General features: G+C 47.3%; 4 protein-coding genes across 7 annotated transcripts in view; 1 reads left to right on the forward strand and 3 right to left on the reverse strand.

Moving 5' to 3' along the window:
• efhc1 (EF-hand domain (C-terminal) containing 1) overlaps positions 1-35331 on the reverse strand; it is a 97704-nt gene extending 62373 nt beyond the window's left edge. Inside the window, exons 1-5 of one of the 2 annotated variants that reach the window (XM_063055372.1) lie at positions 35219-35325; positions 29626-29847; positions 22271-22558; positions 21367-21516; positions 12393-12585 (exon numbers count right to left, since the gene is read on the reverse strand). In XM_063055372.1, the coding sequence (XP_062911442.1) occupies positions 12393-12585; positions 21367-21516; positions 22271-22558; positions 29626-29847; positions 35219-35281 (916 nt within the window). In that variant the 5' untranslated portion in view covers positions 35282-35325. Of the gene's footprint in view, positions 1-12392; positions 12586-21366; positions 21517-22270; positions 22559-29625; positions 29848-35218 lie in introns of both variants that reach the window. The other variant, XM_063055373.1, reaches the window with a different exon arrangement.
• Positions 35332-46022: 10691 nt separating this feature from the next.
• ptrhd1 (peptidyl-tRNA hydrolase domain containing 1) lies at positions 46023-61561 on the reverse strand. The gene is made up of 2 exons (XM_063054924.1): positions 61313-61561; positions 46023-51167 (listed from the first exon to the last, which is right to left on the reverse strand). Exons 1-2 carry the CDS (start codon positions 61544-61546, stop codon positions 50997-50999), a joined length of 405 nt encoding a protein of 134 aa, XP_062910994.1. The 5' UTR covers positions 61547-61561; the 3' UTR covers positions 46023-50996.
• A 296-nt stretch (positions 61562-61857) lies between these two features.
• Positions 61858-85841, forward strand: cenpo (centromere protein O). The gene is made up of 6 exons (XM_063055378.1): positions 61858-62162; positions 62816-62985; positions 64093-64225; positions 65838-66100; positions 77529-77700; positions 82821-85841. Exons 1-6 carry the CDS (start codon positions 62147-62149, stop codon positions 82991-82993), a joined length of 927 nt encoding a protein of 308 aa, XP_062911448.1. The 5' UTR covers positions 61858-62146; the 3' UTR covers positions 82994-85841.
• adcy3a (adenylate cyclase 3a) lies at positions 73632-217067 on the reverse strand. 3 transcript variants are annotated; one of them, XM_063055376.1, is made up of 21 exons: positions 215547-217067; positions 196935-197084; positions 182722-182852; positions 179399-179510; positions 178517-178644; positions 175055-175213; positions 172332-172497; positions 171723-171830; positions 166537-166679; positions 165910-166071; positions 165106-165193; positions 164375-164491; positions 162086-162342; positions 141173-141254; positions 128521-128679; positions 114950-115096; positions 112395-112511; positions 110407-110536; positions 106898-107022; positions 98636-98717; positions 73632-73675 (listed from the first exon to the last, which is right to left on the reverse strand). In XM_063055376.1, exons 1-21 carry the CDS (start codon positions 216186-216188, stop codon positions 73671-73673), a joined length of 3210 nt encoding a protein of 1069 aa, XP_062911446.1. In that variant the 5' UTR covers positions 216189-217067; the 3' UTR covers positions 73632-73670. The 3 variants fall into 3 exon arrangements, with proteins under 3 accessions (XP_062911446.1, XP_062911445.1, XP_062911447.1); XM_063055375.1 differs by lacking the exon at positions 73632-73675 and having other exon boundaries at positions 85869-98717; XM_063055377.1 differs by lacking the exons at positions 73632-73675; positions 128521-128679 and having other exon boundaries at positions 85869-98717.
• Between the last annotated feature and the right edge of the window lie 66027 nt (positions 217068-283094).

Below are 283094 nucleotides of genomic sequence, written 5' to 3' on the forward strand. Positions count from 1 at the left end.
AGACCGTCCCCCAGTGAGTGTCAGTGTGTGTGTGGGAGACCGTTCCTCAGTGAAGGTCAGTGTGTGTGTGTGTGGGACTGTCCCCCAGTGAGGGTCAGTGTGTGTGGGAGACCAACCCTCAGTGAGGGTCAGTGTGTGTGTGAGACCGTCCCTCAGTGAGGGTCAGTGTGTGTGTGTGGGACCGTTCCCCTGTGAGGGTCAGTGTGTCTGTGTGTGGGAGATCGTCCCACAGTAACGGTCAGTATGTGTGTGTGTGTGACCGTTCCCTGTGGGGGTCAGTGTGTGTGTGTGACTGTTCCCTAAGTGAGGGTCAGTGTGTGTGTGTGGGAATGTCCCTCATTGAGGGTCAGTGTGTGTGTGTGTGTGTGTGTGTGTGTGTGTGTGTGTGTGTGTGTGTGTGTTTGACTGTCCCCCAGTGAGGGTCAGTGTGTGTGGGAGACCGTCCTCCAGTGAGGGTCAGTGTGTGTGTGTGTGTGTGTGTGTGTGTGTGTGTGTGTGTGTGTGTGTCCGTCCCCTAGTGAGGGTCAGTGTGCGTGGGAGACCGTCCCCCAGTGAGGGTCAGTGTATGTGTGTGGGAGACCGTCCCACAGTGAGGGTCAGTGTGTGTGTGTGTGTGGGAGATCGTCCCTCATTGAGGGTCAGTGTGTGTGTGGGGCCTGTCCCTCATTGAGGGTCAATGTGTGTGTGTGTGTGTGGGACTGTCCCCCAGTGAGGGTCAGTGTGTGTGTGGGAGACGGTTCCCCAGTGAGGGTCAGTGTGTGTGTGTGGGACTGTTCCCCAGTGAGGGTCAGTGTGTGTGTGTGTGAGACCGTCCCCCAGTGAGGGTCAGTGTGCGTGTGAGACCATCCCTCAGTGAGGGTCAGTGTGTATGTGTGGGACCGTTCCCCAGTGAGGGTCAGTGTGTGTGTGTGTGTGTGTGTGTGTGTGTGTGTGTGTGTGTGTGGGACTGTCACCCAGTGATGGTCAGTGTGTGCGTGGGACTGTCCCTCATTGAGGGTCAGTGTGTGTGTGTGTGTGTGTGTGTGTGAGATTGTCCCTAGTGAGGGTCAGTGTGTGTGAGACCATCCCCCAGTGAGTGTCAGTGTGTGTGTGGGAGACCATTTCCCAGTGAAGGTCAGTGTGTGTGTGTGTGGGACTGTCCCCCAGTGAGGGTCAGTGTGTGTGGGAGACCATCCCTCAGTGAGGGTCAGTATGTGTGTGAGACCGTCCCTCAGTGAGGGTCAGTGTGTGTGTGTGGGACCGTTCCCCTGTGAGGGTCAGTGTGTCTGTGTGTGGGAGATCGTCCCACAGTAAGGGTCAGTATGTGTATGTGTGTGACCGTTCCCTCAATGAGGGTCAGTGTGTGTGTGTGACTGTTCCCTAAGGGAGGGTCAGTGTGTGTGTGTGGGACTGTCCTTCATTGAGGGTCAGTGTGTGTGTGTGTGTGTGTGTGTGTGTGTGTGTGTGTGTGTGTGTGTGTGTCCGTCCCCCAGTGAGGGTCAGTGTATGTGTGTGGGAGACCGTCCCACAATGAGGGTCAGTGTGTGTGTGTGTGGGAGATCGTCCCTCATTGAGGGTCAATGTGTGTGTGTGTGTGTGTGTGTGGGACTGTCCCCCAGTGAGGGTCAGTGTGTGTGTGGGATCGTTCCCCAGTGAGGGTCAGTGTGTGTGTGTGGGAGACCGTTCCCCAGTGAGGGTCAGTGTGTGTGTGTGAGACCATCCCCCAGTGAGGGTCAGTGTGCGTGTGAGACCATCCCTCAGTGAGGGTCAGTGTGTATGTGTGGGACCGTTCCCCAGTGAGAGTCAGTGTGTGCGTGTGTGTGCGTGGACTGTCCCTCAGTGAGGGTCAGTGTGTGTGTGTCTGTGTGTGTGGGACTGTCACCCAGTGAGGGTCAGTGTGTGTGTGGGACACTCCCTCATTGAGGGTCAGTGTGTGTGTGTGTGTGAGATTGTCCCCAGTGAGGGTCAGTGTGTGTGTGGGACTGTCCCCCAGTGAGGGTTAGTGTGTGTGGGAGACCGTCCCCCAGTGAGGGTCAGTGTGTGTGAGACCGTCCCCCAGTGAGTGTCAGTGTGTGTGTGGGAGACCGTTCCCCAGTGAGGGTCAGTGTGTGTGTTTGGGACCATTCCCCTGTGAGGGTCAGTGTGTCTGTGTGTGGGAGATCCTCCCACAGTAAGGGTGTGTATGTGTGTGTGTGTGTGTGTGACCGTCCCCTCAGTGAGGGTCAGAGGGTGTGTGGGACTGTCCCTGATTGAGGGTCAGTGTGTGTGTGTGTGTGTGTGTGTGTGTGTGTGTGTGTGTGTGTTTGACTGTCCCCCAGTGAGGGTCAGTGTGTGTGTGTGACTGTTCCCTCAGTGAGGGTCAGTGTGTGTGTGGGACCGTTCCCCCCAGTGAGGGTCAGTGTGTGTGTGGGACTGTCCCTCAGTGAGGGTCAGTGTGTGTGTGTGTGTGTGTGTGTGTGTGTGTGTGTGGGACCGTTCCCCCCAGTGAGGGTCAGTGTGTGTGTGGGACCGTCCCACAGTGAGGGTCAGTGTGTGTGTGTGTGTGGGAGATCGTCCCTCATTGAGGGTCAGTGTGTGTGTGGGGCCTGTCCCTCATTGAGGGTCAATGTGTGTGTGTGTGTGTGGGACTGTCCCCCAGTGAGGATCAGTGTGTGTGTGGGAGACGGTTCCCCAGTGAGGGTCAGTGTGTGTGTGTGGGACTGTTCCCCAGTGAGGGTCAGTGTGTGTGTGTGAGACCGTCCCCCAGTGAGGGTCAGTGTGCGTGTGAGACCATCCCTCAGTGAGGGTCAGTGTGTATGTGTGGGACCGTTCCCCAGTGAGGGTCTGTGTGTGTGTGTGTGTGTGTGTGTTTGTGTGTGCGTGGGACTGTCCCTCAGTGAGGGTCAGTGTGTGTGTGTGTGTGTGTGTGTGTGTGTGTGTGTGTGTGTGTGTGTGGGACTGTCACCCAGTGTGGGTTAGTGTGTGTGGGAGACCGTCCCCCAGTGAGGGTCAGTGTGTGGGAGACCGTCCCTCAGTGAGGGTCAGTGTGGGTGTGAGACCGTCCCTCAGTGAGGGTCAGTGTGGGTGTGTGGGACCGTTCCCCTGTGAGGGTCAGTGTGTCTGTGTGTGGGAGATCGTCCCACAGGAAGGGTCAGTATGTGTGTGTGTGTGTGACCGTTCCCTCAGTGAGGGTCAGTGTGTGTGTGTGACTGTTCCCTAAGTGAGGGTCAGTGTTTGTGTGTGGGACTGTCCCTCATTGAGGGTCAGTGTGTGTGTGTGTGTGTGTGTGTGTGTGTGTGTGTGTGTGTGTGTGTTTGACTGTCCCCCAGTGAGGGTCAGTGTGTGTAGGAGACTGTCCTCCAGTGAGGGTCAGTGTGTGTGTGTGTGTGTGTGTGTCTCTGTGTGTGTGTGTGTGTGTGTGTGTGTGTGTGTGTGTGTGTCCGTCCCCTAGTGAGTGTCAGTGTGTGTGGGAGACCGTCCCCCAGTGAGGGTCAGTGTATGTGTGTGGGAGACTGTCCCACAGTGAGGGTCAGTGTGTGTGTGTGTGGGAGATCGTCCCTCATTGAGGGTCAATGTGTGCGTGTGTGTGTGGGACTGTCCCCCAGTGAGGGTCAGTGTGTGTGTGGGACTGTCCCCCAGTGAGGGTCAGTGTGTGTGTGGGAGACCGTTCCCCAGTGAGGGTCAGTGTGCGTGTGAGACCATCCCTCAGTGAGGGTCATTGTGTGTGTGTGTGTGTGTGTGTGTGTGTGTGTGTGTGTGTGACTGTCACCCAGTGAGGGTCAGTGTGTGTGTGGGACTGTCCCTCATTGAGGGTCAGTGTGTGTGTGTGTGTGTGTGTGTGTGTGTGTGTGAGATTGTACCTAGTGAGGGTCAGTGTGTGTGGGAGACCGTCCCCCAGTGAGTGTCAGTGTGTGTGTGTGTGTGGGACTGTCCCCCACTGAGGGTCAGTGTGTGTGTGTGTGTGTGTGTGTGTGTGTGTGTGTGTGAGATTGTACCTAGTGAGGGTCAGTGTGTGTGTGGGACTGTCCCCCAGTGAGGGTCAGTGTGTGTGAGACCGTCCCCCAGTGAGTGTCAGTGTGTGTGTGGGAGACCGTTCCCCAGTGAAGGTCAGTGTGTGTGTGTGTGTGTGTGTGGGACTGTCCCCCAGTGAGGGTCAGTGTGTGTGTGTGTGTGTGTGTGGGACTGTCCCCCAGTGAGGGTCAGTGTGTGTGTGGGGCCTGTCCCTCATTGAGGGTCAATGTGTGTGTGTGTGTGTGGGACTGTCCCCCACTGAGGGTCAGTGTGTGTGGGAGACCGTCCTCCAGTGATGGTCAGTGTGTGTGGGACTGTCCCTCATTGAGGGTCAGTGTGTGTGTGTTTGACTGTCCCCCAGTGAGGGTCAGTGTGTGTGGGTGGGTGTGTGTGTGTGTGTGTGTGTGTGTGTGTGTGTGTCCGTCCCCTAGTGAGGGTCTGTGTGTGTGGGAGACCGTCCCCCAGTGAGGGTCAGTGTATGTGTGTGGGAGACTGTCCCACAGTGAGGGTCAGTGTGTGTGTGTGTGGGAGATCGTCCCTCATTGAGGGTCAATGTGTGCGTGTGTGTGTGGGACTGTCCCCCAGTGAGGGTCAGTGTGTGTGTGGGACTGTCCCCCAGTGAGGGTCAGTGTGTGTGTGGGAGACCGTTCCCCAGTGAGGGTCAGTGTGTGTGTGTGAGACCGTCCCCCAGTGAGGGTCAGTGTGTGTGTGTGAGACCATCCCTCAGTGAGGGTCAGTGTGTATGTGTGGGACCGTCCCCAGTGAGGGTCAGTGTGTGTGTGTGTGTGTGCGTGGGACTGTCCCTCAGTGAGGGTCTGTGTGTGTGTGTGTGTGTGTGTGTGTGTGAGATTGTACCTAGTGAGGGTCAGTGTGTGTGGGAGACCGTCCCCCAGTGAGGGTCAGTGTGTGTGAGACCGTCCCCCAGTGAGTGTCAGTGTGTGTGTGGGAGACCGTTCCCCAGTGAAGGTCAGTGTGTGTGTGTGTGTGGGACTGTCCCCCAGTGAGGGTCAGTGTGTGTGTGGGGCCTGTCCCTCATTGAGGGTCAATGTGTGTGTGTGTGTGTGGGACTGTCCCCCACTGAGGGTCAGTGTGTGTGTGGGACTGTCTCCCACTGAGGGTCAGTGTGTGTGTGTCAGACCGTCCCCCAGTGAGGGTCAGTGTGCGTGTGAGACCATCCCTCAGTGAGGGTCAGTGTGTATGTGTGGGACCGTTCCCCAGTGAGGGTCAGTGTGTGTGTGTGTGTGTGTGTGTGTGCGTGGGACTGTCCCTCAGTGAGGGTCTGTGTGTGTGTGTGTGTGTGGGACTGTCACCCAGAGAGGGTCAGTGTGTGTGTGGGACTGTCCCTCATTGAGGGTCAGTGTGTGTGTATGTGTGTGTGTGTGTGTGTGTGTGTGTGTGTGTGTGTGTGTGTGTGTGAGATTGTCCCTAGTGAGGGTCAGTGTGTGTGTGGGACTGTCCCCCTAGTGAGGGTCAGTGTGTGTGTGGGACTGTCCCCCAGTGAGGGTCAGTGTGTGTGGGAGACCGTCCCCCAGTGAGGGTCAGTGTGTGTGTGCGGCCTGTCCCTCATTGAGGGTCAATGTGTGTGTGTGTGTGTGTGTGGGACTGTCCCCCCAGTGAAGGTCAGTGTGTGTGTGTGGGAGACTGTTCCCCAGTGAGGGTCAGTGTGTGTGTGTGAGACCGTCCCCCAGTGAGGGTCAGTGTGTGTGTGTGTGTGTGTGTGTGTGTTTGACTGTCCCTCAGTGAGGGTCAGTGTGTATGTGTGGGACCGTTCCCCAGTGAGGGTCAGTGTGTGTGTGTGTGTGTGCGTGGGACTGTCCCTCAGTGAGGGTCAGTGTGTGTGTGTGTGTGTGTGTGTGTGTGTGTGGGACTTTCACCCAGTGAGGGTCAGTGTGTGTGTGGGACTGTCCCTCATTGAGGGTCAGTGTGTGTGTGTGTGTGTGTGTGTGTGAGATTGTCCCTAGTGAGGGTCAGTGTGTGTGTGGGACTGTCCACCATTGAGGGTCAGTGTGTGTGGGAGACCGTCCCCCAGTGAGTGTCAGTGTGTGTGTGGGAGACCGTTCCCCAGTGAAGGTCAGTGTGTGTGTGTGTGGGACTGTCCCCCAGTGAGGGTCAGTGTGTGTGGGAGACCAACCCTCAGTGAGGGTCAGTGTGTGTGTGAGACCGTCCCTCAGTGAGGGTCAGTGTGTGTGTGTGGGACCGTTCCCCTGTGAGGGTCAGTGTGTCTGTGTGTGGGAGATCGTCCCACAGTAACGGTCAGTATGTGTGTGTGTGTGACCGTTCCCTGTGGGGGTCAGTGTGTGTGTGTGACTGTTCCCTAAGTGAGGGTCAGTGTGTGTGTGTGGGAATGTCCCTCATTGAGGGTCAGTGTGTGTGTGTGTGTGTGTGTGTGTGTGTGTGTGTTTGACTGTCCCCCAGTGAGGGTCAGTGTGTGTGGGAGACCGTCCTCCAGTGAGGGTCAGTGTGTGTGTGTGGGAGACCGTCCCACAGTGAGGGTCAGTGTGTGTGTGTGTGTGGGAGATCGTCCCTCATTGAGGGTCAGTGTGTGTGTGGGACTGTCCCCCAGTGAGGGTCAGTGTGTGTGTGGGAGACGGTTCCCCAGTGAGGGTCAGTGTGTGTGTGTGGGACTGTTCCCCAGTGAGGGTCAGTGTGTGTGTGTGTGAGACCGTCCCCCAGTGAGGGTCAGTGTGCGTGTGAGACCATCCCTCAGTGAGGGTCAGTGTGTATGTGTGGGACCGTTCCCCAGTGAGGGTCAGTGTGTGTGTGTGTGTGTGTGTGTGTGTGTTTGTGTGTGCGTGGGACTGTCCCTAAGTGAGGGTCAGTGTGTGTGTGTGTGTGTGTGTGTGTGTGTGTGTGTGGGACTGTCACCCAGTGATGGTCAGTGTGTGTGTGGGACTGTCCCTCATTGAGGGTCAGTGTGTGTGTGTGTGTGTGTGTGTGTGTGTGTGTGTGAGATTGTCCCTAGTGAGGGTCAGTGTGTGTGTGGGACTGTCCCCCAGTGAGGGTCAGTGTGTGTGGGAGACCGTCCCCCAGTGAGGGTCGGTGTGTGTGAGACCATCCCCCAGTGAGTGTCAGTGTGTGTGTGGGAGACCATTCCCCAGTGAAGGTCAGTGTGTGTGTGTGTGGGACTGTCCCCCAGTGAGGGTCAGTGTGTGTGGGAGACCATCCCTCAGTGAGGGTCAGTATGTGTGTGAGACCGTCCCTCAGTGAGGGTCAGTGTGTGTGTGTGGGACTGTTCCCCTGTGAGGGTCAGTGTGTCTGTGTGTGGGAGATCGTCCCACAGTAAGGGTCAGTATGTGTATGTGTGTGACCGTTCCCTCAATGAGGGTCAGTGTGTGTGTGTGACTGTTCCCTAAGGGAGGGTCAGTGTGTGTGTGTGGGACTGTCCTTCATTGAGGGTCAGTGTGTGTGTGTGTGTGTGTGTCCGTCCCCCAGTGAGGGTCAGTGTGTGTGTGTGTGGGAGATCGTCCCTCATTGAGGGTCAATGTGTGTGTGTGTGTGTGTGTGTGGGACTGTCCCCCAGTGAGGGTCAGTGTGTGTGTGGGATCGTTCCCCAGTGAGGGTCAGTGTGTGTGTGTGGGAGACCGTTCCCCAGTGAGGGTCAGTGTGTGTGTGTGAGACCATCCCCCAGTGAGGGTCAGTGTGCGTGTGAGACCATCCCTCAGTGAGGGTCAGTGTGTATGTGTGGGACCGTTCCCCAGTGAGAGTCAGTGTGTGCGTGTGTGTGCGTGGACTGTCCCTCAGTGAGGGTCAGTGTGTGTGTGTGTGTGTGTGTGTGTGTGTCTGTGTGTGTGGGACTGTCACCCAGTGAGGGTCAGTGTGTGTGTGGGACACTCCCTCATTGAGGGTCAGTGTGTGTGTGTGTGTGAGATTGTCCCCAGTGAGGGTCAGTGTGTGTGTGGGACTGTCCCCCAGTGAGGGTTAGTGTGTGTGGGAGACCGTCCCCCAGTGAGGGTCAGTGTGTGTGTGGGAGACCGTTCCCCAGTGAGGATCAGTGTGTGTGTTTGGGACCATTCCCCTGTGAGGGTCAGTGTGTCTGTGTGTGGGAGATCCTCCCACAGTAAGGGTGTGTATGTGTGTGTGTGTGTGTGTGACCGTTCCCTCAGTGAGGGTCAGAGGGTGTGTGGGACTGTCCCTGATTGAGGGTCAGTGTGTGTGTGTGTGTGTGTGTGTGTGTGTGTGTGTGTTTGACTGTCCCCCAGTGAGGGTCAGTGTGTGTGTGTGACTGTTCCCTCAGTGAGGGTCAGTGTGTGTGTGGGACCGTTCCCCCCAGTGAGGGTCAGTGTGTGTGTGGGACTGTCCCTCAGTGAGGGTCAGTGTGTGTGTGAGATTGTCCCTAGTGAGGGTCAGTGTGTGTGTGGGACTGTCCCCCTAGTGAGGGTCAGTGTGTGTGTGGGACTGTCCCCCAGTGAGGGTCAGTGTGTGTGGGAGACCGTCCCCCAGTGAGGGTCAGTGTGTGTGTGCGGCCTGTCCCTCATTGAGGGTCAATGTGTGTGTGTGTGTGTGTGTGGGACTGTCCCCCCAGTGAAGGTCAGTGTGTGTGTGTGGGAGACTGTTCCCCAGTGAGGGTCAGTGTGTGTGTGTGAGACCGTCCCCCAGTGAGGGTCAGTGTGTGTGTGTGTGTGTGTGTGTGTGTGTGTTTGACTGTCCCTCAGTGAGGGTCAGTGTGTATGTGTGGGACCGTTCCCCAGTGAGGGTCAGTGTGTGTGTGTGTGTGTGCGTGGGACTGTCCCTCAGTGAGGGTCAGTGTGTGTGTGTGTGTGTGTGTGTGTGTGTGTGGGACTTTCACCCAGTGAGGGTCAGTGTGTGTGTGGGACTGTCCCTCATTGAGGGTCAGTGTGTGTGTGTGTGTGTGTGTGTGTGAGATTGTCCCTAGTGAGGGTCAGTGTGTGTGTGGGACTGTCCACCATTGAGGGTCAGTGTGTGTGGGAGACCGTCCCCCAGTGAGTGTCAGTGTGTGTGTGGGAGACCGTTCCCCAGTGAAGGTCAGTGTGTGTGTGTGTGGGACTGTCCCCCAGTGAGGGTCAGTGTGTGTGGGAGACCAACCCTCAGTGAGGGTCAGTGTGTGTGTGAGACCGTCCCTCAGTGAGGGTCAGTGTGTGTGTGTGGGACCGTTCCCCTGTGAGGGTCAGTGTGTCTGTGTGTGGGAGATCGTCCCACAGTAACGGTCAGTATGTGTGTGTGTGTGACCGTTCCCTGTGGGGGTCAGTGTGTGTGTGTGACTGTTCCCTAAGTGAGGGTCAGTGTGTGTGTGTGGGAATGTCCCTCATTGAGGGTCAGTGTGTGTGTGTGTGTGTGTGTGTGTGTGTGTGTGTTTGACTGTCCCCCAGTGAGGGTCAGTGTGTGTGGGAGACCGTCCTCCAGTGAGGGTCAGTGTGTGTGTGTGGGAGACCGTCCCACAGTGAGGGTCAGTGTGTGTGTGTGTGTGGGAGATCGTCCCTCATTGAGGGTCAGTGTGTGTGTGGGACTGTCCCCCAGTGAGGGTCAGTGTGTGTGTGGGAGACGGTTCCCCAGTGAGGGTCAGTGTGTGTGTGTGGGACTGTTCCCCAGTGAGGGTCAGTGTGTGTGTGTGTGAGACCGTCCCCCAGTGAGGGTCAGTGTGCGTGTGAGACCATCCCTCAGTGAGGGTCAGTGTGTATGTGTGGGACCGTTCCCCAGTGAGGGTCAGTGTGTGTGTGTGTGTGTGTGTGTGTGTGTTTGTGTGTGCGTGGGACTGTCCCTAAGTGAGGGTCAGTGTGTGTGTGTGTGTGTGTGTGTGTGTGTGTGGGACTGTCACCCAGTGATGGTCAGTGTGTGTGTGGGACTGTCCCTCATTGAGGGTCAGTGTGTGTGTGTGTGTGTGTGTGTGTGTGTGTGAGATTGTCCCTAGTGAGGGTCAGTGTGTGTGTGGGACTGTCCCCCAGTGAGGGTCAGTGTGTGTGGGAGACCGTCCCCCAGTGAGGGTCGGTGTGTGTGAGACCATCCCCCAGTGAGTGTCAGTGTGTGTGTGGGAGACCATTCCCCAGTGAAGGTCAGTGTGTGTGTGTGTGGGACTGTCCCCCAGTGAGGGTCAGTGTGTGTGGGAGACCATCCCTCAGTGAGGGTCAGTATGTGTGTGAGACCGTCCCTCAGTGAGGGTCAGTGTGTGTGTGTGGGACTGTTCCCCTGTGAGGGTCAGTGTGTCTGTGTGTGGGAGATCGTCCCACAGTAAGGGTCAGTATGTGTATGTGTGTGACCGTTCCCTCAATGAGGGTCAGTGTGTGTGTGTGACTGTTCCCTAAGGGAGGGTCAGTGTGTGTGTGTGGGACTGTCCTTCATTGAGGGTCAGTGTGTGTGTGTGTGTGTGTGTGTGTCCGTCCCCCAGTGAGGGTCAGTGTGTGTGTGTGTGGGAGATCGTCCCTCATTGAGGGTCAATGTGTGTGTGTGTGTGTGTGTGTGGGACTGTCCCCCAGTGAGGGTCAGTGTGTGTGTGGGATCGTTCCCCAGTGAGGGTCAGTGTGTGTGTGTGGGAGACCGTTCCCCAGTGAGGGTCAGTGTGTGTGTGTGAGACCATCCCCCAGTGAGGGTCAGTGTGCGTGTGAGACCATCCCTCAGTGAGGGTCAGTGTGTATGTGTGGGACCGTTCCCCAGTGAGAGTCAGTGTGTGCGTGTGTGTGCGTGGACTGTCCCTCAGTGAGGGTCAGTGTGTGTGTGTGTGTGTGTGTGTGTGTGTCTGTGTGTGTGGGACTGTCACCCAGTGAGGGTCAGTGTGTGTGTGGGACACTCCCTCATTGAGGGTCAGTGTGTGTGTGTGTGTGAGATTGTCCCCAGTGAGGGTCAGTGTGTGTGTGGGACTGTCCCCCAGTGAGGGTTAGTGTGTGTGGGAGACCGTCCCCCAGTGAGGGTCAGTGTGTGTGTGGGAGACCGTTCCCCAGTGAGGATCAGTGTGTGTGTTTGGGACCATTCCCCTGTGAGGGTCAGTGTGTCTGTGTGTGGGAGATCCTCCCACAGTAAGGGTGTGTATGTGTGTGTGTGTGTGTGTGACCGTTCCCTCAGTGAGGGTCAGAGGGTGTGTGGGACTGTCCCTGATTGAGGGTCAGTGTGTGTGTGTGTGTGTGTGTGTGTGTGTGTGTGTTTGACTGTCCCCCAGTGAGGGTCAGTGTGTGTGTGTGACTGTTCCCTCAGTGAGGGTCAGTGTGTGTGTGGGACCGTTCCCCCCAGTGAGGGTCAGTGTGTGTGTGGGACTGTCCCTCAGTGAGGGTCAGTGTGTGTGTGTGTGTGTGTGTGTGTGTGTGTGGGACTGTCCCCGGTGAGGGTCAGTGTGTGTGGGACTGTCCCCCAGTGAGGGTCAGTGTGTGTGTGTGTGTGTGTGTGTGTGTGTGTGTGTGTGGGTCCGTTCTCCAGTGAGGGTCAGTGTGAGTGGGAGACTGTCCCCCAGTGAGGGTCAGCGTGTGTGTGTGTGTGTGTGTGACCGTTCCCTCAGTGAGAGTCAGTGTGTGTGTGTGACTGTTCCCTCAGTGAGGGTCAGTGTTCCTGTGGGACTGTCCCCAGTGAGGGTCAGTGTGTGTGTGGGACTGTCTCTCATTGAGGGTCAGTGTGTGTGTGTGTGTGTGTGTGGGACTGTCCCCGGTGAGGGTCAGTGTGTGTGGGACTGTCCCCCAGTGAGGGTCAGTGTGTGTGTGTGTGTGTGTGGGTCCGTTCCCCCAGTGAGGGTCAGTGTGTGTGGGAGACTATCCCCCAGTGAGGGTCAGTGTGTGTGTGAGACCGTTCCCCAGTGAGGGTCAGTGTGTGTGGGAGACCATCCCCCAGTGAGGGTCAGTGTGTGTGAGACCGTCCCCCAGTGAGGGTCAGTGTGTGTGGGTGACCGTCCGCCAGTGAGGGTCAGTGTGTGTGGGAGACTGTCCTGCAGTGAGGGTCAGTGTGTGTGGGAGACTCTCTGCCAGTGAAGGTCAGTGTGTGTGTGTGTGTGGGACCGTCCCCCAGTGAGGGTCAGTGTGCGTGTGGGACCGACCCCCAGTGAGGGTCAGTGTGTGTGGGAGACCATCCGCCAGTGAGGGTCAGTGTATGTGTGGGCGACCGTCCCCCAGTGAGGGTCAGTGTGTGTGTGGGACCGACCCCCAGTGAGGGTCAGTGTGTGTGTGGGACCGTCCGCCAGTGAGGGTCAGTGTGTGTGTGGGTTCGTCCCCCAGTGAGGGTCAGTGTGTGTTTGGGACCGACCCCCAGTGAGGGTCAGTGTGTGTGGGAGACCGTCCGCCAGTGAGGGTCAGTGTGTGTGTGTGGGTTCGTCACCCAGTGAGGGTCTGTGTGTGTGTGGGTCCGTTCCGTCAGTGAGAGTCAGTGTGTGTTTCCTATCCCTTGATGTTGTCAGTGAGTGTAGGGACCGTTCCCCAGTGATAGTCAGTTTGGGAGTAGTTACATTCTGTGGGCCGGTCGACGTTGGGTGTATGTGTGCCTGGAAAGCTCCTCACCGTGAGACTGTCGCAGTGTCTTGGGTAATCGTTTCCTGCCCAGCAGCATGGGAAAGGGTTCTCGGCCGTCATTGTTCTCATAAACCTCCCGAATCTCCACTGTACCATCGGCAAGGAAGTAATGGATGACGTAATGGTGGCATTCCCCAGACGTGTTCTCTCCGTCATCCCAGTACGCAAAATAACGCAGCACCTGTCATGGGAGGTTCACAGAAGGGAATGTTCACTCAAGTACATAAACGTTACCATACACAACCCTGAGATGCATTTTCTTGCGGGCATTCACTGTAAGAACAAATCAACAATAGAATCAATGAAAGAGTGCATCCAAAATGCAAACACCAATTTGCAGAAGACAATAAAGTGTGCAAATATAAAAAGAGAAAAATAACGATAATGAATATGGAGAATATGAGATGAAGAACCCTTGAAAATGGGTCCATAGGTTGTGGGAACAGTTCAGTGACGGAATGGGGTGAGTGAGGGTAATCAGCAGCCTGATGATTGAGGGGTAATAGCTGTTCCTGAACATGGTGGTGTGGGACCTGAGGCTCCTGTATCTTTTTCCTGTTGGCAGAGGTAAGAAGAGAGCATGTCCTGGGTGGTGGGGTTTCCTGATGATAGATCTTGCTTTCCTAAGACTGCCTTTCATAGACATGTGCTCAATGGTTAGGAGGGCTTGACCATGAAAGTCTGGGCTATATTCACTACTTTTCTGTTCAAGGACATTGGTGTTTTTATACCAGGCCATATTACAACCAGTCTATGTACTCACCACACATCCAATAGAAGTTTGTCAAAGTTTTAGATGACACGTTTATCTTCACAAACTTCTAAGTAGAGGTGCTGTCATGTTTTCTTTGTAATTGCTTATGTGTCGTCCCTGGAAAGATCCTCTGAAATGATTACACTGAGGAATTTAAAGTAACTGACCCTCTCCACCTCTGATCCAACAATGGGCAATAAAGAATCAGCTCTTTAAGTCTTGCTGACACTAAATGTTGTTGTGGTCTTGCCCTTTCCTGATCTATCTCCGGCTTAATATCCCGGTCTACCTCCCAGTCCGCCTTTGGGTTCCCATCCCGATATACATCATGATCTGAAACAAGAGAAAATCTGCAGATGCTGGAAATCCAAGCAGCACACACAAAATGCTGGAGGAACTCAGCAGGCCAGGCAGCATCTATGGAGTAATGTACAGTTGACGTTTCAGCCCAAAATGTTGACTGTACATTTTTCCATAGATGCTGCGTGGCCTGCTGAGTTCCTCCAGCATTTTGTGCGTGTTACATCTTAATCTGCCTTTCTGTCCACGGTCTACCAACCATCCTGCCTCTGGGTCCACCACCCAGTCTGTCACTCAATCCACCATCCGGTCCATCTCCTGTTGAGTGTCCTGGTCTACGTTCTGGTCTTCTTCCCAATCTATCTCCTGGTGTGTCTTCTGGTCCCACCTGGTGAATCTCCCGATCTGTCCCCCATGGTATCTCCCAATCCGTCTCCTGGCGAATCTCCCTGTCCATCTGCCAGTGAATCTCCCACTCTGCCTCCCTATGTGTCTCCCAGTTCATCTTCCGTGGTATCTCCAGTCCGTCTCCCGGTCCTCCTCCCAGTGTATCATCCAGCCTGTCACCCACTGTGCCTACAGGTCCGATTCTTTGTGGATTTCCCGGTCTGTCTCCTGGTATATCACTGGGCCTGATACCCGGTGTGTCTTCCCATCTATCTCCCAGTCTGCTTCCCGATCGGTCTCCCAGTGTATCACCCGGCCTGTCACCCGGTGTGCCTACTGGTCTGACTCTTGGTGGATTTCCCGGTCTGTCTCCTGGTGTATGTCCCATTCTGTCTCCCGGTCAGCCTCCCAGTTCGTCACCTGGAGCGTCTCCTGATCTGGTACCAGTCTATCTTTTGCTGTGTCTCCCGGTCGATCTCCCAGTCTGCCTGTCATTCCATCTCCTGGTCTGTCCCTCCTGGTCCATTTCCCAGTGTATCTCCCGGTCCATCTCCCAGTGTATCTCCTGGTCTGTCCCTCAGTCCATCTCCCTCTCCTGGTCCATCTCCCAGTGTATCTTCTGGTCTGTCCCTTGGTCCATCTCCCAGTATGCCTCCTAGTCTCCTGATTCCCTGCACTGGCCCCATATCCCTGCAGCTGACTGATGCACACAGCATGGAATATTCCCATTCCCAAACTATTCCCATTGGAGTGAAGGGCGAAGTTCTCAGGATATGTAAATTCTGGCTGCCGATGGATACTGAGGCCCTGAGGCAGGGTTTAGGAATCCCTTGAGTACAAGGAAGTGTAAGGGGGTTTCGTCTTTTATCTTACTGCGTAGGCTAATTAAAATGGCTTCTTTGTTATGTTAAACTTGGGAATGCTTCTTTGTTATGTTAAACGCTGAGAAAGTTCTTGTGCTAGCAGCTTGTTTTGGGTTAGAGTGTGATAAGAATATGTTACGAACCAATTGGGATTGTTGTTATGTTTTTGGTGTATTTGAAGATATTGTATGCGCGGGGTTTTTGGGGGAGAAGGCGGGATAGAGAGACAGAGGATGGACCAGGTGCTGTGATGTCTGCTAACGGGGTCGGACCCCGAACAGGGCATTTGGCGAGGAGAGGAGACGGAGACGGACTCGTGTGGAGCATCTGGTCGACCACCGTTGTTGGTCTCAGGCGGCCGGTTGAGGTGGTCCGAGGACCCGCAGGGTGAAGAAGGGTCCTGAGCTCCAACTGTTTGTGCACGAAGAGATTGAACTTCGATAAGTGTGGCTCCTTTCATTTTCCTTTTATATTTTATTCTCTATTAATTATATAGTTCCGGTAATATCTATAAACTGTAAATCATTTAATCGTATCTGGTGTATTGTCTGTTATTTGGGCGGGGTGGGGTACATCACACAGCATCCACACAAACTAATTACCCAGGTTGGCGGGGCCGAGGGCTGTTTCCCTAGACAACAGCGAGCCGAGCAACCCTGAGGCTGGCCAGGGGGGCTACAGAAGATTAGCTTTATTTGTCACGTGTAAATCAAAAAGTACAGTGAAATGTGTTGTTTATGTTAAACACCAACACAGTCCAACAATGTGTTGTGGGCAGCCTGGAAGACTGGAAAATTGTAAATGACATAGGCGTCACGGAATTGTGGCTGAAAAGAAGATTATAGCTGGGGGCTTAATAGCTAAAGATACACATTGTATCGAAAGGACAGGCAGGATGGCAGAGGGGGCGGTATTGCTCTGTTCGTAAAAAATTGAAATCAAATCATTAGAAAGAGGTGACATAGGGTTGGAAGGTGTTGAATCATTGTGGATAGAGCTAAGGAACTGCAAGGGTAAAAAGATCCTGATGGAAGTTGTCTACAGACCCTCGAACAGTAGTAACGATGTGGCCTACAAATTACAATCGGAGATAGAAAATGCCTGCCTTACTAAAAATTTTAAGCATCTCTATAAATATAATTTTTTTGCATTAATTGACTACACCAAACAAATGCTTTCTAAATGGTCACCTATGACATTATCATTAATCAGTCGGATTAATGCTAGTAAGATGATAGTTTTACCGAAATTCTTATATTTCTGGCAGTTCCTTCCTTTGTACCTAAAAAGTTCTTTGACAGAATAGATTCTATAATCTTATCTTATATGTGGAACAATAAAAATCCTAGATTGCGTAAACCCTTATTGCAGAAATTTAAAAAGGATGGTGGTATGGCTTTGCCAAATTTTAGAATGTACTATTGGGCAATTAATATTCGATATATTACTTTTTGGATTCACTATTCAGATATACATGAATGTCCTTCATGGTTGGATTTGGAGGAAAACTCGGTGAAAAGATTCTCTTTGGCTTCTTTACTGGGAGTTCCTCTTCCCTTTTTGTTTTCTAGGATTAGTAGACAAGATTTTAATCCCATTATTAAACATATATTAAGAATTTGGTTTCAGTTTTGTAGATTTTTTGAGTTAAATGATTTTATTCTTTCTAGTAATATCCATCTCAATTATTTTTTTAAACCATCAATTTTGGATAAGGCTTTTTTAATTTGGAAAACTAAGGGAATAACAACTTTTTCAGATTTGTTTTTAGGGGACTGTTTAATGTCTTTTTCTCAGTTAGTGGATAAATATGATTTATCTAATGTACATTTTTTTTAGATATTTACAAATCAGGAATTTTTTACGTGGTTTGTTGCCAAATTACCCTTCTGCTTATCCACCTAATATGACAGATGCTCCCTTTCAGTTTAAACCATTTCAAAAAGGGTTGATAGCTATAATCTATAAACAGTTGTTGAACTCACTAATGATATCTAATGATAAAATTAAACGTGCTTGGGAATTGGAATTTCAAGAGTCATTTTCAGATAATCAATGGAGTAAAATTTTTCATTTGGTTAACAACTCATCTATTTGTGCCCGTCATTCCTTGATACAGTTCAAGGTAGTGCATCGGGCCCATATGTCAAAGGATAAACTAGCACGTATTTTCTCCAATATCAATCCTATTTGTGACAGATGTAATACTGAGCTGGCCACTTTAACTCATATGTATTGGTCTGTATAAAGCTAGATAACTTTTGGAGAGATGTTTTTACAACGCTATCAAACTTCTTGGATCTGGATCTACAACCTAATTTGATTACAGCAATTTTTGGGATTATCCCATCAGAAGCAGGAAACATTCCTGTTTCCGCTCAACATATGATAGCCTTTTCGACTTTATTGGCTAGGAGAGCCATTTTATTGAAGTGGAAGGATTCTAATCCACCTATGGTCTTTTATTGGCTCTCCTCCATTATGTCCTGTTTAAGTTTAGAGAAAATAAGAAGTCGAACATTTGATACATCCTTTAAATTTGAGCAAATCTGGTGACCCTTTATTCAATATTTTCATTTAACTTGATTTATTACTCTTTCAATTTTTTTTTGAAGTTTTAGATTTGATTAGAAAGTCTTTTTTTTTCGTTGCATCCTCAAAATGGACTGCCCAGTCCCCTTTTTTTTGTTTCTTTTTTTTGTGTAGTGTAGTGGTTTTTTTTTCTTCATTTAAAATTCAAAGTTTTTTCTTTCTTCTTCATGAACTGGTAAGAGCAGAATTGCTGTTTTCTTTTTTTATATTATATATTATATACTAGTTTAACACTATGTATGAATTTGATAATATCTATCTTAATCTCGGTTTGTATTGTTATTGATATATATATTAGAGATGGCCAAGTGGTCAAGTGGTTAAGGCATCAGTCTAGTGATCTGAAGGTCACTAGTTCGAGCCTGAGCTGAGGCAGCGTGCTGTGTCCTTGAGCAAGGCACTTAACCACACATTGCTCTGCGACGGCACCGGTGCCAAGCTGTATCAGCCCTAGTGCCCTTCCCTTGGACAACATCGCTGGCGTGGAGAGGGGAGACTTGCAGCATGGGCAACTGCCGGTCTTCCATACAACCTTGCCCAGGCCTGCGCCCTGGAAACCTTCCAAGGCGCAAATCTATGGTCTCACGAGACTAACGGATGCCTAAAAATATATTTGAGATAATTCTCCTCTTGTTTGTATTTATGTTCCTTTTAAATCAATAAAAAGATTAATAAAGAAAGAAGAAAATGCCTACCAAAAGGGCAATATTACCCTAGATATGGAGGATTTCAATCTGAAGGTAGATTCAGAAAATCAGGTTGGTGCTGGATTCCAGGAAGGGGGATTTCTAGGGTGCCTACGAGATGGCATTTTAGAGCAGTTTGTAGTTGAGCTCACTAGAAGATCAACCATTCTGGATTTGGTGTTGTGCAAAGAACCATGTGGGGCACCCTGAAATTTGAGAAGGAGAAGCTAAAGCCAGATGTATCAGTATTGCAGTGGAGTAAAGGGAATTACAGAGGCATGAGAGAGATGACCAGATTGACTGGAAATATCACTAGCAGAGATGACATAAGAACGTCAGAAATAGGAGCAGGAGTAATCCTCCCTGCCCTTTCCCCATAACCCTCAATTCCCCTACTATGCAAAAACCTAGCCAACCTTGTCTTAATATATTTATTGAGGTAGCCTCCTCTGCTGGATTGGGCAGAGAACTCCAAAACACCACTCTTTTGGAAAAGCATTTTCTCCTCATCTGTCTTAAATTTACTCCCCCAAATCTAGTCTTACCTACCAATGGAAACAACATTCCCATCTCTATCTTATCTATCCCTTTCATAATTTTATATTTCTATAAGATCTCCTCTCATTCTTCTGAATTCCAGTGAATACAGTCCCAAGCAACTTAATTTCTCCTCATAGATTAATCCCCTCATCTCTTGGATCAACCTGGTGAACCTCCTCTGCACTGCCTCCAAAGCCAGTATATCCTTCCTCAAGTAACACCAGAACTGCATGCAGTACTCCAGGTGTGGCCTCACCAGTGCTCTGTACAGTAGTAGCATAACCTCCCTGCTCTTAAATTCAAACCCTCGAGCAATGAAGGCCAACATTCCATTGGCCTTCTTGATAGCCTGCTGCATCTGCAAACCAACCTTTTGTGATTCGTGCACAAGCATTCTCAAGTCCCTCTGCACAACAGCATGCTGCAATCTTTTACCATTTAAATAATCATCTGATCTTCCATTTTTCCTTCCAAAGTGGATAACCTCAAATTTACCAACATTGTACTCCATCTACCAAACCCTTGCCCACTCACGTGACCTATCTATATCTCTCTGCAGAATCTTCTGGGACTCACTGGTCAAAAATTACCTGCCTTTTGCCTATATGCAGAGCAACAATGGGTGAAATTTCTGGAACCAATTCGCAAGGCACAGGATACATGAACCCATAGAGGAGGAGTATTCAAAAGAAAAGATATCATGACTGCGGCCAATAAGAGATCAAAGCCACAATGAGAGCCAACGAGAGGGCATATACTAGAGCAAAAATTAGTGGGAAGTTAGAAGATTGGAAAGCTTTTAAAAACCAACAGAAGGCAACTAAAAAGTGGTAAAGGTAAAGATGGAATACAAAAGTAAGCTAGCCAACAATATCAAAGAGGATACCAAAAGTTTCCTCAGATACATAAAGTATAAAGTGAGGTGGGAGTGGATATCAGACCACTGGAAAATGATGCTGGAGAGGTGTTAATGGGGGACAAGCAAATGGTCGATGAAATGAATAAATATTTTGCATCAGTCTTTACTGTAGAAAACACTAGCAGTATAGCAGAAGTTCCAGGTGTCAGAGGTCATGAAGCATATGATGTACCATTACTAGAGAGAAGGTTCTTGGGAAACTGAAAAGACTGGAGGTAGATAAGTCACCTGGACTAGATGATGTACACCCCCGGGTTCTAAAAGAGATCGCTGAGGAGATTGTCCAGGCATTAGTAATGATCTTTCAAGAATCACTAAATTCTAGAATGGTTCTGGAAGACTGGAAAAATGCAAATATAGCTCCACTCTTCAAGAAAGGAAAGGCAGAGGAAAGGAAACTATAGAGCAGTTAGTCTGACCTCAGTGGTTGGGAAGATGCTGGAGTTGATTATTAAGGATGAGGTCTCAGGGTACTTAGAGGCACATGATTAACTAGGTCATAGTCAGCATGGTTTCCTCTTGCCTGACGAATCTGTTGGAAATCTTTGAAGATACAACTCGCAGGATAGATAAAGGAGAATTGGTTGATGTTGTGCACTTGGATTTTCAGAAGGACTTTGACAGTGTGCCACACATGAGGCTGCTTAACAAGGAAGACGACCATGGAGTTACAAGAAAGGTTCCAGCAAGGATAAAGCAGTGGCTGATTGGCAGGAGGCAGCAAGTGGAAATAGAGGGAGCCTTTTCTCGCTGGCTGCCAGTGACAGTGGTGTTCCACAGAGGTCTGTGTTTGGACCGATTCTTTTTATGTTATATGTCAGTTTTTATGTTTTTTATGTTTTATGTTATATGTTGGATGATGGAGTTGATGGCTTTGTTGCAAAGTTTGCAGATAATACCAAGATAGGTGGAAGGGGCAGGTAGTTTTGACGGAGTAGAAAGGCTACAAAAGGACTTAAACAGATTAGGAGAGCAGGTAAAGAAGTGGCAGATGGAATATAGTGTCAGGAAGTTTATGGTCATGCACTTTGGTAGAAGAGATGAAAGGGTTGACTATTTTCTAAATGGACAGAAAATACAAAAACGGAAGCGCAAAGGGACTTCGGAGTCCTTGTGCAGGATTGTGGTCTCAATTACAGAGCACCACTGGTCACAATTTGCAGAGCAGTTATCGTCTGGTTGCATTTATAGATCAGTCACAATCTGGTCTGCATTGACAGAGTGGTCACCGTCTCGCCTACATTTACAGAGCAGTAACTGTCTGGTGCCAGCTACAGAATGGTCAGTGTCTGATCTCAGTTACAGAGTAGTCAGCAAATGGTCACATTACACAGTGGTCAGCTTCTGGTGTCAGTTACAGAATGCTCACTGTTCTGCATTCACAGAACGGTCACTATCTGATTGTAATCACAGAGGGTCACTGACTGGTCTCAATCACAGAGCGGTCACTGTGTGGATCACATTTACAGAGCGGTCACCATCTGGACCGTATTTGTAGTGCAGTCATTGGCCAGACCTCATTTGTAGAGTGGTCATTGTCTGTTCTGCATTCACAGAGCAGTCACACTATCTGGTTTTGATCACAGAGCGGTCACTGTCTGTTCTACATTCACAGAATGGTCACTATCTGATTGTAATCACAGAGGGTCACTGTCTGGTCTCAATCACAGAGTGGTCACTGTCTGTTCTGCATTCACAGAGCGGTCACTATCTGGTTGTAATTACAGAGCGGTCACTGTGGTCTCAATCACAGAGCGGTCACTGTGTGGATCACATTTACAGAGCAGTCACCATCTGGACTGTATTTATAGTGCAGTCATTGGCCGGACCTCATTTGTACAGTGGTCATTGTCTGGTCTGCATTTACACTGTGGATTTCATTTACAGAGTGCCATTGTCTGGTTGGCGCCTCGATACTAACCTTGCGATCGTAGGTCAGGAATTGCTTTAGCTTGTCAAAGTCAGATGGGGTGACGAACTGCCGAGGTGGGGGTTTACGATTCTCTGTGTAGGAGTCCGTCGGGATCATCTCTGAACAATTGGGGACCATGCCATGGCTGACCATGAAATCCTGGAGAGACAGGGACACTCCAAAAGTCAGTGCTGGAACCGTGGAGAAAACGCACTGAATGAAAGACATCCTTCTCCACATCAGGGCTCAGGCCAAAGCCTGTTGCCATCCCAGGCCTTCAATAGCCAAAGGTCACTGTTCAGTGATGGACAGCAAGAACCCTGGCTGATATCTCCCTCTCCCTCCCTCTCCCGCCCACCTAGGGGTTATTGTTCAGTGATGGGGAGCAGGAACCCTGGCTCATACCTCCCCCTCTCTCCCTCTCCCACCTAGAGTTTATTGTTCAGTGATAGAGAGCAAGAACCCAGGCTGATATCTCCCTCTCCCTCCCTCTCACCCTCTCCCTCCCACCTAGAATTCATCGTTCAGTGATGGGGAGCAGGAACCCTGGCTGATATCTCCTTCTCCCTCCCTCTCTCACCTAGGGGTCAAGAAGCTAAAGAAATTCCTGCTCCCCTTTGTTCTAAAGGGATGTCCCTCTATTCTGAGGCTGTGTCCTCTGGTCCTAGACTCCCCCCACAGTAGGAAACATCCTCTCCACATCCTCTTAGTCGAGGCTTTCCAATATTTGGTTGGTTTCAATGAAATTCCCCCTCATTGTTCTAAACTCTAGTGAGTACCAGCCAGGAGACGTCAAATGCACGTCATATGTTAACCCTTTCATTCCTGGGATCATAGTTGAGAACCTCCTCATTAAAGGTGGGGGGGATACACTCAGTGTTTCCCCGTGACCCGAGGACAAGGTGGCACCTACACAGGTGAACTTGTCGCATCCAGTGAGACGATAACGCCGACCATAGGCCACCAAGTCCATGGCCACATTGAGGTCCTTCCAATGCCAAGTGCGGCCCTGGTCATCTTTGGGCAGCCGCTGCCGGCTGATGAGTTTGCCCTGAGGCAGCCCCGAGTTATCCACCCGCGGCTCGTAGATGGCGATGCTGTCATCCTCCAGGTAGTAGTACAAAACGATCCGCCGCACCCGGAAATGCTCGTCTGCTGACTCACGCACCGTCTCCTTGAAATAGCCATCAAAGCTGAGCACCTGCAAGGAAGGCACCATGGTCACTGGCGGAGGAGAGGGGAGGGGGGGCAGTGTGCTGGTGGGGTTGGAGTGAGTGAGAGAGACTGTGCCTGCGCAGGCAGCAGCTGAACAGGATCAGCACTCATGCTCGTGACTGAATATTCCAGCCAATTAGTGGTTGTATTGTTACATACTTCAAGCAGATCTTGTGACTTTCTTGTGAGAATGATGGAATGGTCTTTTGGAGGTCACCTGATGTAATTTTCCTGCTGATGTGAGGTCACGTGATGACATGTTCACCACGGGTATAAAAGGGAAGACCCCTGGTGACGCAGTTTAGTTTTCCAGTTAGAACATCAATGTGATACTCCTCTCCGCTGTTTATTTGCATTATGACGCAGTTTTGATTTTAAATGGAGTTTTACGTTCTAACGTAAGGTACAGAAGTCTGGGCTGGCAGTTTGACCAATCGCTGCCAGGTTTGTTAATGTATCTTTTCAGTAACATTGGAGAGTGAAGATGGGACCCTGAAGGAGACGTTCGACAGGTTTGGAAAGGATCGACCATTATTGAATTCGTTCAAGAAAGTGATCTGCATGAGATAGCCTCTGCTAAAAAGGAAGCAGAAAAGGCTGTGCAGGATCTATTCTACGGAGGAGGAAGGTCAGTGCCTTTTAAAACTGTTCTACTTCCATCACCGTGAATCCTGTGGACAAGGCAGGATCCAACTGGGAGTGGCAGTGACTTTGTGTCTTTGAGGAATTCGTTACTTCATGAAAGTCTCTCCTAATTGACTATATAAATCTCTTGGACTTTAAAATTTACCATTCGAAAAACTGTGTTTGAATTTATCACTTTAAGAACTGGTTTTGCATTTATCGCTTTAAGAACTAGTATGAAGTAGCGGTTTACTGAATGGCTGCATAGCCATTTACTTCCAGTTAGGCTTTTTGTTTTTTTTCATTGTTTATCAGTGGTTAATAACTGTTTGTTTGTTTATAAATCCTGACTCGATATATTCATTGTTGCTGATCACGTGACATTAATAGGGGGCTCGTCCGGGATGTTCCGATTTTGAGTTTAAGTGTTTGTTTAATTATCAAACCTGATTCGGAAAAGGGAATATACCTGATTCTTTTGTTTGATTGGGGTGTGAGTGGTATTCGGCAGCAATGGATGTTGACGAGTTTATGGAAACGCCAAACCTGGAGGTTTTAGTGAATGCGAGAAAACCTGAGGTGTTGGAGATTGCTAAAAGGTTGAATCTTAAAGGTATTATGAAGGGTACAACTAAGCCCATAATTCAGAGAAAAATCGCTGAGCATTATGTAAGTTTGGGGGAGTTTGATGAGGAGGTGTTAGGGAGGTTTCCAATGAGTACACTGGAAATGCAGTTGCATCTTGAACAGATAAAATTTGAGAAATTTAAAGCGGAGATAGCTGAAAGAGAGGCAATTAAAATAGGAGAATTTCAAGAAAGAGAAGCTGAAAACCCGAGGAAATTTGAGCTAGAGATGGAGAAATTAAAGATGGAAAATCGATATTCTGGTTCTAGGAAACAGTTTGTAGCAAGTTGTGAGGTTGTTTTGGCTCCTCCATTTAATGAGACAGAAGTGGATAAATACTTCCAGCATTTTGAAACCGTTGCTCTGAATTAAGAGTGGCCGAAAGAGAAATGGCCAGTGATGTTACAAAGTGTAATTAGAGGAAAGGCACAACAAGGTTTCTAAACATTTTTACTGGCCTAGTTTAAGAAAAGATGCAGCGACATTTTATAGAATGTGTCATACGTGTCAAATTGTGCGTAAACCTAATCAGGTTACTCCAGTGGCCCCACTGCAACCAATTCCAGCATTTGGTGAGCCGTTCTCAAAAATCATTGTAGACTGAGTAGGTCCTTTGCCAAAAACTAAAACTGGACATCAATATTTGTTAACTATTATGTGCACAGCATCTAAGTTTCCAGAGGCAATACCTCTTAGGAATATAACAGTCAAAACTGTGACAAAGGCTCTTACAAAATTCTTTACTTATTTTGGGTTGCCTAAGGAAATACAATCGGATCAAGGTAGTAATTTTATGTCTGGATTGTTTCAGCAGATAGTTTATAAACTGGGAGAAAAACAGATTACCTCATCTGCATATCATCCAGAATCACAAGGAGCCTTGGAGAGATTTCATTCTACCCTTAAAAATGTGCTTAGGATGTATTGTGTGGAAAATGAAAAGGATTGGGATGAAGGTGTACATTTACCACTTTTTGCAGTACAAGAGGCAGTGCAGGAATCATTAGGTTTTAGTCCTTTTGAACTTGTGTTTGGGCATAGAGTTCGAGGACCTTTGGCCTTGTTGAAAGAACAGTGGATTAATAAAGAAGTAAACACTAATTTGCTGGATTATGTTTTAAAATTTAAAGAAAGATCACATAAAGCTTGTAGCTTGGCCAAAGAAAATTTAAAATCAGCTCAAGAAAAGATGAGGACTTGGAATGATAAGGAAGCTAGAATAACGTCATTTAAGCCTGGAGATAAAGTGTTGGTTCTTTTCCCAGTGCAAACAAACCCATTACAAGCTAAATTTCATGGTCCTTATGAGATTAAATCCAAAGTAAATGATGTGGATTACATGATAAAAACTCCAGATTGAAGAAAGCCAACACAGCTGTGTCATATAAATATGATAAGACTGTATTATGAGAAACAAAATGCTACTATGACTGTTGTGGTCAATAATAATGAATTTGATCCCACTGAAAACTTAATGGATGATTCATCTGAAACTCATTTTAAACCCAATGTTATTTCAGCTAGATTACCGAACTCAAAAATTCTGGAAAATATTGATGAAAAATTAGCTCCTTTACAGCCAGAGCAGATGAAACAATTAACTTTTAAATATAGGGATTTATTTCCAGACATTCCTAGAAGAACCACCGTAGCTACGCATGATGTAGATGTGGGAGATACAAAGCCTATAAAACAACATCCATATCGAATGAATAGGGAAAAATGTGAACTTGCTGAACAAGAAATTAAGTATATGTTAGAGAATAATATTATTAGACCTTCAAATTCGAATTGGAGTTCACTATGTGTTATGGTACCTAAGCCAGACAATAGTATTAGGTTTTGTACAGATTACAGAAAGGTGAATGCTGTGACCAAAACTGATGCATATCCAATCCCTAGGGTAGATGACTATGTGGATAAAGTTGGACAAGCCAAGTTCCTTACCAACATTGATTTGATAAAAGGTTATTGGTGTGTTCCATTCACAGATAGAGATAGAGAGATTTCTACATTTGTAACCCCATCCGGGTTATATGAATATAATGTTCTTCCATTTGGGATGAAGAATGTACCAGGTACTTTCCAAAGGATGATTAATAAGGTGATTCATGGGTTAAAAGATACAGATGCCTATATTGATGATTTAGTTACAGGAAATAATACTTGGAAAGCACATATTACTGCGGTGGAGAAACTATTTGAAAGACTTTCAAAAGCTAATTTAACTATTAACTTAGCTAAAAGTGAATTTGGCAATGCCACAGTGACCTACCTTGTTTATATTGTGGGTCAGGGAAAATTAGCACCTGTTCAGGCAAAAGTTCAGGCAATTTTAGAAGTACCCACTCCAACTGGTAGAAAAACTCTCAGAAGATTCTTGGGTATGGTAGGATGATGTAACTAGTAGAGTGGATAGGGGAGAACCAGTGGATGTGGTATATCTGGATTTTCAAAAGGCTTTTGACGAGGTCCCACACAGGAGATTAGTGTGCAAACTTAAAGCACACGGTATTGGGGGTAAGGTATTGATGTGGATAGGGAATTGGTTGGCAGACAGGAAGCAAAGAGTGGGAATAAATGGGACCTTTTCAGAATGGCAGGCAATGACTAGTAGGGTATTGTAAGGCTCAGTGCTGGGACCCCAGTTGTTTACAATATATATTAATGACTTGGATGAGGGAATTAAATGCAGCATCTCCAAGTTTGCAGATGACACGAAGCTGGGCGGCAGTATTAGCTGTGAGGAGGATGCTAAGAGGATGCAGGGTGACTTGGATAGGTTAGGTGAGTGGGCAAATTCATGGCAGATGCAATTTAATGTGGATAAATGTGAGGTCATCCACTTTGGTGGCAAAAACAGGAAAAAAGAGTATTATCTGAAAGGTGGAGGTGCAACGAGACCTGGGTGTCATTATACACCAGTCATTGAAAGTGGGCATGCAGGTACAGCAGGCTGTGAAAAAGGCGAATGGTATGCTGGCATTTATTGCAAGAGGAGTCGAGTACAGGAGCAGGGAGGTACTACTGCAGTTGTACAAGGCCTTGGTGAGACCACACCTGGAGTATTGTGTGCAGTTTTGGTCCCCTAATCTGAGGAAAGACATCCTTGCCATAGAGGGAGTACAAAGAAGGTTCACCAGATTGATTCCTGGGATGGCAGGACTTTCATATGATGAAAGACTGGATGAACTAGGCTTATACTCATTGGAATTTAGAAGATTGGGGGGGATCTTATTGAACCGTATAAAATCCTAAAGGGATTGGACAGGCTAGATGCAGGAAGATTGTTCCCGATGTTGGGGATGTCCAGAATTAGGGGTCACAGTTTGAGGATAAAGGGGAAGCCTTTTAGGACCGAGATGAGGAAAAACTTCTTCACACAGAGAGTGGTGAATCTGTGGAATTCTCTGCCACAGGAAACAGTTGAGGCCAGTTCATTGGCTATATTTAAGAGGGAGTTAGATATGGCCCTTGTGGCTAAAGGGATCAGGAGGTATGGAGGGAAGGCTGGTACAGGGTTCTGAGTTGGATGATCAGTCATGATCATACTGAATGCAGGCTCAAAGGGCCGAATGGCCTACTCCTGCATCTATTTTCTATGAAAAAAAAGAAAGGTTCTATGAAAAATTTTGTAAGGATTTTGCGAACATTGGTCTTCCATTAACTAACCTCTTGAAGAAAAATGAAGAGTTTGTTTGGACAAAGCTTTGTCGAGGCCTTTGATAAATTGAAAACTATTGTATGTAGTCAACCTGTGCTCAAATCTCCTGACTTTGAAAAACCATTTTCATTAGCTGTAGATGCTAGTGATGAAGCTGCAGGAGAAGTGTTACTTCAAAGAGATGAGGGTGATGAAGTTGATCGTCCGTTAGCTTACTTTTCTAAGAAATTTAATGCCCATCAAAGAAATTATTCAACAATAGAAAAGGAATTATTATCTCTTGTTTTGGCTTTACAACATTTTGAAGTGTATGTTGGTACTACTCAGAAACCACTCATAGTTTACACTGATCATAATCCGTCAGTGTTTTGGAGTAAGATGAAAAACAAAAATAGAAGATTACTAAATTGGAGTTTAATGTTGCAGGAGTAGAATATTTTGATCACTCATATTAAAGGTAAAGATAATGTGATTGCTGATTGTCTTTCTAGATGTTAAATGTACAATGAAATTTTTTTTATGAAGTGGTATTTTAACATTTGTAACACTCCTACTGCATATTAGTTTGTAAAGTGCTGAAAGATAATACTGTGTATATTGTGTATGTTGTAAATTTTATACCTGTTTTTGTAAATTGTTAATTGTTAAAATTTTGTTCCTTAAGAGACCAAAATTTTTTTTTGGAGGGAGGTGTTACATACCTCAAGGAGATCTTGTGACTTTCTTGTGAGAATGATGTAATGGTCTTTTGGAGGTCACCTGATGTAATTTTCCTGCCGATGTGAGGTCACGTGATGACATGTTCACCATGGGTATAAAAGGGAAGACCCCTGGTGACGCAGTTTAGTTTTCCAGTTAGAACGTCAATGCGATACTCCTCTCCACTGCTTATTTGCATTATGATGCAGTTTTGATTTTAAGCGGAGTTTTATTTTCTAATGCAAGGTACAGAAGTCTGAGCTGGCAGTTTGACCATTCGCTGCCAGGTTTGTTAATGTATCTTTCAGTAACATTGGAGAGTGAAGACGGGACCCTGAAGGAGACGTTCGACGGGTTTGGAAAGGATCGACCATTATTGAATTCGTTCAAGAAAGTGATCTGCATGAGATAGCCTCTACTAAAAAGGAAGCAGAAAAGGCTGTGCAGGATCTATTCTACGGAGGAGGAAGGTCAGTGCCTTTTAAAACCGTTTTATTTCCGTCGTCGTGAATCCTGTGGGCAAGGCAGGATCTGACTGGGAGTGGCAGTGACATCGTGTCTTCGAGTAATTTGTTACTTCATGAAAGTCTCTCCTAATTGACTATATAAATCTCTTGGACTTGAAAATTTACCATTCGAAGAACTGCGTTTGAATTTATCGCTTTAAGAACTGGTTTCGCATTTATCGCTTTAAGAAGTAGTACGAAGTAGCGGTTTACTGAATGGCTGCATAGCCATTTACTTCCGGTTAGGGTTTTTGTTTTTTTTCATTGTTTATCAGTGGTAAATAAATGTTTGCCTGTTTATAAATCCTGACTCGATATATTCATTGTTGCCGATCACGTGACAGTATTTAACTCCCTTCCTCCAATTTCAGCCTTGTTGACCCTTCACCGAAGCACAGAAGGACTACACTCCCTGCTTACCTCAGTCCGCGTTCCAGGAAAGAAGCTTACAATTCAGTTTGACACCACAAAGGAATGTTATTATTTGGTATTGACTTAGTACTTCTGAGCTGCAGTGACAGCTTTAGACTTTACGTTAAAAGTTTTAGTTAGCGGCCCCTGTTGGCCTGACATTCATTATTTTTGCCTTTTTTTGCATATGTTCTTCGTAAAACTGACTGAACTGTTCATTTTGCTGCTGTGTCTCTCCCTCTACACTTAGCTATGATGTGGCGGGGGAGCTGAGCAGTCTGTGACTAGGCGGGCAGTGGAGGGGGGAGGGGGAGTTTGGGCTTAATGAGGTGGGGGGGGAGAGGGGTACCGTATGGGGCTAGAGGACGGGCTGTAGAGGAGGGAGAGTTTGGGGTCGATGAGGTGGGAAGGGGAGAAGGGGCACCGTATGGGGCTAGAGGATGGGCTGTACAGGAGGGAGAGTTTGGGGAATGAAGGGGGTGTAGGTGGAGTGGAGTTCAGAGGGAGGCAGCTGCGGCTCACCTGCTTGTCGAAGGCCACGTGCACGGGGATGAAGTCGGACAGAGGGGCTGTCCGGCTCTGTCCGTAGGTCAGGGTGGGCTTCTTGTTTGCCAGTTCATCCTCATCCAACTGGGACAGCTTATTCACAGGGATGGGCTTCCCGCCGATTCCCACTTTGGGCACAAGCGGCAGAGCGATCCCGTTGCGGTAGGTGAAAGTCTGTGACCGGTGGAATTTCCATTGCTGTGACAAGAGAGGGGGTGAGACAGTCCCAGGGTGACAGGACCTCAATCCCCTCACCCCACACGTCACAATCCCTCCCCATACCTCCATTCGCCTGCACACTGCTGTCCGCTTCTCCCCATACTCCGTGATGCGTATGCAATTCCACATGACCCGGGCTGTTGTTCTTACGGAGGGGGAGGTGGGAGAGGAGAGATGGCCTGATCTTCATCCCAGTGGCTGAACAGGGTACAACGTGCCTGGAGCTACTTCCTACGGTCTTCCCGGGAAGGGCTGATGGAGGAATCTGACAAGAACACAGCGGTCTTCACCAAGGATCACAAATGGAGAGTGAGGGCGGACGGAATGAGGGAGGGAGGGGGGACAGACTGGGAGAATGAGGGGAGGCAGTGGACTGAGGGTGTGAGGGGGGACGGAACGAGGGAGTGAGGGCAGACGGAGGAGTGAGGGCAGACGGAGGACGGGAGTGTGAGGGGGAAAACGGGAAAGGGGGTGGTGGACTGAGGGTGTGAGGGGGGATGGAGGACTGAGGGTGTGAGGGGGGAGGGAGGACTGAGGGTGTGAGTTTGGACAGACCGAGGGAGTGGGGGGAACAGACCGAGGGAGTGAGGGGGGACGGAGGACCAAGGGGGTGATGTTGGACAGACCGAGGGAGTGAGGGGGGACGGAGGACCGAGGGGGGGATGGGGGAGTGAGGGGGGAATGGAGGACCGAGGGGGGACGGGGGACTGAGGGTGTGAGGGGGGACAGACCGGGAGAGTGAGGGGGGGAATGGGAGAGTGAGGGGGAAAACGGGAGAGTGAGGGGAGGACGGAGGACCAAGGGAGTGAGGGAGGACAGGGGAGTGAGGGGAGACAGACTGAGAGATTGGAGGACAGATTGAGAGTGACCTCGTGTTTGTGGGCTTTATAATTAGGGGCAGAGATTACAGTCAGAATCAGTCCTGTTCTCATTGCACTATGTTGTGAAGTTTGTAGTTTTGTGTCCAAGGCACAGAAAGTGGTGGGCGCCCAGGTGCAATCTGCACAGTTGTGATCACCATCTAACATGGAGGATGTGGACACACACAGAGAGTGTGCAGAGGAGATTTTCCAGGGTGCTGTGTGTGCTGGAGGAATTCAGTTTTGGAGAGAGTTAAACTGGCTAGACGTTTTCCCCAAGATAAAGGTGGCTGTGGGGCGTGACCTGAGGCAAATGAGATTATCAGGGGCACAGATGGCATGGATAGGGGGCATAAATGAGAGGGTATACAATCGTTTCAAGTTGAGAGGAAGGAGATCTGAGGTTTATGTATTCTAGCCAGTTTGACCCTCTGTTGGTCAGGTCTAGGGCTGAATGTCCTGTGCTAAGCAATAAAGGGCATTTCAAAAGATTTGCAGTTCAGCTTGAGAAATCTACAGTCTGGATGTGAGTCATAGAACAAAGAACATCGACCATAGAAATCTACACCATATTACAGGCCCTTCAGCCCGCAATGTTGTGCCAACCAGGTAACCTACTCTCGAAACTGCCTAGAATTTCCCTAGTGCATAGCTCTCTATTTTTCTAAGCTATCAATGTCATGTTGTAAGCTCTGACAGCCCTCCACACTATCCACAACACCTCCAACCTTTGTGTCATCAGCACATTTACTAACCCATCCCTCCACTTCCTCATCCAGGTCATTTATAAAAATCACAAAGAGTAGGGGGTCCCAGAACAGATCCCTGAGGCACACCACTGGTCACCAGCCTCCATGCAGAATATGACCCGTCTACAACCACTCTTTGCCTTCTGTGGGCAAGCCACTTCTGGATCCACAAAGCAATGTCCCCTTGGATCCCATGCCTCCCTACTTTCTCAATAAGCCTTGCATGGGGTAACTTATCAAATGCCTTGCTGAAATCTATATACACTATATCTACTGCTCTTCCTTCATCAATGTGTTTAGTCACATCCTCAAAAAATTCAATCAGGCTTGTAAGGCACTTATCAAAAGCCTTTGACAAAGCCATGCTGACTATTCCTAATCATATTATGCCTCTCGAGATGTTTATAAATCCTGCCTTTCAGGATCTTCTCCATCAACTTACCAACCACCGAAGTAAGACTCATTGGCCTATAATTTCCTGGGCTATCCCTACTCCCTTTTTTGAATAAGGGAACAACATCTACAACCCGCCAATCCTCCGGAACCTCTCCTGTCCTCATTGATGATGCAAAGATCATTGCCAGAGGCTCAGCAATCTCCTCCCTTGCTTCCCACAGTCACCTGGGGTACATCCTGTCCAGTCCCTGTAACTTATCCGATTTGATGCCTTCCGAAAGGTCCAGCACATCTTCTTTCTTAATATCTACATGCTCAAGCTTTTCAGTCTGCTGTAAGTCATCACTACAATCACCAAGATCCTTTTCCGTAGTGAATATTGAAGCAAAGTATTCATTAAATACCTCCGCTGGTTCCTCCAGTTCCATACACACTATTAAACATTTCCCTAACTTGTCTGTTCCTATTTCTCTCCAATGCTATGGTAAAGGAGATAGAGTTGTGATCACTATCTCCAAAATGCTCTCCCACTGAGAGACCTGACACCTGACCAGGTTCATTTCCCAATACCAGATCAAGTACAGTCTCTCCTCTTGTAGGCTTATCTACATATTGTGTCAAGAAACCTTCCTGAACACACCTAACAAACTCCACCCCATCTAAACCCCTCACTCTAGGGAGATGCCAATCAATATTTGGGAAATTAAAATCTCCCACCACAACAACCCTGTTATTATTATACCTTTCCAGAGTCTGTCTCCCTATCTGCTCCTCAATGTGACTGCTACTGTTAGGTGGTCTATAAAAAACACCCAGTCGAGTTATTGACCCCTTCCTGTTTCTAACTTCCACCCACAGAGACTCCGTAGACAACCCATCCATGACTTCCTCCTTTTTGTAGCCGTGACACGCTCTCACCTCTTTTACCTCCCTCCCTATCGTTTTGAAACATCTAAAGCCTGGCACTTGAAGTAGCCATTCCTGCCCCTGCACCATCCAAGTCTCTGTAATGGCCACAACATCATAGCTCCAAGTTCTGATCCACGCTCTAAGCTCATCTTCTTTATTCATGATAGTCCTTGCATTAAAATAGACACATCTCAAATCATCTGTCTGAGTGCATCCCTTCTCTATCACCTGCCTATTCTCCCTTTCGCACTGTCTCCAAGCTTTCTCTATCTGTTATCCAACCGTCCTTTCCTCTGTCACTTCAGTTCGGTTCCCACCCCCCAGCAATTCTAGTTTAAACTCTCCCCAACAGCCTTAGCAAACATTCCCGCCAGGATATTTGGCCCCCTCGGATTCAAGTGCAACCCGTCTTTTTTGTACAGGTCACAGCTGCCCCAAAAGAGGTCCTAATGATCCAGAAATCTGAATCCCTGCCCCCTGCTCCAATCCCTCAGCCACACATTTATCCTCCACCTCACTCTATTCCTATACTGACTGTCAAGTGGCACAGGCAGTAATCCCGAGATGACTACCCTTGTGGTCCTGCTTCATTTCCTTCCTAACTCCCTGTGGACTGTTTTCAGGACCTCCTCCCTTTTCCTACCTATGTTGTTGGTACCAATATGTACCACAACCTCTGGCTGTTCTCCTTCCCACTTCAAGGTATCATTGACGCAATCAGAAACATCCCGGATCCTGGCACGTGGGAGGCAAACTACCATCCGCGTTTTCTTCCCAAGTCCACAGAATCACCTGTCTGACCCCCTAACTATAGAATCCTCTATCACTGCTGCCATCCTCTTCCTTTCCCTACTCTTCTGAGCCACAGGGCCAGACTCTTCCCCCAGGTAGGCAATTCCCCCCCAGCAGTACTCAACCAGGAATACTTACTGTTAATGGGGACAGCCACTGGGGTACTCTCTGGTACCGGACTCTTACTCTTCCCTCTCCTGACTGATCTTCTCCAACAATTGCCCACCACTGAAGTCAGACTCACTGGTCTATAATTTCCTGGGCTATCTCTACTCTCTTTCTTCAACAAGGGAACAACATTTGCAACCCTCCAATCCTCCAGTACTTTTCTTGTCCCCATTGATGATACAAAGATCATTGCCAGAGGCTCAGCAATCCCCTCCCTCGCTTCCTACAGTAGCCTGGGGTATATCTCATCTGGTCCCGGAGACTTATCTAACTAAATGCTTTTAAAAAGCTCCAGCACATCCTCTTTCTAAGTGTCTATATGATGAAGTGTTTCAGTCCGCTGTAAGTCATTCCTGCCTCTCGTGAATCTCTAGAAGGTTACCCCTCACCCTCTTCACTCCAGGGAAAATGCTGCCAGCCTGTCATCCACTCAGGACCCCCATCACCCAGGACATGCCCTCTTCTCATTACTACCATTAAGGAACAAGTAGCCTGAAGACACACACTCACTGTTTCTTCCCCACCTCTATCAGATTTCTGAATGGACACTACCTCCCTGTTTTTCTCTTTCTGCTTTACTTATACATGTTGAAAATATATTCCATTGTAATGTATTTTGTTACTATGTACTGCACCGTACTGCTGCTGTAAAACAACAAATTTCACAACATACTGTATGCCAGAGATATTAAACCTGATTCTGAATCCATTGTAGTAGCGATGGGAGAGCAGGTGTAGGAAGCTGGCCTCATGGTGATCAGGTGTGGGAGGGTTGTGAGGGTGGACCCAATGTCCCAATGAGGGTGGTCTCTCGACCAGTCAATGCTGGGCTTGACTCCAGCCCCAACTCTCAACCTCAGCTCCCCCTCCCCTGCACCCCTCCCAGACCCATCCCAGCTCAACTTTAATCTCTAGCCCCATTCTCCCCCTCAAACATCCTCTAAACCTCCTCCTTCTTCTCTTCCCTACCCCTCTCCCAGACCCAACCTTCCTCAACTTTAATCCTCCTCTTTCCTCCTCAACCCTTTACCCCCTTGTCCCCTTCCCGTCAGCCCGGCCTCCCCCTCAACCCGCAGCCCCACACTCTCCCTCCCCGGCCTCCCCCTCAACCCGCAGCCCCACACTCTCCCTCCCCGGCCTCCACCCTCAACCGGCAGCCCCACACTCTCCCTTCCCGGCCTCCACCCTCAACCCGCAGCCCCACACTCTCCCTCCCCGGCCTCACCCTCAACCCGCAGCCCCACACTCTCCCTCCCCGGCCTCCCCCTCAACCCGCAGCCCCACACTCTCCCTCCCCGGCCTCCCCCTCAACCCGCAGCCCTACACTCTCCCCCCGCGGCCTCGCCCTCAACCCACAGCCCCACAATCTCCCCCCGCGGCCTCGCCCTCAACCCACAGCCCCACACTCTTCCTCCCCGCTCCTCCACCCCTTCTCTCTCTCTACCCTCACCCCCACCGTCTCCAGCCCGCTCTCACCGTGGGGTCGCGGACAGCGTTCCCCGGCAGCAGAGGCAGCCCCCGCACTGGGTAACACGACATGGTCCCGCAGGAGCAACGGGCGTCGCCCCCGATCCCTCCGGTCAGCCGTTGCCATGCGACAGCGACGGGACGGCGTTTCCATGGAGACGGTAAACAATGCGCTGGCAATCAGAGCGCGGGGGCGAGGGCGGGGAGACATGGATACGCACTCACTCTGATAGACTGAGAGACGCGCGCGCACACACACACACAGGGTGATAGATAAGTTCGTGGCCCAAGGTAAAAGGAGTCAATTTTAGAAAATCTAGCACATTTATTCTTCAACATAGTCTCTTCCTACGTGTACGCACTTAGTCCAGCGGTCATGGAGCATACGGATCCCTTCTTTGTAGAAGTGGTCTGCAGCAGGGTTGATTGGTAGAAGGAGATGTGTTATTAACTTCAAACATTCTGCATTATCACTCAAAGAATTGAACTGCCTGAGAATAAATGGGGAAGACATAAAACAAGGACAGAACTTTTGCTACTTAGGAAGCTGGGTGACATCAGATGGCAGGTGCGACATGGACATCAAAAGAAGAATAGGGATGGCAAAAGACACCTTTACGAGAATGAAGAGTATACCGACCAATACTAAACTAGGCATGATAACCCACCTCAGAGTACTGAAATGTTACGTTTATCCAGTTATGTTATATGGCTCAGAATGTTGGACAATATCTAGTAACATGAGGAAAGGAATTGAAGCAGCAGGGATGTGGTTTTTGAGGAGGAAGCAAAGAATATCATGCACAAAATGAATATCTAACGAGATGTCATGAACAGAGCAAGCACAAAAAGAGAAATAATGTATGAGATCATGAAAAGGCAACTTGACTTCATTGGACGTGTGATTAGGAAAGAGGAGTTAGAATGCATGATAATTATGGGAAAGATTGAAGGGAAGAAAGCAAGAGGAAGACAAAGACAAATGATGATGGAGACAGCAGCCAGAGAACTGGAAGTGAATACCAATGAATGGATCCACTTGACCTGAAACAGGAGTGTGTGGGCCATGGCAGTGAAAGCTCAAACTGGGCGCAGCACCTGATGATGATGATGATGATGATGATGTAACGAGAGTGTCTTGGACTTCCAGGTGGGTCACAGCAGGGGTGATTGATTAGTTCATGTCCTGAGGTAGAAGGAGATGGGTTATACAGCTCGTTACATGCACATGCTGCTCAACTCTTTGAGTGAAAATGCAGTAAGTTTGAAGTTAATAACTCATCTCCTTCTACCTTAGGCCACAAACTTATCAATCATCCCGCGCGCGTGTGTGGGTGTGTGTATAGAGAGAGAGACACAGTGAGAGAGAGAGAGAAAGACACACATACACACACACTGATAGAGAGAGAGAGAGAGAGAGAGAGAGAGAGAGAGAGAGAGAGACCATAAGACCATTTGACATGAGAAGAATAAGGCCATTCCATCATGGCTGATCCCAGAACCCACACAACCTCATACACCTGCCTTCTCACCATATCCTTTGAAGCCCTGACTGATCAGGAAACAATCAACTTCCACTTAAATATACTCATGGACCTGGCCTCCACTGCAGCTCAGATTCACCACTCTCTAGCAAAAAAAATCCTCCTTAGCTCTGTTCTAGAGGGTTGCCCCTCAGTTTTTGAGCCTGTGCCCTCTAGTTCTGGATCCCCCCACCATAGGAAACATCCCCTCCCCATCCACCCTATCTAGTCCTTTCAATATTCAGTAGGTTTCAATGAGATGCCCCCTTCCGCATTCTTCTAAATTCCAGTGACTACAGGCTCAAAGCTGCCAAACTCTTCTCATATGTTATTCCCTTCATTCCCAGAATCATCCCCGTGAACCTCCTCTGGACTCTCTCCAATGACAACACAACCTTTCTGAGATATGGGGCCCAAAACTGTTGACAATACTCCAAGTGCAGCCTGACTAGTGTCTTATAAAGGCACAGCATTATCTCCTTTTCCAAAATACATTACCATACATTTCCCAACACTGTATTCCATCTGCCACTTTTTTTGCCTATTCCTCCAATTTGTTTAACTCCTGCTGCAATTGCATTGCTTCCTCAGTACTACGTACCCCTCCACCTATCTTTGTATCATCCACTAACTTTGCCACAGAGCCATCAATTCCATTATCTAAATCACTGACAAACAATGTGAGGAGTAGAAGTCCCGATACTGACCCGAAGAACACCACTAGTCACCGGCAGCCAAACAGAAAAGGCTCCTTTTATTCCCACTTGCTGCCTCCAGCCTGTCAGCCATTCCTCTATCTATGCTAATATCTTTCCTTTCACAGTTTTTAGTTGCTTTTTGTTGGATTTTAAAACTTTCCCGCCATCCAACTTTCCACTCAGTTTTGCTACCTTATATGCTCTTTCCTTGGCTTTAGGATGGCTCGGGTCCCCAGTGATCCTTCGGGCCCATTTTACACGCCTGTCCTTGTAAATGCCCCGAATCATGGGAAGTTCACAACTACAGATCAACTACAAAATCAGTCACTGAAAGTAAGCATGCAGGTACAGCAGGCAGTGAAGAAAGCTAATGGCATGTTGGCCTTCATAACAAGGGGAGTTGAGTATAGGAGCAAAGAGGTCCTTCTGTAGCTGTACAGGGCCCTGGTGAGACCACACCTGGAGTATTGTGCGCAGTTTTGGTCTCCAAATTTGAGGAAGGACATTCTTGCTATCGAGGGAGTGCAGCGTAGGTTCACAAGGTTAATTCCCAGGATGGCGGGACTGTCATATGTTGAAAGATTGGAGTGACTGGGCTTGTATACACTGGAATTTAGAAGGCTGAGAGGGGATCTGATTGAAACATATGATTGTTAAGGGATTGGGCACGCTGGAGGCAGGAAGCATGTTCCCGCTGATGGGTGAGTCCAGAACCAGAGGCCACGGTTTAAGAATAAGGGGTAGGCCATTTAGAACGGAGTGGAAGAAAAACTTTTTCACCCAGAGAGTGGTGGATTTGTGCAATGCTCTGTCCCAGAAGGCAGTGGAGGCCAAGTCTCTGGATGCTTTCAAGAAAGAGTTAGATAGAGCTCTTAAAGATAGTGGAATCAAAGGTTATGGGGATAAGGCAGGAACAGGGTACTAATTTGTGGATGATCAGCCATGATCACAGTGAATGGCGGTGCTGGCTCAAAGGGCCGAATGGCCTACTCCTGCACCTATTGTCTATTGTCTACAGATGCGCCGGGCTGTCCGCACCACTCTCTGCAGAATCCTGCGATTGAGGGAGGTACAGTTCCTGTACCTGGCAGTGATGCAGCCAGTCAGGATGCTCTCAATTGTGCCCCTGTAGAAAGCCCATATCAAATTTCCTCAACTGTCTGAGGTGAAAGAGGCACTGTTGTGCCTTTTTTGCCACACAGCTGGTGTGTACAGACCATGTGAGGTCCTCGGTGATGTGGATGCCGAGGAACTTGAAGCTGTTCACCCTCTCAACGCTAGATCCATTGATGGGTCTGCCCCAGGTGCACAGAGATGCAGATCCTTAGAGACCGTGTTAGGGATCTGGAGCTGCAGCTTGATGATCTACAGCTTATTAGGGAAAGTGAGCAGGAGGTAGATAGCAGATAGGAGCTACCAGGAGTTAGTCACCCCAGGGCTGCAGGAGTTAGATAAGTGGGTGACAGTCAGGGAAGGGAAGGCCACCCCTGTGGCCATCCCCCTCCGTAATCCTTATCTCGTTTTGGATGCTGTTGAGTGGAGTGACCTGACAGAGGACGAACACGGCGATCGGGTCTCTGGCACTGAGCCTGGTTCCGTGGTGCAGAAGGGAAAGAGGAAGATGAGGAATGCGATAGTCATAGGGGATTCCGTCGTGAAGGGAACAGACAGGAGATTCTGTCAGCCTGATAGAGATACCCGCATGGTGTGTTGCCTCCCAGGAGCCAGGGCACAGGATGTCTCGGATCGGGTGTGGAGTATTCTGAAGGGGCAAAAGTCTCGGTACACGTTGGTAAAAACATAGGTCAAAAAAGGGAAGAAGTCCTGAAGAGAGAATTCAGGGAGTTTGGTAGGAAGCTGAAAACCAGGACCTCTAGGGTAGTAATCTCGGGGTTGCTGCCTGTGCCACGTGCTAATGAGCACAAGAATAGCATGATCAGGCATATTAATGTGTGGCTGAGAGACTGGTGTAGGGGGGCAGGGCTTCAGGTTCCTGAATCATCGGGGCATCTTTTTGGGAGGTACGACCTGTACAAAAAGGACGGGTTACATCTGAATCCAAAGGGGTCCAATATCCTACAAACACGAAGAATTTTGCAGATGCTGGAAATTCAAGCAACACACATCAAAGTTGCTGGTGAACGCAGCAGACCAGATAGCATCTCTAGGAAGAGGTACAGTCGACGTTTTGGGCCGAGACCCTTCGTCAGGACCAACTGAAAGAAGAGCTAGTAAGAGCTAGTAAGCTAGTAAGACTTCTCAAACTGCCGCTAATGCCCCACCTCCCCCTCGTACCCCATCTGTTATTTATTTATTTATATATATACACACATTCTTTTTCTCTCTCTCCTTTTTCTCTCTGTCCCTCTCACTATACCCCTTGCCCATCCTCTAGGTTCCCCCCTCCCCACTTTTCTTTCTCCCTGGGCCTCCTGTCCCATGATCCTCTCATATCCCTTTTGCCAATCACCTGTCCAGCTCTTGGCCTGCTGCGTTCACCAGCAACTTTGATGTGTGTTGCTCCAATATCCTAGCAGGCAGGTTTAATAGAGCTGTTCGGGAGGGTTTAAACTAATTTGGCAGGGGGATGGGAACCGGAGTAATAGGACTGAGGAAGGGGAAAACAGAAATAAATCAAAGATAGCGTGCAACAGAGATGATAGAAAGGACAGGCAGATGAGGATGAATCACAGCCAGTGGCATGAGTTACAGGTCAATAGAGGTGTGATGCATTTAAAACAGAGAGCAACAAATACTGGACTGAAAGTGTTATATTTGAATGCATGCAGCATAAGAAATAAAATGGACGATCTTGAAATTCAACTACAGATTGGCAAGTATGACGTTGTGGACATCTCTGAAAGTTGGCTAAAGGATGGCTGCCATCGGGAGCTGAAGGTCCAAGGATATACGGTGTATCGGAAAGATAGGTTTGTAGGCAGAGGGGGTGGTGTGGCCCTGTGTATCAGAAATCATATTAAATCATTAGAGAGGGATGATATAAGATCAGAAGGTGCAGAGTCTCTATGTGTTGAGTTAAGAAATGGCAAGGATAAAAGGACCCTTATGACAGTTGTATATAGGCCTCCAAACAGCAGCCGGGATGTGGATTACAAATTACAGCAGGAGGTAGAAAAGGCACGTCAGAAGGGTAATGTCATGATATTTGTTGGGGATTTTAACTTGAAAGTGGATTGGGAAAACCAGGTCAGTACTGGACCTCAAGAGAGAGAACTTGTAGCAGGTTTACGGGATGGCTTTTTAGAACAGCTTGTTGTTGAGCCCACTTGGGGATTGGCAGTGCTAGATTGCAATGATAAGAGAGCTTAAGGTCAAGGAACCCTTAGGGAACAGTGATCACAATATGATCACTTTGAAATTTGAGAAAATGAACTTTCTGTGGAAGTAAACGGAAAAGCTATTCAGGCACTATTGGACACTGACCCTGGTTAAGAGACTGTTAGTTTCCCCGGCTGAATGTGTGAGCTTCTCCTTGGCTTTGATGATCAGGTCTTTCTTTTGCAGGTGGGAGTGGTTAGCCACCTGCCAAGAGATATGGTCATTGGGTGGGATTTGCCTGTGTTGTCTGACTTGTTACAAAAAGCCGGATCTGATGGCACAGCAAAGTTTTCATGCCCTGTGATTTATGGAGACCAAAAGATGTAGGAGCAGAATTAGGCCATCTGGCCCATCGAGTCTGCTCTGCCATTCAATCATGGCTGATCATTTTTTCTCCTTCTCAGCCCCAGTTCCTGGCCTTCTCCCCGTAACCTTTGATACCATGTCCAATCAAGAACCCATCAATCTCTGCCTTAAACACACTCAACAACTTGGCCTCCACAGCTGCATGTGGCAACAAATTCCACAAATTCACCACCTAAAGAAATTTCTCCACATCTCTGTTTTGAAAGGGCACCCCTCTATCCTGAGGCTGTGCCCTCTTGTCCAAGACTCTCCCACCATAGGAAACATCCTTTCCACATCTATTCTGCCTAGGCCTTTCAACATTTGAAATATTTCAATGAGATCCCTCCTAATCCTCCTGAAATCCAGTGAGTACAGAACGAAAGCCATCAACCATTCCTTGTACGATAACTCTTTCATTCCTGGAATCATCCTTGTGAAACTCCTCTTGACCCTCTCCAATGCCAACACATCATTTCTAAGATAAGGGGCCCAAAACTATTCACAATACTCAAGGTGAGGCCTCACCAGTGCCTTATAAAGCCTCAGCATCACATCCTTGCTTTTGTACTCAATGAATAGTCCCGTCTGGAGAGGGGCAAAAGGTCCCAAGTCTACCATATTAACCTCTGGAAGGACTGGAAAGAGAGAGAGAGAGAGCAGCCGATGCCTCTGACCAAGCAGTGGGGGTAGCATTGCTTGTCAGGGAAAATGTTACAGCAGTGCTCAGGCAGGACAGATTAGAGGGCTTGTCTACTGAGTCCTTATGGGTGGAGCTGAGAAACAGGAAAGGTATGGCCATATTAGTGGGGTTGTATTATAGACCACCCAATAGTCAGCGAGAATTGGAGGAGCAAATCTGCAGAGAGATAGCAGGCAACTGCTGGAAACATAAAGTTGTGGTGATAGGGGATTTTAATTTTCCACATATTGATTGGGACTCCCATACTGTTAGGGGTCTAGATGGGTTAGAGTTTGTAAAATCTGTTCAGGAAAGTTTTCTAAATCAATATATAGAGGTACCAACTAGAGGGGATGTGATATTAGATCTCCTGTTAGGAAACGAGTTAGGACAAGTGACGGAAGTGTGTGTAGGGGAGCACTTTGGTTCCAGTGATCAAAACACCATTAGTTTCAACTTGATCATGGATAAAGATAGACCCTCCCTTGGAGGATCAGACACCCTGAGCCAATAGGCTGGTCCTGAACTTATTTCCTGGCATAATTTACATATTACTATTTAACTATTTATGGTTTTATTACTATTTAATTATTTATGGTGCAACTGTAACGAAAACCAATTTCCCCCAGGATCAATAAAGTATGACTATGACTATCTGGTCCTAGGGTTGAGGTTCTAAACTGGAAGAAGGCCAAATTTGAAGAAATGAGAAAGGATCTAAAAAGCGTGGATTGGGACAGGTTGTTCTCTGGCAAGAATGTGATCGGAAAGTGGGAAGCCTTCAAAGGAGAAATTTTGAGAGTGCAGAGCTTGTATGTTCCTATCAGGATTAAATGCAAAGTGAATAGGAATAAGGAACCTTGGTTCTCAAGGGATATTGCAACTCTGATAAAGAAGAAGAGAGTTGTATGACATGTATAGGAAACAGGGAGTAAATAAGGTGCTTGAGGAGTATAAAAAGTGCAAGAAAATACTTAAAAAGGAAATCAGGAGGGCTAAAAGAAGACATGAGTTTGCCTTGGCAGTCAAAGTGAAGGATAATCCAAAGAGCTTTTACAGGTATATTAAGAGTTAAAGGATTGTAAGGAATAAAATTGGTCCTCTTGAAGATCAGAGTGGTCAGCTATGTGCGGAACCAAAAGAAATGGGGGCGATCTTAAGTGGGTTTTTTGCATCTGTATTTACTAAGGGAACTGGCATGAAGTCTATGGAATTGAGGGAATCAAGTAGTGAGATCATGGAAACTGTACAGATTGAAAAGGAGGAGGTGCTTGCTATCTTGAGGCAAATTAAAGTGGATAAATCCCCAGGACCTGACACGGTATTCCCTTGGACCTTGAAGGAGACTAGTGTTGAAATTGCAGGGGGCCTGGCAGATATATTTAAAATGTTGGTGTCTACGGGTGAGGTGCCGGAGGATTGGAGAATGGCTCATGTTGTTCCCTTGTTTAAAAAAGGATTGAAAAGTAATCCGGGAAATTATAGGCCGGTAAGTTTGATGTCGGTAGTGGATAAGTTATTGGAGGGAGTACTAAGAGACAGAATCTACAAGCATTTGGATAGACAGGGACTTATTAGGGAGAGTCAACATGGCTTTGTGCGTGGTAGGTCATGTTTGACCAATCTATTGGAGTTTTTCGAGGAGGTTACCAGGGAAGTGGATGAAGGGAAGGCAGTGGATATTGTCTACATGGACTTCAGTAAGGCCTTTGACAAGGTCCTGCATGGGAGGTTAGTTAGGAAAATTCAGTTGCGAGGTATACATGGAGAGGTGGTAAATTGGATTAGACATTGGCTCAATGGAAGAAGCCAAAGAGTGGTAGTAGAGAATTGCTTCTCAGAGTGGAGGCCTGTAACTAGTGGTGTGCCACAGAGATCAGTGCTGGGTCCATTGTTATTCGTCATCTATATCAATGATCTGGATGATAATGTGGTAAATTGGATCAGCAAATTTGCTGATGATACAAAGATTGGAGGTGTAGTGGACAGTCAGGAAGGTTTTCAGAGCTTGCAGAGGGATTTGGACCAGCTTGAAAAATGGGCTGAAAAATGGTAGATGGAGTTTAATACAGACAAGTGTGAGTTATTGCACATTGGAAGGACAAACCAAGGTAGAACATACAGGGTTAATGGTAAGGCACTGAGGAGTGCAGTAGAACAGAGGGATCTGGGAATACAGATACAGAATTCCCTAAAAGTGGTGTCACAGGTAGATAGGGTCGTAAAGAGAGCTTTTGGTACGGGTTAAAGAACCAGCAGAAATAGAAAACACATTGGAGTCCAGTATTGCTATAACTAATGGTATTTATTAGTAACTACGCAATACAGTAATAGAAATGCAGATAAATCAAACAGGTTAGCAATGATTATATATATAAGTAAGTGTGGAAATACCTGAAAATCAAGCTTCTTCAAGTCTAGGGGTAAATAGATAGTCTTATGATGATGAGTAAAGTTCAGTTCAGTTCGTGGTATTGAGTTGAGTATTGATGGAGAGAGAGAGGGAGAGATTTGAGTCTTCAGGTGAGCTGACACTGTCGATCTTCCCGTTGTCCTCTGAAATCCTTCAGAAGTCACCGACCGTGACCACAACAAAGGGGACTGTTCTTCTGTGATGGAGTAATCAACCCAGGCGATGGCGGACACACAAACAATTCCCCAGCTGGTCACAGCCTGTTCACACTGCGGAGCCACTGATTGATCAGCCTGATCGATCCTTCAAAACCCACTTTTTCTGTGGGCACAACCAAGCTCATTCAGTGTCCAAACCCATGTGTCTGTAGGTCTATCATCTGACCTCCTATTTATCTCACCATGCTGAATACCAACTGTCACTCAAACAGCTCCTCCCTTCTCTGTCTGTAAGAATTTCCAAGCAGGCGGCGTCCTTGGAGAAAGTATAAACATGCTGTGAGCAGACTTCGCCTCTCTCTCTCTTAAAAACAAGATGTCGGTGTTAAATAACTCTCTTTTCAAAAGCACAGTTCATAGGGGTAATTCAGGGCACCATCACAATAAGGATGAGGCACTCTCAGTGCGGTCACCGAAGTCACAGACACCAGGGTTCATTGGCTCTGGAGATGTTCCAGTGAACACAAGGTGCAATGAGCAGCTGATGCAGATCAAGATCCTCAGACAGCAGGTAAAGGGTTCCCTGAGGGAGCGGAGTGACCAAGCGGTGATGGGTGAGGAGCTGAGGCAAAAACTGGAGAAAGTGCAGGCGGAGGTGTTGAAGCTCAACACTCAGATGTGTGTTAATATTCAGAAGAAGCCAGAGAAGGAAATGAGTCAGCAGCTGCTGAGGAATCAGAAAGGGTCTAGGCAAGACCCTTCATCTGTGCCTTCCTCCATGTCCATACGTTCATCTTGCCCACCCTAGCACCGTTCTTGGACCCTAAGATCTGCAGATCCATTCCCCACCCATGGCCCGGGCTTGAGGGTTACACTCCTTCCCAGCTGAATTTTCCCTGGAACATGGCATACAATCCTGGGGGCCCGGGCCAACCACAGGCAGCAAGAATGCCGTTGCCGATTATCTTCCCGTTAACACAACTTGGGTAAATTAGCAGGTCAGCTACAAGCATCTTCTTTCATCTCCCAGTTTTCAAGACTTACTAGACTCTGGAATGGTTCTGGAGGAATATTAAATTGCGAGTGTCACTTTGCTCTTTAAGAAGGGAGGAAAGGTAGAAGAAAGAAAATTATAGACCATAAGACATAGGAGTAGAATTATGCTATTCAACCCATCGACTCTGCTCTGCCATTCTGTCATGACTGATCCAGGATCCCACTCAACCTCATACACCTGCCTTCTAACTGATCAGAAAATGATCAACTTCCGCCTTAAATATACGCGCGGACTTGGCCTCCACCGCGGTCTGTGGCAGAATATTCCAGATTTACTACCCTCTGGCTAAAATATTCCTCCTTACTTCTGTTCTAAAGGGTTGCCCTGCAATTTTGCGACTGTGCTGTCTAGTTCAGGATACCCCCACAAGAGGAAACATCCTCTCCACATCCACCCTATCTAGTCGTTTCAACATTCAGAAGGTTTCAATGAGATCTCTCCACATTCTTCTAAATTCCAGTGAGTACAGACCCAAAGCTGCCAAATGTTTCTCATATGTCCCAGAATCATCTTCGTGAACCTCCTCTGGACTCTCTCCTGTCACGAATAAAAAACCAGCAGAGATGGAAAACACTTTGGAGTCCGGTATTGCTATTAACTAATAATATTTATTAGTAACTACACAATACAGTAATATAAATGTAGATAAATCAAACAGGTTAGCAATGATTTTATATACATAAGTAAATCAGTAAGTGTGGAAATATATATGATAAACCAAGCTTCAAGTCTAGGGGTAAAAAGATACAGTCTTACGATGATGAGTAAAGTTCAGTTCAGTTTGTGGTATTGAGTTGAGTAGTGATGGAGAGAGAGAGAGAGGGGGGGAGAGATTTGAGTCTTCAGGTGAGCTGACATCATTGACCTTCTCGTTGTCCTCCGAAATCCTTTAAAAGTCACCGACTGTGACCACAACAAAGGGGACCGGTTTTCTGTGGTGGAGCTATCACCCAGGCAAGGGTGGACACATGGACAACTTCCCACCGGTCACGGCCTTTTCTTTTCACTGCAAGAGCCACTGATTGATCTGCCTGATCAATCCTCCAAAAACCCAGTTTTTCTGCGGGCACAACAAAGCTCATTCAGTGTCCAAAACATGCGCCTCCGGTCTATGATCTGACCTTCTATTTTATCTTCCTGTGCTGAGCACCAACTGTCTCTCAAATAACTCTGCCTTTCTCTGTCTGTGTAAGAAATGCACAAGATGGCGATATCCTTGGAGAAAGTATAAACAACCCGTGAGCAGTCTTCATCTCTCTCTCTCCTTCTAAAACAACATGTCGGTGTTAAATAACTCTCTCTCTCTTTTCAAAAGCACAGTTCATAGAGGTAATTCAGCACCCTGTCACACTCCAATGACAATAAAACCTTTCTGAGATATGGGACCCAAAACTGTTGACAGTACTTGGTGCAGCCTGACCAGTGTCTTATAAAGGTTCAGCCTTATCTTCTGGCTTTTATTTTCTATTCACTTGAAATAAATGCCAACATTGCATTTCCCTTCTTTACCACAGACTCAACCTGTGAATTAACCTTCTGGGAGTCCTGAACAAGGACTGCTAAGTCCCTCTGCCCCTCTGATGTTTGAACCTTCTCCCCATTTAGATAATAGTCTGCACTATTGTTCCTTTTGCAAAAATACATTATCACACATTTCCCAACACTGTATTCCATCCTTTTTGCCCACTCTTCCAATGTATCTAAGTCCTGCTGCAATCGCATTGCTTCCACAGCATTACCAATCGTTCCACCCATCTTTGTATCATCCACAAACTTGCCACAAAACCATCAATTCCATTATCCAAATCTCTGACAAACAATGTGAAAATCAGCAGTCCCAATACTGTCCCCTGAGGAACACTAGTCACAGCAGCCACTCACTGCCTCCTGCCTGTCAGCCATTCCGCTATCCATGCCAGTACCTTTCCTGCAACACCACAGGATTTTATCTTGTTAAGCAGCCTCATGTGTGGCACCTTATCAAATGCCTTCCGAAAATCCAAGTAAATGACATCCACTGCCTCTCCCTTGTCCACCCTGCTTGTTACATCCTCGAAGGACTCTAACAGATCTGTCAGGCAAGATTTCCCTTTACAGAAACCATGCTGATTTTGACTTATTTTATCATTAGTCTGATAGAAACACAGAAAACCTACAGCACAATACAGGCCCTTTGGCCCACAATGATGTACTGAACATGTACCTACTTTAGAAATTACCTAGGGTTACCCATAGCTCTCTTACTTTTCTAAGCTCCATGTACCTATCCAGGAATCTCTTAAAAGACCCTATCGTATCCGCCTCCACCACTGTCACTGGCAGCCCATTCCACGCACTCACCACTCCCTGCATAAAAAACTTACCCCTGACATCTCCTCTGTACCTACTTCCAAGCACCTTAAAACTGTGCCCTCTCGTGTTAGCCATTTCAGCCCTGGGACAAAGCCTCTGACTATCCACACGATCAATGCCTCTCATCATCTTATACACCTCTATCAGGTCACCTCTCATCCTCCGTCACTCCAAGGAGAAAAGGCCAAGTTCACTCAATCTATTCTCATAAGGCATACTCCTCAATCCAAACAATATCCTTAAGTCTCCAAGTACCTCAAAACCTCATCCTTAATAATAGACTCCCAACACTTTCCCAACCACTGACATTAGGTTAACTGGCCTATCATTTCCTGTCTTTTGCCTTCTTCCCTTTTTTAAAAAGTGCAGTGACATTTGCAATTTTCCAGTCCTCCGGGACCATGCTAGAATCAAGTGATTTTTGAAAGATCATGACCATTGCATCTGTTATCTCTTCAGCAACCTCTCTCAGCACTCTGGGATGTAGGCCATCTGGCCCAGCTTAAGACCTTTGAGCTCAGCGGTTGGGAAAATGTTGGGAGTCAATTGTGAAGGATGTGGTTTCGAGGTACTTGGAGGTACACGACAAAATAGGCCATCGTCAGCATGGTTTCCTTAAAGGCAATTTCAGAAGGAATTTGACAAGGTGCCATACATGAAGCTGCTAAACAAGTTAAGGACTCATGGTACTACAGGAATGATAAATCATGGATAAATCAGTGGTGAGTTGGCAGGAGGCAAACAGTGGCTATCAGTGACTAGTGGTGTTCCACAGGGGTCTGTGTACTTTATATGGGAATAAAGGGAGCCTTTTCTGGTTGGCTATCAGTGACTAGTGGTGTTCCACAGGGGACGGTGTACATTATATGTCAATGATTTGGATGAAGTAATTGATGGCTTTGTGTCCAAGTTTGTGGAGGATACGACAATAGGTGGAGGGGCAGGTAGTTTTGAGGACGTAGAGAAGCTACAGAAATGGCCTAATTCTGCTCCTATATCTTATGGTCTTATCCCACAAAAGGAGGATTCCACTATCCTGCCTGGCACCCCTACTGTTCTGAGGAAATATAAAGGAGGAAACAATAAGTAAACTGAAAAAATATCTACCTTCAGCTTTTTTGCTGTCACTCTCCTGGCTGAAGCCTTGAAGAGCTAACACTGTCTACTCCAGTAAAGGCTGCTGTTCAAAATGTTGAACTGCTACGAGTTGATGCCTTGTGTACTCAAATCAGCGAACTTAAGTGAGCTATGTCTTCTTACTCTCACGGCCTCTGTTCAAAATTACATACAATTTCCTGTTTTATTATGTAGTGTAATGTTCTGCTGCTGCAAAACAACAAACTTCACAATGAATATTAAACCCGATTCTGATTCTGTGTGACCATGCAAGTCAAGACTACCATTGTCTTTATCAAATATGTTTGAAACCTCTTAAAGAAACCAAAACTGGATTGCCATACAGGTGGCCCCCGTTTTCCAAACATTCGCTTTACGACACCTCACTGTTACGAAAGACCTACATTAGTTACCTGTTTTCGTTAACAGAAGGTGCTTTCACTGTTATGAAAAAAGGCAGCGTGCGCCTGAACAGCCAAGCTCCTCCCCCGGAACTGCATTCTAGCCAGCACTGCCTAAACATGTGCTTTATCTCGATTTATTTTGTGCATCCGTTAGCAAGATGAGTTCTAAGGTATTGGAAAAGCCTGAAAGAGCTCGTAAGGGTGTGACACTTAGCATAAAACTAGACATAATAAAGCGTTTCGATCGTGGTGAATGAAGTAAGGACATTGTCCACGCGTTGAACTTGCTTGTGTCCACCATTCGCACTATTTATATGCGGAGAGAAAGAATTTTGAAAGCTGCCGATGTTACTGTTGGTTCTGTTCGTAGCAAAGTGGTCTCTCTTAGTCGGCATCCAATAATGGATAAAATGGAAAGTCTATTGCTTGAGTGGATTGATGGGTGTACAAAGCATGGTGTTCCGTTAAGTTTTCTTATACTTAAGGAGAAATCAGTCAGTCTTTTTAATAAGCTGAAACAGAAAGCACTGGATGATGGTGATGAAAATGGAACTTAAAGGTAGTCATGGGTGGTTTGATTGGTTTCTGAGGCGAGGGCAGCATCATAGTTTAAGCAGTGGTCCCCAACCTCCAGGCCGCGAAGAATGCAGTGGTGCAGTGGTAGTCGGAACGCACCCAGCACATCTTTAAGAAAAAAGTCGAAATAAACAAGCTAATTAATTAGGTGCCGCCTGGCACGCAAATGTCAGCACAGATCAGAGGCAATTGCCGATTGCGTCAGGTGGTTATTCGTATAAGCAAGTGTTTAACTGTGACGAAACTGCAATTTATTGGAGTCTTCCTGATTCCGGTAAGTGAAACTACACTGTACATACATTATTTCTACTTTATATAGGCTGTGTATTTTTATGTGTTATTTGGTATGATTTGGCAGCTTCATAGCTTAAAGGTTACTGGAGAGAGTGTTTCTGCCAAGAGCGCTTGCACCGTGTTTCTGCCGAGAGCACTTCTACGAGATTTTCACTGTGCTAGACAGTGCTGCAGAAAAGTATTTCTACTTTATTTAGGCTGTGTATTTATCATATCATTCCTGCTTTTACTATATGTTACTGTTATCTTAGGTTTTGTGTGTTATTTGGCATGATTTTGTAGGGTTTTTTTGGGTCTGGGAAGACTCAAAACTTTTTCCCATATAAATAAATGGTAATTGCTTATTCACTTTACGACATTCCGGCTTATGAACCATTTCATAGGAACGCTCTACCTTCGGATGGTGGGGTAAACCTGTACCTAATCTCCTCCGAGGATGATTAGTGAGGAAGGTGGAGTATGGAGGTTCTCTCTCACACTCGGCCACTGACCATCTTGGCGGCAAATATCAGCATCTATGGAGTCAATTTCAAGGACTCGTTCTCCATGTTCAATACTTATTTATTCATCATCATTTGGTTTATTCTTTTTTACATTCTTACATTGGTTGTTTGTCTTTGTGCGCGGTCTTTCATTCATTCTATTGCGCTTTGGAATATTTACTATGAATGCCCACAAGAAAATGAATCTTCCTTGATATACATCTACTTGGAAAACCCAAGTTCCTGAAGTGATGATGCTTATTATCAGAAGTACAGTCAGTTTCACACAGCACCGACTGAGCCGAGGGAGCTGTGATGAGACAGGATCTAATGCCCTCTCCTCCATGGTCATTTCAACAGCTTTAGTTTTTTTAGCAGCTTCTGGACCTGTTCCTTTGGGTAGGGTTTCAAGGCCAGACAAGTGGCAGTGTTCTCTGGCTGTTCAATCCACAGTTTATGAACAACTGTAGCCTCCGTCAGCGTTTGGGAGAGTCTGGTGAGAGTCCCCTCATCAGGGGCCTGCAGGGAAATACAGAACATCACTACACGAGAGAGCACACTTCTCTGCTGTCCTCACTCACACTGGCTTCAGAATAGACCCAGCAGCCCTCATCACCCCTCCACAAGCCATTACCCTCGCCTCAACCCAACCCATAGCCATTACCCTCGTCTCAACCCAACCCATAACCATTACCCTCGTCTCAACCCAATCCATCACCCCAACCCATAACCATTACCCTCGCCTCAACCCAATCCATCATCCCAACTCAAACCATTACCCTCGCCTCAACCCAACTCATAACCATTACCCTCGTCTCAACCCAACCCATAACCATTACCCTCATCTCAACACAATCCATCACCCCAACCCATAACCATTACCCTCGCCTCAACCCAATCCATCACGCCAACTCAAACCATTACCCTCGCCTCAACCCAACTCATAACCATTACCCTCGTCTCAACCCAACTCATAACCATTACCCTCGTCTCAACCCAACCCATAACCATTACCCTCGTCTCAACCCAATCCATCACCCCAACCCATAACCATTACCCTCGTCTCAACCCAACCCATAACCATTACCCTCGTCTCAACCCAATCCATCACCCCAACTCAAACCATTACCCTCGCCTCAACCCAACCTATAACCATTACCCTCGCCTCAACCCAATCCATCACCCCAACTCAAACCATTACCCTCGCCTCAACCCAACCCATAACCATTACCCTCACCTCAACCCAATCCATCACCCCAACCCATAACCATTACCCTCGCCTCAACCCAACCCATCACCCTTCTGCAACCCATTACCCTCGCCTCAACCCAATCCATCACCCCAACCCATAACCATTACCCTCGCCTCAACCCAACCCATAACCATTACCCTCGTCTCAACCCAACTCATAACCATTACCCTCGTTTCAACCCGACTCATAACCATTACCCTCGCCTCAACCCAATCCATCACCCCAACCCATAACCATTACCCTCGCCTCAACCCAATCCATAACCATTACCCTTGCCTCAACCCAATCCACCACCCCAACTCAAACCATTACCCTCGCCTCAACCCAACCTATAACCATTACCCTCGCCTCAACCCAATCCATCACCCCAACTCAAACCATTACCCTCGCCTCAACCCAACCCATAACCATTACCCTCGCCTCAACCCAATCCATCACCCCAACCCATAACCATTACCCTCGCCTCAACCCAATCCATAACCATTACCCTTGCCTCAACCCAATCCACCACCCCAACTCAAACCATTACCCTCGCCTCAACCCAACCTATAACCATTACCCTCGCCTCAACCCAATCCATCACCCCAACTCAAACCATTACCCTCGCCTCAACCCAACCCATAACCATTACCCTCACCTCAACCCAATCCATCACCCCAACCCATAACCATTACCCTCGCCTCAACCCAACCCATCACCCTTCTGCAACCCATTACCCTCGCCTCAACCCAATCCATCACCCCAACCCATAACCATTACCCTCGCCTCAACCCAACCCATAACCATTACCCTCGCCTCAACCCAACCCATAACCATTACCCTCGTCTCAACCCAACTCATAACCATTACCCTCGTTTCAACCCGACTCATAACCATTACCCTCGTTTCAACCCGACTCATAACCATTACCCTCGCCTCAACCCAATCCATAACCATTACCCTTGCCTCAACCCAATCCACCACCCCAACTCAAACCATTACCCTCGCCTCAACCCAACCTATAACCATTACCCTCGCCTCAACCCAATCCATCACCCCAACTCAAACCATTACCCTCGCCTCAACCCAACCCATAACCATTACCCTCACCTCAACCCAATCCATCACCCCAACCCATAACCATTACCCTCGCCTCAACCCATTACCCTCGCCTCAACCCAATCCATCACCCCAACCCATAACCCTCGCCTCAACCCAACCCATAACCATTACCCTCGTCTCAACCCAACTCATAACCATTACCCTCGTTTCAACCTGACTCATAACCATTACCCTCGCCTCAACCCAATCCATCACCCCAACCCATAACCATTACCCTCGCCTCAACCCAATCCATAACCATTACCCTTGCCTCAACCCAATCCACCACCCCAACTCAAACCATTACCCTCACCTCAACCCAATCCATCACCCCAACCCATAACCGTTACCCTCGCCTCAACCCAACCCATAACCATTACCCTCGCCTCAACCCAACCCATAACCATTACCCTCGTCTCAACCCAACCCATAACCATTACCCTCGCCTCAACCCAATCCATCACCCCAACCCATAACCATTACCCTCGCCTCAACCCAACTCATAACCATTACCCTCGCCTCAACCCAATCCATAGCCATTATCCTTGCCTCAACCCAATGCACCACCCCAACTCAAACCATTACCCTCACCTCAAGCCAATCCCCTCACCTCAACCCAATCCATCACCCCAACCCATAACCATTACATTTTGCATCAATCTTCACAGTGGAAGACGTCTGCAGTATACCAAACATTCAAGAGTGTCAGGGAAGTGAAGTATGTGCAGTGAAAATTACAGCTGAGAGGGTGCTCAGGAAGCTTAATAGTCTGAGGATGGATAAATCTCCTGGACCTGATGGAATGCACCCTCGGGTTCTGAAGGAAGTAGCTGGAGGGATTACAGAGGCATTAACAATGATCTTTCAAGAATCGATAGATTCTGACATTGTACTGGATGACTGGAAAATTGCAAATGTTACTCCACTATTTAAGAAGGGTAGGAGGCAGCAGAAAGGTAACTATAGACCTGTTAACCTGACATCAATGGTTGGGAAGTTGATAGAATTGATTGTTAGGGATGAGATTACGGAGCACCTGGAGACACATGACAAGATAGGCCAAAGCCAGCATGGTTTCCTGAAAGGAAAATCCTGCCTGACAAACCTACTGCAATTCTTAGCAGAAATTACAAGCAGGGTAGACAAAGGAGATGCAGTAAACATGGTGTTCTTGTATTTTCAGACGGCCTTTGATGAGGCTGAGTACAGGGGTACGGTAGGAAACTTTGTCACATTGTGTGAGCAGAATTATCTGCAGCTTAATGTGAAAAAGACTAAGGAGCTGGTGGTAGACCTGAGGAGGGCTAAGGTACTGGTGACCCCCGTTTCCATCCAGGGGGTCAACGTAGACATGGTGGAGGATTACAAATACCTGGGGATATGAACTGACAATAAACTGGACTGGTCAAAGAACACTGAGGCTGTCTACAAGAAGGGTAGTGGCCAGTGCGTGAGTGGAGCTTTGAGGCTTTGACGAGAAGAGGCTTTGACGAGAAGAGGCGGAGGACAAGCTAGCTCACAGTTAGTTTTTACAATGTCTCCTGAGACGGTGATGTGCCTCTCATGTGAGATGTGGCAGTCTTGGGGGAACTCCCCTCTCCCGCAGAGTCACATCTGCCAGAAGTGCATGCGGCTCGGTGATCTGGAAGACCGTGTAAGGAATCTGGAGCAGCAGCTGGATGACCTTCGACTCATAAGGGAGAATGAGGCCGTCATAGATGAGAGCTACAGGGAGGTAGTCACACCTAGGCTGTTGGAAGCAGGTCGTTGGGTGACAGTCAGAGGGGGGAAAGCAAAGGTGAGCAGACAGGTAGTGCAGAGCACCCCTGTAGCCATTTCCCTGAATAATAAGTTCACCGTCCTGGATACTGTTGGCAGGGATGACCGACCAGGTGTGAGCCACGGTGGCAGGGCCTCCGGCACTGAGTCTGACCCTGTGGTGCAGAAGGGTGGGACGGAGAAGAGGAGAGCTGTCATCATTGGAGACTCTATAGTCAGGGGAGCAGACAGGAGATTTTGTGGACGTGAGAAGGACACCCGCCTGGTTTGTTGCCTCCCGGGTGCCAGGGTCCGGGATGTCTCTGACTGGGTGCACGACATCCTGGTATGAGAGGGAAAGCAACCAGAAGTCGTGATACATGTTGGGACCAACAACATAGGCAGGAAGAGGGATGAGGTCCTGAAGTGTGAGTTTCGGGAACAAGGCAGAAGGCTGAAGAACAGGACCTCAAGGGTGGCGTTCTCAGGACTGCTGCCAGTGCTACATGACAGTGATGGTAAGAATTGGAGGAGATGGCAGTTGAATGCGTGGCTGAGGAGTTGGTGCAGGGAGCAGGGTTTTAGATTTTTAGATTATTGGGATCGCTTCTGGGGAAGGTGGGACCTGTACAGATTGGATGGGTTGCACCTGAACTCGAGGGGGAGCAATATCCTTGCAGGTAGGTTTGCTAGCATGGTTCCGGAGGGTTTAAACTAATTTGCGAGGGGGATGGGACCCAGAGCGACAGAGCAGTGCAAGAAGTGCATGGAGTAAAGCCAGATCTAACATACAGAGAGGCTTTGAGGAAAGAGAAGCAGAATAAACGGTGCAAAGACAGTAAGGTAGAAGGGCTGAAATGTGTGTACCTCAATGCAAGAAGCATCAGGAACAAAGGTGATGAACTGAGATCTTGGATACATACATGGAATTATGATGTAGTGGCCATTACACAGACTTGGCTGGCACCAGGGCAGGAATGGGTTCTCGATATTCCTGGATTTCAGTGTTTTATAAGAGATAGAGAGGGCGGAAAAAGGGGAGGAGGGGTGGCATTACTGGTCAGGGATACTATTACAGCTACAGAAAGGGTGGGTAATGTAGCAGGATCCTCTTTTGAGTCAATATGGAAGTCAGGAACAGGAAGGGAGCAGTTACTCTAGTGTGGGTATTCTATAGGCCCCCTGGTAGCAGCAGAGATACAGAGGAGCAGATTGGGAGGCAGATTTTGGGAAGGTGCAAAAATAACAGGGTTGTTATCATGGATGACTTTAACTTTCCTAATATTGATTGGCACCTGATTAGTTCCAAGGGTTTAGATGGGGCAGAGTTTGTTAAGTGTGTCCAGGACGGATTCCTGTCACAGTATGTGGACAGGCTGACCAGGGGGAATGCTATACTAGATCTAGAACTAGGTAATGAACCGGGTCAGGTCACAGATCTCTCAGTGGGAGAGCATCTGGGGGATAGTGACCACCGCTCCCTGGCCTTTAGCATCATCATGGAAAAGGATAGAATCATAGAGGACAGGAAAATTTTTAATTGGGGAAAGGCAAATTATGACGCTATAAGGCTAGAACTTGCGGGTGTGAATTGGGATGATGTTTTTGCAGGGAAGTGTACTTTGGACATGTGGTCGATATTTAGAGATATCTTGCGGGATGTTAGGGATAAATTTGTGCTGGTGAGGAAGATAAAGAATGGTAGGGTGAAGGAACCATGGGTGACAAGTGAGGTGGAAAATCTAGTCAGGTGGAAGAAGGCAGCACACATGAGGTTTAGGAAGCAAGGATCAGATGGGTCTATTGAGGAATATAGGGAAGCAAGAATGGAGATTAAGGTGCTGAGAAGAGCAAGAAGGGGGCATGAGAAGGCCTTGGCGAGTAGGGCAAAGGAAAACCCCAAGGCATTCTTCAATTATGTGAAGAAAAAAGGATGACAGGAGTGAAGGTAGGACCGATTAGAGATAAAGCTGGGAAGATGTGTCTGGAGGCTGTGGAAGTGAGCGAGGTCCTCAATGAATACTTCTCTTCGGTATTCACCAATGAGAGGGAACTTGATGATGGTGAGGACAATATGAGTGAGGTTGATGTTCTGGAGCATGTTGATATTAAGGGAGAGGAGGTGTTGGAGTTGTTAAAATACATTAGGACAGATAAGTCCCCGGGGCCTGACGGAATATTCCCCAGGCTGCTCCACGAGGCGAGAAGAGATTGCTGAGCCTCTGGCTAGGATCTTTATGTCCTCGTTGTCCAGGGGAATGGTACCGGAGTATTGGAGGGAGGCGAATGTTGTTCCCTTGTTCAAAAAAGGTAGTAGTCCGGGTAATTATAGACCAGTGAGCCTTACGTCTGTGGTGGAAAAGCTGTTGGAAAAGATTCTTAGAGATAGGACCTATAGGCATTTAGAGAATCATGGTCTGATCAGGGACAGTCAGCATGGCTTTGTGAAGGGCAGATCGTGTCTAACAAGCCTGGTAGGGTTCTTTGAGGAGGTGACCAGACATATAGATGAGGGTAGTGCAGTTAGGCATTTGACAAGGTTCCACACTGTAGGTTTATTCAGAAAGTTAGAAGGCATGGGATCCAGGGAAGTTTGGCCAGGTGGATTTAGGATTGGCTTGCCTGCAGAAGACAGAGGGTGGTGGTGGAGGGAGTACATTCAGATTGGAGGATTGTGACTTGTGGTGTCCCACAAGGATCTGTTCTGGGACCTCTACTTTTCGTGATTTTTATTAACGACCTGGATGTTGGGGTAGAAGGGTGGGTTGGCAAGTTTCCAGACGACGCAAAGGTTGGTGGTGTTGTAGATAGTGTAGAGGATTGTCAAAGATTGCAGAGAGACATTGATAGGATGCAGGAGTGGGCTGAGAAGTGGCAGATGGAGTTCAACCCGGAGAAGTGTGAGGTGGTACACTTTGGAAGGACAAACTCCAAGGCAGAGTACAAAGTAAATGGCAGGATACTTGGTAGTGTGGAGAAGCAGAGGGATCTTGGGGTACATGTCCACAGATCCCTGAAGTTGCCTCACAGGTGGATAGGGTAGTTAAGAAAGCTTATGGGGTGTTAGCTTTCATAAGTCGAGGGATAGAGTTTAAGAGTCGTGATGTAATGATGCAGCTCTACAAAACTCTGGTTAGGCCACACTTGGAGTACTGTGTCCAGTTCTGGTCGCCTCACTATAGGAAGGATGTAGAAGCATAGGAAAGGGTACAGAGGAGATTTACCAGGATGCTGCCTGGCTTTGAGAGTATGCATTATGATCAGAGACTAAGGGAGCTAGGGCTTTACTCTTTGGAAAGGAGGAGGATGAGAGGAGACATAATAGAGGTGTACAAGATAATCAGCGGAATAGATAGAGTGGATAGCCAGCGCCTCTTCCCCAGGGCACCACTGCTCAATACAAGAGGACATGGCTTTAAGGTAAGGGGTGGGAAGTTCAAGGGGGATATTAGAGGAAGGTTTTTTACTCAGAGAGTGGTTGGTGCGTGGAATGCACTGCCTGAGTCAGTGGTGGAGGCAGATACACTAGTGAAGTTTAAGAGACTACTAGACAGCTATATGGAGGAATTTAAGGTGGGGGCTTATATGGGAGGCAGGGTTTGAGGGTCAGCACAACATTGTGGACCGAAGGGCCTGTACTGTGCTGTACTATTCTATGTTCTATGTTAAGGGTCAGAGCCGTCTCTATTTTCTGAGGAGACTGAGGTCCTTTAACATCTGCCAGACGATGCTGAGGATGTTCTACGAGTCTGTGGTGGCCAGTGCTATCATGTTTGCTGTTGTGTGCTGGGGCAGCAGACTGAGGGTAGCAGACACCAACAGAATCAACAAACTCATTTGTAAGGCCAGTGATGTTGTGGGGATGGAACTGGACTTTCTCACGGTGGTGTCTGAAAAGAGGATGCTGTCCAAGTTGCATGCCATCTTGGACAATGTCTCCCATCCACTACATAATGTACTGGGTGGGCACAGGAGTACATTCAGCCAGAGACTCATTCTACCGAGATGCAGCACAGAGCGTCATAGGAAGTCATTCCTGCCTGTGGCCATCAAACTTTACAACTCCTCCCTTGGAGGGTTAAACACCCCGAGCCAATAGGCTGGTCCTGGACTTATTTCATAATTTACTGGCATAATTTACATCCTACTATTTAACTATTTATGGTTCTATTACTATTTATTATTTATGGTGCAACTGTAATGAAAACCAATTTCCCCCGGGATCAGTAAAGTATGACTATGACACATGAGGCTGTTTAGTAAGATAAGAGCCCATGGAATTACAGGGAAGTTACTAGCATGGGTGGAGCACTGGCTGGTCGGCAGAAAACAGAGTGGGAATAAAGGGTTCCTATTCTGGCTGGCTGCCGGTTACCAGTGGAGTTCCACAGGGGTCAGTGTTGGGCTGCTGTTTTTTTACGATGTATGTCAATGATTTGGACTATGCGATTGATGGATTTGTGGCTAAATTTACCAATGATACAAAGATAGGTGGAGGAGCCGGTAGTGTTGAGGAAACAGAGAGCCTGCAGGGAGACTTAAATAGTTTAGGGGAATGGGCAAAGAAGCGGGAAAATGGAATATAATGTTGGAAAGTGTATGGTTATGCACTTTGGTGGAAGAAATAAATGGACAGACAATTATTTAGATGGAAAGTGAATTCAAAATGCAGAGATGCAAAGGGACTTGGGAGTCCTTGTGCAAGATACCCTAACGGTTAACCTCCAGATTGAGTCGGTTGTGAAGAAGGTGAATGCAATGTTGGCATTCATTTCTAGAGGTATAGAATATAAGAGCAGGGATGTGAAGTTGAGGCTCTATAAAGCGCTCATGAGACCACACTTGGAGTATTGTGTGCAGTTTTGGGCTCCTTATTTTAGAAAGGACATACTGACATTGGAGAGTGTTCAGAGAAGATTGACATGAATGATTCCAGGAATGAAAGGGTTACTGTATGAGGAACGTCTGGCAGCTCTTGGGCTGTATTCTCTGGAGTTCAGGAGAATGAGGAGGGATCTCATAGAAATACTCCGAATGTTAAAAGGCCTGAACAGATTAGATATGGCGAAGTTATTTCCCATGGTAGGGGATTCTAGGACAAGAGGACATAACTTCAGGATTGAAGGATGTCCATTTAGAACTGAGATGCAGAGAAATTACTTTAGTCAGAGGGTGGCACATCTGTGGATTAGCTGTGAAGGCCAAGTCATTGGATGTATATAGGCATCTATTAGTCTTGCAAGACCATGGATCTATGCGCCTGAAAAGTCTTCACTCTCCAGGGCGCAGGCCTGGGCAAGGTTGTATGGAAGACCAGCCCATGCTGCAAGTCTCCCCTCTCCCAGACACCAATGTTGTCCAAGGGAAGGGCATTAGGACCCACCAGTGTCATCGCAGAGCAATGTGTGAATAAGTGCCTTGCTCAAGAACACAACACGTTGTCTCGGCTGGGGCTCGAACTCAAGACCTTCAGGTCGCGAGTCCAATGCCTTAATCACTTGGCCATGTGCCAAGTCATTGGATGTATTTAAGGCAGAAATAGATAGGTTCTTGATTAGCCAGGGCATCAAAGGGTATGGGGTGAACGCAGGGAAATGGAGATGACGGGAAGAATTGGATCAGCCCATGATTAAATGGCGGAGCAGACTTGATGTGCCGAATGGCCTACTTTGGCTCCTATATCTTAAGATCCTATGATCTTATGAACCCAATCCATCACCCCAACCCATAACCATTACCCTCGCCTCAACCCAATCCATCACCGCGATAAGGACTGGACAGCACCTCCATCTGTAATTAGTCTTGATCTAGTGGACTCTCTTATCTGTAACCAAGTTTCGCACCAACAGACTTGGTGGGTATACCAGTTCAAATAACATCTGGCAACAGTAACGTATGGGGCTTACTATGTATAAACATACGGCTGTAACCTGAGGGAACAGGCCCACTTGTTGGATGATAGCAGTACCTACGTGCTTTCCCTTTGACAACTGGGTCTGAAACTCCTGCAAGTGGGTGTGCAATAAACCGTGGTGACTATAAGAAGCCGGTCTCCCGAGTTTTATTCAGATTCAACTTCCCCTCACCCCAACACACCCTGCCCCAACCCATTCCTCCCACCAGCAAACCCCACCCAACCCGTTCCCATTGCCCCCAAACACACCTCAATCCAACCCGTTCCCATCACCCAACACACCCCAACCAACCCGTTCCCATCGCCCCCAACACACCCCAACCAACCCGTTCCCATCGCCCCCAACACACCCCAACCCATTCCCCTTGCCCCAGCACATCTTGCATCAACCTATTCCTCTCGCTCCACACCGCCTCAACCCAATCCCCTCACCCCAACTGATCCCGCCTGAAACCATCCCCCTCCCACCTCGCCCCAATCACCTCTCTCCCCAAAGCCCCGGCCCCAACCAATCCCACCCTTCACCTCCAGCCCCCAGTTACCCTCAGCCCAACCAAACTCACCAGCTCTACTCCTACATGCATCCCATCTCCCGATCTTTCTTCCTCAAGCCTCCACTGCTCCTCCCTCACTACCTCTTCACTCCGTTCCCCCGCTCACCTCCAAGACCACGGTAGTCATGCTGTCGAGCTGCTGCAGGTAGGCCTGTGTGTCGGGGTCATCACGGAACAGTTGGATAGCGGCCACGCTGCCATGACAGGCCTGGGCCACCAAGGCCCCAAGCGTCCACCCCAGGGCGCGCAAGTCGCCACGCACTACCACGTACTGTACCAGGCCGCCTGCCTCAGCCATCTCTCCCGCACCGTCCACCAGCCCCGCCCCGGGTGGCAGCATCGCCCAATCCCCGTCCCCTGAACCGCCCTTGTCGTCAACATCGCCTAATCACAGTCCCTGTAACCGCCCACATCGTTCAACATCGCCCAATCACAGTCCCTGCAACCACCCACATCGTCAACATCGCCCAATCACAGTCCCTGTAACCGCCCACGGCTTCAGTATCGCCCAATCCCCGTCCCCTGAACCGCCCACATCGTCAATATTGCCCAATCACAGTCCCTGAAACCGCCCACGGCTTCAGTATCGCCCAATCCCCGTCCCCTGAACCGCCCACATCGTCAACATCGCCCATTCCCCGTCCCTGTAACCGCCCTCGTCGTCCATCTCGCCCAAACCCAGTCCCTGTAACTGCCCATGGCTTCAGCATCGCCCAATCCCCGTCCCCTGAACTGCCCTCATGGTTAACATCACTCAAAGCCTTCCCCCCGCCCCGGGGTCGGCTTCAGCCAGTCCCTGTCCCTGACTCCGTTCCCGCCTTCCGCATCACCCAATCCCTAACCCCGCCCAGGAGCCAGTTTCAGCCAATCGCTGCCCCTCACTTCGCGCCCCCCCCCGAGACGGTTCCAGGAGAGCGGCGCGGGACAGTGTGCTGTGGCGATGGCGGGAAGCTTGGGTAATTGTCACGGTCTCGGTCCGTGTTCGTGTCCCTGCCGGAGTTTGCCCGTGCAGACATATCAGGGATTTTAAATTGGAGGGGGAAGGATGAAAATGACAGGGAAACACCAGACTGGGTTGTCAGTACAACATGTAGTTCTGAGCTGTAGGAAGTGTGGGATACAGGGAGAGATGAGAATTAATCTAAGGGAATTGGGGGGGTGGGGGTGCAGGAATTCACATTAGAAGGGTTGCTGGGCATGGGCGAGAGAGCTCAGGTCAGGGTATTTTTAGCTTTCTGAAGGGGCACGGGGGGGGGGTGGGGTTTATAGGATATGACGGATAAACAGGAATAGGGTACTAGGATGGCCAAAGATGGGAGGATTAAGTGTAGGTTAGGGTATGTGTGGGTGAAGGGATTTGGAATGTAAGCCTATTGCACACTGCGGAGCAGAAGGTGGCGATAATGCACCATTACGCTGGGTGCCAACCACCGTAAAACAAGAAGGAGAGAGGGAGCGAGCAGGAAGGATGAGCTGAGCATGTTGTGGGCCGAATGGCCTGCCGTGAGTGTATTTGGGGAGGTGAGGGCACGTGAGCCTGTTGGGGGGATGGAGGGGACTGTTTCTGCGGCCTTGGCTGGAAGCACTCAGCTGTGCTGCCTTGTTGCAGGGGTCCTGGAGCAGCTGAGGCAGCTGGAGCAGAGAGCCGAGCGGCAGGGAGTGGAGCAGGAGGAGGCCCTGCGGAGCGAAGGGAGTCTGGCACAACTGCAGGCTACCGTGCAGAAACTCCGAGTGCAGAGAGACCTGCTGAGGAGCAGAGTGACGGCGAAGTCGGCAGGGGTGAGGCCTGAATAACACCTCTGCACCGCTCTCCTAATCCCTTCATGGTCAAGCCAATTGGGAATTCAGTCTCCAGGTCACTCTAAATTTTGGATCAGCCAACCACAAGGGAAAATGTTAGAGCATAAAACAGCACATCACAGGAACAGGCTCTACCGCCCACGATGTTGTGTGGCGAGCTAATTAAATTAGTAACCAAATGGCCAACCTTATACCTCCATAATGTCCATATCTTTCCATTTTCCTCAGATTCATGTGCCTATCTAAATGTTCTTAAAAATTCCCGAATGTATCTGCCTTTACTACCACTCCAGACAGTACATTCCAGGCACCCTCCACTCTCTGAAAAACAAACAATTTGCCCCTGACATCTTTTCACCTTAAATGCATTCCTTCTGGTATTAGTCATTTCAATCAAAAAAGATGCTCTCTGTCTATGCCTCTCATAATCTTATAAACCTCTATCAGATCTCCCCTAACAATGCAAGCTTGTCCAACCTCTCATTAAAGTACATGTCCTCTAAACCAGGCAGTATCCTGGTAAACCTCTTCTACACCCTGGCCTAATGGGGTGACTAGAACTGTGTGCAATATTCTAGATGAAGCCTAATTAGAGTTTTATAAGGCTGGAATATAACTTCCTGACTTTTGTACTCAATGGCTCGACTGATAAAGGCAAGCATGCGTGTGCTTTCTTAATCACCCAAAGGGCCTGTTCCTGTGCTGAGCTGTTCGATGTAAAACACTTCTCAAGAACCTCAGGATTATCCTGTCTTACCTGCTGCTGATACACCTGCAGCCCCTCTTTGCCCTCAAACTTCCCTTTCTTCAGGCATCACCCTCCGAATGCTAAACTGTTGAAGGCCTCCCCTTTTCTCAGTACTCTGAACCTGCTAAACAATAAACTGCTGGGTTCCCTGGACTTGCCTTTCAACCTTGACCCTGAACTCTCTCACTTCCACTTGTCAAGAGCTGCCTCATAGAAATCATTCGAAGAGCCGCTGCTGACGTTGACCAGGCGGTATCTCATGGTGTAATCGGTCTCCCACCATCTTCGTAGGCAATGCTGGGGAATGCAGTGTTCTGGAGTTCTCATTTCCTCTGCAGGACATCCAGGAGGTCCTGGCTCAGTCGCAACAGCAGTCGGCACCCCAGTTCTGCAAGGAGGAGCTGGCCAGAATGGCGCTGCAAGAGAAGCTGAAGAGTCTCCAGGCTCTTAATCGCGCCTACCGCCTGACGGGTGAGTTCCCGGCACCAGCCTCCCGAGAGCCCTCTGCACCTCTCCGAACCAGCAGTCTGTCCAAGTAACATACATCAAAGTTGCTGGTGAACGCAGCAGGCCAAGCAGCATCTATAGGAAGAGGCGCAGTCGACGTTTCAGGCCGAGACCCTTCGTCAGGACTGTCCAAGTGTTGAGTTGTGCCTTCCTCAGATGGTGTAATAGCACATAGAACCGTACCACAAGGGAATAGGCCCTTTGGCTCACGGTATCTGTGCTGTTACAGTGTGCAAATATTCTAGCACAGTGTTTGGGCCTGCCTAATTCACCCAGCACACCTGTCAGACATCTTTCCCTCCTCCTCTCTCTCTGCTTTCCGTAGGGATCACTCCCTACACGACTCCCTTGTCCATTCATCCCCTCCATCCCTCCCCACTGATCTCCCTCCTGGCACTTATCCTTGTAAGCGGAACAAGTGCTACACACGCCCTTACACTTCCTCCCTTACCACCATTCAGGGCCCCAGACAGTCCTTCCAGGTGAAGTGACACTTCACCTGTGAGTCAGCTGGGGTGATATACTGCGTCCGGTGCTCCTGATGTGGCCTTCTATATACTGGCGAGACCCAACGCAGACTGGGAGATCGTTTTGCTGAACACCTACGCTCTGTCCCATGATCCTCTCATATCCCTTTTGCCTATCACCTGTCCAGCTCTTGGCTCCATCCCTCCCCCTCCTGTCTTCTCCTATCATTTTGGATCTCCCCCTCCCCCTCCCACTTTCAAATCTCTTACTAGCTCTTCCTTCAGTTAGTCCTGACGAAGGGTCTCGGCCTGAAACGTTGACTGTACCTCTTCCTAGAGATGCTGCCTGGCCTGCTGCGTTCACCAGCAACTTTGATGAGTGACACCTGTCAGACTGGTGCTACTGAGGCAGAGGGCAGGGGGTGAGTGGGAGGGAGGAGAGTGAAGCTGTTTGCTGTGTATGATCAGAAGACCGTAAGACATAGGAGCTTATGGCCCATCGAGTCTGCTCCACCATTCCATCATGGTTGATTTATTAACCCTCTCAGCTCCTTTCGCCCTGTAACCTTTGACATCTGTACAAATCAAGACCACCTCTGCTTTAAGTATACTCAATGACTTGGCCTCCAGGGCCGTCTGTGGCAATGAATTCTAAAGACATTCATCTCTGTTCTAAATGGAGATCCCTCCATTCTGAGGCTGTGTCCTCTGGTCCTTAGCTCCCCCATATCTTCTCCACTTCCACTCTGTCTAAGCTTTTCAATGTTTAATAGCTTTCACTGAGTTACCCCTCATTCTTCTGAATTCCAGTGAGTACAGGCCCAGAGCCATCAAACAGTCCTTGTATGATAACCCTTTCATTCCTGGGATCATGAACCTCCTCCGATGCCAGGACGTCTTTTCTTAGATAAGGGGCCCAAAACTGCTCACAATACTCCAGGTGTGGTCAGACCAATGCATTAATTGATCTGTTGTCCCAGTTTAGGGGTCAGTGCGGAGCTGATGGACTTTAGTACGATGAGTGTGGGGGCTGCAGAGGCAGCCTTGGGACGGGACGTGGAGGAAAGTGGAGCTGTTTACTAACTGGTTAATTTGTTGTCCTGGTGTAGGGGTCAGTGCTGAGCCGACGGGCTCCAGCATGTTCACCTTCGGCATCAGCACGGCCTACGAGAGCACCTACTTGGAATCCTATTACCTGGACATTCAGCTACAGCATCCTCGCAGGGTCATCCGCCACAACGTACCTGCCTTCATCCCTGTGGAGCAAATGGCTCGCACCTTTCTACAGGAAGACCTGGCACGCTTCCTTGATGCACTGCACAAAGCCCTCAATGCCTACGTGGGTAGGAGGTACCAGCTCGAACAGCTACAGGTATGTCTGAGATGTTTGGCCTGATGAGGGAGGAAGGTGGACGCTCCCACCCTTGGGATGTCAACTCCCTGCAGAGAGGAGATTTTCAATATGATGGTTTCTTAAGGTTGTCACAGTCAGTAGGGAACGGGGGGTGGTGTTTGGTGGGGACAAGGTCCCATTACTTATTAAATGTTGTGCGTCTCAAATGGTCTTTGACAACCAAGTCCAATTCCTGGCCTTCATGTGTGGCTTAGCTACTAAAGTCTGGCAGAACCGTTTCTACTGACAGGAGACGGGGCAAAGGTGGGTTACCGGCGCCTTAAAGCTAGCCATTTCATCAGCCGTGGGTGGCAGCTCATCGAGGAGAAGGAAGACTGACCTCAAACCTCTGCAGCCTTGGGGGAGGCTTTGGGAGTAAACCCCAAGGAAAGATCCAGAGCTGGGGTCCCTCAGGCAGTCTTACATTGAGTTCAACACTGACTGGCAACTCCTGCAGTACCGTTGGTTCCAAACTGTATCGGTCTCTGCTGTCCCTACGCACGGCCAACAGCTTGCTCCAAATATCGTACAGTTCAGGTGCAAACCTTCTCTTCGTTACAGGTCCCACCTTCCCTGGAAGAGAGCTCAATGATCCAAAAATCTTATGGCCTCCTTCCTACACCAACTACTGAGCCATGTGTTAAACTGTATAATCTTCCTAGTTCTCACCTCAGTGGCATGTGGCACGGGTAGAAATCCTGAAATCACAACCTTGCAGGTGCTGTCCTTTAACTTGGCACCTAACTCCCTATTCTCCTTACACAGATCCTCGCGCTCATCCTGCCATGTCATTGGTACCTACGTGGACCACGATTTCTGGTTGTTCACCCTCTCACTTAAGAATCCTAAAGACTCAGTCTGAGATATTTCGGATCCTGACACCCAGGAGGCAACATACCATCCAGGAATCGCATTCTCATCCCCAGAACCTCCTTTCTGTTTCCCTAACCAACGAATGCACTGTCAATAGATCTGGGGTTGAGAAGGTAAACAGCTTCAAGTTTCTTAGCATCCACATCACTGAGGACCTCAAGTGGTCTGTACACACCAGCTGTGCGGTGAAAAAGGCACAACAGTGCCTCTTTCACTTCAGACAGTTGAGGAAGTTTGGTATGGGCCCCCAAATCCTAAGAATTTTCTACAGGGGCACAATTGAGAGTATCCTGACTGGCTGCATCACCACCTGGTATGGGAACTGGATGAGATGTACCCCAGGCTACTGTGGGAGGCGACGGAGGAGATTGCTGAGCCTCTGGCAATGATCTTTGCATCATCAATGATGACGGGAGAGGTTCCAGAGGATTAGAGGGTTACGGATGTTGTTCCCTTTTTCAAGAAAGGGAGTAGAGATAGCCCAGTGAGTCTTACCTCAGTTGATGGAGAAGATCCTGAGAGGTAGGATTTATGAACATTTGGAGAGGTATAATATGATTAGGAATATTCAGCATGGCTTTGTCAAGGGCAAGTCATGCCTTACGAGCCTGATTGAATTTTTTGAGGATGTGACTTAACAGATTGATGAAGGTAGAGCAGTAGATGTTGTGTATATGGATTTCAGCATGGCATTTGATAAGGTACCCCATGCAAGGCTTATTAAGAAAGTAAGGAAGCATGGGATCCAAGGGGAAATTGCTTTGTGGATCCAGAACTGGCTTGCCCACAGAAGGCAAAGAGTGGTTGTAGACGGGTCATATTCTGCATGGAGATCGGTGACCAGTGATGTGCCTCAGGGACCTGTTCTGGGACCCCTACTCTTCGTGAATTTTATAAATGACCTGGATGAGGAAGTGAAGGGATGGGTAGTAAGTTTGCTGATGACACAAAGGTTGGGGGTGTTGTGGATAGTGTGGATGGCTGTCATAGGTTACAGCGGGACATTGATAGGATGCAAAACTGGGCTGAGAAGTGGCAGATTTGGTGGATCTTTGGTGGATAATTGTTTGTCAGATTGGAGGCCGGTGACTAGTGTGCCTCAGGGATCTGTACTGGGTCCAATGCTGTTTGTCATATATATTAATGATCTGGATGATGGGGTGGTAAATTGGATGAGTAAGTATGCAGATGATACTAAGATAGGTGGAGTTGTGGATAATGAAGTAGGTTTTCAAAGCTTGCAGAGAGGTTTAGGCCAGTTAGAAGAGTGGGCTGAAAGATGGCAGATGGAGTTTAATGCTGATAAATACGAGGTGCTACATTTTGGCAGGACTAATCAAAATAGGACATACATAGTAAATGGTAGGGCATTGAAGAATGCAGTAGAACAGAGGGATCTAGGAATAATGGTGCATAGTTCCCTGAAGGTGGAATCTCATGTGGATAGGGTGGTGAAGAAAGCTTTTGGTATGCTGGCCTTTATAAATCAGAGCATTGAGTATAGGAGTTCGGATGTAATGTTGAAATTGTACAAGGCATTGGTGAGGCCAAATTTGGAGTATTGTGTGCAGTTTTGGTCACTGAATTATAGGAAAGATGTCAACGAAATAGAGAGAGTACAGAGGAGATTTACTAGAATGTTACCTGGGTTTCATCACCTAAGTTACAGACAAAGGTTGAACAAGTTAGATCTTTATTCTTTGGAACGTAGAAGGTTGAGGGGAGAATTGATAGAGGTATTTAAAATTATGAGGGGGATAGATAGAGGTGACGTGGATAGGCTTTTTCCATTGAGAGTGGGGGAGATTCAAATAAGAGGACAGGAGTTGAGAGTTAAAGGGCAAACTTTTAGGGGTAACATGAGGGGGAACTTCTTTACTCAGAGAGTGGTAGCTGTGTGGAATGAGCGTCCAGCAGAAGTAGTTGAGGCAGGTTTGATGTTGTCATTTAAAGTTAAATTGGATAGATATATGGACAGGAAAGGAATGGAGGGTTATGGGTTGAGTGCAGGTCGGTGGGACTAGGTGAGAGTAAGAGTTCGGCAGGGACTAGAAGGGCCGAGATGGGCTGTTTCTGTGCTGTAATTGTTAATATGGTTATAGATGGAGTTCAACCCAGATAAGTGTGAAGTGGTTCATTTTGATAGGTCAAATATGATGGCAGAATATAGTATTAATGGTAAGACTCTTGGCAGTGTGGAGGATCAGAGGGATCATAGGACGCTCAAAGCAGCTGTGCAGATTGACTCTGTGGTTAAGAAGGCATACGGTGTATTGGCCTTGATCAATCGCGGAACTGAATTTAGGAGCCGAGAGGTAATGTTGCAGCTATATAGGACCCTGGTCAGACCCCACTTGGAGTATTGTGTTCAGTTCTGGTCGCCTCACTACAGGAAGGATGTGGAAACCATAGAAAGGGTGCAGAGGAGATTTACATGGATGTTGCCTGGATTGGGGAACATGCCTTATGAGAATAGGTTGAGTGAACTCGGCCTTTTCTCCTTGGAGCGACAGAGAATGAGAGGTGACCTGACAGAGGTGTAGAAGATGATGAGAGGCATTGATCGTGTGGATAGTCAGAGGCTTTTTCCCAGGGCTGAAATGGCTGCCACAAGAGGACACAGGTTTAGGGTGCTTGGGAGTAGGTACAGAGGAGATGTCAGGGGTAAGTTTTTTATGCAGAGAGTGGTGAGTGCGTGGAATGGACTGCCGGCAATGGTGGTGGAGGCGGATACAATAGGGTCTTTTAAGAGACTTTTGGATAGGTACGTGGAGCTTAGAAATTAGAGGGCTGTGGGTAACCCTAGTAGTTTCTAAGTTAGGGACATGTTCGGCACAACTTTGTGGGCCGAAAGGCCTGTATTGTGCTGTAGGTTTTCTATGTTTCTATGTGAAGGATGTAACCAATAAAGTCAATTGAATTCAATCACAGCTGTCTTCTCCCTTCTTCCTTTATGAGTCACAGACCCAGACTCAGTGCCAGAGACATAAGAAATAGGAGCAGGAGTATGTCATCTGGCCATGGCCTCATCTTTACCTTCCTGCCCCCATAACCCTTATTCCCCTACTGTGCAAAAATCTATTGAGTCTTGTCTTAAATATATTTACTGAGGCAGCCTCCACTGCGTCACTGGGCAGAGAATTCCACAGATTCATCACTCTCTGGGAAAAGCAGTTCCTCCTCATCTCCGTCCTAAATCTACTCTCCCGAATCTTGAGGCTATGTCCCCAGTTCTTGTCTCACCTACCAGTGGAAATAACTTTCCTGCCTCTATCTTTTCTATCCCTTTCTTAATTTTAAATGTTTCTATAAGATCTCCTCTCATTCTTCTGAATTCTAGACAGTACAGTCCCAGGTGACTCAATCTCTCTGCATAGTGCACCCCCCTCATCTCTTGAATCAACCTGGTGAACCTCCTCTGCACTGCCTCCAAAGCCAGTATATCTTTCCTCACGTAAGTAAGACCAGAACTGCACACAGTACTCCAGGTGCGGCCTCACCAGTACCCTGTATAGTAGCAGCATGACCTCCCTGCTCTTAAATTCAATCCCTCGAGCAATAAAGGCCAACATTTCCTCCTTGATAGCCTGCTGCACCTTCAAACCAACCTGTTGTGGTCCATGCACAAGCACTCCCAAGTGGCGGACCAGTCAATTCGAAGAGAGAGAAAAAGCTTTGCATACGTCGGGGAGAATTTAAAAAAGTGTTTTGCGGGGCTCGGCAGTTACCCCTCTTTTTTTATTAAAAAAAGAATAGCGATTTTTAATAAAACCTGTTTGATCTTCTGAAATTATCTTGGGAAGGGGACGTTCTAAACCACATGCAAGCACTTTAGCCAAAATTTTCACACCTACATTCAGAAGTGAGATGGGGCGATATGATCCACATTGAGTCGGGTCCTTGTCCTTTTTAAGTAGTGAAATAGCTGCCTGTGAAAGAGAAGGGGGTAAGGAGTCGTTCTCCAAAGATTTCTGAAACACTTCTAGAAGGACCGGTATGAGCTTATCCTTAAATTTCTTATAAAATTCTATTGGATAACCATCAGGACCTAGGGACTTACCACTCTGCATAGCCATAATGGCATTATTAATTTCTTCCTGCCCAAGAGCCCGATCTAGGTTCTCCATCTCCTCTGGTTCAAGAGTTGGTATTTCCAAATTATCTAAAAAACGTTCCATATTTGTTTTATCTGAGGGGATCTCTGAGGCATACAGAGAGGAATAAAAAGCTGCAAAGATGTTATTAATCTCTTTTGGATTGCTTGTCAAGTTCTGGTGCGTGTCTCTTATCTGGGGAATAAGTCGTGATGCAGCTTGATGTTTCAACTGATGAGCCATAAGCCGGCTCGCCTTGTCACCATATTCGTAATAGAGGCCATGTGTCTTAAGAATTAATTGTTCAGATAGGTTTGTAGATAGAAGATTAAACTTTGCTTGTAAATCAGCCTGGCTTTTATATAATTCCACAGTGGGTGCCTCAGAGTATTTTCTATCCAGATCCCAAATAGATTGCAATAACACTTGCATTTCCTTCCTACACTCTTTATTGGCATGTGAAGTATAAGATATTATTTGACCCCTCAAGTAAGCTTTTAAAGTTTCCCAAAGTAAAGAGTACGATACCGACTCAGTTTTGTTAGTCTCGAAGAATGTGTCAATGTTAGCCGATATATAACTACAAAATTTCTTATTAGAAAGCAAAAGGGGGTTAAGTCTCCACGGAGGCCGTTCTCTAACGTTTAAAGGAAAACATAGCAACACACATCAAAGTTGCTGGTGAATGCAGCAGGCCAGGCAGCAACTGTAGGAAGAGGTGCAGTCGACGTTTCAGGCCGAGACCCTTCATCAGGACTAACTGAAGGAAGAGTGAGTAAGGGATTTGAAAGTTGGAGGGGGAGATCCAAAATGATAGGAGAAGACAGGAGGGGGAGGGATAGAGCCAAGAGCTGGACAGGTGATAGGCAAAAGGGGATACAAGAGGATCATGGGACAGGAGGTCCGGGAAGAAAGACAAGCGGGGGGGGGGACCCAGAGGATGGGCAAGAGGTATATTCAGAGGGAGAAAAAGGAGAGTGAGAGAAAGAATGTGTGCATAAAAATAAGTAACAGATGGGGTACGAGGGGGAGGTGGGGTCTTAGCAGAAGTTAGAGAAGTCGATGTTCATGCCATCAGGTTGGAGGCTACCCAGACGGAATATAAGGTGTTGTTCCTCCAACCTGAGTGTGGCTTCATCTTTACGGTAGAGGAGGCCGTGGATAGACATGTCAGAATGGGAATGGGATGTGGAATTAAAATGTGTGGCCACTGGGAGATCCTGCTTTCTCTGGCGGACAGAGTGTAGATGTTCAGCAAAGCGGTCTCCCAGTCTGCGTCGGGTCTCGCCAATATATAAAAGGCCACATAGGGAGCACCGGACGCAGTATATCACCCCAGTCGACTCACAGGTGAAGTGTTACCGGACGCAGTATACTATAGCAGTGTATTCAATTTGTCTAATCATTGGTATCAAGGAGTTATCTATAAAGAAATAGTCTAGCCTGGAATAGGAGTGGTGAACATGAGAAAAGAAAGAGAATTACCTAACTGATGGATTCAAGAATCTCCAAGGATCCATATAACCATTTTGTTGCATAAACATCGAGAAGACCTTTGCCATACCAGAAAATGTTCCCCTAGGGCAAGACCTATCAAGCAGTGGGTCAATAGCACAGTTCAAATCTCCGGAAAAGATTAGCTTATGTGTATTCAGGTTAGGTATTAATGACAAAACCTTATTTGCAAATTGGACATCGTCCCAATTAGGAGCATAAACATTTACCAAAATAACAGGCATCTGAAAGAGAGAGCCAGAGACTATAATGAAACGACCATTAGGGTCACTGATTACATCAGATGGTGTGAAATGCATTCTTTTGGTGATTAATATTGCCACCTCCCTGGACCTACTATTAAATCTGGAATGAAAAACCTGACTAATCCATGCTTTACGAAGTCTATTATGGTCTTCCACTCTTAAATGTGTCTCTTGTAGAAATAGTATATCTGCTTTTACTTGTTTCAGATGAGAGAAAACTTTAGCTCTTTTAACCGGACCATCGAGCCCCTTTATATTCCAAGAAATAAACCTCACAGGGTGGCCTCCACCAGCAGCACTCAAGTTAACCATATCAAAAGACACACAGGGCCTACAATCCAAAACAGTGCGAGGGCATAAATTGCACACAATAACGCACAATGAAAAGAAAGTCTGATCAATCCGTAACACACAAAAGAATAAACTGCCATGGTAACGCCCCAAAACACGCCCCCCCACCCCTTTACACAAACAACAAAAAAACCCAATTAACCTCTGAAACCTGGATCTACCTCCCCAATTGAGGATGATCGCAGGCAGTACCCAACAAAAAACTTCCAAGGTCTTCCCCATACAGCCCAACTTTCAATCTAATCTACGGTGGCTCCCCTCCTTAACTACCTTTAATACCTTTAATACTACCTTTAATATAACATATAGGCTAAAGATGACACAGGTCAAGCTAAGCATTAAAAACAAAAAAAGCACTGGGCAACTTAAACGCCCGAGATACAAATCTCAAATATTTACATTTTGCTGGTTGAAGGTTTTTGTTAATCAGTTTTGGCAGCATAGCAGTTTGAGCCGATGGCGTTCCACAAATTAAACTGGAAAAAATGAACAAAGAAGTGGATTGTGAAAATTAACAGTTTGGTTACCCATCTTCTTACCTGCCTGTCACCAGCACTCCCAGTGTCCCTTCTCCTTCCCTTTCTCCCATGGTCTACTCTCCTATCATTCCTCCTTCTCCAGCCTTTCTCTTCCCACCTATCATCTTCTGGCTTCTGACTTCACCCCACCCCCTGTCTTCACTTATCACCTGGCCCATCCCAGATCTTCTTTTTCTGGCATCTTTCTTCCTTTTCAGTCCTGTTGAAAGATCTCAGTCCAAAACGTCAACTGGTAATTAATTTCCATAGATGCTGTCTGAGCTGCTGAGTTCCTCCAGCAGTTCGTGTTTGTTGTTCAGGGAGTGCCATTGTGTGAGTGGATCAGTCTTAAGCTACATAAATCAGTACTGGGTCCACTGTTACTTGCCATCCATATCTACAATATTTGGATGGAATGTGATTAGTAAGTTTGTGGATGACAGTGAGGAAGGTTTGCATGTCTTATGAAGATAGAAGATTAGGCCTTTCCTCTCTGGAGTGCAGGATGAGGGGTGATTCAGAGGTGTTTATGATGAGAGGCAAAGATCGAGTGAATAGCCAGCACTATTTTCCCAGGGTGGAATTGGCTAATACAAGGGACATATTTTTAAGTTGATTGGAGGAAAGTATAGAGGGGGATGTCAGAGAAACATTCTTTACACAGGGAGTGGAGGGTCCTGGAAAGCCCTGCCAAGAATGGTGGCAGAGACAAAATCTTTAGAAGCATTTAAGACAGTGGTCCCCAACCACTGGGCCACAAGGCATGCGCTACCGGGCCGTGAGGAAACGATAAGATTTGGCGATATGAAATGATATGAGTCAGCTGCACCTTTCCTCATTCCCTGTTACACGCATTGTTGAACTTGAACACACGCGAGGTCATTACGCACGTGCCATCCATGTCAGCGCGGGAAGAAGATCAACTCCTCGAGCTTGCAAATGACGGCAGGCTGAAAAATATGTTTGACATAACATCTCTGCCGGCATTCCGGATCAAAGTCAAGGCTAAATATCCCGAGATAGCCATGAAAGCACTGAGAACGTTGCTTCCATTTCTAACATATCTTTGCAAAGCGGGTTTTCTGCAATGAATGCAACGAAAACTAAACTGCAGAATAGACTGGACATAAGGAACGCCCTTCGAGTATCGCTGTCTCCCATCACCCCTCGATGGGACCGTCTTGTTGCAGGGAAACAAGCCCAGGGCTCCCACTGATTCAGCGATATTGGTGTGTTGCAATGATTTCATGTGTTCATATGAGGAAAATATGTGCTGTGTGTTTAATATCCAAACGTTACTTAAAATGTTATGATGCTATTGACTTATAAGTGTCTTATCACTATATTCATGCGAGGAAAATATGCGCTGTGTGTTCAATATTAATTTCGTTAGATAAACCCTCTTAGAAACGAAATTGAGTGTATTAGCCACTTACAAGTGACTTATAGTTGACTTACCACCTATATTCTGGTTGTGATTAACACCCCCCTCCCCCCCCGCCCCGGGTTGCCAACTGTCCCACATTAGCCAGGACATTCCGTATATTGGGCTAAATTGGTTTGTCCCGTACGGGACCGCCCTTGTCCCGTATTTCCCCTGCTAAAGTAGAGCGTTCCTATGAAACCTTTCATGCTGAAATGGCGTAAAGCAAAGAAGCAATTACCGTTAATTTATATGGGAAAATTTTTGAGTGTTCCCAGACCCAAAAAATAACCTACCAAATCATACCAAATAATACATAAAACCTAAAATAGCACTAACATATAGTAAAAGCAGGAATGATATGATAAATACACAGCATATATAAAGTAGAAATAATGTATGTACAGTGTAGTTTCACTGAACAGAATTGCCAAAAATGATTTGTAGAAGAAAAATCGGCACGTACATGCATGCGCACTGGTTCCCGCGCAAGGCTTCTTGGTCATTGTAGTCTTTCTCGGGGTAAACACAACATATTTGACTGCTACTCTTGTACATTGGCAACCCTACCACCCCACCACCACCCCCCCGCCCGCCTGGGTTGGCCGGTCCGCAAGAATATTGTCAATAAGAAACCGGTCCACAGTGCAAAAAAGGTTGGGGACCCCTGCTTTAAGAGACTACTAAATAGGCATGGACACGTGGGTGGTAGAAAAATGGAGGTCTGTATGGGAGGGAGGGATTAGATTGATCATGGAGTAGGTTTACATGGTGTGCTGTAATGATCTATGTTCTTAAGGTAACAGGATCTACATCACTGGGGAACTGGCCAAAGCAATGGCAGATGGGATTTAACTCTGGCAAGTGATTGAAGCAGCTATAATTACAGCATTTAAGACATTTGGACAAGTGGATAGGGAAGGTTTAGTAGGATATGGGTCAAGCACAGGGAGCCACCTTGGATCGAACGGAAGAATAGGGCCAATGGCCAGCTTCCTTGTTTTATATTTCTATGACAAGGGGTGGGGAGATGTGGTTGAGTGAGTTGAGGGATTCCTCATCAGTCTGCTCCTGGGCCTGGCCAAGGTGACCATTCACAGGTCCAGGCAGTAGACTACCATGGGCTTTGTCTCAGCCAATTAATTTGGCCCTCCTTCTTGGGATTGTTACAAGGATATATCCCTTAGTAATAATGATCAGAGAGGCATGGAGAGAATCTGTCAATATCATCTATTTCCTTTATTGTCTCAACAGAAAAGCACATGAATTTACACAACCGAATAGCTGTGTGCACACTTATTAAGTTTTCCTGACCCTCCATGAACAGTCAAAGAATTGAGTAAAAGGGTCTCTGCTGGCCATGTGGTCCTGTTCTGATTCCCACTTGTCAGTGGGGTACTCCACATCCGGGGTGGGGGGTCTCTGGTGGTCGGAGAGTTATCTCTATTTTGCATTCAAAGCATCTGTTTTTATATTCATTCCTTACCAGTTCAAATGTTGCATTTCACTGTTATTGGCTACGGGTCATGTGATTGACCTTTAACACCTTATTGGCTCTGGTCCAGGCAAGCATCTATTTATTGCCCATCTCCACAAGCGACAGCTGGTAATTTATGGTTCTTTGTTCTCTGACTTGGGTTAAAACCAGTCAAACCAGGTCACTTAGACACTAGACCGAGATAACGGCAAACCTGTCATTGTACACAACACACGGCTTATCTGAGAATGATCAAGTCAATAGCAGAAACTCCTTGTGCCAACTTTCAGTTGCTCTAATTAGATGATCCCAGAATAAAAATCATTTCTCAAAGAGTTCACAGGATGGAGGTTACAGAGCAGCTTCACAAAACGAAGCCTCCATCTCTTTTAAGCACATAGCAAGAACAAAGACAATTGGTTTGTATACTTCCACTGTCCTTGATTCTTTCAAATTCACTGATTTGGTTCTTTCTGGCCAAAAGGATACAATGTGCCTGAAAGAGGACAACTGCATCCACTGTCTCTGGAAATCTTCTGGGCACAGGAACTGATTTAAAAGAATGGAATGGAAATATGCCAGTATATCTGTGAAAAAAACCTCCAGAAGTTTAAATTAACACACAGGCAGCCACCTTCGATATATTTAAAGTGGAAGTTGATAGATTCTTGATTAATCAGTGTCAGAGGTTATGGGGAATAGACAGGAGAATGGGGTTGAGAGGGACAATAAATCAGCTGTGATGGAATGGTGGAGCAGGCCCAATGTACTGAGTGGCCTAATTCTGATCCTATTGGCTTCTGGTCTAAAACCAGTATGGGTTAAATATGAGGCTAAGATCACAGGGTGCCAGGTGAGGGAACTGTGATGTTTATGGTTAACTTCTGACTAACAGTGGTGCTCTTTTCCAGGAACTGCACGCCTCCTACGTAAGGAACCCCATTCAGAGAAATGCAGCCTGCAATTTGCTGAAGTTTCACTATCCTGTCTGGTGTGGGGAGAGTGAGCAGATGGTTCTGGTCAAGCTGATTTACGAGGATATTACAAGTTGTCTTCCAACTGAGGTCACCATCACCTGCCCTGGTAAGTGTTGGGCAAGTCCCCCTTTTCTGCCTGCTCTGGTGTTCAGGAAGGTCGTAGTCTGGAGCTTTCTGGACACTAACAGTGACAGCTGCATCTTGGTTAGACACAGGTCAAGAGCCAGAAGACCAGAGGACAGCTAATGTTCTCTCTTTTGAAAAGAGCACAATAATTTCCCCACCAAGAGGGAGGAAAGGAGTTAAAACAGCCGGTGCAGACTACCCCTGTGGGGTGGGAGCAGGGAATGACCTAGCAGAGGAAAGTCACAGTGGTCAGGTCTCTGGCACTGACACAGGAGAGAAGGGGTGAGGTGTGGTGATAGATCTGTTAGAACATAGAACATAGAATAGTACAGTACAGCACAGTACAGGCCCTTCGGCCCACAATGTTGTGCCGACCCTCAAACCCTGCCTCCCATATAAGCCCCCACCTTAGATTCCTCCATATAGCTGTCTAGTAGTCTCTTAAACTTCACTAGTGTATCTGCCTCCACCACTGACTCAGGCAGTGCATTCCACGCACCAACCACTCTCTGAGTAAAAAACCTTCCTCTAATATCCCCCTTGAACTTCCCACCCCTTACCTTAAAGCCATGTCCTCTTGTATTGAGCAGTGGTGCCCTGGGGAAGATGCGTTGGCTATCCACTCTATCTATTCCTCTTATTATCTTGTACACCTCTATCATGTCTCCTCTCATCCTCCTTCTCTCCAAAGAGTAAAGCCCTAGCTCCCTTAGTCTCTGATCATAATGCATACTTTCAAAACCAGGCAGCATCCTGGTAAATCTCCTCTGTACCATTCCCAATGCTTCCACATCCTTCATATAGTGAGGTGACCAGAACTGGACACAGTACTCCAAGTGTGGCCTAACCAGAGTTTTATAGAGCTGCATCATTACATCGCGACTCTTAAACTCTATCCCTCGACTTATGAAAGCGAACACCCCATAAGCTTTCTTAACTACCCTATCCACCTGTGAGGCAATTTTCAGGGATCTGTGGACATGTACCCCGAGATCCCTCTGCTCCTCCACACTACCAAGTATCCTGCCATTTACTTTGTACTCTGCCTTGGAGTTTGTCCTTCCAAAGTGTACCACCTCACACTTCTCCGGGTTGAACTCCATCTGCCACTTCTCAGCCCACTTCTGCATCCTATCAATGTCTCCCTGCAATCTTTGACAATCCTCTACACTATCTACAACACCACCAACCTTTGTGTCGTCTGCAAACTTGCCAACCCACCCTTCTACCCCCACATCCAGGTCATTAATAAAAATCATGAAAAGTAGAGGTCCCAGGACAGATCCTTGTGGGACACCACTAGTCACAATCCTCCAATCTGAATGTACTCCCTCCACCACCACCCTCTGCCTTCTGCAGGCAAGCCAATTCTGAATCCACCTGGCCAAACTTCCCTGGATCCCATGCCTTCTAACTTTCTGAATAAGCCTACCGTGTGGAACCTTGTCAAATGCCTTACTAAAATCCATATAGATCACATCCACTGCACTATCCTCATCTATATGCCTGGTCACCTCCTCAAAGAACTCTTTCAGGCTTGTTGGACACGATCTGCCCTTCACAAAGCCATGCTGACTGTCCCTGATCAGACCATAATTCTCTAAATGCCTATAGGTCCTATCTCTAAGAATCTTTTCCAACAGCTTTCCCACCACAGACGTAAGGCTCACTGGTCTATAATTACCCGGACTATCCCTACTACCCCTTTTTTGAACAAGGGAACAGCATTCGCCTCCCTCCAATCCTCCGGTACCATTCCCGTGGACAACGAGGACATAAAGATCCTTGCCAGAGGCTCAGTAATTTCTTCTCTCGCCTCGTAGAGCAGCCTGGGGAATATTCCGTCAGGCCCCGGGGACTTATCTGTCCTAATGTATTTTAACAACTCCAACACCTCTTCTCCCTTAATATCAACGTGCTCCGGAACATCAACCTCACTCATATTGTCCTCATCATCATCAAGTTCCCTCTCATTGGTGAATACCGAAGAGAAGTATTCACTGAGGACCTCGCTCACTTCCACAGCCTCCAGGCACATCTTCCCACCTTTATCTCTAATCGGTCCTACCTTCACTCTTGTCATCCCTTTTTTCTTCACATAATTGAAGAATGCCTTGGGGTTTTCCTTTACCCTACTTGCCAAGGCCTTCTCATGCCCCCTTCTTGCTCTTCTCAGCCCCTTCTTAAGCTCCTTTCTTGCTTCCCTATATTCCTCAATAGACCCATCTGATCCTTGCTTCCTAAACCTCATGTATGCTGCCTTCTTCCACCTGACTAGATTTTCCACCTCACTTGTCACCCATGGTTCCTTCACCCTACCATTCTTTATCTTCGTCACCGGGACAAATTTATCCCTTACATCCCGCAAGAGATCTCTAAACATCGACCACATGTCCAAAGTACATTTCCCTGCAAAAAGATCATCCCAATTCACATCCGCAAGTTCTAGCCTTATAGCGTCATAATTTGCCTTTTCCCAATTAAAAATTTTCCTGTCCTCTTTGATTCTGTCCTTTTCCATGATAATGCTAAAGGCCAGGGAGCGGTGGTCACTGTCCCCCAGATGCTCACCCACTGAGAGATCTGTGACCTGACCCGGTTCATTACCTAGTACTAGATCTAGTATGGCATTCCCCCTGGTCGGCCTGTCCACATACTGTGACAGGAATCCATCCTGGACACACTTAACAAATTCTGCCCCATCTAAACCCTTGGAACTAATCAGGTGCCAATCAATATTAGGGAAGTTAAAGTCACCCATGATAACAACCCTGTTATTTTTGCACCTTTCCAAAATCTGCCTCCCAATCTGCTCCTCTGTATCTCTGCTGCTACCAGGGGGCCTATAGAATACCCCCAGTAGAGTAACTGCTCCCTTCCTGTTCCTGACTTCCACCCATATTGACTCAAAAGAGGATCCTGCTACATTACCCACCCTTTCTGTAACTGTAATAGTATCCCTGACTAGTAATGCCACCCCTCCTCCCCTTTTTCCGCCCTCTCTATCCCTTTTAAAGCACTGAAATCCAGGAATATTGAGAATCCATTCCTGCCCTGGTGCCAGCCAAGTCTCTGTAATGGCCACTACATCATAATTCCATGTATGTATCCAAGCTCTCAGTTCATCACCTTTGTTCCTGATGCTTCTTGCATTGAGGTACACACATTTCAGCCCTTCTACCTTACTGTCTTTACATTGTTTATTCTGCTTCTCTTTCCTCAAAGCCTCTCTGTGTGTTAGATCTGGCTTTACTCCATGCACTTCTTTCACTGCTCTATCGCTCTGGGTCCCGTCCCCCTCGCAAATTAGTTTAAACCCTCTGGAACCATGCTAGCAAACCTACCTGGAAGGATATTGCTCCCCCTCGAGTTCAGGTGCAACCCATCCAATCTGTACAGGTCCCACCTTCCCCAGAAGAGATCCCAATGATCTAAAAATCTAAAACCCTGCTCCCTGCACCAACTCCTCAGCCAGTTAGGGGAACAGAAAGGTTCTGTGGCCGAGAACAAGATACCCGGATGATATGTTGGTTCCCAGGTGCCAGGAACGGGGATATCGCGGATTGATCCTCAGCATTCTTAAGTGGGAGGGTGAGCAGCCAGAGGTCGTGGTCTGTGTAGCTACCAATGACATGGGTTCGACGAGTGATGAGGTTCTGCATAGGGAGTTTAGGCAATTAGGTGTTAAGTCAAAGAGCAGAACCTCCAGGGTTGTGATCTCAGGATTGCGACCCATGCCAGATATAGGAAGATCATACGGTTTGACATGTGGCTAAAGAGTTGGTGTAGGAAGGAGATTCATTGGGTTTGTTTTGCTGCAGCAGTACAGAGCAGACATGAATTCCCTATAAATTACACAATAACTGCATAATGCAAAACTAAAAGGTAGTGTTCATGGACCATTCAGAATCTGATGACAGAGGGAAAGAAGCTATTCTTGAATCACTGAGTGTGTGTTCTTCAGGCTCCTGTACCTCCTCCCTGATGGTAGCAATGAGATGATGGTGTTGAATGCAGAGCTATATTTGATAAGCAGCAGTCGAAAAAATGTCTTGCTGTTATCCAGTTATGCAAAGTTGAGTGGAGAGCCAGTGAAATAGTGTTCACTGTGGAAGGGCAGTGAGTTGCTGTGGGTTCTGGTCCTTGCTCAGGTGGCTGTTCATTTTAGCCATGACCAATCCCTCAAGCCACTTCATTACTGTAACTCCCCCATTTCAGATTGATATTCCAGGTGGATGTAAGTGGAATTTAAGGGTAGGACCAGCCAGTACTCTGAGAATACAGGTCCATAATTTGTTGAAAGTGGTGTCACAGGTAGATAGGGTCATAAAGAAAGCTTTTAGCACGTTGGCCTTCATAAATCAAAGTATTGTGTACTGGAGATGGGATGTTATGTTGAAGTTGTATAAGACATTGGTGAGGCCTAATTTGGAGTGTTGTGTGCAATTTGGTCACCCACCTACAGGAAAGATGTAAATAAGATTGAAAGAGTACAGAGAAAATTTACAAGGGTGTTGCCGGGTCTGGAGGACCCGAGTTAGAAGGGAAGATTGAATAGGTTAGAACTTTATTCCCTGGAACAGAAAACATTGAGGGGAGATTTGATAGAGGTACGTATACAAAATGGTGGGGTATAGATAGAGGAAATGCAAGCGGGCTTTTTCCACTGAGGTTGGGTAGCACCGCATCAGACTTCATGGGTTATGGGTGAAAGTTGAAAAGTTTAAGGGGAACTTTTTCACTTGGAGGGTTGTGAGAGCATGGAATGAGCTGCCATGCAGGTGGTGCATGTGAGCTCAATTTCAATACTGAAGAGAAATGTGTGGATGGTAGGGCATTGGAGGGCGATGGAAAAAGGCATGGACTAGATGGGCTGAAAGGCCTGTTTCTGGGCTGTGACTGAATGGAGGAATGGGGAGAAGATGCTGAGGGAAGTGATTCGCTGTGATTGCAATGCCAGGGCGGGCTTGAGGGATCAGATGGAGGGATACTACTCTTCCTCAGGCTGGTCCTGGAAAGAAGGTGGGTTCTTGACCGACCTGCAGGGAGGATGCTGTGTCGAGGGTCCTTGCTAACAGCAGGTTCTTCTTTTCACATCAGGAGCGGCTGCAGAGTCCTTACAGGAGAAGCTGGAAGGTCATCGGCAAATGTTTTTGCACCAGCATCTCCACCATGCACTGGAAAGCATAAAACCTCAGGAAGCAATGGTCCTGTCATGTGGCAGCCTTCAACAACGTAACACTCAGACAATTGCATCCACAGTGGGAGATTGAGACCATCGACACCACGGCCCACCCTGTGGGTGAGACCCCTCTGACACGACCACGCTATGGGTGGGACCCCGCTCACACCGCAGCCCACGCTCTGGGTGGGACCCCGCTCACACCGCAGCCCACGCTCTGGGTGGGACCCCGCTCACACCATGGCCCACGCTCTGGGTGGGACCCCGCTCACACCGTGGCCCACGCTCTGGGTGGGACCCCGCTCACACTGCGGCCCACGCTGTGTGTGGGACCCCACTCACAATCACTCCGCGGCCCACGCTGTGTGTGGGACCCCACTCACAATCACACCGCGGCCCACGCTGTGTGTGGGACCCCACTCACAATCACACCGCGGCCCACGCTGTGGGTGGGACCCTCTGACACGGCCCACGCTGTGGGTGGGAGCCTGCTCACAATCACACCGCAGCCCACGCTGTGGGTGGGACCCCTCTGACACGGCCCACGCTGTTGGTGGGACCCAGCTCACAATCACACCACGGCCCACACTGTGGGTGGGACCCCTCTGACACGGCCCACGCTTTGGATGGGACCCCGCTCACAATCACACTGCAGCCCACGCTGTGGATGGGACCCCACTCACAATCACAACGCGGCCCACGCTCTCCGCTCACAATCACACCGCAACCCACGCTGTGGGTGGGATCCCTCTGACACGGCCCACGCTGTGGATGGGACCCCGCTCACAATCACACCACGGCCCACTCTCTCCGCTCACAATCACACCGCGGCCCACGCTGTGCATAAATGAGTGACCACATTATCGAGGTGGGTGACCAGTGTTCAAAAGACCTCAAAATGTGCAAAGCGAAAAGAAAAAATAATTAATAAATCAGCATTAAATATCGAGAATGTGAGATGATGAGTCCTTGAAAGTGAGACCATAGGTTGTGGGAATACTTCAGTAAAGGGTCAAGTGAAGTTGAGTGAAGTTAGAAACATGGAAAACCTACAACACAATACAGGCCCTTCGGCCCAAAATGTTGTGCCGAACATGTACTTATTTTAGAAATTACCTAGGGTTACCCATAGCCCTCTATTTTTTGAAGCTCGACGCATACTTATCCAAGAGTCTCTTAAAAGACCCTATCGTATCTGCCTCCACCATCATCGCCGGCAGCCCATTCCACGCACTGACCACTCTCTGCGTAAAAAAAGCTTACCCTTGACATCTCTGTACTGACTTCCAAGCACCTTAAAACTATGCCCTCTCATGCTAGCCATTTCAGCCCTGGGAAAAAGCCTCTGACTATCTACACGATCAATGCCTCTCATCATCTTATACACCTCTATCAGGTCACCTCTCATCCTCTGTCGCTCTAAGGAGAAAAGGCCAAGCTCACTCGACCTATTCTCATAAAGCATGCTCCCCAATCCTTGTAAATCTCCTCTGCACCTTTCTATAGTTTCCACATCCTTCCTGTACTGAGGCAACCAGAACTGAGCACAGTACTCCAAGTGGGGTCTGACCTGGGTCCTATATAGCTGTATAGTTAACCCCTTTGGTTCACTAGCCTTGTGTTTGAGGGGTAATAATTGTTCCTGAACCTAGTGTTGTGAGTCCTGTGGCTCCCATAGCATCTCGCTGATGGCAGCAGTGAGATGAAAGCATTGCCTGGGTGGTGAGGGTTTCTGATGGTGGGGGCTGCGTTCCTGTGATAATACTCTGTGTCGATGTGCTCAATGGTGGTGACTGGGCCATACCCACTACTCTTCGTAGGATTTTCCATTCAAGGGCGTTGGTGTTTTCATACCAGGCAGAGATACAGCCAGTCAGTATACTCTCCACTACACATGAATAGGTTAAACAAAGTTATAGATGCATGCCAAGTCTTTGCAAACTCCTGAGGAAGTAGAGGCGCAGTCATGCTTTCTTTGTAATTGCACTTACATGCAGGGCCCAGGCCGTGTTCGCTGAAATGGTAACACTGAGGAATTTCAGGTTGCTGACCCTTTCCACCTCTGATCTGGTTTCCTGCTCCTGAAGCCAATAATGAGCTCCTTGGTCTTGCTGCCATTGAGCACCATTCAACCAGATTTTCAATCTCTTTCTTATATGCTGATTCAGCCTTCAACAGTGGTGTGATCAGCAACGGTTTGGTGGCTCAGGTGCGGTTAGTGTGTGTTAGATCCGTACTGAAGGCCAGGAGGGCGAGTATAACAAGAGTAGATCTGGGTACGGTCAGTGTTTTTGGGCTGTGCAGGCACGGTAAGTGTTGGTGTCAGACGCCTTAACTCAGCTGCAAATGAAAGGAAGGTGGGGTCCAGTGGAGCGGCCATTGTTGGAGTGTACCAGTGACAGAGTGGGAAGGCTTTGCCTAACAGGCAGAGGCACAGATCAGAAGAGGTAAGCCTTTCCTTTTTAGTACAGAGAGTCAGGATGGAATGCTCCTGTCAGATGTGGGAGTTCAGGATACCTGACGGCTTCCCTGATGTCTACGTCTGCAGTAAGTGCACCTAACTTCAGCACCTGCCTGACTGGGTCAAGGAGTTGGATGTACTCAGGATTATTTGGGAGGCTGAAGATAGAGGTGAGACTTTTGAGGAGTTTGTCACACGTAGAGTACAGCCTTCAGACAGTACATGGGTGACCACCAAGAGAAGTCAGGGGATTAGGAAATCAGTGCAGGGTTCCCCTATGGCCATTATCCTCAGCAACAAGGATACCTCTTTGGGTACTGCTGGGATGCATATTGGTACTAATGGCAAAGGCAGAAAATGGGAAGAGGCCCTATGCAGTGAGTATATAGAGTTAGGAAAACAGCTGAAGAGAATGACTTCCAGCATTGTAATCTCTGGCTCAGGGATTGGTGTGGGAGAAGTAGTTTTGAATTCATGGGAAATTCCCGGGGGGGGGGGTGCGGGTGGTGTTCAACAGATTAAAGAAAGAGAAAGGTGTGGATAAAGATAAAGTAAAAACAAAAGTTAAAATAGAAAAGTAAGGGTGGAGAGCAGAAGAGACAAAGATTACTAGTGTAACTCTCGCTTCGGCTAGCTGTTTAATATAGGGGGTGATAGCTCCCTGGCCCGGCCAAACTTAAGAAATCTCGCTTGGCTGGATGCTACGCGATGTGTCCCCTGTTACACGTCAGTACCACGAAATAACAAACAGTACAAAAAGATTGAGCTTTATAATTCTTAATTTGACTATATGGTTAGTAAAGAAACAAAAAAAGAAAAGAGCCCATTCACATGAAACAGTCTATTGCGCAACGTTGGAGCTCACTGATAAGGCCGTTCGTCCACCATCGACCTCCTCCGATCGTCACTGACCCTCGCTCCAAATCCACTCCATCCGGCTATCTACCAACTCTCTATTCACATCTGCTCTCCTCACGTCTCCCCAGCAAAAGACTGCGAATTCCCGGCTCCCAGACACACAAGAAGGAACAACATGCTGCTCATTGGCTAACAGGCCCCGTTATCTCTAGTCATAACCCAAACATTGCTGCTACAGAGAAACCATTACCTTAGCAATGACACACTACAGAGAGGCTATTACATTAGCAGTGAAACCTTACAGTGTGTTACACTAGATTTTAAAGGCACAATGAATGTAGGGGCACTTTATCTGAATACCCATAGTCATAACAAGGTCAGTGAACTTGTGGCACAAATCAATACAAAGGGGTATGATTTAGCAGTCTTTGCAAAAAATGTGATTGGGGAGGGGGAGAGGATTGGGAATTAAATATCCAAGGTTAACAGGTAATACAGAAGGTTAGGCAGGAAGGTGAGGGAGTTGGGGTAGTGATTTTAATTAAGAACGAGATTGGCGACATGATATAAGATCTAAGGAGCAGAATGTTGAATCCGTCTGGGTGGAGATTAGGAATAGTAAAGGGAAAAAAATCACTGGAGGAAGTTGTTTATTGGCCACCAAATAATAACATTACAGTGGCACAGTCAATAAACAGAAATATCTGAGGCACGTAAGAATGGAACAGCAGTTATTACGGGGGACTTTAACTTGCACATAGATTGGGTGAATCAAGTTGGTGGAGGCAGTCTTGAGGAGGACTTCATAGAATGCATCCGTGATGGCTTTCTTGAACAGCATGTTACTGAACCTACAAGGGAATGTAAACACAAAGTACTCTGCAGATGCTGGGGTCAAAGCAACACTCACAACACGCTGGAGGAACTCAGCAGGTCGGGCAGCATCCGTGGAAGTGATCAGTCCACGTTTCGGGCCGGAACTCTTCATCAGGACTGAAGGGGGAAGGGGCAGAGGCCCTATAAAGAAGGTGGGGGGAGGGTGGGAAGGAGATGGCTGCTAGGTTCCAGGTGAAAAACCAGTAAGGGGAAAGATAAAGGGGTGGGAGAGGGGAAGCAGGGAGGGGATAGGCAGGAAAGGTGAAGAAGGAATAGGGGGAAGTACAATGGGTAGTAGAAGAAGGAGGCGGAACCATGAGGGAGGTGATAGGCAGCTGGGGGAGGGGGCAGAGTGAAACTGGGATGGGGGAAGGGAGGGGGAGGGAATTACCAGAAGTTGGAGAATTCAATGTTCATGCCCAGGGGCTGGAGACTACCTAGACGGTATATGAGGTCTTGCTCCTCCAACCTGAGTTTAGCCTCATCATGGCAGTAGAGGAGGCCATGTGTGGACATATCCGAATGGGAGTGTGAAGTATATCATTACTGAAATAAGGAGCCCAAAACTGCACACAATACTCCAAGTGTGGTCTCACGAGTGCCTTATAGAGCCTCAACGTCACATCCCTGCTCTTATATTCTACACCTCTAGAAATGAATGCCAACATTGTATTTGCCTTTTTCACCATTGACTCAATCTAGAGGTTAGCCATTAGGATATCTTGCGCAAGGAGTCCCAAGTCCCTTTGCATCTCTTCATTTTGAATTCTCTCCCCATCTAAGTAATAGTCTGCCCATTTATTTCTTCCACCAAAGTGCACGACCATACATTTTCCAACATTGTATTTCATTTGCCATTTCTTTGCCCATTTCCCTAAACTATCTAAGTCTCTCTGCAGGCTCTCTGTTTCCTCAACACTACCCGCTCCTCCACCTATCTTTGTATCATCAGCAAATTTAGCCACAAACCCATTAACCCCGTAGTCCAAATCATTGACATACATGGTAAAAAGCAGTGGTCCCAACACTGACCTCTGTAGAACTCCACTGGTAACCGGCAGCCAGCCAGAATAGGATCCCTTTATTCCCACTCTCTGTTTTCTGCCGACCAGCCAATGCTCCATCCATGCTAGTAACTCCCCTGTAATTCCATGGGCTCCTATCTTGCTTAGCAGTCTCGTGTGCTGCACCTTGTCAAAGGCCTTCTGAAAATCCAAGTACACCACATCTACTGCATCTCCTGCTTGTAATTTCCTCAAAGAATTGCAGTAGGTTTGTCAGGCAGGATTTTCTTTTCAGGAAACCATGCTGGCTTTGGCCTATCTTGTCATTTGCCTCCAGGTACTCTGTAATCTCATTCCAAACAATCAATTCCAACAACTTCCCAACCACTGATGTCAGGCTAACAGGCCAATAGTTTCCTTTCTGCTGCCTCCCACCCTTCTTAAATAGCGGAGTAACATTTGCAATTTTCCAGTCATCCGGTATAATGCTAGAATCTATCGGTTCTTGAAAGATCATCGTTAATGCCTCTGCAATCTCTCCAGCTACTTCCTTCAGAACCCAAGGGTGCATTCCATCAGGTCCAGGAGATTTATCCACCCTCAGACCATTAAGCTTCCTGAGCACCTTCTCAGTTGTAATTTTCACTGCACAAACTTCATATCCCTGACACTCTTGAATGTCCGGTATACTGCAGACGTCTTCCACTGTGAAGACTGATGCCATCTCTGCATCTCTCATTACAATATCTCCAGTGTCATTTTGTATTGGTCCTATATCTACCCTCAACCCTCTTTTACCCTTTATATACTTAAAAAGGCTTTGAGTATCTTCTTTGTTCTTAATCGCCAGTTTCCTCTCATAATTCATCTTTTCCTTCCTAATGACCTTCTTAGTTTCCTTCTGCAAGTTTTTAAAAGCTCCCAATCCTCCATCTTCCCACTAGCTTTGGCTTCCTTGTATGCCCTCTCTTTTGCTTTTACTTTGGCTCTGACTTCACTTGTCAGTCCTTCTTCCCTTTGAAAATATCTTCTTATTTGGAATAAGGCGGGAGGAGAAGATGGCGGCGCGCCTGTGCGTGCGCAGCTCTCCGGTGAAAAATGATATCGTATCTGTTAAATAGGGGCTGTGGAATTCTGATTTGATGGAGAATGGACATGAAAGCACAGAGGAACATATGGAGAAATTTCTGAAACGCTCGTTTGCTGCTGTCGTTACTGCGTGTTCGGGAATCTTTCGGAGGGTAGGCCTCAAAATCCCTGGCCTTGCCTGCTTTTGGCAACCGAGAAGGAGGTCGAATCGTTCGGACAGAGATGCCGCTCAGTACTCGGTGTTGGAGAGCTGATCAGAGCTCGAAGTTTTCGGATGACTCAGAGTCGGATTGTGGTCGGCATAGCAGGGAGAGTTTTTCTTCCTTCTCCCATCTGTGTGAGATGTGAGACATCTGAGAAACTTTGAACTTTACTGTGCTCATGGACTTCTTCATCAAGTTATGGTATTGTTTCACTGTTGTAACTATATGTTATAATTATGTGGTTTTGTCAGTTTTTTCAGTCTTGGTCTGTCCTGTGTTTTGTGATATCACACCGGAGGAAATAATGTATCATTTCTTAATGCATGCATTACTAAATGACAATAAAAGAGGACTACGTGTCTTCATAATCTAATATATCTATCTTGCACTTCCCTCCTGGTGGTGTCGAGGAGTCTTAGGGGTGTGGAGGGGTCCTGGTTGTGCTAAAACCAGATCATCTGGAATTGTTCGTAGAGGGTCTCACACAAGGTGAGCCGTCTTGTGGGGATGCCCACTGTGTCTTTTCCATGATGCACCAAGGCCGTTCTTCTGTGGGCTGCTGCTGCATACCTTTCAATTCCTTGCCTTTGTCTGCCGACCAGACCCGCTGTGGCGGTCTGTTTTACCATCTGGCGGCAGGGGAGGTGGTTCTCAGTGGAAATCTCTTTATGCAGGGATCCTTCTCCTGGACCTGGGGTGGAAGGTGTTGCACAGGGCCAGGGGGAGTCAGAGGTTGCAGCCCCTGTTTGAGTATCTGAAGTGGCTGCTCCTGCTGCTCGGGTTCTGGTTACACTTCAGCCGCGCGCTCTTTATACCCGGGGACACAGTATGGAGGGCGGGTTGTTCGGAGGGTCTGCTGGTGGGCTTGTTCCTGGGACACAGTAAGGCGGGTGGATTCACACGAGGAATTCTGCAGATGCTGGAAATTCAAGCAACACACATCAAAGTTGCTGGTGAACGCAGCAGGCCGTGCAGCATCCCTAGGAAGAGGTACAGTCGACGTTTTGGGCTGAGACCCTTCGTCAGGACTAGCACCAGGAGGGTGGGTTGTTTGGATGGTCTACTGGTGGGCTTGTTCCTGGGCCTGACCAGAGTGGCCTTTCACGGGTCCAGGCAGCGGTCAGTCGAGGGCCCTGCCGGGGTTGCCTGCCTGCGGATATGTTCATACCCAGCTTTCCATGGAGAGGGATGGGTACAGTGGGTTCTGCAGACAGTAATTTTAATTTGATGTTTTTCACTGTCATGTTTGTATTTCATGTGTAATTTCATTGTGTAAATAAACTTTCATTGTTCTGTGAAAAAAGGGTCCTATGAGGGGTCTGAGATTCAGCAAAGACCTGGGGAGGGAAGTGATTCCGGAGGCTGAGGGTGCCTCGGGAATAGAGTGGAATGCCCTGAAGAAGAGGGATCGCCTGTGGGTGCAGGGTCACCGGTGGAGGTCGTCTCCCAAACTGTTGCCTCATTCGAGGCCTAGTGCCCCACTGAGAGGCGTCAGGCTCCGGTGCACGAGGGGAATCAGAACATCCCTAGATCACCACACAGGGAGGATGTCCCAATCGGTGAGGTGGGAGGCGACTCTCCTAATGCTGGTCCGGGGAGGGTGACAAGGGTGTGGAGATGGACACGGCCCTAATGGTTGGTGTCCTCCGGGGGGTGGTCAATGGGCTGTCTGCTCCGAGATTGGAGTGTATGGTACTGTGTTGTGGTGGTGAGTGGGGTTTGCCCTGCCCCACCTCAGGACCTGGCTCTGGCAGGGTTTCTGGATCCAGGGGTTGTGGGGCTTTGCTGCGTCACTGATCCTGGGGATGGGGTGGGTGCCGGTGGTGGTGCCTCCCAGTGGGGTCATTGTGAGTGAGTGCAATTGTGAAGAAAGGACGGCAACGCCTCTACTTCCTTGGGAGTTTGCGAAGATTATTTTCAAACTTTTATATATGTGTCATGGAGAGTATATTGACTGGCTGCATCATGGCCTGGTATGGAAACACCAATGTCCTTGAGCGGGAAATCCTACAAAAAGTAGTGGATACGGCCCCCACCACTGAGCACATCTACACGAAATGTCACATGTCATCAGGGGCCCCCACCAACCAGGTCATGCTCTGTTCTTGCTGTTGCCATCCGTAAGAAGGTACAGGGACCTTAGGGCTCACACCACCAGATTCAGGAACAGTAACTACCCCTCAACCACCAGGCTCTTCAACCGAAGAAGACAACTTCACTGAACTGCTCCCACAACCCATCGATTCACTTTCAAGGACTCTTCCTCTCATCTTCTCGACATTTATTGCTGATTTATTTATTTTTTTCCTTTTGTATTTGCACACTGGCTGTCCACTGTGTTGCTGTGGTCTTTCATTAATTCTGTTATGGTTATCCGATGTCTTCAGTATGGTGGCAGGAAGGTGCATCTCCGGGTTTACCCTGAGCCTCCACCCCGACTGCTATGGTTTCTCAAGGAGATCTGGAGGAGGTCGATCACCTACATCTTCCACGCCTCCCGAATATCGGCAGCCTGTTGTGTCTTCGGACCACCAGCTGGTGTCGGCAGAGCTCAATGCACTGCCTACACAGGTGGGGTCCACGTACAACTGACTGCTGGAGGACAGCTAAATCCAGGATTTGTTCCATCGGTTTTGGAGGATCTTGTGGGAAGAATGAAGGACTTACCCCTCTCTGAGACTTTGGCGGATTTGGACAAGTCTCACATCCAATTGTTTTGCTAGGAATTTGACCTAGTGGCAGATGTGTGGGATCCAGTGGGTGATTGCCTCGGAATTTGACCAAGTGGCGGATGTGTGGCATCGGGTGGGTGATTGCCTCGGAATTTGACCAAGTGGCGGATGTGTGGCATCGGGTGGGTGATTGCCTTGGGGTCCTGGCTGAAGCTGACACTGGAAGAAGGAAGCGCGAAGGCACCTGCAGGTCGAGAAAGGCGACTGACAGGCCAGCCTCTCGGGCAGGTAAATCAGATCCCAGATGAGGTGGATATTGTCCTGGATGGACCACTTTAGCCAGCATGGAGCCCAGACCATTGCCCACTGTCTGAGCAAAGATCTTGTACTCTTCACTGAGGAGAGATACTGGGCACCAATTCTTTAGGCAATGGAGATCACCCTTTGCAGGAGGGCTACAAATACTCTGCGCCAAGAAAGAGGCATCCCACTTGTCACTAGACTTTCCCCCAATACCCCTGCACTTATTTATTTTATTTACTATTATTATTTTATTTTTCTTCTATATTGTGTATTGCATTGAACTGCTGCTAAGTTAACAAATTTCACGTCACATGCCGGTGATAATAAACCTGATTCTGATTCTAATCAACCCCCAGGATGTCCCAGAAGGCCTGGAGAAATTCAAATCTCAACCCACCCAGTCCCAGGGACTTGCCTCTCTGTAGTTGGTTGAGGGGACCGGTCAGCTTCTCCAAAGACAGCAGAGTATCCAGCCGCTGAGCACCCCCAGGGCTAACCTTTCTTAAGTCCTCCCACAGAGCCCTGAGTGCATCCTTTCCGCAGGGTCTGGGGAGAATAGAGCCTCAGCAAAGGAAATGGACCTCTACGATAATTCTAGCCAGATCCATGGTGGAGGAGTCCTAACAAGCTGTTTGCAGACACCCCTCTCATTCTCGAGAGAATGGAAGAAGGGTGAGGCATGGTCCAGATCCGAACAGCATCAGGACCTGCTACTTCACTAAAGCACCTGGGGAGCTCTCGACCTGCAGGCGCCTCAGCGCTTCCTCCCTCCTCCGCTGGTCAGGAGAAGGCGTTTGACAGGATGGATCATGAGTACCTTTTTGAGACTCTGCGAGCATCCGGTTCAGGCCACATGTCCAGCTGTTGTACGCTGCTGCAGAGTGCATCGTTAAAGTTAATGGGCCTTAGACAGTGCCCTTGTGCTTTGGGAGGGGGGTTCATCATGGGTGCCCTATGGTGGGGCAGATATCTTCTATTTGCGTGGAGCCATTCCTGTGCCTTCTCCTCAAGAGGTTAACGGGTTTGGTTCCAAGCGAACCTGAAATGGAGTTCGTCCTTTTGACTTACGTTGATGACATCCTCCTCATGGTGACTGACGCTGTTAACTTGCAGAGGATGCGAGACTGCCAGCAGATCTTCTCGGCTGTGTCGTCCGCAAGAGACAACTAGGAGAAGTGTGCGGGCCTCTTGGTGGGTCCTTGGGTGGTGGACTCGCTACCGGAGGGGTTGAGACTCTCTGCACGGAGCACCACGCACCTCCTCTACTTGGAGGTCTACCTGAGCTCAATGGAAGAGGCCTGGCAGGATGTGGAAACAAAAAAAAAAATCTCTGCCAAGCTGGGACGCTGGTCAGGCCTGCTTTGTGCAATTTCATACTGTGGCAGAGCATTGGTAATAAATCAGCTGGATTTGCCTCCATGATCTGGTACGGCTGGTCACTTTGGTTCCGTCCACTGTTTTGTCTCCAGGACCGGGAAGATGCTGGTGGGCTTCTGGGGCAACAGGAGGCACTGGGTCTGCAGCTGTCCTGAGTCAGCCGGTCCTGGGTGTGCATGTACCCCCAGCTGGCAGCTCTCTGCCTCAGCGCCCTGCAGAGATACCCTTATAGTGGCCACCCTCCGAGGTGGCATGTGCTGGCAATGCACATTTCCTGCAGGAGGGCATGGGGTTTCCAGCAGCAAAAATCAGCTGCACCACTTTGCGGGAACTGTCTTGGTTTTATCCAGAGCTTCATAACCAGAGTATGGGGTTTAGTCTCATCCAGACAAGGCACTGATGCGCGATGGGCCCTGTCCCATCATGGTGGGTGCCGAGGAAGCTTGGAGCGTGGAGGGATCGTGGCTGTGCTAACACCACGTCAACCAGAATTGCTCATCAGACCCCCGCATGAAGTGATTTCCCCTGGGGACCTCCTCCATTGCCAGATGATAAAACAGACCGCAATGGTGAGTCAGGTCGGCAAAGGCAGGGTGTGTAGGAGTAGCCACCTCGGCTCCTGACAGAAAGGCAGGATGGGCATCACTCACATCAGGGACTCCCTAACAGCCAAGGAAAGGGCATTAAAGGTAGTAAAAGTGAATGGAAAGTTGGATGATTGGGAAGCTTTTCGGTAGTTGCTGAGGATTGCAGCAGGACGAAGACAAATTGGAAGAATGGGCAAAACAGTGGCAGATAGAATACAGTGTTGGGAAATGTATGGTAATGCATTTTGGTAAAAGGAACAATAGTGCGGGCTATTATCTAAATGGGGAGAAGGTTCAAACATTGGGGGTGCAGACGGACTTAGGAGTCCTCATGCAAAACTCCCAGAAGGTTAATTTACTGTTTGAGTCTGTGGCACAGAAAGCAAATGCAATGGGACGTGGTGGAGCATGTAGCACAGGGCTGTACCGCGCAACAGCATTTTTTAGCGGGGTTCACAGACACCCTGTCCACCTGTCCACTCCGTGGCCGGTGGTGTCGGTGTATCATGTATACAGTGTATGGAATGGCAGAGGTCGCAGCCCCTGTTTGAGTATCTGAAGTGGCTGTACCCAAGGTTCTGGTTACACCTCAGCTCCACCCTCCTCATGTACGGGTGGGGGCGGGTCACTCATTGGATCGACTGGTGGGTTTCCTCCTGGGCCTGGACAAGAAGCCTTTCACGGTCACGGCAGCGGACGGTGAGGGGCTCTGCCGGGGCCAATTGCCTGCCCCTTTTCCGAGGGCATGTTTGTGCCTGGCTGTCCTTGGAGAGGGAGCACACAGTCACAATAGGTACAGTGAGAGATTAACGGGAGTACTGCACCCCCACCACCAGGGAATTGATTATTTTACAGACAGGAATATTATACTTTAATTTGAATTTTGTTCAGTCTTGTAAATATCTGAATTTTGTGTATCTTTGTGTGAATGAACTGTATTTTATCGAAAAGGGACGTTACTGGGGGAGGGTCACTCTGGGAGGGGCAGTACCAAAAGAGGGTCACACCAGGACGAGAGTACCGGGGAGGGTGACGCCGTGTCCGGAGTACCGGGGGAGGGAAGACTGTGGGTGGTGTCACCCATCTGCCACCAGATGTCTGGCTGCATTGCAAGGACACTTCAGGCTCACCTTGATGATCTCTTTGGACATGTGTGTGGAGCCAGAGAGTGTTGGGCTCTGAGGTGTTCAGAGCAATTGAATTGATTAGTTCTGTGTGATGAGATTCATCAACAGTTTTGAGTTTTGTTGCATGTTTTCTCGAGCAACTAGCTGTTTGTAAGTGTGTTTTCTGTTTAAGTTAGTTAAATTTACTTTGATAGGCACTGGGATTCTGTGAAAGTTGTATTATTAAGCAGATGCCTGACTGGTGATAATCGCAGGGTCCTAGTTTTAAGTATGTTACCACTCACATTGTTGCTCGGCCAAGCCACCGATGTCCTGTTGGAATTATTATGAATAAACTCTGGTTGCCATCTCCACATCAGAGTCAGTGTTTTCTTCACACTTGGGTTCTGATATTGCCAGTACACATGGTGACACGTTCTCTTGACTGTGATATTTTTGCGTGAAATTGAAATTGTACAGAATCCAGACTCATTGATGGAAATTTTCAGGCTTATGATGAAGACTTTTATAAAGTTGAATATAATTGTAAAGTATGTCTCAGCAAAATGATGTGGCGAGGCAGCCCTGGGATCAGACTGTGCAGAAACTGACTCTTGTCCAGACATCTGTGCGAATCCCTTTCTCCAGTGGGCTACACTGCCCTAGAGTTCTGCTGCAAGTGCGGTAGTACTGCTGAAATGGTGTGAGAGTCTCTATCTCCACTTCCTGTGCAATGTGCTTCTGCAGCCTCGCACTCGGTGAAAATGTCTCTCCTCAGACCCCACGAAACTCATTCTTCACCTTAAACCTGTGGACCCCATGTACAGAATTCCTCACAACAGCCAGGAACAGGCCCTTTGGCCCACAATGTCTGTGTTAGTGTCCTGTTGCAAGGTGTCAGCTGATGGAGTCCATGAAGGATTGACACGAGCGAGGAGCAGAATTACGCCATGTGATGCATTGACTTTGCTCCACCATCACACCACGACTCATTTATTATCCCTCTCAACCCCATTCTCCCAGAACCTTTGATGCCCTAATACAGTTCCTTAGTATTTCTCAGGAGCGTGTCAATAGATTAGGTCTGCATTGCCTGAGTCTGAATGAAGGAGCAGTGACCTCACTGAAACACAAGGTCCGCGGAGCATTGTGAACAGTTTTAGCTCCCTTATCTCAGAAAAGGTGTGCTGGCATTGGAGAGGGTCCAGGGGAGGTTCAAGATTCTGGAATGAAAGGGTTAACATAAGAGGAGCGTTTGATGGCTCTGGGCATGTATTCCCTGGAGTTTAGAAAAACGAGTGCGATCTCATTGAAACCAGGGCAGAGCTCAGTTTAGAGAGATGTCCATTTAGAATAGAGATGATGAGGAATTCCTTTAGCCATAGGGTGTTGAATCTGTGGAATTCATTCCCCAGGGTGGATGCGGAAGCCAAGTCGTTGGGTATACTTAAAGCGGTGGTTGATAGGTTCTTGATTAGTCAGGGCATCAAAGCTTACAGGGTGAAGGCAGGAGAACGGGTTTGACAGAAACAATAAATCAGCCATGATGGAAAGGAGGAGCAGACTCAATGGGCCGAATGGCCTAATTCTGCTCCTATAGGTCTTGTGGTCTAAGGGGTGTTGACAGTTTGAGTGAGATGTTTCCACAGTTGAGGCACTCATACAGAACTGAAATGGTGAGAGAAGACTGAATGTGGGATTCTCTTTGCTGCAAAGTGGTAGAAGCTGGCTTATTATAGACAATAGACAATAGGTGCAGGAGTAGGCCATTCGGCCCTTCGAGCCAGCACCGCCATTCACTGTGATCATGGCTGATCATCCACTATCAGTACCCCCTCCCTGCCTTCTCCCCATATCCCTTGACTCCGCTATCATTAAGAGCTCTATCTAACTCTTTCTTGAAAGAATCTAGAGAATTGGCCTTCACTGCCTTCTTAGGCAGAGCATTCCACAGATCCACAACCCTCTGTGTGATAAAGTTTTTCCTCAACTCTGTTCGAAATGGCCTTCCCCTTATTCTCAAATTATGGCCTCTGGTTCTGGACTCCCCCAACATCAGGAACATGTTTCCTGCCTCTAGCGTGTCCAATCCCCTAATAATCTTATATGTTTCAATCAGATCCCCTCTCATCCTCTTATTATAAGAGTGGCTAGCTTGGAACAAGTTTTGAGAGATCAAGGCTCTGAGGGTGATGGGGATTTGACACAGGAGGAGGTGAAGCCTCCAGTGGGTCAGTCACGGTGATACTGAACAGTGGGGTGGGTTCAATAGCTCAAATGGCCTTTTCTGGCTGTTTCCTTGTGTGTCCACAGCACAGGAAATCTACATCCCTCCAGCTACTGGACAGGAACTTCAAATTCCCAAAGCTACTCTTCCAGAAACAACCATTTGCCTCGAGTCTTAAGCTGGGAATGGATCTGTCCAGAGTTATTACGTCACCCCCGTGGAGGGGTCCTGTGTAAGTGTGTGAAGAGGGATTCCCATTAATGTGGGAGAGGGGTTGGGTTATGGGGTAGTGCTCCTCTTGCTGTTTGAGGCTGAGGACTCTGGTGCCACCCTTCCCAACCCCCTCATCTTACAGCCACTGGTCAGATTGGGAGATGTCAGATCCCACCTCCCTCCCTGTGTGGGACCGCTCCTGACCCCCACCAGCCCAAAGAACCGCTCCTTCTCCCCTCCTGTGTGACCTACTGGAGCTCCACGTCCATCCAGAATCTGAAGGTGATTAGGCAGGGACTGAGGGCTACATCAGAGGGAAGGGCTAGCTTGATCTTAGAGCTGGTTAAAATGTTGGCTCAATATTGTGGGCTGAAGGGCCTGTACTGTTCATGTTCTATGAGAATGAATCTCGGGCAAGACTTCAGGTAGGACATTAAAACCTCTTGGACTCTCCACAGGATGTGTGACTTCAGCTGGCAGGCACGGAGAGGGAGCATAGTGAGGGAACTCCACCCTCCTGCGTCACTCCACAGTCCATCCTGTCCTGGATCAGTTGCTATCCTTAAGCTGCTGTCAGCCCCCAGTCACCGCTCCATGGAGGGTCCTGCTTCCCCCTCTCCCTCACTCCGAGTTTGCCTCATTGGCCTGGAGAGTTGTCAGGCTGTGTCCACCACCTGGTGGGGCAGAGTGATGGACGAGCTGTTCATGGAGGAACCCAGCTTCTCACGACCCTTCAGGAGGAATGTGATGAGCTCACCCTTGCCCTTGACGTAGACTGGTCCCCTCCGTACAAAGCGGAACCCGTACTCCTTCAGCACCAGGTACGTCTCCTCCACCACCTGCAACGGGCAGCAAGGGTCAGCATCTTATACAATGTGACGATAGTCCCAAACACACACCATCTCCATCTCAACATCCACCGTCCCAAACACCCACATCTCCATCCCAACACCCACTGTCCCAAACACCCACATCTCCATCCCAACACCCACCGTCCCAAACACCCACCATCTCCATCCCAACACCCACCGTCCCAAACACCCACCATCTCCATCCCAACACCCACCGTCCCATACACCAACATCTCCATCCCAACACCCACTGTCCCAAACACCCACCATTTCCATCCCAACACCCATTGTCCCAAACACGCTCCATCTCCATCCCAACACCTACCATCTCCATCCCAACACCCACCGTCTCCATCCCAACACCCACCATCTCCATCCCCATCCCAACACCCACCATCCCAAACACCCATCTCCATCACAACGCCCACCGTCCCAAACACCCATCATCTCCATCCCAACGCTCACCGTCCCAATCACCCACCATCTCCATCCCAACACCCACCGTCCCAAACACCCACCTTCTCCATCCCAACACCCACCATCTCCATCCCAACACCCACTATCTCCATCTCAAAACCCACCATCTCCATCCGAACACCCACTGTCCCAAACACCCACCATCTCCATCCCAACACCCACTGTCGCAAACACCCACCATCGCCATCCCAACACCCACTGTCCCAAACACCCATCATCTCCATCCCAACACCCACTGTCCAAACACCCTCCATCTCCATCCCAACACCCACTGTCCCAAACACCCACCAACTCCACCCCAACACCCACCGTCCCAAAACCCACCATCTCCATCCCAACAACCACCATCTCCCTCCCAACACCCACTGTCCCAAACACCCTCCATCTCCATCCCAACACCCACTGTCCCAAACACCCTCCATCTCCATCCCAACACCCACCGTCCCAAACACCCACCATCTCCATCCCAACACCCACCATCTCCATCCCCATCCCAACACCCACCATCCAAAACACCCACCATCTCCATCCCAACGCCCACCGTCCCAAACACCCACCATCTCCATCCCAACGCCCACCGTACCAATCACGCACCATCTCCATCCCAACGCCCACTGTCACACCCACCATCTCCATCCCAACACCCACCGTCCCAAACACCCACCATCTCTATCCAAACAACCACCATCTCCCTCCCAACACCCACTGTCCCAAATACCCACATCTCCATCTCAACACCCACTGTCCCAAACACCCACCGTCTCCATCCCAACACCCACCGTCTCCATCCCAACACCTACCGTCCCAAACACCCACCATCTCCATTCCAACGCCCACTGTCCCAAACACCCACCATCTCCATCCCAACACTCATTGTCCCAAACACCCTCCATCTCCATCCCAACACCCACCGTCCCAAACACCCACCATTTCCATCCCAACACCCATTGTCCCAAACACCCTCCATCTCCATCCCAACACCCACCGTCCTAAACACCCACATCTCCATCCCAACACCCACTGTCCCAAACACTCACCATCTCCATCCCCATACCAACACCCACCGTCTCCATCCCAACACCCACTGTCCCAAACACCCACCATCTCCATCCCCATCCCAACACCCACCATCCCAAACACCGAGCATCTCCATCCCAACACCCACCGTCCCAAACACCCACCATCTCCATCCCAACACCCACCGTCCCAAACACCCACCATCTCCATCCCAACGCCCACTGTCCCAAACACCCTCCATCTCCATCCCAACGCCCATTGTCCCAAACACCCTCCATTTCCATCCCAACACCCACTATCTCCATCCCAACACCCACTATCTCCATCCCAACACCCACCATCTCCATGCCAACACCCACCATCTCCATCCGAACACCCACTGTCCCAAACACCCACCATCTCCATCCCAAACACCCACCATCTCCATCCCAACACGCACTGTCCCAAACACCCACCATCGCCATCCCAACACCCACTGTCCCAAACACCCACCATCTCCATCCCAACACCCACTGTCCCAAACACCCTCCATCTCCATCCCAACACCCACTGTCCCAAACACCCACCATCTCCCTCCCAACAACCAACATCTCCCTCCCAACACCCACTGTCCCAAACACCCACATCTCCATCCCAACACCCACCATCTCCATCCCAACACCCACTGTCCCAAACACCCACATCTCCATCCCAACACCCACCATCTCCATCCCAACGCCCACTGTCCCAAACACCCACCATCTCCATCCCAACACCCATTGTCCCAAACACCCTCCAACACCATCCCAACACCCACATCTCCATCCCAACATCCACTATCTCCATCCTAACACCCATTGTCCCAAACACCCACATCTCCATCCCAACACCCACCGTCCCAAACACCCACCATCTCCATCCCAACACCCACCGTCCCATACACTCACATCTCCATACCAACACCCACCGTCGCAAACACCCACATCTCCATCCCAACACCCACCGTCCCAAACACCCACTGTCTCAAACACCCACCACCTCCATCCCAACGCCCACTGTTCCAAACACCCACCATTTCCATCCCAACACCCATTGTCCCAAACACCCTCCATCTCCATCCCAACACCCACTGTCCCAAACACCCACATCTCCACCTCAACACCCACTGTCCCAAACACCCACCGTCTCCATCCCAACACCCACCGTCCCAAACACCTACCGTCTGCATCCCAATACCTACCGTCCCAAACACCCACTATCTCCATCCCAACGTCCACTGTCCCAAACACCCACCATCTCCATCCCAACACCCATTGTCCCAAACACCCTCCATCTCCATCCCAACACCCACTGTCCCAAACACTCACCATCTCCATCCCAACACCCACGGTCTCCATCCCAACACCCACTGTCCCAAACACCCACCATCTCCATCCCAACGCCCCACTGTCCCAAACACATACCATCTCCATCCCAACACCCATTGTCCCAAACACCCTCCATCTCCATCCCAACACCCACTGTCCCAAACACCCACATCTCCATCCCAACACCCACCATCTCCATCCCAACGCCCACTGTCCCAAACACCCACCATCTCCATCCCAACACCCATTGTCCCAAACACCCTCCAACTCCATCCCAACACCCACATCTCCATCCCAACACCCACTATCTCCATCCTAACACCCACTGTCCCAAACACCCACATCTCCACCCCAACACCCACCGTCCCAAACACCCACCATCTCCATCCCAACACCCACCGTCCCATACACTCACATCTCCATACCAACACCCACCGTCCCAAACACCCACATCTCCATCCCAACACCCACCGTCCCAAACACCCAGCATCTCCATCCCAACACCCACCGTCCCAAACACCCACTGTCTCAAACACCCACCACCTCCATCCCAACGCCCACTGTTCCAAACACCCATTTCCATCCCAACACCCATTGTCCCAAACACCCTCCATCTCCATCCCAACACCCACTGTCCCAAACACCCACATCTCCATCTCAACACTCACTGTCCCAAACACCCACCGTCTCCATCCCAACACCCACCGTCCCAAACACCTACCGTCTGCATCCCAACACCTACCGTTCCAAACACCCACCATCTCCATCCCAACGCCCACTGTCCCAAACACCCACCATCTCCATCCCAACACCCATTGTCCCAAACACCCTCCATCTCCATCCCAACACCCACTGTCCCAAACACTCACCATCTCCATCCCAACACCCACGGTCTCCATCCCAACACCCACTGTCCCAAACACCCACCATCTCCATCCCAACACCCACCGTCCCAAACACCCACAACTCCATCCCAACACCCACCGTCCCAAACACCCACCATTTCCATCCCAACACCCATTGTCCCAAACACCCTCCATCTCCATCCCAACACCCACTATCTCCATCCCAACACCCACCGTCCCAAACACCCACTGTCTCAAACACCCACCACCTCCATCCCAACACCCATTGTCCCAAACACCCTCCATCTCCATCCCAACACCCACCATCTCCATCCCAACACCCACCATCTCCATCCGAACACCCACTGTCCCAAACATCCACCATCTCCATCCCAACACCCATTGTCCCAAACACCCACCATCTCCATCCCAACACCAACTGTCCCAAACACCCTCCTTCCCCATCCCAACACCCACTGTCCCAAACACCCACCATCTCCATCCCAACACCCACCGTCCCAAACACCCACCATCTCCATCCCAGCAACCACCATCTCCATCCCAACACCCACTATCCCAAACACCCACATCTCCATCCGAACACCCATTGTCCCAAACACCCTCCATCTCCATCCCAACACCCACCATCTCCATCCCAACACCCACCATCTCCATCCCAACACCCACCATCTCCATCCGAACACCCACTGTCCCAAACACCCACCATCTCCATCCCAACACCCATTGTCCCAAACACCCACCATCTCCATCCCAACACCAACTGTCCCAAACACCCTCCTTCCCCATCCCAACACCCACTGTCCCAAACACCCACCATCTCCATCCCAACACCCACCGTCCCAAACACCCACCATCTCCATCCCAGCAACCACCATCTCCATCCCAACACCCACTATCCCAAACACCCACATCTCCATCCGAACACCCACTGTCCCAAACACCCACCATCTCCATCCCAACACCCATTGTCCCAAACACCCACCATCTCCATCCCAACACCAACTGTCCCAAACACCCTCCATCCCCATCCCAACACCCACTGTCCCAAACACCCACCATCTCCATCCCAACACCCACCGTCCCAAACACCCACCATCTCCATCCCAGCAACCACCATCTCCATCCCAACACCCACTATCCCAAACACCCACATCTCCATCCCAACACCCACTGTCCCAAACACCCACCATCTCCATCCCAACACCCACTGTCCCAAACACCCACCATCTCCATCCCAACACCCACTGTCCCAAACACCCACCATCTCCATCCCAATTCGAATCTCACCATCTCACAAGTCCATCATATCTGTCCCAACCACACCTCACTGTCTGAAATACTCACCAACCCCATCCCAACACACAGTCCCAACCACTATTGTCCCAAATACCCACCAATTCCATCTCAACCCCACTGTCTCAAACACTTGCCATTTCCGTCCCAACCACAAATACTATCCCAAATACCCACCATTCCAACTCATACCATCCGAAACACCCATCACGTCCATCCCAACCCAAATGCCTCAAGCACCCATCATCTCTGTCCTAGCTCCACTGTCCCAAACAACCACCACTCCAAACATCTATAATTTCTGTCCCAATCTCAGCCTCACTGTCCCAAACACTCATCCTTCCCATCCCAACCACACGGTGCCAGCCTCACCATCCTAAACACTCATCCCAACCACAATCTCAATGTCCCAAACACTTACCATCCCCATCCCTACCAACCAACTCCAACCCCACCGTCCCAAGCACTCATCCTCCCCATCCCAACCACACAGTGCCAGCCTCACCATCCTAAACACTCATCCCAAGCACAATGTCAATGTCCCACTCACCATCCTTTCCCAACCACAACCTCAACTTCCCAAACTCTCATCCCTCCCATCCCATCTCCAACCCCACTGTCCCACTCATCCTCCCCATTCCAACTCCAACCTCATCATCCCAAACATTCATCCTCCCCATCCCAACCACACACTGCCAGCCTCCCATCCTAAACACTCATCCCAACCACAGTCTCAATGTCCCAAACACTTACCATCCCCATCCCTACCAACCAACTCCAACCCCACCATCCCAAGCACTCATCCTCCCCATCCCAACCACACACTACCAGCCTCACCATCCTAAACTCTAATCCCAACCACAACCTCACTGTCCCACTCAACCCTCCCATCCCAACCACACAGTGCCAGCCTCGCCATTCTAAACACTCATCCCAACCACAACCTCACCATCCATATACTTACCATCCCCATCCCAGAAATAACCTCACCGTCCCAAACACTCACCATCTCCATCCCAACTCCAACTCCACCATCCCAAACACTCCTCATTTTTGTTCCAACACCGACTGTCACAAACACCCACCATCTCCATCCAAACGCCACCTAATCATTCCAAAACAGCAACAAGTTTGTCCCAACTCCAACTCATTCAAAACACCCATCATATCTATCAAAACCCCAAACTCAATGTCCAAAACACACACAATCCCCAACCGCTTGGGATGGTGGGGTTGGAGTTGGTTGGTAGGGATGGGGATGGACACTGCAGCAAATTTGCCTTATCCCTTTCCCGAGTACCACAACAGTCCTAATCCACACAGGCCCAATCAGCACAGTCCCAAATACCCAGCACCCTTATCCCAAACTTTACTGCTTCAAACACTCACTAACTCTGTCCCAAACTCTACTACCTCACTGCCACAAACACCCCACAATCTCTGTTCCAACACAGCTCCCGCTGTCCTAAGCACTGACCATCTCCGACCAAACACCCAATATCCCTGGCCCAGCCACCCACCGTCTCCGGCCCAAACTCCCACCATCTCCTAACCCCTCATCATATATCTTCATCCCAACTCTAACCCTTGATCATATATTACTCCATTGTCCCAGACACCATTTGCCTGCATTTGGCCCACATTCCTCAAAACTTTTCCTATCCATCTGCCTGCACAAATGTCTTTTAGATGTTGTAAATGCTGCTACCACATCCTCTGGTAACATGCTTGTGAATCCTTCCTGTACCCTCTCCAGTTTAATGGCATCCTTCCTATAGCCGGGCGACCACAATTGTGCACAATACTCTAAGTGTGGTCTTGACTTGTACATTTGTAATACAATATCCCAACTCTTGTACTTAAGCCCTGACTGATTTAGGTAACACTACTTTCTACCCTGTCTATTTCATTGTTACCTTAAGGAGTACGTACTTCAAATCCGGTCTCTCTCGGTTCTAAAATACTGGCACCCCCAGGAGCCTGTCATTCACTGTGTACGTCTTGCCCTGGTTTAACTTCACGAAATGCACATTCACACACTTATCTGAGTTAAATTCTATCAGCCATTCCCTTGCCCACTTTCTCAGTGGATCTAGACCCGATTGTAACCTTAGAGACCCTTCTTCAGCATCCACTTCCCCACCGTTTGGTTACCCTGAGAGGCAACATGGGAGCAGTCCCTTTCCTTGTGACACATCACTCGTTACAGATCTCCAGTCTGAACAGGGCCTGTGACCAGTGGTGTCGCACAGGGATCAGTCTGCATCTGTTGTTGTTTGTTATCTATTGTCAGTGATCTGGATCAGCAAATCTGTGGAGACACCAAGATTGGGGCTGTAGTGGAGAGCAAGGCTGCAGCTATCAGCGTTTGCAGCGGGATCTGGACCAGCTGGAAAAATGGGCTGAAAAATGCAGACAAGTGCGAGGGATGTCCACTTACAACAGAGAAGATGAGAAATTTCTTCAGCCAGAGGGTGGTGAATCTGTGGAATTCATTGCCACAGACGAGTGTGGAAGTCAACTCATGGGTATATTTAAGGTGGATGTAAATAGATTCTTGATTAGTCAGGGTGTGAAAGGTTCCGGGGAGAAGGCAAGCAAATGGAGTTGACAGGGAAAATAAATGATGGAGTGGCAGCAGTTTTAACGATTTCTGCTGCTACATCTTACGTTTTACATCAACAGTTCCCTGAAAGTATCAGCAATGGAGGATAGGCTGGTGAAGAGGAAAGGACATGCTCACCTTGAAAGTTCAATGAAAAGAATGTAGGAGTTGGGACTTTACAAAACCCTGGTTAGACCGTACTGCAACTGTGTGCAGTTCCAATAGGAAGCATGTGTTTGCACTGGAGACTCACTTGCATGTTGCCTGGATGGGGAAAGGTTCCCTAGACTGATTTTCTTGCCCCTGAAGCCTGAGGGGTGCTGGATAGAGGTATCAAACAGTATGGGAGGCATAGATATTCAAAATCTCTCTGCAATAGTAGGGGTATCAGGATCAGGAGGGCAGAGCTTGATGGTCACACAGAGGATAGAGATATCTGAAAAGTACTGTCAGATACAATTCTGATTCAGGGACAGACACATGACCAGGCAGGATATGAAGGGATTTAATTCAGCCGTGACATTGTGAGCCTGTCCCCATGCTGGTCAATTATCGGCCCATCACCTGGATGTTTCCCATCTGGCCTGTGGACTCCATCCTGCTGGCCACATTTACAGTGTTGCCCCAGATGTCATAGTGCGGTTTGCGAGCTCCTATCACCCCGGCAAGGACACCACCTTTGTTCAATCCTGGAGGGAGACACAAAACAGATGGAGACTCAATCCATGGCCAGAATGGGGCACACCAGAGCTTTCAGACTCCAGAAGACCTGTGAAACCTACAGTACTGTGCAAAAGTCTTCCGCTCACATATATAGCTAGGGTGCCTAAGAGTTTTACACAGTACTATATTTGTCAATGTGGAGCGGTGAGCAAGAATGTAAACCTGGCAGGAGCAAAGGATGTGGTAATGGCAGGGGTGGAGCACTGTGGGAGGGGTGTGGGACAGGAGGCAGTGATGAAGTGTTAGGGTGGGGGTGGGTGGTGCAGGTTTAAGCATTATTTTGTGAAAGGTGATTTACCCTCTACTTTCTATGAGGCTTCTATTTCTTTAATTCTTGAAAAGGATAAAGATCCTACTGACTGTGCCTCATATAGACCTATTTCATTATTGAATGTTGATGCTAAGATTCTGTCAAAGATAATGGCCAATCGGTTGGAGAATATTTTGGGTAAAATTATTTTTAAGATCAAAGAGGCTTTGTAAAGGGTTGTTATTCTTTTTCAAATGTTCAGAGACTATTTAATATTATATATTCGTCCTCTTTTAAAACCCCACAATGCGTCGTTTCTTTGGATGCTGAAAAAGCCTTCGACTGAGTTAAATGGAAATATTTATTTAATATTTTAGAGAAATTTGGCTTTGGTGTTAATTTTAATAATTGGATTAGAATGATATATAAAGCTCCTATTGCTACTGTTGTCACTAACAACTGTAGGTCTCCTTTTTTTCAGCTTTCACAGGGGACAAGACAAGGTTGTCCATTAAGTCCTTTGTTATTTAATTTAATATTAGAACCCCTTGCTATTGCTCTTTGTGAAGCTAAAAATATTCATGGGATTTTGTGAATGAGACCATTCACAAGATTTCTCTTTATGCTGACGATTTATTGGTTTATATATCTAATCCCGAAGAATCCATTCCTGCCTTGCTAAAATTATTCAATGAATTTGGAGGTTTTTCAGGATATAAAATAAATTTGAGTAAAAGTGAATTGTTTCCTTTAAATGAATCTGTCTCTATATATGATAATGCTCCTTTTAAAGTCAAGGATTCTTTTAGATATTTAGGTGTTATAATTACTAAAAAATATAAGGATCTTTATAAAGCCAATTTTGTTCCCTTGGTAGATTCTATGAAGTATTTATTTAGTAGATGGAGTCCACTTGCATTTTCACTTGTCGGTCATATTCATATAGTTAAAATGATGATTTTACCAAAATTTTTATATTTATTTCAGAATATCCCTGCTTTTTTGACTAAGAGGTTTTTTGATCGGATTGATTCTATTATTTTATCTTTTATTTGGAATAATAAAAGACCAAGAATTAGTAAATATCACTTACAAAAGTTAAAAACGGATGGAGGTCTTGCTTTGCCTAATTTAAGAATGTATTACTGGGCTGTTAATGTGCGATATATGTCCTTTTGGTTATATTGGGTTGATAAGAACGATCGGCCAATTTGGGTAGACCTGGAATTGAAAGCTGTGAAACAGTTTTACTTAACCTCGTTATTGGGAGTTGCTTTACCTATACATTTAGCTAAAGTTGCTAATTTAAACCCATACCCTGTGATTAAGCATTCTTTACAAATTTGGCTCCAGCTCCGCAATTTTTTTAATCTTAAAAAATTTAAACTTTGTAGTTTAATTTATCGAAATTACTTTTTTAAGCCTTCTTTGAGTGATCCAATTTTTTTACTTCGGGAAAATAAAGGTATTAATTCTTTTTTGGATTTATTTAAAGAAGATAGATTGATGTCTTTTGAACAATTAGTTGATAAATATTCTCTTTCATACTCACACTTTTTACAATACCTTCAAGTTAGACATTTCTTACAAAAATATTTAAGTAATTTTCCTTACATATTGGAGGCTGACCTGTTAGATACTATTATGAGTATGAACCCTTCGATGAAGGGTTCTATTGGAAGAATTTATAATTTACTATTACAATGGGATAAGCGTCCTTTATTTAAGATTAAACAAGATTGGGAAAAGGAACTCAATTTGACTTTTATGACGGAGGATTGGATGCGGATTCTGAAGCTGGTTAACTCTCCTTCAATCTGTGCTAGTCATTCATTGATTCAATTTAAAATTGTACATCATTACCATCTGACGAAGGAGAGACTGTCTAAAATATTCCCTGATGTTGATAGTTATTGTGATAGATGTAAAACTGAGATAGCTACACTGACACACATGTTTTGGTCTTGCTTTATACTGGAACAGTTCTGGAAGTCAGTTTTTTCGACAATTTCTAAAGCACTTAAAATTAATTTATAACCTAACAAATTAACTGTGCTTTTTGGAATAATTCCTCAAAATATCTGTGGTATCTCTGTGTCTGACCAACATGTTATTGCATTTGTTACATTGATAGCTAGGAGGGCCATTTTGTTGAAGTGGAAGGATACATCAGCTCCCACTTTGTCACAATGGTTCTCTCAAGGGATGCTATGTCTTAGTTTGGAGAAAATTAGAAGTTGAACCTTTGAACCTTTATTTGATTTTGAGAAAAGATGGGGTTCATTTGCTTGTTATTATCATTTGAGTTAATTGATAGATTTTCTCCATGATCTAATTATAAATTTCTGGTATATTTTTTTTCTTGATGGTGGTTTGATGTTTATCTTTAGAAGCTTTTTGTATGCCGCATGGCTCCGGGGTTGTACAGCTAACAGGTTTTCCCCCCACTTTTCTGCCTCGTAGGGTTTTTTTTAATATCACAAAAATTTTTCAATCTTTAAAATAATGGTTTATTTTCCTTGTGACATTGTAAGTGTTGTTTACTTCGATGTACTTGTGTTATTTTTTGAATAATAATAAAAAGATTTGAAAAGGATGTGGTAATGGTGGAGCACTGTGGGAGGGGTGTGGGACAGGAGGCAGTAACGAAGTGTTGGGGTAGGGGTGGGTGGCGCAGGTGCAGACACACCCAGTCCCAAATCACCAGATAATGTCATTTGATTCCAAAGAACTGGTGTCTCGATCGTTACGTAATGTCTCTCTGGTGTTTCCCGCTCCCTTCCCCTTTCCCCAACTGTGATTCCCCTCTCCCTGCCCCCTTTCCACTCTTAGTTCACAGTGGAGACCTAGCCCTATATCAGAATCAGGTTTATCGTCACTCACATACAGAAACGTAGAAGACTCATCGCACAATACAGGCCCTTCGGCCCACAAAACTGTGCCAAACATGTAACTTGTTGACATGAAACTTGTTTTCTTTTGCGGCAACAGTACAGTGCAATACATATAATAAAGCCCGTACCTTGCAAATGTTTTAGTCATGCTAGCTGTATGTGCCACAGACTTTTGCAGAGACCCCACCCCATGGAGTCAGTCTTACCAATTCGCAGCATGAAGTTGTTGAAGGACTGGTAGTTGATGTTCATTAAGGTGACCTTCATGGCCAAGGCAAAGTCCGCAAGTTCAGCCAGGTGGTGCCATCGGTCCTGAGCAGAGGGTCCCACCTCTCTCTGTACAATGGGCACAACAGATCAAAGAGTGTGGCAGGGGTCTGGATGGTGGTCCACACACAGAGACAGACCCACACCCAAAACCTGACCCAGATACCCAGACCCCGGCCCAGACACCCAGACTCCGACCCAGACCCCTACCTAGACACCGAGACCCCAACTGAGCTACCCAGACAACCAGATACCGCAAATGCAGACTCAGACCCATACCAGACCGGCAATCCCACTGAGCAGAGTACACCAGCAACCCCACCCCCACCCACTCACACCATCCAGACACGTCTGCAAACATGACACAGAAAGAGGGTGTTGGTCAGGGAGGAGAGACTGGATACATTGCACATGGAGAGGGCTGGGCACCTCCCTCAGGAGAGGCTCAACCAGGACACGGGGGGCTGTGATGAATTGGCTGTTTGGATTCAGAACTGGTTTGCCCAGAGAAACCGAGAGGGTAGTGGTTGATGGGACTTCTCTGCCAGAAGGTCTCTGATGAGTGGTCCACACACAGCTCTGTTATTTGTAGATTCTGAAAATGACTTTGATGGACTCTTCATCTCATGTTCGATATTTATTTATCATTATTGTTTTCTTTCCTTTTTGTATCTGCAAAGTTTGTCTTTTTCACCGTAGTTGTTTGTCTGTCTTTCTTGTGTGCAGTTTTTCACTGACTCTTATCGTGCTTTTGTGTACTTACTGTGAATGGCCACAATGAACCTCAGGGTTGCATATGGTGACAGATGGATTTTGATGACAAGTTTCCTTTGAATAGAGGCCCATGCCTATGCCCACATGTCCTTGACAGCGTCTACACGGGCTGACAGGCTGGTTAAGAAGGCCCATGACACGCTGGCCTTCAATAGTTGAGGCATGGAGTTCAAAAGTCAGGAAGTTATATTGCAGCTTTTTAAAACTCTACTTAGGCTGCATCTGGAATATTGCATACCATTCTGGCCATCCCGTTGCAGGAAGGATGTCGAGACTTTGAAGAGAGTGCAGAAGAGGTTTTCTAGGATGCTGCCTGGATTAGAGGATGTGCGTGATGATGAGAGGCTGGATAAACTTGGGTTGTTCTCCCTGGATCAGCTGAGGGGAGATCTCTAGCTCAGCCAGGCACCTGGGTCAGCATGAATGAGAAGGGCTGAAGGGCCTGTTCTGATGTTGGATAATTTTATGAATCTAAAGCTGAACATAAGGCGCCCTTGTACCCCCTATACACAGCCTGGGTAATGCCACAGTGTGCACTGTCTACAAAATGCAGTGGTTACTCATCAAGGCTACTCAAACAGCCCTTCCCACACCCTCCCCATTTCCCACCCAGGAGGGCGCAGGTAGACGAACACCACCACCTGAAAGTTCCCTCCCAGACACACACTGTCCCTACTGGGAAATATATTACCAGACCCTCACCATCTCTGGGTCAAACTCTCTCCTCAAGAGCAGTAAAGGAGCACCGTTAGCACACGGACTGGAAAGTGGCTCAGCTCGTGTGTGTGAGAGAGATAGACTGTCCACGTACACGGTGTGAGAGGCTCCCGGTGTGTGCGCGAGGGAGACTGTCCACGTACACGGTGTGAGAGGCTCCCGGTGTATGCGCGAGGGAGACTGTCCATGTACACGGTGTGAGAGGCTCCCGGTGTGCGCGCGAGGGAGACTGTCCACGTACACGGTGTGAGAGGCTCCCGGTGTGTGCACGAGGGAGACTGTCCACGTACACGGTGTGAGAGTCTCCCAGTGTGTGCGAGGGAGACTGTCCACATATATAGTATGACAGGCTCCTGGTGTGTGCGAGGGAGACTCGCCGGTGTGTGTGAGGAAATTTCTCAGTGTGTGAGGGAGACTCGCCAGTGTGCAGCCTTACCTTGACTGTGGTGCTGTAGTTAACACTGGGCTCCGGGATCAGCCCTGAAGCTGCCATATAGGTGCTGCCAATGGTCTTGATTTTTGTGATGTTTCGGAACTGTGGTTCATCCAGTAGCTGTGGGAAAACCAAGAGGCTACATCTTAAACTGCAGACCTGGAGCACAGGCTTTGACATGAAACACAGAACAGAACAGGCTCTCAGCCCACCATGTTGTGCTGTCCTTTGAACCTACTCCAGGATCAGTCCAACTCTTCCCTCACACTTGGCCCAGCATTCCTATCCACGTGCCTACCTAACCATTTCTTAATGTTCCTAATCAGACTGTGCTTCCTCAAAAGATAGTCAATCCTGTCCTCAACAATCCTCTTTAATAGTTTGCACTCCACTGAAGTAAGCCTCCATAATAGCCATGACATGGCAGAAGCAAGTACTGGGATAATCACCCATGTTCCTAATACTGCACCCGAAAATCACATTTCAACTGGTCCGCATGTCTGCATTTATACCCAATCTACAGTCTACCCCTCCTCACAGTCTGACTGAATTTACACCCAATCTACAGTCTACCCCTCCTCACAGTCTGACTGAATTTACACCCAATCTACAGTCTACCCCTCCTCACAGTCTGACTGAATTTACGCCCAATCTACAGTCTACCCCTCCTCACAGTCTGACTGAATTTACACCCAATCTACTGTCTACCCTTCCTCACAGTCTAACTGCATTTATACCCAATAGAAACATAGAAACATAGAAAACCTACAGTACAATACAGGCCCTTTGGCCCACAGAGTTGTGCCGAACATGTCCCTACCTTAGAAATTACGAGGATTACCCATAGCCCTCTGTTTTTCTAAGCTCCATGTACCTATCCAAAAGTCTCTTAAAAGACCCTCTCATATCCGCCTCCACCACCGTTGCCAGCAGCCCATTCCACGCAATCACCACTCTCTGCGTAAAAAAACTTAGCCCTGATATCTCCTCTGTACCTACTCCCAAGCACCTTAAGCCTGTGTCCTCTTGTGGCAGCCATTTCAGCCCTGGGAGCAAGCTGACTACCCACACGATCAATGCCTCTCATCATCTTATACACCTCTATCAGGTCACCTCTCATCCTCTGTTGCTCCAAGGAAAAAAGGCCAAGTTCACTCAATCTGTTTTCATAAGGCATGCTCCCCAATCCAGGCAACATCCTTGTAAATCTCCTCTGCACCCTTTCTATGGCTTCCACATCCTTCCTGTAGTGAGGTGACCAGAACTGAGCACAGTACTCCAAGTGGGGTGTGACCAGGGTCCTATTTAGCTGCAACATTACCTCTCGGCTCCTAAACTCAATCCCACGATTGATGAAGGCCAATACACCGTATGCCTTCTTAACCACAGAGTCAACCTGCGTAGCAGCTTTGAGCGTCCTATGGACTCGGACCCCAAGATCCCTCTGATCCTCTACACAGCCAAGAGTCTTACCATTAATACTATATTCTGCCATCATATTTGAATCTACTGTCTACCCTTCCTCACAGTCTGACTGAATTTACACCCAATCTACAGTCTACCGTTTGTCACATTCTTACTGCATTTAAACCCAATCTACTGTCTAATCTTCCTCACAGACAGAATCGGAATCAGAATCAGGTTTATTGTCACCGATATGTGACGTGTATTTATATCCAACCTACTGTATACTCTTCCTCACAGTCTGCATTTATACTCAATCTACCATCAAACGTTTCTCAGTCTGACTGCATTTACAGCCAATCTACAGTCTACCTTCCTCACAGACTGACTGGATATATATCCAATTTACCTCACACCCTTCCACACAGTGTGAATGTATTTGTACACAGTCTGCTCTCTATGCTCCTCACAGTATGACGGAATTTACACCCAGTTGACTGTCTATCGTCCCGCAGATTCTGACTTCATTTCTACTCAATCTACTGTCTACCCTTCCTCATCATCTGTCCACACATTGCATTAGCACTTCTCTGCATTTCCTCACTAACTGACCCATCATTTGCCCTGTCTCTTCAGTTTTCCTTCCACCTACCCGCTAAATTAGGTTAAATACTTCCCAACATCTCCAGCAAACCTGCCCACAGGTTCAGGTGCAGACGAGATGCAAAGATGTGAAAATGGAAAACCCATGTTGCCAACACCCAAATGCCAACAATCCCTCTGACAACACAGAGACACTTCCCATGAACCCTCCCCGATTTGGATCCAGTCTCCTTTTTACTGAATAATAATAATAAAATAAAATAAATTGGGTATCATTTATTTATTATAAATTCAAAACACTAAGTACTTTTGTAGAATCACACTGGAACCCAAAAGCAGACAAATCATGACTAACACAGATTAAACATACACATTCCCCTCCTCACGAGGTGGATGAACCCAGTCTCTGCCCTCAGTCAGTCCGCCCGGCCCCCGGTCACCCTTCTTGCCACTCGCCCGCCCCCATATACCCCAGCTTTCACTCGTCCAGCCGACCCCCACTCGCCCGCACGCTCCCTGAGGTCTGATGAATGCGACCAGGTGCCACTTACGCCGTCAAAGTCAGAAATGATCTCGTTGAGGAAGCGCAGACACTCGATGCCCCCATTGTTTATACTCTCCTCTGTGTAGAAATCAGAGAAGTTGGGGATGGATGCAAACATCACACCAATCTCGTCATATGTCTGGCTGTAGAGCTCCTGTTGTGGGGTCAGAAAGAGAAAACACAGTCATGGCACCCTACAGGAGACAGAGCAGGAGAGAGGGAGTGGGACAGAGCAGGAGACAGGAGAGAGATCAGAGGGAGATCAGCGGTGAGAGCAGGAGAGAGGGAGGGAGTGGGACAGAGCAGGAGACAGGAGAGAGATCAGAGGGAGATCAGCGGTGAGAGCAGGAGAGAGGGAGTGGGACAGAGCAGGAGACAGGAGAGAGATCAGAGGGAGATCAGCGGTGAGAGCAGGAGAGAGGGAGTGGGACAGAGCAGGAGACAGGAGAGAGATCAGAGGGAGATCAGCGGTGAGAGCAGGAGAGAGGGAGTGGGACAGAGCAGGAGACAGGAGAGAGATCAGAGGGAGATCAGCGGTGAGAGCAGGAGAGAGGGAGTGGGACAGAGCAGGAGACAGGAGAGAGATCAGAGGGAGATCAGCGGTGAGAGCAGGAGAGAGGGAGTGGGACAGAGCAGGAGACAGGAGAGAGATCAGAGGGAGATCAGCGGTGAGAGCAGGAGAGAGGGAGTGGGACAGAGCAGGAGACAGGAGAGAGATCAGAGGGAGATCAGCGGTGAGAGCAGGAGAGAGGGAGTGGGACAGAGCAGGAGACAGGAGAGAGATCAGAGGGAGATCAGCGGTGAGAGCAGGAGAGAGGGAGTGGGACAGAGCAGGAGACAGGAGAGAGATCAGAGGGAGATCAGCGGTGAGAGCAGGAGAGAGGGAGTGGGACAGAGCAGGAGACAGGAGAGAGATCAGAGGGAGATCAGCGGTGAGAGCAGGAGAGAGGGAGTGGGACAGAGCAGGAGACAGGAGAGAGATCAGAGGGAGATCAGCGGTGAGAGCAGGAGAGAGGGAGTGGGACAGAGCAGGATTCAGGAGAGAGATCAGAGGGAGATCAGTGGTAAGAGCAGGAGAGAGGGAGAGATCAGAGGTGGACCAGACAGATTCGTCTCTTTGTCTCCCAGGGAACTACAGTTGTATGAACTGCATCTGGCTGCAGCTCCTTGAAGACCGTGTTACGGATCTGGAGCAGCAGCTGGATGACCTTCAGCTTGTACAGGAGAGCAAGAATACAATTGATCAAAGCTACAGTCACTCCAAAGTTGCAGGTGGTGAGTAGCTGGGTGACTATCGGGAGAAATGGAAATAGACAGTTAGAGCAGAGCACCCTGTGGCAATTCCCCTCAAAAATAAGTATACCGCTTTGGATACTTTTGTAGGAGATGACCTCCCGGGAGAATGCCACAGCGACTGGGTTACAGGCACTGAGAATGGGTCTGTGGTGCAGAAGGAAAAGAGAGAGAAGAGGGAGCAGTAGTGATAGAGGACTCGATAGTGATGGGGACAGGAAATTCTGTGGATGTGAATGGGACACCCGGATGGTATGTTGTCTCCCGGGTGCCAGGGTCAGTGATGTCTCAGATTGCATTCACAACATTTTGGAGGGGGAGGGAGAGCAGCCAGATGTCTTGGTACATATTGGTGCCAAAGACATAGGAAGGAAAAGCAATGGGGTCCTGAAGAGAGAATTTAGAGAGCGAGGTAGAAAGCTGAGAAGCAGGACCTCCCCGGTAGTAATTTCTGGATTGCTGCCTGTGCCACGCACTACTGAGGGTAGAAACAGGATGATCTGGCAGATAAATGAGTGGCTGAGAAGCTAGTGCAGGGGGCAGGGCTTCAGGTTCTTGGATCTCTTCTGGGGGAGGTATGACCTGTTCAAAAGTGACGGGTTGCACCTGAACCCGGGAGAGACCAATGTTCTCTTGGGCAGGTTTGTTAGAGCTGTTGGGGAGGGTATAAACTAACTTGGCAGGGGAGTGGGAACCGGAGTAAAGGGACTCAGGAAAGGACGGATGGTGAAAGAGTAAAGATAGCATGTAGTCGATTGTCAGGAAGGGCAGATGATGGGACTTAGTTGCAGACAACAGGCTGAGTAACAAATCATTAAGGATGCAGAATCAGAAAGGATAGCAAATACGGTAGAACACAGAATATAGAAAACCTATAGCACAATATAGGCTCTTCGGCCCACAAAGCTGTGCCGAACATGTCCTTACCTTAGAAATTACCTACGGTTACCCATAACCATCTATTTTTCTGAGCTCCATCTATCCGTCCAGGAGTCTCTTAAAAGACCCTATTGTAACCACCTCCACCACCGTTGCCGGCAGCCCATTCCACACACTCACCATTCTCTGCATAAAAAACTTATCCCTGACATCTCCTCTGTATCTACTTCCAAGCACTTCAAAACTATGCCCTCTCATGCTAGCCATTTCAGATCTGGGGAAAAAGCCTCTGACTTTCCACATGATCAATGCCTCTCATCATCTTATACACCTCTGTCAAGTCACCTCTCATCCTCCATCGCTCCAAGGAAAAAAGGCCAAGTTCACTCAGCCCATTCTCATAAGGCATGCTCCCCAATCTAGGCAACATTCTTGTAAATCTCCTCTGTACTCTTTCTATGGTTTCCATGTCATTCCTGTAGTGAGGTGACCGGAACTGAGCACAGTACTCCAAGTGGGGTCTGACCAGGCTCCTATATAGCTGTAACATTACCTCACTGCTCTTAAACTCAATCCCACGATTGATGAAGGCCAATACACCATATGCCTTCTTAACCACACAGTCAACCTATGTAGCAGCTTTAAGTGTCCTATGGACTTGGACCTCAAGATCCTTCTGATCCTCCATACTGCCAAAAGTCTTAACATTAATACTATATTCTGCCATCATATTTGACCTACCAAAATGAACCACCTCAAACTTATCTGGGTTGAACTCCATCTGCCACTTCTCAGCCCAGTTTTGCATCCTATCAATGTCCCGCTGTAACCTCTGACAGCCCTCCACACTATCCACAACACCCCCACCCTTTGTGTCATCAGCAAATTTACTAACCCATCCCTCCACTTCTTCATTCAGGTCATTTAGAAAAATCATAAAGAGCAGAGGTCCCAGAACAGATCCCTGAAGCACATCACTGGTCATCGATCTCCATGCAGAATATGATCCGCCTCTTTGCCTTCTGTGGCAAGCCAGTTCTGGATCTACAAAGCAAGGTCCCCTTGGATCTCATGCCTCCTTACTTTCTCAATAAGCCTTGCATGGGGTACCTTATCAAGTGCCTTGCTGAAATCCATATACACTACATCTACTGCTCTACCTTCATCAATGTGTTTAGTCACATCCTCAAAAACTGAAGGTGTTGTATCTAAATACGTGTAGTATAAGAAAGAAGGCGGATGATCTTGTTGCAATATTACAGATTGCTAGGTATGATGTTGTACCCATCGCTGAATTGTGGCTGAAGGATGGTTGTAGTTGGGAGCTGAATGTCCAAGGTTACATGTTGTATAGGAGGGATGGGAAGGTGGGAAGAGCGAGTGATGTGGCTCTACTGGTAAGGAATGGCTCAAATCAGTACAAAGATTTGACCTAGGATCGGAAGATGTTGAATCCTTGTGGGCTGAGTTAAGAAACTTCAAGGGTAAAAGGACGTTGATGACAGTTATATACAGGCCTCCCAACAGTAACTGGGATGTGCACCACAGGTTACAACAGGAAATAGAAAAGGCCAGTCAAAAGGGCAATAGGGCAGTGTGTGAGGCCGGTTTTCTGTGCTCCATGTCAGATGTGGGAGGTCCTGGAGTCTCCCAGCCTCCCGGACAGCCATATCTGCACCAGGTGTGTTGAGCTGCAGCTCCTTAGGAACTGGAGATGCAGCTCGATGACCTTCGTCTGGTCAGGGAGAGTGAGGAGGTGATAGAGAGGAGCTATAGGCAGGAAGTCACCCCGGGGCCTGGGGAGACAGATAACTGGGTGACAGTCAGGAGAGGGAAAGGCAAGAGTCAGATACTAGAGAGTACCGCTGTGGCCGTCCCCCTTAACAATAAGTACTCCTGTTTGAGTACTGTTGGGGGAGACGGCCTACCTGGGGAAAGTAACATTGGTCACGCCTCTGGCACAGAGTCTGGCCCTGTGGCTCAGAAGGGTAGGGAAAGGAAGAGGAAGGTAGTATTGATAGGGGACTCTATAGTTAGGGGGTCAGACAGGCGATTCTGTGGATGTAGGAAAGAAACTCGGATGATATTTGCCTCCCAGGTGCCAAGGTCCGGGATGTTTCAGATTGCGTCCATGATATCCTGAAGTGGGAGGGAGAACAGCCAGAGGCCGTGGTACATATTGGTACCAATAACATAGGTAAGAAAAGGGAAGAGGTCCTGAAAAAAGACTACAGGGAGTTAGGAAGGAAGTTGAGAAGCAGGACCACAAAGGTAGTAATCTCGGGATTACTGCTTGTGCCACGCGACAGTGAACATAGGAATAGGGTGAGGTAGAGGATTACTGAGTGGCTGAGGGATTGGAGCAGGGAGCAGGGATTCAGATTTCTGGATCATTGGGACTTCCTTTGGGGCAGGTGTGACCTGTACAAAAAGGATGTGTTGCACTTGAACCCCAGGGGGACCAATATCCTGGTGGGAAGGTTTGCTAAAGCTATTTGAGAGAGTTTAAACTAAAATTGTTGAGGGTGGGAACCAACTGAAGAGACTGGGTAAGAGGCGGTTGGCTCACAAATAGAGAAAGCTTGGAGACAGTGTGTGACAGAGGATAGGTAGGTGATAGAGAAGGGATGTGCTCAGACGATGGTTTGAGATGTGTCTAACGCAAGGAGTGCTGTGAACAAAGCGGATGAGCTTAGAGTGTGGATCAGTACTTGGTGCTATGATGTGGTGGCCATTACAGAGACATGGATGGCTCAGGGACAGGAATGGTTACTTCAAGTGCCAAGCTTTAGATGTTTCAGAAAGGACAGGGAGGGAGGCAAAAGAGGTGGAAGTGTGGCACTGTTGATCAGAGATAGTGTCATGGCTGCAGAAAAGGTGGATGTCATGGAGGGATTGTCTACAGAGTCTCTGTGGGTGGAAGTTAGGAACAGGAAGGGGTCAATAACTCTACTGGGTGTTTTTTATAGGCTGCCCAATAGTAACAGGGATATTGAGGAGCAGATAGGGAAACAGATCCTGGAAAGGTGTAATAATAACAGCGTGGTTGTGATAGGAGATTTTAATTTCCCAAATATCGATTGGCATCTCCCTAGAGCGAGGGGTTTCGATGGAGTGGAGCTTGTTAGGTGTGTTCAGGAAGGTTTCTTGACACAATATGTAGATAAGCCTACAAGAGGAGAGGCTGTACTTGATTTGGTATTGGGAAATGAACCTGGTCAGGTGTCAGATCTCTCAGTGGGAGAACATTTTGGAAATAGTGATCATAATTCTATCTCCTTTACAATAGCACTGGAGAGAGATAGGAACAGACAAGTTAGAAAAGCATTTAATTGGAGTAAAGGGAAATATGAGGCTATCAGGCAGGAACTTGGAAGCTTAAACTGGGAACAGATGTTCTCAGGGAAAAGTACGGAAGAAATGTGGCAAATGTTCAGGGGATATTTGTTTGGAGTTCTGCATCGGTATGTTCCAATGAGACAGGGAAGTTATGGTAGGGTACTGGAACCGTGGTGTACAAAGGCTGTTGTAAATCTAGTCAAGAAGGAAAAAAGCTTTCAAAAGGTTCACAAAGCTGGGCAATGTTAGAGATCCAGAAGATTATAAGGCTAACAGGAAGGAGTTTAAGAAGGAAATTAGGAGAGCCAGAAGCGGCCATGAGAAGGCCTTGGCGGGCAGGATTAAGGAAAACCCCAAGGCATTCTACAAGTATGTGAAGAGCAAGAGGATAAGACATGAAAGAATAGGACCTATCAAGTGTGACAGTGGGAAAATGTGTATGGAACCAGAGGAAATATCAGAGGTACTTAATGAATACTTTACTTCAGTATTCACTATGGAAAAGGATCTTGGTGATTGTAGGGATGACTTGCAGCGGACTGAAAAGCTTGAGCATGTAAATATTAAGAAAGAGGATGTGCTGGAGCTTTTGGAAAGCATCAAGTTGGACAAGTTGCCGGGACGGGATGAGATGTACCCCAGGCTACTGTGGGAGGTGAGAGAGGAGATTGCTGAGCCTCTGGCGATGATCTTTGAATCATCAGTGGGGATGGGAGAGGTTCCGGAGGATTGGAGGGTTGCGGATGTTGTTCCTTTATTGGCCTTCATTAATCGTGGAATTGAATTTAGGAGCCGAGAGTTATATAGGACCCTGGTCAGACCCCACTTGGAGTACTGTGCTCAGTTCTGGTCACCTCACTACAGGAAGGATGTGGAAACCATAGAAAGGGTGCAGAGGAGATTTACCAGGATGTTGCCTGGATTGGGGAGCATGCCTTATGAAAACAGGTTGAGTGAACTTGGCCTTTTCTCCTTGGAGCGACGGAAGATGAGAGGTGACCTGATAGAGGTGTATAAGATGATGAGAGGCATTGATCATGTGGATAGTCAGAGGCTTTTTCCCAGGGCTGAAATGGTTGCCACAAGAGGACACAGGTTTAAGGTGCTGGGGAGTAGGTACAGAGGAAATGTCAGGGGTCAGATGTCAAGATTAGTCCCCCTGGAGGGGGGACTAACATTCTTGTGGGAAGGTTTGCTAGTGCTGCTCTGGGGGGTTTAAACTAGATTTGCAGGGGGAGGGGAACCAGAGTGTTAGAGCAGATAGTGAGGTGGAGGAGGATAAAGGTCATGTGAGAACTGCAGGTATAGTGCATGGAGTAAAGCCAGATCTAACATATAGAGAGGCTTTGAGGAAAGAGAAGCAGAATAAAGGGTGTAAAGGTAGTAAGGTAGAAGGGCTAAAGTGTGTGTACCTCAATGCAAGACGCATCAGGGACAAAGGTGATGAACTGAGAGCTTGGATACATACATGGAATTATGATGTAGTGGCCATTACAGAGACTTGGCTGGCACCAGGGCAGGAATGGATTCTCAATATTCCTGGATTTCAGTGTTTTAAAAGGGATAGAGAGGGCGGAAAAAGGGCAGGAGGGGTGGCATTACTGGTCAGGGATACTATTACAGCTACAGAAAGGGTGGGTAATGTAGCAGGATCCTACTTTGAGTCAATATGGGTGGAAGTCAGGAACAGGAAGGGAGCAGTTACTCTATTGGGGGTATTCTATAGGGCCCCTGGTAGCAGCAGAGATACAGAGGAGCAGATTGGGAGGCAGATTTTGGGAAGGTGCAAAAATAACAGGGTTGTTATCATGGGTGACTTTAACTTCCCTAATATTGATTGGCACCTGATTAGTTCCAATGGTTTGACAGGGCAGAGTTTGATAAGTGTGTCCAGGATGGATTCCTGTCACAGTATGTTGACAGGCCGACAGGAGGAATGTCACACTAGATCTAGTATTGGGTAACGAACCGGGTCAGGTCACAGATCTCTCAGTGGGTGAGCATCTGGGGGACAGTGACCACCGCTCCCTGGCCTTTAGCATTATCATGGAAAAGGATAGAATCAGAGAGGAGAGGAACATTTTTAATTGGGGAAGGGCAAATTATAAGGCTATAAGTCTAGAACTTGCTGGTGTGAATTGGGATGATGTTTTTGCAGGGAAATGTACTATGGACATCTGGTCGATGTTTAGGGATCTCTTGCAGGATGTTAGGGATAAATTTGTCCAGGTAAAGAAGGTAAAGAATGGTAGGGTGAAGGAACCATGGGTGACAAGTGAAGTGGAAAATCTAGTCAGCTGGAAGAAGGCAGCATACATGAGGTTTAGGAAGCAAGGATCAGATGGGTCTATTGAGGAATATAGGGTAGCAAGAAAGGAGCTTAAGAAGGGGCTAAGGAGAGCAAGAAGGGGGCATGAGAAGGCCTTGGCGAGTAGGGTAAAGGAAAACCCCAAGGCATTCTTCAATTATGTGAAGAAAAAAAGGATGACAGGAGTGAAGGTAGGACCAATTAGAGATAAAGGTGGGAAGATGTGCCTGGAAGCTGTGGAAGTGAGCAAGGTCCTCAATGAATACTTCTCTTTGGTATTCGCCAATGAGAGGTAACTTGATGACGGTGAGGACAGTATGAGTGAGGTTGATGTTCTGGAGCATGTTGATATTAAGGGAAAGGAGGTGTTGCAGTTGTTGAAATACATTAGGACGGATAAGGCCCCGGGGCCTGATGGAATATTCCCCAGCCAGCTCCACGAGGCGAGGGAAGAGATTGCTGAGACTCTGGCTAGGATCTTTATGTCCTCGTTGTCCATGGGAACGGTACTGGAGGATTGGAGGGAGGCGAATGTTGTCCCCTTGTTCAGAAAAGGTAGTAGGGATAGTCCGGGTAATTATAGACCAGTGAGCCTTACGTCTGTGGTGGGAAAGCTGTTGGAAAAGATTCTTAGAGATAGGATCTACAGGCATTTGGAGAATCATGGTCTGATCAGGGACAGTCAGCATGGCTTTGTGAAGGGCAGATCGTGTCTAACAAGCCTGATAGAGTTCTTTGAGGTGGTGACCAGGCATATAGATGAGGGTAGTGCAGTGGATGTGACCTACATGGATTTTAGTAAGGCATTTGACAAGGTTCCACACGGTAGGCTTATTCAGAAAGTCAGAAGGCATGGGATCCAGGGAAGTTTGGCCAGGTGGATTCAGAATTGGCTTGTCTGCAGAAGGCAGAGGGTTGTGGTAGAGGGAGTACATTTGGATTGGAGAGTTGTGACTAGTGGTGTCCCACAAGGATCTGTTCTGGGACCTCTACTTTTCGTGATTTTTTTTAACGATCTGGATGTGGGGGTAGAAGGATGGGTTGGCAAGTTTGCAGATGACACAAAGGTTGGTGGTGTTGTGGATAGTGTAGAGGATTATCGAGGATTGCAGAGAGACGTTAATAGGATGCAGAAGTGGGCTGAGAAGTGGCAGATGGAGTTCAACCCAGAGAAGTATGAGATGGTACACTTTGGAAGGACAAACTCCAAGACAGAGTACAAAGTAAATGGCAGGATGCTTGGTAGTGTGGAGGAGCAGAGGGATCTGGGGGTACATGTCCACAGATCCCTGAAAGTTGCCTCACAGGTAGATAGGGTAGTTAAGAAAGCTTATGGTGTGTTAGCTTTCATAAGCCGAGGGATAGGGTTTAAGAGTAGCAAGGTAATGATGCAGCTCTATAAAACTGCACTTGGAGTACTGAATCCGGTTCTGGTCGCCTCACTATAAGAAGGATGTGGAAGCATTGGATTTCCTGGGATGCTGCCTGGTTTAGAGAGTATGCATTATGATCAGAGATTAAGGGAGCTAGGGCTTTACTCTTTGGAGAGAAGGAGGATGAGAGGAGACATGGCAGAGGTATACAAGATAATAAGAGGAATACATAGAGTGGATAGCCAGCGCCTCTTCCACAGGGCACCACTGCTCAATACAAGAGGACATGGCTTTAAGGTAAGGGGTGGAAAGTTCAAGGGCGATATTAGAGGAAGGTTTTTTACTCAGAGAGTGGTTGGTGCGTGGAATGCACTGCCTGAGTCAGTGGTGGAGGCAGATACACTAGTGAAGTTTAAGAGACTACTAGACAGGTGCATGGAGGAATTTAAGGTGGGGGCTTATACGGGAGGCAGGGTTTGAGGGTCGGCATGACATTGTAGGCCAAAGGGCCTGTACTGTGCTGTACTATTCTATGTTCTATGTAAGTTTTTATTACACAGAGAGTGGTGAGTGCGTGGAATGGGCTGCCGGCAACGGTGGTGGAGGCGGATACAATAGGGTCTTTTAAGAGACTTTTGGATAGGTACATGGAGCTTAGAAAAATAGAAGGTTATGGGTAAGCCTAGTAATTTCTGAGGTAGGGACATGTTCAGCACAATTTTGTGGGCCCAAGGGCCTGTATTGTGCTGTAGGTTTTCTATGTTTCTATGTTTCTATGTTATGGTAGTCCTGAGAGATTTTAACATGCAGGTCCATTGGGAAAATCAGATTGGCAATGGATCTCAAGAGAGTGAGTTTGTTGAATGCCTGTGAGATGGCTTTTTAGTGCAGTTTGTCGTTGAGCCTACTAGGGGATCAGCTATACTGGATTGGGTGTTATGCAATGAACCAGAGGTGATTAGGGAGTTTCAGGTAAAAGAACCCTTAGGAACCAGTGATCACAATATGATTGAGGTCAACTTGAAATTTGATAGGGAGAAAGTAGAGTCTGATGCAGCAGTATTTCAGTGGAGTAAAGGAAATTACAGTGGTGTGAGAGAGAAGCTGGCCAAAGTAAATTGGAAGGAGTTGCTAGCAGGGATGTCAGCAGAGCAGCAATGGTGTAGGTTTCTGGGAAAAATAAGAAAGGTGCAGGACATGTGTATTCCAAAAATGAAGAAATACTCAAATGGTAAAATAGTACAGCTGTGGCTGACAAGGGACGTCAAAGCTAATGTAAGAACAAAAGAAAGGGCATACAACAAAGCAAAAATCAGTGGGAAGATAGAGGATTGAGAAGTTTTTAAAAACCTACCCGACAGTAACTAAAAAATCATTAGAAGGGGAAAGATGAAATATGAAAGCAAGCTGGCAAATAGTAGCAAAGTGGATAGTACAAGTTTTTTCAAGTATAGGGTATGTTAAAAAAAGAGAGAAATGAGAGTGGATATAGGACCGCTAGAAAATGAGGCAGGAGAAATAATAATGGGGGACAAGGAGATGTCTGATGAACTAAATGAGTATTTTGCATTAGCCTTCACTGTGGAAGACACTAGCAGTATGCCTGATGTTGTAGTGTGTGAAAGAAGAGATGTGGGTGCAGTTACTGTTACAAAAGAGAATGTACTCAAAATGCTGAAAGACCCGAAGGTTCATAAATCACCCAGACCAGAGGAACTGCACCCTAGGGTTCTGAAAGGGGTAGTGTTAGAGATTGTGGTGGCATTAGAAATGATCTTTCAGAAATCATTGGACTCTGGCATGATGCCAGAGGACTGAAAAATTGCAAATGTTACTCCACTTTTTGAGAAAGGAGGAAGGCAGCAGAAAGGAAATTATAGACCAGTTAGTCTGACCTTAGTGGTTGGGAAGATGTTGGTGTTAATTGTTAAGGATGAGGTGATGGAGTACTTGGTGACACAGGACAAGATAGTACAAAGTCAGCATGGTTTACTTCAGGGAAAATCCTGCCTGACAAACCTGTTGGAATTCTTTGAGGACATTACAAGTAGGGTAGATAAAGGGGATGCAGTGGATGTTGTATATTTGGACTTTCAGAAGGCCTTTGACAAGGTGCCACACATGAGGCTGTTTACCAAGTTAAGAGCCCATGGTATTACAAGCAAGTTACTGAGATGGTTAGAGCATTGGCTGCATGATAGGAGGCATTGAATGGGAATAAAAGGCTCCTTTTCCAGTTGGCCGCCAATGACTAAGGGGTCGGTGTTGGGGCCACTTCTTTTTATGCTGTATATCAATGATTTAGATGATGAAACAGATGGCTTTGTTGCCAAGTTTGTAGATGATACGAAGATTGGTGGAGGGGCAGATAGTGTCGAGGAAACAGGTAGCATGCAGAAGGACTTAGACAGATTAGGAGAATGGGCAAGAAAGTGGCAAATGGAATACAATGTTGGAAAATGCATGGTCATGCACTTTGGAAGTAGAAATAAATGTACGGACTATTTTCTAAATGGGGAGAAAATCCAGGAATCTGAGATGTAGAGGGACTTGGGAGTCCGTATGCAGAACACCTTGAAGGTTAACTTGCAGGTTGAGTCAGTGGTGAGGAAGGTAAATGCCATGTTTATTTCAAGGGGTCCAGAATATAAGATCAAGGACATGATGCTGAGGCTTTATAAGAGAGTGGTGAGGCCTCACCTTGAATATTGTGAGCAGTTTTGGGCCCCTCAACTTAAAAAAGATGTACTGGCATTGGAGAGGGTCTAGTGAAAGTTCACAAGGACGATTCCAGGAATGAAAGGGTTTTCATACATGGAACGTTTCATGGCTCTGGGTTTGTATTCACTGGAATTCAGGAGGATGAGGGGGAATCGCATTGAAACCTCTCGAATGCTGAAAGGCCTAGACAGAGCAGATGTGGAAAGGATGTTTCTCATGGTGGGAGAGCCTAGGACAAGAGGGCACAGCCTCAGGATAGAGGGGCATCCTTTCAAAACAGAAATGCGGAGAAATTTCTTTTGCCAAAGAGTGGTGAATTTGTGGAATTTGTTGCCACATGTACCTGTGGAGGCCAGGTTGTTGGGCATATTTAAGGCAGAGATTGATAGGTTCTTGATTGGACATGGCATCAAAGGTTATGGGGAGAAGGCCGGGAACTGGGGTTGAGGAGGAGATAGCAAAAAAGGATCAGCCATGATTGAATGGCAGAGCAGACTCGATGGGCCAGATGGTCTAATTCTGCTCCTATGTCTTATGGTCTTTTGGTCTAAGGTCTTTGTTTTGTGGCTGTCTGTAAAGAGATGAATCTCAAGGTTTTATATGGTATGCATACTTTGATAATAAATCTACTTTCAATTTTGAACTGGAATTGGCTTATTGTCACACGTACCTGGATACAGTGAAAAGCTTGTTCATGCACATCAGATCATTAAAGTCAATTATGATGGGGAGACAGCAGGTAATTCATTGTTCAAAGTAAATGTATTATTAAAGTATGGATATGGCACCATATACAAAGCCGAGATGCATTGTCTTGTAGGCATACTCAATATATGCGTCAATGAAAGACAGCACCTACAGGGCAGATAGCCAGTGTGCATACGACAACAAGCAGTGTAAAACAATAAATAAATAAATAGATAAACAAACAAATAAGCTAGAGAGTTTACAATAAATATCAGGAACATGAGATGAAGTGTCATTGAAAGTGAGTCCATAGGTTGTGGAAACATTTCAATGATGGGGCAAGTGATGTTTGGTGAAATTATCCCCTCTGATTCAGGAGCCTGATGGTTGAGGGTAATAACTGTTCCTGAACCTGGTGATGTGAGTCCTGAGGTTCCTGTACCACCTTTCTGATGGTTGAGGGGTAATAACTGTTCCTGAACCTGGTGGTGTGAGTCCTGAGGCTCCTGTACCTTCTCCTGATGGCTGAGGGGTAATAACTGTTCCTGAACCTGGTGGTGTGAGTTCTGAGGCTCCTGTACCTTCTCCTGATGGAAGCATTGACAGGAGAGCTTGATGGATGCTGCTTTTCCTGGGACAGCGATCTTTGTAGATGTGCTCAATGGTGGGGAGGGCTTTACCCATGATGGACTAAGATATCTCCATTACTTTTTGTGGGATTTTCATTAATTATTCTTGATTAGTCAGGGCATCAAGGTTACAGAGAGAGCAGGAGAATGGGGTTGAAAGTGATAATAAATCATCCATGATGGGAGAGCAGATGATGGGCCAAATGGCCTGATTCTGTGTGTGTGTGTGTGTGTGTGTGTGTGTGTGTGTGTGTGTGTGAGAGAGAGAGAGAGAGAGAGAGATAGAGAGAGAGATAGAGAGAGAGATGGTGAGAGAGGAGTATGGGAGATATGTGGCCTCATCACTGACCTCGTCTCGCTTTTTGGAACCGAGGAAATGGCGAGCCACGTGCTCTGGTAACATGTTGGTGACGAGCGCTTCATTCCTTCGCCGCATCTCGTAGACTCGCTCCTTCTGCTCGTGCACATCGAGCTTCCAGAGAAACAGAGTCCGTGATAACTTTTCCACCTGCGGAAGATGGTATATCAGTGAGGGTCAGCCCCCTCTGCAACCCCTATCCATCCCATCCCACAGGGAGTAGGCTCTACACCAGAAAACCTTGAGGGTCTCTCTGAGCTCCCGAGTGTCCTCCAGAGAAACAGGTCCTGTGTGGTCCATTGTTTCCTTGAGGAGAAATCTTGCCTGACAAATCTGTTGCAATTCTTTAAGGAAATAACAGGCAAAATAGACAAAGAAAAGTTAGTTGATGTTGTCTACTTGGGTTTTCAGAAGGCCTTTGACAAGGTGCCACACATGAGGCTGATTAACAAGATAAGAGCCTATGGAATTACAGGAAAGTTACAGGCTTGGAGAGAAGATTGGCTGACTGGCAGGAGTTAAAGAGTGAGAATAAAGAGAGCCTTTTCTGAGAGGCTGCTGGTGACTAGTGGTGTTCCACAAGGTTCGGTATTGGGACATATTCTTACATTGTACGTCAATGATTTGGATGACGTAATTTATGGCTTTGTGGCCTAGTTTGTGGATGATACAAAGAGTAGAGGGATGTCCATTTACAGCAGAGGTGAATTTCTTTAGCCAGAGAGTGCTGAATGACAGAAAAATGGAGGGCTATATAGGAGGGAAGGATTAGATTGATCAGAACCGGAATCAGGATTAATATGACTGAGATATGTCATAAATTTGTTAACTCCTTGTGTAAAGGTTACAGGGAGAAGGCAGGAGAATGGGGCTGAGAGGGATATTAAATCAACGATGATAGAATGGCAGAGCAGACTCGATGGGCCAAATGGCCTAATTCTGCTCCTAAGACTTATGACCTTATGACTACCTGACCCTCCACCTATCTCAGGATTGCTACGTGTGCCATGTGCTAGTGGGGCCAGGACTAGGAAGATAATGCAGTTTAATACGTGGCTAAAGAGTTGGTGTAGGAGGGAGGTCATAAGATTTTGGATCATTGGGGTCTCTTCCAGGGAAGGTGGAATCTGCACAGAAAGGACAGTTTGCACCTGAACTGGAGGGGAACTAATATCCAGCAGGAAGGTTTGTTAATGCTGCACAGTGGGGTTTAAACTAGAGTTGCAGGGGGATTGGAACCAGACTGGCCAGAACAGATAGTAGAGAGGTTGTGGAGGCAGATGTTGGTAAGACATCAGACAAAGTCAGGAATTGAAACGTGGTGCAACTGAGTTACGTACATTTCAAGCAAGGTAACATAGGAAATGCGGACGAGTTCAGAACATGGATCAAAGCGTGGAATTAGGGTTATATTGCAGCCATTAGGTTGCAGGAGGGGCAGGACTGGCAGCTCAACATTCCGGGGTTCTGTTGTTTTAAATATGACAGAGTAGGAGAGACTATAGGAGGAGGGGTGGCATTACTAGTCAGGGAAAATGTCACGGCAGTGATCTATCAGGACAGACTGGAGATATCACCTAGTGAGGAGGTAAAGGCAGGTCGTGCCCTATGAGCCTAATTGAATTTTTTGAAGATGTGACCAAACACATTGCTAGTCAGGGAAAATGTTACAGCAGTGCTCAGGCAGGACAGATTAGAGGGCTTGTCTACCGAGGCCATCTGGGTGGAGCTGAGAAACAGGAAAGGTGTGACCACATTAGTGGGGTTGTATTATAGACCGCCCAATAGTCAGCGAGAATTGGAGGAGCAAATCTGCAGAGAGACAGCAGACAACTGCAGTAAACATAAAGTTGTGGTGGTAGGGAATTTTAATTTTCCACATATTGATTGGGACTCCCATACTGTTAAAGGTCTAGACGGGTTAGAGTTCGTAAAATGTGTTCAGGAAAGTTTTCTAAATCAATACATAGAGGTACCAACTACAGAGGATGCAATATTAGATCTCCTATTAGGAAATGAGTTAGGACAGGTGACAGAAGTGTGTGTAGGGGAACAGTTTGGTTCCAGTGATCATAACACCATTAGTTTCAACTTGATCATGGATAAAGATAGATCTGGTCCTTGGGTTGAGGTTCTAAACTGGAAAAAGGCCAAATTTGAAGAAATGAGAAAGGATCTAAAAAAGTCTGAGTCCACAGGACACTGAAAGCTACTGTGCAGGTTGACTCTGTGGTTAAGAAGGCGTACGGTGTACTGGCCTTCATCAATCGTGGGATTGAGTTTAGGAGCTGAGAGGTAATGTTGCAGCTGTATAGGACCCTGGTCAGACCCGACTTGGAGTACTGTGCTCAATTCTGGTCGCCTCACTACAGGAAGGATGTGGAAACCATAGAAACGGTGTAGAGGAGATTTACAAGGATGTTGCCTGGATTGGGGAGCATGCCTCATGAGAATAGATTGAGTGAACTCGGCCTTTTTTCCTTGGAGCGATGGAGGATGAGAGGTGACCTGATAGAGGTGTAGAAGATGATGAGAGGCATTGATCGTGTGGATAGTCAGAGGCTTTTCCCCAGGGCTGAAATGGCTAACACAAGAGGGCACAGGTTTAAAGTGCTTGGAAGTATGTACAGAGGAGATGTCAGGGGTAATATTGTTTTACGCAGAGAGTGGAAACAACTTTCCTGCTTCTATCTTTTCTATCCTTTTCATAATTTTATATGTTTCTATAAGATTTCTTCTCATTGTTTTGAATTCCAGTGAGTACAGTCCCAGGCAAATCAACCTCTCCTCATAGTCTAACCCCCTCATCTCTGGAATCAACCTGGTGAACCTCCTCTGCACCGTCTCCAAAGCCAGTATATCCTTCCTCAACCAAGGAGACCAGAACTGCACACAGTACTCCAGGTGCGGCCTCACCAGTACCCTGTACAGTTGCAGCATGACCTCCCCGCACTTAAGTTTAATCCCTCTAGCAATGAAGGCCTGCTGCATCCACAAATGAACCTTTTGTGATTCATGCACGAGCACTCCCATCCCTCTGCACCGCAGCGTGCTGCAATCTTTTACCATTTAAATAATCATCTGATTTTCTATTTTCCTTCCAAAGTGGATGACCTTGCATTTACCAACATTGTATTTCATCTTCCAGACCCTTGCCCACTCACTTAAGCTATCTATATCTCTCTGCAGACTCTCTGCATCTTCTACATAATTTGCTTTTCCACTCAATTTAGTGTCATCAGCAAACTTAGATACACTACACTCGGTCCCCTCTTCCAGATATTAATGTATATCGTGAACAGTTGTCGACCCAACACCGACCCCTGCGGCACATCACTCACCACTGATTGTCAACCAGAGTAACACCCATGTTTGCTTTCTATTAGTTAACCAATCCTCTATCCATGCTAATACATCACCCTCAACTCTATGCATCCTTATCTTATTGATGTCTTTTATGTGGCACCTTATCGAATGCCTTCTGGAAATCCAAGTAAATAACGGCTATCTGTTCCCCTCTATCCACTGTGCTCGTTATATCCTCAAAGAACTCCAGTAAATTTGTCAAACAGGACCTGCCTTTGCTAAATCCATGCTGTGTCTGCCTGATGGATCCATTTCTTTTCAGATGCCTCGTTATTTCTTCTTTAATGATAGTTTCAAGCTTTTTCCCGACTACAGATGTTAAACTAACTGGCCTACAGTTACCTGCATTTTGCCTACATCCTTTTTTGAACAGTGGTGTGACATTCACCATCTTCCAATCCACCGGGTCCTGGCCAGAGTCCAGACAATTTTGGTAAATTATCACCAAAGCTTCTGCTATAACTTCCACCATTTCTTTCGGTACCCTGGGATGATAGGGACCAGGGAACCTGAAATCCTTGAAAAGATCAAGAGGGTGTGAGGTGTCACAGATTTAGGTGGGAAGGGACTGAACCAGGGGTAGATAAAACTGAGTCAGGGTATGCAGATATGAGTTCAGTGGGGCAGGAAAAAACTGGAACAACTGGTCTACCTGGAAAAGCAGGTATTTTTCTCCAGTCTTTCAAATCTACTCCTCAGCTGTTTATCTCCAGACTATCACCTGGCATTTCTCCCTCCCATTCCCCCACCTTTCAAATCTACTCCTCAGCTGTTTATCTTCAGTCCTGCCAAAGGGTTTTGGCCCACAATGTCGATTGTACTCTTTTCCATAGATGCTGCCTGGCCTGCTGAGTTCCTCCAGCATTTTGTGTGTGTTGCTTGGGTTTCCAGCGTCTGCAGATTTTCTCTTGTTTGGGACTGTATAGGAGTGCAGTCGGCTGATTGGGAAGGAGACACAGCCATGGAAACATTGATCACGTGACCACACTCCATGATGTGGTAGTCATGGTCATGTGACCACAGTCAGTGACAGCGTCCCTGACAGTTTGACATGTGTGACCATAGCCTGTGACACAGTTTCACACATGTGGCCACAGTCGGTGACACAGTCTTGCCTCTGTGACCATTGCCTGTCACACAGTTTCACACACGTGATCAGTGACACAGTTTCACATGGGACTACAGTTGTTGACACAGTTTGACACACATGACCAGTCAGTCACATAGTTTCACACGTGACCACAGTCAGTAACATAGTTTCACACGTGACCACAGTCAGTAACACAGATTCAAATGTGACTACAGGCAGTGACACAGATTCACACATGACAACAGTCAGTGATGGGGTTTTACACATATGACATTGTCACAGTTCCACACACATGACCACAGTCTGTGACACAGTTTCACACACGTGACCACAGTCACTGACACAAGTTCACACACAGATCACAGAACATCACAATACAGGCCCTTCGGCCCACAAAGTTGTGCCAAACATGTCCCTAACTTAGAAATTACCTAGGGTTACCCACAGCCCTCTATTTTTCTGAGCTCCATGAACCTGTCCAGGAGTCTCTTAAAAGACCCTATCGTATCCGCATCCGTCACCATCGCTGGCAGCCCATTCCACACACTCACCACTCTCTGCGTAAAAAAATGACCCCTGGTATCTCCTCTGTACCTACTTCCAAGCACCTTAAATTCATGCCCCCCCTCTCATGCTAGCCATTTCATCCCTGGGGAAAAGCCTCTGACTATCCACACAATCAATGCCTCTCATCATCTTATACACCTCTATCAGGTCACCTCTCATCCTCCGTCGCTCCAAGGAGAAAAGACCAAGTTCACTTAACCAATTCTCATAAGGCATGCTTCCCAATCCAGGCAACATCCTTGTAAATCTCCCCTGCACCCTTTCTATGGTTTCCACATCCTTCCTGGAGTGAGGCGACCAGAATTGAGCACAGTACTCCAAGTGGGGTCAGACCAGGGTCCTATATAGCTGCAACATTACCTCTCGGCTCATGAACTCAATCCCACGATTGATGAAGGCCAATGCACCATATGCCTTCTTAACCACAGAGTCAACCTGCACAGCAGCTTTGAGCGTCCTATGGACTCAGACCCCAAGATCCCTCTGATCCTCCACACTGTCAAGAGTCTAACCATTAATATTATATTCTGCCATCATATGTGGTAATGCTAACACATTACCACAGTCATTGACACAGCACACACATGGCCACAGTTGGTGATACAGAGTCACATCTGTGACTACAGTCTCTGACAGATTTACACTTGTGACCAGTCAGTGATACGGGTTCACACCCATAAGCACAGTCCGTGACACAGTTTGACACACACGACCACTGTCGGTGACACAGATTCACCCACATGACCACAGTGACACAGTTTCACACACGTGACAACAGTAGGTGAAATAGTTTCAGACACGTGACCACAGTCAGTGACACACTTCACACACGTGTCGACAGTCAGTGACACAGCTTCACATATGTCAGTGACTCAGTTTCACACAGTTTCAGACTGGCGGGAAGAGAATAAAAAGCGATCATTTTGCCTTTAGTGGTTTGATTGAGGAACGACTGCACAGGTGTGAGGACGTCAGCAAGTTAGACCAGTGGGAAGAATATAAAAGGTGATCAGTTTTTCTTTCGCAAACACGAGGAAATCTGCAGATACTGGAATTTCAAGCAACACACATCAAAGTTGCTGGTGAACGCAGCAGGCCAGGCAGCATCTCTAGGAAGAGGTACAGTCGATGTTTCCGGCCGAGACCCTTTGTCAGGACTAACTGAAGGAAGAGCTAGCAAGAGATTTGAAAGTTGGAGAGGGAGGGGGAGATCCAAAATGATAGGAGAAGACAGGAGGGGGAGGGATGGAGCCAAGAGCTGGACGGTTGATTGGCAAAAGCGATATGAGAGGATCATGAGGGGGCTGCTGTTGTAGTCTGGCGTACTGACCTCTACCTTGCCGAGGCACAGTGACAACTCGCGGATATCTCCTCTTATTTACCCCTTGATCGTGACCCCACTAAGGAGCACCAGTCCATTGTCTCCCACACCATCACCGACTTTATCCGCTCAGGGGATCTCCCATCCACTGCTACCAACCTTATAGTTCCCACACCTCGCACTTCCCGTTTCTACCTCCTACCCAAGATCAACAAACCTGCCTGTCCTGGCAGACCCATTGTCTCAGCTTGCTCCTGCCCCACCGAACTCGTTTCTGCATACCTCAACACAATTTTATCCCCCCTTGTTCAATCCCTTCCTACCTATGTTCGTGACACTTCTCACGCTCTTAAACTTTTCGATGATTTTAAGTTCCCTGGCCCCCACCGCTTTATTTTCACCTTGGATGTCCAGTCCTTATATACTTCCATCCCCCATCAGGAAGGTCTCAAAGCTCTACGCTTCTTTTTGGATTCCAGACCTAATCAGTTCCCCTCTACCACCACTCTGCTCCGTCTAGCGGAATTAGTCCTTACTCTTAATAATTTCTCCTTTGGCTCCTCCCACTTCCTCCAAACCAAAGGTGTAGCCATGGGCACCCGTATGGGTCCTAGCTATGCCTGCCTTTTTGTTGGGTTTGTGGAACAATCTATGTTCCGTGCCTATTCGGCTATCTGTCCCCCACTTTTCCTTCGCTACATTGACGACTGCATTGGTGCTGCTTCCTGCACGCATGCTGAGCTCGTTGACTTCACTAACTTTGCCTCCAACTTTCACCCTGCCCTCAAGTTTACCTGGTCCATTTCCGACACCTCCCTCCCCTTTCTTGATCTTCCTGTCTCTATCTCTGGAGACAGCTTATCTACTGATGTCTACTATAAGCCTACTGACTCTCACAGCTATCTGGACTATTCCTCTTCTCACCCCGTCTCTTGCAAAAATGCCAACCCCTTCTCGCAATTCCTCTGTCTCCGCCGCATCTGCTCTCAGGATGAGTCTTTTCATTCCAGGTGCGTCAAGCTGGAGCTCCTTAGGGACCAGGTTAGGGAACTGGAGATGCAGCTCGATGACGTTCGTCTGGTCAGGGAGAGTGAGGGGGTGATACAGAGGAGCTATAAGCAGGTAGTCACACCGGCGCCTGGGGAGACAGATAACTGGATAACAGTCAAGGTAGGTAAGGGCAAGGGTCAGGTACTAGAGAGTACCCCTGTGACTGTCCCCCTTAACAATAAGTACTCATATTTGAGTACTGTTGGGGGAGACGGCCTACCTGGGGGAAGCAACAGTGGCTGTGCCTCCGGCACAGAGTCTGGCCCTGTGGCTCAGAATGGTAGGGATAGGAAGAGGATGGCAGCAGTGATAAGGGACTCTATAGTTAGGGAGTCAGACAGGTGTGGATGCAGGAAAGAAACACGGATAGCAGTTTGCCTCCCAGGTGCCAGGGTCCAGGATGTTTCTGATCGCGTCCATTAAATCCTGAAGTGGGAAGGAGAACAGCCAGAGGTCGTGGTACATATTGGTACCAATGACAGAGGTAGGAAAAGGGAGGAGGTCCTGAAAACAGATTACAGGGAGTTAGGAAGGAAGTTGAGAAGCAGGACCTCAAAGGTAGTAATCTCGGGATTACTGTCTGTGCCACATGACAGTGAGTATAGGAATAGAATGAGGTGGAGGATAAATGCGTGGCTGAGGGATTGGAGCAGGGGGCAGAGATTCAGATTCAGATTTCTGGATCATTGGGACCTCTTTTGAGGCAGGTGTGACCTGTATAAAAAGGACGGGTTGCACTTGAATCCAAGGGGGACCAATATCCTGACGGGGAGATTTGCAAAGGCTATTGGGGAGAGTTTAAGCTAGAATTGCTGAGGGTGGGAACCGAACTGAAGAGAGGGAGAAAGAGGTGGTTGGCTCACAAATAGAGAAAGCTTGGAGACAATGCGAGAGGGAAGATAGGCAGGTGATAGAGAAGGGATATGCTCAGACTGATGGTTTGAGATGTGTGTATTTTAACGCAAAAAGCATCATGAACAAAGCAGTGAGCTTAGAGCGTGGATCAGTACCTGGAGCTATGATGTTGTGGCTATTACAACATAATAGAGACTTGAATGGCTCAGGGGGCAGGAATGGTTACTTCGAGTGCCAGGTTTTAGATGTTTCAGAAAGGACAGGGAGGGAAGCATGGCATTGCTGATCAGAGATAGTGACACGGCTGCAGAAAAGACTTAGACCATAAGACAAAGGAGCAGAAGTCGGCCATTCGGAGCTGATCCATTCTCCCATTTAGTCCCACTCCCCACCTTCTCACCATAACCTTTGATGCCCTGGCTACTCAGATACCTATCAATCTCTGCCTTAAATATACCCAATGACTTGACCTCCACTGCCACCTGTGGTAACAAATTCCACAGATTCACCACCCTCTGGCTAAAAAAATTTCTCGCATCTCTGCTCCGAATGGGTGCCCTTCAATCCTTAAGTCATGCCCTCTTGTACTAGACTCCCTTATCATGGAAAACAACTTTGCCACATCCACTCTGTCCATGCCTTTCAACATTCGAAATGTTTCTAAGAGATCCCCCCTCATTCTTCTAATCTCCAAGGAAAACAGTCCAAGAGCGGACAAACGTTCCTCATATGTTAACCCTCTCATTCCCGGAATCATTCCAGTGAATCTTCTCTGAACCCTCTCCAATATCAGCACATCCTTTCTTAAACAAGGAGCCCAAAACTGCCCACAGTACTCCAAGTGAGGTCTTACCAGCGCCTTATAGAGCCGCAACATCACACCCCTGCTCCTATACTCTATTCCTCTATAAATGAATGCCAACATTGCATTCGTCTTCTTCACCACCGACTTAACCTGGAGGTTAACCTTAAGGGTATCCTGCACGAGGACTCCCAAGTCCCATTGCATCTCAGAAGTTTGAATTCTCTCCCCATTTAAATAATAGTCTGCCCATTTATTTCTTCTGCCAAAGTGCATAACCATACACTTTCCAACATTGTATTTCATTTGCCACTTCTTTTCCCATTCTTCCAATCTATTCAAGTCTCTCTGCAGACTCTCCATTTCCTCAGCACTACCAGCCCCTCCACCTATCTTCATATCGTCAGCAAACTTAGCCATAAAGCCATCTATTCCATGATCCAAATCATTGATGTACAATGTAAAAAGAAGTGGCCCCAACACGGACCCCTGTGGAACACCACTGATAGGGCAGCCAACCAGAACAGGATCCCTTTATTCCCACTCTCTGCTTCCTGCCAATCAGCCAATGCCCTATCCACGTATGTAACTTTCCCGTAATTCCATGGGCTCTTATCTTGTTAAGCAGCCTCATGTGTGATATTTGCTTGGAGGGGATTCAGGGGATATTTGTGTGGAGTTCTGCATAGGTACGTTCCAATGAGACAGGGAAAGGACGGTAGGGTACTGGAACCGTGGTGTACAAAGGCTGTTGAAAATATAGTCAAGAAGAAAAGAAAAGCTTAATGAAAGGTTCAAAAGATTAGGTAACGATAGAGATCTATAAGATTATAAATCGAGCAGGAATGAGCTTAAGAATGAAATTGGGAGAGCCAGAAGGGGCCATGAGAAGGCCTTGGCGGGTAGGATTAAGGAAAACCCCAAGGCATCCTACAAGTATGTGATGAGCAAGAGGATAAGACGTGTGAGAATAGGACCAATCAAGTGTGACAGTGAAAAAGTTTGTATGGAACTGGAGGAGATAGCAGAGGTACTTAATGCTTTGCTTCAGTATTCATTACGGTAAAGGATCTTGGTGATTGTAGGGATGACTTACAGTGGATTGAAAAGTTTGAGCATGTAGACATTAAGAAAGAGAATGTGGTGGAGTTTTTGGAAAGCATCAAGTTGGATAAGTCTCTGGGACTGGATGAGATGTACCCCAGGCTACTGTGGGAGGCGAGGGAGGAGATTGCTGAGCCTCTGGCAATGATCTTTACATCATCAATGGGGACAGGAAAGGTTCTGGAGGATTGGAGGGTTGCAGATGTTGTTCCTTTATTCAAGAAAGGGAGTAGAGATAGCCCAGGAAATTATTGACCATGGAGTCTTACTTCAGTGGTTGATAAGTTGATGGAAAAGATCCTGAGAAGCGGGATTTATGAACATTTGGAGAGGCATAACATGATTAGGAATGGTCAGCATGGCTTTCTCAAAGGCAGGTCGTGCCTTACGAGCTTGATTGAATTTTTTGAGGATGTGACTAAACATGTTGATGAAGGTAGAGCAGTAGATGTAGTGTATATGGATTTCAGCAAGGCATTTGATAAGGTACCCCATGCCAGGCTTATTGAGAAAGTAAGGAGGCATGGGATCCAAGGGGACCTTGCTTTGTGGATCCAGAACTGGCTTGCTCACAGAAGGCAAAGAGTGGTTGTAGACGGGTCATATTCTGCATGGAGGTCGGTGACCAGTGGTGTGCCTCAGGGATCTGTTCTGGGACCCTTACTCTTCGTGATTTTTATAAATGACCTGGATGAGGAAGTGGAGGGATGGGTTAGTAAGTTTGCTGATGACACAAAGGTTGGAGGTGTTGTGGATAGTGTGGAGGGCTGTCAGAGGTTACAGTGTTTCATTGATAGGATGCAAAACTGGGCTAAGAAGTGGCAGATGGAATTCAACCCAGATAAGTTTGCAGTGGTTAATTTTGGTAGGTCAAATATGATGGCAGAATATAGTATTAATGGTAAGACTCTTGGCAGTGTGGAGGATCAGAGGGATCTTGGGGTCCGAGTCCATAGGACACTCAAAACTGCTGCGCAGGTTGACTCTGTGGTTAAGAAGGCATATGGTGCATTGGCCTTCATCAATCGTGGAATTGAATTTAGGAGCTGAGAGGTAATGTTGCAGCTATATAGGACCCTGGTCAGACCCCACTTGGAGTACTGTGCTCAGTTCTGGTCACCTCACTACAGGAAGGATGTGGAAACCATAGAAAGGGTGCAGAGGAGATTTCCAAGAATGTTGCCTGGATTGGGGAGCATGTCTTATGAGAATAGGTTGAGTGAACTCGGCCTTTTCTCCTTGGAGCAACGGAGGATGAGAGGTGACCTGATACAGGTGTATAAGATGATGAGAGGCATTGATCGTTTGGATAGTCAGAGGCTTTTTCCCAGGGCTGAAATGGCCAACATGAGAGGACACAGTCTGAAGGTGCTTGGAAGTAGGTGAGTAAGTTTTTTTTATGCAGAGAGTGGTGAGTGTGTGGAATGGGCTGCCGGCGACGGTGGTAGAGGCGGATACGATAGGGTCTTTAAGAGATTCCTGGATAGGTACATGCAGCTTCGAAAAATAGACGGCTATCGGTAACCCGAGGTAATTTCTAAAGTAAGTACATGTTTGGCACAGCATTGTGGGCCAAAGGACCTGTGTTGTAGGTTTTCTATGTGTCTGTGTTTTTAAGTGACCACCGTTGCCAACACTGTTTCAGACACGTGACCACTGTCAGTGACATGGTTTTACACACGTGACCACTGTCAGTGACATGGTTTTACACACGTGACCAGTCGCTGACACAGTTTTACACACCTGTATGCTGTCAGTGACACGGTTTCACACACGTGACCACAGTTGCTGACAGTTTCACACACGACACCACTGTCACTGACAGTTTCACATATGACACCACTGTCGGTGACAGAGTTTCAGACACGTGATAAGAGTTGGTGACACAGTTTCAGACACGTGACCACATTCGGTGACAGTTCCACACACATGACCACTGTCAGTGCAACAGTTTCACACACGTGACCACAGTTAGTGACCCAGTTTCACACATGATCAGTCAGTGACATGGTTTTACATGCATGTTGCAGTTAGTGACACACTTTCACACGTGAGCACAGTCGCTGACACAGTTTCACACACATGATGACTGTTGGTGACACAGTTTCAAATACATGACCATATTCAATGACAGTTTTACACACGTAACTACAGTCTGTGAGACAGTCTCACATAGATGACCACAGTAGCAGACAGTTTTATACACGTGTACTCAGTCAGTGACATGGTTTCACACAAGTGACCACAGTCGGTGACAGTTTCACACACATGACTGCAGTTGGTGACTCAGTTTCAGATGTGTGACCACAGTCGCTGACATAGTTTTACACAAGTAACTACAGTCTGTGACACAGTTTCACACAGGTGACCACAGTCGCCGACAGTTTCACACATATGTCCATAGTCTGTGACACAGTTTCACACACGTCCACAGTCAGTGACACAGTTTTGCATATGTAACCACGGTTAGTGACATGGTTTCACTCACGTGACGGGTGAAGTAATAGAAGCTGAGTATCATGACGAAAATCATGCCCACAGTCAGATAACAAGAGGGAACCACCGTTGACCTATAGGGACATAGAAAAAGTGTCATCTTTACAGCCCATCGTGAGGCATGTCCAGCCTGTAGAAACCTCAGCTCAGAGGACTCTGTGCTGTTCTGCTTGCCCCTTTACCGGAAGTAAATGAGGGCTTTGGAGAGGTACTTCCCCAGGGAGCTTCCTGGAATAGAGGGCATGAGCTGTACTGAGAGGTTGGAGAAACTTGGACTGTTTTCTCTGGAGACTGAGGGGAGATCATAAGATCGTAAGATATTGGAGCAGAATTGACCAGTTTGCCCACTGATCCTGCTCCAGCATTCCACCATGGCTGACTTAGTATTCCTCTGAATCCCATTCACCTACCTTCTCCTCATAAGCTTTGCCACCATGACTCATTAAGAGCCTATCATCCTCCATTTTAAATATACCCATTGACAAGGTTTCTACAGCCATGTGGCAATGAAATCCACGGAGTCACCACCCTCTGCCTGAAGAAATTCCACCTCATCTCTGTCCTCAATGAGTTAACCCAGATAAATGTGAAGTGTTGCACCTTGGTAGGGCAAATGCAAGGAGACAGACACTGTTAAGAGCAAGATCCTTAAACTTGTTGTTCAGCTGAGAGACCATAAGACCTTAAGATATAGAAACGCAGAAACATAGAAAACCTACAGAACAATATAGGCCCTTCGGCCCACAAAGCTGTGCTGAACATGTCCTTACTTCAGAAATTACCTTGGGTTACCCATAACCCTCTATTTCTCTAAGCTCCATGTACCTGTCCAGGAGTCTCTTAAAAGACCCTATCGTATCCACCTCCATCACCGTTGCCGGCAGCCCATTCCACGCACTCACCACTCTGAGTAAAAAACTTACCCGATATCTTCTCTATACCTACTTCCAAGCCCCTCAAACTGTGCCCTCTTGTGCTAGCCATTTCAGCCTGGGAAAAAGCCTCTGACTATCCATACAATGAATGCCTCTCATCATCTTATACACCTCTATCAGGTCACCTCTCACCCTCTGTAGCTCCAAGGAGAAAAGGCCGAATTCACTCATCCTATTCTCATAAGGTGTGCTCCTCAATGCGGGCAACATCTTTGTAAATCTCCTCTGCAGCCTTTCTATGGTTTCCACATCCTTCCTGTAGTGAGGTGACCAGAACTGAGCACAGTACTCCAAGTGGCCAGGTTCCTATATAGTTGTAACGTTACCTCTCAGCTCCTAAACTCAATCCCGTGGTTGATGAAGGCCAATGCAACGCATTATTCTTAACCACAGAGTCAACCTGTGTAGCAGTTTTGAGTGTCCTATGGACTCAGACCCCAAGATCCCTCTGATCCTTCACACTGCCAAGAGTCTTACCATTAATACAATATTCTGCCATCATATTTGACCTATCAAAATGAACCACTTCACACTTATCTGGGTTGATCTCAGATCTGCCACTTCTCAGCCCAGTTTTGCATCCTATCAATGTCCCGCTGTAACCTCTGACAGCCCTCCATACTATCCACAACACCCCCAACCTTTGTGTCATCAGCAAATTTACTAACCCATCCCTCCATTTCCCAGGTCATTTATAAAAATGAGGAAGAGTAGGGGTCCCTGAACAGATCCCTGAGGCACACCGCTGGTCACAGACCTCCATGCAGAATATGACCTGTCTACAACCACTCTTTGCCTTCTGTGGGCAAGCCAGTTCTGGATCAACAAAGCAATGTCCCCTTGGATCCCATGCCTCCTTACTTTCTCAATAAGCTTTGTATGGGGTACCTTATCAAATGCCTTGCTGAAATTCATATACACTACATCTACTGCTCTACCTTCATCAATGTGTTTAGTCACATCCTCAAAAAATTCGATTATGGCTTATAAGCATGACCTGCTTATGACAAAGCATGACAAAGCCATGCTGACTATTCCTAATCATATTATGCCTCTCCAAATGTTCATAAATCTTGCCTATCAGGATCTTTTCCATCAACTTACCAACCACTGAAGTATAGGAGCAGAGGTAGGCCATTTGGCCCATTGAGTCTGTTCTGCCATTCAATCATGGGCTGATCCAATTCTTCCCGTCATCCCCACTCCCCTGCCTTCTCCCCATGCCCTTTGATGCCCTGGCTAATCAAGAACCTATCTATCTCTGCCTTAAGTGCACCCAATGACTTGGCCTCCACAGCCACTTGTAGCAACAAATTCCACAGATTTACCACCCTCTGACTAAGGTAATTTCTCCGCATATCTGTTTTAAATGGATGTCCTTCAATCCTGAAGTCGTGCCCTCTGGTCCTAGACTCTCCTACCATAGGAAATAACTTTGCCATATCTAATCTGTTCAGGTCTTTTAGCATTTGGAATGTTTCTATGAGATCCCCCCTCATTCTCCTGAACTCCAGGGAATACAGCCCAAGAGCAGCCAGACATACCTCATACAGTAATCATTTCATTCCTGGAATTATTCTCGCGAATCTTCTCTGAACTCTCTCCAATGTCAGTATATCATTTCTAAATTGAGGAGCCCAAAACTGCACTCAATACACTGTGTGGTCTCACAAGTGCCTTATAGAGCCTCTACTTCACATCCCTGCTCTTATATTCTATACCTCTAGAATTGAATGCCAACATTGCATTTGCCTTCTTCACCACCGACTCAACCTGGATGTTAACCTTTAGGGTATCCTGCACAAGGACTCCCAAGTCCTTTGCATCTCTGCATTTTGAATTCTCTCCCCATCTAAATAATAGTCTGCCCGTTTATTTCGTCCACCAAAGTGCATGACCATACACTTTCCAACATTGTATTTCATTTGCTACTTCTATGCCCATTCTTTGCTCTCTGTTTCCTCAACACTACCTGCTCCTCCACCTATCTTTGTATCATTGGCAAATTTAGCCACAAATCCATTAATCCCATAGTCCAAATCATTAACATACATCATAAAAAGCAGTGGTCCCAACACCCTTTATTCCCACACTCTGTTTTCTGCTGATCAGCCAATGCCCCACCTACGCTAGTAACACCCCTGTAATTCCTTGGGATCTTATCTTGCTAAGCAGCCTCATGTGCGGCATCTTGTCAAAGGCCTTCTGAAAATCCAAGTACACCGCATCTATTTCATCTCCTTTGTCTACCTTGCTTGCAATTTCCTCAAAAAAATTGCAGTAGGTTAGTCAGGCAGGATTTTCCTTTCAGGAAACCATGCTGGCTTTGGCCTATCTTGTCATCTGCCTCCAAGTACTCCATAATCTCATCCCTAACAATCGATTCCAACAACTTCCCAACCACTGATGTCAGGCTAACAGGTCTATAGTTTCCTTTCTGCTGCCTCCCACCTTTCTTAAATAGCGGAGTAACATTTGCAATTTTCCAGTCATCCGGTACAATGACAGAATCTATCGATTCTTGAAAGATCACCGTTAATGCCCCTGCAATCTCTCCAGCTACTTCCTTCAGAACCCGAGGGTGCATTCCATCAGGTCCAGGAGATTTATCCACCCTCAGACCATTAAGGTTCATGAGCACCTCCTCAGTTGTAATTTTCATTGCACATACTTCACTTCCCTGACACTCTTGAATGTCCGGTATACTGCAGATGTCTTCCACTGTGAAGACTGATGCAAAATACACATTCAGTTCCTCTGCCATCTCTGTGCCTCTCATTACAATATCTCCAGCGTCATTTTCTATTGGTCCTATACCTACCCTTGACTGTCTTTTACCCTTTATATACTTAATAAAGCTTTTAGTATCTTCTCTGATATTCGTTGCCAGCTTGTTTTCATTATTTATCTTTTTCTTCCTAATGACCTTCTTAGTTTCCTTCTACAAGTTTTAAAAAGCTTCCCAGTCCTCTATCTTCCCACTAGCTCTGGCTTCCTTGTATACCCTCCCTTTTGCTTTTACTTTGGCTCTGACTTCACTTGTCAGCCACAGTAGTGTCCTTCTTCCCTTTGAAAATTTCTTCTTATTTGGAATATATCTGTCCTGCACTTCCCTCATTTTTTGCAGAAACTTCAGCCATTGCTGCTCTGCTGTCCTTCCTGCTAGCATACCTTTCCAGTCAAACTTGGCCAGTTCCTGTTGCAAGGAACGGGGCGAACCCAAACGCAGGACACAGGCATGGAGATTGAATTAGGATGCAGATGAGGGTGCGAGAGTGGCTGGAGCTGAATGGCAAATAGGAGGGTGAACAGGAAAGCAGGAGGCAGGCAGAACTTATCTTGACACGGAGTGTGGAAAGGCAAGCGGTAGACAATACTTTCCTTGACACGGAGAGACAGAGTTATGCAGGTAAACCTCGGGACTGAAGTAAATCTTAGAATGCTTATCTTGACATGGAGAGACGGAGTTACACAGGTAAACCTCAGTACTGAAGTAAAACTTAGAATACACAATCCTAAGCGGCCAGGAACATTAATCACCACACTGGCTAAAACAACGATCTGGCAATGACTGGATGCAACGCCGGGGTTTTATGCTGCAGGTCTTGATGAGAACCAGGTGTGCCGCCATCAAAGGGGATTAGGAGAAAATGGGGAATTAACGGTCGGGACCATGACAGTTCCCCTCTCATGCCATCATAATTTCATTTATTCCATTGAAATACCAACACATTGGAATTTAGTTTCTTCTTCTCAAATTTCAAAGTGAACTCGATCATATTGTAATCACTGTTCCCTAAGTGTTCCTTAACCTTAAGCTCTCTTATCACCTCCGGATCATTGCACAGCACCCAATCCAGCACAGCTGATCCCCCAGTGGGCTCAACAACAAAAATCCATCCCTTAGACATTCTACAAATTCTTTCTCTTGAGGTCCAGTACTGACCTGGTTTTCCCAATCCACTTTCATGTTAAGATCCCCAACGATTATCATGATATTGCCCTTCTGACACACCTTTTCTATCTCCTGTTGTAATTTGTAATCCACATCCTGGCTGCTGTTTGGAGGCCTGTATACAACTGCCATTAGGGTCCTTTTACCCTTAACTCAACCCATAGAGACTCTACTCCTTCTATTCCTATGTCATTCCTTTCTAATGATTTATTTCTTATACACAGGGCCACAGCATCCCTTCTGTCTACTAAACTATCTTCCATCCTTTAGTCAAGTTAGATGGCCACAACGTCATACTTGCCAATCTGTAGCTGAGTTTCAAGATCGTCCATTTTATTCCTTATGCTGTGTGCATTCAAATATAACACTTTCAGTCCAGTATTTGTTGCTTTCTGTTTTAACTGCACCACGTCTCTATTGCCCTGTAACTCATCCCACTGTCTGTGATTATGCCTCATCTCCTGCCTGTCCTTTCTATCAACACACATCAAAGTTGCTGGTGAACGCAGCAGGCCAAGCAGCATCTATAGGAAGAGGCGCAGTCGACGTTTCAGGCCGAGACCCTTCGTCAGGACTAACTGAAGGAAGAGTGAGTAATCCCTTACTCACTCTTCCTTCAGTTAGTCCTGACGAAGGGTCTCGGCCTGAAACGTCGACTGCGCCTCTTTCTATAGATGCTGCTTGGCCTGCTGCGTTCACCAGCAACTTTGATGTGTGTTGCTTGAATTTCCAGCATCTGCAGAATTCCTGTTGTTTTGTCCTTTCTATCATCTCTGTTGAATGCTATCTTTGCATTGTTCTGGTCCGTGAGGTCTTGATTCTGGTTCATGGTCCGGTCCATCGTTCCTTTTCCAGGTTTTCTGGTTTTCTCTTTTTCCTGTTGGGTCTCTAATTGAGGCAGCTGATTCACATTTTGGGCTGGCTACATAAATAGCTCCTGGGTTCAGCTTCAGTTGCTGGGGAGTGAGAGGTTGAAGAAGCTGGTTGTGATTGGATGAGATGGTGATGAGAGAGGACTAGCAGAGTGAGTTTGAGATGGAGGATGGTGGGAAAGAAGAATGAAGTGGAAAGAGTAAGAAAAGAAAACAGAGGTATGAGATGTTGAACTCTGAGGAGTCAGGGGATGATCAAAATAGGCTGGCAAAACAATGGAAAGAAGATGAGATTAAAGCAATTATAAAACTGAGTGAAGATGGGGTGTCTTTTGGTGACTGGAACCTGATTCATTTGATGAAGACAATCATCAAACTTATAGGTGAGGTTAACAGAGCAAAAATTTTATGAAATGGATCGCTATTAGTGATTTGCTGGGATAGTGCTCCCTTGCAGAGTGATAAGGTTAAATAAAATAGATGGCAAGAAAGTACAATACTCCATACCCAACAACAGAAAGTGGACTAGAGGAGTTATTTCAGGGATACCAGCAAAAGTAACTATGGATGAAATTAAACAGAACATAAAAGGAGCAAAAATTATTGAGGCCAAATGTTTGAAAGTTACACGAAATGGAAAGAAGTGTGATAGTTTATTGGTTATGATTAACTTTGAGGAAGAGAGATTGTTGACTAAAGTTTATTTAGGATACTTCTATTATGAAGTCAGAATATATATAGCACCACTTTAAGATGCTTTAAATGCCAGAAATTCGGGCACATTGTGGCTGTCTGCAGAGGGAAACAAAGATGTGGGAGATGCGCTGGAGAACATGAATACGGGAAGTGTGAGGCGGGAGCTAGGCTGAAATGCTGCATTTGTGTCAAGGAACACAGTGCAGCTTATCAAGGATGCATTAATAGTAAGAAAGAAGCTGAGATACAATATGTGAAAGTAACTCAAGGGATCAGTTATGCGGAGGCAGTGAAAGCATTTGCTGTAAAGGAGAAGGCTATCAAGCAATCAAATACAGGGAATAATAAACCGGTGAAAGGGCCATAATAAGATAAATAAGGATACACTAATAATGAGTAGAAAGGATTTTGTACTGTTTATGGTAGATGCCATTAACTGTTCAGCGCAGACAAAAGAACTGAAAAAATTAAAATTATAGTCAAGTCTGCAAAAAAATATCTTGGGATTACAGGGCTAAGGTGGCAAGCAGTCAAAGAAACACTGAATGGAGGATCAAACAGTTTACAGGCAGGAGAGGTGGGATATTAATGGCAGTATATATATTACAAGGGAATGCAAGGAGTCTTATTGCAAATGGTCAAGAATTTACGAAATATGTATCAGAACTTAAAGGACAACTTCAGATTTTATGTATACAAGAAAATGGTTGAAACCCAGGGTAAAGGTGCAGAACTCCAACAACAACTAGAGGTACTCAAAAAGAACAACTGAGAGTTAGAAAGAGATTGGATGAAACAGTACTGCATTTAAAGGAGACTGTTTCTGAAAAGGATGCTTGTTGTCAAAAATTCAGTGACTTGGAAAACAGATTAAAGAATGGAGGAAATTAGTCAAAGTTATAAAAGGAAAAAGGAATTGTTGCAAAGTAAATTATTTACATTTGGATTATTAAACAAAAACATGGAAACAAATTTAAAAGTTAAGCATGCGATAAATAATAATAAGATTTTAGTCTTACAAATGATGCAGATGAAATCAATGTAATTGAGGTGATGCAATTACTTGAAAAACGTGATAAAAATTAGGGAGAACAGCAGTTTGCGACACTGCTCTCTAATGGGCACATACAGCATTTGCAAGAGGAATTGCAATTACAGAGTGAAGCAAATAGAGATATGCAGGTGGAACTAGGTTGTCTAAAGTGGGTTGGAAAGAGATTGAAAATGGAGGAACTTATTACAAAATTACGAAAGGAAAAGGTATTGTAGTAAAGTGAAGTATCTGCATTCAGGTTATAAAATGAAATCATGGAAGCAAATGAAGAAGAACTGCAAGATCTCAGTAAACAACGAGAGACTATGATTCAAGAAAAGTAAAACTTGGAAAAAGCAGATAGACTTGAAAAACAGCAATTTTAAACATTAAGCATGCAGAAATTAATATTCTTAAACAAGAAGCTTTTAGTTTTACAAATAATGCAGTTTAAATCAATAATGCAATTACTTGAAAACCATGTGACAAAAATTAGGGAAGAAAAGCAGTCTGTGGCACTGCTACCGACTGAGCTTATACAGCACTTGCAAAATTAATTGAAATTACAGAGTGATGTAAATAGAGATCTGCAGGCTGAACTAGATTGTTTAAGGCAAAATACTTCAGGACGTATTTGGTTGAAGACAGAAGCCTAGCAGGTGGCGGTAATGCACCTTAAAGATGGTTTGCAAGAAGCAGAAACAGAAGAAGCAGAAGCAGAAGTAGAAGAAGAAGAAGAAGCTTCAGTTGCTGGATTGTTCCTGTCCAAATCCCCTGTCTGTATCCCTTCTCTGCTCCTTCCTCCTGAAGCCTTGGCCTGCAACCAGTGTCTGAAGGCTCACCTTGCCTGTAACCTTCGCCTGCACCACTGTCAAGTTCAACCGCTGGAGCAAGATGAGGAACCGTCTATCATTGTTTGGAACTGTCTGTCTGTGTCCACGCCTTCACTAGGTAGGTCTGGCCGTTTGCTGCTACCTAGTGTTGCGAACTGTCTCGTCATGTTTAGCATTCTGTGTATGGGTCCCGGCCCTATGTCCTGTTCCCAAGAAGGGGTCCTGGCTCTGTGTTCCATGTCCCTGTGTTCCTGTCTCTCCCTCGACCAAGTCAAGGTTTCCGGCTTTGTGTTCCAAGGTTCCTGTTACCCAAGCCTCGTCATGTCCTTGCCTTGAGGAACTCAAGCCACGTCATGTCCTTGCCTTGAGGAACTCAAGCCACGTCATGTCCTCGCCTAGTTCCGGGGTCTGAGCCTGAGTCAAGACCAAGGTTCTGGGTCCTTGTCCAGTCTCCGGCTCGGAGTCCAAGCCCAGGCTCCTAGTTCCCAGTTCCTTGTCCAGGTCCCGCTCGCCTAGCCAATGTCCTAGCCCAAGTCTGTGTGCTTGTCCCAGCTCTCTAGTCAAGCCCTGTTCCTAGTACTTCAGTGTCTGTGTCTTGCATTTGGGTTCGCTCCCAGCTGCCCCCCGTATGACAATCTTTGATTTATTTCTGTTTTCCCCTTCCTCAGCCCTATCAGTCTGGTTCCCATCCCCCTGCTAAATTAGTTTAATTTCCCTAACAGCAATATTAAACCTGCCTGCCAGGATATTAGACCCCTTTGGGTTCAGGTGTAACCTGTCCTTTTTGTACAGGTCATACCTCCCCTAGAAGAGGCCCCAATGACCCAGGAACCTGTAGCCCTGCCCCCCTACACCAGTCTCTCAGCCATGCATTAATATGCCTGATCATGCTATTCTTGCGCTCATTAGCACATGGCACAAGCAGCAATCCTGAGATTACTACCCCCAGGGGTCCTGCTTTTCAGCTTCCTACCCAATTCCCTGAATTTTCTCTTCAGGACCTCCTCCCTTTTTCTAACTAAATCATTGGTACCAACATGTACCAAGACTTCTGGCTGTTCACCCTCTCCCTTCAGAATAGTCTGCACCTGAATCGAGACATCCTGTACTCTGGCACCTGGGAGGCAACACACCATGTAGGTATCTCTATCAGGCTGACAGAACCTCCTGTCTGTTCCCCTCACTATGGAATCCCCTATGACTACCGCATTCCTCATCTTCCTCTTTCCCTTCTGCACCACGGAACCAGGCTCAGTGCCAGAGACCCGATTGCTGTGTTCGTCCTCTGTCAGGTCACCCCACTCAACAGCATCCAAAATGAGATAACGATTACTGAGGGGATGGTCAGATGGGTGCTCTCTACTATCTGAGTTCTTCCCTCTCTTCCCTGACTGTCACCCACTTATCTAACTCCTGCAGCCTCGGGGTGACTAACTCCCTGTAGCTCCTATCTCCTATCTATCTCCTATTCACTTTCTCTAATAAGCTGTAGGTCATCAAGCTGATTTTGGGATCCAAGTTCATGGCTCCTTGAAAGTGGCTACACAGGTCGTTAAGGTGGTTAAGAAGGCTAATGGAATGCTTGCTTTTATTGGTTGATGATGTGGGCACGTGGCCAAGTGGTTAACGCATTCGACTGAAGGTCGTGAGTTCGAGCCCCAGCCGAGGCAACGTGTTCTGTCCTTGAGCAAGGCACTTAACCACAGAGTGCTCTGTGACTACACCGGTGCCAAGCTGTATCGGCCCTTGCCCTTCCCTCGGACATCGGTGTTGTGGAGAGGAGAGACTTGCAGCATGGGCAACTGCTGGTCTTCCATACAACCCTGCCCAGGCCTGCGCCCTGGAGAGTGAAGACTTTCCAGGTGCAGATCCATGGTCTCGCAAGACTAATGGATGCCCGTATTAGTTGATGCACTGAGTTCAAAGGTCAGGAGGTTATTTTGCATTATTATAAAACTCTAGTAAGGCCACATCTGGAGTATTGCATACAGTCCTGATCATCCCAATTTAGGAAGGGTGCATTCAAAAGTATTCAAAGTACATTTATTATCAATGAATATATAAATTATACAACTGAGATCTGTTTGCCTACAGGCTTTGGAAAGGGTGCAGAAGAGGTTTACCAGGATGCTGCCTGGTTTAGAGGGCATGTGCTATCACGAGAGGCTGGATAAACTTGGGTCGTTTTCTCTGGAGCGATGGAGGCTGAGGGGAGATCTGATAGAAGTTTACAAGGTTATTAGAGGCACACACAGAGTGGACAGAGAGCATCTGTTTCCCAGGTTGAAATGTCTAATAATAATTAGCATGCAGTGAAGGTGAGAGGGGGTAGGTTCAAGTGGGATGTGAGGGGTAAGCTTTTTTTCTGAGTGGTGGATGCCTGGAATGCGTTGCCTGGTACAGGCAGCTACATTAGAGGCTTCTAAGAGATGTTTAGACGGGCATATTGATGTGAGGAAGATGGAAGAATATGGAATGGTGTAGGGAGGAGGGATTAGTGTTCGGGTGTTTTTGATTTGCTTTTTAGCTGGTGTAACACTCTGGGAAAGGTTTCACTGCGAATGTAATGGTCTTTTTGTAGAAGCAGTGTCTGGGTTATGGTTAGAGATAACGGGCTTTGCAATGTGAGCTGTCCAGTCAGGGGAGTGTTTTTTCTGGTTGTGTGCCTGACAAAGAGGTAATCTGGGTCTTTTGTTTGGCGGAAGATGAAGAGAGAAGATGCCTGAAAGGAGAGGCCATAGACACCAGAAAGGAGTGGACTTGGTGTGGGGCCAGGAGTCGTTGAAGCCCGGGGAAATCAGTGGAGGATCATAGGAAGGGAAACTGTGAGTTCCAACTTGTGCACAGTGGACTGTTTCATTAAAATGGGGCCTTTTCTTTTTTCGCTTTTCCTTCACTAACCTGTAGTCAAATTAAGAATTATAGAGCTAACTCATTTAATTGTATGTGGTGTACTGTCCATTATTTCGTGGTACTGGTTTCTAACAGGGTAACATCCACACAAACGGGGGGGGAGTGTGGTTTCGTGGTGGACTCGCATCTCAATCTCACTCGTTTGGCAGGACCAGAGATCGTCTCCCCTAGGCTTACGCAGCGGACAGAACCTGAGGGTTACAATTGTGGGGGCTCGCCCGGGATTGCTTCCATTGGATGCTGTGTGATTGCCCTGAGCATTGATCTGGTGGGTTGTGTGTTTAAGTCTGTGCTAAACTATTGCCTGGTAAAGTGATTACCATACATGGATATGGATGCTGCAGGAGTTGAGCGGTGATGTGAATCCAAGGGGTTATCGGTAATGAATATGTGTGTTGAGTGGGGTAGATATTTGTACTCCTGATGAGTTGTTAATTGGACTTTTAAGTACTATTAAAGCTGTAGGGAAAGTTACAATTGTGGGGTGGAGATTTGATAAAATGGTGGGCACAGACTTGGTTTTAGTTCAGACTAGCGCTGATGTAACAGCAGTGGGACTGCCTGGTACTATTGGGGCCCCAGGAGAGGGGGGCTATAGACTGTCCATACCTTTTGGGAGGCGGAGAGTGTAGCGGAGCGGGCCGAATCGCAAGTCACGTTTCCTGTAGCTGGAGGCGGAGACTTCAAAGACAGGGTTCTCTCTTTTCTGCTTAGCGAGGGGAAGGAGTGGTCTGATTTGAAATGTCTAATGAGTCCCCATCACCCAGAGAAGAGAGAGGATTCTGAGTTAGTATCTGCCCTTACTTCTCTGGCAAATAAATGGGAAAATGCCCAGGTTCAAAGCCCCAGCTATCGTAGACTCCGCCTGTTCTCAGGAACGAAAAGGGGAAGAGGAGTATGGGAGTATGACAAACCAAGTTAGGGAACTGGAGCTGAAGCTGGATGAACTTCGGATCACTCGTGAGGCAGAGGCAGAAATTGACAGGAGTTTCAGAGAGACAGTCACCCCTAAAAGTCAGGAGGCAAATAGCTGGGTGACTGGCAGGAGAGGGAAGGGGAATAGACAGAATGAGCAGAGCACCTCTGTGGCTGTTCCCATCAACAATAAGTATACCATTTTGGATACTGTTGATGGGGACAACCTACCAGGGACAAGTTGCAGTGGTTGCGTCTCTGGCACCAAGACTGGACCCTCAACTCAGAAGGGAAGGAGGGAAAAGAGGAGAGCAGTAGTGATAGGGGATTCAATAGTTAGGGGGACAGATAAGAGGTTCTGTGGGAGAGATCGAGAATCCCAGATGGTCTGTTGCCTCCCTGGTGCCAGGGTCCGCGATATCTCGGATCAAGTTCTCGGTATTCTCAAGAGGGAGGGTGAGCAGCCAGATGTTGTGGTCCATGTAGGGACCAATGATGTGGGTAGGAAGGAGGAGGAGGTCCTGCAAAGAGAGTTTAGGGAGTTAGGTGCAGAGTTGAAGGACAGGACCCCCAGGGTTGCAATCTCAGGATTGCTACCCGTGCCACGTGCTAGTGAGGCTAGAAATAGGAAGATAATGCAGCTAAATACATGGCTAAGGAGTTGGTGCAGGAGGGAGGGCTTCAGGTTTCAGGACAATTGGGCTTTGTTCCAGGGAAGGTGGGACCTGTTCCGACAGGACGGGTTACACCTGAACTGGAGGGGGAGTAACATCCTTGTGGGAAGGTTTGCTAGTGCTGCTCTGGGGGGTTTAAACTAGATTTGCAGGGGGAGGGGAACCAGAGTGTTAGAGCAGATAGTGAGGTGGAAGAGGATAAAGGTCATGCGAGAACTGCAAGTATAGTGCATGGAGTAAAGCCAGATCTAACATATAGAGAGGCTTTGAGGAGAGAGAAGCAGAATAAACGGTGTAAAGGTAGTAAGGTAGAAGGGCTGAAGTGCGTGTATTTCAATGCAAGAAGCATCAGGAACAAAGGTGATGAACTGAGAGCTTGGATACATACATAGAATTATGATGTAGTGGCCATTACAGAGACTTGGCTGGCACCAGGGCAGGAATGGATTCTCAATATTCCAGGATTTCAGTGCTTTAAAAGGGATAGAGAGGGTGGAAAAGGGGGAGGAGGGGTGGCATTACTGGTCAGGGATACTATTACAGCTACAGAAAGGGTGGGTAATGTAGCAGGATCCTCTTTTGAATCAGTATGGGTGGAAGTCAGGAACAGGAAGGGAGCAGTTACTCTACTGGGGGTATTCTATAGGCCCCCTGGTAGCAGCAGAGATACTGAGGAGCAGATTGGGAGGCAGATTTTGGAAAGGTGCAAAAATTACAGGGTTGTTATCATGGGTGACTTTAACTTCCCTTATATTGATTGGCACCTGATCAGTTCCAATGGTTTGACAGGGCAGAGTTTGTTAAGTGTGTCCAGGATGGATTCCTGTCACAGTATGTGGACAGGCCGACCAGGGGGAATGCCACACTAGATCTAGTACTAGGTAATGAACCGGGTCAGGTCACAGATCTCTCAGTGGGTGAGCATCTGGGGGATAGTGACCACCGCTCCCTGGCCTTTAACACTGTCATGGAAAAGGATAGAATCAGAGAGGACAGGGAAGTTTATAATTGGGGAAGGGAAAATTATGAAGCTATAAGGCTAGAAATTGCGGGTGTGAATTGGGATGATGTTTTTGCAGGGAAATGTACTGTGGACATGTGGTCGATGTTTAGGGATCTCTTGCAGAATGTTGGGGTTAAATTTCTCCCCGTGAGGAAGATAAAGAATGGTAGGGTGAAGGAACCGTGGGTGACAAGTGAGGTGGAAAATCTAGTCAGGTGGAAGAAGGCAGCATACATGAGGTTTAGGAAGCAAGAATCAGCTGGGTCTATTGAGGAATATAGGATAGCAAGAAAGGAGCTTAAGAAGGGGCTGAGAAGAGCAAGAAGGGGGCATGAGAAGGCCTTGGCGAGTAGAGTAAAGGAAAACCCCCAAGGCATTCTTCAATTATGTGAAGAACAAAAAGATGACAGGAGTGAAGGTAGGACCGATTAGAGATAAAGGTGGGAGATTTGCCTGGAGGCTGTGGAAGTGAGCAAGGTCTTCAATGAATACTTCTCTTTGGTATTCACCAATGAGAGGGAACTTGATGATGGTGACGACAATATGAGTCAGGTTGATGTTCTGGAGCGTGTTGATATTAAGGGAGAGGAGGTGTTGGAGTTGTTAAAATACATTAGGACAGATAAGTCCCTGGGGCCTGACGGAATATTCCCCAGGCTGCTCCACGAGGCGAGGGAAGAGATTGCTGAGCCTCTGGCTAGGATCTTTATGTCCTCGTTGTCCACGGGAATGGGACCAGAGGATTGGAGGGAGGTGAATGTTGTCCCCTTGTTCAAAAAAGGTAGTAGGGATAGTCCGGGTAATTATAGACCAGTGAGCCTTACGTCTGTGGTGGGAAAGCTGTTGGAAAAGATTCTTAGAGATAGGATCTCTGGGCATTTAGAGAATCATGGTCTGATCAGGGACAGTCAGCATGGCTTTGTGAAGGGCAGATCGTGTCTAACAAGCTTGATAGAGTTCCTTGAGGAGGTGACCAGGCATATAGATGAGGGTAGTGCAGTGAATTTGATCTATATGGATTTTAGTAAGGCATTTGACAAGGCTCCACATGGTAGGCTTATTCAGAAAGTTAGAAGGCATGGGATCCAGGGAAGTTTGGCCAGGTGGATTCAGAATTGGCTTGCCTGCAGAAGGCAGAGGGTCGTGGTGGAGGGAGTACATTCAGGTTATCGGATTGTGACTAGTGGTGTCCCACAAGGATCTGTTCTGGGACCCCTACTTCTCGTGAATTTTATTAACGACCTGGATGTGGGGGTAGAAGGGTGGGTTGGCAAGTTTGCAGACGACACAAAGGTTGGTGGTGTTGTAGATAGTGTAGAGGATTGTCAAAGATTGCAGAGAGACATTGATAAGCTGCAGAAGTGGGCTGAGAAGTGGCAGATGGAGTTCAATCCGGAGAAGTGTGAGGTGGTACACTTTGGAAGGACAAACTCCAAGGCAGAGTACAAAGTAAATGGCAGGATACTTGGTAGTGTGGAGGAGCAGAGGGATCTTGGGGTACACGTCCACAGATCCCTGAAAGTTGCCTCACAGGTGGATAGGGTAGTTAAGAAAGCTTATGGGGTGTTAGCTTCCATAAGTCGAGGGATAGAGTTTAAGAGTTGCGATGTAATGATGCAGCTCTACAAAACTCTGGTTAGGCCACATTTGGAGAACTCTGTCCAGTTCTGGTCGCCTCACTATAGGAAGGATGTGGAAGCATTGGAAAGGGTACAGAGAAGATTTACCAGGATGCTGCCTCATTTAGAGAGTATGCATTATGATCAGAGATTAAGGGAGCTAGGGCTTTACTCTTTGGAGAGAAGGAGGATGAGAGGAAACATCGTAGAGGTATACAAGATAATAAGAGGAATAGATAGAGTGGATAGCCAGCGCCTCTTCCACAGGGCACCACTGCTCAATACAAGAGGACATGGCTTTAAGGTAAGGGGTGGGAAGTTCAAGGGGGATATTACAGGAAGGTTTTTTTACTCAGAGAGTGGTTGATGCGTGGAATGCACTACCTGAGTCAGTGGTGGAGGCAGATACACTAGTGAAATTTAAGAGACTACTAGACAGGTATATGGAGGAATTTAAGGTGGGGGCTTATATGGGAGACAGGGTTTGAGAGTCGGTACAACATTGTGGGCCGAAGGGCCTGTATCGTGCTGTACTATTCTATGTTCTATGTTTAAATTCCATCTGCCATTCCTTGGCCCGTGCCCCCAGTTCATTGAGATCCTGTCGTGGCCTTATACAACCTTCCTCAGAGTCTAGATTGTGTTGTAATCTTTGACAATCATCCTTAGGATCTAGATTGTGTTGTAATCTTGGGCAACCTTACACAGACTCTAGATCCTTTTGTAAACCTAGACAACCTTCCTCACATTCCAGATCCTGTTGTAACATTAGACACCTTTCCTCAGATTCTAAATCCTGTTGTAAACTTAAACTGTCCTCAGATTCTAGATATTGTTGTTCCCTTAGGTAACCTTCACCAGACCCTCGATCCTGTTGTTAACTTAGACAACCATCCTCAGATTGTAGATTGTGCTGCAATTTTAGGGAAATTCTTGAGACACTTGATCCTGTGTAACCTTAGAGAAACTTCCTTAGACTCTAGTTCCTGTTGCAACATTAGACAATCTTCCTCATTTTCTAAATCCTGTTGTAACCTTAGACACACTTCCTCAGACTCCAGATCCTGTTGTAACCTGAGACAACCATCCTCAGATTCTAAACTCTGTTGTAGCCTTGGATAACCTTTCTCAGATTCTAGATGTTTTTACTATAGATAACTTTCATCAGACCATAGATCCTGTTGTTACCTTAGAAAGTTTTCCTCAGATTCTAAATCCTGTTGTAACCTTTGTGACGGGATCCTGAATTACCCCTATGAACTGTGCTTTTAAAAGAGAGAGAGTGAGTTGTGCAGCACAAACACCTTGTTATTAAGAGAGATATCCCATCATCAGTGGGGACGGGAGAGGTTCCGGAGGATCGGAGGGTTGCAGATGTTGTTCCCTTATTCAAGAAAGGGAGTAGAGATAGCCCAGGAAATTATAGGCCAGTGAGGCTTACTTCAGTGGTCGGTAAGTTGATGGAAAAGATCCTGAGAGGCAGGATTTATGAACATTCGGAGAGGTATAATATGATTAGGAATAGTCAGCATGGCTTTGTCAAAGGCAGGTCGTGCCTTACGAGCCTGATTGAATTTTTTGAGGATGTGACTAAACACATTGATGAAAGTAGAGCAGTAGATGTAGTGTATATGGATTTCAGCAAGGCATTTAATAAGGTACCCCATGCAAAGCTTATTGAGAAAGTAAGGAGGCCTGGGATCCAAGGGGACCTTGCTTTGTGGATCCAGAACTGGCTTGCTCACAGAAGGCAAAGAGTGGTTGTAGACGGGTCATTTTCTGCATGGAGATCAGTGACTAGTGGTGTACCAGGGATTTGTTCTGGGTGAGGAAGTGGAGGAATGGGTTAGTAAATTTGCTCATGACACAAAGGTTGAAGGTGTTATGGATAGTGTGGAGGGCTGTCAGAGGTTACAGCAAACATCGATAGGAAGCAAAATTGGGCTGAGAAGTGGCAGATTGAGTTCAACCCAGATAAGTGTGAGGTGGTTCATTTTGGCATGTCAAATATGATGGCAGAATATAGTATTAATGGAAAATTTTTAATCGGGGAAAGGCAAATTATGAGGCTATAAGGCTAGAACTTGCGGGTGTGAATTGGAATGATGTTTTTGCAGGGAAATCTACTATGGACATGTGGTCGATGTTTAGAGATCTCTTGCGGGATGTAAGGGATAAATTTGTCCCGGTGAGGAAGATAAAGAATGGTAGGGTGAAGGAACCATGGGTGACAAGTGAGGTGGAAAATCTAGTCAGGAGGAAGAAGGCAGCATACATGAGGTTTAGGAAGCAAGGATCAGATGGGTCTATTGAGGAATATAGGGAAGCAAGAAAGGAGCTTAAGAAGGGGCTGCGAAGAGCAAGAAGGGGGCATGAGAAGGCCTTGGCGAGTAGGGTAAAGGAAAACCCCAAGGCATTCTTCAATTATGTGAAGAAAAAAAGGATGACAGGAGTGAAGGTAGGACCGATTAGAGATAAAGGTGGGAAGATGTGCCTCGAGGCTGTGGAAGTGAGCGAGGTCCTCAATGAATACTTCTCTTTGGTATTCACCAATGAAAGGGAACTTGATGATGGTGAGGACAATGTGAGTGAGGTTGAAGTTCTGGAGCATCCTGATATTAAGGGAGAGGAGGTGTTGGAGTTGTTAAAATACATTAGGACAGATAAGTCCCCGGGGCCTGACGGAATACTCCCCAGGCTGCTCCACGAGGCGAGAGAAGAGATTGCTGAGCCTCTGGCTAGGATCTTTATGTTCTCGTTGTCCACGGGAATGGTACCGGAGGATTGGAAGGAGGCGAATGTTGTTCCCTTGTTCAAAAAAGGTAGTAGGGATAGTCCGGGTAATTATAGACCAGTGAGCCTTACATCTGTGGTGGGAATGCTGTTGGAAAAGATTCTTAGAGTTAGGATCTATAGGCATTTAGAGAATCATGGTCTGATCAGGGACAGTCAGCATGGCTTTGTGAAGGGCAGATCGTGTCTAACAAGCCTGATAGAGTTCTTTGAGGAGGTGACCAGGCATATAGATGAGGGTAGTGCAGTGGATGTGATCTATATGGATTTTAGTAAGGCATTTGACAAGGTTCCACATGGTAGGCTTATTCAGAAAGTTAGAAGGCATGGGATCCAGGGAAGTTTGGCCAGGTGGATACAGAATTGGTTTGCCTGCAGAAGGCAGAGGGTCGTGGTGGAGGGAGTACATTCAGGTTATCGGATTGTGACTAGTGGTGTCCCACAAGGATCTGTTCTGGGACCTCTACTGTTCGTGAATTTTATTAACAACCTGAATGTGGGGGTAGAAGGGTGGGTTGGCAAGTTTGCAGACGACACAAAGGTTGGTGGTGTTGTAGATAGTGTAGAGGATTGTCAAAGATTGCAGAGATTGATAGGATGCAGAAGTGGGCTGAGAAGTGGCAGATGGAGTTTAACCCGGAGAAGTGTGAGGTGGTACACTTTGGAAGGACAAACTCCAAGGCAGAGTACAAAGTAGATGGCAGGATATTTGGTAGTGTGGAGGAGCAGAGGGATCTCGGGGTATATGTCCACAGATCCCTCAAAGTTGCCTCACAGGTGGATAGGGTAGTTAAGAAAGCTTATGGGGTGTTAGCTTTCATAAGTCGAGGGATAGAGTTTAAGAGTCGCGATGTAATGATGCAGCTCTATACAACTCTGGTTAGGCCACACTTGGAGTATTGTGTCCAGTTCTGGTCAGCTCACTATAGGAAGGATGTGGAAGCATTGGAAAGGGTACAGAGGAGATTTACCAGGATGCTGCCTGGTTTAGAGAGTATGCATTATGATCAGAGATTAAGGGAGCTAGAGCTTTACTCTTTGGAGAGAAGGAGGATGAGAGGAGACATGATAGAGGTGTACAAGATAATAAGAGGAATAGATAGAGTGGATAGCCAGCGCCTCTTCCCCAGGGCACCACTGCTCAATACAAGAGGACATGGCTTTAAGGTAAGGGGTGGGAAGTTCAAGGGGGATATTAGAGGAAGGTTTTTTACTCAGAGTGGTTGGTGCGTGGAATGCACTGCCTGAGTCAGTGGTGGAGGCAGATATACTAGTGAAGTTTGAGAGACTACTAGATAGGTATATGGAGGAATCTAAGGTGGGGGTTTATATGGGAGGCAGGGTTTGAGGGTCGGCACAACATTGTGGGCTGAAGGGCCTGTACTGTGCTGTACTATTCTATGTTCTATATTCTATGTAAGACTCTTGGCAGTGTGGAGGATCAGAGGGATCTTGAGGTCCACGTCCATAAGATACTCAAAGCAGCTGCGCAGGTTGACTCTGTGGTTAAGAAGGCATACGGTGCATTGGCCTTCATCAACCGTGGGATTGAGTTTAAGAACCGAGAGGTAATGTTGCAGCTATATAGGACCCTGGTCAGACCCCACTTGCAGTACTGTGCTCAGTTCTGGTCGCCTCACTACAGGAAGGATGTGGAAACCATAGAAAGGGTGCAGAGAAGATTCAGAAGGATGCTGCCTGGATTGGGGAGCATGCCTTATGAGAATAGGTTGAGTGAACTCAGCCTTTTCTCCTTGGAGCGGCGTAGGATAAGAGGTGACCTGATAGAGGTGTATAGGATGATGAGAGCCATTGATTGTGTGGATAGTCAGAGGCATTTTCCCAGGGCTGAAATGGCTAACATGAGAGGGCACAGTTTTAAGTTGCTTGGAAGTATGTACAGAGATGTCAGAGGTAAGTTTCTTACACAGAGTGGTGAGTGTGTGGAATAGGCTGCTGGCGACGGTGGTGGAGGTGGATACGATAGGGTCTTTTAGGAGACTCCTGGATAGGTACATGGACCTTAGAAAAATAGAGGGCTATGGGTAACCCTAGGTAACTTCTAAAGAAGGTACATGTTCGGCACAGCATTGTGGGCCGAAGGGACTGTATTGTGCTGTAGGTTTTCTATGTTTCTAAAACCAGATCTGGAATTGCCCACCTCTTGCTGCCCCTCCTCCAAGAGGACCAAAATCTTGTCATGATTTGGAGGCTCGCATGCCTCAATGAACCAGGCAGTTATGCTGGCTGGAGTCAGGACTTTATGTTTTGGCTCTTAGTAGGGTCACCCACAGGTCAAAGGACAGTGGACAGAGTGAGAGTGGTCCAGCAGTCCTCCAGGGTCAGGGGTTCTGCTCAGAGCTAACAACCCTGACTGGTCAATCAAAATTGCTGCAGAATCAGCGATGAAGAATGCTTCTACATCTGAGTGCTATGTATTCCTGAGCCTGGACCTGGGACTTGCATGATTGACAGTCGTGAAAACTGAGAGGAAGGTACTGGCACAATGAAAGAAGTCCTGACCACTGCCGGAAATAGAGAACTTTCATTGCTCCCCTGAACAGCTAAGGTGTAAGGCAGAGGCAGTAAGTAAGTTGCTGCCCCAGCCGAGGGAGTTCATGAATTCTGTATACACACGACACCCCCCGCTCTAAATGCACTTACTGGGAATGCTGGAAACGTTCTCGATCGTAGTCTTCAAAGATGTCCCTCCAGACCAGGAGGCTGAGTAGCGTGTAGGTCCCACCCGCCACAAGCATCAGGGAGGACTTCACCATGTGACTGGCTTGGACTAGCATGGTAATCCCGATCAGGAGGAGTACACAGAGGCTACTGTAATACTTGGGATCCTTTACACAGCTACTGTGAACCTGGCTCATATTCCTGTAGGGTGGAGTCCCAGAAGTCTGCAGGCAGGTGAGCTGAGGGAGAGAACATTCAAGTTCAAGTTGAATTGTCATTCAGCCATACATGTGAACACAGCCAAGGTGCAAAATACAGGGTCAACTATCACACATAACGCATATAGAACATATTGTCACGGTTGCAGAAAATCATAAAGTCACAAGAAAAATCATTTAGCCCTAGTCTCTAAGTGTCCTGGCCTGTAGATTGATGGAGCATGGATGTTGTCTTGCAGCCACGTTTCTGCAAGAACAAGCCTGCAACAGTTCCCTATCTCACGCAAGAGCAGTCGCAGATGAATGCATTCCAGCTTGTCTTCCCAGTCCCCAAACATGGATGGAATCCAGCGGCTCACAGATGGCTCCAACTTGTCTTTCCTCAAGGGACGCAGCAGGTGATCCCAAATCATGAGTGGCCTGGTCTGCGCCACAACCGAGGTCATGCAGCTGAAACATAACTGAACGCCCCACCTACACAGGTTTCACACCACCGAGACCAGGCTCACTCAGAACCCAACTCACCGACTCCCCGGTCCCGGAACATTCAGACTCTAATCCGAACCTGAACCCAAACCCACCGTCACCTCTGTCCCCATACACAACCTGCCCCAAACCCAGACTGTAATTGTGACCAAACCCCAGCCCAATCACTGACCCCATCAGAACCATAACCCCAACTCACTGTCACCTCTGTCCCTTGTAATACTGACCCAAACTCAAACACTGACCCCTGACCCATTCAGAAACATAATCCCAACTCACTGTCACCTGTGCCCCACTTACAACTGACCAAAATTCAGCCTCTAATCATGACTAAAACCTCAGCCCCAACCTCAGCACCAAACCTGACCCAAAATCCAACCCTGGCCACAACCTTGATCATGACCACATAGGACTAGGTGAGCAGGTATATCAATGTATGAGTGTGTAGGTACACGTATGTGTGAGTGTGTAGTGTGACAACAGACCAAGTTATCAAAAGATTGATGCCGATAAGAGAGAGACAATGGGGAAACATTCAAAATGCTAATAAATGAGAGACGAGAGAGATTAACGAAAAGAGACACAGTTCCGAGTATTCTCAGACTGGTTGCTTTGAACCTGAACTGCTTGAAGTTTGATGGACAGGCGATACCCCAGCGGGGGATAAAAGGAACAGGTTCGCTAAGGCAAGCGACACACCACGAGGTAACGAGACCCTGGAAGTGCGGTGCCCCCCCACAAGTTGGTGAGAGTTTTGGAGGTCTGGTCGTGGGACCAACCATAGACGCAGAGAGTGAAAAGGTACGATCGGCGGGAACCTGGTGTGTGTCCCCGCCCTTGCCTGGGTGCTGGGTTCACCGCAGAAGAACGATTGTATCCGGAACGGAGGGGTCACAGTCGGTGACCTCAGAAGACATTAAAAAGGGCTCGCCCGAAAGCTAACTGCGAGGAATATCAAAGGTCTGTTTGAATCCGATTTGAATATCAGCATTCGCTCTCTCTCTCTCTCTCTCTCCCCTCAACGGCACAACAGCAATTACTGCGAACTGAACTAAACTGAACTGAACTCTGTGTCACTTGAGACTGATCATTTTACCCCTTGACTGTGATAGAGCTTGATTGATTCCTATTATCCTAGTTCTGTGTACATGTGTGTTTTATCATTGCTAACCCGTTGCATTTATATCCTTACGTTTAGAGTACTGTGTTACTTATTTCTTTAATAAAACTTTCTTAGTTCCAGTAATCCAGACTCCAACTAAGTGGTCCATTTCTGCTGGTTTGGCAACCCAGTTACGGGGTACGTAACATAAGGTACACGTGTGTGTGTGTGTGTGTGTGTGTGTGTGTGCGTGTGAGAGAGAGCGTGTAGGTACACGTGTGTGTGTGTGAGTGTGTAGGTACACGTGTGTGTGAGCGTGTGTAGGTACACGTGTGTGTGAGCGTGTAGGTACACGTATGTGAGTGCGTTGTATAAGTCTGTGAGAGTGTGCAGGAGTCAATGTGTGCGAGTCTGAATGAATGAGTGTGCGTGTGTGAAGAAGTGAGTGTGAGTGTGTGCACTCACCATGTCGACAGTGTGTGCCAGGGTGAGGATTAGGGCAGCAGTGATGGCACACGTGTTACGTGCCCAGCGGGTCCGATCAATCCACGTGGAGAACACAACCAGCTTTGATGGAAAGATCTGAAACACAGACAGTCCGAGGTGTGAGGAAGGGAGACTCAAAGTGAGGGAGGGAGAGAGGGTGAGGGAGTGAGTGGGGGATGGACAGATAGTCTCACCATGAAGGGGAGTGACAGAGCGAGGGACGGTGAGGGAGATTGAGGGAGCGAGGAATGGTGAGGGGGAGTGACGGAGAGAGGGACATTGAGAGGGAGTGAAGGACTTTTCCTGTGGGTGGTGATGTTGGAAGAACTGACCCTGGAGGTGTGACGTACTAATAGTGTCATCCTCGGGTGGTCATGGACTACTGGTTTCACTCTGGGTGAATGTCAGACTAATCGTCATCGTCTCACCCTGGGTGGTTGACCGATTGAATGACTCACCGTAAGCGTGCGTTGAACTTCTTGTCTCCCCCTGGGGGAGTGTCAGACTGATAGTCTCCCCCGGGGGAGTGAGCCTCCCCTGGGGGTTTGACTGGTGGAAGACACCCCCTGGGGGAGTGTGTCTCCCCCTGGGGGTTTGACTGGTGGAAGACTTTCCCTGGGGGACTGAGTCTACCCTGGGGGTTTGACAGTTGAAAGTGTCCCCCTGGGGGAGTGAGTCTCCCCTGGGGGTTTGACTGATGGGAGACTCACCCTGGGGAAGACGGCAGCAAGTGAGAGGACGGTGAGGATGATGAGCAGTATCTCGCCAATGACGAAGGTGACGTAGTTGATCCACAATCTGAGAACCAAGAGAGAAATTGAAACCCCCACAACTCTGTCAGACCAAACCCGTCCCCTCTGCCTTTCCCTCTCACCCAGAGTGGGGTGAACGCCACAGTGTGGACCCCCTCCCTCACCCTCACTCCCTTGTCATACCACTCAGCTGATCAGGCAGTTGCTGGACGGGGAGGCTGTTAACCCTTTCCACTCCACAAACCTTCCCTGTCACAGGGTAAATCATGAACTTGTGACCACAAACCTCCCGAAGTTTTCACGGAAATGACACTGAGGTGTACAAGAAGTCTGGACAATGAGAAGTCAAAACAGCTCAAGGCTTCGCTGGCAGCAGCCGGCCCACATCAAAGACATGAATAACTATCCCACCTAACCCCCTCATGGATTGCTTGTCCCAAAACCCCCATTCTGTCCCAGTGAAGGCTGCCTGACCCTTCGTTCTGTCCTGGTGAGGGGTCCCTGAACCCCCGTTTGATCCCGGTGATGGGTCCCAGAATGCCTCCACATCCTGTCCTGATGACGGATGCTGATTCCTGACCCGTGTGACCTGACATTCCGACCACTGTGATGACATTCCGACCCGTGTGACCTGACATTCCGACCCCTGTGACCTGACATTCCGACCACTGTGATGACATTCCGACCCCTGGGACCCGACATTCCGACCCCTGGGACCCAACATTCTGACCCCTGTGACATGACACTTCGACCCTTGCTGACCCTGGGTCGATGGATAGCTGGACGAGGAAGGAGAAGGCGAGGACGACACAGGAGCAACTGATGGCAGCCCCACTCTGCTTCTCCCGCTCCACAGAGAACCGGTTCTCCATCTCTGGTGCCTTGAATCTGAGCGACAGGAGGTTCGTGCATCGTCCTTTCGTCCTGTCAACAACATGGGCTCTGGTCAGGGGTAGCACTGCCAGTGTGTGAGACTGACTTCACACTGACTACATATCTCAATGGTCCAACATTCCCCCACCACCCCTCACCCCAATGCTCCAGCCCGTCCCTCGACACCCACTGCCTGCTCTCACCCTGCAAACTTCAATCTAAACACACTGACCAGATCCCCTGACGTCTGACACTGTATTACTCATGATCTTGACACTACCCCACTCCACAACCCATGACCAACTCCTTCCCAAACCACAAACCCTGACTCTGACTCATGACCCCACCCTGCCATCCCTGACCATGCCCCACAAACCTGAGCCCACCCAAAGCCCTGACCCTGAACTCACTCAATGACCCCCGACCCTGAACTCACTCAATGACCCCCGACCCCGAACTCCCTCAATGACCCCTAAGCTTCTGATGAGCCCACCCCTGACCAGGTTGTGAACTCACGCCTGTACATTCTCTCGCTCCAACAGGGCAGCATTCAGTAACTCATTCAGCTCCTGTTGGTTCTGTTCCGAGTCGACCACCCGTTCAGATAGATCTCGTAACCGCAGCCTCCTCCGTGGGTTGGGGAATGAAGGGTGAACAACCTACCCAAGGGCAAAATAAAGAGTGAGGGACATATCTCACACTGTTCCAGGGCATTCTCAGCCCCGTATGTTGCTCACCGTCTCACACCACACTACACCCTCCGTTACACACCTTACCTCACCATTACACATCACTGTACACTGTCTCACATGCCACTCCCTCTGTTACACACCTGTCTCACTATTATGCACTGTGCCTCTCCATTACACATCACTGTACACCGTCTCACTCTGTTACACACTGCTCCCTCCCTTACAAACTTCTCCAGTCTGTTACACACCATGCTCCTCCATCAATGTCCTGCCCAGTTCCCAAGTTTCCACGAACACCATCAATCCATACGTCTCGTCGATTCCTGCCCCCAGTCCCATCACCTTGAACTTTTAAATATTTCCCTAACATAGCAACAAAGAAATATAGAAAACCCACAACAAAATACAGGCCCTTCGGTCACAATGCTGTGCCATACATGTACTTACTTTAGAAATTACTAGAGTTACCCATAGCCCTCTATTTTTCTGAGCTCCATGTACCTGTCCAGGAGTCTCTTAAAAGACCCTATCATATCCGCCCCCACCACTGCCGCCAGCAGCCCATTCCACGCACTCACCACTCTCTGCGAAAAAAACTTGCCCTTGACATCCCCTCTGTACCTACAACCAAGCACCTTAAAACTGTGCCTTCTTATGCTAGCCATTTCAGCCCTGGGAAAAAGCCTCTGACTATCCATACGACCAATGCCTCTCATCATCTTATACACCTCTATCAGGTCACCTCTCATTCTCCGTCACTTCAAGGAGAAAAGGCTGAGTTCACTCAACCTATTCTCATAAGGCATGCTCCCCAATCCAGGCAACATCCTTGTAAATCTCCTCTGCACCCTTTCTATGGCTTCCACATCCTTCCTGTAGTGAGGCGACCAAGCACCTTAAAACCGTGTCCAATGACATATATTGAAATTGAAGACAACAGTGTGATCGATACCTGCCAGTCAGAGTTGGTGAGCACGAACAGGACTTTGGCCCTTCTGTTTCAATCTTGACCACCTTTCAACATGGATCCCAATTCCCAACACATAGGGCACCGCTTTGGCTGCCTTACTAAATCTGTCTGCTGTGTCTCGGATACCACCCACACTCCCGGCACACCAACTGTACCATTCACACGGTACTGAAACTGTCCGCTGGGTCTCTGATACGACCCACACTCCCGGCACACCGACTGTACAATTCACACTGTACTGAAACTGTCCGCTGGGTCTCTGGTACGACCCACACTCCCAGCACACCGACTGTGCCATTCACACTGTAGTGAAACTGTCCGCTGGGTCTCTGATACAACCCACACTCCCAGCACATCGACTGTACCATTCACTGCTGTAGTGAATATGTCTGCTGGGTCTCTGATACCACCCACACTACCAGCACACCGACTGTACTATTCACACTGTCCTGAAACTGTCCACTGGGTCTCTGATACAACCCACACTCCCAGCACACCGACGGTAACATTCACACAGTACTGAAATTGTCCGCTGGGTCTCTGATACCGCCCACACTCCCGGCACACTGACTGTACAATTCACACTGTACTGAAACTGTCTGCTGGGTCTCTGATACGACCCACACTCCCAGCACACCGACTGTACAATTCACACTGTACTGAAACTGTCTGCTGGCTCTCTGATACGACCCACACTCCCAGCACACCGACTGTCCCATTCACTGCTGCAGTGAAACTGTCCGCTGGGTCTCTGATACCGCCTACACTCCCGGCACAGTGACTGTACAATTCACACTGTACTGAAACTGTACACTGGGTCGCTGATACGACCCACACTCCCGGCACACCGACTGTACAATTCATACTGTACTGAAGCTGTCCGCTGGGTCGCTGATATAACCCACACTCCCAGCCGACCGACTGTACCATTCACTACTGTAGTGAAACTGTCTGCTGGGTCTCTGATATGACCCACACTCCCAGCACACCGACTGTACAATTCACACTGTACTGAAACTGTCCGCTGGGTCACTGATATGACCCACACTCCCAGCGAACCGACTGTACAATTCACACTGTACTGAAACTGTCCGCTGGGTCTCTGATACGACCCACACTCCCAGCACACTGACTGTAGTATTCACACTGTACTGAAACAGTCTGCTGGGTCGCTGATACGGCCCACACTCCCAGCACACCGACAGTACCATTCACACAGTACTGAAACTGTCCGCTGGGTCGCTGATACGACCCACACTCCCGGCACACCGACTGTACAATTCACACTGTACTGAAACTGTCCGCTGGGTCTCTGATATGACCCACACTCCCAGCACACCAACTGTACAATTCACACTGTATTGAAACTGTCCGCTGGGTCGCTAATACGACCCACACTCCCGGCACAGTGACTGTACAATTCACACTGTACTGAAACTGTCCGCTGGGTCTCTGATACGACCCACACTCACAGCACATCGACTGTACCATTCACTGCTGTCGTGAAACTGTCCGCTGGGCCTCTGATACGACCCACACTCCCAGCACACCGACTGTACAATTCACACTGCACTGAAGCTGTCCGCTGGGTCGCTGATATGACCCACACTCCCAGCACACCGACTGTACCATTCACTGCTGTAGTGAAAGTGTCCTCTGGGTCTCTGATATGACCCACACTCCCAGCACACCGACTGTACAATTCACACTGTACTGAAACTGTCCGCTGGGTCGCTGATATGACCCACACACCCAGCACACCGAATGTACAATTCACACTGTACTGAAACTGTCCGCTGGGTCTCCGATACGACCCAGACTCCCAGCACACCGACTGTACAATTCACACTGTACTGAAACTGTCTGCTGGGTCTCTGATACGACCCACAATCCCAGCACATCGACTGTACCATTCACTGCTGTAGTGAATATGTCTGCTGGGTCTCTGATACCACCCACACTCCCAGCACACTGACTGTACAATTCACACTGTACTGAAACTGTCCGCTGGGTCTCTGATACCACCCACACTCCTGGCACACTGACTGTACCATTCACACTGTACTGACACTGTCTGCTGGGTCTCTGATATGACCCACACTCCCAGCACACCGACTGTACAATTCACACTGTACTGAAACTGTCCGCTGGGTCTCTGATACGACCCACACTCCCAGCACACCGACGGTACCATTCACACAGTACTGAAATTCTCCGCTGGGTCTCTGATACCACCCACACTCCCGGCACACCGACTGTAGAATTCACTGCTGTAGTGAAACTGTCCGCTGGGTCTCTGATACGACCCACACTCCCAGCACACTGACTGTACTATTCACACTGTACTGAAACTGTCCGCTGGGTCACTGATATGACCCACACTCCCAGCACACCGACTGTACAACTCACACTGTACTGAAACTGTCTGCTGGGTCTCTGATACGACCCACACTCCCAGCACACCGACTGTACAATTCACACTGTAGTGAATCTGTCCGCTGGGTCTCTGATACAACCCACACTCCCGGCACACCGACTGTACAATTCACACTGTACTGAAACTGTCCGCTGGGTCTCTGATACGACCCACACTCCCAGCACATCGACTGTACCATTCACTGTTGTAGTGAAACTTTCCGCTGGGTCTCTGATACGACCCACACTCCAAGCACACCGACTGTACAATTCACACTGTACTGAATCTGGCCGCTGGGTCGCTGATATGACCCACACTCCCAGCACACCGACTGTACAATTCACACTGTAGTGAAACTGTGCGCTGGGTCTCTGATACGACCGACACTCCCGGCACACCGACTGTACAATTCACACTGTAGTGAAACTGTCTGCTGGGTCTCTGATACGACCCACACTCCCAGCACATCGACTGTACCATTCACTGCTGTAGTGAAATTGTCCGCTGGGTCTCTGATATGACCCACACTCCCAGCACACTGACTGTACAATTCACACTGTACTGAAACTGTCCGCTGGGTCGCTGATATGACCCACACTCCCAGCACACCGACTGTACAATTCACACTGTACTGAAACTGTCCGCTGGGTGTCTGATACGACCCACACTCCCAGCACACCGACTGTACAATTCAAACTGTAGTGAAACTGTCCGCTGGGTCTCTGATACAACCCACACTCCCAGCACATCGACTGTACCATTCACTGCTGTAGTGAATTTGTCTGCTGGGTCTCTGATCCCACCCTCACTGAGTCCAGCGAGCTCCAGAATCACCCTCTTCACCTCCTCCATGTCACATGGAGGTCAGAAATTGCCCGATAGACTTTTCCTCCTGTCCAGTAGGGTCAGGAACTGTCCCCTCACCTCCTTCCTGGTCTAGGCTGTTCTGGAACTGTTCTATTCCCTGCCTCTGGTCACGGAGGCTCAGGCATTGTCTCTCCCGCTGCAGCTTCTCCAGCCCAGGAGGTTCGGGAATTCTCTTCTTCACCTCCTCTCTGGCCCAGGAGGTTCAGGAATTTTTCTCCTCACCTCCTCGCCGGCCCAGGAGGTTCAGGAATTCTCTTCTTCACCTCCTCCTGGCCCGGGAGGTTCAGGAATTCTCCTCTTCACCTCCTCGCCGGCCCAGGAGTTTCAAGAATTCTCTTCTTCATCTCCTCGCCGGCCCAGGAGGCTCAGAAATTCTCCTCTTCACCTCCTTGCCGGCCCAGGAGGCTCAGAAAAATAATTTCACCTTCACCGGGTTCGAGGAGGCTCAAGAATTCTCCTCTTCGCCTTCCCTCTGGCCCAAGAAGCTTGGGAATAGTTTCCTGCTCCTATGCTCCGCAGTTGCAGGAGACTCTCTATTGTGTAAGGCACCTAAGGGGTACTGCGGATTCCATGTTACCAGGGCTGATCCACTCCCATCCCATTGAAACAGTTCTTCCTCCCAGTTTACATTGACTGCTACTTTCTCCTCCCATGGTTAACCCAATCGTGTTGAGATTGCTACTAGCTGAGTTTTCCCCAGCTCAATGGCGAGCACCCAACACCACCCCACCCCACCAGTTCGCCTCTGCCCACTGACCCGCGCATGCAGCTCCTCGGGACTGGTGCACGTGTGAACATTGCCGTTACATTCCGTCGTGTTGATCAACAGCGGCGAGTTCCCATTGGATGAGGCCAGGGAGAGTTTCTGGGAGAGAGAGGGAGAAGACCTCAGTGATATCGGGAGTGGGAAGAGAGGGATATTTCTGCTCTGCACTGTGTTACACGTTCAAGAAGTGACCCGGGGGTGTCGACAGAGATGGTCTGTGGAGAACACGGAGGAATGAGATCAGCAGAGGGACATCGGAGGTATGTTGGGGGATTCACCAGAAATAACTGGATGGGAGACAGGAGGAAATAGCACAGGGGGGAGGGGAAAAGCGCTGGGAGGATCAGGGTGCAAATAGGGAAGAGAAAGCTCACGAACTTGGAAGGGTATGGGGTGGGGGAGGGAAGGGAGACGTATGAGGGTGGGGAGGGGGGTATGGGGGTAAGCCGGGGTTGAGGAGGGTGAAAAAGAAAGAGCATTGAGAGAGGATAGGTGATTGGGAGGGAAGGATGTTGGGTGGTGAAGGGGACAAAGGGTAGAGATCGAAGCTTGCCCTTGCCCCTCGCCCTGTGACCCCTGATCCCTGAACACTGGACTCACGACTCCATTTATCCCACTCCTGGCACGTGACGTTTTGGGCACCACCACCAGGTACGTCTCAATGCCCTTCTCCCTCAAATACTCGTTCCTCTTCCCGCCCTCTCCTGCTTCCAGCTCAAACTCCCCATTCAGACAGCTGCGAGTGCTCTGCGAGATGTGCACTCTCCTGTGGACAGAAAACAGCAACAGTTAACGTGGGGAACAATCTGCATGAGGGAACAGAGTCTGTGTGGAGATAAAATTGGTATGGGGTGATTTGTGACATAGGGTGAACAGTCAGTGAGGGAACAGCCGAAATGGGGAAACAGACAGTGAAGGTACAACCGACATAGGTGAACAGTCAGTGAGGGAACAGCCGAAATGGGGAAACAGACAGTGAAGGTACAACCGACATAGGTGAACAGTCAGTGAGGGAACAGTCGACATGGGTGAACAGTCAGTAAAGTGTCAGCGGACGTAAGGAAACAAACAGTGAGGGGACTGCCGATGTGAAGGAACAGTCAGAGAACAGCCGATGAAAGGTGAACAATCAGTGAGGTTACAATCGACATGTGGAACACGTCAGTGAGGGAACAGTCGACGTGTGAAAAGAGTCAGTGGGGGAACAGACGATGCAGAGTGAATAGACAGTGTAGGAACATTTGTCATGGGGAAACAGTCAGTGAGGGAACAGCTGATGCACGGTGAACAGTCAGTGAGGTTAAAATCAACATGTGAAGCCAGTCAGTGTGGGAACAGCTGAGAGGGTGTGAACAGTCAGTGAGGTTACAATAGACATGTGGAAACAGTCAGTGAGGGTACAGCCGACATGAGCTGAACAGTCAGTGAGGGAACAAGTGACACGGGGTTGAAGAGACAGTAACGACGATCAGGCGATGCTGGGTGAAGAGACAGTAAGGCAGAAGAGTCGATGTGGTGTGAAGGGACGGTAAGGGACAAATAGGCAGTGCAGGGTGAAGAGATGGTAAGAGTGAACAGTCGATGCAGGGTGATAAGACTGTAAAGGGGAAGAGTTGATGCAGGCTAAAGAGCGGGTAAGGGGAATAAGTGACGCAGGGTTGTAGACATGGAAAGGGGAACAGGTAACACCGGGTGAAGGATGGTAATTGGGAATAGGTGACACAGGTTGAAGAACTGGTAAGGGGAACAGGCAACGTGGGTTGAAGAGAACATGAGGAGGAACAGGCAACACAGGGTGAAGAGACATTAAAGGGGGATCAGGCGACGCGGGGTGAAGAGACACTAAAGGAGAACAGGCAATGCTGGGTGAAGAAATGGAAAGGGGGAACAGGTGTCACCAGGTGAAGAGACGATGATGGGGAACAGGCAATGAGGGTTGAAGACCATGGGGGGGTACAGGCAATACTGGGTGAAGAGACGGAAAGGGGGAACAGGTTTCGTGGCATGAAGAGAGGGTAAGGGGAACAGGCGATGCTGGGTGAAGAGACAGTGAGTGGGAACATATAACATGGGGTGAAGAGACCATGAGGGTACTGAACAGGCGATGTGGAGTGAAGAGATGGTAAGAGGGAACAGGCAACACTAGGTGAAGAGACCATGAGAGTACTAAACAGGCGATGCGTGGTGAAGGATGGTAAGGGTGAACAGGCGATGCGAGGTGAAGGGACGGTAAGGGGAAAGAGGTGACACTGAGTGAAGAGACCATGAGCAGAACATGTGATATTGGGTGAAGAGATGGTAAGGGGGAAACAGGTGACGTCAGGTGAAGAGGTGACACCGGGTGAAGAGACAATAAGGAGGAACAGGCAACGTGGTATGAAGAAATGGTAAGAGAAACAGTGCCGTGCGGTGAAGAGATGGAACAGGAAAACAGCTGGTGCAGGGGGAAGACAGAGCGATTGGGAACAGGCAAAGCTTGGTGAAGAGACAATAAGGGGGAACAAGTGATGCCAGGTGAAGAGATGGAAAGTGGGAACAGCTGGTGTGATGTGACAGAGAGACAGAGAGTAAGGAGGAACAGGCGAAGCTGGGTGAAGATATGGTAAGGGGGAACAGGCGATGTGGGGTGAAGAGACAGTAAGGAGGAACAGGTGATGCTGGGTGAAGAGACAGTAAGGAGGAACAGGCAATGCTGGGTGAAGAGACGGTACGGAGGAACAGGTGATGCTGGGTGAAGATATGGTAAGGGGGAACAGGCGATGCTGGGTGAAGATATGGTAAGGGGGAACAGGCGATGCTGGGTGAAGAGACCATAAGGGGGAACAGGCGATGCTGGGTGAAGATATGGTAAGGGGGAACAGGCGATGCTAGGTGAAGAGACGGTAAGGGGGAACAGGCGATGTTGGGTGAAGGGATAAGGGGGACCAGGTGACATGGGGTGAAGGGATAAGGGGGACCAGGTGACATGGGGTGAAGGGAGAGTTAGGGGAAACAGGCAATGTGTGTAAGAGACAGTAAGGGGGAACAGGTGAGACAAGGGAAAGAAACCAGAGTCCTAATTCTGCGTCTATGTCCTGTGATCACATGACAGGTAGTACGTGGCAGTGTTGGAGAGGGTGTAAAGGTGTAGTCACCTGGACGTTGCTTGGGATGGAGTGTTTCAGTTATGAAGGGAATGAGGAGTGACGGGGTTCGCTTTCTCAGTGTGCAGGAGGGCGAGAGGGTACCTGATGGAGGAATAGAGATGTCTGAGGGGAGACAGTATAAAGCTTCTCTCCTGAGAAGGAGAAGGGTTATGGGGCACAGAGGAAGGAAGCCCCTACCCAGGAATGCCGCTTGCCTCCATCTTGTTGGCCAGGGTCACGTCTGTGGACCAGACATCATATTGCCAGTTCTTCTGGCCCAGGACGCCGCCCAGCACAGTGCCACTGTGTATCCCGACACGCATGTTCACATCCGTCCTCGTCGTCTCACGCACAGACCTGAAAAACAACTGTGAGAGAGAGAGAGCAAAGGGTGTGCCGGTACCTACCAGCACAGACACAGGCACACATGGACACACACAGGGAGTGTGACCGGTATGTACATACACACGCATCCCGTCACACACACACACACACACACACACTCACATTCACACACACACACACACACACACACACACACACACACACACACTCACACACACACACACACACACACACACTCACACACAGAAACACACACACACACTCACACTCACACACACAGAAACACACACACTCACTCACTCACACACACAGAGAAACACTCACACACACAGAAACACACACACACACTCACACTCACACACACAGAAACACACACACTCACACACACACAGAAACACACTCACACACACAGAAACACACACACTCACACTTACACACTCAGACACTCACATACACAAGGAGACAGACCTACACGGACACACCCACAGAAATACAAATACATGTGGCACACACAGACACATACATGGACAAACCCACAGGCACACACATGGGGGGACATGCATAGATACATACACAGACACACACAAACAGATACAGACACGCACACACAAAAACGGAACACACACACACACACAAACACACACTCTCACGCACACACAGTCCCACACACTCAAACACATAGACACACAGAGTCACACACACTCAGGCACCCAGACACAGAGATGCAGGGGCAGACTAAGACACAGACGAACACAGACACATAGACACACACGCAGAGTCCCATTACCCATGACCAACCCTACTTAAGGAGACAGACAGACACACACACACACACACGCACCCAGAGATAGACACTCACGCACATGGCATGGACGCACACACAATGGATACACTCAGACTCAAACATGGACATGCACACATGCTCCCATCCCCATTAACAAACCTACACACACACACACACACACACACACTCCCATCCCCATGACTAACCCTACTCAGAGGGATACAGACACGCATGCACACACACACACACACACACACACACACACACACACACACACAGACACGCAGGCACAGACACACATACTCGGGCTCACGCATACAGATGCACATCCGCAAAGACACACACACACACACACACACACACACACACACACTTGCATACATAGACAGACAGATACAGACAAACACACGCATGAATACACACAGTCACAGACACATATACATGGGCACGCACACACACACACACACAGACATAAACACACAGATACAGACACACATACATGGGTGCGCGCGCACACACAAACACAGACACACTTACACAGATACACACATGGATGCACACACACACACGCACACAGAAACACAGACACACTTACACAGACACACACACACACATACAGACATTCTTTGGTTGTCCATCGAAATCCGATAACGATGTCCACTCCTTTAACGGTGAGATCTTTGATGACTGGACCCACAAGCTCAGTTGCAGGTGGGACATGTATATGTGGTAGTGGTGGCAACCATGGCTGCATTTCTCCTGGCTCTCTTCTGCTGTCTTCTGGTTGTTCTTTCCATCTCCAGAATACGAACCCCGTCCCTACACAGCTGTTGCCAAGTGGTACGGTCAGCAGCAACCTCCTCCAGGTCCTCGGGTCTGATCTTCCACTTCCTTAAAGCATTCTTCATCTGATCCTTAAGGCGCTTCTTTGGCCCTCCAGCTGAGCGTCAACCATGATGTAGCTGGCCGTATAACACTCTGCGGGGTAGCCGACGTTGGGGCATCCTTATCACATGCCCCAGCTGCTGCAGCTGGCGCTGGGTGATCAGGGCCTCAATACTCCTGCAGTTGGTCTTTACAAGTATTTCAGTGTGAGGCACCTGCTCACACCAGGTAATTCCCAGGATGCGCTGGAGGCAGCTTATGTGGAAGCGCTCCAAGGACTTGATGTGACCCAAGCTTCACAGCTATAAAGGAGGGTGATGACACAGACTGCTTGGTATACAGCGACCATTGTGGAGGGACGAAGGCTCCTGTTCTGAAATACTCTATGCCGAAGTCTCCCAAAGGCAGCTGATGCCTGTTTAATGCGGCTCTGGATGTCATTGTCAATGCCGCTATCCTCAGAGAGAATGCTCCCCAGATATTTGAAAGATGGCACTACTGACAGCTTTTCATCACCAGCAGTGAAGGCAGGTAGAGTGGGTGGGACACTGGTATTCCATTGGCAAACCACTTCTGTCTTGGTGGTATTGACAGTCAGCCCCATCCTGCTGTACGCTCTCACCGCCACAGCAAGGACAGTCTGAAGATCCTCCGGAGTATGGGCCACAAGAGCACAGTCGTCTGCAGACACAGATACACAGGCACACACACAGACACACACACACAGACACAAAAAGATGCACACCTACAAAGAAACACGCAGACACACACGGACACAGACACACACACACATGGACACACACACATACAGCAGACACGCACACACACACACACACACACACACACACGGACGGACGGACACACACATTCAGACAGACAGACATGCACACACAGACTCTCACACACAGAGACACACACACAAACTCAGAGACACAGACACACACACGGACACACACACTCACACAGATGCACAACTGCAAACACACACACACACACACACACACACACAGACGGACACACACACATTCAGACAGACATGCACACACAGACTCTCACACACAGAGACACACACACAAACTCAGACACACAGACACAGACACACACACGGACACACACACACACACACACAGACTCACACAGATGCACACCCGCAAAGACACACAAACACACACACACACACACACACACACACACACACACACACACACACGGATACACTCATACAGACACACGCATACACACAGAGACATACACACACAGACATGGACACACACAGATACACAGACACACATATATACACACACACACATACACATACAGATACACAGACACGCACATGTGCACACACACACAGATACACTGACACAGACACACACACACACGGACACACATGCAAACACTCTCCTATTCCCCATGAGCAACCCAACTCACAGACACACACCCACAGGAGTCCAACTCACACCCAAGACTCTGGGTCAGACTTGGGTAGCTCAGAGGTCAGGGGTCAGGGGTCATACTGGGTTTGCTCTGGGGGTGGAGGGCTGGAATCAGTGGACAGACTGGGGTGGCTCTGATTTCAGGGTGTCGGGATCAGGGATCAGCCTGGGTATGTTCTGTGTCGGAGCCTCACGGGTGGAGATACTCACGAGATGGCATTGACCATGGCAAGACCCATGTGTATGGAGCAAACGGCGTGGTCGGTGCGTGTGTCGGGCAGGCCGCATATGCAGTAGTAACAATCACCGAGGATCTTGATGCGCAGCTGGTGGAACCTCTGCTGAACAGAAAACGGGTCACACATGGCCACCGTCAACCAGAAACTGACAGCCACAGTGGTGCTGAGTGTATCAGGGTGTGTCACTGTCAGGCTGACAGGGCGACTGAGACAGAATGAGTGTGTCAGGGTAACTGTATCCAAATGGGTGTGTCGTTGAGTATGTCTGGATGGGTGCATCAGTGAGTGTGTTGGGGTTGGTCTATCTGTTTGGGTGTATCAGTGAGTGTATGAGAGTGTATATCTGGATGGGTGTATCAAAGAGTGAGTGTGGATGGGTGTATCAATGTGACTGTCGAGAGAGTGGATTCTGATAAGTGTATCCATGAGTGTGTCTGGATGGGTTTGTCAGTGAGTGTGTCAGGCTGAGTGTATCCAGATGGGTGTGTTAGTGAGTGTGTCAGGGTTAGTGTTTCCGGATGGGTGTATCAGTGAGTGCATCAGGGTGAGTGTGTACAGATGGGTGTAGCAGGGAGCGTGTTGGGGGGAGTGTGTCTGGATGGGTTTGTCAGCGAGTGTGTTGGGGTTGGTGTATCCGTTTGGGTGTATTGGATGAGTGTGTCTGAATGAGTGTATCAGTGAGTGTGTCTGAATGAGTATATCAGGGTGAGTGTATGTGGATGGGTGTGTCAGTGAGTGTGTTAATCAGGTTGTATCTTTATGGGTGTATCAGAGACTGTTGGGTGAATGTGTGATGCTGGGTGTATACAGGTGGGTTTATTGGTGAGTTTGGGATCTGTGGGGTGTTACTCACCGCGGCAAGTTTGTCGAAGCCAGCGAAGAGCTCATTGAGCAGTTTGACAAGTTCCTGCGCAGAGCAGCTGGATGAGAGCTGTGTGAAGCCCACGATGTCCGCAAACAGGATACTGACCAAGAGAGGAAGGCAGTCACTCCCTGTCACTTCATTTCCTCTGTCACATCACTGCCATCACTCCATAACACCCCCACTCGCCACATTCTCCATCACTACTATTACTCCACCATGCCCTCCCACTCTGAAACGTCACTACCGTCACTCCGTAACCCCCTCCCACTCTCTGAAATGTCACTACCGTCACTCCTTAACCCCCTCCCACTCTCTGTAACGTCACTACCAAATCACTCCGTAACTTCCCACCACTCTCTGAAATGTCACTACCGTCACTCTGTAACTCCCTCCTACTCTCTGTCACATCACTACCATCACTCCGTAACTTCCCTCCACTCTGTGTCATGTCTCTACCATCACTCAGTAACTACCCACCACTGTCTGTCACATCACTACCATCACTCCGTAACTCCCCATCACTCTCCGTCACGTCACTACCATCACTCTGTAACTTTACTTGGAGATATGTTGGGGTATTTTGACAGTAGGTGCGGAGAGAAGAACAGCAGAGAAGACGTGGAGGATCCCATCTGAAGGAGAGAGCCTACTGTAAGAAGTGCCTCGTGAGGTGCAGGAAAGATCTACCTGTGGTTGATGAGGAGAATTCACCGTCGGTGAGGAAAATGGTACGCTTGGCTACTACAGAAATGTGCACATTCAGACTGCTGTAACTGTAATGGGCCCTTCTATCTTTCTTCTTTCTCTGTTAACTGTTTGATAAAGTTGAAAACTGGTAACTATACGTTCTCTATAATATTATGCTGGTGTACAATCTGTCATTTCTAGGCTACCGATAGTTGTGTACGGTCACTATTTATGGAGCATTCACTCAAACAGAGGTTCACATACTCAGACCATCCTGACACTTGTACGGGGTCTTTCTTTTGTTACATTTAAAATGGCGATTTTGTTATGTTAATCTGGGGAATGCGGCTTTGTTGTGTTTTAACGCTGCAGAGAGTTTGCGCTAACAGTTTGTTTCACTTTAAAATGAGATAACAAGGTTCTATTAGCCAATGGGTGGTTATGTATCGTTCTGTTTTCGGATGCCATGCTGTATGATATGACTGTGGACTGAGTTTTGGCGGGGAGTCGGAGGAGAGACGAGGAGGACGGCGGACGTGCGGAGAGGCTCCGGTCGATCACTCAGGGTGGTCCCGAGCCGTGAGTCGACGGAATTCGGGTGGTCGTCTGACGTCGAATTGAGCTCCAACGGTAGCGCACAAAGAACTTGGACTTTGATAAGTGTTGGCGCCTTTTTTTTTCCATTACTTTCCTCTCTGTATCACATGTATATTTATGTCATAGAATTAGTAATATCTATAAAGTGTATTTGTTAAAATTTACTGGGTGTGCTGGCTGATGATTGATGTTTGTGATTGATTCGGGCGGCGACTGACCCTGAGGGGAGTGTTGAAGCAGGTGCTGGGCGGGATTTCCCCTAGACATACACGAGCCAATATAATGGAACGTTACACACTAATGTTTGGTTGAACCCTAAACCCTGGACGTGCATTGTTGATGAAAGATGGTCTTCACACCACTGAGTCACTTGGGTGTTTGCAGAGTTAGCTAACCAGACAAGTTGTTCTAAAACCCCGATGAGAGGGTTACATAGCTACTGACAAGGCCTCATTTGAAGTACCTTCAGCAGTTCTGGGAAATGTATCTAAGACAGGATATGCTGAAACTGGGGAGGGTTCAAACAAGGCTCATTGAAATGATTCCAGGATTGAAGGATCATAGAGAAAGTGTTTGATGGCTCTGAGCCTGTATTCACTGGAATTCAGAACAATAGGGGAGACCTCATAAAAACCTAGAGAATGGAGAAAAGCATTGATAGAGTGAATATGGAAGGGATGTTTCCTAAGGTGGGAGCGTGTAAGACAAGGGGACACGGACTCAGAATAGAGGGTTGGCTTTTTAGAATAGAGATGAAGAGGAGTTTCATACGCCAGCGAGCGGAGGATCTGTGGAATTCTCTGCCAGAGCAGCTGTGGAGGCCAAGTACTGTACCGTCAGAATGGAGAGACTCATGTCACTGTCCATACCTCCTCCCATACAGTCAGAACCGAGACTCACGTCACTATCCACACCCACTCCCTTACAGTCAAAACTGAGACAAGTCACTGTCCACACCCCCTCTTGTACAGTCAGAACTGAGACTCACGTCACTGTCCACACAACCTCCCCAACAGTCGGAACCGAGACAAGTCACCATCTACACCCCCTTCTGTACAGTCAGAACTGAGACAAGTCACTGTCCACACCCCCCTCGTACAGTCAGAACTGAGACACACATCACTGTCCACACCCCCCTCGTACAGTCAGAACTCACTCACGTCACTGTCCACACAACCTCCCCAACAGTCAGAACCGAGACAAGTCACTATCTACACCCCCTCCCGTACAGTCAGAACCGAGACTCACTTCACTATCCACACCCACTCCCTTACAGTCAAAACTGAGACAAGTCACTGTCCACACCCCCTCTTGTAGTCAGAACTGAGACTCACGTCACTGTCCACACAACCTCCCCAACAGTCAGAACCGAGACAAGTCACTATCTACACCCCCTTCCGTACAGTCAGAACTGAGACTCACGTCACTATCCACACCCACTCCCTTACAGTCAAAACTGAGACAAGTCACTGTCCACACCCCCTCTTGTACAGTCAGAACTGAGACTCACGTCACTGTCCACACAACCTCCCCAACAGTCAGAACCGAAACAAGTCACTGTCTACACCCCCTCCCGTACAGTCAGAACTGAGACAAGTCACTGTCCACAACCCCCTCGTACAGTCAGAACCGAGACTCACATCACTGTCCACACCCCCCTCGTACACTCAGAACTCAGACTCACGTCACTGTCCACACAACCTCCCGTACAGTCAGAACTGAGACAAGTCACTGTCCACACCCCCCTCGTACAGTCAGAACTGAGACACACATCACTGTCCACACCCCCCTCATACAGTCAGAACTGAGACACACATCACTGTCCACACCCCCTCCCGTACACTCAGAACTGAGACTCACATCACTGTCCACACCCCCTCTCGTACAGTCAGAACTGAGACTCACGTCACTCTTCCAGACTCTCTGACCTGACCCTCTCATGTCAGTTCGCGTCCCTCCCTCTCCTGAACACTCTGACCTGACCCTCTCATGTCTCTCTCCCCACTCTCTCTCCGGAACACGCCTACCTGACCCTCTCGTGTCGGTACATGTACATGGTGTTGAATTGTTGTGGTTCTCTCGACTCTCTGTCCTCCTTCATGTCGTTCAGCATTTCGTCGGCGATGTGCTTTGGCAGGATTGACAGGAGGAGGCTCTCCTGGCAAAGGGAAGTGTGTGGTGAGTTGAGAGACTGGCAGAGGAAGCTGGTCACGCCAACGTGAGTGAAAGACCAGCACCATCACAGTCAGAGTCCCTGCCAACTGACCACAGGGAGCACCCACCCTGACCACAGACAGCACCCACCCTGACCACGGACAGCACCCAGACTGACCACGGGGAGCACCTAGACTGACCACGGACAGCACCCACCCTGACCACGGACAGCACCCACCCTGACCACACAAAGTACCCTTGAGCTCTGGGAGGCGGGTCAGTGATGGGGATTTGGTGATGGGGATTCAGTGGGTGGGGGATTCAGTGATGTGGATTCAGTGGGGGATTCGGTGATGGGGATTCGGTGGGTGGGGATTCGGTGATGGGGATTCGGTGGGTGGGGATTCGGTGTTGGGGATTTGGTGACGGGGATTCGGTGGGTGGGGGAGTCGGTGACGGGGATTCGGTGATGGGGATTCGGTGACGGGGAGTCGGTGATGGGGGATTCGGTGATGGGGATTCGGTGGATGGGGAATTCGGTGATGGGGATTCAGTGGATGGGGGATTTGGTGATGGGGATTCGGTGGGTGGGGAGTCGGTGATGGGGATTCGGTGGGTGGGGATTCGGTGATGGGGATTCGGTGGGTGGGGATTCGGTGATGGGGATTCAGTGATGTGGATTCAGTGGGGGATTCGGTGATGGGGATTCGGTGGGTGGGGAGTCGGTGACGGGGATTCGGTGGGTGGGGATTCGGTGATGGGGATTCGGTGGGTGGGGATTCGGTGATGGGGATTCGGTGACGGGGATTCGGTGGGTGGGGGAGTCGGTGACGGGGAGTCGGTGATGGGGGAGTCGGTGACGGGGAGTCGGTGATGGGGGATTCGGTGATGGGGATTCGGTGGATGGGGTATTCGGTGATGGGGATTCAGTGGATGGGGGATTTGGTGATGGGGATTCGGTGGGTGGGGGATTCGGTGGGTGGAGGATTCGGTGATGGGGGATTCGGTGATGGGGATTCGGTGGGTGGGGAATTCGGTGATGGGGATTCGGTGACGGGGAGTCGGTGATGGGGGATTCGGTGATGGGGATTCGGTGGGTGGGGGATTCGGTGATGGGGATTCGGTGGGTGAGGTAGTCGGTGATGGGGGAGTCGGTATGGGGATTCGGTGGGTCGGTGATAGGAGAGAGTTGATATTGGGCCACTGGAAATGGGAGACATAGAAATGGTAGATGAACTTAATGGGTACTTTGCATCAATCTCCACTGTGGAAGATACTAGCAGTGTGCCAGAGGTCTGTGAGTGTCAGGGAGCAGGAGTGAGTGCCATTGCTTTGGAAAGCAAAAAGTGCTAGGCCAGCTCCAAAGTCTTAAGGAGGATAAGTCACCTGGACCAGATTAACTACAACCCAGAGTCCTGAGAGAGGTTGCTGAAGAGATAACGGATGCATTGGTCATGATCTTTCAAGAACCACTTGAATCTGGCATGATCCCAGAGTACTTGAAGATTGCAAATGTCACTCTGCTCTTTAAGGGAGGAAGGCAAAAGAAAGGAAATATATAGGCCAGTTGGTCCCTTATCAGTAGTTGGGAAAGATTTGGTGTCTATTATTAAGGAAGAGGTTTCAGGGTGCTTGGAGACGAATGATAAAATAAGTCAAAGTCAGCATGGTTTCTGTGAAGGGAAATCTTGTCTGACAAATCTGTTAAGAGTTCTTTGAGGAAGTAACAAGCAGGGTGGACAAAGGAGAGGCAGTGGATGTCATTTACTTGGATTTTCAGTTTGATTAGGTGCCTCACATGAGGTTGTTTAACAAGATCAAATCCTGTGGTGATACAGGAAAGATACTGGCATGGATAGAGGAATGGCTGACAGGCAGGAAGCAGCAATTGGGAATAAAAAGGGGCCTTTTCTGGTTGGCTGCAGTGACTAGTGGTGTTCTTCAGGGAACAGTATTGGTAGCACTACCTTTCACATTGTTTGTCAATAATTTGGGTAATGGAATTGATGTCTTTGTGGCAAAGTTTGTGGATGATATGAAGATAGGTGGAGGGATAGGTAGTGCTGAGGAAGCAATGTGATTGTAGCAGGACTTAGACAAACTGGAAGAATGGACAAAAAGTGGCAGATGGAATACAATGTTGGAAAAAGTATGATAATGCATTTTGGTAAAAGGAAAAAATAGTGTGGACTGTTATCTAAATGGGGAGAAGTTTCAAACATCAGAGGTGCAGAGGGACTTAGGAGTCCTCATGCAAGACTCCCAAAAGGTTAATTTACAGGTTGATATGGTAAAGAAGGCAAATGTAATGTTAAACCATAAGACCATAGGAGATAGAAGCGGAATTCGGCCATCTGGCCCATTGAGTCTGCTCCGCCATTCAATCATGGCTGATCATTTTTTTTAATCTCCTGCTCAACCCCAGTTCCCGGCTTTCTCCCCATAACATTTGATGCCATGTCCAATCAAGATCCTGTTCACCTCCGTCTTAGATACACCCAACGACCTGGCCTCCAAGGCTGCATGTGGCAACAAATTCCACAAATTCACCACCCTTTGCCTAAAGAAATTTCTCCAAATTTCTGTTTTGAAAGAGTGCCCCTCTATCCTGAGGCTGTGCCCTTTTGTCCTAGACTCTCCCACCATGGGAAACATCCTTTCCACATCTGCTCTGTCTAGGCCTTTCAACATTCGAAAGGTTTCAATGAGATTCCCCTTCATCCTTTTGAATTCCAGTGAGTACAGACCCAGAGCCATCAAACATTCCTCATACGAATACCCTTTCTTTTCCTGGAATCATCCTTGTGAACCTCCTCTGGACCCTCTCAAATGCCAGCATACCTTTTCTAAGATAAGGGGTCCAAAACTGTTCACAATACTCAAGGTGAGGCCTACCAGTGTCTTATAGAACCTCAGCATCACATCCCTGCTCTTGTATGCTAGACCTCTTGAAATGAATGCTAACGTGGCATTTGCCTTCCTCACTTCTGACTTGATCTGCAAGTTAACCTTCAGGGAGTTCTGCACAAGGATTTCCAAGTCTCTTTGCATCTCATATATTTGGATTTTCTCCCCGTTTAGAAAGTAGTCCATACATTTATTTTTACTACCGAAGTGCACGACCATGCATTTTCCAACAGTGTATTTCATTTGCCACTTTCTTGCTCTTTCTCCTCATCTGTCTGTCCTTCTGTTTCATCAACACTACCTGCCTCTCCTGGCTTTTTCGTGTGGTTTAGCCTCTAAGCCCGGCGGAACTGTTTCTACTGACAGGAGAAGGGGAGAAGGCAGGTCCTGGCACCTTAAAACCAGTGGTACGGGTAGATGGAGCTCGTCAGCCTGGGAAGGCAGTCCATCTAAGAGAGGGAAAACTCTGATTTCAAACCTCTGCTGCCTTGCGGCCATACCCACTGATGGGAAAGGCTACGGGAGTAAACCCTGAGGACAAATCTGGAGCTGGAGTCCGTAAGGCAGTCTGACGTTGCCTTCAACCTCGTTCTGGCACTCCTGTGACGACACTGGTGCCAAGCTGTATCAGCCCTTGCCCCTCCCTTGGACAACACCGGTGTCGTTGCTGCATGGGCAACTGCCGGTCTTCCATACAACCTTGCCCAGGCCTGCGCCCTGGAGAGGACATAGCAAGGTTTTCCAGACGCAGATCCATGGTCTCGCGAGAGGTGGTGCCCCTCCACCAATCTTTGTATCATCTTCAAACTTGGCAACAAAGCCATCTATTCCATCATCTAAATCACTTATGTACAGCATAAAAGGAAGTGGTCCCAACACTGACCCTTGCGGAACACCACTAGTTACTGGCAACCAACCAGAAAAGGATCCTTTTATTCCAACTCCTTGCCTCCTACCAATCAGCCAACACTCTATCCACATTAGTAACTTCCCTGTAATACCATGGACCTTAACCTGGTAAGCAGCCTCATGTGTGGCATCTTGTCAAAGGCCTTCTGAAAGTCCAAATATACAACATCCTCTACATCCTCTTTATCTATCCTACTTGTAATCTCCTCAAAGAATTCCAACAGGTTCATCAGGCAGGATTTTCCCTGAAGGAAACCATGCTGACTTTGTACTATCTTGTTCTGTGTCACCAAGTACTCCATCATCTCATCCTTAACAACTTACTTTAACATCTTCCCAACCACTGAGGTCAGGCGAACTGGTCTATAATTTCCTTTCTGCTGTCTTCCTCCTTTCTTAAAGAGTGGAATGACATTTGCAATTTTCCAGTTTTCTGGAACCATGCCAGATTCCAATGAATTTTGGAAGATCATTTCTAATGCCACCACAATCTCGAATGCTATCTCTTTCAGAACCCTAGGGTGCAGTTCATCTGGTCCGGGTGACTTATGTACCTTTAGATCTTTCAGCTTTTTGAGCACATTCTCTCTTGTAGATTTTTTAAAACTTCACAATTCTCTATCTTCGCAGTAATGGTTGCTTTTACATTAGCTTTGACTTCCCTTGTCAGCCATGGTTGTATTATTTTACCATTTGAGTATTCTTTCATTTTTGGAATACATATGTCCTGCACCTTCCTCATTTTTCCCGGAAACTAACACCATTACTGCTCTGCTGACATCCCTGCCAGCAGCTCCTTCCAATTTACTTTGGCCAACTCCTCTCTCATACCACTGTAATTGCCCTTCTACTGAAATACTGCTACATCAGACTTTTCTTTCTCCCTATCAAATATCAAGTTGAACTCAATCGTATTGTGATCACTGGCTCCTCATGACTCTTTTACCTAAAGCTCCCTAATCGCTTCTGGTTAATTACATCAGCGGTCCCCAACCACCGGACCGCAAGGCTTGCGCTACCGGGCCGCGAGGAAACGATATGATTTGGCGATAGGAGTCAGCTGCACCTTTCCTCATCTCCTGTCATGCCCACTGTTGAGCTTGAACGCACGCGAGGTCATTACCCACGCGTCATCCATGTCAGCGCAGGAAGGAGATCAACTCCATGAGCTTGCAAATGACGACGGGCTGAAAAGTATGTTTGACATAACATCTCTGCCGGCATTCCGGGTCAAAGTCAAGGCTGAATATCCTGAGATAACCACGGAAGCACTGAAAACGTTGCTTCCATTTCCAACATATCAAGTTATGCATGCGCACTGGTGCCCGCACAAGGCTTCATGGTCATTGTAGTCTTTTTCGGGGTAAACCCAACGTATTTGACTGCTACTCTTGTACGTTGGCAACCCTACCCCCCCCCACCACCCCGGTCGGCCGGTCCGCAAGAATATTGTCAATATGAAACTGGTCCGCAGTACGAAAAAGGTTGGGGACCCCTGAATTACATAACATTCAATCCGGTATAGCTGATCCCCTAGAAGGCTCAATGACAAGCTGCTCTAAAAAGCCATCTCTTAGGTATTCAACAAACTCACTCTCTTAAGATCCATTACCAATCTGATTTTCCCAATCGATCCGCATGTTAAAATTTCTCATGACTACCAAAACTTGCCCTTTTGACTCAGCTTTTCTATTTCTTGTTGTAATCTGTGGTCCACCTCCCAGCCACTGTTGGGAGGCCTGTATATAACTGTCATCAACGTCCTTTTACCCTCCCAGTTTCTTAACTCAACCCACAAGGATTCAACATTTTCCGATCCTATGTCACATCTTTCTACTGATTTGATGCCATTCTTTGCCAGTAGAACCACACCAGCCCCTCTGCCTCCCTTCCTATCCCTCCAATATAACATGTAACCTTGAACATCCAGCTCCCAACCACAACCATCAGTGATGGCCACAACATCATACCCGGCAATCTGTAATAGTGCAACAAGATCATCCACCTTATTCCTTAGACTACGCGCATTTAGATATACCTTGAGTATCATATTTGCTATCCTTTCTGACTCTGCATTCCTAATGATTTGATACTCATCCTGCTGGCTGCAACTAAGTCCCATCACCTGCCTGCCCTTCCTGACAGTCTGACTGCACGCTATCTTTACTTTTTTACCATGTTGGAATTTATTTCAAGGGGAATAGAATATAAAAGCAAGGAGATAATACCGAGCCTTTATAAGACTCTAGTCAGGCCACACTTGGGGTATTGTCAACAGTTTTGAACCCCGTGTCACAGAAACAACGTATTGTCATTGGAGAGAATCCAGAGGAGGTTGACGAGGATGATTCAGGAACGAAGGGGTTAACATATGAGGAGTGTTTGGCAGCTTTGGGCCTGTACTCACTGGAATTTAGCAAAATGCGGGGGGATCTCATTGAACCCTACTGGGTGGGCTGTTGAGAGGATGTTTCCTATGATGGGGGTATCCAGAAATAGAGGGCATGGCCTTGAGATTGAAGGGCGACCCTTTAGAACAGAGGTAAGGAGGAAGTATTTTAGCCAGAGTATAGTAAATCTGTGGAATGCTCTGCCACAGACTGTAGTGGAGGCCAAGTCCATGGGTATATTTAAGGCAGAAATTGATTGTTTCCTGATCAGTCAGGGCATCAAAGGATATGGCGAGAAGGCAGGTGTAGGGGGTTGAGTGGGATCCGGGATCAGCCATGATGAAATGGCGGAGCAGACTTGATGGGCTGAATGGCCTAATTCTGCTCCTATGTCTGATGGTCTTATAGACTTGTTAAAATACATTAGGACGGATAAGTCCCTGGGGCCTAACGGAATATTCCCTGGGCTGCACCACAAGGCGAGAGAAGAGATTGCTGAGCCTCTGGCTAGGATCTTCATGTCCTTGTTGTCCACAGGAATGGTAACGGAGGATTGGAGGGAGGCGAATGTTGTCCCCTTGTTCAAAAAAGGTAGTTGGGATATTCCAGGTAATTATAGACCAGTGGGCCTTACGTCTGTGGTGGGAAAGCTGTTGGAAAAGATTCTTAGAGATAGGATCTATGGGCAATTAGAGAATCATGGTCTGATCAAGGACAGTCAGCATGGCTTTGTGAAGGGCAGATCGTGTCTAACAAGCCTGATAGAGTTCTTTGAGGAGGTGACCAGGCATATAGATGAGGGTAGTGCAGTGGATGTAATCTATATGGATTTTAGTAAGGCATTTGACAAAGTTCCACATGGCAGGCTTATTCAGAAAGTTAGAAGGCATGGGATCCAGGGAAGTTTGGCCAGGTGGATTCAGAATTGGCTTGCCTGCAGAAGGCAGAGGGTCATGGTGGAGGGAGTACATTCAGATTGGAGGATTGTGACTAGTGGTGTCCCACAAGGATCTGTTCTGGGATCTCTACTTTTCATGATTTTTATTAACGACCTGGATGTGGGGGTAGAAGGGTGGATTGGCAAGTTTGCAGATGACACAAAGGTTGGTGGTGTTGTAGATAGTGTAGAGGATTGTCAAAGATTGCAGAGAGACATTGATAGGATGCAGAAGTGGGCTGAGAAGTGGCAGATAGAGTTCAACCTGGAGAAGTATGAGATGGTACACTTTGGAAGGACAAACTCCAAGGCAGAGTACAAAGTAAATGACAGGGTACTTGGTAGTGTGGAAGAGCAGAGGGATCTGGGGTACATGTTCACAGATCCCTGAATGTTGCCTCACAGGTAGATAGGGTAGTTAAGAAAGCTTATGGGGTGCTAGCTTTCATAAGTCGAGGGATAGAGCTTAAGAGTCGTGAGGTAATGATGCAGCTCTATAAAACTCTGGTTAGGCCACACTTGGAGTACTGTGTCCAGTTCTGGTCACCTCACTATAGGAAGGATGTGGAAGCATTGGAAAGGGTACAGAGGAGATTTACCAGGATGCTGCCTGGTTTAGAGAGTATGCATTATGATCAGAGATTAAGGGAGCTCGGGCTTTACTCTTTGGAGAGAAGGAGGATGTGAGGAGACATGATAGAGGTGTACAAGATAATAAGAGGAATAGTTAGAGTGGATAGCCAGCACCTCTTCCCCAAGGCACCACTGCTCAATACAAGAGCACATCGCTTTAAGGTAAATGGTGGGAAGTTCAAGGAGGATATTAGAGGAAGGTTTTTCACTCAGATACACTAGTGAAGTTAAAGAGACTACTAGACAGGTATATGGAGGAATTTAAGTTGGGGGCTTATATGGGAGGCAGGGTTTGAGGGTCAGCACAACATTGTGGGCCAAAGGGCCTGTAATGTGCTGTACTGTTCTATGTTCTATGTTCTTTAGACTCTGTATCTACAGGACTGTGGTAAAGCAGTAAGGAATGTTCTCCCTCACTTGACAATGATGCCAACTTCTGGACAAACAGGAGGCAGCAGAGGGAATATTTATGCTGGAACAATTTCACAGATTAATGCTAATGTGGCAGAATTGACGCCTCCTGTGTGAAACAAATAAAAGAAGGGCCACAGAGTAGCTCAACAATATTTCCTTTGTTTTTACAAAACTACGGAGTTTATTTACACAAATATGCACAAAGGCATCCGTTAGTCTTGCGAGACCATGGATCTGCGCCTGGAAAGTCTTCACTCTCCAGGGCGCAGGCCTGGGTAAGGTTGTATGGAAGACCGGCAGTTGCCCATGCTGCAAGTCTCCCCTCTCCACAACACCAATGTTGTCCGAGGGAAGGACATTAGGACCCATACAGCTTGGCACCAGTGTCATCTCAGAGCAATGTGTGATTAAGTGCCTTGCTCAAGGACACAACATGCTGCCTCAGCTGGGGCTCGAACTCACGACCTTCAGATCGCTAGTCCAATGCCTTAACCACTTGGCCACGTGCCCACATGATATGCACAAAGTACATCAAGTATTTACAAGACAGTGCACAAATTCAATTTCAAATTAAAACATAATTATTAAAAGAGTTAATACCCTGGGGGCTACCGTTCCCGGAAATGCCCGCTGCACCCATGGTGACCGCATGCTCCCTCTGTAAGAACACCTGGAACAATGTCTTTCCTATTACAGGGGGCCACAGCTGTACACTGTGCTCCTAGTACGGTCTCACACTTTGGCTTTCATCAGTGCGGGCACTGAGTACAACTGTCAGCAGGCTGTGTTGCAGTTGGACAACTGTATGTATACTGTTATGTTCACCCTGTTGCAGGAAATACATGGATAAATAGCAAAGAATACAGAAACGACTGACTAAGATGTTGCCACGGTGAGTTCAGAGAGAGGTTGGCCAAGCAGGGTCTTTATTCCTTGGAACACAGCACAATGAGGAGTAACCTTATAGAAATGTTTTAAGTTATGAGAGGCAGAGATAAGGTGGATTGTCACAGTGTTCTCTCCAGGGTAGGGGAGTCCAAAACTAGGGAGGGTGGGGCATAGGTTTTAGGTGGAAGGGGAAAGGTTTACAAGGAACATGAATGTGGTACAGTCTTGTAGGAGTGAGCATATCACCTGCAACCTGCGTTTCATTTCCGCTGCTGTCTGTAAGCAGCTTGTACGTTCTCCCTGCGACCACGTGGACAAAATCGGAAAGGGTGAATACAGCACTGAAGGTGTTGTATCTGAAAGTGCACAGCATATGGAATGAGGTAGATGAACTTGCAGCACAGTTGCAGATTGGCAGGTATGATGTTGTAGGCATCACTGAATCATGGCTGAAAGATTATAGCTGGGAGCTTGATGTCCAAGGATACACATTGTATCGTAAGAACGGGCAGGAAGGTAAAGGGGGTGGCGTTGCTCTGTTGGTTAAAAAATGATATTATTATAAAGAAGTGACATAGGGTCAGAAGGTGTTGAAACATTGTGGATAGGAACTATCCACTATCCTTCGAATGGTCTAAGGAACTGCCAGGTAAAAAGATCCTGATGGGAGTTGTCTACAGATCCTCAAACAGTAGCAAGGATGTAGTCTACAAGTTACAACGGGAGATAGAAAACGCAGGCCAAAGATCAATGTTACAATAATCACGGGGGATTTCGATATGCAGGTAGAGAGGGAAAATCAGGTCGGTGCAGGATTCCAAGGGGGGGCAGTTTCTAGAGTGCCTACAAGATGTCTTCATAGAAACATAGAAACATAGAAAATAGGTGCAGGAGTAGGCCATTCGGCCCTTTGAGCCTGCACCGCCATTTAGTATGATCATGGCTGATCATCCAACTCAGAACCCTGTACCAGCCTTCCCTCCATATCCCCTGATCCCTTTAGCCACAAGGGCTATATCTAACTCCCTCTTAAATATAGCCAATGAACTGGCCTCAACTGTTTCCTGTGGCAGAGAATTCCACAGATTCACCACTCTCTGTGTGAAGAAGTTTTTCCTAATCTCGGTCCTAAAAGGCTTCCCCTTTATCCTCAAACTGTGACCCCTCGTTCTGGACTTCCCGAACATTGGGAACAATCTTCCTGCATCTAGCCTGTCCAATCCCTTTAGGATTTTATACGTTTCAATCAGATCCCCCCTCAATCTTCTAAATTCCAACGAGTATAAGCCTAGTTCATCCAGTCTTTCATCATATGAAAGTCCTGCCATCCCAGGAATCAATCTGGTGAACCTTCTTTGTACTCCCTCTATGGCAAGGATGTCTTTCCTCAGATTAGGGGACCAAAACTGCACACAATACTCCAGGTGTGGTCTCACCAAGGCCTTGTGCAACTGCAGTAGTACCTCCCTGCTCCTGTACTCGAATCCTCTTGCTATGAACGCCAGCATACCATTTGCCTTTTTCACTGCCTGCTGTACCTGCATGCCCACTTTCAATGACTGGTGTATAATGACACCCAGGTCTCGTTGCACCTCCCCTTTTCCTAATCGGCCACCATTCAGATAATAATCTGTTTTCCTGTTTTTGCCACCAAAGTGGATAACCTCATATTTATCCACATTAAATTGCATCGCCATGAATTTGCCCACTCACCTAACCTATCCAAGTCACCCTGCATCCTCTTAGCATCCTCCTCACAGCTAATGCTGCCGCCCAGCTTCGTGTCATCCGCAAACTTGGAGATGCTGCATTTAATTCCCTCATCTAAATCATTAATATATATGGTAAACAACTGGGGTCCCAGCACTGAGCCTTGCGGTACCCCACTAGTCACTGCCTGCCATTCTGAAAATGTCCCGTTTATTCCTACTCTTTGCTTCCTGTCTGCCAACCAATTCTCTATCCACATCAATACCTTACCCCCAATACCGTGTGCTTTAAGTTTGCACACTAATCTCCTGTGTGGGACCTTGTCAAAAGCCTTTTGAAAATCCAAATATACCACATCCACTGGTTCTCCCCTATCCACTCTACTAGTTACATCCTCAAAAAATTCTGAGATTTGTCAGACATGATTTTCCTTTCACAAATCCATGCTGACTTTGTCCGATGATTTCACTGCTTTCCAAATGTGCTGTTACCACATCTTTGATAACTGACTCTAGCAGTTTCTCCACCACCGATGTTAGGCTAACATAGAGCAGCTCATGGTTAGCCCACTGGAGGATCAGCTATCCTGGTCTGGGTGTGTCATGCCCTGGTTCATATTTTAACTGTTATGCTGTATGTATTCCATTCAGCAGTTCTGTAAGAGCAGCTGGTTTTCAGTTTGTTTGGGTTACTGTTGAAGATAAGGGATGTGGAGGAATGTGTGCCATCCGATTAGGATGGTTGAATTGAGGGAAGTTTCTCTGCTGAGGTTCACTAAGGTTGGTCGCGGTTTTTGTTCGCCGGGAGATGAAGAGAGAAGACGCTGGGGAGAACCGGTCGTAGTATAGGATCCAGTGGGAGACCTGTTTGTTCGAGATGGGTTGTGAGCGACTTTTGGAAGGTGGTGCGGGCATTCACGCTGACTGAGGGCCCAGCCTAGTGCATGAGTGACAGGGAAGTTCCAGATGAGTTCCAACTTATGCACATTTGACTCTTTAATTAGAATAGGCCCTTTTCTTTACTAACCCTTGAGTTAAGATTCATAAATATAATGCCCTTAATTGTATGCAGTGCACTGCCTGTTTTTCATGGCAGTAACTTGTAACAGGATATCAAATTACACAGTATCCACGCTAACCGGGGTTTGGGCTGGGACAGCCATCTCCGTCTCACAGGTTTGGCGGGACCGGAGAGAGTTTCCCCTAGACTTACACAGCCAAGGAAACCAGCGGGTTTCAGGTGTGTGCAATAAACCTGAACTGATTACAGAGCTTAAGGTAAACGAGGGCACGTGATCATAATGTGATCGAATTCAGACTGAAATTTGAGAAGAAGCTGTGTGAGTATTACAGTGGAGTAAAGGAAATTGCAGGGGCATGAGAGAGGAGTTGGACAGAATTGATTGGAAAAGAACACTGGCAGGGATGATGGCAGAGCAGCAATGGCTGGAATTTCTGAAAACAATTCAGAAGGCACAGGATATATACAGTGCCAACGGAAAGTATTCACCCCCTTGGAAGTTTTCATGTTGTATTGTTTTACAACGTTGAATCACAGTGGATTTATTTTGGGTTTTTTGACACTGATCAATAGCAAAAGACTCTTTCATGTCCAAGTTAGAAACAGATCTCTACGAAGTGATCTAAATTAATTACAAATATAAAACACAAAATAATTGATTGGATAAGTATTCACCCCCTTCAAGCCAGTATTTAGTAGATGCACCTTTGGCAGCAATTACAACCTTGAGTCTGTGTGGATAGGTCTCTATCAGCTTTGCACATCTGGACACTGCAGATTTTCCCCATTCTTTACAAAACTGCTCAAGCTCTGTCAGATTGCATGGGGATCATGAGTGAACAATCCTTTTCATATCCAGACACAAATTCTCAATTGGATTGAGGTCTGGACTCTGACTTGGCCACTCCAGGACATTAACTGTTGTTTTTAAGCCATTCCTCTGTAGCTTTGGCTTTACGCTTGGGGTGGTGTGGACGGTGTGGAATAGTGTGGATGGTGTGGGGTAGTGTGGACGGAGTGAGGAGGTGTGGGGAGGTGTGGACGGTGTGGGGTGGTGTGGACGGTGTGGGGAAGTGTGGAGGGTGTGGGGAGGTGCGGAGGGTGTGGGGAGGTGCGGACGGTGTGGGGAGGTGTGGAGGGTGTGGGGAGGTGCGGAGGTGGGGAGGTGCGGACGGTGTGGGGTAGTGTGGAGGGTGGGGTAGTGTGGAGGGTGGGGTAGTGTGCAGGGTGTGGGGAGGTGTGGACGGTGTGGGGTGGTTTGGAGGGTGTGGAGTAGTGTGGACGGTGTGGGGTGGTGTGGACGGTGTGGGGAGGTTTGGGGTGTTGTGGACGGTGTGGGGAGGTGTGGAGGGTGTGGGGTGGTGTGGACGGTGTGGGGAGGTGTGGAGGGTGTGGCGAGGTGCAGATGGTGTGGGGAGGTGTGGAGGGTTGGAGGGTGTGGGGAGGTGTGGATGGTGTGGGGTGGTGTGGAGGGTGTGGGGAGGTGTGGAGGGTGTGGGGAGGTGCGGAGTGTGGGGAGGTGCGGACGGTGTGGGGTAGTGTGGAGGGTGGGGTAGTGTGGAGGGTGGGGTAGTGTGCAGGGTGTGGGGAGGTGTGGACGGTGTGGGGTGGTTTGGAGGGTGTGGAGTAGTGTGGACGGTGTGGGGTGGTGTGGACGGTGTGGGGAGGTTTGGGGTGTTGTGGATGGTGTGGGGAGGTGTGGAGGGTGTGGGGAGGTGTGGACGGTGTGGGGAGGTGTGGAGGGTGTGGCGAGGTGCAGATGGTGTGCGGAGGTGTGGAGGGTTGGAGGGTGTGGGGAGGTGTGGATGGTGTGGGGAGGTGTGGAGGGTGTGGGGAGGTGCGGACGGTGGGGTAGTGTGGAGGGTGGGGTAGTGTGGAGGGTGGGGTAGTGTGCAGGGTGTGGGGAGGTGTGGACGGTGTGGGGTGGTTTGGAGGGTGTGGAGTAGTGTGGACGGTGTGGGGTGGTGTGGACGGTGTGGGGAGGTTTGGGGTGTTGTGGACGGTGTGGGGAGGTGTGGAGGGTGTGGGGAGGTGTGGACGGTGTGGAGAGGTGTGGAGGGTGTGGCGAGGTGCAGATGGTGTGGGGAGGTATGGAGGGTTGGAGGGTGTGGGGAGGTGTGGATGGTGTGGGGAGGTGCGGAGGTGGGGAGGTGTGGAGGGTGTGGGGAGGTGCGGACGGTGGGGTAGTGTGGAGAGTGGGGTAGTGTGCAGGGTGTGGGGAGGTGTGGAGGGTGTGGGGTAGGGTGTAGAGTGTGCGGTTGGGCCGTTCAACCCTCACCTGCTGTTGACTTTGCTCCTCCAGGTTCAGTTTCACCTCCAGGGACTGCCGTGCTTCCAGAAAAGCTTTGCGATGTTTGCGATCTGCCATGTAATGGGACATAATCCCTACTGTGACTGAACAGAGGTAGATCCCGATGTTGGCCATCAGCTGGAAAAGGAAAACATCAAATCAAGTGTGAGCATCAGGCACTGATGTCTGCTCGTGCACTGGAGGAGTTCACAAACAGTGAAAGGACAGGTAGATTCGCTGAGAGTGAGGGACCAGAAGGATTACTGAGGGTGAGGGTCAGTTTGAAAGGAGCAGAGGGATTACTGAGGGTGAGGGACAGTTTGAGAGGAGTAGAGGGATTACTGAGGGTGAGGGACTGTTTGAAAGGAGCAGAAGGATTACTGAGGGTGAGGGTCAGTTTGAAAGGAGCAGAGGGATTACTGAGGGTGAGGGGCAGTTTGAAAGAACAGAGGGATTACTGAGGGTGAGGGACTGTTTGAAAGGCGTAGAGGGATTACTGAGGGTGAGGGACAGTTTGAGAGGAGTAGAGGGATTACTGAGGGTGAGGGACTGTTTGAAACGTGTAGAGGGATTACTGAGGGTGAGGGACTGTTTGAGAGGAGCAGAGGGATTACTGAGGGTGAGGGTGAGGGAATTGAGAGGAGTTCAGTCATGTCTGATTAATCCTGATTTCAACTCCTCTCCTGTGTCAGGGCCCACAACCCTCACCCTTTGCTCTTTCAAATGTTTTTATTCATCTCCACCTTAAACACATCTAACGATGAGGTCATAGAAACACAGAAAAACTACAGCACAATACAGGCCCTTCGGCCCACAAAGCTGTGCCGAACATGTATTTACTTTAGAAATAACCTAGGGTTACCTATAGCCCTCTATTTTTCTAAGCTCCATGTACCTATCCAAGAGTCTCTTAAAAGAAACTATCATATCTGCCTCTACCACCATCGCCGGCAGCCCATTCCACACACTCGCCACTCTGAGTAAAAATCTTACCCCTGACATCTCTGTACCTACTTCCAAGCACCTTAAAACTATGCCCTCTCGTGTTAGCCATTTCAGACCTGGGGAAAAGCCCCTGACTATCCACACGATCAATGCCTCTCATTATCTTGTACACCTCTATCAGGTCCCCTCTCATCCTCCGTCGCTCCAAGGAGAAAAGGCCGAGTTCACTCAGCCTATTCTCATAAGACATGCTCCCCAACCCAGGCAACATCCTTGTAAATCTCCTCTGTACCCTTTCCATAGTTTCCAAATCTTTCCTGTAGTGAGGTGATCAGAACTGAACACAGTACTCCAAGCAGGGTCTGACCAGGGTCCTATATAGCTGCAACATTAGCTCTCGGCTCTTAAACTCAATCCCACGGTTGATGAAGGCCAATACACCGTATGCCTTCTTCACCACAGAATCGACCTGCGTAGCAGCTTTGAGTGTCCTATGGACTCGGACCCCAAGATCTCTCTGATCCTCCACATTGCCAAGAGTCTGACCATTAATACTATATTCTGCCGTCATATTTGATCTACCAAAATGAACCACCTCACACTTATCTGGGTTGAACTCCATATGTCACTTCTCAGCCCAGTTCTGCATCCTATCGATGTCCCGCTGTAACCTCTGACAGCCCTCCACACTATCCACAACACCCCAACCTTTGTGTCATCAGCAAATTTACTAACCCATCCCTCCACTTCCTCATCCAGGTCATTTATAAAAATGACGAAGAGCAGGGGTCCCAGAACAGATCCCTGGTACACCACTGGTCACCGACCTCCATGCAGAATATGGCCCGTCTACAACCACTCTTTGCCTTCTGTGGGCAAGCCAGTTCTGGATCCACAAAGCAATGTCCCCTTGGATCCCATTCCTCCTTACTTTCTCAATAAGCCTTGCATGCGGTACCTTATCAAATGCCTTGCTGAAATCCATATACACTACATCTACTGCTCTACTTTCATCAACGTATTTAGTTACATCCTCAAAAAATTCAATCAGGCTCATAAGGCACGACCTGCCCTTGACAAAGCCATGCTGACTATTCCTAATCATATTATGCCTCTCCATATGTTCATAAATCCTGCCTCTCAGACCTTTTCCAACAACTTACCAACCACTGAAGTAAGATTCACTGGACTATAATTTCCTGGGCTATCTCAACTCCCTTTCTTAAATAAGGGAACAACATCCACAACCCTCCAATCCTCTGGAACCTCTCTCGTCCTCAATGATGATGAAAAGATCATTGCCAGAGGCTCAGCAATCTCCTCCCTCGCCTCTCACAGTTGCCTAGGGTACATCTCATCTGGTCCCAGCGACTTATCCAACTTGATGCTTTCCAAAAGGTCCAGCACATCCTCTTTCTATATGCTCAAGCTTTTCACTTTACTGCAAGTTATCACTACAATCGCCAAGGTCCTTTTCCATAGTGAATACTGAAGCAAAGTATTCATTAAGTACCTCTGCTATCTCCTCCGGTTCAATACACACTTTTCCACTGTCACCACTTGATTGGTCCCCTTTCACTGCTGCCATCCTCTTCCTTTCCCTACCCTTCTGAGCCACAGGGCCAGTCTCTGTGCCAGAGGTGTGACCACTGTTACTTCCCCCAGCTAGGCCGTCTCCCCCAACAGTACTCAAACAGCAGTACTTATTGTTAAGGGGGACAGCCACAGCGGTACTCTCTAGTATCTGACTCTTGCCTTTCCCTCTCCTGACTGTTATCAAGTTATCTGTCTCCCCAGGCCCCTGGGTGACTTCCTGTCAATAGCTCCTCGCTATCACCTCCTCACTCTCCCTGACCAGACGAAGGTCATTGAGCTGCATCTCCAGTTCCTAAGGAGCTGCAGCTTGACGCACCTAGCGCAGATATGGCCGTCTTGGAGGCTGGTAGTCTCCAGGACCTCCCATGTCTGACACTGAGCACAGAGAACTGGCCTCACACACATTCTTTCTGTCTGTATTCTAAACAGATAACCTACCTCGCCTCAACCCTTTATCGCCTAAGCACGGTTGAGCCAAAGCCTTCCTACTCTGTCTCCCTCTACTCTGACGCCTGCTCTGTCAAGCTATCTCTGGCTGTTCTCCTTCCCACTTCAGGATATCGTGGACGTGATCAGAAACATCCCGGACCCTAGCACCTGGGAGGCAAACTACCATCCGCGTTTCTTTCTTGCGACCACAGAATCGCCTGTCTGACCCAACTATAGAGTCCTCTATCACTGCTGCCATCCTCTTCCTTTCCCTACCCTTCTGAGCCACAGGGCCAGACTCTGTGCCAGAGGTGTGACCACTGTTACTTCCCCCAGGTAGGCCATCTCCCCCAACGGTACTCAAACAGCAGTACTTATTGTTAAGGGGGACAGCCACAGCGGTACTCTCTAGTATCTGACTCTTGCCTTTCCCTCTCCTGACTGTCATCCAGTTATCTGTCTCCCCAGGCCCCGGGGTGACTTCCTGCCTATAGCTCCTCGCTATCACCTCCTCACTCTCCCTGACCAGACGAAGGTCATCGAGCTGAATCTCCAGTTCCCTAACCTGGTCCCTGAGGAGATGCAGCTCGACGCACCCGGTGCAGGTGTGGCTGTCCGGGAGGCTGGGGTGTCCCCCACCTGCAGGAGCAGAGAATAGCACAGATTCTTCATCCTCTGAGACAGGACATTTCTGTGCAGATAAAAATGTCTGTAGGCACGGTGTGAGGAACCCGGCATCCGGGAGAGCTGCTGGGTGAGGGAAGAAATTGTCCACAGTTTAAGTCAAAACGCTGCATAGGACAGGACACTAAATCCCGTGAGGAACAGGAATTTAAAACCCCATGAGGTACAGGGATTTCTCAGTTTTAAATAGCCATTAGTAGTGCTGTCTTCTTGAACCTGCTGCTTGTTTCTTTTTAACATATCAGAGTTTCCCAATGAATTCACTCCCTCTCTTTGTCTATTCCATGTTTATCCTTTTCTGGTCAATAAACATCTCCCAACCCACATCCACCCGTGTTGCTCAGTACTTCACAGGCCTTTTCCTTCCTTCTACCACCACTCTAATTCCACCACAGATAGTCCCAAGCCTGGCTATAAAACAAGAAGATTTGGGCATGGGGCTAGGAACTCTGGCACATAAAATCCCAGAGCTCCAGAAACACCATCAGAAGCCGTCTGAAGACCTCATTCCCTGGAGAGGAAGGATCTCCCTCCAGAAGATGTACGAAGACGTGGCGAAAGCACAAGCCACGGGGCTGATCAATCTTCAGCACTGGACTGAGGACTCTGGTGAGCTGCTATCAGTGGCCTGCGTCCCAGTAGGGGGGATGGGCCTGTCCCAGTAGAGGTGATGGGCCCTATCCCAGTAGGGGTAACGGGCCCTGTGTCCCAGCTGGGCTGATGGACCCTGTGTCCCAGTAGAGGTGATAGACTTGCACTGGGACTTGCATAAGGAGAAGAAGACGACCATTATAATTCTCTAGGAAGAAGTACAGTCGACGTTTCGGGCCGAGACCCTTCGTCAGGACTAACTGAAGGAAGAGTGAGTAAGGGATTTGAAAGTTGGAGGGGGAGATCCAAAATGAAAATTTTGATTTCATTTTGGATCTCCCCCTCCCCCTCCAACTTTCAAATCCCTTACTCACTCTTCCTTCAGTTAGTCCTGACGAAGGGTCTCGGCCCGAAACGTCGACTGCACCTCTTCCTAGAGATGCTGCCTGGCCTGCTGCGTTCACCAGCAACTTTTATGTGTGTTGCTTGAATTTCTAGCATCTGCAGAATTCCTGTTGTTTGTGACCATTATAATTCCTTCAGTTAGATACTCATCGACCAGTTTTCCCATAGAGATTTTGGTTCTCAGTGAAATTTATATTAGTTTCAATTGTAATTAATTTCTTCGTCCATTTTTGCTAATGCTATCTCTGTTCCTATGGATTTCCTACAAGGCAGAATTGGAAAGAGGAGGATCACCAGGCACAGGTGAGGAGAGAAGGGCAGCACCTGCCCATCACCTTCTCCTTCCTTTCTCCTATGGCCCACTCTTCTCTCCAATTGATTCCTTTTTCTTCAGCCCTCTTCCTTTTCCACCTCTCACCTCCCAGCTTCTTACTTCATCCCTCCTCCCCACCCACCTGTCTTCAACTATTATCTTCTACCTTGTATTCCTGCACCTCCCCCCAACTTCTTATTCTGGCATCTTCCCTCTTCTTCTGCAGTCCCGAGGAAAGGTCTCATCCCAAAACATTAACTGTTTATTCATTTCCCCAGATGTTGCCTGACCTGCTGAGTTCCTCTAGCAGCTTGTGTGTATTTCTCTGGATTTCCACAACTGCAGAATCCCGTGATAAGGATTTCCTCCAATCTTGGTTTCTAACTAGTTTCCCATTTTCAAACATCATGTTGTGATCACTCTTCCCCAGAGAATCCTTCACTGTGAGATCACTAATTAATCCCATATCATTATAATGTCAACACCATAATTACCAGTTTTGCAGCTGTCCTGAGAGTCTACATGTGTTAACCGTCCTATAATCTTTCCTTATGACTCCTTGGGAATTTGATTTCGTCAGTGAATACAAAGTTTGTTTTGATACCTGATTTACAGGCCCCCTATCCTTTTGTAATTAAAGGTGTCGGGCACCAAAGTGATGTAGTTTGGGACATCAAATACTAGCATGACACATACGGTAAGTACAAGGGCTCTCAGGAGTGCAGATGTACAGGGTAACAATGTTTTCTTCTCCTTCCCTTCCACTGACACAGACTTTTCGGATGAATCTAGAACTAGAGGGCATAGGGTTAAGTCGGGAATGCAGAGCTTTAAAGGGAAACTGAGGGGCAACTTCTTAACACAGAGGGTGATGGATTTACGGATGCTCTGGGAGTAAAAAAAAAATTCCCCTCAAATCTCCTGTAAAACCCTACAACCCTTCACCCAGGTATCATCCTGGTGCACATCTTCTGCATCATACAAGCTGTCACATCCTAGCTGAGGTGTGGATACGGGGCCTGTACATTACACTCCACGGGTAGCCTGACCATAAGGGAGGAGCAGAGTTAGGCCTTTCAGTTCATCGAGTCTGTTTCGCAATTCCATCATGGATGATTTATTATCTCTCCCAATCCCATTCTTCTGCCTTCTCCCTGTAACCTTTCTTGCCCTGACTACTCAAGAGCTCGTCAATCTCCATTTTAAATATATACAATGACTTGGCCTCCACAGCCATCTCTGGTAATGAATTCCACTGACTTACCACCCTCTGGCTAAAGAAATTCCTCCTCTTCTTTGTTCTAAATAAACATCCCTCTATTCTGAGGCTGTACCCTCTGATCCTAGACTCCTCCACTACAGGAAATATCCTCTGCACCTCCACTTTAGCTAGGCCTTTCCATTTTCGACATGTTTCAATGAGATTTCCCCCTCATTCATCTACACTACAGCAAGTACAGGCCATCAAACGATCCTCGTATATAAATCTTTTCAATCCTGGAATTATGATGTGCCTTACTTACACTCAGGGTCATGGTCTATCAGTGCAAGACTGCCTTCGTCACTGTGCTATTGACCGGTTTCTAGATTCAGCAAAATTGTCTATGTCACTGGAAGCCTCCGTACATCATCCTCCCCATCCATTGTCTGTCTGCACCTGCTTTTAGTAGGCCATCTGGCCCATCGAGTCTGCTCCGTCATTCAATCATGGCTGATCCTCTTTTTTTCCTCTTCTCCTCAACCCCAGTTCCCAGCCTTCTCCCCGTAACCTTTGATACCATATCCAATCAAGAACCTATCAATCTCTGACTTAAATACACCCAACGACCTGGCTTCCACAGCTGCATGTGGCAACAAGTTCCACAAATTCACCACCCTTTGGCTGAGAAATTTCTTGGCATCTCTGTTTTGAAAGGGCACCCCTCTATCCTGAGGCTGTGCTCTCTTGTCCTAGACTCTCCCATCATGGGAAACATCCTTTCCACATCTCTGCCTAGGCCCTTCAACATTCAAAAGGTTTCAATGAGATCCCCTCTCACCCTTCTGAATTCCAGCGAGTACAGACACAGAGCCATGAAACGTTCCTCGTATGATAACCCTTTCATTCCTGGAATCATCCTTGTGAACCTCCTCTGGACCTTCTCCAATACCAGCACATCTTTTCTAAGATGAGCGATCCAAAACTGTTCATAATATTCAAGGTGAGGCTTCACCAGTGCCTTATAAAGCTCCAGTATTACATCCTTGCCCATTGAGTTTGCTCCACCATTCCATCACGGCTAACTTATTATCCCATCTCAACTCCATTCTCCTGTCTTTTCCCATAATATTTGACACCCTAACTAATCAAGAAACTATCAACCTCCACCTTAAATATACCCAATGACTTGGCCTTTGCAGAATTACATGGCAACAAATTCCACAGATTCACAACTCTTGGCTCAAGAAATTAAGAAATTCCTCCTCATCTCTGTTCTAAATGGACATCCCTGTATTCTGAGGCTGTGCCCTCTGGTCCCAGATCAATAAGATCCTCCCCCTCATCATTTTTCTAAATACCAATGAGTACAGGCCTAAAGCCATCAAATGCTCCTTATACATTAACCCTTTAATTCCTGGGATCATGCTCCTGAACCTTCTGAGGTCCCTCTCCGATGCCAGCCCATCTTTTCGTTACACGTGGGGCTCCAGACTGCTCACAATACTTCTCGTGTCATCTGACCAGTTCCCTATTAGGCCTTAACATTACATCCTTGCTTTTATATTCTGCTTCTCTCAAAACAAATGCTAACATTCCATTTCCCTTCTTCACCATTGATTCAACCTGCAAATCAACCTTTAGGGCATCCTGCATAAGGGCTCCCAAGTCTCTTTGCACCTCTGATTTCTGAAATTGCTCCCCGTTTAGAAAATAGACAGAACCTTTATTCCTTCTACCGAAGTGCATGACCAGCACTTCCCGAGACTTCTCAATCTGCCACTTCTTTGCCCATTCTCCCAATCGGCAGATTCCCTGGTTCCTCAACACCACCTGTCCCTCCACCTACCTTTGTACTGTCCGCAAACTTGGCCTCAAAGCCATCAAATCCATTGTCCAAATCATTGACATACAATGTAAAAAGAAGCGGTCCCAATACCACTGGTCACCGACAGCCAACTAGAATAGGACCCTATATTCCCACTCGTTTTCTCCCCCCAGTCAGTAAATCTTCTAACCATGCTAGCATCTTTCCTGTAATACTATTGCCTCTTTTCTAGTTAAACAGTCTCATGTACGGCACTTTGTCAAAGGCCAACATCCACTGACTCTCCTTGGTCTACCCTACTTGTTATTTAATCAAAGAATTAGAAACGTAGAAACCCTACAGCACAATACAGGCCCTTCGGCCCACAATACTGTGCCGAATATGTGTAGAAATTACTAGGGTTACCCATAGCCTTTATTTTTCTAAGCTCCATGTACCTATCCAGGAGCCTCTTAAAAGACCCTATCGTATCCGCCTCCACCACCATCACTGGCAGCCCATTCCACACACTCACCACTCTCTGCGTAAAAAATTATCCCTGACATTTCCTCTGTACCTACTTCCAAGCACCTTAAAACTGTGCCTTCTTGTGTTAGCCATTTCAACCCTGGGAAAAAGCCTCTGACTATCCACACGATCAATTCCTCTCATCACCTTATAGACCTTTATCAGGTCACCTCTCATCCTCCGTCGCTCCAAGGAGAAAGCTCACTCAAGTTCACGCAACCTATTCTCATAAGGCATGCTCCCCAATCCAGGCCACATCCTTGTAAATTACTTACACTCAGGGTCATGGTCTAGCAATGCAAGACTGCCTTCGTCACTGTGCTACTCACCTATTACTAGATTCAGCAAAATTGTCTATGTCGATAGATTCTGGCATGGTTCCAGAAGACTGGAAGATTGCAAATGTCACTCTGCTATTTAAGAAGAGGGCAAGGAAGCAAAAAGGAAATTATAGACCTGTTAGCTTGACATCAGTGGTTGGGAATTTGTTGGAATCGATTGTCAAGGATGAGGTTACAGAGTACCTGGAGGCATATGATAAGATAGACAGAACTCAGCATGGATTCCTTAAAGGAAAATCCTGCCTGACAAACCTATTACAATTTTTTGAGGAAATTACCAGTAGGCTAGACAAGGGAGATGCAATGGATGTTGTATATTTGGATTTTCAGAAGGCCTTTGACAAGGTGCCACACATGAGGCGACTTAACAAGATAATAGCCCATGGAATTACGGAAAAGTTACATACATGGATAGAGCGTTGGCTGATTGGCAGGAAACGGAGAGTGGGAATAAAGGGATCCTATTCTGGTTGGCTGACGGTTACCAGTGGTGTTCCACAGGGATCAGTGTTGGGGCCGCTTCTTTTTACATTGTACATCAACGATTTGGATTATGGAATAGATGGCTTTGTGGCTAAGTTTGCTGACGATACGAAGATAGGTGGAGGGGCTGGTAGTGCTGAGGAAACGGAGAGTCTGCAGAGAGACTTGGATAGATTGGAAGAATGGGCAAAGAAGTGGCAAATGAAGTACAATGTTGGAAAGTGTATGGTTATGCACTTTAGCAGAAAAAAATAAACGGGCAGACTATTATTTAAATGGGGAAAGAATTCAAAGTTCGGAGATGCAACGGGACTTGGGAGTCCTTGTACTGGATACCCTTAAGGTTAACCTCCAGGTTGAGTCGGTAGTGAAGAAGGCGAATGCAATGTTGGCATTCATTTCTAGAGGAATAGAGTATAGGAGCAGAGATCCGATGTTGAGGCTCTATAAGGCACTGGTGAGACCTCACTTGGAGTACTGTGGGCAATTTTGGTCTCCTTATTTAAGAAAGGATGTGCTGACGTTGGAGAGGGTACAGAGAAGATTCACTAGAATGATTCTGGGAATGAGAGGGTTAACATATGAGGAACGTTTGTCCGCTCTTGGACTGTATTCCCTGGAGTTTAGAAGAATGAGGGGAGACCTCATAGAAACATTTCTAATGTTGAAATGCATGGACAAAGTGGATGTGGCTAAGTTGTTTCCCATGATGGGGGAGTCTAGTACGAGAGGGCATGACTTAAGGATCGAAGGGTGCCCATTCAGAACAGAAATGCAAAGAAATTTTTTTAGCCAGAGGGTGGTGAATCTATGGAATTTGTTGCCACGGGCAGCAGTGGAGGCCAAGTCATTGGGTGTATTTAAGGCAGAGATTGATAGGTATCTGAGTAGCCAGAGCATCAAAGGTTATGGTGAAAAGGTGGGGGAGTGGGATTAAATGGGAGAATGGATCAGCTCATGATAAAATGGCAGAGCAGACTCGATGGGCCGAATGGCTGACTTCTGCTCCTTTGTCTTATGGTTTTATGGTCTTATGGTCTTATGGTCTAAATCTCCTCTGCACCCTTTCTATAGTTTCCACATCTTTCCTGTAGTGAGGTGGCCAGAACTGAGCACATTACTGCAAGTGGGGTCTGACCAGGATCCAATATAACTGTAACAATACCTGTCGGCTCTTGAACTCAATCCCACGGTTGATGAAGGCCAACACACCGTATGTCTTCTTAACCACACAGTCAACCTGCGCAGCAGCTTAGTGTCCTATTGACTCGGACCCCAAGATCCCTCTGATCCTCCACACTGCCAAGAGTCTCACTGTTAATACTACATTCTGCCATCATATTTGACCTATCAAAATGAACCACCTCACACTTATCTGGTTTGAATTCCATCTGCCACTTCTCTGGCCAGTTTTGCATCCTATCAATGTCCCGCTGTAACCTCTGACAGCCCTCCACACTATCCACAACACCCCCAACCTTTGTGTCCTCAGCAAATTTACTAACCCATCCCCCACTTCTTCATCCAGGTCATTTATAAAAATCACGAAGAGTAAGGGTCCCAGAACAGATCCCTGAGGCACACCACTGGCCACTGACCTCCATGCAGAATACGACCCGCCTACAACCACTCTTTGTCTTCTGTGGTCAAGCCAGTTCTGGATCTACAAAGCAATGTCCCCTTGGATCTCAATCCTCCTTACTTTCTCAATAAGCCTTGCATGGGGCATCTTATCAAATGCCTTGCTGAAATCTATATACACTCCACCTACGGCTCCTACCTTCATCAATGTGTTTAGTCAGATCCTCAAAAATTCAATCAGGTTCGTAAGGCACGACCTGCCTTTCACAAAACCATGCTGTCTGTTCCTAATCGTATTATCCCTCTCTAAATGTTCATAAATCCTGCCTCTCAGGATCTTCTCCATCAACTTACCAACCACTGAAGACTCACTAGTCTATAATTTCCTGGGCTATCTCTATTCCCATTCTTAAATAAGGGAACAACATCTGCAACCCCTCCAATCCTCAGGAATTTCTCCCGTCCCCATTGATGATGCAAAGATCATCGCCAGAGGTTCAGCAATCTCCTCCCTCGCCTTCCACGGTAGCCTGAGGTACATTTCATCCGGTCCCAGAGACCTATCCAACTTGATTCTTTGCAAAAGCTCCAGCACATCCTTTTTCTTAATGTCTACATGCTCAAGGTTTTCAGTCGCTGTAAGTCATCCCTACAATCGCAAAGGTCCTTTTCTGTAGTGAACACTGAAATATCTATTCATTAAATGTCTCCGCTACCTCCTCCGGTTCCATACACACTTTGCCACTATCACATTTGATTGGTCCAATTCTCTCACATCTTATCCTCTTGCTCTTCACATACTTGTAGAATGCCTTGGGGTTTCCTTCATCCTGCTCGCCAAGACCTTCTCATTGCCCTTTCTGGGACTCCTAATTTCATTCGTAAGCTCCTTCCTGCTAGCCTTATAATTTTCTAGATCCCTATCCCTACCTAGTTTTTTGTACCTTTTGTAAGCTTTTCTTTTCTTCTTGACTAGATTTACAACAGCCTTTGTACACCATGGTTCCTGTACCCCACCATCCATTCCCTGTCTCATTGGTATGTACCTATGCAGAACGTCATGCAAATATCCCCTGAATATTTGCCACATTCCTGCTGTACACTTTCCTGAGAACATCTGGTTCCAATTTACCCAAGTTCCTGCCTGACAGCTTCATCTTTCCCCTGACTCCAATTAAATATTTTCCTGAAACACACACAAAATGATGGTGGAACGCAGCAGACCAGACAGCATCCATAGGAAGAAGCACAGTTGACGGTTTGGGCCAAGACCCTTCGTCAGGACTAACTTAAAGAAGAGATAGTAAGAGATTTGAATGTGGGAGGGGGAAGGGGAGATCCGAAAAAGTATCTCTTCTTTCAGTTAGTCCTGCCGAGAGGTCATGTTGCAGCTATATAGGACCCTGGTCAGACCCCACTTGGAGTACTGTGCTCAGTTCTGGTCGCTTCACTATAGGAAGGATGTGGAAGCCATAGAAAGGGTGAAGAGGAGATTTACAAGGATGTTGCCTGGATTGAGGAGCATGCCTTATGAGAATAGGTTGAGTGAACTCGGCCTTTTCTCCTTGCAGCGACGGAGAATGAGAGGTGACCCGATAGAAATGTATAAGATGATGACAGATATTGATCGTGTGGATAGTCAGAGACTTTTTCCCAGGGCTGAAATGGTTGCCACAAGAGGACACAGGTTTAAGGTGCTTGGGAGTAGGTATACAGGGGATGTCAGGGGTAAATTTTTTACTCAGAGAGTGGTGAATGCGTGGAATGGGCTGCCGGCAACGGTGGTGGAGGCGGATACGATAGGGTCTTTTGAGAGACTTTTAGATAGGTTCATGGAGCTTAGTAAAATAGAGGGCTATAGGAAAGTCTAGTAATTTCTAAGGTAGGGACATGTTCGGCACAACTTTGTAGGCCGAAGGGCCTGTATTATGCTGCAGGATTCCTACGTTTCTATGTTTTTATGTTTCTATCCCTCTCCAATGCTATGGTAAAGGAGATAGGATTGTGACAGATTCTAACAGATGTGTCAGGCAAGATTGTCCCTTAAGGAAACCATGCTGATTCTGGCCTATTTTATCATGTGCCTCCAAGTAACCTGAAAATTCATCTTTAATAATGGACTCCAACATCCACTGAGTTCAGACTAACTAGCCTATAATTTCCTTTCTTCGGCCTCCCTCAAAAAGTGGAGTGACATTTGCAATTTTCCAGTTGTCCAGAACCATTCTAGAATCTAGTGATTCTTGAAAGATCTCCACGATCACTTCAGCCAATTTTCTCAGTACCCTGGTGTGCAGCGCATCTGGTCCAGGTGACCTTTCAGATTCCCAAGCACCTTCTCCTCAGTCATAGCAACTACACTCACTTCTGGGCCCTGGAATAAGATTCAAAACTCCAAAGTCAAAGGGATTTGGGAGTCCTCGTGTAGGATGAATTTCAAGAGGATGTAATGCTGAGGCTGTATAAGGCACGGGTAGGGCTTTACTTGGAGTATTTTGGGCCCCTTATTAAAGAAGGGTGGGCTGACATTGGAGAGGGTTCATACAAGGTTCAGAAGGATGACTCTGGGAATGAAAGGGTTAACATATGAGCAACGGTTAAAGGCCCTGGGCCTGTACTCACTGGAATTCAGAAGAATAATCTCATTGAAATCTATCAAATGTTGAAAGCAACACACATCAAAGTTGCTGTCTCTTCTCTTCTTTTATCTCTTCTTTCAGTTAGTCCTGACGAAGGGTCTCGGCCCGAAACGTCGACTGTACCTCTTTCTAGAGATGCTGCCTGGCCTGCTGCGTTCACCAGCAACTCTGATGTGTGTTGCTTGAATTTCCAGCATCTGCAGAATTCCTTGTGTTCAAATGTTGAAAGGCCTAGATAGAGTGGATGTGGAGTGGATATTTCTTATAGTGAAGCAGTCCAGGACCAGAAATAGAGGAACATCCATTCAGATCAGAGATGAGGAGGAATTTCTTTAGCTAGAGGGTAGTAAATCTGTGGAATTCATTGTCACAGGTGGCTGTGGAGGCCAAGTCACTGGGTGCACAAGGTGGAGATTAATGGGTTCTTGATCACTCAGGGCATGAAAGGTTATGGGGAGTAGGCAAGAGAATGGGGTTAAAAGGGAAAGGAATCAACCATGATAAAAGGCAGAGCAGACTCGCTGGGCCAGATGGCCTAATTCTGATCCTATGTCTTATGGTCTATGATCTGACACTTGAATTTCTGGCATACCGCTTGGTTTTAAAAGCATCCCAATCCTCTATATTCCACTATATTTTTCTTCTATATTACATGCTCTCTCTTTTGCTTTTATGCTCTCTTTGACTTCCCTTATCAGCCACGAGTGCCTCATCCTCCTTATAAAAGAGGATGAATAATACTTCTTCTTCGGGATTAATCAACCCCTGCGCCTTCCAAATTGTTCCCAGAAACTCCAGCCATTGCTGATCTGCTGTCATTCCTGCTAGTGCCTCCTTCAAATCAACTTTGCCAGCTTGCCTCTCAAGCCTCTCTAATTGTCTTACTCCACTGTAATACTGATACATCTGGACTTTATCTTCTCCCTCTCAAATTGCAGGGTGTATTCTATCATATAATTATCACTGTCTCTCAAGGGTTCCTTTACCTTATGCTCCCTAACCATCAGGTTCATTAGACAACACCCAGAATTGCTTTCTCCCCAGAGGGCTGTGGAAAAGACACTTGTTACAACAAGCAGAAGGTGGGGTCCTGTTACAACTTCTGTAGTAGTGGAAAACTACAGTGTTGGCTTCCTTGTTAAAGGATGTGTTTACATCAGAGGCAGTGAGGGTTGAAGACGTGAAGCTCACTGCCTCAGTAAAGCAGCCAGCAGAATCAGACCCAATCTAGCTTGTACTTCCTCTCTTCTCCCCTACACCATCAGGCAGAAGGTATAAAATCCTGAAAGCACATCCCACCAAGCTCAAGGACAGTTTCTATCCCACTGTTATCAGATTGTTGAACAGATCTCTTGTATGATGAGATGGGCTCTTGACCTCGCAATCAGGTTCACTATGATCGTGCACTTTATTGCTCATCTGCATGGCACTTTCTCAGTAACTTACACGTTGTTCTGAATTATTCTTGTTTCACCTTGTTCTGCCTAATTCCACTGGTCTGATCTGTATGAACAGTTTGCAAGAGAAGCTTTTCACTGTACCTATGTACTGCACATGTCACAATAATAAACCAGTATCGATCCTCACTGGAGTTCAGGGAACAGATGATCTTGTTGGGGTGTGACTCTGATAGGGTCTAATGGTGTTCCCCAAATAGCCTGGTACTGGGAATACGAGGATGCAGCTGGGGAGAAAGTTTAGAACATAGAACATAGCACAGTACAGGCCCTTCAGCCCACAATGTTGTGCCGACCCTCATACCCTGCCTCCTATATAACCCCCCACCTTAAATTCCTCCATATACCTGTCTAGTAGTCTCTTAAATTTCACTAGTGTATCTGCCTTCATCACTGACTCAGGCAGTGCATTCCACGCACCAACCTCTCTCTGAGTAAAAAACCTTCCTCTAATATCCCCCTTGAACTTCCCACCCCTTACCTTAAAGCCATGTCCTCTTGTATTGAGCAGTGGTGCCCTGGGGAAGAGGCGCTGGCTATCCACTCTATCTATTCCTCTTAATATCTTGTACACCTCTATCATGTCTCCTCTCATCCTCCTTCTCTCCAAAGAGTAACGCCCTAGCTCCCTTAATCTCTGATCATAATCCATACTCTCTAAACCAGGCAGCATCCTGGTAAATCTCCTCTGTACCATTCCCAATGCTTCCACATCCTTCCTATAGTGAGGCGACCAGAACTGGACACAGTACTCCAAGTGTGGCCTAACCAGAGTTTTATAGAGCTGCATCATTACCTTGCGACTTTTAAACTCTATCCCTCGACTTATGAAAGCTAACACCCCATAAGCTTTCTTAATTACCCTATCTACCTGTGAGGCAACTTTCAGGGATCTGTGGACATGTACGCCCAGATCCCTCTGCTCATCCACACTACCAAGTATCCTGCCATTTACTTTGTACTCTGCCTTGGAGTTTGTCCTTCCAAAGTGTACCACCTCACACTTCTCCGGGTTGAACTCCATCTGCCACTTCTCAGCCCACTTCTGCATCCTATCAATGTCTCTCTGCAATCTTTGACAATCCTCTACACTATCTACAACACCACCAACCTTTGTGTCATCTGCAAACTTGCCAACCCACCCTTCTACCCCCACATCCAGGTCTTTAATAAAAATCACAAAAAAGTAGAGGTCCCAGAACTGACCCTTGTGGGACACCACCAGTCACAACCCTCCAATCCAAATGTACTCCCTCCACCATGACCCTCTGCCTTCTGCAGGCAAGCCAATTCTGAATCCACCTGGCCAAACTTTCCTGGATCCCATGCCTTCTAACTTTCTGAATAAGCCTACCGTGTGGAACCTTGTCAAATGCCTTACTAAATTCCATACAGATCACATCCACTGCACTACCCTCATCAATATGCTTGGTCACCTCCTCAAAGAACTCTTATCAGGCTTGTTAGACACAATCTGCCCTTCACAAAGCCATGCTAACTGTCCCTGATCAGACCATGATTCTCTAAATGCCTATAGATCCTATCTCTAAGAATCTTTTCCAACAGCTTTCCCACCACTGGTCCATAATTACCCGGACTATCCCTACTTCCTTTTTTGAACAAGGGGACAACATTCGCCTCTCTCCAATCCTCCGGTACCATTCCCATGGACAACGAGGACATAAAGATCCTAGCCAGAGGCTCAGCAATCTCTTCCTTCGCCTCATGGAGCAGCCTAGGGAATATTTCGTCAGGCGCCGGGGAATTATCTGTCCTAATGTATTTTAACAACTCCAACGCCACCTCTTCCTTAATATCAACATGCTCCAGAACATCAACCTCACTCATATTGTCCTCACCATCATCAAGTTCCCTCTCATTGGTGAATACCGAAGAGAAGTATTCATTGAGGACCTCGCTCACTTCCACAGCCTCCAGGCACATCTTCCCACCTTTATCTCTAATCAGTCCTACCTTCACTCCTGTCATCCTTTTGTTCTTCACATAATTGAAGAATTCCTTGGGGTTTTCCTTTACCCTACTCGCCAAGGTCTCCTCATGCCCCCTTCTTGCTCTTCTCAGCCCCTTCTTAAGCTCCTTTCTTGCTTCCCTATATTCCTCAATAGACCCATCTGATCCCTGCTTCCTAAACTGCATGTGTGCTGCCTTCTTCCACCTGACTAGATTTTCCACCTCACTTGTCACACATGGTTCCTTCACCCTACCATTCTTTATCTTCCTTACCAGGACGAATTTATCCCTAACATCCCGCAAGAGATCTCTAAACATCGACCACATGTCCATAGTACATTTCCCTGCAAAAACATCATCCCAACTCACACCCGCAAGTTCTAGCCTTATTGCCTCATAATTTGCCCTTCCCCAATTAAAAATTTTCCTCTCCTCTCGGATTCTATCCTTTTCCATGATAATGCTAAAGGCCAGGGAGCGGTGGTCACTGTCCCCCAGATGCTCACCCACTGAGAGATCTGTGACCTGACACAGTTCATTACCTAGTACTAGATCTAGTGTGGCATTCCCCCGGTCGGCCTGTCCATACTGCTACAGGATGTGAGGGTTTCTCCCTGGACAGAGCCGCTGTCTACACTCAAGGTGATTCATTTATTTCGAGGTACAGTGTGGAAGAAGCCCCTCCGGCCCAACGAGCCACACTGCCCAGCACCCACCTATTCAACCCTGGCCTAATCACAATGACCAATTAACCTCCTAAGCAATGTGTCCTTGGGTGGCAGGAGGGAATTGGAGCATCTGGGGGAAACCGACACGGTCACGGGGAGAAATCCTTACAGAATTGAACCCGGAACTCGGAAACACTCTGAGCTGCAACTGCAGACAACGGGTAAAGTTGACAATGGGGGTCACTGCAGCGTCAGCCAGGTCTCAATGTAAGACCAAGAGGAGAGCTGCTACGGTCAATGCCTGCCCCTTCTCCTCAGACATTTCTGCTGAATCATCACCAGTAATGTTTGAACAGTCGTCGATTTTTCACTGGGCAGACTGTATGAATACTGGTGATTCTGGAACATTCTAATACTGAAGAAGTTTGAAGAGCTGACGTTCACAGCCAATTCCCCATCGCTGCCCTGTTATCATCATGTTTAATTGCCCTACAGAGTGCTAACTTCCAGAGAAAGGACTGGAACTTTCTGGAAAAAGGCAGGGGAACGGGAGATTTGTTCCATCTGTGTGGCCAAACAGGCTGAGCTTGTAACCTTGGCCCCTACCCCTCAGCTGTGCACTCTGGCCCACACACACCTGACTTGTGCACTCTGACCTGCACACCATAACCCATACACACCTGACCTGTACACTCTGACCCACACACACCCGACCTGTGCACTCTGACTCATGTACTCCAGTTTGTACACTCTGACCCACAAATCCCAGCCCGTGCACTTTGACCCACAGACTCTCACCTGCACACTCTGAACCATTCACTATAACCCAAACACCTCGAACCGTGCACGGTGACACCCACCAGCACACACTGACCCTGGCTCCCTAAACCACTCTGCTGGTCCCTTTCTCCCTGATGGCCGGGCCCTGACCATCGATCCTCCTGGTGTCCCAATCAGTGCCTACCTGCTGGGGCAGCGAGCTGGTGTCTGACGTGGGCTGCTGGGCCAGCGTGATGCCCAGGACGAGGGTGTGTACGGCACAGGTGCCGGTGCTGAGCACGACGACAGGCAGGAGCTGCAGCGGCAGGGTGATGAAGAGTGCAAAGGTGAAGAAGGCCAGCCAGCCCACCGTGTCACTGGCCCGGTACGATGGGGTGACGCTGGCTCCCAGCTGGCAGAAGATCTGGACGTCGATGAGCCCCCAGAGCAGGTAGGGTACCATGTTTTGCCAGAGGCGGTCGGGCAGAACCCTGCAGCGACAGAGGACAAAGAGGAGAAGCTGGGCCAGGAGTCCGGCCGTGGACACCAGCAGGGCCACCAGCTTCTCGGCCGAGTACAGTACGGCACAGCTCACTAGCGTGTAGCAGTCGAAAAGGGCAGCAAAGACCACCAGCACCAGTTGTGTGTCCCCCCGCTGACGTCGGAAGTAGGTCTGGTACAGGGTTTCCAGGGACTCAGGCACGAAGGTCAGTCTCATCCCCGGGGGTAGACACAGGCAGAAGCCGCCAGCCCGCACTGCCACTTCCCCCTGTCCGGGATCCGAGGGGAGGCTGACCGAGCATTCCGCCGACAGCTCTGGCTCTGACAATGCACGGTTCCTTGGCATGGCCGCCACTTGACCAGTCAGTCACTGGGGTCACTGCAGGACTTTCAGTGCGAGGTCTCAGTGTGGTACGGTCAGTGTGTGATCTCAGTGACTGTGGTCAGTGTGTGATCTCAGTGACCGTGGTCAGTGTGGGACGGTCAGTGTGTGATCTCAGTGACCGTGGTCAGTGCCGGACGGTCAGTGTGTGATCTCAGTGACCGTGGTCAGTGCCGGACGGTCAGTGTGTGATCTCAGTGATAGTGGTCAGTGCTGGACAGTCAATGTGTGATCTCCGTGACCGTGGTCAGTGCGGGACGGTCAGTGTGTGATCTCAGTGATAGTGGTCAGTGCTGGACAGTCAATGTGTGATCTCTGTGACCGTGTTAGTGCGGGATGGTCATTGTGGGATGGTCAGTGTGTGATCTCCGTGACTGTGATCAATGTGGGTTCTCAGTCACCACAGTCGGGGCGGGACCGTCTGTGCGAGACGGGTAGTTGGGAACGGTCAGTCCGTTTCGGATGGTCAGTGCGAGGTCTCAATGACAAGTGGGCATTGCAGGGTAGTCACTACCTGGCGGTCAGTCCCCGCTGGTCACTGTCCGGTTCGTCAGTCTCCGACAAGCCGTATCGGCTCCGCCGCTCCCAGTGTCCGGGACTCGCGGTTCGACTGCGGGGAGGTACCGGGCCCGCTGCCGATCCCCGCTTCCGACAGCCGCCGCTCCCCTTCCAGAGTCCCCTGCCCTGGGTCCTCGGCTCGGCGCAGCCGCAGGAGATGCCGGAGTGTGTCCGGGCCCGAGAGAACAGCGGCGGATCGGGCGCGACAGAGCGAGCGAGAGAGTGGGGGAGGAGAGAGGGGGAGAGAGAGAGGGGGAGAGAGAGAGTGAGAGAGATGCACGAGGAGGGAGGGAGAGAGAGAGAGAGAGAGAGGGGAGAGAGAGAGAGAGGGAGGGGGAGAGAGATGGAGAGAGGGGGGAGAGAGGGGGGAGAGAGATGCAGGGGAAGGAAGGGAGAGAGAGAGGGGGGAGGGAGGGAGGGAGTGAGAGAGAGATGCAGGGGGAGGGAGGGAGAGAGTGAGAGAGAGAGGGGGAGGGAGAGAGTGAGAGAGAGATGCAGGGGAAGGGAGGGAGAGAGTGAGAGAGAGGGGGGGGAGGGAGAGAGGGAGGGAGGGAGAGAGTGAGAGGGAGGGGGGAGAGAGTGAGCGAGATGCAGGGGGAGAGAGAGAGTGAGTGAGAGAGAGAGAGGGAGGGAGAGAGAGGGGGGAGAGAGAGAGGGGGGAGAGAGAGAGTGAGATGCAGGGGGAGGGAGGGAGAGAGTGAGAGAGAGAGAGGGGGAGGGGGAGACAGAGGGGGGAGAGAGAGAGAGAGATATGCAGGGAAGGGAGGGAGAGAGAGAGAGGGGAGGGAGAGGGAGGGAGGGAGAGAGTGAGAGAGAGGGATGGGGAGAGAGAGAGTGAGAGAGATGCAGGAGGAGGGAGAGAGAGAGAGAGAGGGGGGAGAGAGAGGGAGGGAGAGAGTAAGAGGGAGGGGAGAGAGAGTGAGCGAGATGCAGGGGAGGGAGAGAGTGAGTGAGAGAGAGAGAGGGGAGAGAGAGGGGGAGAGAGAGAGAGGGAGAGAGATGCAGGGGAAGGGAGGGAGAGAGTGAGAGAGAGGGGGGGAGGGAGAGGGAGGGAGGTAGACAGAGAGAGAGGGAGGGAGAGAGAGAGATTGAGAGAGATGCAGGAGGAGAGAGGGAGAGAGTGAGTGAGAGAGAGAGGGGGGAGAGAGAGAGTGAGATGCAGGGGGAGGGTGGGAAAGAGTGAGTGAGAGAGAGAGCGGGAGGGAGAGAGGGGAGGGGGAGACAGAGGGGGGGAGAGAGAGAGTGAGAGAGAGATGCAGGGAAGGGAGGGAGAGAGAGAGGGGGGGAGGGAGAGGGAGGGAGAGAGAGAGTGAGAGAGAGGGATGGGGAGAGAGAGTGAGAGAGATACAGGAGGAGGGAGGGAGAGAGAGAGAGGGAGGGGGAGGGAGAGAGTGAGAGAGAGAGGGGGGAGGGAGAGAGAGGGAGGGAGAGAGTGAGAGAGATGCAGGGGGAGGGAGGGAGAGAGTGAGTGAGAGAGAGAGAGCAGGAGGGAGAGAGAGGGGAGAGAGAGAGAGGGGGGAGAGAGAGAGGGGGAGAGAGATGCAGGGGAAGGGAAGGAGAGAGTGAGAGAGGGGGGGAGGGAGAGAGAGGGAGGGAGGGAGAGAGTGAGAGGGAGGGGGAGAGAGAGTGAGAGAGATGCAGGGGAGGGAGGGAGAGAGTGAGTGAGAGAGAGGGGGGAGAGAGAGAGTGAGAGAGAGATGCAGGGGAAAGGAGGGAGAGAGTGAGAGAGAGAGAGGGAGGGAGGGAGAGAGTGAGAGGGAGGGGAGAGAGAGTGAGAGAGATGCAGGGGAGGGAGAGAGTGAGTGAGAGAGAGAGAGAGGGAGGGAGAGAGAGAGGGGGAGAGAGAGAGGGAGGGAGAGAGAGATTGAGAGAGATGCAGGGGAGAGAGGGAGAGAGTGAGTGAGAGAGAGAAGGGAGAGAGAGTGAGATGCAGGGGGAGGGAGGGAGAGAGTGAGTGAGAGAGAGAGAGAGCGGGAGGGAGAGAGGGGGAGGGGGGAGAGAGAGAGTGAGAGAGAGATGCAGGGAAGGGAGGGAGAGAGTGAGAGAGAGGGGAGGGAGAGGGAGGGAGGGAGAGAGAGAGAGAGGGAGGGGGAGAGAGAGAGTGAGAGAGATGCAGGGGGAGTGAGGGAGAGAGTGAGTGAGAGAGAGAGGGGAGGGAGAGAGAGTGAGAGAGATGCAGGGGGAGGGAGGGAGAGAGAGAGGGAAGGAGGGGGAGGGTAGGGTAAGAGAGAGTAAGGAAGGGAGGGAGAGAGAGGGAGGGTGGTAGGGAGGGAGTTAAGGAGAGACAAAAAGGGAGAGAAGGAAAGAGAGAGGGGGATGGGAGAGGGAAGGAGGAAAGAGAGAGGGGGAAGGGAGAGTGGAAATGGCGAGGGTGAGAAAGGGGGAGATAGAGAGAAAGAAAAAGACCATAAGACCTGAAGCACCTTCAATTACTCCAAAAGACTGAGGTTTGGTAAAATACTGAAAGGCTTTTATTCGCTGTACAATACGACCTCCACAGTGAGTGTCTGCCCCCGGACTGAGGGGGAGGGGCAAGGCGAACACCTTTATACAGGACTCTGTGGGAGGAGGCACAGGGGCAGTCAGCAGAGGGGTGTGTCCAGACAGGTAACCGAGTTACAACATATATACATGGTTTACCACAAGACCATAAGACAAAGGAGCAGAAGTCGGCCATTTGGTCCATCGAGTCTGCTCCGCCATTTTATCATGAGCTGATCCAGTCTCCTATTTAGTCCCACTCCCCCGCCTTCTCACCATAACCTTTGATGCTCTGGCCACTCAGATACCTTTCAATCTCTGCCTTAAATACACCCAATGACTTGGCCTCCACCGCTGCCCGTGGCAACAAATTCCATAGATTCACCACCCTCTGACTAAAAAAATTTCTTCGCATTTCTGTTCTGAAAGGGCGCCCTTCAATCCTTAAGTCATGCCCTCTCGTACTAGACTCCCCCATCATGGGAAACAACCTTGCCACATCCACTCTGTCCATGCATTTCAACATTAGAAATATTTCTATGAGGTCTCCCCTCATTCTTCTAAATTCCAAGGAATACAGTCCAAGAGCAGACAAACGTTCCTCATATGTTAACCCTCTCATTCCCGGAATCATTCTAGTGAATCTCCTCCGTACCCTTTCCAACGTCAGCACATCCTTTCTTAAATAAGGAGACCAACACTGCCCACAGTACTCCAAGTGAGGTCTCACCAGCGCCTTATAGAGCCTCAACATCACATCCCTGCTCCTGTACTCTATTCCTCTAGAAATGAATACCAACATTGCATTCGCCTTCTTCACCACTGACTCAACCTGGAGGTTAACTTTTAAGGGTATCCTGTACGAGGACTCCCAAGTCCCATTGCATCTCAGAATTTTGAATTCTTTCCCCATTTAAATAATAGTCTGCCCGTTTATTTTTTCTGCCAAAGTGCATAACCATACACTTTCCAACATTTTACTTCATTTGCCACTTCTCTGCCCATTCTTCCAATCTATCCAAGTCTCTCTGCAGACTCGCCGTTTCCTCAGCACTACCGGCCCCTCCACCTATCTTCATATCGTCAGCAAACTTAGCCACAAAGCCATCTATTCCATAATCCAAATCGTTGATGTGCAATGTAAAAAGAAGTGGCCCCAACACTGATCCCTGTGGAACACCACTGGTAACTGGCAGCCAACCAGAATAGGATCCCTTTATTCCCACTCTCTGTTTCCTGCCAATCAGCCAACGCTCTATCCACGTATGTAACTTTCCCGTAATTCCATGGGCTATTATCTTGTTAAGTAGCCTCATGTGTGGCACCTTGTCAAAAGCCTTCTGAAAATCCAAATATACAACATCCACTGCATCTCCCTTGTCTAGCCTACTGGTAATTTCCTCAAAAAATTGTAATAGGTTTGTCAGGCAGGATTTTCCTTTAAGGAATCCATGCTGAGTTCTGCCTAACTTGTCATATGCCTCCAGGTACTCTGTAACCTCATCCTTGACAATCGACTCCAACAACTTCCCAACCACCGATGTCAAGCTAACAGGTCTATAATTTCCTTTTTGCTTCCTTGCCCCCTTCTTAAATAGCGGAGTGACATTTGCAATCTTCCAGTCTTCTGGAACCATGCCAGAATCTATCGACTTTTGAAAGAACATCGCTAATGCCTCCACAATCTCCACAGCTACTTCCTTCAGAACACGAGGGTGCATTCCATCTGGTCCAGGAGATTTATCTACCTTTAGCCTATACAGCTTCCTGAGTACTTCCTCTGTCGTAATTGTGACTGTGCACACTTCTCTTCCCTGCCACCCTTGAGTGTCCAGTATACTGCTGATGTCTTCCTCAGTGAAGACTGATGCAAAATACTCGTTCAGTTCCTCTGCCATCTCCTCATCTCCCATTACAATTTCTCCAGCATCATTTTCTATCAGTCCTATATCTACTCTCACCTGTCTTTTACTCTTTATATACTTGAAAAAGCTTTTAGTATCCTCTTTGATATTATTTGATAGCTTCCTTTCATAGTTAATCTTTTCTCTCTTAATGACCTTCTTGGTTTCCTTTTGTAAGGTTTTAAAAACTTCCCAATCCTCTGTCTTCCCACTAATTTTTGCTTCCTTGTATGCCCTCTCCTTTGCTTTAACTTTGGCTTTGACTTCTCTTGTCAACCATGGTTGCATCCTTTTTCCACTCGAAAATTTCTTCTTTTTAGGAATATACCTGTCCTGCCCATTCCTCATTTCTCGCATAAACTCCAGCCACTGCTGCTCTGCTGTCTTTCCCGCTAGTGTCCGTTTCCAGTCAACTTTGGCCAGTTCCTCTCTCATGCCACTGTAATTTCCTTTACTCCACTGAAATACCGACACATCAGATTTTGGCTTCTCTTTTTCAAATTTCACAGTGAACTCAATCATGTTATGATCACTGCCTCCTAAGGGTTCCTTCACCTCAATCTCTCCAATCACCTCCGGTTCATTACACAATACCCAATCCAGTACAGCCGATCCCTTAGTGGGCTCAACAACAAGCTGTTCTAAAAAGCCATCTCGCAGACATTCTACAAATTCTCTCTCTTGAGATCCAGTGCTGACCTGATTTTCCCAATCTACTCACATGTTAAAATCCCCCACAATTATCATAACACTGCCCTTCTGACAAGCCTTTTCTATTTCCAGTTGTAATTTGTAGTCCACATCCCTGCAGCTGTTTGGAGGCCTATAAATAACTGCCATCAGGGTCCTTTTACCCCTGCTATTTCTTAGCTCAACCCATAAAGATTCTGCACCTTCCGATCCTATATCACCTCCTTCTAATGATTTAATATCATTTCTTACCAATAAAGCCACGCCTCCCCCTCTGCCTACCTTCCTATCCTTCCGATACACCGTGTATCCTTGGACGTTCAGCTCCCAGAGACATGCATCCTTTAGCCAGGTCTCAGTGATGGCCACAATATCATACCTGCCAATCTGTAGCTGTACAACAAGATCATCCACCTTATTCCTTATGCTGTGTGCATTTAAGTACAACACCTTAAGACCAGTATTTGATACTTTTTGCTTTGATTTCACTGCAACTTTATTGCACTGCAACTCATCCCAATGGCTACAAATTTGCCCCATCGCCTAACTGTCTTTCCTGACATCTTTACTGCTCACTATCTTAGATTTATTTCTGTTTTCCCCTTCCTCCACTCTATCATTCCGGTTCCCATCCCCCTGCCAAATTAGTTTAAACCCTCCCTAACAGTTCTATTAGACTTTCCCACCAGGATATTGGTCCCCTTCGGGTTCAGGTGTAACCTGTCCTTTTTGAACAGGTCATACTTCCCCCAGAAGAGATCCCAATGATCCAAGAATCTGAAGCCCTGCCCCCTACACCAGTCTCTCAGCCACGCATTCATCTGCCTGATCCAACTACTCCTGCCCTCGCTAGCACGTGGCACAGGTAGCCATCCCGAGATTACTACCCTGGAGGTCCTGCTTCTCAGCTTCCTTCCTAACTCCTGGAAATCTCTCTTCAGGATCTCCTCCTTTGTCCTATCTGTGTCATTGGTACCAACATGTACCAAGACAACTGGCTGCTCACCCTCCCCCTTTAGAATATTCAGGACCCGATCCGAGACATCCCGTACCCTGGCACCTGGGAGGCAACACACCATGTGGGTATCTCTATCAGGCTCACAGAATCTCCTGTCCGTTCCCTTGACTATGGAATCCCCTACGACTACCGCATTCCTCTTCTCCCTCTTTCTCTCCTGCACAACAGCGCCAGGCTCAGTGCTAGAGACCTGGTCACCGTGGGTGTCCCCTGTCAGGTCATCCCCCTCAACAGCATCCAGAACAAGATATTTGTTGCTGAGGGGGACAGCCACAGGGGTGCTCTCCACTATCCGGGCATTTCCCTTCCCTCTCTTGACAGTGACCCAGTTTTCAGACCCCTGTAGCCTAGGGATGAATACCTCCCTGTAGCTCCTGTCTATCACCTCTTTACTTTCCCTGATAAGCAGTAGGTCATCAAGCTGCAGCTCCAGATCCCTAACACGGTCTCTGAGGAGCTGCAACTCGGTGCACCTGGCGCAGATGTGGCCATCAGGGAGGCTGGAGGTCTCCCAGGATTCCCACATCTGACAGCCTGAACAAAGCACTAACCCTGCAGGCATGCTACCTAATTCTACAGGAGAAAGAGAAAGAAAAAGAGAAAAGAACAGCACAGAAACAGGCCGTATGGATACTGAACCATTTAAACTGCCTACTCCCACTGACCTGTGCCAGGACTATCCCTCTCAATGCCCCTACCATCCAGTTAAGTATCCAAACTTCTCTTAACCATTGAAATCGAGCTTGCGTCTGCCACCTGCTCTGGCAGCTCATTCTACACTATCATGACCCTCTCAGTGCAGATGTTTCCCCTTGCACTCCATAAACTTTTCACTTTTTACCCTTAACACATCACCTCTATTGTGATGCCACTTTCAATGAATTATGGACCTGTGTTCCCAGATCCCTTTGTTCGACCACACTCCTCATTGCCCTACCAACAGAGACATGGCTTCAAGTGGACAGGGCCTGGGAAATGAATATTCAAGGATATACGTCCTATCGAAAGGACAGACTGATGGGCAGAGGGGTTGGGGTGGCTCTGTTGGTGAGGAATGATATTCAGTCCCTTGCGAGGGGGGACATAGAATCAGGAGACGTAGAGTCAGAATGGATAGAACTGAGAAATTATAAGGGTAGAAAGACGCTAATGGGAGTTATCTACAGGCCCCCAAACAGAAGTCTGGATGTAGGGTACAAGTTGAATCAAGAGTTAAAATTGGCACGTCACAAAGGTAATGCTACAGTTGTTATGGGGGATTTCAACATGCAGGTAGACTGGAGGAATCAGGTTGGTACTGGACCCCAAGAAAGGGAGTTTGTGGAGTCCCTCCGAGATGGATTCTTAGAACAGCTTGTACTGGAGCCTACCAGAGAGAACGCAATTCTAGATTTAGTATTGTGCAATGAATCGGATTTGATCAGGGACCTCAAGGTAAAGGAGCCATTAGGAGGTAGTGACCATAATATGATAAGTTTTAATCTACAATTTGAGAGGCAGAAGGGAAACCTGGAAGTGTCAGTATTACAGTTGAACAAAGGGAACTATGGGGCTATGAGGGAGGAGCTGGCCAAAGTTCAATGGAACAATACCCTAGCAGGAATGACAGTGGAACAGCAATGGCAAGTGTTTCTGGGAATAATGCGGAAGGTGCAGGATCAGTTCATTCCAAAGAGGAGGAAAGATCCTATGGGGAGGCCGTGGCTGACAAGAGAAGTAATGGACAGTATAAAAATAAAAGAGAAGAAGTATAACATAGCAAAGACGTAAGTGGGAAGCCAGAGGACTGGGAAACTTTTAAAGAGCAACAGAAGGTAACTAAAAGGGCAATACGTGGAGAAAAAATGAGGTATGAAGGTAAACTAGCCAAGAATATAAAGGAGGATAGTAAAAGCTTCTTTAGGTATGTGAAAAGGAAAAAAAATAGTTAAGACCAAAATTGGGTCCTTGAAGACAGAAATAGGTGAATTTATTATGGGGAACAAGGGAATAGCAGATGAGTGGAACAGCTACTTTGGATCTGTCTTCACTAGGGAAGACACAAACAATCTCCCAGATATAATAGTGGCCAAAGGACCTAGGGTAATGGATGAACTGAAGGAAATTGTGTTGGATAGACTGTTGGGTCAGAAGGCTGATAAGTCCCCAGGACCTTATGGTCTGCATCCCAGGGTACTTAAGGAGGTAGCTTTAGAAATCGTGGACGCATTGATTTTCATTTTCCAATGTTCTATAGATTCAGGATCAGTTCCTGTGGATTGGAGGGTGGCTAATGTTGTCCCTCTCTTCAAGAAGGGAGGAAGAGAGAAAACAGGGAATTATAGACCGGTTAGCCTGATGTTGGTGGTGGGAAAGATGCTGGAGTCAATTATAAAAGATGAAATTATGACACATCTGGATAGCAGTAACAGGATCGGTCCGAGTCAACATGAATTTACGAAGGAGAAATCGTGCTTGACTAATCTTCTGGAATTTTTGAGGATGTAACTATGAAAATGGACAAGGGAGAGCCAGTGGATGTGGTGTACCTGGACTTTCAGAAAGCCTTTGATAAAGTCCCACATAGGAGATTAGTGGGCAAAATTAGGGCACATGGTATTGGGGGCAGAGTACTGACATGGATTGAAAATTGGCTGGCTGAGAGAAAACAAAGAGTAGCGATTAACAGGTCCCTTTCGGAATGGCAGGCGGTGACCAGTGGGGTACTGCAGGGTTCAGTGCTGGGACCGCAGCTGTTTACGATAGGTATTAATGATTTAGATGAGGGAATTAAAAGTAACATTAGCAAAATTGCCGATGACACAAAGATGGGTGGCAGTGTGAAATGTGAGGAGGATGTTATGAGAATGCAGGGTGACTTGGGCAGGCTGGGTGAGGGGGCAGATGCAGTTTAATGTGGATAAATGTGAGGTTATCCACCTTGGTGGTAAAAACAGGAAGGCAGATTATTATCTAAATGGAGTCAAGTTAGGAAAAGGGGAAGTACAACGAGATCTAGGTGTTCTTGTATGTCAGTCACTGAAAGCAAGCATACAAGTACAGCAGGCTGTGAAGAAAACTAATGGCATGCTGGCCTTCATAACAAGGGGAATTGAGTATAAGAGCAAAGAGGTCCTTCTGCAGCTGTACAGGGCTCTGGTGAGACCACACCTGGAGTACTGTGTGCAGTTTTGGTCTCCAAATTTGAGGAAGGACATTCTTGCTATTGAGGGAGTGCAGCATAGGTTCACAAGGTTAATTCCTGAGATGGTGGGACTGTCATATGTTGAAAGATTGGAGCGACTGGGCTTGTATACTCTGGAATTTAGAAGGCTGAGAGGGGATCTTATTGAAACATATAAGATTATTAAGAGATTGGACATGCTGGAGGCAGGAAGCATGTTCCCGCTGATGGGTGAGTCCAGAACCAGAGGCCACAGTTTGAGAATAAGGGGTAGGCCATTTAGAACGGAGTTGAGGAAAAACTTTTTCACCCAGAAAGTGGTGGATATATGGAATGCTCTGCCCCAGAAGGCAGTGGAGGCCAAGTCTCTGGATGCTTTCAAGAAAGAGATGGATAGAGCTCTTAAAGATAGTGGAATCAAAGGTTATGGGGATAAGGCAGGAACTGGATACTGATTGTGGATGATCAGCCATGATCACAGTGAATGGCGGTGCTGGCTCGAAGGGCCAAATGGCCTACTCCTGCACCTATTGTCTATTGTCTATTCACTGTGTAAGACCTACCCTGGTTGGTTCAACCGAAGTGAACCAACTCACACTTGTCTGTCTGCATTAAATTCCATCTGTTATTTTTCAGCCCATTTTTCCAGTTGGTCCAAATCCCTCTGCAAGCCATGATAACCTTCCTCTCTGTCCAATACAGTTCAATCTTGGTATCATCTGAAAATTTGCTGATCCAATTAACCACATTGTCATCCAGATCACTGATACAGATAACAAGCAACAAAGGATCCAACACTGATCCCTGCGGCACTCCACTAGTCACAGGCCTCCAGTCAGAGAGGCAACCATCTCCTACCACTCTCTGGCTTCTCTCACAAAACCAATGTCTAATTTACTACCTCATCTTCAATGCTGAGTGACTGAACTTTCTTGACCAACCTCCCATGTGGGACCATGTCAAATGCCTTACTAAAATCCATGTACACAACATCCACTGCCTTGCCTTCATCCACTTTCCTGGTAACTTACTTTAAGACGCTATAAGGTTAGTTAGATTAGTTTTGGTTGTTAACAAAAATGACACATTTCACCATACATGTGATAAATAAATGAATCTGAACTTGGTCCTCATCTTTGATCCTGCGAGTCTCCACATTCAGTCTGGTTCTCACATTCAGCCTGGTCTTCACCTTTGATCGTGCGAGTCTCCACATTCAACCTGGTCTTCACCTTTGATCCTGCAAGTCTCCACATTCAGCACAATATCCTTTGTTGTTTCAGGCAGTGACATGTGATTCCATCATCCAGCCCTACCTTCCCCTTCCCACCACTCCTTCCATGACCCTGGGCTTCTCAACTTCACCCTCCGTCCCTCCTACCACTCCCTATTCACAAAACATGGAACAGTACAGCACAATACAGGCCCTTCAGCCCGCAATGTTGTGCTGACTTTTTAACCTACTCCTGGATCAATCCAACCCTTCCCTCCCACATTGTCCTCGATTTTTCTATCATCCATCTTTGTGCCTAAGAGTTTCTTAAATTCCATTAATGTATCTGCCTCTATTACCAATGCCAGGCAGTGTGTTCTACACTCTGTGTAAAAGAACCTTGCCTCTGACATCCCTTCTATATGCTCCTCCGACCAGCTTGAAATTATGTCCGCTCATATGAACCATTCCTGCCCTGGGAAAAATGTCTCTGGCTATCCACTCAATTCTCATCATTTTACACATCTCTATCAAGTCATCTGTCATTCTCTTCACTCCAAAGGGAAAAGTACTAGCTCACTCAACCTATCTCGATTCCTGGTAACTCTCCTCTGTGCCCTCCCTACAGCTCCCACAGCCTTCCTATAATGAGGCGACCAGAAATGAACACAATACTCCAAGTGTGATCTAAGCAGGGTTTAATTGAACTGTAACATTACCTTGCAGCTCATAAACTCAATCCCCCAACAAATGAAGGCCAATACACCATACACCTTCTTAACCATCCTATCTACTTGTACAGCAACTTTGAGAGACCGAGGGACTGGACCCCAAGATCCCTCTGTTCCTCCACATTGCCAAGAATCTTGCTATTAACTCTGTGTTCTGCTTTCAAATTTAACCTTCCAAAATGAACCACTTCATACTTTTCCAGCTGAGCTCCCTCTTCCAATTTTCAGCCCAGCTCTGCATCCTGTCAGTGTCCCATTGTAATATTACTTTATGTGTTGTGTGTGAGTTAGATGTACTGTGTTGTGCACCTTGGTCCAGAGGAATGTTGTTTCACTTGGTGGTATACGGTTGTGTATGGTTGAATGACAATGAACTTGAACTGTTAATGTCCTGTTTTAACCTACAACGATTGGGCACCATGGTAGTGTAGCAGTTAGCACAGCGTTATTATAGCTCAGGGAGTAGGAGTTCGGAATTCAGTCCTGCTATCCTCCATAAAGAATGTCTGTACGTCCTCCCTGTGGAACGTGGGGCTCTTCTCCCTGTCCTCAGATTCCTCCCACAGTTCAAAGTGGTATTGGGTATGTTAACTGATCATTGTAAATTGTCCTGTGATCAGGGGAAGGTCAAATCAGGGTGGTGGGGTGCAGCAGCTCGAAGGGTCTAATCTGCACTGTCTCTGTAAATAACTAACTATCCAGAGCACTGCCAACCTTCGTGTCATCTGCAGACTTAATAACCCATCCTTCCACGTCCTCATCCCAGTCACAAAGAGCAGGGCTCCCAGAAAAGAATGAGCCTACCATCGGGCACATTACTGAAATCAATATCCACCATATCCACCACTCTGGGAATTTATCCAGATTAACATTTCTTAATCCAGATAAGGTGACTGGCGGAAAGTGTAGTGAGACAGGGGTATCAGAGGTAGCTTTTTTCACACAGAGAGTGATGGGTGCTCGGAAAGTACTGCTAGGGGTGGTGTTAGAGGGAGATACATTGCTGGTAGAATCTCAGATGGAGATGAGAGGGCATACAGGAGTGAGATATATCAGTTATTTGAGTGGAATTACAACAACAACCTGCACAACGTCAGTAACATGAAAGAGCTGATTGTGGACTTCAGGAAGGGTCGGATGAAGGAACACAAACCAATCCTCATAGTGAGATCAGAAGTGGAGAGAGTGAGCAATTTCAAGTTCCTGGGTGTCAAGCTCTCTGAGGATCTAACCTGGTCCCAACATATTGATGCAGCTATAAAGAAGGCAAGATTTGCTTTGTCACCTAAAACACTCAAAACTTCTGTAGATATACCGTGGAGAGCATTCTGACAGGCTGCATCACTGTCTGGTATGGGGGTTGGAGGGGAGGGGCTCCTGCAAGAGAAGCTACAGAAAGTTGTGAAATTAGTCTGCTCCGTAGTCTCCAAGACAAATTCAAGCAGCAGTGCCTCAGAAAGGCGACTTCCATCACCCAGGGCATGCCCTTTTCTCACTGTTACCATCAGGAAGGAGGTACAGAAGCCTGAAGGCACACATCAGCGATTCAGGAACAGCTTCTTCCCCTCTGCCATCCAATTCCTAAATGGTCATTGAACCCATAATTTTTATACCTCAATTTTTAGTATATATTATTTCTCTTTTTGCACTATTTTTACTGTATATAAGGACAGTACAACATTGTGGGCTGAATGGCCTATACTCTGCTGTAATGTACTATGTTCTAAGACCACCTCTGTTGGATATGTTTGAAGATAATCTCACTGCACATTCCTGTTAATTCCTTAGCCTCCATGACCTATTCCACAGTAAATTCTGAAAAAAATATTAGAAAGATAGAAAACCTACAGCACAATACAGGCTCTTTGGCCCATAATGCTGTACCGAACATGTCCTTACTTTAGAAATTACATAAGGCTACCCATAGTACTCTATTTTTCTAAGCTCCATGTACCTATCCAAGAATCTCTTAAAAGACCCGATCGTATCCGACTCTACCACCATTGCCGCAGCCCATTCCACGCACTCACCACTCTCTAAGTAAAAATCTTACCCCTGACATCCCCTCTATACCTGCTTCCAAGCACATTTAAACTGTGCTCTCTCGTGCTAGCCATTTCAGGCCTGGGAAAAAGTCTCTGACTATCCACATGATCAATGCCTTTCATCATCTTGTACATCTCTATCAGGTCACCTCTCATCCTCCATCGCTCCAAGGAGAAAAGGCCGAGTTCACTCAAACTATTCTCAAGGCATGCTCCCCAATCCAGGCAACATCTTCATAAATCTCCTCTGCACCCTTTCTATAGTTTCCACATCCTTCCTGTAGTGAGGTGACCAGAACTGAGCACAGTACTCCAAGTGGGGTCTAAATAAGATCTTACATAGTTAAGGTCTTGGCTCTTGGACTCAATCGCACGGTTGATGAAGGTCAATACACCGTATGCCTTAACCACACAGTCAACCTGCGCAGCAGCTTAGTGTCCTATGGACTCAGACCCCAAGATCCCTCTGATCCCCCACACTGCTAAGAGTCTTACCATTAATACTATATTCTGCCGTCATATTTGACCTACCAAAATAAACCACCTCACACTTATCTGGGTTGAACTCCATCTGCCACTTCTCAGCCCAGTTTTGCATCCTATCGATGTCCCGCTGTAACCTATGACAGCCCTCCATACTATCCACAACACCCCCAACCTTTGTGTCATCAGCAAATTTACTAACCCATCCCTCCACTTCCTCATCAAGCCAATTCTGGATCCACAAAGCAATGTCCCATTGAATCCCATGCCTCCTTACTTTTATGCACTACATCTACTGCTCTACCTTCATCAATGTGTTTAGCCACATCTTCAAAAAATTCAATCAGGCTCGTAAGGCATGACCTGCCTTTCACAAAGCCATGCTGATGATTCCTAATCATATTATCCCTCTCCAAATGTTCATAAATCCTGCCTCTCAGGATCTTCTCCATCAACTTACTAACCACTGAAGTAAGACTCACTGGTCTATAATTTCCTGGCCTATCTCTACTCCCTTTCTTGAATAAGGGAACAACATCTGTAACCCTCCAATCCTCCGGAACCTCTCCTGTCCCCATTGATGATGCAAAGATCATTGCCAGAGGCTCAGCAATTCCTCCCTCATCTCCCACAGTAGCCTGGGGTACATCTCGTCCGGTCCCGGTGACTTATCCGACTTGAAGCTCCAGCACATCCTCTTTCTTAATGTCTATATGCTCAAGCTTTTCAGTCTACTGTAAGTCAACCCTACAATTGCCAAGATCCTTTTCCATAGTGAATACTGAGGCAAAAGTATTCATTAAGTACCTCTGCTGTTTCCTCCGGTTCCATACACACTTTTCCACTGTCACACATGATTGGTGTTATTTTGTCATGTCTTATCCTCTTGTTCTTCACATATTTGTAGAATGCCTTGGGGTTTTCCTTAATCCTGTCTGCCAGTGCCTTCTCATGGCCCCTTCTGGCTCTCCTAATTTCATTCTTAAGCTCCTTCCTGCTAGCCTTATAATCTTCTAGATTTCTATCTTTACCTAGTTTTTTGAACCCTTCGTAAGCTTTTTGTTTCTTCTTGACTAGATCTACAACTGCCTTTTTACACCACGGTTCCTGTACCTTTCCCTGTCTCATTGGAACGTACCTATGCAGAATGCCAGGCAAATATCCCCTGAACATTTGCCACATTTCTGCCATACATTTCCCTGAGAACATCTGGTTCCAATTTATGCTTCCAAGTTCCTGCCTGATAGCGTAATATTCCCCTTACTCCAATTAAACGCTTTCCTAACTTGTCTGTTTCTATTCCCCTCCAATGCAATGGTAAAGGAGATAGAATTGTGATCACTGTCTCCAAAATGCTCTCCCACTGAGAGACCTGACACCTGACCAGGTTCGTTTCCCAATACCAGATGAAGTACAGCCTCTCCTCTTGTAGGCTTATCTACATATTGTGTCAGGAAACCTTCCTGAACACACCTAACACACTCCATCCTATTCTAAACCCCTTGCTCCAGGGAGATGCCAATCAATATTTGGGAAATTAAAATCTCCCACCACAACAACCCTGTTATTATTACACCTTTCCAGAATCTGTCTCCCTATCTGCTCCTCGATGTTCCTGTTACTATTGGGTGGTCTATAAAAAACACCCAGCAGAGTTATTGACCCCTTCCTGTTTCTAACTTCCAACCACAGAGACTCAGTAGACAACCCCTCCATGATTTCCTCCTTTTTTGCAGCCGTGACACTATCTCTGATCAACAGTGCCATACCCCCACCTCTTTTGCCTCCCTCCCTGTCCTTTCTGAAACACCTAAAACCTGGCACTCGAAATAACCATTCCTGTCCCTGAGCCATCCAAGTCTCTGTAATGGCCACAACATCATAGCTCCAAGTACTGATCCACGCTCTAAACTCAAGCACTTTGTTCATGATGCTTCTTGCATTAAAATAGACACATCTCAAACCATCGGTCTGAGCATATCCCTTCTCCATCACCTACCTATCCTCCTTCTCACATTGCCTACAAGCTTTCTCTGTTTGTGAGCCAACTGCCCCTTCTTCTGTCTCTTCAGTTTGGTTCCCACCCCCAGCAATTCTAGTTTAAACTCTCCCCATTAGCCTTAGCAAATCTCCCTACCAGGATATTGGACCCCCTCGGATTCAAGTGCAACCCATCCTTATTGTATAGGTTACACCCGGCCCAGTGACCTAAAAATCTGAATCCCTGCCCCCTGCTCCAAACTCTCAGCCTCGCATTTATCCTCCACCTCACTCTATTCCTATACTCACTGTCGTGTGGCACAGGCAGTAATCCCAAGATTACTACCTTTGAGGTCCTGCTTCTCAGCTTCCTTCCTAAATCCCTGCAGTCTGCTTTAAGGACCACCTCCATTTTCCTACCTATGTCATTGTTACCAATATGTACCACGACCTCTGGCTGTTCACCTTCCCACTTCAGGATATCATGGATGCAATCAGAAACATCCCAGACCCTGGCACCTGGGAGACAACCAGTCATCTGTGTTTCTTTCCTGCATCCACAGAATCACCTGTCTGACCCCCTAACTATAAGAGTCCCCTATCATTGCTGCCATCCTGTAAGACCATAAGATATAGGAGCAGATGTAAGCCATTCGGCCCATTGAGTCTGCTCCATCATTCAATCATGGGCTGATTCAATTCTTCCAGTCATCCCCACTCCCCTGCTTTCACCCCACATCCTTTGATACCCTGGCTAATCAAGAACCTATCTATCTCTGCCTTAAATATACCCAGTGACTTGGCCTCCACAGCTGCTTGTGGTAACAAATTCCACAGACTTATCACCCTCTGACTAAAGTAATTTCTCCACATCTCAGTTCTAAATGGACGTCCTTCGATCCTGAAGTCAGAATCAGAATCAGGTTTATTATCACTGGCATGTGATGTGAAATTTGTTAATTTAGCTGTTCAATGTAATGCGTAATCTAGTAGAGAGAGAGAAAAAAAATAAAATAAAATATAATAATAAATAAACAAGTAAATCAATTAAGTATATTGAATAGATTTAAAAGAATATGCACTCTTGTCCTAGACTCCCCTACCATGGGAAATAACTTTGACATATCTAATCTGTTCAGGACTTTTAACACTCGGAATGTTTCTATGAGGTCCCCCCTCATTTTCCTGAACTCCAGGGAATATAGCCCAAGAGCTGCCAGACGTTCCTCATACAGTAACCCTTTCATTCCTGGAATCATTCTCGTGAATCTTCTCTGAACCCTCTCCAATGTCAGTATATCCTTTCTAAGCTAAGGAGCCCAAAATTGCACACAATACTCCAAGTCTGGTCTCACGAGTGCCTTATATGGAGCCTCAACATCACAACCCTGCTCTTATATTCTATACCTCTAGAAATGAATACCAACATTGCATTCGCCTTCTTCACCACCGACTCAACCTGGAGGTTAACCTTTAGGGTATCTTGCACAAGGACTCCCAAGTCCCTTTGCATCTCTACATTTTGAATTCTCTCTCCATCTAAATAATAGTCTGCCCGTTTATTTCTTCCACCAAAGTGCATGACCATACACTTTCCAACATTGTATTTCATTTGTCACTTCTTTGCCCATTCCCCTAAAGTATCTAAGTTTGTCTGCAGGCTCTCTGTTTCCTCAACAGTACCCGCTCCTCCACCTATCTTTGCATCATCAGCAAATTTAGCTACAAATCCATTAATCCCATGGTCCAAATTATTGACATACATTGTAAAAAGCAGCAGTTCCAACACGGACCCTGTGGAACTCCACTGGTAACCGGCAGCCAGCCAGAATAGGATCCCTTTATTCCCACTCTGTTTTCTGCCGATCAGCCAATGCTCCACCCTCGCTAGTAACTTCCCTGTAATTCCATGGGCTCTTATCTTGCTGAGCAGCCTCCTGTGTGGCACCTTGTCAAAGGTCATCCTCTTCCTTTCCCTACCTTTCTGAGCCACAGGGCCAGACTCTGTGCCAGAGGCACGGTTGCTGTTGCCTCTCCTAGGTAGGTCATCCACCCATTCTCTCGTATCTGATTCTTGCCCTTCCCTCTCCTGACTGTTACCCACTTACCCATCTCCCGAGGCCCCGATGTGACTACCTGTCTATAGCTCCTCTTTATCACCTCCTTACTCTCCCTGATCAGACAAAGGTCATCGAGCTGCATCTCCAGTTCCCTAACCCGGTCCCTAAGGAGCTGCAGTTCAACACACCTGGCGCAGATGTGGCCGTCTGGGAGGCTGGGAGTCTCCCGGCCATCCCACATCCGACAACTCAGTACAGAACTTACTTCCTATTTCAATTCTTCACAGGTAACTTACCTCACCTTGACCTGTATTCACTGAAGTGCTGATGTGCCAAAGCCCTCTGACTCTGCCACCCCCTCTATAAAGCTGTCTTCTTTGTAAATTCTTCCCGCCGGTCTAGCCTGCTGATGTCACGTGCCTGCTCAGTCGTGCCTCGATCAAACTGCTGAAGAAAAAATGCTCTCCTTTTAAATTCTTCCTGCCGGTCTAACTGGCTGATGTCCACGCGTCTGCTCACTCGTGTCTCGATCACAATTCTATCTACTTTACCGTATTCTCTTCACACCTCACTTATTTCCTGTTCTGCCATTCCAAGACAACCACATTTATCCTTAAGAGGACTTATTTTCCCCATTTTGCACTTCATATACCAATAGTTTCCTTAAGCTTGGGGGTGGAGGGCTGGGGGGGGGGGTTAGAGGTATGGGGATAAGCTCCCACTACCGATTAAATGCTCCCAATGGCGTGTATCTGAAATAGCCTCTGACAACCAAGTGTATTTCCTGGTCTTCCCATGTTAGCTTCTAAATCTGGTGGAAGCATTTCTACTGACAGGAGAAGGACAAAGACAGGTTACTGGTGACTCAAAACCAGTTGCTTTGGGCAAATGGGACTCGTCAGCCATGGTTGGCAGCCATCTTGGAGAAGGAAAACTCTGATCTCAAAACTCCGCTGCCTTGTGGCTATACCCACTCATGGGGAAGGATTTGGTAGCGAACACCCAGGGTAAATCTGGAGCTGGAGTCCCTAAGGCAGTCATATGTTGATTTCAGTGCTGACTGGCAACTCCTGCGATTCCATTGGTGCCAAACTGTGTTAGTCTCTCTTGTTCCTTGGGATTCATCAGCAGCATAGAGTGGGGGAGTCTGCTGCATGGGCAGAAGCCTGCTCTCTATATCGTACAGCCTGGCTTGCATATGATTGCTAGGACACAGCATCCATGTTCAACCAGAGGCTCTCCATACATAGTGGAAAGGAGGAGAAGATGGCGGTGTGACGCATCACGCGCAGCCGCTCTGAAACGATATTGTATTTGTTAAGTAGAGGCTGTGCACAATCCTGATTTGATGGAGGCAGATGTGAGAAGCACGGAGGAATATCTGGAGTAACTTCTGAAATGCCTGCTTCGCTGCCACTGCTACTGTGCAATCGAGAATCTCCGGAGGGGAAGGCCCCAAATCCTCGGCCTTGCCTGTTGCCTGTTGCCGGAAAGCGGTCGAAGCGCTCGGCAGAGATGGTGCTCGGTATTCGGTGTCAGAGGGCTGGTTGGAGGCTCGAAGTTTTCGGACGGAGTCAAGAGTCGGCTGTGGTCAGGTGCTTCCAGGGTGCTGCATCGGCAAGTTTGCAGCGCTGGAGGTTCATGGCAGGGAGAGTTTTTTTTCTTCCTTCTACCATCTGCGTGAGATGATGGGACTTTCGAGAGACTTTGAGACTTTTTTTAACCATGCCCATGGTTTGTTCTTTATCAAATTAAGATATTGCTTTGCAGTGTTATAACTATATGTTATAATTACGTGGTTTTTGTTAGTTTTTCAGTCTTGATTTGTGTTTCTGTGATATCATTCTGGAGGAACATTGTATCATTTCTTAATGCATGCATTACTAAATGACAATAAAAGAGGACTGCATGTCCTCATAATCTAATCTAATCTAATCTAATACTTGTAGAATCCCTTAGGATTCCCCTTTCCACTATCTGCCAAGCTATCCCATGTCCGCTTTGTGCTCCCCTGGTGTCCCCCTTCAGTGCACTCTGACATCCTTTCTACGCCTCAATGGACATGTGGATCCCAGCTGCCGAAACCTGACCAGTGCCTCCGTTTTTGTGACCAGTGCTTCAATATCTATTGTTAAACAGCATTCGCTACTTCTGCCTGCTTTGCCCGTCACTCAAGCAGGGGCACACAGATCTCAAACTCTTCCTATCTGGTTTCAATGTCCCCTCATGCCAGGTGTCACTTTACCAGTGCGGACTACTGGGGGCAATAATAACCCTTGAACTGATAACTCCCTTCTTATTTCCAAGTTTCACATCTCACTGGATGACTAACCTTCCTACTTAGTGCTGTGAAAGAGTCATAAAACCATAGGTATGTGGAATTTGCGGTAAGTCATGGGTTAACACAATATTCAGACAAGAATCAACTGTAGACGGAGGGCAGACTGCCCAGACCAAAAGACCATAAAATAGAGAAGCAGATTTAGGCCATTTGGTCCATTGAGTCTGTTCGGTCATTTCACCATAGCTGACCTATTATTCATTTCAGCCCCAATCTCCTTCCTTCAATTCTCCAATCCCACCTCCACCAACCCCCCGGTGTCCCTCCATGCCCTATCAAGAATCTATCAACCTCTGCCTTAAATATACCTAATAACTTGGCCTTCACGGCAGTCTGTGATGACAAATTCAGTGCTCTCACCTTCAGACAAGAAAGGTCGTTGAAGAGCATAGATTCTCTTTGTACACCAGGGTTCTGGAGATTGGATATGTGATCCAAGTCTCATTCTCTTTGTACACCAGGGTTCTGGAGATTGGATATGTGATCCAAGTCTCATTCCCTTTGCACACCATGGTTCTGGAGATTGGGTAAGTGATCCAAATCTCATTCCCTTTGTACACCAGGGTTCTGGAGATTGGATATGTGATCCAAGTCTCATTCGTCTTTGTACACCAGGGTTCTGGAGATTGGATATGTGATCCAAGTCTCATTCCCTTTGTACACCAGGGTTCTGGAGATTGGATATGTGATCCAAGTCTCATTCCCTTTGTACACCAGGGTTCTGGAGATTGGATATGTGATCCAAGCCTCATTCTCTTTGTACACCAGGGTTCTGGAGATTGGATATGTGATCCAAGTCTCATTCTCTTTGTACACCAGGGTTCTGGAGATTGGATATGTGATCCAATCCTCATTCCCTTTGTACACCAGGGTTCTGGAGATTGGATATGTGATCCAAGTCTCATTCTCTTTGTACACCAGGGTTCTGGAGATTGGATATGTGATCCAAGTCTCATTCTCTTTTACACCAGGGTTCTGGAGATTGGATATGTGATCCAAGTCTCATTCCCTTTGTACACCAGGGTTCTGGAGATTGGATATGTGATCCAAGTCTCATTCCCTTTGTACACCAGGGTTCTGGAGATTGGATATGTGATCCAAGTCTCATTCCCTTTGTACACCAGGGTTCTGGAGATTGGATATGTGATCCAAGACTCATTCCCTTTGTACACCAGGGTTCTGGAGATTGGATATGTGATCCAAGTCTCATTCCCTTTGTACACCAGGGTTCTGGAGATTGGATATGTGATCCAAGTCTCATTCCCTTTGTACACCAGGGTTCTGGGGAAGGGATAAATGATCCAAGCCTCATTCCCTTTGTACACCAGGGTTCTGGAGATTGGATATGTGATCCAAGTCCATTCCCTTTGTACACCAGCGTCTGGAGATTGGATATGTGATCCAAGTCTCATTCCCTTTGTACACCAGGGTTCTGGAGATTGGATATGTGATCCAAGTCTCATTCCCTTTGTACACCAGGGTTCTGGAGATTGGATATGTGATCCAAGCCTCATTCTCTTTGTACACCAGGGTTCTGGAGATTGGATATGTGATCCAAGTCTCATTCCCTTTGTACACCAGGGTTCTGGAGATTGGATATGTGATCCAAGTCTCATTCCCTTTGTACACCAGGGTTCTGGAGATTGGATATGTGATCCAAGTCTCATTCCCTTTGTACACCAGGGTTCTGGAGATTGGATATGTGATCCAAGCCTCATTCCCTTTGTACACCAGGGTTCTGGAGATTGGATATGTGATCCAAGTCTCATTCCCTTTGTACACCAGGGTTCTGGAGATTGGATATGTGATCCAAGTCTCATTCCCTTTGTACACCATGGTTCTGGAGATTGGATATGTGATCCAAGTCTCATTCCCTTTGTACACCAGGGTTCTGGAGATTGGATATGTGATCCAAGTCTCATTCTCTTTGTACACCAGGGTTCTGGAGATTGGATATGTGATCCAAGTCTCATTCCCTTTGTACACCAGGGTTCTGGAGATTGGATATGTGATCCAAGTCTCATTCCCTTTGTACACCAGGGTTCTGGGGATTGGATATGTGATCCAAGCCTCATTCCCTTTGTACACCAGGGTTCTGGAGATTGGATATGTGATCCAAGTCTCATTCCCTTTGTACACCAGGGTTCTGGAGATTGGATATGTGATCCAAGTCTCATTCCCTTTGTACACCAGGGTTCTGGAGATTGGATATGTGATCCAAGTCTCATTCCCTTGTACACCAGGGTTCTGGAGATTGGATATGTGATCCATCTCATTCCCTTTGTACACCAGGGTTCTGGAGATTGGATATGTGATCCAAGTCTCATTCCCTTTGTACACCAGGGTTCTGGAGATTGGATATGTGATCCAAGTCTCATTCCCTTTGTACACCAGGGTTCTGGAGATTGGATATGTGATCCAAGTCTCATTCCCTTTGTACACCAGGGTTCTGGAGATTGGATATGTGATCCAAGTCTCATTCCCTTTGTACACCAGGGTTCTGGAGATTGGATATGTATCCAAGTCTCATTCCCTTTGTACACCAGGGTTCTGGAGATTGGATATGTGATCCAAGTCTCATTCCCTTTGTACACCAGGGTTCTGGAGATTGGATATGTGATCCAAGTCTCATTCCCTTTGTACACCAGGGTTCTGGAGATTGGATATGTGATCCAAGTCTCATTCCCTTTGTACACCAGGGTTCTGGAGATTGGATATGTGATCCAAGTCTCATTCCCTTTGTACACCAGGGTTCTGGAGATTGGATATGTGATCCAAGTCTCATTCCCTTTGTACACCAGGGTTCTGGAGATTGGATATGTGATCCAAGTCTCATTCCCTTTGTACACCAGGGTTCTGGAGATTGGATATGTGATCCAAGTCTCATTCTCTTTGTACACCAGGTTCTGGAGATTGGATATGTGATCCAAGTCTCATTCCCTTTGTACACCAGGGTTCTGGAGATTGGATATGTGATCCAAGTCTCATTCCCTTTGTACACCAGGGTTCTGGAGATTGGATATGTGATCCAAGTCTCATTCCCTTTGTACACCAGGGTTCTGGAGATTGGATATGTGATCCAAGTCTCATTCCCTTTGTACACCAGGGTTCTGGAGATTGGATATGTGATCCAAGTCTCATTCCCTTTGTACACCAGGGTTCTGGAGATTGGATATGTGATCCAAGTCTCATTCCCTTTGTACACCAGGGTTCTGGAGATTGGATATGTGATCCAAGTCTCATTCCCTTTGTACACCAGGGTTCTGGAGATTGGATATGTGATCCAAGTCTCATTCCCTTTGTACACCAGGGTTCTGGAGATTGGATATGTGATCCAAGTCTCATTCCCTTTGTACACCAGGGTTCTGGAGATTGGATATGTGATCCAAGTCTCATTCCCTTTGTACACCAGGGTTCTGGAGATTGGATATGTGATCCAAGTCTCATTCCCTTTGTACACCAGGGTTCTGGAGATTGGATATGTGATCCAAGTCTCATTCCCTTTGTACACCAGGGTTCTGGAGATTGGATATGTGATCCAAGTCTCATTCCCTTTGTACACCAGGGTTCTGGAGATTGGATATGTGATCCAAGTCTCATTCCCTTTGTACACCAGGGTTCTGGGGAAGGGATAAATGATCCAAGCCTCATTCCCTTTGTACACCAGGGTTCTGGAGATTGGATATGTGATCCAAGTCCATTCCCTTTGTACACCAGGGTTCTGGAGATTGGATATGTGATCCAAGTCTCATTCCCTTTGTACACCAGGGTTCTGGAGATTGGATATGTGATCCAAGTCTCATTCCCTTTGTACACCAGGGTTCTGGAGATTGGATATGTGATCCAAGCCTCATTCTCTTTGTACACCAGGGTTCTGGAGATTGGATATGTGATCCAAGTCTCATTCTCTTTGTACACCAGTGTTCTGGAGATTGGATATGTGATCCAAGTCTCATTCCCTTTGTACACCAGGGTTCTGGAGATTGGATATGTGATCCAAGTCTCATTCCCTTTGTACACCAGGGTTCTGGAGATTGGATATGTGATCCAAGCCTCATTCCCTTTGTACACCAGGGTTCTGGAGATTGGATATGTGATCCAAGTCTCATTCCCTTTGTACACCAGGGTTCTGGAGATTGGATATGTGATCCAAGTCTCATTCCCTTTGCACACCATGGTTCTGGAGATGGGGTAAGTGATCCAAATCTCATTCCCTTTGTACACCAGGGTTCTGGAGATTGGATATGTGATCCAAGTCTCATTCCCTTTGTACACCAGGGTTCTGGAGATTGGATATGTGATCCAAGTCTCATTCCCTTTGTACACCAGGGTTCTGGAGATTGGATATGTGATCCAAGTCTCATTCCCTTGGTACACCAGGGTTCAGGGGATTGGATATGTGATCCAAGCCTCATTCCCTTTGTACACCAGGGTTCTGGAGATTGGATATGTGATCCAAGTCTCATTCCCTTTGTACACCAGGGTTCTGGAGATTGGATATGTGATCCAAGTCTCATTCCCTTTGTACACCAGGGTTCTGGAGATTGGATATGTGATCCAAGTCTCATTCCCTTTGTACACCAGGGTTCTGGAGATTGGATATGTGATCCAAGTCTCATTCCCTTTGTACACCAGGGTTCTGGAGATTGGATATGTGATCCAAGTCTCATTCCCTTTGTACACCAGGGTTCTGGAGATTGGATATGTGATCCAAGTCTCATTCCCTTTGTACACCAGGGTTCTGGAGATTGGATATGTGATCCAAGTCTCATTCCCTTTGTACACCAGGGTTCTGGAGATTGGATATGTGATCCAAGTCTCATTCCCTTTGTACACCAGGGTTCTGGAGATTGGATATGTGATCCAAGTCTCATTCCCTTTGTACACCAGGGTTCTGGAGATTGGATATGTGATCCAAGTCTCATTCCCTTTGTACACCAGGGTTCTGGAGATTGGATATGTGATCCAAGTCTCATTCCCTTTGTACACCAGGGTTCTGGAGATTGGATATGTGATCCAAGTCTCATTCCCTTTGTACACCAGGGTTCTGGAGATTGGATATGTGATCCAAGTCTCATTCCCTTTGTACACCAGGGTTCTGGAGATTGGATATGTGATCCAAGTCTCATTCCCTTTGTACACCAGGGTTCTGGAGATTGGATATGTGATCCAAGCCTCATTCCCTTTGTACACCAGGGTTCTGGAGATTGGATATGTGATCCAAGTCTCATTCCCTTTGTACACCAGGGTTCTGGAGATTGGATATGTGATCCAAGTCTCATTCCCTTTGTACACCAGGGTTCTGGAGATTGGATATGTGATCCAAGTCTCATTCCCTTTGTACACCAGGGTTCTGGAGATTGGATATGTGATCCAAGTCTCATTCCCTTTGTACACCAGGGTTCTGGAGATTGGATATGTGATCCAAGTCTCATTCCCTTTGTACACCAGGGTTCTGGAGATTGGATATGTGATCCAAGTCTCATTCCCTTTGTACACCAGGGTTCTGGAGATTGGATATGTGATCCAAGTCTCATTCCCTTTGTACACCAGGGTTCTGGAGATTGGATATGTGATCCAAGTCTCATTCCCTTTGTACACCAGTGTTCTGGAGATTGGATATGTGATCCAAGTCTCATTCCCTTTGTACACCAGGGTTCTGGAGATTGGATATGTGATCCAAGTCTCATTCCCTTTGTACACCAGTGTTCTGGAGATTGGATATGTGATCCAAGTCTCATTCCCTTTGTACACCAGGGTTATGGAGATTGGATATGTGATCGAAGTCTCATTCCCATTGTACACCAAGCCTCAGTAATTTGGATATGTGATCCAAGCCTCATTCCCATTGTACACCAGGGTTCTGGAGATTGGATATGTGATCCAAGTCTCATTCCCTTTGTACACCAGGATTCTGGAGATTGGATATGTGATCCAAGACTCATTCCTTTGGTACACCAGGGTTCTGGAGATTGGATACGTGATCCAAGTCTCATTCCATTTGTACACCAGGGTTCAGGAGATTGGATATGTGATCCAAGTCTCATTCCCTTTGTACACCAGGGTTCTGGGGAAGGGATAAATGATACAAGCCTCATTCCCTTTTTACACCATGGTTCTGGAGATTGGATATGTGATCCAAGTCTCATTCCCTTTGTACACCATGGTTCTGGAGATTGGATAAGTGATCCAAATCTCATTCCCTTTGTACACCAGGGTTCTGGAGATTGGATATGTGATCCAAGTCTCATTCCCTTTGTACACCAGGGTTCTGGAGATTGGATATGTGATCCAAGTCTCATTCCCTTTGTACACCAGGGTTCTGGAGATTGGATATGTGATCCAAGTCCATTCCCTTTGTACACCAGCGTCTGGAGATTGGATATGTGATCCCAGTCTCATTCCCTTTGTACACCAGGGTTCTGGAGATTGGATATGTGATCCAAGTCTCATTCCCTTTGTACACCAGGGTTCTGGAGATTGGATATGTATTCCAAGCCTCATTCTCTTTGTACACCAGGGTTCTGGAGATTGGATATGTGATCCAAGTCTCATTCTCTTTGTACACCAGTGTTCTGGAGATTGGATATGTGATCCAAGTCTCATTCCCTTTGTACACCAGGGTTCTGGAGATTGGATATGTGATCCAAGTCTCATTCCCATTGTACACCAGGGTTCTGGAGATTGGATATGTGATCCAAGCCTCATTCCCATTGTACACCAGGGTTCTGGAGATTGGATATGTGATCCAAGTCTCATTCCCTTTGTACACCAGGATTCTGGAGATTGGATATGTGATCCAAGTCTCATTCCCTTTGTACACCATGGTTCTGGAGATTGGGTAAGTGATCCAAATCTCATTCCCTTTTTACACCAGGGTTCTGGAGATTGAATATGTGATCCAAGTCTCATTGTCTTTGTACACCAGGGTTCTGGAGATTGGATATGTGATCCAAGTCTCATTCCCTTTGTACACCAGGGTTCTGGAGATTGGATATGTGATCCAAGTCTCATTCCCTTTGTACACCAGGGTTCTGGAGATTGGATATGTGATCCAAGTCTCATTCCCTTTGTACACCAGGGTTCTGGGGAAGGGATAAATGATCCAAGCCTCATTCCCTTTGTACACCAGGGTTCTGGAGATTGGATATGTGATCCAAGTCCATTCCCTTTGTACACCAGGGTTCTGGAGATTGGATATGTGATCCAAGTCTCATTCCCTTTGTACACCAGGGTTCTGGAGATTGGATATGTGATCCAAGTCTCATTCCCTTTGTACACCAGGGTTCTGGGGAAGGGATAAATGATGCAAGCCTCATTCCCTTTATACACCATGGTTCTGGAGATTGGATATGTGATCCAAGTCTCATTCCCTTTGTACACCAGGGTTCTGGAGATTGGATATGTGATCCAAGTCTCATTCCCTTTGTACACCAGGGTTCTGGAGATTGGATATGTGATCCAAGTCTCATTCCCTTTGTACACCATGGTTCTGGAGATTGGATATGTGATCCAAGTCTCATTCCCTTTGTACACCAGGGTTCTGGAGATTGGATATGTGATCCAAGTCTCATTCCCTTTGTACACCAGGGTTCTGGAGATTGGATATGTGATCCAAGTCTCATTCCCTTTGTACACCAGGGTTCTGGAGATTGGATATGTGATCCAAGTCTCATTCCCTTTGTACACCAGGGTTCTGGAGATTGGATATGTGATCCAAGTCTCATTCCCTTTGTACACCAGGGTTCTGGAGATTGGATATGTGATCCAAGTCTCATTCCCTTTGTACACCATGGTTCTGGAGATTGGGTAAGTGATCCAAATCTCATTCCCTTTTTACACCAGGGTTCTGGAGATTGAATATGTGATCCATGTCTGATTGTCTTTGTACACCAGGGTTCTGGATATTGGATATGTGATCCAAGTCTCATTCCCTTTGTACACCAGGGTTCTGGAGATTGGATATGTGATCCAAGTCTCATTCCCTTTGTACACCAGGGTTCTGGAGATTGGATATGTGATCCAAGTCTCATTCCCTTTGTACACCAGGGTTCTGGAGATTGGATATGTGATCCAAGTCTCATTCCCTTTGTACACCAGGGTTCTGGAGATTGGATATGTGATCCAAGTCTCATTCCCTTTGTACACCAGGGTTCTGGAGATTGGATATGTGATCCAAGTCTCATTCCCTTTGTACACCAGGGTTCTGGAGATTGGATATGTGATCCAAGTCTCATTCCCTTTGTACACCAGGGTTCTGGAGATTGGATATGTGATCCAAGTCTCATTCCCTTTGTACACCAGGGTTCTGGAGATTGGATATGTGATCCAAGTCTCATTCCCTTTGTACACCAGGGTTCGGAGATTGGATATGTGATCCAAGTCTCATTCCCTTTGTACACCAGGGTTCTGGAGATTGGATATGTGATCCAAGTCTCATTCCCTTTGTACACCAGGGTTCTGGAGATTGGATATGTGATCCAAGTCTCATTCCCTTTGTACACCAGGGTTCTGGAGATTGGATATGTGATCCAAGTCTCATTCCCTTTGTACACCAGGGTTCTGGAGATTGGATATGTGATCCAAGTCTCATTCCCTTTGTACACCAGGGTTCTGGAGATTGGATATGTGATCCAAGTCTCATTCCCTTTGTACACCAGGGTTCTGGAGATTGGATATGTGATCCAAGTCTCATTCCCTTTGTACACCAGGGTTCTGGAGATTGGATATGTGATCCAAGTCTCATTCCCTTTGTACACCAGGGTTCTGGAGATTGGATATGTGATCCAAGTCTCATTCCCTTTGTACACCAGGGTTCTGGAGATTGGATATGTGATCCAAGTCTCATTCCCTTTGTACACCAGGGTTCTGGAGATTGGATATGTGATCCAAGTCTCATTCCCTTTGTACACCAGGGTTCTGGAGATTGGATATGTGATCCAAGTCTCATTCCCTTTGTACACCAGGGTTCTGGAGATTGGATATGTGATCCAAGTCTCATTCCCTTTGTACACCAGGGTTCTGGAGATTGGATATGTGATCCAAGTCTCATTCCCTTTGTACACCAGGGTTCTGGAGATTGGATATGTGATCCAAGTCTCATTCCCTTTGTACACCAGGGTTCTGGAGATTGGATATGTGATCCAAGTCTCATTCCCTTTGTACACCAGGGTTCTGGAGATTGGATATGTGATCCAAGTCTCATTACCTTCGTACACCAGGGTTCTGGAGATTGAATATGTGATCCAAGCCTCATTCCCATTGTACACCAGGGTTCTGGAGATTGGATATGTGATCCAAGTCTCATTCCCTTTGTACACCAGGGTTCTGGAGATTGGATATGTGATCCAAGTCTCATTCCCTTTGTACACCAGGGTTCTGGAGATTGGATATGTGATCCAAGTCTCATTCCCTTTGTACACCAGGGTTCAGGAGATTGGATATGTGATCCAAGTCTCATTCCCTTTGTACACCAGGGTTCTGGGGAAGGGATAAATGATGCAAGCCTCATTCCCTTTATACACCATGGTTCTGGAGATTGGATATGTGATCCAAGTCTCATTCCCTTTGCACACCATGGTTCTGGAGATTGGGTAAGTGATCCAAATCTCATTCCCTTTTTACACCAGGGTTCTGGAGATTGAATATGTGATCCAAGTCTCATTGTCTTTGTACACCAGGGTTCTGGAGATTGGATATGTGATCCAAGTCTCATTCCCTTTGTACACCAGGGTTTTGGAGATTGGATATGTGATCCAAGTCCATTCCCTTTGTACACCAGCGTCTGGAGATTGGATATGTGATCCCAGTCTCATTCCCTTTGTACACCAGGGTTCTGGAGATTGGATATGTGATCCAACTCTCATTCCCTTTGTACACCAGGGTTCTGGAGATTGGATATGTGATCCAAGCCTCATTCTCTTTGTACACCAGGGTTCTGGAGATTGGATATGTGATCCAAGTCTCATTCCCTTTGTACACCAGGGTTCTGGAGATTGGATATGTGATCCAAGTCTCATTCCCTTTGTACACCAGGGTTCTGGAGATTGGATATGTGATCCAAGTCTCATTCCCATTGTACACCAGGGTTCTGGAGATTGGATATGTGATCCAAGCCTCATTCCCATTGTACACCAGGGTTCTGGAGATTGGATATGTGATCCAAGTCTCATTCCCTTTGTACACCAGGGTTCTGGAGATTGGATATGTGATCCAAGTCTCATTCCCTTTGTACACCAGGGTTCTGGAGATTGGATATGTGATCCAAGTCTCATTCCCTTTGTACACCAGGGTTCTGGAGATTGGATATGTGATCCAAGTCTCATTCCCTTTGTACACCAGGGTTCTGGAGATTGGATATGTGATCCAAGTCTCATTCCCTTTGTACACCAGGGTTCTGGAGATTGGATATGTGATCCAAGTCTCATTCCCTTTGTACACCAGGGTTCTGGAGATTGGATATGTGATCCAAGTCTCATTCCCTTTGTACACCAGGGTTCTGGAGATTGGATATGTGATCCAAGTCTCATTCCATTTGTACACCAGGGTTCAGGAGATTGGATATGTGATCCAAGTCTCATTCCCTTTGTACACCAGGGTTCTGGGGAAGGGATAAATGATCCAAGCCTCATTCCCTTTGTACACCAGGGTTCTGGAGATTGGATATGTGATCCAAGTCCATTCCCTTTGTACACCAGCGTCTGGAGATTGGATATGTGATCCCAGTCTCATTCCCTTTGTACACCAGGGTTCTGGAGATTGGATATGTGATCCAACTCTCATTCCCTTTGTACACCAGGGTTCTGGAGATTGGATATGTGATCCAAGCCTCATTCTCTTTGTACACCAGGGTTCTGGAGATTGGATATGTGATCCAAGTCTCATTCCCTTTGTACACCAGGGTTCTGGGGAAGGGATAAATGATCCAAGCCTCATTCCCTTTGTACACCAGGGTTCTGGAGATTGGATATGTGATCCAAGTCTCATTCCCTTTGTACACCAGGGTTCTGGAGATTGGATATGTGATCCAAGTCTCATTCCCTTTGTACACCAGGGTTCTGGAGATTGGATCTGTGATCCAAGTCTCATTCCCTTTGTACACCAGGGTTCTGGAGATTGGATATGTGATCCAAGTCTCATTCCCTTTGTACACCAGGGTTCTGGAGATTGGATATGTGATCCAAGTCTCATTCCCTTTGTACACCAGGGTTCTGGAGATTGGATATGTGATCCAAGTCTCATTCCCTTTGTACACCAGGGTTCTGGAGATTGGATATGTGATCCAAGTCTCATTCCCTTTGTACACCAGGGTTCTGGAGATTGGATATGTGATCCAAGTCTCATTCCCTTTGTACACCAGGGTTCTGGAGATTGGATATGTGATCCAAGTCTCATTCTCTTTGTACACCAGTGTTCTGGAGATTGGATATGTGATCCAAGTCTCATTCCCTTTGTACACCAGGGTTATGGAGATTGGATATGTGATCCAAGTCTCATTCCCATTGTACACCAGGGTTCTGGAGATTGAATATGTGATCCAAGCCTCATTCCCATTGTACACCAGGGTTCTGGAGATTGGATATGTGATCCAAGTCTCATTCCCTTTGTACACCAGGGTTCTGGAGATTGGATATGTGATCCAAGTCTCATTCCCTTTGTACACCAGGGTTCTGGAGATTGGATATGTGATCCAAGTCTCATTCCCTTTGTACACCAGGGTTCAGGGGATTGGATATGTGATCCAAGTCTCATTCCCTTTGTACACCAGGGTTCTGGGGAAGGGATAAATGATGCAAGCCTCATTCCCTTTATACACCATGGTTCTGGAGATTGGATATGTGATCCAAGTCTCATTCCCTTTGTACACCAGGGTTCTGGAGATTGGATATGTGATCCAAGTCTCATTCCCTTTGTACACCAGGGTTCTGGAGATTGGATATGTGATCCAAGTCTCATTCCCTTTGTACACCAGGGTTCTGGAGATTGGATATGTGATCCAAGTCTCATTCCCTTTGTACACCAGGGTTCTGGAGATTGGATATGTGATCCAAGACTCATTCCCTTTGTACACCAGGGTTCTGGAGATTGGATATGTGATCCAAGTCCATTCCCTTTGTACACCAGCGTCTGGAGATTGGATATGTGATCCCAGTCTCATTCCCTTTGTACACCAGGGTTCTGGAGATTGGATATGTGATCCAACTCTCATTCCCTTTGTACACCAGGGTTCTGGAGATTGGATATGTATTCCAAGCCTCATTCTCTTTGTACACCAGGGTTCTGGAGATTGGATATGTGATCCAAGTCTCATTCCCTTTGTACACCAGGGTTCTGGAGATTGGATATGTGATCCAAGTCTCATTCCCTTTGTACACCAGGGTTCTGGAGATTGGATATGTGATCCAAGCTCTCATTCCCTTTGTACACCAGGGTTCTGGAGATTGGATATGTGATCCAAGTCTCATTCCCTTTGTACACCAGGGTTCTGGAGATTGGATATGTGATCCAAGTCTCATTCCCTTTGTACACCAGGGTTCTGGAGATTGGATATGTGATCCAAGTCTCATTCCCTTTGTACACCAGGGTTCTGGAGATTGGATATGTGATCCAAGTCTCATTCCCTTTGTACACCAGGGTTCTGGAGATTGGATATGTGATCCAAGTCTCATTCCCTTTGTACACCAGGGTTCTGGAGATTGGATATGTGATCCAAGTCTCATTCCCTTTGTACACCAGGGTTCTGGAGATTGGATATGTGATCCAAGTCTCATTCCCTTTGTACACCAGGGTTCTGGAGATTGGATATGTGATCCAAGTCTCATTCCCTTTGTACACCAGGGTTCTGGAGATTGGATATGTGATCCAAGTCTCATTCCCTTTGTACACCAGGGTTCTGGAGATTGGATATGTGATCCAAGTCTCATTCCCTTTGTACACCAGGGTTCTGGAGATTGGATATGTGATCCAAGTCTCATTCCCTTTGTACACCAGGGTTCTGGAGATTGGATATGTGATCCAAGTCTCATTCCCTTTGTACACCAGGGTTCTGGAGATTGGATATGTGATCCAAGTCTCATTCCCTTTGTACACCAGGGTTCTGGAGATTGGATATGTGATCCAAGTCTCATTCCCTTTGTACACCAGGGTTCTGGAGATTGGATATGTGATCCAAGCCTCATTCCCTTTGTACACCAGGGTTCTGGAGATTGGATATGTGATCCAAGTCTCATTCCCTTTGTACACCAGGGTTCTGGAGATTGGATATGTGATCCAAGTCTCATTCCCTTTGTACACCAGGGTTCTGGAGATTGGATATGTGATCCAAGTCTCATTCCCTTTGTACACCAGGGTTCTGGAGATTGGATATGTGATCCAAGTCTCATTCCCTTTGTACACCAGGGTTCTGGAGATTGGATATGTGATCCAAGTCTCATTCCCTTTGTACACCAGGGTTCTGGAGATTGGATATGTGATCCAAGTCTCATTCCCTTTGTACACCAGGGTTCTGGAGATTGGATATGTGATCCAAGTCTCATTCCCTTTGTACACCAGGGTTCTGGAGATTGGATATGTGATCCAAGTCTCATTCCCTTTGTACACCAGGGTTCTGGAGATTGGATATGTGATCCAAGTCTCATTCCCTTTGTACACCAGGGTTCTGGAGATTGGATATGTGATCCAAGTCTCATTCCCTTTGTACACCAGGGTTCTGGAGATTGGATATGTGATCCAAGTCTCATTCCCTTTGTACACCAGGGTTCTGGAGATTGGATATGTGATCCAAGTCTCATTCCCTTTGTACACCAGGGTTCTGGAGATTGGATATGTGATCCAAGTCTCATTCCCTTTGTACACCAGGGTTCTGGAGATTGGATATGTGATCCAAGTCTCATTCCCTTTGTACACCAGGGTTCTGGAGATTGGATATGTGATCCAAGTCTCATTCCCTTTGTACACCAGGGTTCTGGAGATTGGATATGTGATCCAAGTCTCATTCCCTTTGTACACCAGGGTTCTGGAGATTGGATATGTGATCCAAGTCTCATTCCCTTTGTACACCAGGGTTCTGGAGATTGGATATGTGATCCAAGTCTCATTCCCTTTGTACACCAGGGTTTGGAGATTGGATATGTGATCCAAGTCTCATTCCCTTTGTACACCAGGGTTCTGGAGATTGGATATGTGATCCAAGTCTCATTCCCTTTGTACACCAGGGTTCTGGAGATTGGATATGTGATCCAAGTCTCATTCCCTTTGTACACCAGGGTTCTGGAGATTGGATATGTGATCCATGTCTGATTCCATTTGTACACCATGGTTCAGGAGATTGGATATGTGATCCAAGCCTCATTGTCTTTGTACGCCAGGGTTCTGGAGATTGGATATGTGATCCAAGTCTCATTCCCTTTGTACACCAGGGTTCTGGAGATTGGATATGTGATCCAAGTCTCATTCCCTATGTACACCAGGGTTCTGGAGATTGGATATGTGATCCAAGCTCATTCCCTTTGTACACCAGGGTTCTGGGATGGATTGTGATCCAAGTCTCATTCCCTTTGTACACCAGGGTTCTGGAGATTGGATATGTGATCCAAGTCTCATTCCCTTTGTACACCAGGGTTCTGGAGATTGGATATGTGATCCAAGTCTCATTCCCTTTGTACACCAGGGTTCTGGAGATTGGATATGTGATCCAAGTCTCATTCCCTTTGTACACCAGGGTTCTGGAGATTGGATATGTGATCCAAGTCTCATTCCCTTTGTACACCAGGGTTCTGGAGATTGGATATGTGATCCAAGCTCATTCCTTTGTACACCAGGTTCTGGAGATTGGATATGTGATCCAAGTCTCATTCTCTTTGTACACCAGTGTTCTGGAGATTCGATATGTGATCCAAGTCTCATTCCCTTTGTACACCAGGGTTCTGGAGATTGGATATATGATCCAAGTCTCATTCCCATTGTACACCAGGATTCTGGAGATTGAATATGTGATCCAAGCTTCATTCCCATTGTACACCAGGGTTCTGGAGACTGGATATGTGATCCAAGTCTCATTCCCTTTGTACACCAGGGTTCTGGAGATTGGATATGTGATCCAAGTCTCATTCCCTTTGTACACCAGGGTTCTGGAGATTGGATATGTGATCCAAGTCTCATTCCCTTTGTACACCAGGGTTCTGAGGAAAGGATAAATGATACAAGTCTCATTCCCTTTGTACACCAGGGTTCAGGGGATTGGACATGTGATCCAAGTCTCATTCCCTTTGTACACCAGGGTTCTGGAGATTGGATATGTGATCCAGCTCATTCCTTTTACACCAGTTCTGGAGATTGGATATGTGATCCAAGTCTCATTCCCTTTGTACACCAGGGTTCTGGAGATTGGATATGTGATCCAAGTCTCATTCCCTTTGTACACCAGGGTTCTGGAGATTGGATATGTGATCCAAGTCTCATTCCCTTTGTACACCAGGGTTCTGGAGATTGGATATGTGATCCAAGTCTCATTCCCTTTGTACACCAGGGTTCTGGAGATTGGATATGTGATCCAAGTCTCATTCCCTTTGTACACCAGGGTTCTGGAGATTGGATATGTGATCCAAGTCTCATTCCCTTTGTACACCAGGGTTCTGGAGATTGGATATGTGATCCAAGTCTCATTCCCTTTGTACACCAGGGTTCTGGAGATTGGATATGTGATCCAAGTCTCATTCCCTTTGTACACCAGGGTTCTGGAGATTGGATATGTGATCCAAGTCTCATTCCCTTTGTACACCAGGGTTCTGGAGATTGGATATGTGATCCAAGTCTCATTCCCTTTGTACACCAGGGTTCTGGAGATTGGATATGTGATCCAAGTCTCATTCCCTTTGTACACCAGGGTTCTGGAGATTGGATATGTGATCCAAGTCTCATTCCCTTTGTACACCAGGGTTCTGGAGATTGGATATGTGATCCAAGTCTCATTCCCTTTGTACACCAGGGTTCTGGAGATTGGATATGTGATCCAAGTCTCATTCCCTTTGTACACCAGGGTTCTGGAGATTGGATATGTGATCCAAGTCTCATTCCCTTTGTACACCAGGGTTCTGGAGATTGGATATGTGATCCAAGTCTCATTCCCTTTGTACACCAGGGTTCTGGAGATTGGATATGTGATCCAAGTCTCATTCCCTTTGTACACCAGGGTTCTGGAGATTGGATATGTGATCCAAGTCTCATTCCCTTTGTACACCAGGGTTCTGGAGATTGGATATGTGATCCAAGTCTCATTCTCTTTGTACACCATGGTTCTGGAGATTGGATATGTGATCCAAGCCTCATTATCTTTGTACGCCAGGGTTCTGGAGATTGGATATGTGATCCAAGTCTCATTCCCTTTGTACACCAGGGTTCTGGAGATTGGATATGTGATCCAAGTCTCATTCCCTTTGTACACCAGGGTTCTGGAGATTGGATATGTGATCCAAGTCTCATTCCCTTTGTACACCAGGGTTCTGGAGATTGGATATGTGATCCAAGTCTCATTCCCTTTGTACACCAGGGTTCTGGAGATTGGATATGTGATCCAAGTCTCATTCCCTTTGTACACCAGGGTTCTGGAGATTGGATATGTGATCCAATCTCATTCCCTTTGTACACCAGGTCTAAGGGTTCTGGGATTGGATATGTGATCCAAGTCTCATTCCCTTTGTACACCAGGGTTCTGGAGATTGGATATGTGATCCAAGTCTCATTCCCTTTGTACACCAGGGTTCTGGGGAAGGGATAAATGATCCAAGCCTCATTCCCTTTGTACACCAGGGTTCTGGAGATTGGATATGTGATCCAAGTCTCATTCCCTTTGTACACCAGGGTTCTGGAGATTGGATATGTGATCCCAGTCTCATTCCCTTTGTACACCAGGGTTCTGGAGATTGGATATGTGATCCAAGTCTCATTCCCTTTGTACACCAGGGTTCTGGAGATTGGATATGTGATCCAAGTCTCATTCCCTTTGTACACCAGGGTTCTGGAGATTGGATATGTGATCCAAGTCTCATTCCCTTTGTACACCAGGGTTCTGGAGATTGGATATGTGATCCAAGTCTCATTCCCTTTGTACACCAGGGTTCTGGAGATTGGATATGTGATCCAAGTCTCATTCCCTTTGTACACCAGGGTTCTGGAGATTGGATATGTGATCCAAGTCTCATTCCCTTTGTACACCAGGGTTCTGGAGATTGGATATGTGATCCAAGTCTCATTCTCTTTGTACACCAGTGTTCTGGAGATTGGATATGTGATCCAAGTCTCATTCCCTTTGTACACCAGGGTTATGGAGATTGGATATGTGATCCAAGTCTCATTCCCATTGTACACCAGGGTTCTGGAGATTGAATATGTGATCCAAGCCTCATTCCCATTGTACACCAGGGTTCTGGAGATTGGATATGTGATCCAAGTCTCATTCCCTTTGTACACCAGGATTCTGGAGATTGGATATGTGATCCAAGTCTCATTCCCTTTGTACACCAGGGTTCTGGAGATTGGATATGTGATCCAAGTCTCATTCCCTTGGTACACCAGGGTTCAGTGGATTGGATATGTGATCCAAGTCTCATTCCCTTTGTACACCAGGGTTCTATGGAAGGGATAAATGATACAAGCCTCATTCCCTTTTTACACCATGGTTCTGGAGATTGGATATGTGATCCAAGTCTCATTCCCTTTGCACACCATGGTTCTGGAGATTGGGTAAGTGATCCAAATCTCATTCCCTTTGTACACCAGGGTTCTGGAGATTGGATATGTGATCCAAGTCTCATTCCCTTTGTACACCAGGGTTCTGGAGATTGGATATGTGATCCAAGTCTCATTCCCTTTGTACACCAGGGTTCTGGAGATTGGATATGTGATCCAAGACTCATTCCCTTTGTACACCAGGGTTCTGGAGATTGGATATGTGATCCAAGTCCATTCCCTTTGTACACCAGCGTCTGGAGATTGGATATGTGATCCCAGTCTCATTCCCTTTGTACACCAGGGTTCTGGAGATTGGATATGTGATCCAACTCTCATTCCCTTTGTACACCAGGGTTCTGGAGATTGGATATGTATTCCAAGCCTCATTCTCTTTGTACACCAGGGTTCTGGAGATTGGATATGTGATCCAAGTCTCATTCTCTTTGTACACCAGGGTTCTGGAGATTGGATATGTGATCCAAGTCTCATTCCCTTTGTACACCAGGGTTCTGGAGATTGGATATGTGATCCAAGTCTCATTCCCTTTGTACACCAGGGTTCTGGAGATTGGATATGTGATCCAAGTCTCATTCCCTTTGTACACCAGGGTTCTGGAGATTGGATATGTGATCCAAGTCTCATTCCCTTTGTACACCAGGGTTCTGGAGATTGGATATGTGATCCAAGTCTCATTCCCTTTGTACACCAGGGTTCTGGAGATTGGATATGTGATCCAAGTCTCATTCCCTTTGTACACCAGGGTTCTGGAGATTGGATATGTGATCCAAGTCTCATTCCCTTTGTACACCAGGGTTCTGGAGATTGGATATGTGATCCAAGTCTCATTCCCTTTGTACACCAGGGTTCTGGAGATTGGATATGTGATCCAAGTCTCATTCCCTTTGTACACCAGGGTTCTGGAGATTGGATATGTGATCCAAGTCTCATTCCCTTTGTACACCAGGGTTCTGGAGATTGGATATGTGATCCAAGTCTCATTCCCTTTGTACACCAGGGTTCTGGAGATTGGATATGTGATCCAAGTCTCATTCCCTTTGTACACCAGGGTTCTGGAGATTGGATATGTGATCCAAGTCTCATTCCCTTTGTACACCAGGGTTCTGGAGATTGGATATGTGATCCAAGTCTCATTCCCTTTGTACACCAGGGTTCTGGAGATTGGATATGTGATCCAAGTCTCATTCCCTTTGTACACCAGGGTTCTGGAGATTGGATATGTGATCCAAGTCTCATTCCCTTTGTACACCAGGGTTCTGGAGATTGGATATGTGATCCAAGTCTCATTCCTTTGTACACCAGGGTTCTGGAGATTGGATATGTGATCCAAGTCTCATTCCCTTTGTACACCAGGGTTCTGGAGATTGGATATGTGATCCAAGTCTCATTCCCTTTGTACACCAGGGTTCTGGAGATTGGATATGTGATCCAAGTCTCATTCCCTTTGTACACCAGGGTTCTGGAGATTGGATATGTGATCCAAGTCTCATTCCCTTTGTACACCAGGGTTCTGGAGATTGGATATGTGATCCAAGTCTCATTCCCTTTGTACACCAGGGTTCTGGAGATTGGATATGTGATCCAAGTCTCATTCCCTTTGTACACCAGGGTTCTGGAGATTGGATATGTGATCCAAGTCTCATTCCCTTTGTACACCAGGGTTCTGGAGATTGGATATGTGATCCAAGTCTCATTCCCTTTGTACACCAGGGTTCTGGAGATTGGATATGTGATCCAAGTCTCATTCCCTTTGTACACCAGGGTTCTGGAGATTGGATATGTGATCCAAGTCTCATTCCCTTTGTACACCAGGGTTCTGGAGATTGGATATGTGATCCAAGTCTCATTCCCTTTGTACACCAGGGTTCTGGAGATTGGATATGTGATCCAAGTCTCATTCCCTTTGTACACCAGGGTTCTGGAGATTGGATATGTGATCCAAGTCTCATTCCTTTCATTCCCTTTGTACACCAGGGTTCTGGAGATTGGATATGTGATCCAAGCCTCATTCTCTTTGTACACCAGGGTTCTGGAGATTGGATATGTGATCCAAGTCTCATTCTCTTTGTACACCAGGGTTCTGGAGATTGGATATGTGATCCAAGTCTCATTCCCTTTGTACACCAGGGTTCTGGAGATTGGATATGTGATCCAAGTCTCATTCCCTTTGTACACCAGGGTTCTGGAGATTGGATATGTGATCCAAGTCTCATTCCCTTTGTACACCAGGGTTCTGGAGATTGGATATGTGATCCAAGACTCATTCCCTTGGTACACCAGGGTTCTGGAGATTGGATATGTGATCCAAGTCCATTCCCTTTGTACACCAGCGTCTGGAGATTGGATATGTGATCCCAGTCTCATTCCCTTTGTACACCAGGGTTCTGGAGATTGGATATGTGATCCAACTCTCATTCCCTTTGTACACCAGGGTTCTGGAGATTGGATATGTGATCCAAGCCTCATTCCCTTTGTACACCAGGGTTCTGGAGATTGGATATGTGATCCAAGTCTCATTCCCTTTGTACACCAGGGTTCTGGAGATTGGATATGTGATCCAAGTCTCATTCCCTTTGTACACCAGGGTTCTGGAGATTGGATATGTGATCCAAGTCTCATTCCCTTTGTACACCAGGGTTCTGGAGATTGGATATGTGATCCAAGTCTCATTCCCTTTGTACACCAGGGTTCTGGAGATTGGATATGTGATCCAAGTCTCATTCCCTTTGTACACCAGGGTTCTGGAGATTGGATATGTGATCCAAGTCTCATTCCCTTTGTACACCAGGGTTCTGGAGATTGGATATGTGATCCAAGTCTCATTCCCTTTGTACACCAGGGTTCTGGAGATTGGATATGTGATCCAAGCTCATTCTTTACACAGGTTCTGGAGATTGGATATGTGATCCAAGTCTCATTCCCTTTGTACACGGTTCTGGAGATTGGATATGTGATCCAAGTCTCATTCCCTTTGTACACCAGTGTTCTGGAGATTGGATATGTGATCCAAGTCTCATTCCCTTTGTACACCAGGGTTATGGAGATTGGATATGTGATCCAAGTCTCATTCCCATTGTACACCAGGGTTCTGTAGATTGGATATGTGATCCAAGCCTCATTCCCATTGTACACCAGGGTTCTGGAGATTGGATATGTGATCCAAGTCTCATTCCCTTTGTACACCAGGGTTCTGGAGATTGGATATGTGATCCAAGTCTCATTCCCTTTGTACACCAGGGTTCTGGAGATTGGATATGTGATCCAAGTCTCATTCCCTTTGTACACCAGGGTTCTGGGGAAGGGATAAATGATCCAAGTCTCATTCCCTTTGTACACCAGGGTTCTGGAGATTGGATATGTGATCCAAGTCTCATTCCCTTTGTACACCAGGGTTCTGGAGATTGGATATGTGATCCAAGTCTCATTCCCTTTGTACACCAGGGTTCTGGAGATTGGATATGTGATCCAAGTCTCATTCCCTTTGTACACCAGGGTTCTGGAGATTGGATATGTGATCCAAGTCTCATTCCCTTTGTACACCAGGGTTCTGGAGATTGGATATGTGATCCAAGTCTCATTCCCTTTGTACACCAGGGTTCTGGAGATTGGATATGTGATCCAAGTCTCATTCCCTTTGTACACCAGGGTTCTGGAGATTGGATATGTGATCCAAGTCTCATTCCCTTTGTACACCAGGGTTCCGGAGATTGGATATGTGATCCAAGTCCATTCCCTTTGTACACCAGGGTTCTGGAGATTGGATATGTGATCCAAGTCTCATTCCCTTTGTACACCATGGTTCTGGAGATTGGATATGTGATCCAAGTCTCATTCCCTTTGTACACCAGGGTTCTGGAGATTGGATATGTATTCCAAGCCTCATTCTCTTTGTACACCAGGGTTCTGGAGATTGGATATGTGATCCAAGTCTCATTCCCTTTGTACACCAGGGTTCTGGAGATTGGATATGTGATCCAAGTCTCATTCCCTTTGTACACCAGGGTTCTGGAGATTGGATATGTGATCCAAGTCTCATTCCCTTTGTACACCAGGGTTCTGGAGATTGGATATGTGATCCAAGTCTCATTCCCTTTGTACACCAGGGTTCTGGAGATTGGATATGTGATCCAAGTCTCATTCCCTTTGTACACCAGGGTTCTGGAGATTGGATATGTGATCCAAGTCTCATTCCCTTTGTACACCAGGGTTCTGGAGATTGGATATGTGATCCAAGTCTCATTCCCTTTGTACACCAGGGTTCTGGAGATTGGATATGTGATCCAAGTCTCATTCCCTTTGTACACCAGGGTTCTGGAGATTGGATATGTGATCCAAGTCTCATTCCCTTTGTACACCAGGGTTCTGGAGATTGGATATGTGATCCAAGTCTCATTCCCTTTGTACACCAGGGTTCTGGAGATTGGATATGTGATCCAAGTCTCATTCCCTTTGTACACCAGGGTTCTGGAGATTGGATATGTGATCCAAGTCTCATTCCCTTTGTACACCAGGGTTCTGGAGATTGGATATGTGATCCAAGTCTCATTCCCTTTGTACACCAGGGTTCTGGAGATTGGATATGTGATCCAAGCCTCATTCTCTTTGTACACCAGGGTTCTGGAGATTGGATATGTGTCCAAGTCTCATTCCCTTTGTACACCAGGGTTCTGGAGATTGGATATGTGATCCAAGTCTCATTCCCTTTGTACACCAGGGTTCTGGAGATTGGATATGTGATCCAAGTCTCATTCCCTTTGTACACCAGGGTTCTGGAGATTGGATATGTGATCCAAGTCTCATTCCCTTTGTACACCAGGGTTCTGGAGATTGGATATGTGATCCAAGTCTCATTCCCTTTGTACACCAGGGTTCTGGAGATTGGATATGTGATCCAAGTCTCATTCCCTTTGTACACCAGGGTTCTGGAGATTGGATATGTGATCCAAGTCTCATTCCCTTTGTACACCAGGGTTCTGGAGATTGGATATGTGATCCAAGTCTCATTCCCTTTGTACACCAGGGTTCTGGAGATTGGATATGTGATCCAAGTCTCATTCCTTTGTACACCAGGGTTCTGGAGATTGGATATGTGATCCAAGTCTCATTCCCTTTGTACACCAGGGTTCTGGAGATTGGATATGTGATCCAAGTCTCATTCCCTTTGTACACCAGGGTTCTGGAGATTGGATATGTGATCCAAGTCTCATTCCCTTTGTACACCAGGGTTCTGGAGATTGGATATGTGATCCAAGTCTCATTCCCTTTGTACACCAGGGTTCTGGAGATTGGATATGTGATCCAAGTCTCATTCCCTTTGTACACCAGGGTTCTGGAGATTGGATATGTGATCCAAGTCTCATTCCCTTTGTACACCAGGGTTCTGGAGATTGGATATGTGATCCAAGTCTCATTCCCTTTGTACACCAGGGTTCTGGAGATTGGATATGTGATCCAAGTCTCATTCCCTTTGTAGACCAGGGTTATGGAGATTGGATATGTGATCCAAGTCTCATTCTGTTTGTACACCAGTGTTCTGGAGATTGGATATGTGATCCAAGTCTCATTCCCTCTGTACACCAGGGTTATGGAGATTGGATATGTGATCGAAGTCTCATTCCCATTGTACACCAGGGTTCTGTAAATTGGATATGTGATCCAAGCCTCATTCCCTTTGTACACCAGGGTTCTGGAGATTGGATATGTGATCCAAGTCTCATTCCCTTTGTACACCAGGGTTCTGGAGATTGGATATGTGATCCAAGTCTCATTCCCTTTGTACACCAGGGTTCTGGAGATTGGATATGTGATCCAAGTCTCATTCCCTTGGTACACCAGGGTTCAGGGGATTGGATATGTGATCCAAGTCTCATTCCCTTTGTACACCAGGGTTCTATGGAAGGGATAAATGATAGAAGCCTCATTCCCTTTCTACACCATGGTTCTGGAGATTGGATATGTGATCCAAGTCTCATTCCCTTTGTACACCATGGTTCTGGAGATTGGATATGTGATCCAAATCTCATTCCCTTTGTACACCAGGGTTCTGGAGATTGGATATGTGATCCAAGTCTCATTCCCTTTGTACACCAGGGTTCTGGAGATTGGATATGTGATCCAAGTCTCATTCCCTTTGTACACCAGGGTTCTGGAGATTGGATATGTGATCCAAGTCTCATTCCCTTTGTACACCAGGGTTCTGGAGATTGGATATGTGATCCAAGTCTCATTCCCTTTGTACACCAGGGTTCTGGAGATTGGATATGTGATCCAAGTCTCATTCCCTTTGTACACCAGGGTTCTGGAGATTGGATATGTGATCCAAGCCTCATTCTCTTTGTACACCAGGGTTCTGGAGATTGGATATGTGATCCAAGTCTCATTCTCTTTGTACACCAGGGTTCTGGAGATTGGATATGTGATCCCAGTCTCATTCTCTTTGTATACCAGGGTTCTGGAGATTGGATATGTGATCTATGTCTCATTCCTGTTGTACACCAGGGTTCAGGGGATTTTATATGTGATCCAAGTCTCATTCCCTTTGTACACCAGGGTTCTATGGAAGGGATAAATGATGCAAGCCTCATTCCCTTTATACACCATGGTTCTGGAGATTGGATATGTGATCCAAGTCTCATTCCCTTTGTACACCAGGGTTCTGGAGATTGGATATGTGATCCAAGTCTCATTCCCTTTGTACACCAGGGTTCTGGAGATTGGATATGTGATCCAAGTCTCATTCCCTTTGTACACCAGGGTTCTGGAGATTGGATATGTGATCCAAGTCTCATTCCCTTTGTACACCAGGGTTCTGGAGATTGGATATGTGATCCAAGTCTCATTCCCTTTGTACACCAGGGTTCTGGAGATTGGATATGTGATCCAAGTCTCATTCCCTTTGTACACCAGGGTTCTGGAGATTGGATATGTGATCCAAGTCTCATTCCCTTTGTACACCAGGGTTCTGGAGATTGGATATGTGATCCAAGTCTCATTCCCTTTGTACACCAGGGTTCTGGAGATTGGATATGTGATCCAAGTCTCATTCCCTTTGTACACCAGGGTTCTGGAGATTGGATATGTGATCCAAGTCTCATTCCCTTTGTACACCAGGGTTCTGGAGATTGGATATGTGATCCAAGTCTCATTCCCTTTGTACACCAGGGTTCTGGAGATTGGATATGTGATCCAAGTCTCATTCCCTTTGTACACCAGGGTTCTGGAGATTGGATATGTGATCCAAGTCTCATTCCCTTTGTACACCAGGGTTCTGGAGATTGGATATGTGATCCAAGTCTCATTCCCTTTGTACACCAGGGTTCTGGAGATTGGATATGTGATCCAAGTCTCATTCCCTTTGTACACCAGGGTTCTGGAGATTGGATATGTGATCCAAGTCTCATTCCCTTTGTACACCAGGGTTCTGGAGATTGGATATGTGATCCAAGTCTCATTCCCTTTGTACACCAGGGTTCTGGAGATTGGATATGTGATCCAAGTCTCATTCCCTTTGTACACCAGGGTTCTGGAGATTGGATATGTGATCCAAGTCTCATTCCCTTTGTACACCAGGGTTCAGGAGATTGGATATGTGATCCAAGTCTCATTCCCTTTGTACACCAGGGTTCTGGGGAAGGGATAAATGATCCAAGCCTCATTCCCTTTGTACACCAGGGTTCTGGAGATTGGATATGTGATCCAAGTCTCATTCCCTTTGTACACCAGGGTTCTGGAGATTGGATATGTGATCCAAGTCTCATTCCCTTTGTACACCAGGGTTCTGGAGATTGGATATGTGATCCAAGTCTCATTCCCTTTGTACACCAGGGTTCTGGAGATTGGATATGTGATCCAAGTCTCATTCCCTTTGTACACCAGGGTTCTGGAGATTGGATATGTGATCCAAGTCTCATTCCCTTTGTACACCAGGGTTCTGGGGAAGGGATAAATGATCCAAGCCTCATTCCCTTTGTACACCAGGGTTCTGGAGATTGGATATGTGATCCAAGTCTCATTCCCTTTGTACACCAGGGTTCTGGAGATTGGATATGTGATCCAAGTCTCATTCCCTTTGTACACCAGGGTTCTGGAGATTGGATATGTGATCCAAGTCTCATTCCCATTGTACACCAGGGTTCTGGAGATTGAATATGTGATCCAAGCCTCATTCCCATTGTACACCAGGGTTCTGGAGATTGGATATGTGATCCAAGTCTCATTCCCTTTGTACACCAGGGTTCTGGAGATTGGATATGTGATCCAAGTCTCATTCCCTTTGTACACCAGGGTTCTGGAGATTGGATATGTGATCCAAGTCTCATTCCCTTTGTACACCAGGGTTCTGGAGATTGGATATGTGATCCAAGTCTCATTCCCTTTGTACACCAGGGTTCTGGAGATTGGATATGTGATCCAAGTCTCATTCCCTTTTACACCAGGGTTCTGGAGATTGGATATGTGATCCAAGTCTCATTCCCTTTGTACACCAGTGTTCTGGAGATTGGATATGTGATCCAAGTCTCATTCCCTTTGTACACCAGGGTTCTGGAGATTGGATATGTGATCCAAGTCTCATTCCTGTTGTACACCAGGGTTCAGGGGATTGGATATGTGATCCAAGTCTCATTCCCTTTGTACACCAGGGTTCTATGGAAGGGATAAGTGATACAAGCCTCATTCCCTTTGTACACCAGGGTTCTGGAGATTGGATATGTGATCCAAGTCTCATTCCCTTTGCACACCATGGTTCTGGAGATTGGGTAAGTGATCCAAATCTCATTCCCTTTGTACACCAGGGTTCTGGAGATTGGATATGTGATCCAAGTCTCATTCCCTTTGTACACCAGGGTTCTGGAGATTGGATATGTGATCCAAGTCTCATTCCCTTTGTACACCAGGGTTCTGGAGATTGGATATGTGATCCAAGTCCATTCCCTTTGTACACCAGCGTCTGGAGATTGGATATGTGATCCCAGTCTCATTCCCTTTGTACACCAGGGTTCTGGAGATTGGATATGTGATCCAAATCTCATTCCCGTCGTATACCAGGGTTCTGGAGATTGGATATGTGATCCACGCCTCATTCTCTTTGTACACCAGGGTTCTGGAGATTGGATATGTGATCCAAGTCTCATTCCCTTTGTACACCAGGGTTCTGGAGATTGGATATGTGATCCAAGTCTCATTCCCTTTGTACACCAGGGTTCTGGAGATTGGATATGTGATCCAAGTCTCATTCCCTTTGTACACCAGGGTTCTGGAGATTGGATATGTGATCAATCAAGCTCTCATTCCCTTTGTACACCAGGGTTCTGGAGATTGGATATGTGATCCAAGTCTCATTCCCTTTGTACACCAGGGTTCTGGAGATTGGATATGTGATCCAAGTCTCATTCCCTTTGTACACCAGGGTTCTGGAGATTGGATATGTGATCCAAGTCTCATTCCCTTTGTACACCAGGGTTCTGGAGATTGGATATGTGATCCAAGTCTCATTCCCTTTGTACACCAGGGTTCTGGAGATTGGATATGTGATCCAAGTCTCATTCCCTTTGTACACCAGGGTTCTGGAGATTGGATATGTGATCCAAGTCTCATTCCCTTTGTACACCAGGGTTCTGGAGATTGGATATGTGATCCAAGTCTCATTCCCTTTGTACACCAGGGTTCAGGAGATTGGATATGTGATCCAAGTCTCATTCCCTTTGTACACCAGGGTTCTGGGGAAGGGATAAATGATCCAAGCCTCATTCCCTTTGTACACCAGGGTTCTGGAGATTGGATATGTGATCCAAGTCTCATTCCTTTGTACACCAGGGTTCTGGAGATTGGATATGTGATCCAAGTCTCATTCCCTTTGTACACCAGGGTTCTGGAGATTGGATATGTGATCCAAGTCTCATTCCCTTTGTACACCAGGGTTCTGGAGATTGGATATGTGATCCAAGTCTCATTCCCTTTACACCAGGGTTCAGGAGATTGGATATGTGATCCAAGTCTCATTCCCTTTGTACACCAGGGTTCTGGGGAAGGGATAAATGATCCAAGCCTCATTCCCTTTGTACACCAGGGTTCTGGAGATTGGATATGTGATCCAAGTCTCATTCCCTTTGTACACCAGGGTTCTGGAGATTGGATATGTGATCCAAGTCTCATTCCCTTTGTACACCAGGGTTCTGGAGATTGGATATGTGATCCAAGTCTCATTCCCTTTGTACACCAGGGTTCTGGAGATTGGATATGTGATCCAAGCCTCATTCTCTTTGTACACCAGGGTTCTGGAGATTGGATATGTGATCCAAGTCTCATTCCCTTTGTACACCAGGGTTCTGGAGATTGGATATGTGATCCAAGTCTCATTCCCTTTGTACACCAGGGTTCTGGAGATTGGATATGTGATCCAAGTCTCATTCCCATTGTACACCAGGGTTCTGGAGATTGAATATGTGATCCAAGCCTCATTCCCATTGTACACCAGGGTTCTGGAGATTGGATATGTGATCCAAGTCTCATTCCCTTTGTACACCAGGATTCTGGAGATTGGATATGTGATCCAAGTCTCATTCCCTTTGTACACCATGGTTCTGGAGATTGGGTAAGTGATCCAAATCTCATTCCCTTTTTACACCAGGGTTCTGGAGATTGAATATGTGATCCAAGTCTCATTGTCTTTGTACACCAGGGTTCTGGAGATTGGATATGTGATCCAAGTCTCATTCCCTTTGTACACCAGGGTTCTGGAGATTGGATATGTGATCCAAGTCTCATTCCCTTTGTACACCAGGGTTCTGGAGATTGGATATGTATTCCAAGCCTCATTCTCCTTGTACACCAGGGTTCTGGAGATTGGATATGTGATCCAAGTCTCATTCTCTTTGTACACCAGTGTTCTGGAGATTGGATATGTGATCCAAGTCTCATTCCCTTTGTACACCAGGGTTCTGGAGATTGGATATGTGATCCAAGTCTCATTCCCTTTGTACACCAGGGTTCTGGAGATTGGATATGTGATCCAAGTCTCATTCCCTTTGTACACCAGGGTTCTGGAGATTGGATATGTGATCCAAGACTCATTCCCTTGGTACACCAGGGTTCTGGAGATTGGATATGTGATCCAAGTCCATTCCCTTTGTACACCAGCGTCTGGAGATTGGATATGTGATCCCAGTCTCATTCCCTTTGTACACCAGGGTTCTGGAGATTGGATATGTGATCCAACTCTCATTCCCTTTGTACACCAGGGTTCTGGAGATTGGATATGTGATCCAAGCCTCATTCTCTTTGTACACCAGGGTTCTGGAGATTGGATATGTGATCCAAGTCTCATTCCCTTTGTACACCAGGGTTCTGGAGATTGGATATGTGATCCAAGTCTCATTCCCTTTGTACACCAGGGTTCTGGAGATTGGATATGTGATCCAAGTCTCATTCCCTTTGTACACCAGGGTTCTGGAGATTGGATATGTGATCCAAGTCTCATTCCCTTTGTACACCAGGGTTCTGGAGATTGGATATGTGATCCAAGTCTCATTCCCTTTGTACACCAGGGTTCTGGAGATTGGATATGTGATCCAAGTCTCATTCCCTTTGTACACCAGGGTTCTGGGGAAGGGATAAATGATCCAAGCCTCATTCCCTTTGTACACCAGGGTTCTGGAGATTGGATATGTGATCCAAGTCTCATTCCCTTTGTACACCAGGGTTCTGGAGATTGGATATGTATTCCAAGCCTCATTCTCTTTGTACACCAGTGTTCTGGAGATTGGATATGTGATCCAAGTCTCATTCCCTTTGTACACCAGGGTTCTGGAGATTGGATATGTGATCCAAGTCTCATTCCCTTTGTACACCAGGGTTCTGGAGATTGGATATGTGATCCAAGTCTCATTCCCTTTGTACACCAGGGTTCTGGAGATTGGATATGTGATCCAAGTCTCATTCCCTTTGTACACCAGGGTTCTGGAGATTGGATATGTGATCCAAGTCTCATTCCCTTTGTACACCAGGGTTCTGGAGATTGGATATGTGATCCAAGTCTCATTCCCTTTGTACACCAGGGTTCTGGAGATTGGATATGTGATCCAAGTCTCATTCCCTTTGTACACCAGGGTTCTGGAGATTGGATATGTGATCCAAGTCTCATTCCCTTTGTACACCAGGGTTCTGGAGATTGGATATGTGATCCAAGTCTCATTCCCTTTGTACACCAGGGTTCTGGAGATTGGATATGTGATCCAAGTCTCATTCCCTTTGTACACCAGGGTTCTGGAGATTGGATATGTGATCCAAGTCTCATTCCCTTTGTACACCAGGGTTCTGGAGATTGGATATGTGATCTAAGTCTCATTCCCTTTGTACACCAGGGTTCTGGAGATTGGATATGTGATCCAAGCCTCATTCTCTTTGTACACCAGGGTTCTGGAGATTGGATATGTGATCCAAGCCTCATTCTCTTTGTACACCATGGTTCTGGAGATTGGATATGTGATCCAAGTCTCATTCCCTTTGTACACCAGGGTTCTGGAGATTGGATATGTGATCCAAGTCTCATTCCCTTTGTACACCAGGGTTCTGGAGATTGGATATGTGATCCAAGTCTCATTCCCTTTGTACACCAGGGTTCTGGAGATTGGATATGTGATCCAAGTCTCATTCCCTTTGTACACCAGGGTTCTGGAGATTGGATATGTGATCCAAGTCTCATTCCCTTTGTACACCAGGGTTCTGGAGATTGGATATGTGATCCAAGTCTCATTCCCTTTGTACACCAGGGTTCTGGAGATTGGATATGTGATCCAAGTCTCATTCCCTTTGTACACCAGGGTTCTGGAGATTGGACTTGTGATACATGTCTGATTCCATTTGTACACCAGGGTTCAGGAGATTGGATATGTGATCCAAGCCTCATTGTCTTTGTACGCCAGGGTTCTGGAGATTGGATATGTGATCCAAGTCTCATTCCCTTTGTACACCAGGGTTCTGGAGATTGGATATGTGATCCAAGTCTCATTCCCTTTGTACACCAGGGTTCTGGAGATTGGATATGTGATCCAAGTCTCATTCCCTTTGTACACCAGGGTTCTGGAGATTGGATATGTGATCCAAGTCTCATTCCCTTTGTACACCAGGGTTCTGGAGATTGGATATGTGATCCAAGTCTCATTCCCTTTGTACACCAGGGTTCTGGAGATTGGATATGTGATCCAAGTCTCATTCCCTTTGTACACCAGGGTTCTGGAGATTGGATATGTGATCCAAGTCTCATTCCCTTTGTACACCAGGGTTCTGGAGATTGGATATGTGATCCAAGTCTCATTCCCTTTGTACACCATGGTTCTGGAGATTGGATATGTGATCCAAGTCTCATTCCCTTTGTACACCAGGGTTCTGGAGATTGGATATGTGATCCAAGTCTCATTCTCTTTGTACACCAGTGTTCTGGAGATTGGATATGTGATCCAAGTCTCATTCCCTTTGTACACCAGGGTTCTGGAGATTGGATATGTGATCCAAGTCTCATTCCCATTGTACACCAGGGTTCTGGAGATTGAATATGTGATCCAAGCCTCATTCCCATTGTACACCAGGGTTCTGGAGATTGGATATGTGATCCAAGTCTCATTCCCTTTGTACACCAGGGTTCTGGAGATTGGATATGTGATCCAAGTCTCATTCCCTTTGTACACCAGGGTTCTGGAGATTGGATATGTGATCCAAGTCTCATTCCCTTTGTACACCAGGGTTCAGGGGATTGGATATGTGATCCAAGTCTCATTCCCTTTGTACACCAGGGTTCTGGGGAAGGGATAAATGATACAAGCCTCATTCCCTTTATACACCATGGTTCTGGAGATTGGATATGTGATCCAAGTCTCATTCCCTTTGTACACCATGGTTCTGGAGATTGGATATGTGATCCAAGTCTCATTCCCTTTGTACACCAGGGTTCTGGAGATTGGATATGTGATCCAAGTCTCATTCCCTTTGTACACCAGGGTTCTGGAGATTGGATATGTGATCCAAGTCTCATTCCCTTTGTACACCAGGGTTCTGGAGATTGGATATGTGATCCAAGTCTCATTCCCTTTGTACACCAGGGTTCTGGAGATTGGATATGTGATCCAAGTCTCATTCCCTTTGTACACCAGGGTTCTGGAGATTGGATATGTGATCCAAGTCTCATTCCCATTGTACACCAGGGTTCTGGAGATTGGATATGTGATCCAAGTCTCATTCCCTTTGTACACCAGGGTTCTGGAGATTGGATATGTGATCCAAGCCTCATTCTCTTTGTACACCAGGGTTCTGGAGATTGGATATGTGATCCAAGTCTCATTCCCTTTGTACACCAGGGTTCTGGAGATTGGATATGTGATCCAAGTCTCATTCCCTTTGTACACCAGGGTTCTGGAGATTGGATATGTGATCCAAGTCTCATTCCCTTTGTACACCAGGGTTCTGGAGATTGGATATGTGATCCAAGTCTCATTCCCTTTGTACACCAGGGTTCTGGAGATTGGATATGTGATCCAAGTCTCATTCCCTTTGTACACCAGGGTTCTGGAGATTGGATATGTGATCCAAGTCTCATTCCCTTTGTACACCAGGGTTCTGGAGATTGGATATGTGATCCAAGTCTCATTCCCTTTGTACACCAGGGTTCTGGAGATTGGATATGTGATCCAAGTCTCATTCCCTTTGTACACCAGGGTTCTGGAGATTGGATATGTGATCCAAGCCTCATTGTCTTTGTACACCATGGTTCTGGAGATTGGATATGTGATCCAAGTCTCATTCCCTTTGTACACCAGGGTTCTGGAGATTGGATATGTGATCCAAGTCTCATTCCCTTTGTACACCAGGGTTCTGGAGATTGGATATGTGATCCAAGTCTCATTCCCTTTGTACACCAGGGTTCTGGAGATTGGATATGTGATCCAAGTCTCATTCCCTTTGTACACCAGGGTTCTGGAGATTGGATATGTGATCCAAGTCTCATTCCCTTTGTACACCAGGGTTCTGGAGATTGGATATGTGATCCAAGTCTCATTCCCTTTGTACACCAGGGTTCTGGAGATTGGATATGTGATCCAAGTCTCATTCCCTTTGTACACCAGGGTTCTGGAGATTGGATATGTGATCCAAGTCTCATTCCCTTTGTACACCAGTGTTCTGGAGATTGGATATGTGATCCAAGTCTCATTCCCTTTGTACACCAGGGTTATGGAGATTGGATATGTGATCCAAGTCTCATTCCCATTGTACACCAGGGTTCAGTAAATTGGATATGTGATCCAAGCCTCATTCCCATTGTACACCAGGGTTCTGGAGATTGGATATGTGATCCAAGTCTCATTCCCTTTGTACACCAGGATTCTGGAGATTGGATATGTGATCCAAGTCTCATTCCCTTTGTACACCAGGGTTCTGGAGATTGGATATGTGATCCAAGTCTCATTCCCTTGGTACACCAGGGTTCAGGGGATTGGATATGTGATCCAAGTCTCATTCCCTTTGTACACCAGGGTTCTATGGAAGGGATAAATGATACAAGCCTCATTCCCTTTTTACACCATGGTTCTGGAGATTGGATATGTGATCCAAGTCTCATTCCCTTTGCACACCATGGTTCTGGAGATTGGGTAAGTGATCCAAATCTCATTCCCTTTTTACACCAGGGTTCTGGAGATTGGATATGTGATCCAAGTCTCATTCCCTTTGTACACCAGGGTTCTGGAGATTGGATATGTGATCCAAGTCTCATTCCCTTTGTACACCAGGGTTCTGGAGATTGGATATGTGATCCAAGTCTCATTCCCTTTGTACACCAGGGTTCTGGAGATTGGATATGTGATCCAAGTCTCATTCCCTTTGTACACCAGGGTTCTGGAGATTGGATATGTGATCCAAGTCTCATTCCCATTGTACACCAGGGTTCTGTAGATTGGATATGTGATCCAAGCCTCATTCCCTTTGTACACCAGGGTTCTGGAGATTGGATATGTGATCCAAGTCTCATTCCCTTTGTACACCAGGGTTCTGGAGATTGGATATGTGATCCAAGTCTCATTCCCTTTGTACACCAGGGTTCTGGAGATTGGATATGTGATCCAAGCTCTCATTCCCTTTGTACACCAGGGTTCTGGAGATTGGATATGTGATCCAAGTCTCATTCCCTTTGTACACCAGGGTTCTGGAGATTGGATATGTGATCCAAGTCTCATTCCCTTTGTACACCAGGGTTCTGGAGATTGGATATGTGATCCAAGTCTCATTCCCTTTGTACACCAGGGTTCTGGAGATTGGATATGTGATCCAAGTCTCATTCCCTTTGTACACCAGGGTTCAGGAGATTGGATATGTGATCCAAGTCTCATTCCCTTTGTACACCAGGGTTCTGGGGAAGGGATAAATGATCCAAGCCTCATTCCCTTTGTACACCAGGGTTCTGGAGATTGGATATGTGATCCAAGTCTCATTCCCTTTGTACACCAGGGTTCTGGAGATTGGATATGTGATCCAAGCCTCATTCCCTTTGTACACCAGGGTTCTGGAGATTGGATATGTGATCCAAGTCTCATTCCCTTTGTACACCAGGGTTCTGGAGATTGGATATGTGATCCAAGTCTCATTCCCTTTGTACACCAGGGTTCTGGAGATTGGATATGTGATCCAAGTCTCATTCCCTTTGTACACCAGGGTTCTGGAGATTGGATATGTGATCCAAGTCTCATTCCCTTTGTACACCAGGGTTCTGGAGATTGGATATGTGATCCAAGCCTCATTCCCTTTGTACACCAGGGTTCTGGAGATTGGATATGTGATCCAAGTCTCATTCCCTTTGTACACCAGGGTTCTGGAGATTGGATATGTGATCCAAGTCTCATTCCCTTTGTACACCAGGGTTCTGGAGATTGGATATGTGATCCAAGTCTCATTCCCTTTGTACACCAGGGTTCTGGAGATTGGATATGTGATCCAAGTCTCATTCCCTTTGTACACCAGGGTTCTGGAGATTGGATATGTGATCCAAGTCTCATTCCCTTTGTACACCAGGGTTCTGGAGATTGGATATGTGATCCAAGTCCATTCCTTTGTACACCAGGGTTCTGGAGATTGGATATGTGATCCAAGTCTCATTCCCTTTGTACACCAGGGTTCTGGAGATTGGAATGTGATCCAAGTCTCATTCCCTTTGTACACCAGGGTTCTGGAGATTGGATATGTGATCCAAGTCTCATTCCCTTTGTACACCAGGGTTCTGGAGATTGGATATGTGATCCAAGTCTCATTCCCTTTGTACACCAGGGTTCTGGAGATTGGATATGTGATCCAAGTCTCATTCCCTTTGTACACCAGGGTTCTGGAGATTGGATATGTGATCCAAGTCTCATTCCCTTTTACACCAGGGTTCTGGAGATTGGATATGTGATCCAAGTCTCATTCCCTTTGTACACCAGGGTTCTGGAGATTGGATATGTGATCCAAGTCTCATTCTTTACCTTAAGGATATGTGATCCACTCATTCCCTTTGTACACCAGGGTTCTGGAGATTGGATATGTGATCCAAGTCTCATTCCCTTTGTACACCAGGGTTCTGGAGATTGGATATGTGATCCAAGTCTCATTCCCTTTGTACACCAGGGTTCTGGAGATTGGATATGTGATCCAAGTCTCATTCCCTTTGTACACCAGGGTTCTGGAGATTGGATATGTGATCCAAGCCTCATTCTCTTTGTACACCAGGGTTCTGGAGATTGGATATGTGATCCAAGTCTCATTCCCTTTGTACACCAGGGTTCTGGAGATTGGATATGTGATCCAAGTCTCATTCCCTTTGTACACCAGGGTTCTGGAGATTGGATATGTGATCCAAGTCTCATTCCCTTTGTACACCAGGGTTCTGGAGATTGGATATGTGATCCAAGTCTCATTCCCTTTGTACACCAGGGTTCTGGAGATTGGATATGTGATCCAAGTCTCATTCCCTTTGTACACCAGGGTTCTGGAGATTGGATATGTGATCCAAGTCTCATTCCCTTTGTACACCAGGGTTCTGGAGATTGGATATGTGATCCAAGTCTCATTCCCTTTGTACACCAGGGTTCTGGAGATTGGATATGTGATCCAAGTCTCATTCCCTTTGTACACCAGGGTTCTGGAGATTGGATATGTGATCCAAGTCTCATTCCCTTTGTACACCAGGGTTCTGGAGATTGGATATGTGATCCAAGTCTCATTCTCTTTGTACACCAGTGTTCTGGAGATTGGATATGTGATCCAAGTCTCATTCCCTTTGTACACCAGGGTTATGGAGATTGGATATGTGATCCAAGTCTCATTCCCTTTGTACACCAGGGTTCTGTAAATTGGATATGTGATCCAAGCCTCATTCCCATTGTACACCAGGGTTCTGGAGATTGGATATGTGATCCAAGTCTCATTCCCTTTGTACACCAGGGTTCTGGAGATTGGATATGTGATCCAAGTCTCATTCCCTTTGTACACCAGGGTTCTGGAGATTGGATATGTGATCCAAGTCTCATTCCCTTTGTACACCAGGGTTCTGGAGATTGGATATGTGATCCAAGCCTCATTCCCTTTGTACACCAGGGTTCTGGAGATTGGATATGTGATCCAAGTCTCATTCCCTTTGTACACCAGGATGCTGGAGATTGGATATGTGATCCAAGTCTCATTCCCTTTGCACACCATGGTTCTGGAGATTGGGTAAGTGATCCAAATCTCATTCCCTTTTTACACCAGGGTTCTGGAGATTGAATATGTGATCCAAGTCTCATTCCCTTTGTACACCAGGGTTCTGGAGATTGGATATGTGATCCAAGTCTCATTCCCTTTGTACACCAGGGTTCTGGAGATTGGATATGTGATCCAAGTCTCATTCCCTTTGTACACCAGGGTTCTGGGGAAGGGATAAATGATCCAAGCCTCATTCCCTTTGTACACCAGGGTTCTGGAGATTGGATATGTGATCCAAGTCCATTCCCTTTGTACACCAGCGTCTGGAGATTGGATATGTGATCCCAGTCTCATTCCCTTTGTACACCAGGGTTCTGGAGATTGGATATGTGATCCAACTCTCATTCCCTTTGTACACCAGGGTTCTGGAGATTGGATATGTGATCCAAGACTCATTCCCTTTGTACACCAGGGTTCTGGAGATTGGATATGTGATCCAAGTCTCATTCCTTTGTACACCAGGGTTCTGGAGATTGGATATGTGATCCAAGTCTCATTCTCTTTGTACACCAGGGTTCTGGAGATTGGATATGTGATCCAAGTCTCATTGTCTTTGTACACCAGGGTTCTGGAGATTGGATATGTGATCCAAGTCTCATTCTCTTTGTACACCAGGGTTCTGGAGATTGGATATGTGATCCAAGTCTCATTCCCTTTGTACACCAGGGTTCTGGAGATTGGATATGTGATCCAAGTCTCATTCCCTTTGTACACCAGGGTTCTGGAGATTGGATATGTGATCCAAGTCTCATTCCCTTTGTACACCAGGGTTCTGGAGATTGGATATGTGATCCAAGTCTCATTCCCTTTGTACACCAGGGTTCTGGAGATTGGATATGTGATCCAAGTCTCATTCCCTTTGTACACCAGGGTTCTGGAGATTGGATATGTGATCCAAGTCTCATTCCCTTTGTACACCAGGGTTCTGGAGATTGGATATGTGATCCAAGTCTCATTCCCTTTGTACACCATGGTTCTGGAGATTGGATATGTGATCCAAGCCTCATTATCTTTGTACGCCAGGGTTCTGGAGATTGGATATGTGATCCAAGTCTCATTCCCTTTGTACACCAGGGTTCTGGAGATTGGATATGTGATCCAAGTCTCATTCCCTTTGTACACCAGGGTTCTGGAGATTGGATATGTGATCCAAGTCTCATTCCCTTTGTACACCAGGGTTCTGGAGATTGGATATGTGATCCAAGTCTCATTCCCTTTGTACACCAGGGTTCTGGAGATTGGATATGTGATCCAAGACTCATTCCTTTGGTACACCAGGGTTCTGGAGATTGGATACGTGATCCAAGTCTCATTCCCTTTGTACACCAGGGTTCTGGAGATTGGATATGTGATCCAAGTCTCATTCCCTTGGTACACCAGGGTTCTGGAGATTGGATATGTGATCCAAGTCTCATTCCCTTTGTACACCATGGTTCTGGAGATTGGATATGTGATCCAAGCCTCATTATCTTTGTACACCAGGGTTCTGGAGATTGGATATGTGATCCAAGTCTCATTCCCTTTGTACACCAGGGTTCTGGAGATTGGATATGTGATCCAAGTCTCATTCCCTTTGTACACCAGGGTTCTGGAGATTGGATATGTGATCCAAGTCTCATTCCCTTTGTACACCAGGGTTCTGGAGATTGGATATGTGATCCAAGTCTCATTCCCTTTGTACACCAGGGTTCTGGAGATTGGATATGTGATCCAAGTCTCATTCCCTTTGTACACCAGGGTTCTGGAGATTGGATATGTGATCCAAGTCTCATTCCCTTTGTACACCAGGGTTCTGGAGATTGGATATGTGATCCAAGTCTCATTCCCTTTGTACACCAGGGTTCTGGAGATTGGATATGTGATCCAAGTCTCATTCCCTTTGTACACCAGGGTTCTGGAGATTGGATATGTGATCCAAGTCTCATTCCCTTTGTACACCAGGGTTCTGGAGATTGGATATGTGATCCAAGTCTCATTCCCTTTGTACACCAGTGTTCTGGAGATTGGATATGTGATCCAAGTCTCATTCCCTTTGTACACCAGGGTTCTGGAGATTGGATATGTGATCCAAGTCTCATTCCCTTTGTACACCAGGGTTCTGGAGATTGGATATGTGATCCAAGTCTCATTCCCTTTGTACACCAGGGTTCTGGAGATTGGATATGTGATCCAAGTCTCATTCCCTTTGTACACCAGGGTTCTGGAGATTGGATATGTGATCCAAGTCTCATTCCCTTTGTACACCAGGGTTCTGGAGATTGGATATGTGATCCAAGTCTCATTCCCTTTGTACACCAGGGTTTGGAGATTGGATATGTGATCCAAGTCTCATTCCCTTTGTACACCAGGGTTCTGGGGAAGGGATAAATGATCCAAGCCTCATTCCCTTTGTACACCATGGTTCTGGAGATTGGATATGTGATCCAAGTCTCATTCCCTTTGTACACCAGGGTTCTGGAGATTGGATATGTGATCCAAGTCTCATTCCCTTTGTACACCAGGGTTCTGGAGATTGGATATGTGATCCAAGTCTCATTCCCTTTGTACACCAGGGTTCTGGAGATTGGATATGTGATCCAAGTCTCATTCCCTTTGTACACCAGGGTTCTGGAGATTGGATATGTGATCCAAGTCTCATTCCCTTTGTACACCAGGGTTCTGGAGATTGGATATGTGATCCAAGTCTCATTCCCTTTGTACACCAGGGTTCTGGAGATTGGATATGTGATCCAAGTCTCATTCCCTTTGTACACCAGGGTTCTGGAGATTGGATATGTGATCCAAGTCTCATTCCCTTTGTACACCAGGGTTCTGGAGATTGGATATGTGATCCAAGTCTCATTCCCTTTGTACACCAGGGTTCTGGAGATTGGATATGTGATCCAAGTCTCATTCCCTTTGTACACCAGGGTTCTGGAGATTGGATATGTGATCCAAGTCTCATTCCCTTTGTACACCAGGGTTCTGGAGATTGGATATGTGATCCAAGTCTCATTCCCTTTGTACACCAGGGTTCTGGAGATTGGATATGTGATCCAAGTCTCATTCCCTTGGTACACCAGGGTTCAGGGGATTGGATATGTGATCCAAGTCTCATTCCCTTTGTACACCAGGGTTCTATGGAAGGGATAAATGATACAAGCCTCATTCCCTTTTTACACCATGGTTCTGGAGATTGGATATGTGATCCAAGTCTCATTCCCTTTGTACACCAGGGTTCTGGAGATTGGATATGTGATCCAAGTCTCATTCCCTTTGTACACCAGGGTTCTGGAGATTGGATATGTGATCCAAGTCTCATTCCCTTTGTACACCAGGGTTCTGGAGATTGGATATGTGATCCAAGTCTCATTCCCTTTGTACACCAGGGTTCTGGAGATTGGATATGTGATCCAAGTCTCATTCCCTTTGTACACCAGGGTTCTGGAGATTGGATATGTGATCCAAGTCTCATTCCCTTTGTACACCAGGGTTCTGGAGATTGGATATGTATCCAAGTCTCATTCCCTTTGTACACCAGGGTTCTGGAGATTGGATATGTGATCCAAGCCTCATTCTCTTTGTACACCAGGGTTCTGGAGACTGGATATGTGATCCATGTCTCATTCCCTTTGTACACCAGGGTTCTGGAGATTGGATATGTGATCCAAGTCTCATTCCCTTTGTACACCAGGGTTCTGGAGATTGGATATGTGATCCAAGCCTCATTCCCATTGTACACCAGGGTTCTGGAGATTGGATATGTGATCCAAGTCTCATTCCCTTTGTACACCAGGGTTCTGGAGATTGGATATGTGATCCAAGTCTCATTCCCTTTGTACACCAGGGTTCTGGAGATTGGATATGTGATCCAAGTCTCATTCCCTTTGTACACCAGGGTTCTGGAGATTGGATATGTGATCCAAGTCTCATTCCCTTTGTACACCAGGGTTCTGGAGATTGGATATGTGATCCAAGTCTCATTCCCTTTGTACACCAGGGTTCTGGAGATTGGATATGTGATCCAAGTCTCATTCCCTTTGTACACCAGGGTTCTGGAGATTGGATATGTGATCCAAGTCTCATTCCCTTTGTACACCAGGGTTCTGGAGATTGGATATGTGATCCAAGTCTCATTCCCTTTGTACACCAGGGTTCAGGAGATTGGATATGTGATCCAAGTCTCATTCCCTTTGTACACCAGGGTTCTGGGGAAGGGATAAATGATCCAAGCCTCATTCCCTTTGTACACCAGGGTTCTGGAGATTGGATATGTGATCCAAGTCTCATTCCCTTTGTACACCAGGGTTCTGGAGATTGGATATGTGATCCAAGTCTCATTCCCTTTGTACACCAGGGTTCTGGAGATTGGATATGTGATCCAAGTCTCATTCCCTTTGTACACCAGGGTTCTGGAGATTGGATATGTGATCCAAGCCTCATTCTCTTTGTACACCAGGGTTCTGGAGATTGGATATGTGATCCAAGTCTCATTCCCTTTGTACACCAGGGTTCTGGGGATTGGATAAATGATCCAAGCCTCATTCCCTTTGTACACCAGGGTTCTGGAGATTGGATATGTGATCCAAGTCTCATTCCCTTTGTACACCAGTGATAGTTCTGGAGATTGGATATGTGATCCAAGTCTCATTCCCTTTGTACACCAGGGTTCTGGAGATTGGATATGTGATCCAAGTCTCATTCCCTTTGTACACCAGGGTTCTGGAGATTGGATATGTGATCCAAGTCTCATTCCCTTTGTACACCAGGTTCTGGAGATTGGATATGTGATCCAAGTCTCATTCCCTTTGTACACCAGGGTTCTGGAGATTGGATATGTGATCCAAGTCTCATTCCCTTTGTACACCAGGGTTCTGGAGATTGGATATGTGATCCAAGTCTCATTCCCTTTGTACACCAGGGTTCTGGAGATTGGATATGTGATCCAAGTCTCATTCCCTTTGTACACCAGGGTTCTGGAGATTGGATATGTGATCCAAGTCTCATTCCCTTTGTACACCAGTGTTCTGGAGATTGGATATGTGATCCAAGTCTCATTCCCTTTGTACACCAAGGTTCTGGAGATTGGATATGTGATCCAAGTCTCATTCCCTTTGTACACCAGGGTTCTGGAGATTGGATATGTGATCCAAGTCTCATTCCCTTTGTACACCAGGGTTCTGGAGATTGGATATGTGATCCAAGTCTCATTCCCTTTGTACACCAGGGTTCTGGAGATTGGATATGTGATCCAAGTCTCATTCCCTTTGTACACCAGGGTTCTGGAGATTGGATATGTGATCCAAGTCTCATTCCCTTTGTACACCAGGGTTCTGGAGATTGGATATGTGATCCAAGTCTCATTCCCTTTGTACACCAGGGTTCTGGGGAAGGGATAAATGATGCAAGCCTCATTCCCTTTATACACCATGGTTCTGGAGATTGGATATGTGATCCAAGTCTCATTCCCTTTGTACACCAGGGTTCTGGAGATTGGATATGTGATCCAAGTCTCATTCCCTTTGTACACCAGGGTTCTGGAGATTGGATATGTGATCCAAGTCTCATTCCCTTTGTACACCAGGGTTCTGGAGATTGGATATGTGATCCAAGTCTCATTCCCTTTGTACACCAGGGTTCTGGAGATTGGATATGTGATCCAAGTCTCATTCCCTTTGTACACCAGGGTTCTGGAGATTGGATATGTGATCCAAGTCTCATTCCCTTTGTACACCAGGGTTCTGGAGATTGGATATGTGATCCAAGTCTCATTCCCTTTGTACACCAGGGTTCTGGAGATTGGATATGTGATCCAAGTCTCATTCCCTTTGTACACCAGGGTTCTGGAGATTGGATATGTGATCCAAGCCTCATTCCCTTTGTACACCAGGGTTCTGGAGATTGGATATGTGATCCAAGTCTCATTCCCTTTGTACACCAGGGTTCTGGAGATTGGATATGTGATCCAAGTCTCATTCCCTTTGTACACCAGGGTTCTGGGGAAGGGGTAAATGATCCAAGTCTCATTCCCTTTGTACACCATGGTTCTGGAGATTGGATATGTGATCCAAGTCTCATTCCCTTTGTACACCAGGGTTCTGGAGATTGGATATGTGATCCAAGTCTCATTCCCTTTGTACACCAGGGTTCTGGAGATTGGATATGTGATCCAAGTCTCATTCCCTTTGTACACCAGGGTTCTGGAGATTGGATATGTGATCCAAGTCTCATTCCCTTTGTACACCAGGGTTCTGGAGATTGGATATGTGATCCAAGTCTCATTCCCTTTGTACACCAGGGTTCTGGAGATTGGATATGTGATCCAAGTCTCATTCCCTTTGTACACCAGGGTTCTGGAGATTGGATATGTGATCCAAGTCTCATTCCCTTTGTACACCAGGGTTCTGGAGATTGGATATGTGATCCAAGTCTCATTCCCTTTGTACACCAGGGTTCTGGAGATTGGATATGTGATCCAAGTCTCATTCCCTTTGTACACCAGGGTTCTGGAGATTGGATATGTGATCCAAGTCTCATTCCCTTTGTACACCAGGGTTCTGGAGATTGGATATGTGATCCAAGTCTCATTCCCTTTGTACACCAGGGTTCTGGAGATTGGATATGTGATCCAAGTCTCATTCCCTTTGTACACCAGGGTTCTGGAGATTGGATATGTGATCCAAGTCTCATTCCCTTTGTACACCAGGGTTCTGGAGATTGGATATGTGATCCAAGTCTCATTCCCTTTGTACACCAGGGTTCTGGAGATTGGATATGTGATCCAAGTCTCATTCCCTTTGTACACCAGGGTTCTGGAGATTGGATATGTGATCCAAGTCTCATTCCCTTTGTACACCAGGGTTCTGGAGATTGGATATGTGATCCAAGTCTCATTCCCTTTGTACACCAGGGTTCTGGAGATTGGATATGTGATCCAAGTCTCATTCCCTTTGTACACCAGGGTGTCACCATTTCTGGAGATTGGATTTGTGATCCAAGTCTCATTCTCTTTGTACACCAGGGTTCTGGAGATTGGATATGTGATCCAAGTCTCATTCCCTTTGTACACCAGGGTTCTGGGGAAGGGATAAATGATCCAAGCCTCATTCCCTTTGTACACCAGGGTTCTGGAGATTGGATATGTGATCCAAGTCTCATTCCCTTTGTACACCAGGGTTCTGGAGATTGGATATGTGATCCAAGTCTCATTCCCTTTGTACACCAGGGTTCTGGAGATTGGATATGTGATCCAAGTCTCATTCCCTTTGTACACCAGGGTTCTGGAGATTGGATATGTGATCCAAGTCTCATTCCCTTTGTACACCAGGGTTCTGGAGATTGGATATGTGATCCAAGTCTCATTCCCTTTGTACACCAGGGTTCTGGGGATTGGATAAATGATCCAAGCCTCATTCCCTTTGTACACCAGGGTTCTGGAGATTGGATATGTGATCCAAGTCCATTCCCTTTGTACACCAGGATTCTGGAGATTGGATATGTGATCCAAGTCTCATTCCCTTTGTACACCAGGGTTCTGGAGATTGGATATGTGATCCAAGTCTCATTCCCTTTGTACACCAGGGTTCTGGAGATTGGATATGTGATCCAAGTCTCATTCCCTTTGTACACCAGGGTTCTGGAGATTGGATATGTGATCCAAGTCTCATTCCCTTTGTACACCAGGGTTCTGGAGATTGGATATGTGATCCAAGTCTCATTCCCTTTGTACACCAGGGTTCTGGAGATTGGATATGTGATCCAAGTCTCATTCCCTTTGTACACCAGGGTTCTGGAGATTGGATATGTGATCCAAGTCTCATTCCCTTTGTACACCAGGGTTCTGGAGATTGGATATGTGATCCAAGTCTCATTCCCTTTGTACACCAGGGTTCTGGAGATTGGATATGTGATCCAAGTCTCATTCCCTTTGTACACCAGGGTTCTGGAGATTGGATATGTGATCCAAGTCTCATTCCCTTTGTACACCAGGGTTCTGGAGATTGGATATGTGATCCAAGTCTCATTCCCTTTGTACACCAGGGTTCTGGAGATTGGATATGTGATCCAAGTCTCATTCCCTTTGTACACCAGGGTTCTGGAGATTGGATATGTGATCCAAGTCTCATTCCCTTTGTACACCAGGGTTCTGGAGATTGGATATGTGATCCAAGTCTCATTCCCTTTGTACACCATGGTTCTGGAGATTGGATATGTGATCCAAGTCTCATTCCCTTTGTACACCAGGGTTCTGGGGAAGGGGTAAATGATCCAAGTCTCATTCCCTTTGTACACCATGGTTCTGGAGATTGGATATGTGATCTAAGTCTCATTCCCTTTGTACACCAGGGTTCTGGAGATTGGATATGTGATCCAAGTCTCATTCCCTTTGTACACCAGGGTTCTGGAGATTGGATATGTGATCCAAGTCTCATTCCCTTTGTACACCAGGGTTCTGGAGATTGGATATGTGATCCAAGTCTCATTCCCTTTGTACACCAGGGTTCTGGAGATTGGATATGTGATCCAAGTCTCATTCCCTTTGTACACCAGGGTTCTGGAGATTGGATATGTGATCCAAGTCTCATTCCCTTTGTACACCAGGGTTCTGGAGATTGGATATGTGATCCAAGTCTCATTCCCTTTGTACACCAGGGTTCTGGAGATTGGATATGTGATCCAAGTCTCATTCCCTTTGTACACCAGGGTTCTGGAGATTGGATATGTGATCCAAGCCTCATTATCTTTGTACGCCAGGGTTCTTGAGATTGGATATGTGATCCAAGTCTCATTCCCTATGTACACCAGGGTTCTGGAAATTGGATATGTGATCCATGTCTCATTCCCTATGTACACCAGGGTTCTGGAGATTGGATATGTGATCCAAGTCTCATTCCCTTTGTACACCAGGGTTCTGGAGATTGGATATGTGATCCAAGTCTCATTCCCTTTGTACACCAGGGTTCTGGAGATTGGATATGTGATCCAAGTCTCATTCCTTTGTACACCAGGGTTCTGGGAGATATGATCAAGCTCATTCCTTTGTACACCAGGTTCTGGAGATTGGATATGTGATCCAAGTCTCATTCCCTTTGTACACCAGGGTTCTGGAGATTGGATATGTGATCCAAGTCTCATTCCCTTTGTACACCAGGGTTCTGGAGATTGGATATGTGATCCAAGTCTCATTCCCTTTGTACACCAGGGTTCTGGAGATTGGATATGTGATCCAAGTCTCATTCCCTTTGTACACCAGGGTTCTGGAGATTGGATATGTGATCCAAGTCTCATTCCCTTTGTACACCAGGGTTCTGGAGATTGGATATGTGATCCAAGTCTCATTCCCTTTGTACACCAGGGTTCTGGAGATTGGATATGTGATCCAAGTCTCATTCCCTTTGTACACCAGGGTTCTGGAGATTGGATATGTGATCCAAGTCTCATTCCCTTTGTACACCAGGGTTCTGGAGATTGGATATGTGATCCAAGTCTCATTCCCTTTGTACACCATGGTTCTGGAGATTGGATATGTGATCCAAGTCTCATTCCCTTTGTACACCAGGGTTCTGGAGATTGGATATGTGATCCAAGTCTCATTCCCTTTGTACACCAGGGTTCTGGAGATTGGATATGTGATCCAAGTCTCATTCCCTTTGTACACCAGGGTTCTGGAGATTGGATATGTGATCCAAGTCTCATTCCCTTTGTACACCAGGGTTCTGGAGA

Source organism: Mobula hypostoma, chromosome 8 (genome assembly GCF_963921235.1).
Source record: "Mobula hypostoma chromosome 8, sMobHyp1.1, whole genome shotgun sequence".
NCBI classification, from domain to species: Eukaryota; Metazoa; Chordata; class Chondrichthyes; order Myliobatiformes; family Myliobatidae; genus Mobula; species Mobula hypostoma.

Bases quoted from the DNA above. Each gene is read 5' to 3' on its own strand.
- adcy3a (XM_063055375.1), bottom strand. From the start codon at position 216,188: ATGCCAAGGAACCGTGCATTGTCAGAGCCAGAGCTGTCGGCGGAATGC. The intron at 175,214-178,516 runs GTGAGTATCTCC...GTTGTTTTTCAG, and splicing joins GCCATGGTCAATGCCATCTC to GTCTGTGCGTGAGACGACGA. The intron at 98,718-106,897 runs GTGATGGGCCGA...TGCCCGTTGCAG, and splicing joins GCCAGATGGGAAACATCCAG to GTGGTGGAGGAGACGTACCT.
- ptrhd1 (XM_063054924.1), bottom strand. From the start codon at position 61,546: ATGCTGCCACCCGGGGCGGGGCTGGTGGACGGTGCGGGAGAGATGGCT. The intron at 51,168-61,312 runs GTGAGCGGGGGA...ATTTCCCTGCAG, and splicing joins TGACTACCGTGGTCTTGGAG to GCCCCTGATGAGGGGACTCT.
- cenpo (XM_063055378.1), top strand. The intron at 62,986-64,092 runs GTGAGGCCTGAA...TTTCCTCTGCAG, and splicing joins TGACGGCGAAGTCGGCAGGG to GACATCCAGGAGGTCCTGGC. The intron at 77,701-82,820 runs GTAAGTGTTGGG...TTTTCACATCAG, and splicing joins GGTCACCATCACCTGCCCTG to GAGCGGCTGCAGAGTCCTTA.